Source organism: Triplophysa dalaica, chromosome 12 (genome assembly GCF_015846415.1).
Source record: "Triplophysa dalaica isolate WHDGS20190420 chromosome 12, ASM1584641v1, whole genome shotgun sequence".
In the NCBI taxonomy this organism is placed as follows: Eukaryota; Metazoa; Chordata; class Actinopteri; order Cypriniformes; family Nemacheilidae; genus Triplophysa; species Triplophysa dalaica.
In genome coordinates, this window is record NC_079553.1 from 17,704,257 (window position 1) to 17,917,198 (window position 212,942).

At 37.9% G+C, this 212,942-nt stretch overlaps 16 protein-coding genes and 1 pseudogene across 30 annotated transcripts; 4 read left to right on the forward strand and 13 right to left on the reverse strand.

Annotated features, from left to right (window-relative positions):
* Nucleotides 1-16,238: 16,238 nt before the first annotated feature.
* On the reverse strand, nt 16,239-64,875 carry cpne4a (copine IVa). Of its 2 annotated transcripts, XM_056763135.1 has the most exons (17): nt 64,751-64,857; nt 60,128-60,255; nt 57,381-57,567; nt 47,403-47,582; nt 45,379-45,450; nt 44,854-44,928; nt 36,481-36,564; nt 36,088-36,177; nt 32,495-32,593; nt 30,505-30,591; nt 30,191-30,250; nt 26,442-26,575; nt 24,908-24,962; nt 24,439-24,490; nt 19,351-19,484; nt 19,039-19,275; nt 16,239-16,906 (listed from the first exon to the last, which is right to left on the reverse strand). In XM_056763135.1, exons 1-17 carry the CDS (start codon nt 64,760-64,762, stop codon nt 16,775-16,777), a joined length of 1,818 nt encoding a protein of 605 aa, XP_056619113.1. In that variant the 5' UTR covers nt 64,763-64,857; the 3' UTR covers nt 16,239-16,774. The 2 variants fall into 2 exon arrangements, with proteins under 2 accessions (XP_056619113.1, XP_056619114.1); XM_056763136.1 differs by lacking the exon at nt 60,128-60,255 and having other exon boundaries at nt 64,751-64,875.
* A 1,400-nt stretch (nt 64,876-66,275) lies between these two features.
* On the reverse strand, nt 66,276-76,758 carry cmtm6 (CKLF-like MARVEL transmembrane domain containing 6). The gene is made up of 5 exons (XM_056763273.1): nt 76,630-76,758; nt 76,224-76,365; nt 70,530-70,706; nt 67,714-67,812; nt 66,276-67,600 (listed from the first exon to the last, which is right to left on the reverse strand). The coding sequence occupies exons 2-5, from the start codon at nt 76,347-76,349 to the stop codon at nt 67,448-67,450; spliced, it is 555 nt and encodes a 184-aa protein (XP_056619251.1). The 5' UTR covers nt 76,350-76,365; nt 76,630-76,758; the 3' UTR covers nt 66,276-67,447.
* A 1,652-nt stretch (nt 76,759-78,410) lies between these two features.
* Nucleotides 78,411-81,081, reverse strand: cmtm7 (CKLF-like MARVEL transmembrane domain containing 7). Of its 2 annotated transcripts, none has more exons than XM_056763532.1 (5): nt 80,817-81,081; nt 79,660-79,836; nt 79,426-79,524; nt 79,131-79,212; nt 78,411-78,902 (listed from the first exon to the last, which is right to left on the reverse strand). In XM_056763532.1, exons 1-5 carry the CDS (start codon nt 80,931-80,933, stop codon nt 78,895-78,897), a joined length of 483 nt encoding a protein of 160 aa, XP_056619510.1. In that variant the 5' UTR covers nt 80,934-81,081; the 3' UTR covers nt 78,411-78,894. The 2 variants fall into 2 exon arrangements, with proteins under 2 accessions (XP_056619510.1, XP_056619509.1); XM_056763531.1 differs by having other exon boundaries at nt 78,411-78,978.
* Nucleotides 81,082-81,240: 159 nt separating this feature from the next.
* Nucleotides 81,241-83,511, reverse strand: siglec15l (sialic acid binding Ig-like lectin 15, like). Of its 6 annotated transcripts, none has more exons than XR_008908611.1 (6): nt 83,399-83,511; nt 82,915-83,295; nt 82,484-82,830; nt 82,274-82,369; nt 81,813-81,848; nt 81,241-81,728 (listed from the first exon to the last, which is right to left on the reverse strand). XR_008908611.1 is itself a non-coding variant. In XM_056763525.1 (6 exons), the coding sequence occupies exons 1-6, from the start codon at nt 83,445-83,447 to the stop codon at nt 81,670-81,672; spliced, it is 984 nt and encodes a 327-aa protein (XP_056619503.1). In that variant the 5' UTR covers nt 83,448-83,511; the 3' UTR covers nt 81,241-81,669. The 6 variants fall into 6 exon arrangements, 5 of the variants coding, with proteins under 5 accessions (XP_056619503.1, XP_056619504.1, XP_056619502.1 ...); XM_056763525.1 differs by having other exon boundaries at nt 81,241-81,848; nt 82,477-82,705; nt 82,781-82,830; XM_056763526.1 differs by having other exon boundaries at nt 82,477-82,830.
* si:dkey-11p23.7 (V-set and Ig domain-containing protein) lies at nt 82,466-85,969 on the forward strand. Its single transcript, XM_056763530.1, has 7 exons — nt 82,466-82,602; nt 82,980-83,090; nt 83,173-83,333; nt 83,415-83,497; nt 84,534-84,663; nt 84,767-85,165; nt 85,309-85,969. The coding sequence occupies exons 5-7, from the start codon at nt 84,612-84,614 to the stop codon at nt 85,731-85,733; spliced, it is 876 nt and encodes a 291-aa protein (XP_056619508.1). The 5' UTR covers nt 82,466-82,602; nt 82,980-83,090; nt 83,173-83,333; nt 83,415-83,497; nt 84,534-84,611; the 3' UTR covers nt 85,734-85,969.
* An 813-nt stretch (nt 85,970-86,782) lies between these two features.
* LOC130433296 (uncharacterized) lies at nt 86,783-90,390 on the reverse strand. The gene is made up of 4 exons (XM_056763095.1): nt 90,379-90,390; nt 89,012-89,121; nt 87,412-88,668; nt 86,783-87,327 (listed from the first exon to the last, which is right to left on the reverse strand). The coding sequence occupies exons 2-4, from the start codon at nt 89,049-89,051 to the stop codon at nt 86,912-86,914; spliced, it is 1,713 nt and encodes a 570-aa protein (XP_056619073.1). The 5' UTR covers nt 89,052-89,121; nt 90,379-90,390; the 3' UTR covers nt 86,783-86,911.
* A 1,212-nt stretch (nt 90,391-91,602) lies between these two features.
* Nucleotides 91,603-95,807, reverse strand: rpp25l (ribonuclease P/MRP 25 subunit-like). The gene is made up of 2 exons (XM_056761688.1): nt 95,592-95,807; nt 91,603-92,542 (listed from the first exon to the last, which is right to left on the reverse strand). The coding sequence occupies exon 2, from the start codon at nt 92,524-92,526 to the stop codon at nt 91,873-91,875; it is 654 nt and encodes a 217-aa protein (XP_056617666.1). The 5' UTR covers nt 92,527-92,542; nt 95,592-95,807; the 3' UTR covers nt 91,603-91,872.
* Nucleotides 95,808-96,379: 572 nt separating this feature from the next.
* On the reverse strand, nt 96,380-98,502 carry LOC130432732 (uncharacterized). The gene is made up of 3 exons (XM_056762225.1): nt 98,445-98,502; nt 97,128-98,342; nt 96,380-97,022 (listed from the first exon to the last, which is right to left on the reverse strand). Exons 1-3 carry the CDS (start codon nt 98,482-98,484, stop codon nt 96,559-96,561), a joined length of 1,719 nt encoding a protein of 572 aa, XP_056618203.1. The 5' UTR covers nt 98,485-98,502; the 3' UTR covers nt 96,380-96,558.
* A 4,496-nt stretch (nt 98,503-102,998) lies between these two features.
* LOC130433315 (uncharacterized) lies at nt 102,999-105,891 on the reverse strand. Its single transcript, XM_056763129.1, has 4 exons — nt 105,845-105,891; nt 104,981-105,052; nt 103,653-104,879; nt 102,999-103,545 (listed from the first exon to the last, which is right to left on the reverse strand). The coding sequence occupies exons 2-4, from the start codon at nt 105,018-105,020 to the stop codon at nt 103,088-103,090; spliced, it is 1,725 nt and encodes a 574-aa protein (XP_056619107.1). The 5' UTR covers nt 105,021-105,052; nt 105,845-105,891; the 3' UTR covers nt 102,999-103,087.
* A 1,273-nt stretch (nt 105,892-107,164) lies between these two features.
* LOC130432296 (uncharacterized) lies at nt 107,165-117,346 on the reverse strand. 4 transcript variants are annotated; one of them, XM_056761600.1, is made up of 5 exons: nt 113,196-113,770; nt 112,955-113,116; nt 110,259-110,352; nt 108,937-110,163; nt 107,165-108,835 (listed from the first exon to the last, which is right to left on the reverse strand). In XM_056761600.1, exons 3-5 carry the CDS (start codon nt 110,320-110,322, stop codon nt 108,411-108,413), a joined length of 1,716 nt encoding a protein of 571 aa, XP_056617578.1. In that variant the 5' UTR covers nt 110,323-110,352; nt 112,955-113,116; nt 113,196-113,770; the 3' UTR covers nt 107,165-108,410. The 4 variants fall into 4 exon arrangements, with proteins under 4 accessions (XP_056617578.1, XP_056617579.1, XP_056617577.1 ...); XM_056761601.1 differs by lacking the exons at nt 112,955-113,116; nt 113,196-113,770 and adding an exon at nt 117,167-117,346; XM_056761599.1 differs by lacking the exon at nt 112,955-113,116.
* A 1,642-nt stretch (nt 117,347-118,988) lies between these two features.
* LOC130433271 (uncharacterized) lies at nt 118,989-121,611 on the reverse strand. Its single transcript, XM_056763060.1, has 3 exons — nt 121,543-121,611; nt 120,225-121,442; nt 118,989-120,086 (listed from the first exon to the last, which is right to left on the reverse strand). The coding sequence occupies exons 1-3, from the start codon at nt 121,604-121,606 to the stop codon at nt 119,620-119,622; spliced, it is 1,749 nt and encodes a 582-aa protein (XP_056619038.1). The 5' UTR covers nt 121,607-121,611; the 3' UTR covers nt 118,989-119,619.
* A 7,800-nt stretch (nt 121,612-129,411) lies between these two features.
* LOC130433216 (uncharacterized) lies at nt 129,412-134,862 on the reverse strand. Its single transcript, XM_056762967.1, has 4 exons — nt 134,846-134,862; nt 133,899-134,004; nt 131,269-132,420; nt 129,412-130,650 (listed from the first exon to the last, which is right to left on the reverse strand). The coding sequence occupies exons 2-4, from the start codon at nt 133,936-133,938 to the stop codon at nt 130,226-130,228; spliced, it is 1,617 nt and encodes a 538-aa protein (XP_056618945.1). The 5' UTR covers nt 133,939-134,004; nt 134,846-134,862; the 3' UTR covers nt 129,412-130,225.
* A 785-nt stretch (nt 134,863-135,647) lies between these two features.
* On the forward strand, nt 135,648-139,980 carry LOC130433537 (protein asteroid homolog 1-like). Its single transcript, XM_056763451.1, has 5 exons — nt 135,648-135,750; nt 136,391-137,654; nt 137,748-137,961; nt 138,335-138,482; nt 138,644-139,980. The coding sequence occupies exons 2-5, from the start codon at nt 136,401-136,403 to the stop codon at nt 139,077-139,079; spliced, it is 2,052 nt and encodes a 683-aa protein (XP_056619429.1). The 5' UTR covers nt 135,648-135,750; nt 136,391-136,400; the 3' UTR covers nt 139,080-139,980.
* A 266-nt stretch (nt 139,981-140,246) lies between these two features.
* LOC130432591 (protein asteroid homolog 1-like) lies at nt 140,247-143,906 on the forward strand. The gene is made up of 5 exons (XM_056762029.1): nt 140,247-140,381; nt 140,611-141,913; nt 142,002-142,206; nt 142,694-142,856; nt 143,013-143,906. The coding sequence occupies exons 2-5, from the start codon at nt 140,621-140,623 to the stop codon at nt 143,419-143,421; spliced, it is 2,070 nt and encodes a 689-aa protein (XP_056618007.1). The 5' UTR covers nt 140,247-140,381; nt 140,611-140,620; the 3' UTR covers nt 143,422-143,906.
* Nucleotides 143,907-144,115: 209 nt separating this feature from the next.
* On the reverse strand, nt 144,116-166,860 carry atp2c1 (ATPase secretory pathway Ca2+ transporting 1). Of its 4 annotated transcripts, none has more exons than XM_056762026.1 (27): nt 166,816-166,860; nt 160,269-160,373; nt 159,135-159,251; nt 156,695-156,784; nt 156,560-156,595; nt 156,366-156,427; nt 155,274-155,382; nt 154,929-155,084; nt 154,589-154,657; nt 154,413-154,488; nt 154,197-154,263; nt 153,987-154,111; nt 152,918-153,015; nt 152,162-152,257; nt 151,998-152,087; nt 151,010-151,114; nt 150,231-150,387; nt 149,664-149,834; nt 148,688-148,785; nt 148,379-148,429; nt 148,130-148,296; nt 147,961-148,029; nt 147,234-147,350; nt 147,004-147,151; nt 146,288-146,383; nt 145,807-145,948; nt 144,116-145,715 (listed from the first exon to the last, which is right to left on the reverse strand). In XM_056762026.1, exons 1-27 carry the CDS (start codon nt 166,837-166,839, stop codon nt 145,594-145,596), a joined length of 2,763 nt encoding a protein of 920 aa, XP_056618004.1. In that variant the 5' UTR covers nt 166,840-166,860; the 3' UTR covers nt 144,116-145,593. The 4 variants fall into 4 exon arrangements, with proteins under 4 accessions (XP_056618004.1, XP_056618006.1, XP_056618005.1 ...); XM_056762028.1 differs by lacking the exon at nt 166,816-166,860 and adding an exon at nt 166,641-166,783; XM_056762027.1 differs by lacking the exon at nt 166,816-166,860 and adding an exon at nt 163,009-163,079.
* Nucleotides 166,861-166,954: 94 nt separating this feature from the next.
* Nucleotides 166,955-174,798, forward strand: ubxn11 (UBX domain protein 11). Of its 2 annotated transcripts, XM_056762656.1 has the most exons (15): nt 166,955-167,614; nt 167,969-168,003; nt 168,240-168,350; nt 168,428-168,528; nt 169,023-169,077; nt 169,278-169,360; nt 169,576-169,672; nt 170,031-170,248; nt 170,344-170,421; nt 170,508-170,658; nt 171,359-171,462; nt 171,562-171,635; nt 171,728-171,859; nt 172,068-172,226; nt 174,687-174,798. In XM_056762656.1, the coding sequence occupies exons 1-15, from the start codon at nt 167,547-167,549 to the stop codon at nt 174,691-174,693; spliced, it is 1,473 nt and encodes a 490-aa protein (XP_056618634.1). In that variant the 5' UTR covers nt 166,955-167,546; the 3' UTR covers nt 174,694-174,798. The 2 variants fall into 2 exon arrangements, with proteins under 2 accessions (XP_056618634.1, XP_056618633.1); XM_056762655.1 differs by having other exon boundaries at nt 172,068-174,737.
* A 28,823-nt stretch (nt 174,799-203,621) lies between these two features.
* Nucleotides 203,622-212,942, reverse strand: part of LOC130432734 (protein-glutamine gamma-glutamyltransferase K-like) — an 11,163-nt pseudogene continuing 1,842 nt past the window's right edge.

Genomic DNA, 212,942 nt, shown 5'->3' on the forward strand with positions numbered 1-212,942 from the left:
GTATAGAACAGAAGAGTTGTCATGTCTTTGGTGTTTTTTTTTATATTCTTTCACTCCTTGCGCTGTATTCCTCATTAAGTTTCAACAAAGGTATGTTTTCAGCTAATGGGCACACCTGCTGTTGGCTTCTTAAACTCTCTGAAAGTATTTTTTTATATTCAGTCATGAAATGGGATGGATTGACAGCTGGCCATACAGCTTGGCTTCTTTTGTTTATATAAATTGTTTTTGCATTTATTTTTATGAGTAGACTTAGTTCCAGGGTGGCCTGTTGATGTCTGCTTAAAAAATAGCAAACCTTCCCTTACATTTTCAGGACACCGAAGGTTTATTGTGGCAGTCCTTCATATGAGCAGGATTTGTTTGTGAGGTTGTTGCGATTGAATCATCATGAATGAAACATATTCAGATCATTTGTTGAAGACATTAGCAAGAAACCAAATGTCTTTGACCACTCCTGTATATTTTACGTTGTACTGAGGGTTATATTATTGTAGAATTAAATGTCCAGTTTTGTAATATTTTGGAGGATCTATTTCCGGAAATGCAAGATGATATACACAAATGTGTGTTCAGAGGTGTTTAAAGACCTAACATAATGAAGCGTTATGTTTTTATTACCTTAGAATGAGCTATTTCTATCTATACACCCGGTTCCCCTTACATGGAATTGAGCATGTTGTATATACAGCAGCCCTAAGCGGACAAACTGCTTTGCAGAGTGTGTTTCGGAAATACGTTATCTCCTTTAGCAAAGAAGCGAAAACGTGACCACATCTTAGTGCAGTGTTAGCCACCGTAGTGCTTTGAAATGGAGGGGTGAAGCGAGCCCTCAAATGCAATTCGCAACGTCACTGATAGATGCCGCTAAATTTCATACACTGGACCATTAAACCCTTCTGAACGTTATGTATTGTTAGCCAGGCAGTCTTACTAGGTGGCACTTGGTCACGTGTACAACAGTAACCAGTTAAAATGCCTGGCAATGCAAAACTTGCCTCAAATTCTTTATAATCAGTACTAAACCGAATCCCTATACGAGCATGTCCAAAATCTCTGATCAAACAGATGTTCTGTGCTTCTAGTGAGATGAGCAGGACTTGATCCTGATCTTTGACGGGGCAGATCCATCGCGTGACTCAGCTGCCGGTTCCGTGTCTCATGAGGTTTGGGCGATGAGTGGGCGAGAGTGCCCATATCACAGCTGCACCTCTTATCGCTCGTTCCTATCAACCCTGACCATGTGCAATGAGGCAAAATGCCATGGAGGAGATGATAATGCCAAGAACGCTGAAGATAAGTAATGCTTTTTCTTACATGGAGAGAGAGTCTACAGACCACATTATGATTCCATTAATCTTTACCCAATCTCCTGTCAGAGGGGCCCGGGGTGTAAATACACCACGTGTGATTCTCTTTACACTACCATACTAGGAAAAATTGCTTTATTAATTTCTTGGTTCTGTTGAATACACAAGAATGTAAGAAAGTTTGGGGCACTAATGACTACCATTGCAATTTTTCCTATGGTAGTCAATGGTGGCCAAGAACTGTTTGACTACAACCATTCTTCCAAATATATTTCTCTCTGTTCATCAGAACAAAGAAATTCCTACAGATTTGGTACAACTTGAGGATGAGTAAATGACAGAATTCTTTGTTTTAGGTGAACTGTCCCTTTAATTAACATTACACTTCCATAAGGGTGTTTGTAGTGCTCTTATTTAACCTATTCAATTTGTACTTAATATACTAAAAACATAGTTTCAAAATAGCATAGTTGAGCACACTAAAGTCTCTCTCAAAAATTACCAAAAGCTATTTTTTGTATGTTAAATCAGTACAAAATTAGTGTGTGAATATAGGGCACTTGAAATGCATTTACATAAGTTAATTTTAGTGCACTTTTCAATTGGGAATTCATTTTTTTGAGTATGTTCTTATTTTTTTATGAAACCGTCATATTCAATAAGCTGGGAACACTATGGTCTCCCTATCATTCGAATCTTGTATCAGGAGGTGATGGATCTAGTGAACAAACCTGCCTGTTCTCTCAGCTTGAAGATGAAATCTCTGCTCCAGTTTTCATGCCTACAGGAAAGACAGAAACTTAACTGTCATGACAAACTACATTGGAACAGCTGGAGAGATTGCCAGGCTGTTTTAGTGCCATTACTGGCTGCTATTACATATTCTGTCTTTTCCTCAGGTGTTATGTCAATCTTATGGTTTGGTGCGATGAGACAAAAGGGTCATCAGAGCAAAAACTATCACTGTGTGTTTCCTCCAGCTCTCAGCTTCTCTGCACCTCTGTCTCTCCTCTGTGTCCTGTTCATCTCTAACCGGAATTTATTCATAATGGAAAAGGTCTGGACCCTTTACTTTCATACACAGGTAAAACTGAGCTGACAAGCCTAATGGCCGAATAAAGCTCTGACTTATCAAATCATTATTTGAGCTGGGAGGCTGCAGGACCCGCGAATAAAGGTTAACCGGTCAGAAGAGCATTTAAGTGATTCGTATTAAATCTAGTGATTAAAGCCATCACATTTCACTAGATGGTGGACGGTGCTTTTATCAGTTATCAAGGAGGAAAGTGGGATGCTCCCTAAAGTAATAAAAGAAGAGTCTTTTTATGAGTTTGTTCATTATCTTTGATATAGCTCACAGCCATTTATTAAGGTTATACACAAGGTAGACCTGTTGCTTATTGCATATCCTCTGAAACTTGAACTCGGGAGACCTGAAGTGATAAAGGTGATAGGCTTTCTTGAAGAAGAAATGGAGTATGATTGAATAAAGCGATCTTGCGAACTTCCAGCAGGGATCAAATGAACAACTTTTTGCAAAAAGGTTAAAAATTATTATGGTTGTTTCTTAAAACAGGAGGAAAAATTAATATTCTCTCATAATTTATTCGCCCTAATGTCATTTTACAACCATAAGCCTTTCTTCTGTCTGATCTATATTTTGGAACTTATTTTAATTGAACCTCTCTGTAAAGCATCTTTGAGTGCTTTGGAAGCCGTGAAGAACTCGTTTGTCATTTATCACTGCGGTGCACTTACAGTACAAAGACGGTCTGACCCGAGACTAACACTGCTGTGAGTGCCTCTCTTAGCGAGAGAAGATCAGAGTTATAGCAAGGGCATCTAAGTGATACCTGACATTTCAAACTGTTTATCTTCTGTCCTCTGATAATCTCTATCCATGGCTTTACATTTCACTGCAACCAGGAATGCGTATCGGTGTCAATTTACACTATCCAGCTGTGCAAACCTCAGCACAATGTATTATTTACACGTATTAAGTATTTCTAAATGTTTAGTGCGCTGTATATTTTTATGAAAGAAATCCAAATCACGCATGAAATATTTCAACTGCACAGTGACTGTAATCGGTCCAACGATGTAGAATCGGAGTGATGTCAGTGCTGTTCCAAACGTTGCTGCTTGCTGCCTACATAGACAGCTGTCTTCCAAAGCTCTGCATACAACGAGTGGCAACCTTCTGGTCTCTTTCGTGAAACCGACATGGAAGTGACTTAAACTGGAATTCACTGACTGGCCGCTAGAGACTGGCTCCAAAACAGAGCAGAATCTCATTGAGGCCCATGTTAAAATGCCCAACTTTATAGCAGAGAAAAACATGTTTTTGATATTTTGGTCTATATAGCTAATTTTGTCCTTCATGACAACTGTGAGTTCCAACTAAATATTTGTATAATTCTGTATAATTAGGGGTGTGGCCACTTGAGTGACAAGTGGTTTCACCAACCAGGCACCTCAGCTCCACCAATGTCCCCCCTTTTTGGTCTTTTTGTTTGTTATATGTGAGTGACGTGATGCCAAGATGGCGACGACTGGCTCCGCTCACTTTAAGCTTCAAAATTACACTTCACAAACCGTGAGATTGTGTCGGATGAACTCATGATGCTATACTCAAGCATGCATAAACATTGGTTAAATATTAAATTATCTTTTAAAAATAAACGTCATCATGAAGGATTATCCTGCCTCTTCCTCTTAATGAATGTTTATTCCATGTTTATTCACTTGTCACAGTACATTCTGGATTGTAACATTGGATGTTGCTTTAGATGTGTCTTTAAATGAGCTGTCTGAAACTGCAGCATAATGAATACCATTCAAAGCACAGCTTTAAGCTCATCCCTCTCTAGTCAGCTCACTAAGCTTTGGAACAGAGCCATCATATATCACTTTATTGATCTAAAACTTGTAACCTTGATGTGCTTTACTTACTTTCTAAGTCAATGCTGAAAGTTTTTCGTTTATGGAGAAATAAATTGTGCTCATTAAAACACAGTGCCGGAAACGTCACTCCTAAGTTTTTAATAAGCAAAAGACCTTTAGTTCATTATCCCCGGTTATCTTTTAGCTCGGCTGTTGCATTTTTCTCTAATCCCTCAATATTTCACGTTAACCAGCTCAATGTGAGCCCGGCTCATAAGATTCAATTATTAGACCTTGTTCCCAATTTAATTCAAGCTAATCCTCGGAGGTAGAAATTTGCCTTTCTGTTACATGAGAAATGGGATCATGGGTGAGATACTGACATTTATCAAATTAAACTACTGAAATTTTTCCCTTTAGTGATCATGGTACAGAAAAAATCTGACTGGTTACAGCAATTCTATTCATTTAGATTTATCAACTGAAACTGTCTCTCTGGACAGAACCAGAGTTGACTGGTTATTTCTGACCTTTGCAATCTCATATTAAAAGCTGACAAATGTTAACGTTTCAAGCACTAATAACTTGCCAAATTTTCTAACTTAATATAAGATTCACATGATTTTAAAATCGTCACGCCTGTTTTAATCATGGCCTCACACCTACAGCGAAATTGCATTCATGTGTATAACACTACAAACATTCACCACACAGGTTTGACAGATAGATGCTGAATTCTACTAAGGAAGATAAATACGATATGTTTGCCATGGTACTGATTCTTTAAGTCAAACAGTTTCTTATAGTCTTTTTTGCTTACAAAGTTGTAGCGCAGTACTCAATCACAATGATCGGACAAGTAAAGCAGTTGAGTTTCTGTCCGGAGAATTCCCCCACGGCATTTGTTTACAGAAGGAAAACATTTCGCTTGACTCGGAGTAATGGCAGTCTTAGTATAAAAGATTTATCTCCATTATAAAGAATAGAGCTTTAGTCTGGACGTTCAAAGTGCAAATTTATATTGTTATAGTCTGTTGTACTCTTTTTCAAAGGATAATTTCTATTCACTGACTTTTTAAAACCGCTTCGTAATGAAACACTGGCATTTATGTCTCCTATGGTTATGTATGTCAGGTACCACAGCAATGTTAGAGGTGAAGTATCTAATTGGTGCTGGATTCGTATAGACTCTAGTAAAATCAAGGATGCAAAACTTACATTTCACTTCCATCAGAGTCACGTCCTTCAATTTCATAAAAAAAGCTAAATTAACGTCCTGAGATGGACAGAATGAGTCTGCTCATTAAGAGTCTGAACATGCAGCTTATCCCTGACCCAAGCATGTCAGGATATCCTGAGCAGACCTGCTTTCGCTCATCTGAGTTCTGTTTCCTCTAAAATCAGACCTGATGAGCGCTAGCGGGTTAATGATGTCCTTTTATCTCCATAAATTGTGCTTCGAGATAAATGTGGATCTCAGTACGTGGCTGACAGACCATTACTTATATTTAATGACCATTACTTATATTTAATGGAGTGTCTCTTGTGCAAATGGGGACTGACTCGGGTACGAGAGAAAGTTGCCATGGTCTTCAAAATAACAATAGCAACATCAGAGAGGTTCATGCAATAAGAATGTAAAACTGAGCACTTCTCAGGACACCTGGATGCATTTGAGTTTGCTAGTATATTAAATGTCCGGTGTGTAATTGGAGGATCTATTGACTGAAATGCAATATAATATACATAGCTATGTCTTCAGAGGTGTATAAAGACGTGCACCGTGGTTCCACTTGCATGGAATTCGACATGTTGTTTCTACAGTAGCCCTAAATGGACAAACTGCTCTGTTCTCTTTCGGCAAAGAAGCGAAAACGTGACGACATCTTAGTCGGAAGGGAGGGGTGAGCTGTAGAGTGAGCCACTGGTTGCATTTCGCAACTTCACCACTTGATGCCGCTGAATTTCATACACCGGACCTTTAAATGAGGGACCTACATTAAGGTCTCTATACAATACACAAGAATATCACAAAGACGTGGGATGGGCTGTAACAATTGTCTCTCAATGGCTTCCATTTTCTGAAATATTTCCATGGGTTTTGAGAACTTGGAAAGCAAGGACAAATGTCTATCACATTTTATCTCCTTCAGACACCTTGTCTTAATCCTTCCTCGTCCACACAACCTGACAGAGCTTTAACAATGGAGCGTGGCAGCTGCTAATAAAAAGCGTAGACTCCGACCGGTTCTCGTTTGGAGAGCTTGCAGCGATGAACAGCACCCAACCCAAGAATTTACATTCATACATTCAACACTGCTTGGCTATGTAACAACTCAGATGAAGTATTTCAAGTATCAGATGTTAAAAGTGGAACGGTGCTCTTGTGGAGGTAAGTGGTCATGAATTTTAATTTAGTCACGCATGGGTAATGTATAGAATCGATATCTCTGAAAGCGTATGGATTTGGTGATTACAGTTCTTCACAGTTTGTTCTCTAGGTGGAGTTCTAATTTGAGGCGCTGAGACATTAGCACGACCCGGAGAGGTTAGAGGACCCCGGCAGTTCTTGAGGTTTATGAGAAGTGTTGAGATTCCATAATGTCCAATCACATGACCTCTGGTCAAGGACCTGGGAGAGATCAAGATCAATGCCTTCAATATTTATCCTGGCAGCCCAATTAACATAAGTATCCTAGCGGGAGGTGTCAAAATCGGAGAATCAGCTGTTTAGAGAGTCGCAAATACAACCTGATGTTGATCCCTACATGGCAACAAGTGTAGATTATTTTATTATTATTATTGTTCTTTTGAGTTGCTCAATCAACGTATTTAATATTATCTTAAACCTCCTTGCAAATGTCTTCCTAATAAACATAAGGATTTTAAACAAGGAGAAATGGCAGCATTTAGTCGTTTATTAAAAACAAGGAGACAAGCAGCATCTGGTAAATAACACACAGATGTCAATAAAGTTATAGTTTACCCTAAAAATAAGATATTTTTTTCTACAGAATCTTCTTTTTAGGGTCACTTTATCGACATCTGTGTGTCATTAACCAGATGCTGCTTGTCTCCTTATTTCTAATAAACGTCATAAACATCATAAACGTCATTTTAATAAAAGTCATACGGGTTTGAAATGACAAAAGGGTAAAATATGACAGATTTTTCATTTTTGGATGAACTACCACTTTAAAGAAGGTTTATTTCTACGTTGTACTTTCACTCGGACATTCCATCCAAAAATCAAAACTACATACACAAAACCAACTAAAACAGACAAAACAACTACAAAACATAAAGATGGAAATTCTTTGTTGAAAAATGTTGATGCTATTGATTTACTGTAAAATGAGGGGAATGATGAAGGAGACAGACTTTTCATTTCAGACGAAAGATATATATCTCTGAGGAGCTATTTGCCAAGAGGACATCCTCCTTGGACAGTCTATTATTTTTCTGAGATTGGATAGCCATAAGAAGCATTTAGGTAAACTCGATCAGATTTTGCTGGATCAATGTAACGCCCACCCTGGCTTATTGACTATAGCCGGTTTAATAACTAAACTAATTGTGTTTTTAGATCACCCTTTCTGATTACACTATATGCCATGTCTATACCATACGGTCCCCCTTGAGAAAAGTGTGTATTTGGATTAGGATGTTCATCAGAACTATTAGCTTACATGTAAATGTAACGTGATCTGCTTTTGATATCATGACCGGATGAAGAGCATCTCTCTCACTCTCTGCTTTTTCACTGGGTAATGTTTATTTGAGCATGATTCCCCTCTCTAATAACAGCGAAAGAGAAATTCCTCCACTAATCCAAACACACTCTGTCGACTGGATTTGCATTCAAGGATGTTCATTATAGTGGAGTACACTGTATAAATATAGGTTCTGGGAGAGCCATGTATGCTCTGTTTATCTTGTAAATAGCTGCATGAATAATTAAGTGAGAGTTCACCTAAAATAATTCAGTCATTATTAGTTTTGTCAGGGAGAGGCACTGCTTATGTTTCCATGGTAACAGATTGGCAGCTCTCGTCATGGTTGCTTCTGGTAAATATGAATTTTGTTCATCAGCTGTAAATCTCATTGTAAAATGGTTTTATTTACGTAAATATACCGTCAATGATTAGTATAAATAATTCTTCACTGATTGAAGTGTTGAGTTCATGACTGTAATATATGTGTTTTAGGTTTGAGAGTGGCTCTTTTTTGGGCTAGTTTGATGGCTTTTGGGAATCTGGCAAACCTGGTTGTATGGATTAAGAATGAGTTCTTTCTTAATAATGACCTCTCAGGGGACTGCTGAGGAAAATTAGCCTCAGGCTAAATCAGCTACAATTCATTAAATGCATTTACATGAATAAATAAGAATAGCAAATTCAGATTTATTCTTGGCTTTAAATATTGTACGTGGTTCATTTCCAAATAAAAAAAAAAAAGAAATTACAGAATAGCAAAATGATATGAACTTTCATTTTTGGGGGAGATAATTCTTTAAAACATTGATTTATTACACTTCAGCATACAAAGTTCATCATGCTGTCCTAGGCCTCATGTTCTATAGTAAATTTCTGACAATAATTCTTATTTGCATGTTGTCATTTCAAATTGAAGCTGTCTTGATCCATAACCAAGCCTGAATTATGAGCTATTATTAGCTATAGTTTGGTTCTGGTTTCTTTTGTGTCATATCGTATCGTTAAATATGTGTAACAGCAGATCAAAGGAAGGTATGATGTGGATTCACGGAGAATCAGAAAAAGTTACATTTCTCAGTGTTTGCACATGAGATGTTGCCATGGGAACTGGTCAAAGACCGTGAGTTCACCCATCCAGAACGAGTCTTGCCTGTGGAGGGGTAAAGAATCTGTCATCTACAAACCGCAATAAGTGAGCAGACACATTATGACCGCATTAATCCATCATCAGGTAGAAAAATATCTGCTTTTGGAAACATTCATGATTGTTTGTCAAAATGTGTGTGGTCTTCCAGGGCTCCAGACTAACTTTTTTCACCAGGAGCACAGTGGCCCCCAACAGAAAATTTTAGGGGCACAACCAGAAAATTTAGGGGCACATACCGTAAATCAACATGCTAACCAAATCTACTAATTTCCACTGTATTACTAATAAATACTTTAATAATAGATGCAGAAATTACAATGTTCTGTTTCAAATTCAGTGTCACATTTTATTCTGCACTTTTGAAGATGCAACAACAAGGTAAACTGACAGCACCATCGCTGTCATGACAGTACATATAGTAAACAAAATACCATACATTCAGAATAAAAAAAGTGCGTAGTAACAAAGTGCTTAGTAACCTTTCGGTCATTTCACAGTTACAATGTGACTTTTTTTCGCCACACCAACCTCTGACTCTGCATCATCATCCGATGGTGACACTGTAGACTCTGGCACTGGTACACTAGCCGCAGGTCGGATGAACGAATCAATAGTTCGCTTGCTCATAGCTCAGACACACGCACATATGTGACCCTGGACGACAAAACCAGTCTTATGGGTAAATTTTTCAAAATTGAGATTTATACACCACATGAAAGCTGACTAAATACACTTTCTATTGGTATATAGTTTGTTATGATAGGACACTATTTGGCCGAGATATAACCATTTAACATTCTGGAATCTGAGAGTGGAAAAAATCAAAATATTGAGAAAATCGCCTATAAAGTTTTCCAGAAGTAGTCCTTAGCAACGCATATTACTAATGATGGGAAATAAATGAAACTTACACCATTGATTTACCACAGCTTAAACTGTATACACACACAATTTCATAAAAATAATTCTCCAGGAACATATAAAATTTTACACTTGAGCTGGCCACGAGTCATCATTAACAGAGGCAGATCTACATGCTAAGATGATGTTTTGTTTACATTTTGTCAGAGCAAAATTGGCATAACTTTGACATAAACAACTCATGAAAACCACTACTTTGTAAAGAAGGTATTTAAGAACGTATGTGACTGACTGACCTGAACTTTGAAAAATGTTCCCACTTAAGCGGGTTGAATTCTGAGTCCGCAGTGAACACTTTGTATTCCTTCATGGCATGGAGTCGAAGCGATCTAAACATTGATTGAATTCGTCGTCTTCCGGGGCATCCCCTTATGTCAAGCCGGTCTCTGGACATTCTGTATTATCTTCCCAATGATTTGCGAAACAATCATTTACTAGGTTCGTTAAATTATTGCTGTCATTAGCGTTTAGATTGAGCAAACGCGCTTCCATCAGAATCCATGTTTTGAAGCGCGATCATGACGGATTGTGTACGCTGCGCACGTGAGACGCTATAGCAGGCCGTTGCTAAGAGGAAACAGGTTTGTTTTAACACTCTCTATTGGCTTACCCTTGTAATGACATAGAAGAGAGTAGATTAACTTGAAAGCGGAATCTCTTAACTTTACATATATAGCAAACTTGAATGGGTAGTTTTCATAGAGCGGACAGCAGCGAGTTAAGTTTGTAGGCATGTTTCTGACCATTTTTTGTTCGCGATATTAAGGGATCGACTCACAAAAATAAAGTTTTGACATATTTAGGGTAGGAAATTTACAAAATATCTTCATGGAACATGATCTTTACTTAATATACTAACGATTTTTGACATAAAATAAAAATTGATCATTTTGACCCTAACAATGTATTTTCGTCTTTTGTCAGAAATATACCCGTGCGACTTACGACTGGTCTTGTTGTCCAGGGTCACATATCAGGTTGTGATGATATTTGTCTCCGTTTCCTTCCCACAGATGTTTACGCGCGCTCGATTATCTCTAGGCCCCTCCCCCTCCACGCATTTTAGCCACTTACAGTGGCCATTTCCTATTCTTCTCACACGCATTGGCCGCCTCACAGACAGGCATCACTCAATGAAACGCGAGTGTGTGCTCGCGTCTCATGAGTATGTTTGCGAGTGTGTGTGTGTGCGTGTGCGAGTGCGAGTGTGTGTGTGTGTTTGCGTGCGTGTGCGCTCGCGTCTCATTGATTATTTCATTGCTCATTTCATTGATCATTGACGTGCCCCTTCCACGTTTAATGTATAAAAAAATACGGAGGGTGGGGGAGGCAAATTTACTGGTAGCAAATGTGCGACTGGATGTAAAATTCAGTCGCACACTCTCAAATTTTGGTCGCAAAATGCGACCATTTGGTCGCAGTCTGGAGCCCTGTCTTCATATCATTGTTGTGGGTGGTTGTCAGGGCACTGCTATGCAGTTGCTAAGGCATTCATTTCATTAATTTAATGTGTTGCTAGGTTGTTCTCATGATTGCTAGGGTGTTGCTGTCCTAGAGCAAAGCAGCCCGTCCCAATGCTTCTATCATATTTTCTCTGGTCCTTTCTAAACCAGCAATCTACCAGATGCAATTCTAAATTAGAGTTGGATTTCAGGGTCATTCCTTCACAGAGCAGGCTGTTCAAAGCAGCAATCAGTAATGTTTCACTTGAGAGTCGGGGACACAGGTGTGACACCCACACGGGTGTGGAAGAAGTCAGAGTACTCTTACCCACTCACATCCTTTCTAACACATTAATCAAGGCCAGCTTCAAGATCCAAACCGAGCTGACACCAGCGCCAATCACCTTCATCCAATTGACACTCACCCCCGGTACAAAAAGTCAGAGGCGCTGGTGTGAAATGTCCTCCTGCTGAGCAGGTTTACAGGCTGTGGGTAAATGTCATGACGAAATGTCAGCAGAGCGTCAGAGGTTTGATACCTCTCAAAATACCCAAAATTTGTGTGAAAGTCTCCTTAAAGTGCATCTGGTTAGCCTGGCAGGTACGGAGTAATTACATTTCTACATTTAATTGATACAAAACACTAATGTCTCCAAGGGCCTGCCTTGCATTCCCACAATGCAATTAGTTTAATTCCACATAACTCAGTATGTTAATGGCTTCCTTAGTTGCTTCTTTCGTTGGCCTGTAGACGACAGAGACATGATTTCTTATCTTAAACACATTCTAAAATGACATTAAGGGATTACGTGTATAATAGATTTTTATAATCTGCTTTTAAACTTTTCAGTCAGACTGGTTGAAACTGAACACAGTTTTTGCGACTGCGTTGTACAGGTTTTTCATCGTTTCCGAGACTCATGATTGACATGTGTGATTGGCTATCCATTGTCTAAGCCAGGACATAAAAGACATAAAAGAGAGCATGAGGTTACCATGGCAATTTAGACAGAAGCAATAGACAGCAATCAGAAACCCAGTTTGGCATTTATTGCTGTTAATAAAAGTTACAATACAGTTGTGTCTGAAAGCATGAACATCAAAAATACATTATTACAGGGAGATAGTCTATATTTCTTTTTGTTTGATAAATGTAAAAGAGGCTATGACAGCCAAAATGCTTTTAAGGGGTCATATTGCGCGAATATGTGTTTTTACTTTGGTGTGTAATTAGTTGCCCATGCATGTAATAGACACGTAAAATTGCAAAAATTAAAGTGTCGGAACAAAATATGCATTCTATCTAAAAGCGAATGCACGTCAATTCGTAACATGATTTGACTAAGACCGCCCAAATCGTAACGCAAGTGGGGGTACTTGTAAATCTCATTGTGTCATCACCGCCGCAGCCATGTCGCGGAAAGGCTGTGTTGCGTTGCAAAAAGAAAGCCTCTTTGTTTGTCCTGCCAAAAGATGAGACAACTAAAAACGAAGTTTTTTTTCATTTTATTTACATCACTGTACCAGAAAAGTTCAATGCAAAATTTCAAGTTAGTGCTGCGCATTTAACTGACGATTGCCTCACGAATGTGGGAGGGAGATTTAAACCGGCTATGTGCCAAAGCTTTGGATAGCGGCCATTCCAACCATTAAAACTCTGCTGGCGCTTCAGATTCGCAGCCTGTTAGTAGGCCTATATTTTCATTGTAAAAGACTTTGTTACGGAAAAACGCGACTTGAAAAAAGACAACATAAATCCAAATAATCAGTAAAATGTTCCAACTAGAGACAACAAATGTCGTGTTTATAATGTCTTTTTATTTAGGATTTATTGTCTTTGTTGAGTCGCGACGAGACGTGGTATAACACTGGTTGATCAAGAAGGGCCAAGCGCTCGCGTTATTTATTGTTTCCATTCCCCGCTGTAATGCGAGATTGTTTCTCACACAAACTCTGTATTGATGTATATGGTTATATGTTTATAGTATTTATAACGTCGTATATAAAAGTTAATACAGTTAGCTATAGTTTAAAGTATTTAACATCATGTATTTTTTAATAAACCTTACCAATCCTTTACATCCTGCTCAAGTCGCGCTGGTAAAGTTGATGTATCGGCTTGATCATCTTCATATTCCGTATCAGATTCGGGCTCGAATTGATTTAAGGAAGTACCGATGACATTTTATCAATGACATTAATTAAGCTTTCCTGTAGCTCAGTGGTAAGAGCATTGCGTTAACAACAAAAGGTTGTGGGTTCGATCTCAGGGTATTGCAAATACCTATGTGAAATGTATAGGATAAAAGCGTCTGCCAAATGCCTAAATGTAATGTAAATGTTTTCACCTGTCAGTAAAATTGAAGAGGACCCTGATGTTCCGTATATGGTAATAGCCGTTACATTTCCCTCACACTATGGCAGTATTCGCCCAATCACTATGCACTGGTTAACTGGCCAATCATAGCACACGTCGCTTTTCAGAGCGATGTGCTTTGTAGAGGCGGGGCAAAGAGGAGATACAAACATGCACGCTTTGTGGAAAATACAGCGTTTTTAACCTTAAATCGTGTTTACACATTGCATTAGATCCAAAGTAAACGATTATATTTGTTTTAGCCGTTTCATTTGACCCCTTTAAAAGGGTAGTTCACCCAAAAATAAATATTATTGTACAATCTGTGAAATGTCTTGTTGTGTTCTGTCCATACAATGCAAATCAATGGGAACCAGTGTTGTTTGTTTAGCAACATTCTTCATCTTCTTTTGTGTTTTGCAGTTTGTAAGTAATACTGTATATGTTTTCACTCCTGTATATAAATTGCACTACTGCTATAACCGCTATAACTTATCATTGTATATACCCATCTGTAAATCTCATTTTTATAGTAATAGCCAGCTGTATATTATGTTCATTGTAGATGACCATCAGTAAACTAGTTCCAGTTTTTCTTGCAATTCTGCAACTGCCGTATATCCTGCACTTGATGCTATTGCACTTTTGTTTAGACAAAACTACATTTCGTTGACTTTTAATTGTACATGTGTTATGACAAACAAGTTGAATCCAATCTAATCTAATGTCGTAAGCGTAAGTAAATGATGCCATTTACTATCCATCTTAAAAATGTACGACCTCGCTAAACTCCATTAGCAGTTACTACTTTTTTTAGCAAAACTAATCCGCTCCATTCATGGATCTGTTCCTCTGGACCCTCATTAGACTCATACCTGTCTTTAGACTATTTCTAAACCATTGTCAAAACAATAAGAAAGTCTTGGATGTTTCAAAGAATTGGCAAATTGGGGCGAGACAAGCTTGAAGCCGTATAATTACAGTGTAGCTGCCAAAGAGGTCATCGCTTTGAACGGATGCACACAGAATGAATTGACTGGTGATTTTAAGAAGACAAATAATGAGCGGAAAACATGTAAATATCAGTTACATGTCAAATTAGTGTTTGATTTTCTGCCATGCGTTTTATTAGGTGCAAGCGTCAGGTTATTGATGAGATTTGACAATCTATCTACAGGAAAAACTCCAATCTATCACAACAGATGCTCACGGAATCAGTTCCGACTGGAGGTTTTTATGAATAAATTTATATTCTTAATGGAGTTGTCTGAAGAGAAAGTAATGCAAGGTATTGGACCAGGACTGCTTTCTTTTTATATTCATATTTTGCATATAAATTTTGCATTTCAGCCACAAGCCACGTCTCCACGACAATGCCACAATCTGAGCCAATCAGGGACAAAAGCTCTTCAGTGGCATTGGCATAATGATTGAGGCACCTGTGGTTGTGTTCAAGTGGCCGATCAATGATGGACCCAATAAACCCAAATGACCCATGCAGGATTTTGGGGAGTCATGGCATGCTCTGGTTGATTGAGAACAAATATGATAATGAAATAGAGAGAGTGATAAAGCCTTCAGAGACCAATATGTTGATGTGGTTTTAGCCAGTTTTCCCCATGTTTTTGACAGGTTATTCATACAGGTCTGTAAACTGAAAATGTATGTGTGATAGATTACTTCAATCTATTGCATTTTTGAGTGTGGTAATGTACATACAGATATACATACTACTAGATATACATGTAGCTGTACTTTGGGGGAGTTGAGGGTTTTAAAACCATTCATAGTAGTAAGGAAAAACTTGGAAGTCCAATTCGGATCCTCAGAGATCCAAATACTATACTAACCTCCCACATTTGCCACACAGAGTTTTGTCTGATTTCACTGCTTGATGTTGAAGGATTTTGATATCAAACAATATCGGTCCTCCAGGGAAAGTCTGTAAAATCCCTCAGGAGGCTTTCAGGAACATAGCAGCCCTTCAGAGATTTATGGAAAGTCTGTTGTTGCGTCGTGACATTTTGAGGACCTGCGCGTTGTACTGTAGATGCTTGTTTCACATTTCCTGAATGTTGTCCACCAGTTCTTGCCAAGTGCTTTATTGAATTAGAAAGTGCATGTGTCACAAATAAAATACAGGCCAACCTTTAAAAATACTCTTGTTTTTTCCCAAATAAGCCACTGTTATGCAGCATTTATATGACATAAATGACACGTTGAACTAATAAAATTATAAAATTTCTGCATATTTGTGACAAAAATGTATGACTGAAAACTTGAAAAATAGATAATTTTCTGCTGTTATTTTTATTTGCCTCAATATTAACTCTCAAAAACCTCACCAAAATGCTTAATTCAAAACACAAACTTTATTTTCAAACAATCCCATACATCACTTAAAACTACAAAAAAAATCTTCAAGTTCTAAAGTCTTGCATGTGGACAGTGTTAGAAGTGGAGCTTCACAATAAATAATACACCGGCTCCAGAGGAACCAATAGAAAAACAAGGCTGGTTTATTTATTAACATGCAAAATACAATCATGCACCTGGTCCTGCATTTGCAAAACAGAACATAAAATAAATATATATATAGAGAGAAATAAAGCATTTCATGTCCACATATTTATATATATATATATATATATATATAACTAATTCAAGTTGCTATTCTCTATGATCCAAAATGCTTTACAATGTAAGAACATTACGAAATTTTGCAAAATCTCAATAAACCTTTATATAAAAGAAACCAACAGATAATCCACATACATTACTAGTCCCAGTCATCATGCTCAAATCACACATCTTGATGCTTTCTTGTCATACATAACTGTAAATCTGTACATGTGCACATGTACATAATAGGAAAGGTAGCATTGCAACACCTATGCAAGTCTCACAGGCTACGCATGCAAACGCAACAAGTAGAACACATTCGTTTGTTAAAATTCACAGAAACGTGCTATTTTCGGGAACGAGCGGCGGTCAACGCTTTAGTGACCAAACGTCCTGGAAGACTCGTACTCGCTGGGGCACTTGGGCTTGATTCCTTTACTGTTGTAATAATCCACCACCTGGTTCGGGACCTCGGCTAAAACACTTTTTGCCAGGGCGGCAGGAGAAGCCTGTGACAAAAAGCCAAACAGAAACAGAAGTGAATGAAATTTTTCCAGAATTATTCATTTTGCCATCTGGCCTTGTGCTAAGGATCTGTAAAGACGATGTACTTGGTGAAACATGCAGACACTGTGATCAAAAAATTCTTTCATCATTTACTCACCCTCATGTCATTCCAAAAATGTATGACTTTTTTCCAAAGCACAAAAGATGACATTTTGAAGAATGTTAGTCACCAAACAAACACTTGATCCCATTGACTTACATTGTATGGACACGACGCATTTCTCAAAATATCTTCTTTTGTGTTTCACAGAAGAAAATCATGTTTCGAACCACATGAGGGTGAATAAATAATGACAGAATTTTATTTTGGGGTGAACTATACCTTTAAGCAGACTTTAAGCATCATCGCAAGACAGCAGAAATGAGGCAAACACCTCCAATTACTTACCAAATAGATAGAGAAGAAAATATGCTAAGATAAGCAGTGGAGGTGGCTGACGCTTGGTGTTGTTTGTCAGGGGTCATCAATACTGTTTTTGTCTGGAAAGCCTCCTCTGAGGATTCTTATACCCTGCACTTTCACATAAACTGACAAGCCGCTGCCCAATGTATACATTCATCATAGACTCAAGTCAAGTTTTCCCTGAAGCTACTATTAAAGTTAGTACAATGCTTTGGGTGTGCATATTTTTTCAATAACATATTTTCCTGGCTAATTCCTAAAACTTCAACCTCCTCATGTAAACATTTTGATTGTATATGAAAACGGACAAAGCCGCATGCTTTACCGCAGTCTGCTTGACCCTGTAGAGAGTTAACTCGTCTCTCTGCGTTCTGTGGTTGGTTTCTCACCAGAGACCGGCAGTAGATGTGATAATTAATGGAGCAGTCAAGCTAAAGGTTATTAGATTGCTCCGAGCCTGGCCGAGAAATGTTAAAGGGACAGTGAGAAAGAGGCAGCGAGTAATTAAGCAGAAGAGTTTCTCCTCTGAGGTTCTTCAGACATTTTAAAGATGCAAATTGGAGATCTCTGTATAATGATGCACTGATTAAAGGCCGAGATCTGCATTTGACAAAGTTCAGCTGTATGTATAATAATTTTAGCTTCCAATTTTAAAATAGACTGAGTTCAGATTTCAAATTTGAAAAGCTTCCTCAAGCCATCAAACAGTAGCTACTTACAACCAAAGAAATGATGAGTATACCAATGCCTTGTTTGTGCTAAGGGCCACCCTCAAAATTGTATTACCCTGTACTCCACTGATAATTCAAAAAGAACTGAAATAAAAAGGACAAATAAGCTTAATAATAAACTGAATTGTTTATTTTAAATTGCTTTATTAATATAAATGTAATTTTTATACAGTATATTTATTAGTTTAAGTTAACTTGTATCAAGGCTGGTAGATGATGAAGGTATAATGGAAAATTAAGACAATAAAGAAAGAATATTAGTGTTGATGAACAACAGTGTTGAACTATACACTGCAAAATATATATATTTTCCGGCAGCTGGGGTTTTATGTTTTTATTGTAAATTTGCAGTCTATTTCTAGAATTTGACATTCTTTAATATATACTGTATAAAATATGTTATGTATATATATATATATATATATATATGTAATTCTGTGAAAATCAGTAAAACAGTAAACTAGTTACAAATTATTTTTTTACAGTGCATAGTCATTTTATATCAAGCGTAGCGCTAGTTCTGGCAGGTCACTTGAGTTCAGCTTGCATCAGCTGATCACATCAGGTGCAGCTTATCAACGTAACCAATAGTCATACAACACATACTAGACTGCATCCTATTTAAGTTCCTTCTTTGCTCCTTATAAGCTGCTTAATCGTTTGCAATTAAAACCCACCTCCATCCCCATCTCCTCCTTATCTTCCCATATCTTCTGATCTTTTAATTTAATCCTGTTATGCATCAGGAACTGTTCTGGTTCCCCAGGTGAGGGGACATGCATTGCTTGCGCTCATGCTATGTCCATGCAAGGCTGCATGGACGGGCAGAGAGTTTTCCCAGAACACTTTCATTCTGGCAAACTAAATATATATTAACATTAAATAATTGACGACAGTGGTCCCGATGGAAATTCTAGATGTGTTTAACAATTAAACTCACATGTTTGAAGTTACGGAACGGTACAAACTGCACAATGTCCCGCAATACCGGTTCCCCCTTGGGTGAACGGAGGATCCCGTCATCCCCGTCCAGCATCTCCATATCGGTGAAATCTGCACTTCCAACACCCACTATGATGACGGACATGGGCAGGTGAGACGCATGGACGATGGCCTCTCTCGTATCCGCCATATCTGTTATCACTCCATCCGTCAAGATGAGTACGATAAAATATTGCTGCATCAAGAAAAGAAACAGGAATTCAAAACAAGAGAAACTCGATGTGGAGAGACAGAAGGACACATTGCTCACCATGGCCTCTTTGGTGTGCATTTCTTCTGAAGCGAAGTTGGCCACTTTCTGGATTATGGGAGCTATATTTGTGGGACCGTATAATTGAATCTTGGGAAGACAATTCTGGTAGGCCTCAACCACACCCTGGATTCCTGTAAAATGAACAAGATTGCATTAGATTTAATGTATAGACAGTTACTGTGTTACTGCAATTTTAATTTCCAGTTCACATCCGCAAATACCAGAGTCCCTATATATTATTTCTGATAACAATCAAAAATATAACAAATTACATTAGCTAGCAAGTTAAAAGTATGTCTAGCCAGTAATATTTTGGGTAACCAGTAGAAGAACCGCTACTTGGCTAAACTTAGATGTGACTCATTCAACAAATTGTTTATTTAATAAAATGTATCGATAATACAATTCAACAAACTGTTGTTTAATTAAATTACTACACAATAAAATGTTAATATATATTAAATATTATATATTATAATTATGTTATCAGCCACTAAGCAGATCGACACTGCATGTGTCATTGTGTCATGTGGAGACTGCATTCATTCATTTATTTATTTAGAAATTAGATGTTATTTATTAGAATGAACTTACTCGTTGTATAAATACCATGCACTGTGCTGTGTTTTAACTTTTCTGTTTTTCCTGTTTGCCCCTGTAAAGCTGCTTTGAAACAATACACATTGTGAAAAGCGCTATATAAATAAATAAACTTGATCGACACTAAACGATTAACAAACACAACCAAAAGTTAACTTCGGGTGTCTGGTGAAGCTTCTACAGCCAGATTTCACCAAATTTCAAAACAAAACCCCTTAATTCAATTGTAATGCTCACTTAAGGTGTTTTTTCTTTTTGCAAAAAAGGGTCAATGCGAACAATGGAATGGGAGATGGAAACGTATTTGCCGAATAAATATCTCCAAATGTCAACTTTGCACTATGTCAAGGCGTAACCTGACTAACCAGAGTTCTTACTTTACAGCATCTAAAATTATGTTACGGGGATTCTTAAATGCCAGAGCAAAGTCGTCAAAGTACTTCTGTAATCGCCTCTCAGAACTGTCACGACTGCATCCCCAAACAGCAGGCATCTGCTTGCTAGAGGCGCTACTAATTTTTATATATGAAAATTATTATATTCTTTGGCTTCTCTTACTTTTCTTACTGATATTTAGTGCTAGTTTATTACAATGTTATGATTTTGTTCTCTGTGAGATGTTGGATTGAAACGGTGCTTATTCACAAATGTTTTATGCAATATTACATTTTTGCTGATAAGATTAATTAGCAATTTTGGATGGAAACCCGGTTTATAAATCCAAGTGTCTCCTCCAACACATTTAACAAATTCATCATGTTTAAGCTGCAGTCATAACTTTCATCTCAATTTTGCAGTTTGAAAAAGAAAACTTCAGGTTACTGTATGTACATACTGTAAGTCAGTCCCATCAAACATCTAATAGCTCCTTATTATAAGATTACCGTAGCAAATTCTGTTAGATTTTACAAAAAAGTTACAAATTGCAGCTTTCACGCTGTGTTAAACAGTATATAAAATAAAAAGCCACAGTGGCTTTCCTTTTTGCTACAATTCTTATTTCTATTCATGTACCCAGGTCCCCAGAAGAATTGATGTTCTCTTTCACACATAGAAACGCTGCTTAAATATGCTTTTATTCTGCTTTTCGAGAGAAGGCTAAAGCTCAGCCATTTGTCTCAGCAGTAATGCTGTTGACTGACATCGTGGGCATGATCTCCTCAGGTCAGCCTGTATTTCTCACCATGTCTCCAACTGTTTCTTTAATTAACACCTGTGAGCTTGAACACGCATGACCGGCGGCTTAAAGGTGGATGCGTGCTGTGCAGTGCAGCGCTGGAATTAAGACGAGAAGACTTTCATACTGGAGGTCAATGGAGGTAATCGTTTCACTGGCTTTACCACAAAGGGGAATCAAAGAGACGCTCCAGATGATTTTGATCCTTGAGAGACTCTGACACACATGCTAAGCCGTTTCTTTAAAGGAGACGCCATGCTAAACGACAGCAAAAAGCTTGAAGTCAACAACTCCTGATGTCCTTTCATCAAAGCACCTTCCGCATTTTCATGCACTGTTGTCACACTCGCCGATTCACACGGCTGCTGTAAAACAGTCTCCCTCAAGCTCTGTGATGTTAGCCCAATAAATAAAACTCCATCGCTCTCCATAAATAGATGATATAACAAAGGATTTCCATCTATGGATTTCTACCAAGCATTGTGATCCAGCAGCTTTTGATCGGTGAACCACTAATCTACTAACAACCCATGACGATAATAATATATACATTTTAAATTATGTGATTTTAGATTTCATCCATAGAGTTAAAAAATGTCATGTGGTGTGACCATAATTTATCCTAAAAATAATTTTCTTGACATGCTTAACATTTTTTTACAAATCCTTAGTATTTAGAGTGTTTAAAGACAAAGTCTTTAGATTTCTTTGTTCTTTGTGTCTTTGTAGTCATCTCATGTTTTTCTATAATTTTACTTTCTTAAATTAAAGGGGGGATGCAACGTTGCATTCGGTTTCATGCATTCGGATGTATCTACAATGTTAAACATGCTGGCTTCTCATGATTAACATGGTCAACTTGTCAAAAACTTGAGTTGGATGTATGAAGTAGTATTTCTGTGCTTGGCATGAAACAGGCATTCCAACTTGTTTCGGGAAGTTTTTTTTAGGTCTGGATCCCTATTTCTGAACAGGGATTCTATTCCTTTTATTGGGAAATTGTCCCGGTTACCAAATCCACCAGCAGATGCTGCCAAGCAAAACAGCCAAACCTTGACCCTTTAATTTTAGCGAGATGTATCCAACCCACTTTTCAAAGTTCTGGCTTTAAAAAGTTTGCTGCCAGAGGAGTGACTTTGGACGAGTGAGGAGACTGCAAATTGGCCTCTTTGGTGGAAAGTAGACATGCTCTCTACACGGCGCGCCAAAGCATGTCTACAAGAGGATGTCAATCGTTAGAAAGTAAAAGTGGTTTATAAATGTAACCCACACTGTTCATATTCAGCAAGCATTTTGTGTTTCAAGCGCATGGTCGGCTTTTTCACATAACCACATCATTGTCATACCGGATTTTTCAGGCAGTATCGAGGCGGTGTTAGGGGAGATGGGCTGGCGTGCGTCCTGGTGAGGCTGCAAGCCATGAGCTATTCTTAGAAGAGCCGGCTGATCAAAAGCAAAGTGGTCTGTGCCCATTCAGGGCGCCACCCTGGTGTGTCTGCACTTACAAAGGTGGTACAGAAATAGCGAGGGAAATCAAGTGACACCACTGCATCGAAGAGCTGATCAATTTATCCTATTCACGGCTGAAGAGAGAGATGATCATGGGACAGCTGAGCGCAAAACACACACTGGTACCAAAGGCCAATAGTCACAAACTAAATACAAATCCTGCATTTTCAGTAATGTGTTGCAGCTTCTCGGTTGACTTTCAAGGCAACATCATCCCAAAGTGACATGTGTTGCAAGACATTGAAATGCATAGGGGGTTCGGCAGAGGCTTTCTGTCGACAACAGAATTATCATTTATATTACTTTACTTTTCTATCTAATTCTGCATCGAAGGCACTCATGTTCTCACATTTTCACTCTTTACTTTGATAGAAGGCGTCTTTTAGAAGAGGCAAGTTTCAAACTTTAAACAGACTGAGGTGATGTAAGCCAACCCCTAGAGAACGGTTTAAAAATCCATCTTCTACTTGCATGTCTGCTTGCACACTTTCACTGGAGGGATGGATAAATAAAAGAGAAGAGTGTTACAAAATTGCAATAAAATATGTAAAGCCATTTCTTATGTACAAATGGCGCTGTAGATTTTGTAAAAATAAAATCCCTTAAAACGCTTTCAGTATTTTAAATTCTGACATTTGTGAAATGGGAAATTAAAATCTAATAATTAATATTTCATCACGGATTTTAATATTTTCTATAGAAGTTCACTGTTGTTTAATGTTGTTTACAGTATGTCTGTTGTGGTGTTTTTAAATGCTTTAAGACAAACTATATGAAAATGATCATTCAAAATAGGGCTGTGCAACGTTTAATCACATCCAGAAAAAAAGTTTGTATTTGCATATTAGATGTCTGTGCACTGTGCGTCCTTATTTTGTATTTAGAAACACATACATGCAGAAATACATGTACATGTAGGATAGAAACGTGGTTTAAGATTGCCCCGTCACAAACCTGTAACCAAACGTCAGCACATTTAAATAAAAATCACATCTACACTCTAAAAATAGAATTCAGTGACTTAGTAAATACGACAAAAGTAAAGAAAATCTTTTAAAATCGTTTTAGTGATTTTTTCAGTGGGACACTTGATTAAAAATCAAGTTCATAAAACTTTATTTTATGAATTTTATTAACATTTACATTTAAATATACCCTTAAAATGTATAGTACATTTTATTCAAAATATTTGAGCTGCTCAGATTTACTAATCTTTTTAACTTACATTTACTCAAAAAACAATGTATTTCATTGACAGTGTCACTGTAAATGAAATACAGTAAAAAGTTCTTGCAGAAGAAGAAACACACGTCAACATTTCAAACAAATTAAAGTTCTGGGTACAAACTTTTGGCTTAATGCAACCAGACAGGTATGATACAATATTTCCCTATACCCTTAAACATCTGTTTTTGTGCTGACAGTCTCCAAACCTGTTTCTCTGGGCCCAGAGGGACTAATTATAGAGGAAGAGGAGGGTGTGACAGTAACGTCACATCAGCTTCCCCCATTCAAGAATTCCCCATTGACTGTGTACTTTATAGTAGCATTAAACTTTAATGTGTCCACCCTCTCAATACTGTACCTCTGTAATTCAACTATTTGATCTCATTAGTATGAGGTAACAATACCGAAGGGCTCTTTGACTTTGCCATTGTCATGTTGAGGCTTTGAGTAAATCCAGACCCATTGGTCAAAGATCACATGGGGACCTTAATGCATCTGCAGATCGGGAGGATTTGTGAAGATATTTGGTCTGGAATGGCTAATATTGGAATTAAAGCTTCATCATACAGTACCTGCACATTCTGGGTTGTCCTCATTGAAGTTGACAGCAAAGTCATGTGAAACCTGAAGAGCAACAAAACAGTTAGAACTTCACACACACCATTCACACAATCCTCATCGTGCCATCAACTATATACAGCTGTGGAAAAGAAAAATAAAGAGACCATTTAAAAAATATTTTCCTCTTTTTTTATTTACCATTAATATGTATGTTTAGTTAAAACATTTTTTTTTTATTCTGTAAACTACCACCAATGTTTCTACCAAATTTCTAATAAAAGTATTGTTTCTTTTTGCATTTATTTGCAAGTTTATATTCACTTTAATATATAATTTCAATACAAGAGTAATATTTGTATGTATTTAGGAAAAAATCAATCAACATGTGTCTTGCTAATTACATTAAAATTAGTAATGATCTCTAAATTTTCAATGGCTTTATGTTTTACAGAAGATAATGCAAAAGTCTGGTTCTGTCACCTTAAAATCCGGAGGTATCCGAGCACCAAAGCCGAACGCGGGGAACATTTTATCGCTGCATGGGAAGAAAAGCAGACAAGAGATTAGACCCGGCAGGAATTGTGGATCTGGGGAATAACTCACCAAATGTCCCATCATGCCCTTCTGTCTCAATGGCCTCAGATCGCTGCTCATTTGTTATGGACGGGGATTTGCATAATTGTTATTGTTAGTGGCTGCCAAATCAGTGTGTGCTGTGATTTGGGCTTTCCTCCAGACTAAACGCCCTGATGGATGTGGATTTATTCATCTCGGACTGGACTGAAGCCGGAGCTCTCCATGGTGCTGAAAATGAGCTTTCCAATGATCTTCCAGAGTATATTACACTTACAGTAGCCGAAATGGTGAGATTTAGGATGTTATCCCAAAACTGGGCCAAGGATCGGAACCGAATAGTAAATAAAGTATTTATAGTCTTAGTTCATCCAAAAATGAAATTTCTTTGATCATTTACTCACTCTTCTGTCATTTCCAATCTGTATGACTTTCATTTACATTTACATTTACATTTAGTCATTTGGCAGACGCTTTTATCCAAAGCGACTTACAGTGCACTTATTACAGGGACAATCTTCCTGGAGCAACATGGAGTAAAGTGTCTTGCTCAAGGACACACTGGTGGTGGCTGCTGGGATCGAACCAGCAACCTTTGATTTACCAGTTCAGTGGTTTAACCCACTAGACCACCATCTACACTTTCATTCTTCCGCAGAACACAAAAGAAGATATTTTGAAGAATGTTGTTAACCGGCACCCATCCACTTGTTTTTTTTCTCCATACAATTGAAGTGAATGGGTGCCACGGTTGTTCCGATACCAATGTTCTTAAAAAAAATCTTCTTTTGTGTTTTGCAGAGAACTGCAAGTTGTACAGGTGTGAAATGACAAGAGGGTGAGTAAAGGATGACAGAATTGTCATTTTTGGATGAACTATCACTTCAAAGCTACAGAGCAAAAAACAAGTAGTGTATTGTGAACTTAAACTGTGAAATGTTGCCATAAATGATTCCTGAATATAGTTGACAATATGACAAAGAGAACATTGTAGATCTTTCATATAACAAAATAGTGTTTAAAAAATGCACACAGACCTCAACACATCAACCACAAACTATAATAATGGTGACAGAATGTCAAGAAAAAAACATCACCACACAACATATAACCAATAGTGATAACAACAACAACAGCAGCATAAATAAAGGCTAAGTAACAATATTATAGTTTTTGCATAATTTATTTCTAATGCAGTGCATGCTGGGAGATTGCAAGCCCTTAAAAGGTTCGTTTAGACAACTGTAGAACAACATTCGTAAGACTACTGTTTCTCTAATAAGCATTTTTATGTGGTTTTCATACACTACACTCTTCAAAAAAGAACTTCATTGGCGTCCTATCATGGGTGAACGCACGTAAACAACTGCTGTGTGGAAAAAACAAGTCAAGAACCTCGAGCGCTAAAGCTGGGATTTGATTGGCTGTTCAGCTTGCTTACCTGTCATAGTCTTGGCAAATCTCCCCCACTGCGACTAAAGCTTTCAGATATTCGTTCGGCTGGTAGGGGTGGATGTAGTGTAACGAACAACTGTTCTTCGGATCCCCATTAGATGCTGTGAAATCAATAGCTACCTGAAAAGACAAGCAGCAATCAAAGAGCTTCGACGCTAATTACTGAAAACGTATGTGAGCAGCATGTGGGGATTCAGCACAGAGAACCGTGTCCTAACAAAAACTGTACCAAAGAAAGTAAACAGAATTTAGCTGTAAAAATGCATTAGTGTTGGCAGGCATGGGAAGGGAAAAAAATGGTATGTCATTTAATTAAAACACATAAGCATATTCACTGGAGTATGAATTAAATATAATGATGCATTCACTAAACTATGCTCCAGTTTAAATCACTGCTAGAATTTACACTTGGCTGCAATATGTATGGGCACTAGCATCACGTTGGCAGAACGAATGTTCATTTTCAGTCACGTTTCCAAATGTTTTTGGCATCAAACTGGTATACTATCTGGAGAAATATAGAGATGTATCATGAGAACTGGATATTACTGTATGTATACAAGTTCATAAAATGGGTGGCAATCTACATTATAAAGTATTATAATTAGAGATGCACGGATACAATTTTTTCTCAAGATTATATTAATACTGCCTAACTTTCTGAATGTTATTAATTGATATAATGATTATTAATATTGAACATCAAACTGGTGATGTTTGTTAACATTTTCTAGAAACAGAACACAAATTCATCGCATTTTCCTGTCCTCTTTTGACTGACAGAATATATTGGCCCTGATTATCGGCTGCTTGTAACAAAATCCTTTTATCGACCGATACCGATTTTTGGTCAATTTATCGCTGCATCTCTAATTATAATGATTCTCAGAATAACAAAGTGTGTTCGCAAGGTGTTCAAACATACACAGATGGAATTTGAGCTCTGAGTACAGTATATACAAAACACAATAAGAAAAATAATTAAAAATAAATTCAAGTAATAATAAAGAGTTTGAGTAATTCGGGAAACTAAAAAAAAGAGTTTTCACGAAAATATATAAACAATGAAATCCTACAGTGCACATCATGTGAAAGTAATGCAGTGCTGCAGGTGAGACAATTATTATTATTATGGCAAAACATAACATTTGAAATGACACTTTATTTTTCTTGTTCTCATTAGTGCAGACATGGTAATGACAAATAAGTGCTCTGACTAACAATAATAATAATAATTCATTAAACAAAACCAGCAGCGTGCTAATGTCAGGGAAACCAAATGCGGCTGACAGGTTTGATTTATTGGTATAAAAACAAGGGATATGCAAAACATATTAACAAAATTCACTATTCTGTGGATTGGCTGCATAACTAGTTGACAAAATCAACTAAACACCAAGCCCAGATGACTTTTGTATCCACTTTCTGTCTGTATGGAGTACTATGGACATTTACATTTAGACATTTGGCAGACGCTTTTATCCAAAGCGACTTACATTGCTTTATCCTATACATTTTACATAGGTATTTGCAATCCCCTGGGATCGAACCCACAACCTTGCGTTGTTACAGGGCTCCAGACTAACTTTTTTCACCAGGAGCACAGTGGCCCCCAACAGAAAATTTTAGGGGCACAACCAGAAAATTTAGGGGCACATACCGTAAATCAACATGCTAACCAAATCTACTAATTTCCACTGTATTACTAATAAATACTTTAATAATATATGCAGAAATTACAATGTTCTGTTTCAAATTCAGTGTCACATTTTATTCTGCACTTTTGAAGATGCAACAACAAGGTAAACTGACAGCACCATCGCTGTCATGACAGTACATATAGTAAACAAAATACCATACATTCAGAATAAAAAAAGTGCTTAGTAACAAAGTGCTTAGTAACCTTTCGGTCATTTCACAGTTACAATGTGACTTTTTTTCGCCACACCAACCTCTGACTCTGCATCATCATCCGATGGTGACACTGTAGACTCTGGCACTGGTACACTAGCCGCAGGTCGGATGAACGAATCAATAGTTCGCTTGCTCATAGCTCAGACACACGCACATATGTGACCCTGGACGACAAAACCAGTCTTATGGGTAAATTTTTCAAAATTGAGATTTATACACCACATGAAAGCTGACTAAATACACTTTCTATTGGTATATAGTTTGTTATGATTGGACACTATTTGGCCGAGATATAACCATTTAAAATTCTGGAATCTGAGAGTGGAAAAAATCAAAATATTGAGAAAATCGCCTATAAAGTTTTCCAGAAGTAGTCCTTAGCAACGCATATTACTAATGATGGGAAATAAATGAAACTTACACCATTGATTTACCACAGCTTAAACTGTATACACACACAATTTCATAAAAATAATTATCCAGGAACATATACAATTTTACACTTGAGCTGGCCACGAGTCATCATTAACAGAGGCAGATCTACATGCTAAGATGATGTTTTGTTTACATTTTGTCAGAGCAAAATTGGCATAACTTTGACATAAACAACTCATGAAAACCACTACTTTGTAAAGAAGGTATTTAAGAACGTTTGTGACTGACTGACCTGAACTTTGAAAAATTTTCCCACTCAAGCGGGTTGAATTCTGAGTCCGCAGTGAACACTTTGTATTCCTTCATGGCATGGAGTCGAAGCGATCTAAACATTGATTGAATTCGTCGTCTTCCGGGGCATCCTCTTATGTCAAGCCGGTGCCAGATTAAGCACCCCCTTCAAACACACGCTGTCTGATTGGCTAATTCTAACCACTCCCCTCCCCATACCTAATCCTAACCCCTCCCCTAACACCTAATCCTCACCCTAACCATTGTGGGGATGAGGGGGTGCATAATCTGGCAGGGGTGCATTTTTCAGCATAACACCGGTCTCTGGACATTCTGTATTATCTTCCCAATGATTTGCGAAACAATCATTTACTAGGTTCGTTAAATTATTGCTGTCATTAGCGTTTAGATTGAGCAAACGCGCTTCCATCAGAATCCATGTTTTGAAGCGCGATCATGACGGATTGTGTACGCTGCGCACGTGAGACGCTATAGCAGGCCGTTGCTAAGAGGAAACAGGTTTGTTTTAACACTCTCTATTGGCTTACCCTTGTAATGACATAGAAGAGAGTAGATTAACTTGAAAGCGGAATCTCTTAACTTTACATAGATAGCAAACTTGAATGGGTAGTTTTCATAGAGCGGACAGCAGCGAGTTAAGTTTGTAGGCATGTTTCTGACCATTTTTTGTTCGCGATATTAAGGGATCGACTCACAAAAATAAAGTTTTGACATATTTAGGGTAGGAAATTTACAAAATATCTTCATGGAACATGATCTTTACTTAATATACTAACGATTTTTGACATAAAATAAAAATTGATCATTTTGACCCTAACAATGTATTTTCGTCTTTTGTCAGAAATATACCCGTGCGACTTACGACTGGTCTTGTTGTCCAGGGTCACATATCAGGTTGTGATGATATTTGTCTCCGTTTCCTTCCCACAGATGTTTACGCGCGCTCGATTATCTCTAGGCCCCTCCCCCTCCACGCATTTTAGCCACTTACAGTGGCCATTTCCTATTCTTCTCACACGCATTGGCCGCCTCACAGACATGCATCACTCAATGAAACGCGAGTGTGTGCTCGTGTTAACTCAATGCTTTTACCACTGAACTACAGGAAAGCTAAATGAATTATTATGGACTCACTGTAAACTGTATTTGGCAACCGCCCATGATATAGTCCAGAAAGGAATGCATCTTGATTATCTGTGGATGTAAAAGGGCACATTATCAGAAAACCATTGGAGCATAAACTCATGCTGTTATCTTTTCCCATCACCTTTAATTCATGTCAACTGCAGTCAAATTCACTGGCCATTTTCAGTGCTAGAATCTCACATTTTAGTGGAATGAAAAGAAATCGAGCCGTGCATTTTCATCCGCTGTCACCATTAACACCTCCGCTGACAATGTGACACTGAAATATAGGACAACGTACAGAACCATAATGCAAATGTTACCTTGCACTGATTCAAAATGACAATCCCAGAATTCTTGTAGTTCTTCTTCTTGACTTTATATTTTGGATTTAAGCATTCCCACTGGACCTGTCATTGTTAAAGGAAACATAACCATTAGCTTTCCGTCACTGGGAAATAGAGACACTCCAAACAATGCAATAGCTTCATTAGAATGTCGGGGATGATGCGTGATGGCTTCCCATTGGAGAACAGAAGGCCAAGACAAGTGCTCGAGCAGACAATAGATTCACAAACAACAATTTCAGTCATAATAATGAGAAATGATGTTGAGCCTGGAAGGGATATTCTAAAACAATTAGCAGAGTCTGGTACTGTTGCCTGCGGAGCTGAGATACCGGCTCGGAGCATTTGGGAGTTCACAAGCAGTAGATGTCATCCAACTGTGGCTTTTTAGCAGAAATACAATTCAAAGACAGCTAAAAGACAATGGTTTATTGTTTTCAAAACCAAAAGAGATGTTAGAGCTAATAAAATGGTAAATTACTTCTGCTATTTTTTCTAGGAAGTACATTACAGTCATTTTAATGGAGTGGAAGCATGTTGAAAATTCTTTAAGTAAGGATGCAATTAAAGCAACTATCATTCAAAAGAACTGCGGTTGTGCAGGAAATCATTTAACCCTTTACACAGAACAACATGCTTATCATTGACAAAAAGAAAAAAAGATTCTATTAGTCTATTTTTATCCCTATAAAATTGCAGTTATTTAGTTTGTATACGCTTCATTAAAGAAATAGTTCACACACATTCACACACATGCGCACAATAAAGTTCCAATTAGCCTATAGGGTACTATGTGTATGAACACAGGATACAGGGATAGTATACAGGATTACATTGACAAGTTATAAACTATGATCACAACTGACAATATCAACACCTGTGCAGATGTTTAATCATACAGGATTTACAGCACACGATTGCAAAAATGCTTTCCTGGACCAGCAGCAACAATATTAAGACATTTCCCAGCGTACTGTAACAGTAACTCACTGGCATGCAAGTAGCACACACTACTACACCTCTATCAATTCAGTTCTATCAGATTCTTCTAATATTCACACACAAACACGCCGGATTCACAAAACTGTTCTTAATAGAAAATATAAGAACTTTCTTAAGATAAATTACAGAAAGTCCTTAAGAATATTCTTAAGCGCAATTTTTCTAAGAATAAACAGGCAGTGATTGTCAATGAATATACTACAAGAGTAATTTGTCCATTTGCTAAACTTTATTTGTGTAACAAGCACCTTGCGACTCCTGTTCTAATTTAACGTGTAATGTTTTACAGTAAACACGATTAACGAGTAGGCTTTTATATGCAAGTATACTTCCTTAGCCTATATATTACGACATCATCGTATTTGTGTGTTTGTAAACATTTTGCAATGTAGGCTATGGAAAAGCACTGTGGATTATCTTATAATAAAGGATGAATATTGGTAAAGTAAGGCAGTTGCTGATCAACATAGGAATAGTTTACCCCAAAAAATGTATTATTTTATCATTCATTCATTCAAAACGTATATGACTTTCTTTTGTTGAACCAAATATACGTTATTCATGTTATATGAGAAATGTCTCTGGTTTTGTGTATATACAATGCAAGTCAGTGGGGTGCAATGTTGCTTATATACATTTTCCAAAATCGAATAATGAAAAATCTAAAAGTTGTGCGTTGACATATGGGCGGGCATTTCTCCCAGTTAGAAGAAATATGAAATGAACTAAACTGACATGGCCCACATCAAAATCACCTTAAATAACCCTTATCTTTCACACTGAGTTCCCATTTATCTTGAACTTATCCTGCACTGAATATCTTAAGGAGCTCTTTTAAAGAAAGCCAATTAGATGAAAAACCCTTCCTGGCTCACGGATCAGTTGCTTTGTGACAGTGTGAACCAGATATGAAAGTGTGTTGATGAATTCATCCATTTTTCATGACCCGTAATAAAAACTGTACCTGTTTGCCGTCCATCGCTGATCGCATTTCTTTGAACGTGGCTTGGAATTCTCCAATGAAATCGTGCTTTCCATTCGAATCCCAGTCCCACACTGTACACTGGAGAAAGGCATATGAAAAATGAACAAAGGCGACCATCAAAACTGACCCATTTTCTGTCTTAATTAAATATCCTAGTGCTGTTTTGAATTATTTGAACGTTTGTAATCTTTAATCAAATATATTCAATATAATATTTATAATATTCGTCCCAGATGGCTTATTTCTACGAATACGATTTTAGTTACATTTTATCGTTATGTTTCAGAATGAACGGTTAGTTTAGGGGTGAGGTTAAGACTGGGACTTCATTACAATTTTCTCTAATAATTTGACCATTTTGTACGATTCACACAGTTTTTTAAATGTATACAAAAATAAAATGTGGCATTTGGGTTATGTTGGACTCAATTTAAACATTAACTTCACTTGTATTGGGTGTAAAAACACCCAATTTTACCATCAAAAAAATGTTGTGCTTCTTTTATTTTAATGTCAACTTCAACTAAATTAACCCTATCCATCCAACACATGTTTGCTTCCTCAATAACTTCTAGTTAAAATACAATCTTTCTAAGCATTCCTCTGGAACAAAAATAAATTACATTTGCACAGCATCTAGTCGGAGCCACAGTGTGATTGCTTTCATGAGGTCCACAGAGAGCTCTGAACGCCAGAAATGACTGGAACCCAAACATACAGAATAGAGAACTGGAGCAGTGTGTGCCCCGTTAATCCATGCATTAAACATAAAGTGACATTACAAATTAATTAAAATTTGAGGATTTTTGCAATATTCAGGACAATCGCTTAGAAAATATTGGTGAAAAGGATGTCAAAGTACAGTGTGAGTCCAATTTCTTACTTAGACTATCATACTTTTGTATGCAAGAAAAGAGTAGTTGGACAAGCATAAATAGTCAAATAATTGAATAAGAAAATAATATTATTGCTTAACTAATCAAGTTAGTGTTGTACATGAGGTTTTGATTGTATAAAATATGCATTTCATTGTATTTTCCTCAATTGCTGACATCAAGAAGAATATAATATACAAACCGCGAAAATTAAACAGGTCATGTAATACATTTTTATAATACAATCAAAATAACGTGTGCTTAATTTTTAAATTGAATTTCTCAATAGATGCAGTTACACCTAGCGGTAAGGTTGCGAACTGCAACCAACGGTTACATTTACATTTTACATTTAGGCATTTGGCAGACGCTTTTATACAAAGCGGCTTACATTGCTTTACCCTATACATTTTACATAGGTATTTGCAATCCCCTGGGATCAATCCCACAACCTTGCGCTCTTACCACTGAGCTACAGGAAAGCTTCGCTCGGTTCGCTCTACCCTCTCTTTCGAAGCACTATGGTAGCTGACACAGGACTATGATGTTGTCACGTTTTTGCGTCTTTAATGAAGGCGATAATGAATTGACAAAACGCGCTCTGTAGAGGAGTTTGTCCATTTCGGGTTACTGTAGAAACAACATGGCGAATGCTCTGTAATGGGAACCCCGGAGTATGTACATTTAAATTTAACATTTATGCATTTGGCAGATGCTTTTATGCAAAGTGACTAACATTGCATTGTGTTATACTGTATACATTTGTTTCGGACTATGTGCAATTCCCTGGGATTTAACCCATGACTTTGGCATTGCTAGTGCCATGCTCTTACCAATGTAGATTGAAATAGCTCATTCTAAGGTAATAAAAACATAATGTTTCATTATGTAAGGTCTTTATACACCTCTGAAGACAGTTATGAATATTACATAGCATTTCTGTCAATAGATCCTGCGAAAACTGATACATTTGAACTTTGAGGCACTCAACAAAAAAGACAAAGACTTGGCAACCATTAGGCATTAAATATCCATTTCTCTTCGTCCAAGATCTTAAAATGAGAACATGTTTACCGTCCTCTATGACAGCAGCAGTCTAATAACAGCAGGACTGGGGAGCTCCTGTGCTCCAGCTGTGATTCGGGTTATGTCCGCCAATGTGATTCTGCAGATGGCACGGAGAATGACTGGTACTAAATGAGGCTGAGCAGTTTGCTGTAATAGGGTCTGAGCACTGTTCGATATTGAGCGGGCAGAAGAGAGACCACTCGCAGGCATATGGTGATTTACTATGAGCAGGCATACAGACCCTTAAGGGATGTTTGTAACAGAGCCTGAGAATCTTTACGTTAAACGGACACAGTTCATAGTGAGCACGGGGTCATTGAAAATCACTATTGACAATGCAGCCTTAACTCCTTCAACCATTAATCCTGTAAACTTACTGCTTATTCAAAAAAATTAAACAAAAGCATAAGAACATTTGAATAATGTTGAATTAAACATTAATGTTTCTGAAACTTCACTTCATTATTACATCATGAAAATTAGCAGAAACAATTACAGTTAGAGCTTTTATTTTTTCTGGGCTGTTAACGCAGGGAAAAGCATATTTATTATAATTATCACAACAATTAGACTGGACATACAACCATATATCTACTGAAGAAGTTGGCAAATTTTAGTATTAAAAGAGTGCACAAAACCACACGTTCACCTTGTTGTTTCCGGCCTAATTACTTTTCCAGTTAAATCAATCAGTCTTTCATACATGATAGAAGCAAAAGACGGGCAGAGACAATAACGACAGAGGTAAACAAATGGGAACACCCTACTAGCTTCTTTCCGAATTCTCACATTCACACATCCCGAGGTAATGTTATCATGACATGTGACTGATGATCACTGTGAGAACTTTAAACCCATCTCAGCAGGTCTGTGCAATTAATCACTGAAACCTACAAAGGGTTAGAAATACTTAAATGAACTAAAAGCTTACAAATTTAAAAGCAGTCTGACCAACATAGTGAGTCCCAACTCTCCCACCAACACACATACAAACACTCACACTCACACACAATCCTGTAATTGTATTTATCCAGTCTGAAAACAGCAAATATGGACAAATTGTTACTACTTTTTATCAAAAAGCATTAATTAAATATTGGCAAACCAAAACAAACACAGCACAACAATTACGGCTAATGTTACCCACACATATTTTGATACATCTCTGTCATCTCACAGTAATAGGATGTACAATATGTTTTAGTACATGCATTGTTTAATAATAAACATCACTATGAACACACCTCAAAATTATTTTCAGCGACTCGCATTAAATAAAAGATTGAGGAGCTTTTTCTACATTTGGAAAAGTTATACTTTTATGGATCTCATAATTACATTATAAATGCGTTTCCAAAGTGCTAAAGTGCCGTTCTTAGTCAAAATCTGGTAGAATAATTGACGACTAAAGGGCAGGCAATACTCTTAATAAAAAGACAACGAAATTTAATCAAATCTAAACAATGACTTTCTTGTAAGCTGCATAGATTACTTTACCCAGAACATAAATTGTAAATGTCAATGTAGGTGTAAAATAAATAAAAACATTTTTGGTGAAAACAAATATAATTTACAATAAATGTATCTATTGATACCTCGTACAGCAGATGTTGTCAAATCAAACTGTACCTTCAGTATTCTCTCGTGGTCTCCACTACAGAGCGAGTTAATGGACGTTTTGAAGGTTTTCCACACAGGATTGAGGTTGTTCATGATGGTCTGGGTGCAGACAGAGTGAAAGTGTCACTTGATAAGCAATAAATATTCAAATAAATATTCAAGAAAATATCAATTGAAAGTCTACAATATTATGCTAAATAAGTATGTTGTTTAAAAACCTTTACAGAATGCATCAAACTGTATTTTCACACACACAGAGGTACACAGAATGGTGAAAAAATAAATATGAGGATAAATCTGATTAAGAAATATGTCTGTGCATTTCAAATTGACTAAGAGGGTCTTGAAAACATTTCTGTAAGACACAGCCAGTGGAGGGATTTGAGTACCGTTTTGTCTCACCTCTGTTCTGTGCACCAGCTGCTGGGTGTTGTCATCATTTACCCTGTAGATCTCCAAGAATGGATCAGACTTGCTGAAGAAGTCCTGAGGGAACAACAGAAACACAGAGGTCGGCTGATGGTATCACACACAAAAGCGTTTAAGAAAGGTATCATTTGTCTTTCATAATATCGATGATGCATGAAGTGAGATACTAACATTTAACTTTTTATAATCTCTGTTAACTCCCGGTAAAGTTGCATAATAATGAGTTTAACAAAATAAAGAATCTTCTGAAATTTGGAATTGGTAATCTAAATACAATAAGCAATGGTTGAGTGTATCACCAACACTCAACCGAATCAGTCCATAGAAGCGCAAACCATTTTTGACCCTCTGTAGTTGTAGACCAAAATACAAACTAGCTTATTTATGTGCAAAAGATAAAACTATTAAAGTTACAGATGAGATTGTTTGCATTTCTACCAGTTGTATAGTTATGGATTTGTCTTGGAAAACAATGCTTACAAAAACCCTTCACCTTTGAGAAGAGTGTCAGGTGTGCCGATTGCTGAATGATCTAAAGGCACTGAATACCTGGGAGTCATTTTCATTCGGATAAAAAAAACTGACCTTTGCGATTTTGAGAGCTTACTGAATGAGAACACTCAGTCCAACACTCTTAAACATAAAAGAAGCACATGCACAAAAGAATCAAAACAGACCGCTCACTGCTTAGTGTTCAAAGATGTCGTCTACTGCAGACTGAACTGTACTAATGTGCCTTTGTTACGCTCTCTTAAACGCTTCTGGTCACTTAGCAAAAGTTAAGGGATGACGAATGAAACAGAAACTTGTCAAAAGCTTTCAGGAAATCTTGACAGTGCGTGGCTCTGATCTTCTGTTCCACCGCGCTTCATGAAAGTTTTAATTACCCTGATGTGAGGATATGAATCACGCTAAAGGATTGTGACTCAGTAGAAAAAAATGAAAAATGATTTAACCGGTTTTCCCCTTCTCTCTCTTGACGTCCTGTCAGGCAGCACGCAACACCCTCAGCATGAAACCGACATGCTCCTGTGGATCATTTGTTATGCTTGTATTAAATCCCTCTTATTAATATCAGTCCCATGTAATTACCTTAGTGACAAGAGTTGATTCTCTCTCTCTCTCTCTCTCTTCTATTGTCTAACCACATGTCAGAAAAAATTAAAAGACCATTTCAAAATTATTTTCAGTTGTTCTGAATTTATTATTTATAGGTATGTGTTTAAGTAAATTGATCGTTTTTGTTTCATTCTGTGAACTAACAATATTTCTCCCAAATTTAAAAAAATAGATATTGTTTCTATTTGCATTTATTTGCAGTAAGTGAAAACTGGAGAAAGAGGTCAAAATAACATGCAGAAAAGATGCTCTGTCCATTTTCAGACCTCACATAATGTAAAGAAAACAAATTCATAATCACTTTCAAGCAATACATCAGTAATATCTGTACATTAATTTAGGAAAAGATAAAAAAATATGTAATAACCTCAATTTTATCACAGTGTTCATGTGTCTTGGCATGCTGTCAGTCTTTCACATTGCTGTTAGATGACTTTCTGTCACTCCTGAGATTTGTTTCTGTTGAAATTCAACAGATACTGGAATGACCACATGCTGATTAAATAAAAAAAGGGAATGGTCTTTCTATTTTTTCCGCGTCTGTAAGTGTACTCATTTGTAATTATCAGCGATCATTTAAGAAAACGATAACTGAAGATTCAAAAAATCAATTTGGCAATTAAATCTGCTTTTAACCTGTTAACCTGTTTAACCTGTCGGAACCCTTTTTGAGCCTACACATGAAAACACATGTTGAAACTAAAATGGCGTTAACTCATGAATTCTTTGGAATACAGACATACGGTTGGTCTCGTTTGAAATAAAGAAAAGTAGCTGATTAGTGCAAAAAAATCGAACATACACAAAAAAATTAAAGGTATGTCGTAAGGATTATTGTAAAAAATTAAAGTTTATGATTTTCTTTGATTTAAAAAAAATACGGGATAAAAAATCTAACCACACTTTTTATAAAAAAGAATCAATTACTCTAACTACATAAATTATTTAAAAAAACACCAAAGAAATGTGTATTCTAATGTCTTAGCCCTTTCCAATGATATATAGTTTGTCATGATTCAATTAGAAATTACATGCACAATATTGATGCAAACTTAGGTGTCTCGTATACGGAACGGAGATAGTTGACAGGCTACATGTGTATAAAGACGTTGTTCAATTGCATAGTGTAAGGATATGGCGGGTACATAAGTCTGCATAAGTTAATGAAGATAAGGGGGTGCCAAACCAGTGGTGGTCTTGTAGGCCAGAAACAGAGCCTTGAATTTGATGCGAGCGACTATAGGGAGCCAATGTAACTTAATGAAGTCATGTCATGAGGAACAACACCTTCCTTGATCTTTTGAGATAAAAACACACTGCAAGTTTCAGAACTCAAAATGTCCTTCCCAGAAGAAAATAACAGGCTGCAACCTACCATTCATTATATTTTCACATTCACAGTGCTTCAGAAACTTGCTTTATTCTCTCATAGTGCTAACGCAATTAAAGTAGAATCCGTGCTATTATTCTCATTCAAAAAACTAATGTTAAGTGTTAAATGTTGTGGTGTCTGTAAATCTTAACGCTCTTCCAAGCTTTGTATGACACCTGTCACTGCATTTACTTCCACAGGATTCCCATATAAGAAACAAGGGGCTGAAGATCATTTTAACAAGATGCCAAGATCCCTAACAAGATATCTCACAGTGTAACACAGGCTTTAAATTAGGCTGTTCTTGAAGGAGTTGGAAGTGATAAACTACACAGTATTTGACATGATAACAAGACCTCCTAAAGATAACATGCAAATTTGGCACAGCGGCCAAAAATGTAATTCTTAAGTCAGAAAACAGTCATTAAAACATAAATATATTGACATAAAGGGCTGCAATCCAAGAAAATTTACTTTTAAATGTTTATCTACAAGAAATTGAGTCACCAGCGTGTGTGCAGGAACACCCTGTAATTATACAAATCCAGCTCTTCTTCTTTTTGTAATCTCCTTTAAACCACAATAGTGACACAAAACAGGCTGTTGGCGATCCCCTAGCAATCTGATGTCACATTGATTTACGGCTGCCCATGACCACTCACAGACTCCACCTTATGAACGCTAAGGTCCACTTTCAGCCAGAGACACCCGCCTGTCAGCCATTTTCAGGCAAGCGCAGTTGTAGCCACTAGCCAGTTACAAAATGTCTCAGAAACAACAAATGTGTGCTGTTGCTGGATGTAAAATGGAAAATAAAAGGAGGCCGGGAGGAGACCTTTCCGACGAGCCCGGGTTCTAGCAGTTGCGACCTCGCGGGCCCGAATCATTATTGATCGAAAGTCCCGGGCGGGACAATGATGACAGTGTTCGGGAAGAATTTACCTTTTTCGGATCGACAAACCAACATTTCCAGTCCGGAAAGACGTAGAGAAACGAGCCAGGACTCGTTGGAAAGGTTTCTGCCTGGGCATTCGAACGACACTGACCGCGAGTCGATGTGACCCCCAAGGTTGAAAAATCTAAGCTCCGGGACCCGGTGGCCCGTCAGTATAGGATGGGTTTCAGCAAGAAAAAAGTGGATCAATACCAGCTGTTCGCAATCAAGTTTCATCTCCGGAAGAAGTTAGTATTACACATCGCCTTTCTTAAATAAAGTGTTTAGCATGTTAGCTGCTGTTGTTTACATATTCACGGCTAAGCCTGAGACATGCTCCAAAGGCAAGTGTTATGTTGTAACGTTAGTGGTAAAACGCATTGTGCCCATCGGTTCAGAAGACTTGTAACAAAATAATTTCTGTAAAGCTTATTCATTGCAGCGAAATTCATTGTTATAGCAGTGTCTTTCGAGGTGAGTTCAGTGTTTTCAGTGTGACAATACTAAGAGCGGATGGAAACAGAGTGCGCATTTGTAAGACATTGAGGTTTCGCAGAAATTGCTACTCACAATGTAATAACACGTGGTTGCTGATATTTACACAGTACCTGTCTGTCATCAAGTACTCTGAATGCATGTTTATGCCTATATCCGTGTTTATGTCTGTTAGTGATCTACATGCCCATGGTTAATCATCAATGGCCAACATTTCATACAGCAAAAGGTCAGCATATGTTTTTCTATCTACAGTTGAAAGAAAAAGTATGTGAACCCTTTGGGCTTACTTGGATTTCTTCATAAATTGGTCATAAAATGTTTTCTGATCTTCATCTAAGTCACAACAATAGAGAAACACAGTCTGCCTAAACTAATACCGCACAAACATTATACGTTTTCATGTTTTTATTGAACACAACATGTAAACATTCATAGTGCAGGGTGGAAAATGTATGTGAACCTTTGGGTTTAATAACTGGTTGACCCTCCTTTGGCAGCAATAACCTCAACCAAACGTTTCCTATAGTTGCAGATCAGACCTGCACAACGGTCAGGAGAAATTTTGGACCATTCCTCTTTACAAAAGCATTTCAGTTCAGCAATATTCTTGGGATGTCTGGTGTGAATCGCTCTCTTGAGGTCATGCCACAGCATCTCAATCAGGTTGAGGTCAGGACTCTGACTGGGCCACTCCAGAAGGCGTATTTTCTTCTGTTGAAGCCATTCTGTTGTTGATTTACTTCTATGCTTTGGGTCGTTGTCCTGTTGCATCGTCCATCCTCTGTTAAGCTTCAGTTGGCGGACAGATGGTCTTAAGTTTTCCTGCAAAATGTCTTGATAAACTTTGGAATTCATTTATCCATCGATGACAGTAATCCGTCCAGGGCCTGAGGCAGCAAAGCAGCCCCATTTTGATGTTGGTGTGCTGTGCCTTTTGTTCTCCACACATAGCGTTGTGTGTTCTTTCCAAACAACTCAATTTTGGTTTCATCTGTCCACAGAATGTTTTGCCAGTAGTCCTGTGGAACATCCAGGTGCTCTTTTGCAAACTTCAAACGTGCTGCAATGTTTTTTTTGGACAGCAGTGGCTTCCTCCGTGGTGTCCTCCCATGAAGTCCATTCTTGTTTATGTTTTCCTTATTGTAGATTTGTCAACAAAAATTTTAGCATGTGCCAGAGATTTCTGTAAGTGTTTAGCTGACACTCTAGGATTCTTCTTCACCACATTGAGCATTCTGCGCTGTGCTCTTGCAGTCATCTTTACAGGACGACCACGCCTAGGGAGTGTAGCAACAGTGCTGAACTTTCTCCATTTGTAGACAATCTGTCTTACCGTGGATTCATGGACATCAAGGCTTTTAGATATACTTTTGTAGCCCTTTCCAGCTTTATGTAAGTCAACAATTCTTGATCGTAGGTCTTCTGAGAGCTCTTTTGTGCGAGGCATGGTTCACATCAGACAACGCTTCTTCAGAACAGCAAACTCAAAACTGGTGTGTGTTTTTTATTGGACGGGCCAGCTTTAATCAACACATCCAATCTCATCACATTGATTGGACCCCAGGTTGGCTGACTCCTGGCTCCAATTAGCTCTTGGAGAAGTCATTAGCCTAGGGTTTCACATACTTTTTCCACCCTGCACTATGAATGTTTACATGTTGTGTTCAATAAAAACATGAAAACGTAATGTTTGTGCAGTATTAGTTTAAGCAGACTGTGTTTCTCTACTGTTGTGACTTAGATGAAGATCAGAACACATTTTATGACCAATTTATGAAGAAATCCAAGTAAGCCCAAAGGGTTCACATACTTTTTCTTTCAACTGTATGTTTTTATCTTTTCCATTTAATTCATATTTATGAACAAGGCATTAAGGTGATTTTTATTGCATTAAGTGTATGGTTTTGGTTGGGCAAGGCTTAACAGACGTAATTGCGCTTTCCGCCATATTGCTTGTCTTGATGTCATCCAAAGCACATGTGTAAGCACTAGGGATGAGCGAGTACAGCATTATCTGTATCTGTATCTGTCAACCATATGAATTATCTGTATCTGTACTCGGACTGGGCGGGGCCTAGCCAGGAAGTGGGCGGGATTTAACCCGGAAGTGGGTTGGGTTGTCTTGAGATGGGCGGGGCTTTAACCGGTATGTTATTTTAAGCATGCAATTGATATGGGCTGATCAGAAATTGTTATATTTATTGCTGATTATAAAACTAATTACATGACAGCATCAGCATTGAGCTTCAGATCAATGGTTTTGATCACAATAACAAACGAACAATATACAGAACAAGTTTTGCAACAATGAATACAACATGCGGTTGCAATTATGAAGTAAAATGTAATGAACAAGAGTTTTCATCTCAACATAACTTTATTTTTTTAACTTTTAATTAAAAACTGGTTAGAGCCAGCTGACGGTTTAAAAAGAAAAAAAAACTCTGAAAGGCGGGTCACATTCTACCATGCACCACTTCACGAGTTCACCTTAGCAAATAATTAAAGGGGGGGCAGCGTGGATACGCTGAGAATTTAGTATGCGTATTTGGCATGCTGTCCGGGGAGAGGGCTCCGGGGTCGGCATTCTCTCCCGACCCCGGAGCGCTCCCCCTTGTTCGGGGCGAGGGCTCTGGTCTCTGTTTGCCCGTGCCCCGAGCGCTTTCCCCCCCCTTTTGGGTAGAAAATCGTTTTTTATGGTGAGGAGTCGGGGTGGAGGTGGGATGCTGCAAAATCTATGAATGGAGGAGGTAAGGCGGTTTCACGATTTATAGAGCTCGTTCTGGTTTGGAAGGATAAGTGATGTGATTGCTAATGCCGGGCAGCTGCGTGATTTCTGATGCCGTGCAGCTGCTTAATTATTTGCACGTGCTCCTCCCGAACTTTGTTAATAAAACATCATGTCTGAACAAACCCCAAATTTATCAAAACTCTACTGGTTAATAAGTAAGCACTACAAGCCGAAATAAAAAACAAACCTGAAGCTGAAGCGACCTAAACGTTAACGGAAAAGATGCGCGAACCTGAGTGATTGAGGGAGAGACAGAGAGAGAGAGCTGCGGACACAGTCAGCAACACAATACATCTGTATGTGTGTAGGGGAGGGGCGCTGTGATTAGCCTATCACAGAACGCAGACACAGTCAGCTACCCAATGAGGATTTTTATTCAATCTGAGCACAGATATTGACTCGTATTACTCATATAATACTCGTACTCGGCAAAAGTGCTTTATCCGTACCGGATACTCGTTTCAGCCGAGTAACCTGCTCAACTCTAGTAAGCACTCTATCTCATATTTTGCATACGGGGAGGGGAGCAGAAGCTCAACAGCCTCATGCCTAATAACACGTGGTTGCTGATCTTTACACAATACCTGTCTGTCATATACAAGTACTCTGAATGCATGTTTATGCCTATATCTGTGTTTATGTCTGTTAGTGATATGCATGTGTAACCGGAATGCTCCGCACCGCTCTAAGCGGGCCTCGAACCGGGTCGGTCAGGTATGGGAGTCGGGTGCTCTAGCGAGGAGGCAAAAGACCACAGTCTCTAACGTCTGTCGCTAGAGCGTCCTTGAGGCCGGGGAGTGAGGTTTACTTACTGCACAGCACTTCACCAGCTTGCCTCCGTTACATTCACCCCCCTAAACCTCACTCCCAATCCAGGTCATGGCACCAATGTAACCAGAACGCTCCGCACCGCTCTAAGCGGGCCTCTAACCGGGTCGGTCCGGCATGGGAGTTGGGCGCTCTAGCGAGGAGGCTAAAGACAACAGGCTCTAGCGTCTGTCGCTAGAGCGTCCTTGAGGCCGGGGAGTGAGGTTTATTTACTGCACAGCACTTCAATAGCTTGCCTCCGTTACACATGCCCATGGTTAATCATCAATGGCCAACAGTTCATACAGCAAGAGATCAGCATATGTTTTTCTATCTATGTTTTTTATCTTTTCCATTTAATTCTTATTTATGAACAAGGCATTAAGGTGATTTTTTTTGCATTAAGTGTATGGTTTTGGTTGGGCAAGGCGTAACAGATGTAATTGCGCTTTCCGCCATATTGCTTGTCTTGATGTCATCCAAAGCACATGTGTAAGCACTCTGCCTCATATTTTGCATACGGGGGGGGACAGAAGCTCATTGCATTTAAGGAGACAAACAAATACGGCGCATTTTCCATTGCAGCAACAAACGGCAATGTTCAACATATTGTAATGAAAGAAATGTGGTGTATTTACTGAGACATTCTGGGGATACCACTGACTCTTTTTACATTCCAGAAAACCCCTGGATTAGCGGCCATTTAAATCAAATTTATGGAGAGAAATGATAAAAAATTGCAAACAACTCATCGCACGCAAATCTGATGATTGTTGCCATGAGAGTGCATTTTATACCATAAAGACATCGCACAGATGCTCATACCTTATCATCCAGCTTCCTGGCGCTGAATGAGAGTTCCACATAATCGTTATTTCCCGTCAGCTCTTCGGCGGTGATCTGGAGAGATTGAGAGTGATGAATTGTTTTCAACAAGAGATAAAACTGAATCAGAGCCTGTCATGAAGTCTGACATTTGTTTTAGAGATCTTATTCCCTCACCCGCTGTGCAGTACACGCTCAACTGTTGCTGCTGTGCTCTGTCAATGTGCATTAACAAACTCCTCAGGCTTTTCTGAGCAAGCTTTTTGTTTTATAACCTACCTCCACCACTGGATCTGACCGTATTGGTGGGTTCTTGGGTATATTGACAGGTCAGTATGTGTTTGCCCAGGTTCAATAGTGGCATTGATCATTTCAAGTACGTCCTTCATAAATGTTTTTTAAAGGTTAGACTATGACATGTTTGAAAAAGAAAAGGATGGTGTTGTGCTCTTCTGTATGCTTGTATAAGGAGTCCATGAAAGAATGCAGATAAACAGATAAATCTGGCATTTGGAAACAGCTCACCATGATAGAAGACTTCCCGACTGTGTTGCCTTGTTTAAGGAGAGCTTTGGTGAATTTTCTCTGTGAGATGATCTATTTAGGGAGAATAAAGGATATTTTAAGTATGCATATTATTTTTTACTATTATAAACAAAATTAAGATAACGTGCATGAAGTCTTAAAGGGACAGTTCATCCAAAAATCATGCGTTCTGTCATGATTTACTCACCCTCGAGGTTTTCCAATCTGAATAGATTTCTTTGTTCCGATGAATACAGAGAAAGATATTTTGAAGAATGCTTGTAACCAAACAGTTCTTCACCACCACAGACTACCATAGCGGGAAAAATTGACAATGGTAGTCAAAACTGCCCCAGAACTGTTTGCTTTCCTACATTCTTCAAAATATCTTCTTTTCTGTTCAACAGAACAAAGAAACATATAAAGCAATTTTCCTTCTACGGTACTCAATCGAGGCCAAGAACTGTTCGGTTACAGGCATTCTTCCAAATATATTTCTCTGTGTTCATCAAAACAAAGAAACGTATACAGATTTGGAACAACACGAGGATGAGTAAATTCTATTTTGACTGAACTGTTCCTTTAAGTTTAATGATCCAAGAATATGATATCCAGGAGTTGGGGCTTTTTTTCTCCCTTTCTCTCTTTGCCTTTGTTTCCTTTTGTGACCACAGTAAAACCAACATAACATTAAAAAGTTTGTAAAGATTATTATTGTGATTTATACAGCAAAGATCTGTAGTCTGACAACCAGACATGATAATCAAATAAAAACGCTTTAAAGCTCTTAAAAAAGCTGTGAAAGATCTTTCTATTGTCTGTGTTATTTTCCTACCTCACACATTAAAAACAGAGTGTGAAAATAACACTGGAACCCTTATGGGACTTTTTGATCAGACTGTATGTCTTTCCCTCACAGCATTGTTTTTCATTCATGATAAATTAAATACGACATCTACCCTGAAAAATAAAGTGCACACTGCAGTACATAATAACACCCTGGTGAGAATTTGGCACGCAAGCCGGTACATAATTATACCACGAGCTCTTATTCATTTCAGATACACAGTAAGTAGTCTACTTCATTTTGAGTTGTTAAACAATTTTAAATAGAGAGGAATGCTTTCGCTTTTATTTCCAATTACATTTACATCAAGTGTCACCACCTCTATCTCCCTGATTTTTAAAGAAATAGTTCATCTATAAAATAAAAATTCTGTTATTTTATTCATCCTCAAGTAGTTCAAAACGTGTATATGACTCTGTCTTTTGTAGAACACAAAAGAAGATACTTTCAGAAATGTGTCCATACAGTCTAAGTCAAAGGGGGCCAATGTTGTTTAGTTACCTGCATTTTTCCCCCAAAAATGATGTTTTTGCAGATGAAAGAAAGTCATACAGGTTTGAAATGACATGAGGGTGAGTATATGATCACAGAATTTTCATTTTTAAGTGAACCATCCTTTCAACGCAGCTCATTTCAACAATTATCATCTCCAATTACCCCCACAACCAAAATAAACTAAACTAAACCAAACAACCCAGCTCTTCTGAGAATAGAGAGATAGTGACTTTGATGCACAAAATAAACACATGAATATTGAACAACATGAAAACGAGAATCCCTTATATATTATAAGCTTCTAGCAAATTCCTCACTGAGGGGATTGCAATCTTAACCATCTGCCGTGAGATCATGAGCCTCAAAACTGTGGCGAAGAGCAGAGTGGTCCATCTGGGCCAAGCGTCCCCGCACTAAGCCAACAACACGTCTCACGTTTCAAACTCAATCGGCCGTACAATGTCAGGAAATGCTGTTAACGGTTGTTGGTGAGATGATTTAATTAGGAGCTTTCACAGATTTGGCCACGGTGCCGTCGCTCATCCCTGACTGTGTGCAATCAACCTTCACATGAGGATCCTGTAGCAAAATCAGGCTCCAAGTAAACAAGAAGGAGCTGTAATGAGCGCTTAAAACCGGCTTGAATTTCTGCGTATGTGGCAGAACGGAGGCGGTTGCTCACTTGGCCGAGCGTGCACTCCATCGCACCCAAGCAGTCCACCTCTCTTATGCCATTATTGCTGCTGCTGATGTCATAGAGCTCGTAACGTAATCGCTGGACCTCCTCGAAGTAGAAGTCCAGGGTGAAGACCTTGGAAAACGTAGGGTTTATGCAGCTCCGTATTACCTCTGTCCTGTCAACCTGTAAACACATAAGAACAGATTTTTTAAAACTGTTTACATACCTATATACCGGCATCTGGCAAAATTTTGCAGGCTAACCAATACCCCACAATGCAATGCCCTCAACTTGACTTTTCATTTCCAGTGTGCAGCTTGGTTTGGTACCAATATTTACATGGCAATGAAACAGTAATTGCTAACTACATCTACTTTTTCTTAGGGAAATACCAGACAAGAAAAGACACAGTAATCTTAGGTTTTAAAATCAAAATTCAGTATGCAATATATTTAAAAAAGCATAGCAATCGAGTTCTACAATAATTTTACAATAATTTCATTTAGCCGGTAGATTTTTGCAACATTTTCGCAACAACTGTAAACTGTCATCTAAATCTACATTTAATGTGAATAACTTGTTAAAATGAAATAAGTAAAGGGCGTTCGAAAACAAGGCTGCCTTGCAAAAGATAGCAAATTGTTTTAAAACAAAGTAGAGCCAGGAATTATGAATTACCTACTCAGGGGCGCTGCCATGAATTTTGGGCCCCTGACAAAAAATCCAATTGGGCCCCCTCTGTGCAGCTGTCGTCAACACATCTCTAGGACCTAACTGTCCCATCAAAAGCTTTACATAACTCTAAATAAAGGCTTGCAACTGTCTTGCTTCTTGTAGTTCAATACTAGTTCTAGCACAATATTTACTGCTGGTGATTTGTACATGCATGCAAGTCTATTGTGCAGTTCACTATTTGATGCAAGATTAAAAGCAACCATAAATTTTTAAAGGCTATCTTTTACAGTCTAAATGTATTTTTATTGTAAAATTTTGCAAAATGGAAAATGATCTTAACAAAATGATTATTATTTTTTATTATAAAAATTAAAATTATTAAAACGAACAAACTTAAAATTAACATCATCCTCTCAAAACAATGAAAACGGCAGATTTTTATATTTAGCTGCACATATGCCAACAAGAAAATAAAGTGGACATGTAAAACGGAATTTCCACACCAGGGTTATTATAGTGCTAAACGTTTCCCTGCACTGATTAAATGGTGATTAAATGTAGGCTAACACTAGACTTTTGCTCTCTAGCTTATTTCACTATGGAGACTAAGCCAATAGGTTAATACCATTTACAGACTGTAGGCCAGTGGTTCTCAACTCTGGCCCACGAGATCCATTTTCCTGCAGAGTTTATCCCAAACTCTGATACAAAACACCAGAGCAAGCAAATCAGCATATTTAGAATAGATGTGTTCAATTTAATGCGTCGCTGCGCAAATCTATCATCGTATGACATTTAAATTCCGCAAAAGAGATTCAATTGCAGATTGCGCTTTAATGCGATATGCCAAACAATCTGCGCAGCCCAACATTAAGTTGAACGCGTCTGTTCCTGAAGTCACTGATTACCTTCTTCAGGTGTTTTATCAGAGTTGGTGCTGAACTCGGCAGGAAAGTGGATCTAGTGGGCCAGAGCTGAGAGTGCTAAGGCAGGACCAAAACATTTCATTCACATACAGGGGTCGGTCAATATGGATGGGAATATCAATGGGAATTTTTAACATTTACTGCCAAAACCAAAGAGATTATTAATTGTACTATTATATAAATATATATAATGAATGATGATGGTTTGATAATTTTATCAAACCCTGTCAGTCATGGGCCCTTGGAATTGTCCTAACTTGCCCCTCCTTCTAATACCCCTTAATAATAATTTCTTCTTGCATGTTTATTGGATGTCTAGAATGGCACTTCCTCTGTGAGTTTTACTCCCAGTTTACTCAAGAGACATTGTGCACTTAAGTAATCTCTATAAAACATAATGTAAGACAAATAAAAGGCCACGTTTTATACTTTACGCTCTTGTGAAAGAAACCAGTAAATGGAACAAATCTCTGAACAAAAGAATAAATCCATGACATAATGCTGCCAATCCCTGTTACACTAGATACTGTATGTCTGTCTTTCATCTCACAAATGCAAAGAAAAGCCCAGACATGCTTTGGTCTCAGTTGTTTAACTTTCCTCAGGCGTCTCAGAGATTCGTTCTCCATTTTATAACAAGCTGACTCCAGAACCTTTTGCATAACATTTCAGGAACATTCCCAGACTGTCCTTTGTGAAAGCTCCCTAAAAATATTTAGCTCTGTAAGGAAATCTTTAGGAACGCATTAGATTACAGCCTGATTTACGGCATAATTAAACAGAATTTACAGCGTGACTTATTTTAAAAATAATGTAGCTCTACTACAGCACATATTTGAAGGTTAAAGGGAACAATATATAAAGTTTGGCGAATAAAGAAGTCAGGAAATTCAAAAAAATTAACCCATAAACAAGCTACTCTAGATATAAATTAAGTACGGGGATCTTTTTTTATTATTATAGCAAACATGAAATAAAAGGAAATTATGTGTTAAATTAAATTCATGTTTCCCCTTATTTCAAAGAGTTTTGACTTTAGGATTTATTTTTATTTGATTGATTTTAGGATTGCTGGTCACTATGAGTTATTTTGTGTAAAATGAGAAAAATCAATGTTGATCTTTCGAGACTATAATAGTGGTTTGATTTGAATGTTTACATGGCAGTTCCCTCATAAATATTTTTGTATATTTACACTACCGTTTAAATGGAACAGTATAATACAAATAATATTAATAGTAAATAATATTAAACTCATTGAAATAATTAATAACAGAAACGTAACAATGGGAATTATCCTGACACTAAGAAATTCCAAAAAAAAACTTATTTTAATATTTTTGCATCTTTAATGTAGTCACACTTTGTCTACAATTTGCTGAAATCTTCAACTAGGTTGAGATGCAAGTCTCACCTTGAGATGCTTTTTAAACACTATCAATTTAGTTCAATTCTAGGACCATACACTGCAAAAAGGAAGCAGTTTTGTTTGTTTTATCGTAAAAATATCAACAAAAAAAAGTTATATTTGATTTGTATCAAGTTTTAACACAAGTAAATGTATACATAAATTAAGGAACCTAGTGTATTACATTGTACTATATGACATATCACTTGTTGCTCCCTAACTCTTTGTAAGTCGCTTTGGATAAAAGCGTCTGCTAAATGACTAAATGTAAGTGTATTAACATCTGGAGAGGGACGACAGCATTCTGCTTCATTAAGGTCTATTAATATTGGCCCGAATATTCCAGGTGTTGGATTTGTTTTACATTTATGCATTCGGGACACGCTTTTATCCAAAGCAACTTACATTGCATTGTATTAAACATTTGTTTCTGACTATGTGCAATCCTCAGGGATCGCACCCATGACCTTGGCATTGCTAGTGCAATGCTCTAACCACTGAGCCAAAGGAAAGCTAGTAGCTACTACTTCATGTCGTAAGCCACAGGAAAGCTCGTTTTACAGGGGCTTCCCTCAGGCCATCTGCTGCTGTTTTATTGAGAATGCTGCTGGTACCACCTCTTCGACATTCATCTGGAGGGATTACACATCAAAGATGGACCTCAAAGCAGCTGTTTAATTCTCCAGGTGAATATGCAGATAAATCTGTTATCACACCGAACACAAAGCAGTTTTAATGAATCTCAATACACATCCCCGCTCTGTCTACTATTTGCCTGCACACAGAATTTTCAGACACTGCTGTCAGGAAACATCTGCTCTGTTGCATATCGTGCAACTTGTTAGCCGCTGAGAACGTTTCCTGAGACTCTTCAACCAGCAACTAATTACTAATTTAAAGGGACAGTTCACAAAAAATGAAACTTCTGTCATAATTTACTCACCCTCATGTCGTTTCAAATCTGTATGACAGGTATTTTCAGAACACAAATTAAGATTTTTAAAAAAACTGTTGGTAACCAAACTTGCATTGGTTTTGTGTCCTTAAAATAGAAGCAAATAGGTACGGCCATTTGTTCGGTTATCAACATTCTTCAAAATATCTTCTTTTGTGATCTGTAGCAGTAAGTCACACAGGTTTGAAATGACAAGAGGGCGGGCAATTGATCCATCCCTCGAAGAGATTCTTTACTGTCCCTTTAAAAATATGGCCTCCTAAATATAACCTTGTCAGAAATTACATATCATCGAGTAGACAAATAAGTAATGTCTAATCTACTGCAAGAGAATCTAAAAAAAGTATTAAATAATCAGCCGTGGTCTCTTTGTATGCTTGATACCAGATGGAAATTTGGCAAGCGTAAGCATATTTCGTAAGGTTACATCACACTCTCTCTCTCTCTCGCTCTCTCACACAAACACACTCAACATGTGCAACATCCCCCCCTCACCAATCTAATTACCCCTGGAAGCCACATTTACCTTCCTCTCATCCTATCTCACAGTGATGCCCTCGCAGACAGAGATGCCTCTGATTGTGCATCCACATTCATTCTGCATGTTTAATGGGCTACTCCTCATTAGCCCATCAGTGGGAGAGAATGGAAGTTTTCTCTAGGGATGATCAACATGGACTCATCTCAATGCACACATGAACACAGCCCGAGGTGAAAGGCTGCTGGGTACAGCAACAGAGCTGGTCTTAACCCCCTCTCTTCACACCAAACATTTTGTTGCTTTAAATTAGAACAACCTGTATCAAGAAATGTTTCCTTCGGAAGTGCAATTTAAATGAGGAAAATACAAAGATTGAGACCTCTATGTTTTTTTCCACCTGTGCAGGAACAGGTTGAGGCAATAAGCAACTTGGCGGCAAAGAAGTTAATTTTTCAGGTCGGATGATGAAAGGACCGAGTAGGAAGAGGCAGAAAGTGACCAACTCTAACAATCCCAAAGGATATATTTCATGGCCTCTGTTCAGGAAAGCAGATCTTACCTACTCCATAAAATATGTTTTTGTGGGTACCTTAGAAATTGGTTCTTAATAATATTTATTAGAACTGAACCCGATTCAATTACAATTCAAGACCCAAAAGATTTTATGCAAGAAGGAACGGCGATATAAAGGGTAAGAATTTAACAAATAGATGTTTTGCTTCGCAAGACTGATATTAATCGCCATTGACCCGAGTGATCCGCGTCTAGACGCACAACTCTGCCAGCCGGTCATGTTTATGCTCACGCTTAATGAATATTGATATAATTTTATTTTAAATGTCACAGAAGTTTAAAAGAAGGGCATCATGATAAGACAGCTCCACTTTAGAGAATGCCAATGTAAAAAAAAGGAAGCGTAAAGAAAAGAGCTGTGTACTGGGGCAAAAAACATAACATATAGTTCACCCAAAAATGAAAATTCTGTCATCATTCACTCACCCTTTGGTGATTTCAAGCTAATGAAGAACACAGAAGCAGTAACGGCTCGTGGCTATAAAGATTCTGAAGCATAAGGTAGGATAAATAAAATGGTCTGCTTGAAGTCTAAGTTTAGCAGTCACTGAAAACATACAGAACAATTTTGTCTTTGCTAGAATGCTAGTGTCTTTGCGTAATTCAGCCTGAAGGGGGGCAGGCTCGAAAATCACATGCTGAATGAAATCTGAAACATTTTGTATTGTGTTTGATAAAAAAACATGTTTAAAAAAATTCTGGGAAAAAAAGTTCTCTGAACAATAAACTGCAAATGACTGAACAGACAAAGATATTTTGAAAAATGTTGGTAACCGAATAACAGTCGTACCCTTTGACTTCCATACAATAGAAGTGAATGGGTATCGCCATGGTTCGGTCACCAACATTCTTCAATATATCACTCTTTTCAATTGTGATGTAAGGCTGACCAGTATTACATCCTCAAACACAGTACCCAGTAGCTCAGTAGTCAATATTCTATTATCTCAGAGCATGAAAGCAGACTTAATCCATCTCAGTGAAATCTAGATAGCACACTGAAGGGAGTGAGGTGGAGACTATCCTTATTCAAAAGAGGAATGCTCCATGTGATTGTCATTCTGCATGATAAAAACAGATTCACTTGCCACAGTCTTTTCAGATGTGCGAGTGGATGCTGATAGTGACAGTGAGACTCTCACCTTCACCTGTGTCTTTTGTCTTATTATTGCTGAGAGATGACAGGCAGGGCACTGGGATCTGACACGTTGACAGGCCATTACAGACATTTTCAGTGTAACTTTAGACTCTTTCATTTTTCTTGCTCTGAGAGCATTGAAATGGAGAGGTATCTTATATCAAAGCTTAAATGATGAGGTGTTCAGCTGTTTTCATAAAGCTTTTATTTGAAGGATCGTTGAGTTGTTGTTTCTAGAAAATATAGCGACAGTCAAGTATAGTTGATAACATGCAGGGTTCGCACATATCAATTAAAAATTGTGATTTCAGCTACCTGTATGTGTTTCTGTGTGCGTATATAACAGAGCAGAACTGACAATGAGAAATTAAAAACACAGACTGTATATTTTAAAATGGACTATAAAAGTTGAGACAACAACTTTTCTTACCCATTCCAACTCCTTGTCTGACATGTAATCTAACTATGCCAAAAAAATCTGTTTCTTCTACCAAGCTGAGTAATCGAGAAAGATGTTTTCTGGCGGTTGTAAACATAACAAAATAAAAAACAGCCTGACATACGGTACCACGGTTTTAAATCATAGATTCATATGAGAAGTCCTATCAGTAGCCTGTGCTGAAAGCTTAATTATTTTACAAAGAGTGGGTCGCAGCATGGGGGTCTGAAAACGACACGCTTTATCCCTCCTGGCTTAGCCACAATGTAAACACAATATACAATTACTGTGCAGTCTGTCTGAACATTGAAAAGGAGGACAATGTTAATGAAATAGAAGCTGATCATTCAGTAAAGAAGACACCCGTCTGATTTTGTTTTGGGGGGGTTTACAGTCCACTTATCTGCCAGGAACAAAATATCTGTAACAAATCCCTTTCAGGGTATTTTCCAGCCCGACAATATAGAAGCAGACCTAGAGTGTGAGGGTATTAGAGACTTTTCACCCAGAGAATAAGGGCCCATCGTAACTTAATGTCAACAGTCAGCCTGCTGGAGTGATACCTTTGTTATTCAGTGGGTCCTGTAAACACTCGACCCATTGGAGATCATCTCACTCTGTTTGATGGTGCTCGAGTTGCGAAAGGCTGCAGCGTGTTAATAGTGAGCGGACTCAGTAGCAGGTCTTTACTCTCACTGACTCATAGCAGTTTAAAAGATTGTTTCCTCACACCGGTGATGTGTCATTTACTTACACTTGTTTAAGAACTCACAGCTTAACAAACATGTATTAATCTTGATCAAGGGTTAAAGACAAACACCGCTGATTCTGGGATTTCAAAATAGACGGATGTAATTTGCCTATTATTTTTAATAACCCCACTGCTTTCAGAGTCACAAGAAGCATTCTTTGAAATTGCATCCCTGCTGATAAAAACGGCATAGTTTGTCATTATAGAATTTTGTGCTTTGCTTCCTGGTAACCCGCATGAGGTGCCATTATGGTAGCTAGACCAAACCAGCAAGTACCAAGATATTTATTATGGTCCAGCCTGGTCTTTTTGGCATTGCATCTATTTCTAATTTATGCTAATTTAAGAAGCAGCAGTTTTCCGTGTGTGGTTGTGAGTCCCAACCCATTGAACTCATCTTGAATGAGGGATATTCTTGGCATCGTGATACAGGCAGAATTTATTTAACAATGTCATATTTCATCTTAAGATTTGATAATAGATCCCAGTGTTCAGTCAGAAGGTTAGAGACGATCTTTCAAGAAGTCAGACTATCGCAATGGGATATTTCACTCAAGTAAGATTAAGTGAAAACTCAAGGCTATGAAATTTAAGTCACCTGGGAACACGATACAATAATATGTACTTTATAACGGACATTTCTAGATGAATGTGACGGCCCGGTAACAGGGCTAGATGTAGAGGAAACAGGTTACCAGATGTAAAGAAAAATGCAATTATGCTTTTTTGTCAGCACTGCAATAAATCAAATAGCTCTTGTTTATTGCTGCGGAAATGCAAACCTGCTTCAGGATATTAAGACAGAGGATATGGGAACACAAAATGTCACTGTTTTTCTCTATCTTAATAGTACACTTTAAATGGTAATTGGGGGTTCGTGTGCAGCTATTTAATATTATTTACGACTTACACATTGTGCACAAATACAGTTGTTATTCAATTTGAAACCTCTAATATGAATGTCTCTTGAATAATTTGTTAATATAAAATATAAAATGTAAACAGGGTGCAGACTAAAAAATAATAGCCCAGCGTTCAATCGCATATTTCACACATAGGTCCCTATTATTAACATAACATTACATAACATAACAAATACAAAAATGTGTCAATTACATAATAACATTAAAGAACAGTTATAATTGATAATTGATTTATTTTTAGCTCAAGTAGCTATATTCATTATTCTGGCATAATCTGATTGTATTCCTGTTTCAAGTAATATTACATTATTTAAATAATATTATTTAATAATAATCCCAGCAATTTCAAACCAAAGATTTCTGTCTTTCCACATTAAATAGATCTGTACATTTGTCTAAATCGAAATAACTTAACAGTACATGCTCTTCAAATTTACATAGTGGGATTTCCATGAGGAATAAAGAGACCCTCTGAGAACAAACCTGAAAAAAGCTTTTACAATGTGGTTTTCCTAGAAACACACACACAGACACATCTCAAAGAGCACGCTTGCCATGCGTGAACATGTGAATAGCTAATGAGGACAGAAGAAAGAAAGACTGGTGAGAAAAGCTCCCTGCTGGTGAACTGGCAAACCCTTCATAACCTGACAGGGAGCTCACTTCTCAGTGAACATATGCCGCCTGCTTCTGTCACTCACACACATTCGCATCCCAATTTATATATACTGTATATATATATATATAAATATATATATATATATATATATATATATATATGCACCCAAGAGATTGAGGTGATGCCTGTCCCAAGGCGCCCTCACCATATTTCCTCAGAAACTGAAACCCTCCCACAACATCTGATCTAACAGCTTACTACCTTCTGTGAACACTTCAGTTTAGGTAAGTTGTCAGAGATCAGACACAAATGGAAGCGCAACAGGAAAGAAAACAGTGCATTGTCTTCATTTCATGACACATTATGAGGCAAAACAATGGATTTGCTTTACGCCTGAGGCGGGAAAGGGCATAGGTTTGGTTTTAACACGGAAATATTAAAAGCAGCAGAAGTAAACAGATGCCTGTGTTCGCCCACACAGTAAAACTGTGTGTTAGCTGATCACTTGTTATTGTATTAAATGAGTATGTATTTGTGTAAATATTAGGCTATTTCACCACAGAAAGTTTAAGTACTGTATTTGTACTATCTGAGGTTTTACTATATTAAGTCGAATTAATACATTTTTACTTCACATAACCCTTAGAAGTTATTGTTTCTATATCAACATGATAGAAAAATAAAATTTCTCTTAATCAAATGTCCAGAGGTATTATCTCATAGACGAACAGTGCATACATTAATGCAAAAGATTTTCCCTCTTTTGATTCTGTAAACGGAAAAAAACACCATAGACACTTCTTACATTACATTCAGTCACTATTGTCATCACCAGAAGTATCTGTGGGAATCTCTTTGGTATCAACTTCACCTAATGTCTTAACCGAAATCTTTATGAGATACTATGGTGTGAAAATGAATAAAGAAAATAGAAATTTCAAAACCTGCAATAAAACGAAACGTGTGAAAAATGTCCGGAATAATATTTTAGAAACCTTATTTCCACACTCTCATTACATTTAATCACATATCTTGGCATTCATGCTCCTGCTCGGAATCGCACACTTTAATACCCATAAAAATCTAAAGTCACCTCCAGCCACTGGCCATGGGACTGCATTTTGATGACCACGCAGGGATCAGGCTTTGAGAGGGCATCCCTGTCAGATATCCCTTTGCAGGCTATGCGCAACTCCACTTTGGTCAGGCAGGGACTGTTGAACAAGCCTAGTGAATTGGCTGCAGACTCATAGATGTCACTCATCTTTAAGATTCTTGTGCTGAAAAGAAAAAAGTAAAGGTGATTAGACATTTAGAACATTTCTCTTTAAAAATGTTGCCAGATTAGACACACATCTCACTGACATTCTGGTTTCTAGACATGGGTCAGGTCTCTCTGAATCTTTTTTTTTGCTACTTTTTTTCATCTGCCAGGTGAAAATCATAAATTCAATCCCTTAACAGTCCACTTGCATTCACAAAGCCTCAAAATTTAAGGTATCATTAGTGTGCGACATGTAATGTATGTAAGTACGTAAGGTCCAGTGAATGAAATTTAGCTGCATCTAGCGGTAAGGTTGCGAATTGCAACCAAAGGCTGAATCCACCCCTCCCTTTCAAAGCACTACGGTGGCTGACACAGGAGTAGGATGTTGTCCCATTTTCGCTTCTTTGTCGAAAGAGACAACGTATTTACAAGATGCACTCTGTGGGCAGTTTACCAGTGTAGAGATACAGTAAAAACAACATGGTGAATTCCGATAGAAATAGCTCATTCTACGGTAATAAATCATAAATCTTCATTATGTAAGGTCTTTATACACCTCCTAAGACCTATCTAAGTATATTATATTGGATTTGTGTTAATAGATCCTCCAAAAAATTTACACAATTTGACCTTTAATACGTAAGGGATTCATCCAAACAGCAACATAAAGACTTGTCTTAGCTACACAAATGGAGGAAAACAAATTGCCTGGTACATTTACACTCTGTTACTGTTAGAGGTAATTTATCTTGATTAAATAAGACAAAAAATTGTGGTCGTGACTTACGCAGACCTATAATACCACCAACAGCTGATTTAGAGATGACAGGTATGACCTATGAGAGCTTCATTGTGAGTGAGAACAACTCATTCAAAGGATAATTCTCAGCCAATGAAAAGTCATCCATCACGCCCACAGTTCGGCTCTGACAGATGACAGCCTCATACATTATAGGTCAGCTGCGATAATACAGAGGTGAGTTTATCTCTCCCTCTCTTTCTCTCTCCATCTCTCTCTCTCTCCCTCTCTTTCTCTCTCTCTCTCCCTCTCTCTCTCTCTCTCTCTCTCTCTGAGAAGTGCAAACTTCTCAACAGCGACTGCACACATACGTCACTAATCTTCTGCTTGCTGTTTTTTATGAGTGTTAACTGCCAGTTTCACTTCTATTTCTGTGTGTGCTACTGATGCTCGCTAAGGTTCTTCTTATAGACATGCAATGTTTATGAGGGAAACGCAGTTCGACCGACACATCAATGTGAAATCTGAGCAAATTACACCCATTCATAACACTTAAACTGATGAAACCTCTGACGCAGGTTCGGAAGGCAAACTGTAAACATTGTAAATCAATACAATCTGAAGCTAAAAAACATAAAAGTCACATGTCTGTGATTTTGCCTCGGGTGCGTAAATCATGCAAGAAAGCCTAAAAAATCTTAAAACATATTTCTTCTGTAAATATCCAACAAGACGTGACCTCCGCAGAAGGCTGCGACCTTAATGTCCCCTCCATCAGGCCCCTGGGGACCTGCTGATTTCTTCATTTCTGACTTTGCACTGGAAAGCACTGAGCCATCCATTCCAACTCCATTAAAGTCTAATGGTGGCAGTTATTGGCATTCTTGGTTCCCTATGGCATTATTTAAAGAGGAGATGAAATCAAAATTGACTCAGTTTGCTTCCTTTATAAATGTTCCTGTCTTCTTGCGCACAACTCGTCGGCACATATTATTCTAAAACTGTTTGTTTTCATTGACTTTTCAAAGTGGATTAACTTTGTCGGATGTGACCCAATCATTTTCTTTCCTTTTATTTGAAATAAAAATAACCAAAATGAAGTAACACATTCAATATCTAACCTTACTTTTCTGATGATGTCATTAAAGGGATCACCCCCCCAAAAAAAATATTGTATGTCTTTCTGCAGATAACAAAATAATATTTTTTAAAGAATTCTGGTAACCAAACAACATTGACTTCTATTGTATCTAATCTATTGCAAAATCGTCTTAGTGTTCCACAGAAGAAAGAAAGTCCTACAGTTTGGAATAACATGAGGAATAAATGATGAAACAAATTTTCATTTTTTGGTGAACTATCACTTTAAGGCCACAAGTACAATCGCGAGAGAAAATAAATTGAAACCAAATAATATACACAGTTTTCCACACAAACACACACATGAAAAAATGTACACCTTCTATGCATTCTAAGTAACCCCATTTTTCAGATTAGTCATAAATCACCCTTGAAGATAGTCTTTGGGGTTTACAGACATAAACAAATATTTGACCAACAAAGTACCGAAAGAGCTTGTCAGCTTTGACAACAGAGAGTTTAATTACTAAAAAATGCAGTTTTTTTTCATTCCCTATAAGTTGGCAGATTTGGAGATACAAGCTTTCTGTCCGACAGCAAGAATATGTAACAATAAACTATGCAGTACATTTACTGTATTATCAGGAGAGAAGCTGACACTCAGTGTCTCTAATTGGTGCCGGAACATACATGGAATACTAGTAGCAAAAACAAACTGTATGCAGTGTTGTGTCAATCGTGAGAGAAAACTCACACAGATTGAGTGCAGCTCTGTATCTGATGGGGGCACAGATAAGCAGCGCTCCTGTGACAAACTCCACCTGTGAACGTCGTCTCCTCCACTGCTGATGAGGGAATTAGAGGAACTCCTCGAGACAACAGCTGTAATCACAGAGAGGGTGCTGTCCATCAATCTGTCGTTCTTTCTCTTGGATTAACTCTCTGCTTTCTAACTAGTAGATGTGTCACTGTACAACATCCTGCTTGTTAAAGCAATGATGGACAGAATGTTCTCTCATGCATCATAGATTTCCTGGAGGACGGAAGTGGTACAGAAAAAACAGGCAGGAGTTTTTTTAACACACTGTTTCGGGGAATCCCTCATTTCTGCCACAGATTCCCACTACTCTCACAGTTATACATTAACGTGGCCAATTTAAGCACCAGCATTTCTACCAGCTCAATGTTAAGGTATTGGGTTATGTAAGTAAGATTGTGATTAAATGGATTTAATGGTTTTAAACAAGAATTAATATTAGTCAGTTTAAGGCTAAAATACACTACAACAGTCTTGCTTAGATTTTGCCCAGATTTTCAGTTTGTGCCAGTCTGCAGATTTGATCAGTAAGTGTGTTTCAATCTGAAACTTTCAAAAAGTCTGCAAGTGTATTGTGTCTAGTTTTTTAAATCTGTTCAGATTTTAAAAGTCTTGGAGTGTATTCCAGCCATTAGTGAATAGAATCTTATAGGAACTATTAACACCGCAAAATACAAAGCTGTCTAATTGCTATGTAAATCCTCATTTTGTCACATCATTTTTTTCATGTGGAACACAAACCTGATTATTTTAGCGACAGCTAGTTTTGAGCGAAAATGTGCTCTTGCAGAGCAATTTGTTTGTTTAGGGCTACTGTAGCAACAACATCACCAATTCCATGTAAGGGGACCCACAGTGTATGTAGATAGAAATAACTCATTCCAATATAATAAAATCACAACGCTTCATAATATAAGGTCTTTATACACCTCTGAAGACATAGTTATGTATATTATATTTTATTTCTGTCAACAGATCCTGCAAAAAATTACACACTTGACCATTGAAAAACTTTTGTGTTCCACTGACAAAATAACAGAATACAGGTTTATACCATGATGAGGCTATGTAAATACTGACAGCTTGTTCATACTTCTGTGAATTATTCCATTAAGTCATTTAGCAGACCGAAATATCCAGACTGAGGTTTAAAATAAATGCTTTAGCTATCGCATGTGAAACTGCCAAGGTAAACAGATGGCATGCGTACACTTCAAAACGGTTAACTGGTAGCTTTTGCTACTATCTCTCCTGACAAGTCTTTTACAAGCAATTACCTGGAAGCAACACAGTCTGCAGGCTTGTTATACTGCAAAATATCAAGACTGGAGTTGATAAACAAAGAAAAGGAAACATGTATCAAGGCTCACTTGGCAATATTTATGCAGGACATGATGTTATTAATAACGGTGAATCCAAATAATGTGTTGCTTGCTCCGCCATGTAACAACAAACTGTCTCCATCATAAGTGCACAGCACAGTGCACCTATGCTGTGCATTATGCACGGTATAGTGCACAGCACTACGGTATAGTATAAACAAGAGGCGGCGTTTGCCCGATGAACCCTTCCCTTGCATCCTCATGTCCAACAGAGCATCTCTACAGGGGGCTGTCTGTGTGGAGATAACCCATCTCTCCAGATCGCCAATAGTTTCTAACTGTAGAGCTACAGCATAGTGTATTTCAGCCATTATAAAACAACACTCAACACATCTGCCTTTTAATTTAAGTTCTTACATACAGAGATGAAATGTTGAGACCTTCTTTCCAATCCAAAACTGTCTTGAATTTCTGCTTTAGGGCTTGCTTCTAACCGCCTTAAAGAGACAGTACACCCCCCCAAAAAAATTCTCCTGCATATCCAATATTAGGTTTTACACAGAAAATTAGTCCCACAAACCTTTATACAATTAAGAAAGTGATTGATTGGAATTGTAATTTTGAGTAAATTAATCTGAACCTGAATCCACTATTCCTAATTTACATAAAACCAACAAAGTAACCATTTTAACCATCCATAAACTACAAATTCAATACCAACATACTGCACTCTATTTCACGTGAGGTATTCTTCAGCACAAAATGTACAGATTATTATGGTGATGACCCACATTTACTCCATTGGGTCAAAATATGATCATAAGAAATGCATGTGTAGTAGGTACCTGAGCAACACATTTATTAAAAGCTCAATTTGTCTACTTTTCGGAGCAATTCAATTTATTTGCTAGAATAATTGGTTGAAGAGTTACGGTTAAATGAACACCGCATGGTAAAATGCATCGGCGACGATTTATACGGTTTTAAAGGGTTAACGGGATAGTTCAGATAGAAGAAGAAAATTCTGTCATCATTTTTTCACCTTCTTATAATTTCAAACATGTATGACTATCTTTCTTCTTCTGTTGAACACAAAAGAAGATATTTTGAAGAATGTTGGTAACCGAACAACAGGGGTACCACTCGCTTCAATTTTATTGAGACAAAACCAATGCAACTCAATGGGTACAGCTGTTGTTCGGTTTCCAACATTAGTACCTCTTTACTGAAGGGACTGAGCTGTGTCCACTATAACTCATAAGCTTACACACAGGAAACCAAACTTCACTTCAGATCCATAAGATTATGTTGGAATTATTTCCCCAAAGCCAGATTTGTGTCATGTGTAATATGTTTAATGCAATGCATTCCGTCTGAACCCATCATAATGGGCTCTCTGCAAAATTTGCAGTGTTGATGAATGTGCGTCTATGTGTGAGGTAAGGGCCACTCTGTTTGTCCCCAGCAGGATCAGACACTGGGTACTTAATCATCTATGCTGTGCAGAGGCCACATGCCTGGTGACTTTGCTTTTTTGTATTGGAATTTATATAATTTTGCCAAAAAGCAATGAAAAGAATATGGAAAATGCAACATTGGCAACAACTTGATTTTCTTCGATTTAAAACTGAATGGATAATCTCGATTTACCAGAATATTTCCTCCAAAGAAAACGTTGCTTGGGGGTGGCTCTGCCATGGCTCACATCACACTTTGCTTATAAAATGAATTACAAAAAAATTCAAGTAATCTCATGTATTCATTTTGTTTTACATGTTTCTTAAGTATAGTTAATTACTTACAGTATAGTTTTCAAAGATTTTGATGAGAATAGCCGGAGGAATATCACATGTAAAAAAAAATATCTCAGTATAAAAATGTAAAAAGGTCTCCTATTGGTCTCGAGTTAATCGCATTCCTGCCTCACTCAGCGCCACAATGACAGCTGTTCACAGAAACACCCCATTTGGGATTTGAACCTTTGAGTATCAAGCATTTCAGAGCCACACATTTGACCTGAAACGTGTAATTGTCTGACACGATTGTCTTCTGAACTTATCGACGCATAATGTTCCATTTCGCATGATCATTTTCTCTCTCAAGATCAGCAGGAAATTCCCCCTCTTTAAACCATTGAGCATAATTTGACAAACACCAATGATGACTCTCAGAAAATGAATGATACAGTTGGTTTGAATCCCAGCAGAGTGTTGCATCCTGCTGTCTCATTTAGCCTTTTTTCCAGTCATTTACAACAAAACAATTATTCACTTGAATGTGATCAGCTCATCAGCCTGCTGGATCACACAAGGATGGGACACGGCCGCCAGCAGCTATTGAAAATGATAGCTCATTATTCTTTAGGAAGTTAGCTAATTAGATGGGACGTAATACATTCTCTAAATGGAGAAGAATTAAATACTTGTGACACACAAGGCCCATGTGAAACGGTAAGTAAAGACATAATGGAAATGTAAGAGTATTGGGACGGTTTCCTGAAAAGGCCTAGTTTAGAAAATAGATTAGGGACTTAACATATATTTTGAGTGAATTAAAGATTTTTAAGAAAAACAGAAACCTATAGATAAAAAGTGTATTGATATCCAAATAAAAATTTAACCACCACTTCTGTCTAAGAGTAACCACTTTTATTTATAAGGACTCTTGCACTGGGTGTTAGAAGTTCAACCTTAAACAGACAAATTCAGGTAGAGCAAACAAATAGGGTAAAGGTCTCTTTCGCTAAACTTGCTTTAATTGTTAATCCCCATCTGGACACTGAAAGAATTGCACCTTTATAAAGGTTGATAGACGACGGTTGGTCGCACATTATGTAGCCTAAATCTTCTAAAAAAACTGACTGATTTAAAGAAAGGTATAGCATACGGTACTTTAAAATGATATTAAATACCTGTTCGAAAATGCATAGATATTGATGTAAAAGTGTAAAAGTAAAGTGTGCAGTATACAGTATAACAATAAATAACGTTTAATAAATACATATCTTGTAAAGTTATTTATGCGCTAACACTTTCTCAATCAGAATTATGAAATAACAAATAAATTAATACACAACAATCCTTTAACACGCAACAAAATACAAAACAACCTTAATCTTTGTTCATTTCCACTTTTTATTTCATAAAGTGATTTTTGTCCAAATAAAAGTAACGGAGCATCTTTGTGATGCACCTGTGCTCGTGCAGGGCGCTGCAATTAGAGGAATCTTTGTACTCACCTTAACAAACATGAAAATTAATCCAAGGCAAATTGATGCTTCCTCTGCTTGCGATCATAAACGGAGCATTAAGCAGATATGTGCTGTACACGAGGAGTCGAGCTCCATCCTCATGCCGATGTGCAGATGAATGAGAGTAAAGTGCAGCGAGTGTCTCTGAGATCGCATCTCGCGCGCTCCTGTCCCTCCCCTTCACGCGCTGTACAAAATACGAGGATTACACGGACTTCAAGCGGAGTTGCTATTAGATACAGGTAAATGCCACAGGTAAATTTGCTTTTATTTTTGAAGTGCTTCTTTGCCAAACACAAACACAAAACCTGTTGTGACTTAACATACATACAAATTAAAAAGTGACCCTGCCTGTGAAAACCAAAAGCAAATATTTATATTTTCTACATCAAATCATCCTGCATAATGTAAAGTAGAACTACATTCTGTTGAAAAAAAACCTTGATATATTATGGATTAAGTAAGTAAGGTCATATGAAATCAAAGGTTGATGTTTTCGATCTCATAATTGAGATCAGACTACAGCCTGTTTTTTCAGGCAGGGTCAAAACTATGCACATATGTTATAGGTATTATTAAAAAAAGTGATACACTTCACAGACAATGTCACTTTTTCACACCTTTTGTTTGTGATCAAGTCGCAGGTTAAAATAAAAAATTCTTAAAAATATATTCTTAAAAAATAATATTCTTCATAAATGTAGTGCTAGAATTAATATTACAGGCAACACATACAATGAAAATAAAGGTTTTAAACATTTATCAGACAGTTACGAGGTGTATCACTGAATGAGAAAACTTTAGAATGATTTAGAATTATGTAACGGACTGGGCTACTGTACAATGCAGTTTGTAGCTTTGCAGGCAGCGACATCTAGCTTCAGTTTGTAAAAATGCGTCTTTTCTGTTTTGCCAAACAGTTTTGAATAAAAATGTAAATACATAAAAGTAATTATATTTAGCATATAAATTGTGATATGAGCTACATAAATAGTCCTACATCATGTGCATGCATACAAAGCGTGCAGCATAAAAACAGGTGACATGTTAAAAATAGCTGGTTTTGTTTTAATTACACACATATGTGCTTAACCCTTTTGAATTTAAAACATATATTACCTTAAAACATCAAATTCTAACAGGTGTCCGGCAGGGCAACGATTGGATGAAAGAACACCAAAGGGCGTTTTCACTCGCGGATGATGTTCAAAGAAAATAATGACTATTCCGGATATTTAATGTTCTCTATTGTGCTATGGTGAGTGAAACTCCAAAATAATTATTTTGTAAACAATATTTTTTGAAAACTACAACTGATAAGACTTTGTGTTTTCTTTGAAGGTGGAACTGAGCCAACTTTGGATGTCTAAGAATCTCACACTTTTAAAGACAAAAAAAGCTGTGTGCGACTCCATAGTCAACGACACAGTGTTGTTTACATGGCAAACAAAACTTCAACGGTCTGAAGCCCGATCATATTGCAGAACAAACAATACATGAAACAAGAGTCTGATACTTGGAACTCTGAAAACGGTTTATTGCTTATCTGATACGAAGAGTCGTTCACAAAAACAGTGCTGGTAATGTGTTCCATGTGACCCTTAAACAATTCTGGCATACACATACCCACTCTAAACATTTGGAGAAATGAAAAACCATCACATGATCAAACCTTTCATCTAACATGTCATTGATTTGGTTTAGTCAGGTTGATTAAAAAAGTAGGTCAGCATTTAATCTAGAACTTACTGTACATATGCACAATTCAACCGCAACGCTCTGCTCTTCATCATAAGACGATTACAACATAAGGCAAATTAGTGTCATCCAAACCTTGCAGTCCGTTCATTTCTGTGGGCATTTTTTAAACACACGTGGCCCTACGCACATACACACATAAACATCTGTTTGGAAAGGGTTTTATTCCATTCCAAAGTACAAGTCAGAATAAAAATCATCTTCTCTGATCCCATGATGTCAGATAAGGGGAAATATACAACTATTTTAGTTCCAAACAATACAAAAAAAAAAATCATTTAAAAAAACTGACTGTACACCCCTGACATCCCTTGCACAGCGAACGTTATAATAAAAGGGCTTTAATAACTACGTCCCATTTTATTCCTTTACAACACCTTGCCAACCTCTTAACAGTTAGACATATTTCTTGATATGTATACAGTGCAGTATTAACCTGTCCCACAAAAAAAAAATCAATATATACAAACTGCTGTTTTTTTTTTTCAGCAATTTATCCACAGATTATTCCTATTTTTGTGAAAAGGTAGTGATCAAATCCTGATTTTTCTTAGAAAATATATATTACATATGGGGAATGAATACATAATAAATAAATCACGAATGAGCACTTCTGTAAGAAATATAATGAATCTTTTTTAAGTCATAAGCAAGATGTTGGGCAGAATAATTTCATTTCTGTTCCACTACAAATGTACAAACATGAAACATTGTCATTGTGCCATTAAGAAACGATACGAGATGTCCACTACTTCAAATGCAATGACATCTATTGCGGAGTAAAAAAAGCACAAGATAACATAGTGATATGAATGGAAATATTGAAAAAATTTATAGCCTATGGATAAATCTGTATTTTAGAAAAAAGACTCAAATATAACAGCAGTCTGCAGATCAAATGTTGGTAAAAAATACTCCCAGGACTTTTTAGTCAGTCCCATTAAGTTTCTCACGCTCTGGCAATGCCCCAGCAGTGGTTTCAGTAGGTTGACTGGTCCTCTTTTTGCATGGAATACCTTTCTCTTTAATAAACAAACCAAAGTCAATAAAGAACATTACTGTGGCCATGAAGCCGAATATCTGCAATACAGAAGAGACGGTTGATTATTAACAATGGACAGTTGATTAAAGGAAAATTACAGTTAAAATCTCTATTTTATCCAAATATGTTAAAACATAATGGAGTGCCATACCACTGCAGTTTTTTCCATGGATGTCCCGCCATTGTCTGCTGCGAACACAATACTGGCAAGGAAGAATAGGACCGCCATACCTATCGTGTATGAAAAATCCTAAAGGAAATGTACAAGAATGTTAGTTTAACATTATGCATGTACAGATGTGCTAAAATGTGTCATTACCCTTACAGCTCATTGACATAATGCTTCATTCCTCCTGAAGAGTGATGAAATTAAAAGCTATTGTATCATTTATACGTGCATGCCTTTGGTATGTCATAGAATAAAGCAAATAAGCTGTGGAAAGAGATGAATTATTGCTATTCTTCAGATATTCTAAAATGGCCTGGACACATTTGTTGGTACCCCTTAGAAAAGATAATACATAATTGGATTACAGTGATATTTCAAACTAATTAGTTTCTTCAATTAGTATCACACATGTATCCAATCTTGTAATCAGTTATTCGTCCAATTTAAACGGAGAATAGTAGTCACTGTGCTGTTTGGCATCATTGTGTGCACAACACTGAACATGGACCAGAGAAAGCAAAAGATACGAGTTGTCTGAGGAGCTCAGAAAGAAAATAATAGACTTGTATTGCTTGTATTGCTTGTATTGGTGGGCAGAGCAAGACTACACACTAAACACTAAAACAGTCGAAGCAAATGTGCCATACTGTGTCAAAGCTTCGAAACTGTCCAACACCCGTTTCTATGGTGAAACCTAGTGGTCATATTAAAAATGGCTCCGAAACAGGCTTGATTACTAGTTGACAACACAAATTTTGTATCAGTCTATTTAGAGAATATTTGGTTAGTGTTTTTTTCGGTTGGCAAGTTGTAGCCCCGGGTTCAAATCCTGGGTAAAACTTACTAAAGTCATTAAAATAAACATTTAAAAGATGTATTTTAAGACAATCTGAAGCACATTATTGTAAAATTTAAGTGTGGAAATGCTCCCAAACCACATATGTAAGCTCTTACATGGGCATCCATTATTATTTAACATATAAATATATCTATCTACCCAGTGCTCGAATTGAACCACCTCATAAGACTTTTTTTGGTGGGGGTTAGTCTCGCAACATACAATTGATACAAAATACACAATATACTTGATTATAATATGCATAACTATATACTATTATATTTAAAACAGGCTTACATAGAAGAACAGGCTTCTTTCACTGTCTTGCGCTTGGCGGTCTTTAGACGTGGGGCGGGGCATTTCAAATTTAAAGAGACATGACAACTAGCCCATAAACAAACTGAATATAAATTATTGTAAATAATTACTTCACAAAATTTACAACATCCATTGCATGAATTTAATCACGTTTGTCATTATAATTTTTACTCAAATATAAATATCTGAGGGACCCCCCAAAGTAAATTTTTTACTTCTTAATGGGGGGCACTAGTGCCTTATGGGGGATCCCAGCTCCCCCCAGCCCCCATCAATTCGAGCACTGTATCTACCTATCTATGAGATCCTATCTCTAACGTATTCTGTTCTATCTGTCACTATCTAACGAAGCCTATATGAATGTGCCACTATATATCCTAACTATTCCTTACTGTTAAGCCTATCTAATAATATCTTAATAATCATTTTTAATCTTACCTATATGTAACTAACCAAATGAAACTATAAATGTCACAATATCGCAAATAATGTCAAAATTTCACTTGCTTTAACGGCACTTTTATACTGACACAGTGTTTCAAAACATCTGCGCTTAGTGATCTCCAAGCAGCTCGATGTTCCTGTGACAACAGTTGCAAATATTATTAAGAAGTTAATTTCCATGGAATTGTAGCCAACCTCCCTGGGCGCGTCCGCAAGAGAAAAAGACTCCAGATTGAACAGAAGGATAGTGCGAATGGTAGAAAAAGAACCAAGAATAACTGCCAAAGGGATACAAGCTGAACTCCAAGATGAAGGTACGTCAGTCTCTGATCGCACAATCCGTCGCTTTATGAGCAAAAGTGGGCTCCATGGAAGAAGACACAGGAGAACTGTTATGGTTTGGGGATGCTTTGCTGCATCTGGCACAGGGTGCCTTAAATTTGTGCAGGCCACAATGAAATCTCAAGACTATCAAAGCATTCTGGAGCGAAACATACTGCCCAGTGTCATAAAGCTCGGTCTCAGTCGCAGGTCATGGGTTCTACAACAGCATAAGGACCCAAAACACGGTGCTAAAATCACCCGAGAATAGATCAAAACAAAACATTGGCCTATTCTGAAGTGGCCTTCTATGAATCCAAATCTAAATCCTTTCGAACATCTATGAAAATAGAAGGCACCCATCAAATCTGAGACAGGTGGAGTTTGCTCAGGAAGAGTGGGCCAAACTACCTGTTAACAGATGCAGAAGTGTCATTGAGAGCTACAGAAAACGTTTGCTTGCAGGTTGTGCAACAAAATATTAGGTTAGGGGTCACATCATTTTCGTCCATTTCATTTGTTCTGTTATTTAGAATATTATGTTGAATAAAAAAAACAAAAATACAGTCTGATTTCTATAAAATATGGAAAAAACAATGGTAGATTTCAATTACTTTTGTCAGTTTCAAGTTTTTTCTGAGAAAATTGTGCATTCTTCGTTTTTGTGGAAGAGTACCAACAAATTAGAGCACGCTAGTATGTTTATAATAATTTCACAATAACTTCAACAATAAAGTTATACGTTTACATTTGGCACATGTTTTCTCCCGAAATCACAATGCATTCAAGTTTGTGTGATCCTTGGGAATCAAACCCCTATGCTTTACGCTTATATTTCAATGCTCTATCAGTTGACCTAAAGCAGACATTTTCTTACCAGAGTGGGCCAACTGTTAATTCCGACTCTCTGGTGCAGCGGTGTGGCCAGCAGGATGAGAAGCAACAGTGTGAAGAGGAAGGCTGTGCAGCTGACAAATTCAAAGAAGTAGAGTGGCCCGCACGCTGAGCAGTTAGACACGATCTCCTCGACCACAAACGCCACACAAGAAAAGAGCTGAGGGGACACAATTTAAATCCCAAATCATTACATGACCACAAACGTCACACAAGAAAAAAGATGAGGGGACACAATTTTAAATCCCAAATCATGACATGACCAGCGGGTGGCAGTGTCAGTAGATTCAGTTTTTGATACCTGTATGCAAGAGAAACTAAAAGTGATAGTTCACCCAAAAATGAAAATGGAAATTTCAAACAAAGGCAATACCCATTTACTTTAGTCAATGCGTATCGCCATTGTTTGGTTACCAACATATTTCAAAATATCTTCTTTTGTGTTATGCAAAAGAAAGTAATAGAGGTTTAAAGTGACATGATATGGTGAGTAAATGATGACAGATTTTTTTTATTCATTTACTTAAATGAAAAATTGACCCAAAAACAAAAATTCTGTCTTTCCCTCACCCTCAAGTTGTTTCAAATATGTAAACATTTCTTTGTTCTGATAAACACAGAGTAAGATATTTGGAAATTTATTGTAACCAAACAGTTCTTTACCACCCATTGACTACCAAAGTAGAAAGAAATTCAGTAAATTTCTTTGTTCTGTTGAACAAGATATTTTGAAGAATGTAGGAAATCAAATGGTTCTGGGCCACTTTTGACTACAATTGTAATTTTTCCCACAATGGTATTCAATGGTGGCCAAGAACGGTTTGGTTTCAAAAATTCTTCCAAATAGCTTTCTCTGTGTTCATCAGACCAAAAACAATGTATAAAGATTTGGAACAACTCAAAGCAAGCAAGTAAATGAAGAAAAAAAAACAATTTTTGAACTGAATTCATTGTGGCATAAAGGTGCAACAAAAAAAATCTTACAAAACTGTGAGTTAACTAAGTTTTCCAAACCATGATTTGAAACCAAAAGAAAATGGGTGTGACCTAGGGAATTTCCAACACCATAAGCTTTCCAAATGAAATGAAACATACACCCAATGATTATGTTTATTTCTTTTACTTTGTTACACTAATAATACAAGCATGAATAAATTAAAAGATCTTAATAATCATATCATCACACTGTTGTGTTACTTTTTACAGTTTTCTGTGTTCAGGTTGTTATTTGTCCAAAGGTCAAATAATTAGTTGGATAATTATATCAATACTATATAATTCTATTTCAGAAGACGGTAATATTTCCCTTTAGTGAACTGAAACTAGCATAAATAGATACTGTACAAATACTTTCTTTTCTTGGGAATCTGCTATGAGATCACTTTCTGACTCAAGTGAAGTCTTTCTGTCCTTTTTTATGTATTGCTCTGATGCATAAACAAAGTATTTATTAGTTGTCGATGTCCATATCTACAATTAAGCACCAGTCTTGCTGTCAAATTAATTTCTTATAAAACACACACACAATAAAAAAGGCACTATTACAAACCGAAAAATACAGCCTTAAAAGTAAGCATGCTGCATTGTAGTAGTCTGCAGGCGCACAAACATTTTTTAGATTTGTTTTAACGAAATCTCTGGGGTACTCATGTGACAAGAAAAATTAATTGTAGGAAGTAATAAGGCTGTTTCACATCAAGTCATTGTTATTACAGCTTAAGCAGCAAAACCTTATCACTACCCTTCAGAACCTATTCGAAATCCTGTGTAAAAAGGCAGGAAAGACCAAAGCAGCTCTTCATTGGTTACTGACACCAAATAACAGTCAAGAGGTTTGTTTTAGACATGTATTTGAGAAGACAGACCTCAAATGTTTGTATGGAGGACATTTTGGACTACGTGGCATGAGGTGGCTGCCGGCATTTTACTTCACTGTTTTTGTTTGTTTATTTATATTAAAGTGGTTTGTTTAATGTTTGCCGGTTCCGGCCTCCTTCCGTCCTTTATATTGAACCTTGTTACATTGGTGCCGAAACCCGGGAGGAAGGAGAGACATGCTGTAGGAGAGTCCTTGCCGCCGAGTGGTCTCGCGGTGCCGGAGAGTTGGCTCTGGAGAAGAGGAGGACCCATTTTGGGCCGCCAAAGCTTCGGTGGGACGGCGACCTTTGCTGCCACGCCCCTAGGTCGAGGCGGGGGTGGCTATCGTCCAAGTGTGAGCGGGGGAGTTGCCACCGTCCACCAGAGGCCGGAGCCTGTGCCCATCCGCCCTCGGGGGAGGAGCAGGGGGTGGAAGCGCGAGGACAGCCACGGCCTCCCAGTGGCCGGAGGCTGCTACCGTCCGCCCAAGGGAGGGGAGCAGGGGACGGGGAACTCGCTGCTGCCCGCTAAAGGAGGAGCCACCGCTGGTCGCCAGGGGGCCGATGGTGGAGCCGTCCACCGTGCGGCGAGGGCCACCGCAAGGCACCGCGAAGGAGAGAACCCCGGCTGGTTGAGGATCGAGTGGCAGCATGTCTGTGAACCGTACTATAATTTTTCTTTCTCTCTCTCTTTCCGGTCGTTCCGAGGGCTCCCGTCTCCGTTGTCTCGTCGCTACATAGCCCCAGGGGAAAGGTACTCCGAGACTGGGAGACCCCGAGGGAGGGAGCAAGCACAGTCTCGGGGGTACCCCCAGTCTGTGAGGGGCGATGGGGGTATGTAGTGGAGTAGGCGGGGCGAGACCGTGAGTCGAGGCATCTTGAGCATAAGAGAACGAGCCACCGGACCGTCGAAGAGAGAGGACCAGGCCCGGACATGTGTTTAGTTTGTATTTATGTTCTTATGGACGGCAGTCGACCGTGAGGTGGCAGCCGGCATTTTACTTCCTTGTTTTTGTTTGTTTATTTTTATTAAAGTGGTTTGTTTAATGTTCGCCGGTTCCGGCCTCCTTCCTTCCTTCCTTTTTATTGAACCTTGTTACAGGTATCAATGGCAATAAACTGGTAAACAGAAGCTTCAACATCACAAACGGGAAAACAGCCATTTCAAAGCACAGGCTTCCTAAAGTACACAACACAATGCATTTTACCTTTATATATATATTTAACATATTATATACATATTATTTACTTTATATTTATATTATAAATTTCTGAAAAAGTGTTGAATGGTATTTGAGTGCAAAAAGCAAAGCAAGCTGCAGAGATAAACATATTTTCTCACAACTTTTTAACCTTTACTGAAAATGACTTGGGGTACAACAAGTTTGGAAACAGGTAAGGACATGAAACTCATTGCATTGTACCCGTATCAGGATTGCAATTAATCCAGATGACGTTGCAAATGGGAAGTACCATGGTGTCACAGCGTAAAACAAAATGGAAAATTAAAGACAGGGAATTTCTAGCATGTCATGTTTCAATGCCATTCAGAAAGACCAGCTCTATGGCTGTAGAAATAATTATAATTATTAGTATTAATGTACATCTAGTGTTGTACATACTGTACTCTATGTAATCAAATGTCGAATCTGCCTAGCTGTTCTTTTAGTGAAACATGATTGTATTAAAATAATCACTCGATGTGCATCACAAAGTTAACACTTTGTAAATGACTAAAAACTCTACTGGCACTTTCCCAGACTACACTTGAGAAATACTTGATGAAATCTAACTTCCTTGAGCTATGAGACAAAGTGACCTATAGGGGTTTTACTGATAAATAGTATTTGTATGCTGACCTCCGTGTGGTAATTATTGGATTAATTCTATGAAAACAAATGTTTGTTCCTTATAAAAATGCAAGAATTAGTCAGTATATCTCGTAAGAAACCGATGTTCAGCATTTTGACAATTTTTGCCACAGAGGCATACTTAGGAAGTAACAAATGCCTCAGTAATTGCATTAAGAGTCAAGACAGGCGGTAATTTTTGACACTTGACATTACTTTGAATGTCACAAGAATCTACTGGTGCGATTAAAAAGGACACAATCTCCTTCATTAACCTTACTATAGATTCTATGAATACTTGAAGTAAAGTAACTTTTGTTAATACCGCAGAATGGGGTTAACATTTTGGGCAATAGTCAAATCTAGAGTTTAACAACACTAATAATACTAGAGATCAGTCTTACTGGTATCACTAGCTGATGGCCATATTCATATTTAAATCAAGAGACTTAAAGCTGCTTTATGTACCATATAAACTGTAGTAAAACACAGAAAGATGTCAACACAAGATTATTGTAATACATAAACAGGAAAATCTCCCAGAATCAACTTTAACAAAACAAGAATGACCTTTTATAACTGTTTTCACTAAGGACAGCACTTGTGCCAGGAAATATGCAGCATGTTACTATCAGCAAATTACCATTTGTCACACATGGAAGATACAGAAGAACTGAAGGGAATTTCAGAATTAAACTTGTTTTGGACACAATCCAACAAAGTGCCACTTGAGCAACATTCAAACAATGTTAAAAGAGACAAACTTGTTTAGAAAAACGACAAACCAAATACAGTTAAAAGCACTATATGTTTATTACTGTCCAGAATCTGATTATTAAAATTCTGTAATTTTCTAGAAGATTTAATGTATCTTACTTATTTTTTTCTGTTTCTATATTTTTACTTTAGACTATTTTTACTTCATGCTATACTGCAGGGCCGGCACAGCCTCTGTTGGTGCCCTATAGGCAAAATTTTTGATTGTGCCCCTACTTTACAAAATAAATAAATAAAATATCTGAAAATTAACCTATTTTAAAGCAAAATTCACACTTATTTTAAAGGAATCAAAAACAGCACTAAGTGTGAGTGTTATCAGTGAAATGGTTCTTAAGAAGCAAGCTGCTCCGAGTGGGATTTAAACTTAAAACAGACAATGAGTCCAGAATGGGAAGCAGTCACTTTAAACACAAGGCCACAGTCTGGCATAAGTAATGGGGGCATTTCTTAAAGTTACGGATTGAAGTTTAGCTGCACAGACCACACTACCTGGTCTCCGTTTCACATGCATAATTAATGCGTCAAGATTATCAATCATAGTTAATCATAATCGGGTCATGATGCAAGAAGATGTTTACATGTCACGTTTGGCACTCTCGTCTGGTGCCTCTTGGGTCATTTTGCCCCCTAGGCAACTGCCTATGTCGCCTATGCCACAGACCGGCCCTGCTATACTTTGTATGACTGTGTAAATAACAAGACAACTGGAAAACACAGACACCCACGTGTTAACTTGTTAATTACAAAGTATGTGCGAGACAGAATACAGCAACATTCCATATTAGAACTTCTCAAAGCATTCTGGTGAGACATCCAAATTAAAAATCAAAGTAAAAGAGTTTATGGATACCTCTTTTACAAAAACTTTCCTCACCACGCTGCATAATAATCTGCATACTGGGCAGAAACACTGGGTGTGTTCGACTTCATGCAGCGCTGCGCACACCGATACGTCCATGATACCAAAATACCGCGAGAGTTAAACTGCTTTTGCCCTGTACTGACAACTTGCTCTCGCGGTTCTTTGATATGCGCAGCGCCACCTGGCCTGACCTCCGGCACATCTATTGTTTACTATTGCAGTTTCCGCTTAACGTGCGTCTTTAAAAAGTCATTAAACCAGACCAACAATTTAGTAAAATGACAGTAACCTCTTAATTTAAAAAGCTCTCTAGTTTGAGACAAACTTACCACTTCAACCACTTTAATCGCGCATCTTTTTTTGTCCAGATATTCCGTCGGAACGATGAACCACTTTCTGTTTTTGGGCGCTTGCACCGTAGTCGTGTTGTACACCAGGTCGTTGGCGGTCGCCATGGTTTTCTATACGAATCTGAAAGCAATCAAATAAACGTAAATGTTCAGAAGGGTAGCGCGATAATGAGTGCATATTAAAACATGTCGAACTAAACAAGCGTGTACGTTAACTGTTACGCAAAAGAAACTTAAAGTCAGCGCGGCACCTCCTAGCCACGTTGAGGGAAACGAAAGTAAAGATTAATTTAAGCAACAGCATTGAGATAAAGAGACTGCAGACCAAAATGTAACAGATTGTTAGAGATAGTAATAATGTAATACGTGTTAAAAGATAATATACCTGCTCGTTAAATCGGATGGCGGTATTGTGTGCGTTCAGCTATCCCACGTTCTTTGTGTGGCGAAGTTTTGCTTCACTTCCGTACTCACAGGTTGTCGTTTTGGGGGAAGGACTTGACTGGTTGTTGCCAGTTAGGCTAATATGAAGTCGACAGACGCATTTATTCACAGCGATTTACTATTCGCTAAAGCTAAAAATCGATATACACTACACTCCATATTTGTTATTCTTGGACAACTTATTACAAGAATGGATATATGCATCTTAGTTGTGGTCTAGACAAGTTGTGTTGTTCTGATCTTCTTTAATACGCTTAACAAATACTTGGGAAGTAATATGAATTATATCAGCTAGAATGTGGCTAGAATTCAGAGACATTTCCCAGCCCGGTTGTGACATGATGTTTAACAGGAACAATGAATATGCAGACATTCTGTCATTCACTAGTCAAATACGTTAGTACTGTGAAAAAAGGAAGTATTAGATAATTCCTGGAATTACTGTTTTGAGTCAGTAAATGCCAGTAAAAACTATTCCTGCTTTATACACATAATCCAAAAAAAATAATTTATACACTGTCCCCTACAACCTTACTCATCACTACTTTTAATTATTTAATGACAATTACTCATCACTCTAATTGATATAATTCCAAACCTGTTTTACTTGAATTGTGCAGATGATCTTTGTTTTTTACACTGAAGTATTGAAGGTAAATGTTGAATAAATGCTGTCAATCACAGATTCTGGTATAGGTTACACGATTCGAATTACAACAATAAATTAGGTCGATTATGTTTTCTTCTGTAGACGAAAAGTCAATGTATCAATTCCCTCTATGTATCAATTTGGAAAAACGTGTTCCTCTTAAAGAAAAGTGTTTTGCCTTAAGTTTTGCCTCTGCCTGTATTTGGATTGCTGGGATGTTAATGAAGCATCTCGATTGGAGTAAAAATGACCCTGTTAATATTCAACAAAAGATCTTATACGGTGCATTTCATTTATGAAGCCATAGTATACTTAAATTATATTTTCATAAAACCTTTGTATTGTAAATGTCACTGGGCGGTAGCATTGGGTCTATTAGAATTTCTCTCTTGTGCGTAATCTGAATCTTTGTTGCCCTCTTGTGGCCAGTTTCAACATTTTGTGAGGCCGCAAAGCTTTCTGGGTTGTGTTTACTTATGAAATTCTTCCCCAACTCATACAGTAATAACTGACGTGTAATCTACTCATCTAATCGATCATGTTCTTTTGGTTCTCTGTTGAACAAGACACGTATGTGAATATCTATTATCTAACCTCACCCAAATCACCAAAGTGTTATTATTGAAAGTTAAGCAGGGCTAAACAGACTCTGAAGGCGGAGTTATGATGCCCATGAGTCATATTTCCAGCAGTGAATACCCTCTTTCTTTTTCCATGGGTGTCTTATTTGGCATCATTCCTAACTAGGAATTAATTTCTCCCTATAGCCCTTTTCCTTTCTAGTTTAAATACGGTTATGAAATAAGGAAAAAACTAGCATATGCCACAATTTCACTGCCTAAGCTAAAACTATATATTGAATATACATTCCTCCCTTTCCCCATCTTTGTTTTTCAAGGCGTTTCCTTTTGAAGGGGCTAAAGTGCTTTACTGTAACACCACCCACTTCCCGTCACTCTCAAAGTGTACACATTATATCCCTTTTACGTAAAATGGTATCATCCCCAATACATCCCATCATGCTACCTTAAAGTAACTTTAAGCATGCTTCTTTTAAATTGGAGAAATAGAATGCGACACATCATTTAGAGCCAAGACTTTTAAAGCAAAGAGTGTGTACAAAACAAGTTACTTGCACTCGGAAAGCCAGATCTTCAAACTTTACAGTAATGCTGTTATGTATTACAATACCATACATAAATACTGTGAAAAGCAAAAACACTTCATCTCTTAAAATTATAATACAGTGAGACACCATCAATCCGCAAATTCTTTAAACTCTTAAACTTCAGTCGTATAATACTTTGATTGCAAGCACTATATCGATTCTAGAAGACATGATATAGTATCAAATAAATAATGTAAACAATCTTGTGGATAAATGGCCTCTTTTGGCTTTAGGCATTAAGGATAAAGAACCACATTCCACTCTTTAGGAGTCTTACAGCTGCTAAATTCAGACCTTTGATCCCAGCCGCAGAATGCACATCTTGTGTCCAGGATACAGCATCTTCAACGGGTGTCAAAATGCCCCCTTTCAGATCTTTAAAGCACCCATCAACAATCTAAAACAAATCGAGAATCTTCCTTGATACTTTCAGGTTATAAGACAGTTTCATTCTTCATGTTAAACTGCTGCACCTTCAAGAGAGCATTAACATATTAAATTCTGTAAACGTTTCCTGCTCGTTGCTTATTCAAATATCTAATTTCATTAAAGTAGGGGTAAATTCTTTCTTCTATACAGTTTCTATGTCACAAATTGTATCGTTGTACACCAGGGTCAGACTCACCAGTTGGTTGAGAGCCACATGTAACCTTATAAGAGGTCCATATGCTGATGGCAATAAGAAATGTAGCCATAAAGCCAAACACCTGTAAAGTTATATATATATAAACCAACGCATTAGTATAATCTACGATTAAATATTATTGAAATCCAAAAATATTGTGCGATGCACCAAAGCACCTTGTGCACAAGAAACTCATCCAGAGCATGTTGTAACATTACAGAGACACCCTTCCTGTTTTCTCATCTACTACACAGGAAGGCTTTTGCACTGTAGCAAACACAAAGAATCAACTCACAGATCCAGCGACTAAACCTGGGATCCCATAACTTTTCACGACAGCAACGATAGAAGCGATGAAGACCAAGATACCTCCTACGGCATAATGTAAAAACTCCTGTAAGAGAACGAGAAAGTGTCTGAGAATAAAATCATTCACAGACTTCCTAAGACCACAAAACATGCTGCTAAGTGTGTGAAATGAAATATGTTGGTCATTGTGAAAATGGAAAAATGGTACGTGTGGACTTACTGTCAAAGTCCAGTTAATGCATGGAATTTTGCTCTGAAGTCTCATCAGATACATCAGGAAGAAAAAGAGGAAGACAATAAGGAACCATACAGTGACTACCTCGAAGTACCGTAACGCGGAGAAATCGGTCCACCGTGACTCACAGTGCACACACAGGAAAGCAATCAAGAGGGTCACCTGATCAAAACAAAAATACATAAGAAAAGGAACCAAAGATTCATAGTTCATAGTGTTCGTGTAGCTCAATTGGTCACATTCTGTAATGCACTGTAAACTACTTTTGATAGAAACGTATGCCAAATGCATGAACGTGAATGTCCTCTATAACCTTTGTGTTCTCTTCCGAAAATACAGATGTGATAAGGCTCACAGAAAAAAAAATGATCACAGAAATGAAAGATGTGGCAATAGGTCCAAACTAAAGTATACTACTATATATAACATACTACGTCATAAGTATAACATACCAAGTAAGTATGTTAAATCCTTAAAACATCATAAAACCGTGAATATAAATTATTCATGGTTTTCACTGGGGCAACACATGTTTTATTGTAAATGTCTATCATCACTTCTACATTTTTAGCATTCAGCTGTTACAGAGCATCAGTGGTCCACCCCACCCCCACTTTTAACACACACTCACACCCTAAAATGACAACTGCTGTGAATAAAGAAACCTTTTATGGAACAGTCACTGTATAAAATGGTAATACCTGTACCATAGTACTTGGGTATCCACAGTACTGTAAAAATTATTTTACCATGAAATTGGTAAAATTTCATGGTAAAATTTTTTTTTGGCCATCCAAAAAATATGGCCATAAAATTGACATGTGCAATATGTCATTTTTGTGCAAATAATATGCATTTTTATTTTATTTAACTTGATGAAACAGAGTTAACTTCACCAACATCCATAATAAACCAAACGTATACTTCGGAGAGCACGTTCTGTTCTTACGTAAGCACGTTAGATGTACTAATAACGGAAAGTGGTAAGTTCCGTTAATCGATTTATATGAATGCTATGCTATCAGTTCGGTAAAACAATCTGACTGCATCACCTCCGTAAGCGGTTATCCTAAGATGGTGTACATCAATCTGATTTTACAACATTAAATAAACGACGTTACAGAAATATAACTTTTTCTTACCACTTGGCCTATTTTCAGCAATCCTTGAAGCGAACGCGCATAACCGATGTTGCAAAATCCTCCATCCGATGTCGATGTTGTTGTCGTCGTCATTGTAGTAACTACAGTGTGAGACATTCTGATATGCTAATAAATGTAACGTACGTGTACGTATAAAAGACAATATTTTAAAGCATCTAACTGGGATCACTGGTTTAGACTGTGAACTACAACTGGGTGTGACCAATGGCCATTGCAAAAGTTTGGTATGATACAGATTTCCGCGGATCCTTATATTTGTCCACAAGGGGGCATATGGAGGCTCAAATAACTGACTCCTGTTCAACCAAGTAGTAAATATTTCTACATCGATACTTCAGGCCTCTTAGATACTTTCATTACACGTATTTTCATCCTAATATTCAAAGAATAAAACACGACGGAGAAAACTTTACTCAATCATTTTAATTAAAACATCTTGCGTACAATAATAAACGACTGTGATTGGTCTATTCTGACCAATGATGAGAAAAATAACAGAGATCACGTGAAAATGTGCACATGCAGGCGCATAGTTAGTTGAAAATAAAGTGAATTGTAAAAACTTGAAAATAATTCATTAAGAAACGTTGTGTCCAGTCAATTTTATGGCCGTTAAGCATCTTTTAAGATTTTTAAAGGCATTGTAAGTGGATGAACAAGTTCTGCCATAAGCAAATGAGCTGTTAAAGACGGAAACTCAATTTACACTATAACATGTAGGCTAATGAATCTATGTAGACATTATTATCAGTTATAAGTAAGGCAGATTGTATTAGTAATTTATAGAGAGAGAATGATGTTAGTTAAAGATACCACGTCTTTCAACATCAATTCATATCCTTTCGATGTAGGTCGACTCCTTACTGCGACCATAAACTGGGTCATTCAAACCTGTAAAAATATACACATGCAAAAGGTTATAACAAATTGGCCATTCCAAAATACTGCGATTATATGACACAAGCTCTAACTCACCTCTGACCGGTGTTTCTAGTGCTAAATGTCTTGCACCTTTAAAAAACAGAAAGAATAATGTTACTATTAAATCAATGTATAGAAAAAAACACCAAAATTACAAACTGAATTTTACCTCCCTAAAATAAACTGCAACATAAGATCCAGAGGCTCACAGTAATACTGTTACAATGTTTAAATGTGAGTGATAGCCTATACTTTTTTCGCACTATTTTAGGCATAAAGAAGAAAAGCTTATACAAAAATATTAACAAAATGTTTATTTTTTTAAATTATGAAACTTAAATCTTTAAATCAATTACTTTGTTATAAGACTTAATAATTGTTAAATTATATTTTTTTAAATAAAATTTATATTTGTTCTCAAAGGCCTATTCAATTAATTACATCCTCTCTATTAAATGACATAGATACCGAGATGTACACAATAACAACACAATTCATTATAGGCCTATTCTTACCATAGCTGACATTGGCATAGATTACAGTGTCATTAGGCTGATCCACATAGATTTTCCCCATCTGCAAAGTAAGTTGACTCTGGGCATCTCTTGCCTCTATAAAATAAAAAATAAAAATATCTATAAAAACATAATGCAAACAAATGTATTTTAATACTTTAAGTATGTTTTGTTTCTATCCAAATGTAAAGCCTGACAACTACTTTTTACCACAACACCAACAATAACAAGCATCCCAAGAAACAGCAAACATCCCAGAGCACTAATCCACACCAGAAGACCAGAATCATTTAGAGGCTTCGTTGGAAATGTTCTCTCAGCCTGGCCAAGTGAGTTAACAGCCTGGCAGGTGAACACATCCTGCCCAGAGAATGGGATTGAGCTGATGACTGTGTAGTCTCTATTCTCAGTTTTGGATATTGGAACATTTTCCTGCGATTTAGATAAAGACATCCATTTCACTGATGGTATTGGATTCCCTCGGGCAATGCATTTCAGCATCCCAACCTGAACTTGAGCCTGTGAGTCCAGAGTTAGATTGAGGATCTCTGCTGGAGCTGCATTGGAAAATTACAAATCATGAATTAAGTGAAACAACATGTGGCCTTATAGATTGTGTAACACTCAGCTTCTTCTCTCACCTGTGATATTAAGCAGTGTGCTGGTCCTGCTCTGGTAACTTTCATAGTCCAATTCCACCCTGCAGATATACCGACTGATATCAGTAAACACTGAGTCATTAATACCCAATGAAAGGTCTCCTCTTCTGGGGTTCCCGTGGAGCCAAAATCGCTTCGGTGATCTTGGATCGGAGCAGGTAAGATCCTGCCTATCTGTCTGGTTGAGCAGACTGCAGTGAAATATAGGCTTTGCAACATGTTTCTGTATCCACTTAACAGTGATCTTGCTGGCGTAAGTATTTTGTTGTGGGTGTTTGAAGACACATGGGAGAATCACATTTTGACCCATAGAGCCTCGGACCTCGGGTTGAAGAACTACATCCCAGTCTACGCTTGTTAAACCTGCAGATGAAAACAGATCATTGTTATTTGAAGTTCAGGTTTTTATTTTCTAAGTTACGTTTTACCTTTATTGTCTCATCCTTGCTTAAAAGTGAATAATTACATTTGAGAGTACACAGGAAGGAAAGCAAGCCGAGTAGAAATTCTTGCATCTTCAGATAAAATGTTACAGGACCAGACAGACAGGAACTCTATAATGAAAGTAAGTTGACTTTGACTCAAATGGAGGGTAACAAATGACAAAAACTGGGAAATGGCTCCATGCTTATGTGTTTTCCGAAACTGAGTTTAGTGAACTGGTGAGTGGAGGCTGTTACTAATGTTCTTTGTTAGCTTTTTCAAGCTGGTTTTTGTACATGAGGATCATTCTGTTACCAGTTGTAAAGTGTAAATAAAAACGAGAAGGTCCATTAAATACCTCTGAGAAAACTACAGAAAAGCAGCTGGGCATCACCAACGAAATTATCATTCTTACACCTCCAAAATATTTTTGAATTTTAATGTATTTTAGAAACACATTAAAAACAAAACAACATGAAAAGCATGTCATTTTAAAATTAATTTAACAGTACTTTTCTGGCACATGCATACATACAGACAATTGCATAATTATTTTCTCTAACCATTAGGCCACAACTAATATGATTTCTTTTTGTATTTTTATGCTATTTTCTATTCTATTTGCAGAAAATGAAAAGTGGAGTAACGGGTCTAAATAACAAAAAACTTGCTCTGCATTTTTTCAGACCTCAAATACTGTAAAGAAAACACGTTCATATTCATTTTTAAGCAATACAACATTAAAATTTGTACATGTATTTAAGGAAAAGTTCAAATACAATTGTGTGATCATGTTGTCATTCTGTCAGTCTTTCACATTGCTGATGGATGACTCTGTCAACCCTCCGTGAGGTTTGATGTTGTTGAAATACAACAAACACTGGACTGGAATGATCTCAATACATTCAGAAATGCTGATTAAATGAAAATTTTACCATAAAAATGCATGATTTCAAAAAAGAATGAAGACAGATAAGAGAGTCTGACTCTTCATCATAACCCAAATTATCCTGTGGTGCCAGAAAAATACAGTAAAATATTGTTTTGCAAAGCAAAATTATAATTTTCGTGTTATTTCACACCCAACTAGTTTTTACCGTGTTTCTAAAAGAAATGAATACTGTACAGTACAGGAATTGCTATGAATAATGAGTGGTGAATCGCCCTGTGATATTGAGTCATTATAGGGAACATGTGGCTAGGAGATTTTTTATATCCTGAACCATAAATGCAGACAGTTTTCAGAATTAGCAGACATGCAGCGCTTCGGTGGACCTCGTTACCTAATACTACTTATTTTCACTGCAGGTGAGCAAATTCAAATCAGAAAACATTGAAATCTGATCATACCATGAAATGGATTGTATTTCTTTCTACCTTTCAAACCTTTATAAACTCTGTTTCCTTATAGCCACAGCCAAAGACGATGACGGGTGGTCCATGAAGGTCCCAACAGAGGTCAGGGCGATTGAAGGGTACCCGATAGTGCTCCCTTGCTCTTTTACTCACCCGCACCACACCCATCCCTTCTCCATGCATGTGGTGTGGACCCTTGGCCACGGACGGGCAGCCACTGTGCTGTTCCAATGTACAAGCCTCAACAACAGCCAGAAGTGCCAGTCAAAGCCCGACCAGGACCAGCACTACCGCCTGGAGGGCAACCATAGAGAACATGACCTCTCTCTCAGGATCAACAGCGTGAACTTGAAGGACAGTGGCCGATATTATTGTCGCGTGGAGTTACCAGGAACCCATGGGCACCCTCATGAAAGATTTGAGAACACACTGGGTACCCGTCTCCATGTGGAGGGTAAGAAAACAAATGATTACTTTGTTGCCTTATTAATTCAAAGCAAATCATATTCAAGTATTTTACATCTGTGTGAGCCCTTCCAACGTCTTAAAAAGTTTGTTGTTTTTGTTAGTACAATACAAATATTTGTTTACTATCAGCCGCACCTCGTATCCTGAGCTTGTGGACCGAAGGTACCGAAGCATCTGGCATCAAAGTCCTTTGTCAAGTTCAGGGCTCCCCTCTTCCTGATGTTCAGTGGATAGCTCCAGACGGATTCCTCAAAGACGACACAACATTCCCTCTTTCTCACGAGGCTGACGGACGATACCGCACATCAAGTGAACTTCTGGATGTCAAACCTGGGGGACAGTACACCTGCGCAGCTTCAAACTCTTTGGGAAAGGTTCAAGCAACGGTTTACATTTTGCCTTCTATGACAGAGAGGTCAACCACAAACAACTCATCTCTTATAATGTTGCTGCTCGCCCTGGCTTTGGGTACGAAGCTAATTCTAGCCCTGGGTGTAGGAGTGTGGGTGATCAAGAAGAGTTTTAGGCATAGAAATAATGGCGTTTCTGACTGAAAAACAAGCTTGACAGTACACATAAGGTAATTTCAAGGTATTTTCTCATGTCTCTTCTGAAAAAACATGTCATAAAAACTTCCTCTTTTGAGGTGAAGAGTGTTGTCTGTGACTTATCTTTTGTTGTTTGGCATGGACTCAACAAGATATAAAGAATTATTAATATTATTAGCCCAAATGTATCAATTGTATCACTTTTTTCCAATGCAATTACAATTAGTTTTCACTTCTCAAGTCATGATTTCCACCCTCATTTATGTGACTTACGAATTTCATTAGGATGAGAAAATAATGACAGAATTGAATTTATTGGTGAACTAGAGCTTTAAATCATTTTGATGACTTAACAATAAAAAATGTCTTTACTATATGTTAAATAATAATGTTGCATGATAAAAAGCAGTAAATCCGAACAGCTTGATTGTTTTAAATTGGGATCTACAAAAAACAAAACAAGGGATATTTGCAAAGTAATTTTCGAAGTTATGCCATAGTTAAATGTTTCAACAAATGTTTCTCCTTTGATATTATGTGCGTAGATTCAACTTTTAAAATAAGACAGAAAACCTCAAATAAATAAAATAGGCTTAGTTTGATTTAGTATGACTTTATTGTTTCATCTTTACATGTTTTTATAAATTAAACAAGAAATCTCTGTTCTAAACGTGATATTAAATAAAACCACACCCTTAAAGTTGTAAAATACCAAACTTTTAGTGACAGAATTAAAAAAAATTGTCTACAGACAACTTCATAGTTACTTTAACAGTCCTTATAATCATTGTTTAAATATATTTGACCTCAAAATACATCTCAACCTCCACAATAATCATACTGGTCAAAGCCTAAAAATGCTTTTAAATGTAATCTGTTATGGTGACAATATTATATATAAGACTAGTTATATTATTCTATATTGATCACTAGACATATCAGTTGTTGATAAACCCATTAAAACGAAAGACAATGTGTGACTTAAATAATTCATTAATAATAATAAAAACTAAGAAACTAAATAGTATTAGCGTTAACAATATTACTTTTGCATTCTGAGTATTTTCATTTTTGAATTATTCACAATTACAATATCTAAATATATGTAAATAAAGCCGCGGCTTGTTTTTTAACTGCCAAATAGTAGATTTTGCATTTCCTGTTGGTTTTTTCCACAACGTTTTTTATACCAGTGTAAGATATTTAGGGTTATTATAGCAGATGGGTTTCTTTTTAGAACAACAGCGGGCACTCTTCCACTTAAAGGTTTTCGCAGGGTCCAACAACACGGAAGCGCACAAACCTTTCTCAGGTGCATCAGGCTGTCCCTGTTCCCAGTAAGTGAAGTTCACTTGGGGAGAAAAGCTATCTTCGCTCCTCCAGTACCATTCTCTGGTAAACAGGTCTCGGCGCAGACTGATCCAGCCTTCGACAGGTGTTGGGACTGTTATGTTTAAAACCATCTTGTTCACCAACCGTTCAGAGAAGGGCCTGGCAAAGTAATCCGAATGACCTATGCAGTACTCACGGGACTGAAACCAATTTAATTCCTCATCTCCAATCACAAATGTCCCGGGAGTCACCGCACAGCCTTTAGGATCTAAACACAGAGAAACGGAAATTTGCTGTTAAGATGCTCATAGAAATGTCCATATTAATGCAAAGTGTATATAACACATTTCACCTGGTTTGTCGCTTACAACTACAGCTGGCCTTCCATAAATATTGCCATACTCCAAATTTTCAATCACGTAAACAGCAATCATCGAGTCAGTATGCCAAATAGTGGCTGAGGTATTCGCAGCCTTGCCCTTCACGATCATCCAGGAGAATCGTGTGCCGTTCAAAACAGTCCACTTTGTAAAGGGCAAACCACTGGAGTTAATCTGCACAGAATCAGTGCTGGATGTCTCTGCAAGCACTAAGGCCTCACTCATTAAGGAATTAAAATGTACCAAGTAGCAGGCAGCAAACAAGCTTTCTGGAATGAGGTCTAAAATGAGTCCAGGGCTTATTAAGCGGAGGGAAACAGTTTTATTGATGGTATTCAATTGAGATGTTTTATTGAAACCTGGGAGTAAGGGCAAAATGTTGGTAGAATTAATCACATTGACTCCAACACCAGCATTCTGAAAAGTACTATTAAAAATTGATATGTTGAGTTGATTTGTTGTCAAAAACAGCTGTTTGATTGAGGTTAAAGGGTATGCTGCATGAAAGGGTATGTAGAACATGGTTGACAGGTTGACAGATTTTGTGGGGCGAAGCTGGTTCAGCACCATGTTGCATGAGCAACCTTTGGAGTCAAAGCATGGATGGGTGAATATCACAACAATTTTCTCTGTTGCATTTATTTCGGTAACCTCACCGTATGTTGGCAACTGGAAAAGGTGGTACTTATCTAATGTTTGGTTAAATTCACTTCTCCCACCTTGCTTGTTGATTTGTTTGACGGTGACTTCATTGGATTGGTTCGCGGCGTTGATAATGAGCAGCCTGAACGAATTATATCTCGCATCTGGGTTCAACACTAAGTCGAACGATGCAACTAGCTCGCTGTAATTCAGAGTGGGGACATGATACACCGTTCCAAGGTTTCCAATGGGCTGGACAACATGAGACAGAAACCTCTCAGGCCACCCGCTCACAGAAAGCACTGTGACATTTTTGTTGCTCCTGATTATAATAGAATTATTGGATGTGTTAAACCGGTATACTTCAACTTCCTTTGTAAGGCTCCAGGTCCAAGTGAACCCAGCATTGTGAAGAACTCTTCTGGTGCTGATGCCTTTATCCCTTTCACCTACGTAAGTGATCGTGACCTCAGTGTTATCATGGAGGCATGTGATTTTGAGATAGTTGAGGACCTTCTGATGAAAATAGGCGATGTTCTCTGGGAATGCCGTGATGAAAGTGCTCCCTTGATCCTCCAATGAAAGCCCTGTTCATGTCCAACAACTGATTAATGATGTGTTTATGATCTTTATCCTAAGGAATAGTTCACCCAGAAACAATTTCTAATATGATTTCTAATACAAAGACATTGTGGACTACTTTTTTAAACTTTTTGAATCCTGTTCGTTGCCTGTAAGGCTGGATTTAATGCGATTAGATTTTTGACTTATTCTTCAAAGCTTCTTTCTCCGTGTTACAGAGGAAATGCATTTTAGATGGTGAGTAAATAATGACAGAATTTAAATTTTTGGGTGAACTACTCTGATGTTCTTAAAGCCAATATCAATCAATAATGCAAACTATAAGAAATTTGACTATACGTTACTTGCCTTGGCTAAACATGAAAATGGTCAACAGAACAGCCAACATGACTGCCTGCTCTGTCCACACAGCTCCTTGTTCTGGGTCAAACTGGTTTGCACTGGTAATGAGCTCTACCCTAAAATAAAACATTGCTATATGAATCAGACTTTCACTCTCAGTAGGATCTTATTACAGAACATTTAGTCAAAACACTACTTAAAATACCTCCTTATCATACAGAGCCGCAGAAAAGATAAAGAGACCATTCCAAAATTAAATCTAATCGTTATTCTTATATGTATTGCGGTCATTCCATTCCAGTGTCTGTTGAATTTCAACAAAATCAAACAAAAGGAGTGACAAAGTCATTCAAAAGTAAGACTGACAGCATGATAATACACATGAAAACTGTGTTAAAATCGAGGTTATCACATGATTTATTTTCCTAAAATTGAATATGAAGTTTTTTCTTTTCAGTATTTGAGTCTGAAATAATACAAAGCATCTTTTCTTTTTTTTACCGGTTTAACAATTTTCACTTTCTGCAAAACAATATTTTTAAAATTTGGGAGAAATATTGTTAGAAGTACACAGAATAGAACAAAAACAATCATTTTACTTAAACACATAGCCTTCCTTTAAATAGTGATTTCCGAAACACTGAAAATGGTCTTTGAAATAGTCTCTTAATTTTTTTCTGTGGCTGGTTAGGTTACGTTCACATACTGAAATGTTTATTTTGCTCTGTGTTACAGAAAAATAGCTTCAGAAATGTAACTACAGGAATGTTTTGCGAGTTAAGAATATTCTAACTTTACTTTAGAAATGTAGATGAAAATAAAAATGTTTCAACATGTTGTTTTTAATACACACTAAGAAGTGGACTGAATGATGAAGAGCCCAGAACTTTCTATATGCAGGGTTTAATTTTTTTTGGATGAGACTTGTGTATAAAATGCCAAAAGTACATTTTAAAAAAATTCTATGTATAATGTACTTTTGGCATTTTATACACAAGTCTTATGCAAAAAAGGTTTTAACCCAGCATAGAGAAAGTTCTGGGCTCTTCATCATTCATTCCACTTCTTAGTATGTATTAAAAAAACATGTTGAAACATTTTTATTTTCATCTACATTTCTGAAGTAAAATGTTTTGTTATATCAAGAAGTTAAAGAGAACTTGTTAAATGCTTACTTAGAAGTTGAAAAATGTTTTGAATAGTAGTGTATGAAGCATATGAATGATACAGCTATTGAACAATAGGAATGGTTTGCTCAGTATAGATTATGTTAAAAAATAGCACTGAATTATTAAATACACATTTAATAGAAAATAAAGGTTTTATGTTAACACATAAAATTACATGCTATAAACCAAAATATATCCACATACCTAATTCTTGAGCAAAACTCTTCCTCTGCCTGGACTGAAATAGCTGTGGTTTTTAGGAACATTCAGAAAGGGAATATTTGACATTCAAAAATCTATGTCTTGTCCCTTGGAGAATTTCCATAAGATGCAGAAGAGATCCGTGTCTCAAAAAACAACATGTCTCATATTGCTCCGGTGTATAATTTCCAGGAAACAAACAAACTGTTGAAATGTATACTTTGAGCACACTTTAAGACGTTTTGAATAAAAGTTTGTAAATGTTTAACCTTTAAGTAACTTAACATAAGATTTTTGCCAAATATAAATTATTAAAATGAATAATATATGATCCATCATCTGCATCAAGAGGCTTCACCGTTTCCTTTTAAAAACAGTTGATGATATGCACAAGCCAGAATTTATATGGCTAACAAATTAACTGATAATCAGCTCAGAAATGCTTGTACAAGATTTTTGATGTACCATTGCAAAAACCCTTTGTCCACAGTCCCCCCGTGTTCCAATACAGTCGTTTATTTTTGCACAGACGTTTATTTTTGCACAGACATATTTGACATTCAAAATGACCCACTTTCCTCTTTCTTTGCATAGATAAAAGGCGACAAAAGGGCTTGGCATCAAATTAAGGAAAATACCTACTTTTATGGCACTGATATTAAAATGCATTCACAGTACTTAAAGATCCAGTCAGTGTGTAATTTATTGGAAGCTCTTTTGACAGAAATACAATATTATTTATATGTCTCCAGAGGTGTATTAAGACCTTACATAATGAAGCGTTAAGTTGTTCTTACCTTAGAATGAGCTATTTATATCTACAAACAGTTCACCGTGGGTCCCTTACATGGAATTCGCCATGTTGTTTTAACAGTAGCCCTAAACAGACAAACTGCTCTAGAGAGCGCATTTTGTCAATACATTATCTCCTTCGGGAAAGAAGCAAAAACATGAACATAAATGACATCAAAGTGCTGTGTCAGCCTCCGTAGTGCATCAAAAGTTGACAATTTGAAACTTCCTTTAGTCATCTTAATAAAATCAACAAAAAATATATAATCATGCATGGTTAGTTTAAAATTTTAAATCAGAATGTTTACTTGAATGGGTATAAGGTAACACTGGGTGCCAGATGAGGCGACAGATCCTTGTAATACTTTGTGCTGTAAACACACATATAAACCCATATGTAAAGTATGAATCAATTCTAATGACTGATGACATGTGTGACAGTAAGGTCTTTATCACTTTTATTTTTGATAGATGTTTAAAAAAAAAAATCAAGACCAATATCAAAGGAGTAACAAAGCATAATTCTTTTCTAACAAATAGTCATTATAGATTAATATTTTAACAAAAAGATATGCTAGTGCTAATATTATTGATAACATCTCATCAATAATAATTTTTCAATAACACATTGAACAACCTTACATTCCAGAGAAAAGATATGAGTCAGTGTGCCGAGCTAAGGTAATGTTTCACAATCTGCAACTTTTATTTATGCCCACCCCTTGCATGACCTACAGACTTCCGAGTTTCTCCAGGTCCACGCGGGTGCTTGCGCATACCCTTTCCTCTGCCAGTCCCTGTTCCTCCCCTCTTCTTCTTTTGGGAATGCCTCTGAGCAGCTGCTTCCTCTTTTAGAGCCTGTGTCCACAAGGCATCAAAGGAACCTGGTGCTTGATAACCTGGTTGGTTACTGTCAAGCGAGTCTCTGGAGAGCAGTACCCATATACAAGGCACATTCCTACTGACCGTGAGACTGTCTAGCCCTGCATCCGGCACCAGAGGTTCCCACACCTCCTGAACATTTCGATAGACCAGAGTGGTATTTTGATGTAGGCCATGCACTCTGCGTTTCAAGATCTCCACACACGTGATGGCTTTAGCCACGCTAGGGCCTGTACCTGTAAACACAATTTGCCGGCAAGGCTTCTCCGTCGACCCAGCTGTCACCTGTGAACCTTCCTGGATGCCTGGCTTTTCTGCTGAGGCTTTATTCTCCTCCATTCGGCTAAAAGCGAACCTCATCAGGTTGCGGATTTTGCTTCCATCCTTCACCCGAACTTCAGAAGTGTCGCTGGGCAGGTTAGCGAACGGACACGGGCACGGCTGCTCTACAGTACGCTCTTTTCTGTAGTTTTCCATGGCATTTAATCTTTACCTGTATGATGTGAAAGGGCAAAAATGCAGTATTTATACTTTAAAATGATTCTCAAACTGACCGCTGACCAGAATGCATCAAAAAAGGGAACATGAAAAGCATAGATCATTTGTCATGCTGTAACTCACATACAGTGCTGTGAAAAAGTGTTTGGCCCCTTCCTGATTTTCTGCATATTTGTCATGCTTAAATGATCCAGATCATCAAACAATTTTTATGTACACAAAGAAAACCTGAGTAAATACAAATGATTTAAATGATGGTTTCATTTATTCATGAAATTTTTTTTAAATTAAAACATTTCTGACCCTATGTGAAATTGTTATTCCCCCCTTGGAAAATCATGAATTAACTGTGATTAATTGAATAACTGAGTGAGATTTCGCAAGCCTCACTCAAGCCTAAATACTGCCAGAGCTGTTGAATCAAGAAATCTGGCAGTTATCTCCTTCGGTAAGTCTGACAAACTGATGTAGTCTAAAAGATCTCAAACAGCAACACATCATGCCGCAATCTAAAAAATACAAGAAAAGATGAGAAACAAAGTAATTGAAATGTAGCAGTCTAGAAAGGGTTACAAAGCCATTTCTAAGGCTTTGTCACTCCAGCGAACCACAGTGAGAGCCACAAATGCAGAAAGCATGGAACAGTGGTAAACTGTTGAAGGGGCGTAACTGCACAATATTTGATGGTGATGCAAGATCAGTTTTGGCGCACCCTATATTACCTTAGTTGTTTTACTTGTAGTCGATATGTCTCGTGTACAGCTGCTTTGTAACAATGAAAATTGTAAAAAGCGCTATATAAATAAAGCTGAGTTGAGAATACAGACTCTGCACACATAAAAAATCTGTGGACAAGTTTAAGATTCACTGTGGAGTCAATCTAGTTATATTTTAAATCATGTTAATACATAATTGACATAAGTACATAAAGTTAGTGCACAGAAATGCACCAAAAAATGAATATGCAACTGATTATTATTTAATCGGACGGTTGTTTTTTTTCGGATAAAGGGCTAAACTATTTTTTTATGGATCTTTTGCTGATAATAACTACATACAACCCCCAAAAAGGTTATTTATTGTATTCTTTGAAAAGTGAGTTTCACTTATATAATTTTGTAATGTAATACCTTTAATAAAAAAGCTGAATCCAGTTTTAAACAATAAAATGTTTTTAAATATCCCACATATAGATAACAACCGAGTTGAAGCCCATTAGAGATGTAATGACAAATAAATAAAAGGTTTTTGGACTTTTCCCCTTACTTTAAAACATGTTTAGTTTGTGGCTCATATTTCATGAAACAACAACATCGTTAAAGTGAAGAAAAAGACAAACTCACTTGAAACTCAGATGTTTTTATTAACAAACATTATTTTGCGTTCTCTTGTCTCGGTCATCCTGCTGTCATTCATCGCGCTGTTTCACTGTACTCACGGAATCTCACGGTGCTATGTGCTGCGCTCTGTTTGCAGAAGAAGCATCTGCTCGCGTTGTATGAAGAACACAGGCCTGATGTTCAAACTGCACCGCTCGCGACGCATAGGGAAGGCGCATTTTGACGTTTAATGAAGAGCCTGACAACTAGCTAAAATGCGTGATAGTGGGAGACTTAACAACTTTAACAACCTTTCGCGCCTCAGGACGTGTCCTTGCTTGATCCATTTGTTGATGTGACTGTCACAGAGCGAGTGATTGACATAATATCTTGATTAAATAAAATATTTTGTTGAACTTGTTCAAAATGCTTGTTTATTTATAATTTTATAACATTTAAAAAAAACGTTGAATAATATTTTGGCCAAATGGCACCCCCCCTCGTGCGGCGCCCCCATGCACCGCATATACTGCATACCCCATTTTTGCGTCACTGCCCAGGAGTGGCTGACCAACCAAAATTACACCAAGAACAAAATGACGACTCGTCCAGGAGGTCATAAAAGATCCCAGAACAACATCTAAAGAACTGCAGGCATCTCTTGCTTTAGTTAAGGTCACGGTTCATGATTCGTCAATAAGAAATAAACAAATATTCTGTGGACTGATGAGCTAAGGTTGAACTTTTTAGAAGGTGTGTGTCCTGCTACATCTGGGGTAAAACTAACACACCATTTCATAAAAAGAACATCATATCAACAGTCAAACATTGTGGAGGTAGAGTCATAGTCTGCGGCTGGACGACTGGCCATAATTGATGGAACCATGAATACTGCGCTCTACTAGAAATTTTGAAAATCCTTAAAGGTCAGTTTGTGACCTCAAGCTTGAACGCACTTGGGTTATGCAGCAGGACAATGATCCAAAACACACCAGCTAGTCTACCGCTGAATGTCTAAAAATACAAAATAAAGGTTTTGTAGTGCCCTACTAAAAATCTGGACTTAAATCAAATTGAAATGATGTGGGCTCGAAGACCCTCCAATGTGTCGGAATTAAAACAATTCTGCAAAGAAGAATTGGCCAAAATTCCTCCACAGTGATGTGAAAGAGTCATTGCGAGCTATCGCAAATGCTTCATTGCAGTTGTTGCCGCCTAGGTTGGCAAAACTAGTTATTACGTTTAGGGGTCAATAACTTTTTCACATAGGGTCATAAATGTTTGGATTGTTTTTTCCCTAAATAAATTAAACCATCATTTAAGAACTGCATTTTATATTTATTCTGGTTTTCTTTGTGTTATCTTATTTTGTTATGATATGAATCATTTAAGCATGACAAATATGGAAAAAAACCAGGAAGGGGCAAATACTTTTTCACAGCACTGCATGTGTATCAGGTGCTGTTTATATTCTATATTGAAAATCGGTGTAGTGAAGTTAAATATTATCTCAATAAACGTCAGAAAGCAAATGCCAAAATTAAACATCAGTCGAATGAGAACACTACACATCACGAATTTGCGAAAAAAAAGTTAATTTGACTGGTTTAATGAATTAAGTTGAACTATCTTAAAATGCAGATATGCTCTTTGCAACGATATGTTGTAACTGCTTTCCAATTGCACCAGATTATGTAGAAGCATGTGAGCTCTGCACAAACTTACCTTGCTAAGTTAGCAAGTTGGCTAGCACGACCATGTGGGTGCTGGTTTCTGTTAAATTGCCCAGAGCACGTGAGACTCCATACAGACGAGTCGCGGCCGCACAAGATGAAACGTTTTTAAAATTACCCAGTTAACTATAATTTAAATAACAGTCAAGGCGATTTCTTGCTTGAGGATACTCCTTGCTTACTCACTTGTCACATCGTATGACGTCAGTTAAACTTCCACTGGTAAATGTGTAAACTCTGTCGCAAAGCCCCGCAGGTATTCATGGGAAGTGTAGTTTTACAAGATTTACGAATTATTGGCATAATATAAAATATATTATTAACATTATTATTTGTTTGTTAATGTTTGAAACAAAGGGACACTGTGAGGCAACAAAACATGATAATTATATAATTTGTATTTGCATAGCACTTTTCACCATATGTATTGTTTAAAGCAAATTTACAGAATCATACCTTAATTAAAGTCCCCAATAAGGAAAAGAACTTTAAGTACTGATGACAGTCAACCACTTTCACCAATAGAAAACTCATGTTTAAGCCTAGGTAGCCTACTTAATCACCATACATCCTTGATTATAAACACATATTTCATATTCAATCAAAAGATAATTGAGATTATCATTTCACGCTAATGAGACTTTTTTATGCTAATTCAAACACTATGTAAATACATGAAACGTATGAAAATGGATTACAAATGTACTTCCCCCAAAAAACACTATGATAATAATTTTCCAAGATTAAAAATGGACTACATTCCGTTTTTAGTATCTCCCATCATGGACTACTGTGTTTTTACCGCCTAAAACAACATTACACCGAGATATATTTGTGGTGCTTTTAAAATACATGCGACCCTAAGGAATATTTACTGGATCAACCGGATATAAAACATTAAGGTATATTGGGGATATGTTGGAAATGAGCGTCATAGTTGGGCTATATGTATATCTGGGCTATATGAGTCCCTGGCTAAAATTTTCTGTTACACCTGGAGTTAAAACATTAAGGACTATTGGGCGTTTGTAACAGACCGGGCGCTTTTTCTCACAGCATTTCGCACTTTTCCATTTGAACGCATCTACACGATCCAGTGACAACGAAGCACAAAGGCCCTTCCATTGGTCTAGTGGCTGCCCATCAGCCCAATGAAAGAAATCTGATGATGGTAATGATGTTGTTGATGGTGTATGCCTTTGCCAGTACCAGTCTGTAGTCATCAGACTACGACGTAGTCCAATCCAAGCCTCCTCATCCTTTGTTGTATTAACCGCATTGGCCAAATCCATCTGAATGTCTTCAGTTGTAGGACAGGCAAGTTGTTTGTGAAAACTCGTGCAGTGAGCCAGGGACTCAGCCCAACTAAGACGATCATTTCCGACTTCAAACTGTCCAGGAATCACCACACAGCCAAACTCATCTGAATGCATGAATATTTTTTTTACTATCACAATGATGTGCTTGACAATTTATCAATTTAAGACTGCATTAAAAGTGATAACTTGAAATTTAATAAAAAAATTACCTGGTTGATCACTTATAGGTATAGCTGGTCCTCCATAAACTGCCGTGCCAGAGTTTTCCAGTATATAAACGGCAATCTTTGAGCTTGAATGCCAGATGAAGGTTTGTGACTCTGTTAAAGATATTATAGTTGAAGAGTATTTTGTGCCGGTAATCTCAGTCCACTGAGCAGATGTAATATGATCCCTTTGCGTGTGTACATTATTTTTGCTGCTAGTTTCAGCTATCACTAAGGCATACCTGATGTCTGAATAGAACTGTAGCACGTAGCAGGCAGCAAACATGTTTTCTGGGATCAATTCAATAAAAAGACCTGGACTGATCAGTCTAAGGGACACGCCTACTGACGCATTTACATACTGGGATTTCGTCTGATCTGAAAGTGACAGGAACCCTGATGGACTAGGCTTTAACTGAACATTATTGTGAGATAGAGAAGCTGACTTGACATTTGATGTCATAAGTAAGCGGCTCTGGGTTATACCCGGAATGTACGGCACGACAAAGTTCTGACCCTGAAATCGTACAGGAAGAATCTGATTCACTATCATGTTGCATTTACAGACTGTATTTTCTAGACAAGGATGAGTCAGAATCACTGCTACTTTATGGCTAGACTTAACCATCAGGATTGAGTCATTGGCCTGTATCTGGATGAGCTGGTATGACGGGATCTTGAACTTTTCTTCTTGAACGCAGGCTGATACGTTCCAGACTAACGTGATAGTGTTTTCTGTGTCCTCTGCATTGATGATGATCAATTTGAACGAACTGTATCTTTTGAACGGGAAGGGTGCCGGGGATCCGCCGAAAGTTTGGATAAGGCCTGAATGGTTTAGCGGAGGGATCAAATAGTTTGTGCCAAGATTTGTGATGGGTTGAATAACAGTAGTCTGGATATTTTTCTCCTGAATGGGACCTGTATCTGAATGACTCAAAGAATGTACTACAACGTTTTTGGTACTGGTAATTCGGATTGAATTAGTGGAGTAGTTAAGTTCATGTACTTCAGCTGTTTTTGGAAATGACATAGTTGTGGTTGAACCTCTCTGCAGGTTTGATTTTGTTATTGTTGTGTAGTTGTAGAAGATAGTGAACGAAGTGTCTTGATGGAGGGCTGTGACTCTTAAACTTCTACTAGTGAATGGATAAAAGTAACCCACATTTTCTGGAAATGCTGTGATGAAGCTGTCTCCATAGCTCACTATTGCAAGACCTAGTAAAAAAGAGTGTGAAAATGTTCATTGGTCCCGGCAACACACAGCCATCAATCTAACAATGCTCCAAAAAACGACAAAGGATAGTAACATATACTGACCTTGGCTTAACGTTGATGCAAACAGAAGAATCACAAACATGACTGTGTCTGACCTTGAGTTTAAGATAGATGCTGTGCATTAGTGAAGACAAGACAAAAACAAACCACAAGGTGAATTCACTTTTCACATACTGTTTGCAATAGCAACATGAAGGGCAGTTCATACATAAAACACACATTTATGGCCAATCAAAAGTTATTGCAGTGTAAAATGTACATTAAATCAAGAAACAACATGTGACTATAAGCAATGTGTCACGTCTTATGCTTTGATATGTGTATACTTTTCCAATACATTTTTCTGTTCAATTCAATTCTTAGTGCTTTACATTTGTGTGTATTTACTGTTTTTGTTTGTTTTCAAGATCCCTGGTCATCCTAAAATAAAGACTAAATCAATAAATAAAATATTTTTCATTATTTTAACAATGTCACAATAGTTAACGCATTACTATTACTGATGTTAACAAATAAAACCGTGTTGTAAAGTGTTACCACAGTATTTTGATGTAAGGGAAATAAAGATATCAGCAATGTGCTTCTGAAACCTCGGAAGTCCAAATTCTCAGATTTTCAAGAAATGGAAAAACACTATGCTTTTCAAATTAATAAAAACTGTGTTGTCAAAGCAAACAATTACTTTTATTTGACCAATAATTTAACCATCAATTCTTTAGTTATACAAAATGCAAATCGATCATTTTAAGTCAGTTTTATACTGTTTAATTTCACAACTTTAAAATGATAATAAACTGATTTGATATAATTAAAAAATTGCACAATATTTTTTTTTTAATTACATTCAGGTGACTTATACAGCTAATTTGATTTGACCTATAAGGCTGGTTTTGAACTATAGTTAAAATAAGTGGAATGTTCTAAAATTTTTCTGTATGTGCCCAAGAATGGGAGTAATAATTAATATTATTATAACATGTCATCATATTTGAGACACATACTGCAAACTGTTCCTTAACAAAACATGTTCTCTTGGGTTGTGTACGAGACCCGGTGCCAATATGGTATGTAACAGGACCGAATCAAAACGCAGATTTCGGTGCCTCATTTCGGTGCCATTTAAATGCTGTCTGAGCCGTTGACATTTGCCCTCACGTGAACATAACTCGGAAAGCTCTGATAATACAAATCAAATTCATCTTATACGATGGTTAAACGGACCTGTCAATTTGGCTTATTTATAATGAATATATATAAAATAGAGTTCGTTTCAATCCCAAATTAGAATGCATTAAGTTAACAACCAAACTAACCTAAAATTGTCAGGCAGGATGACCCTTCATAGGCCAGGACAACTCCGTCTTTGTCAGCTTTTGTAAAATATCCTGATAACTTTGGAATTGTATTAAGTAATTCCTCCCCACTCTCACATTTTTGGGGAAAATCCGACATTTGAGCTGATTTTAGCAGCTCAACAACTTTCCAGCATGATCATTCCCACGGTGAAGATAATGAAATGTAAATTTGACTTATAATCATTTGAAATCTGATCAGTCTGATCTTACCAATCTAATGTCTTTCATTTTTGAATGACTTGCTTATAAACCTATGTGACGATTGCCGAGTTACGGATGCCGGATCCACGAATCCACCAATCACCTCCACACTTATCGCTGTTTGGGATGCTCCTGGAGCCAGCCAGCACATTTTCATACGATCTACTGCACCGCTGGCTTCGCGTCGCAACTCAGAGACGAATATAATTATTTTAATAAATACGTAATTAAAAAAAATCTTTGTTTGTGTAAAGGCCCCCTTGCAGCGACGGGCCCATGCTTAAGCCCCGGTAAACCCGTGCGTTAATGGGGCCCTGCGCGCACCCCGCGGATCGGAACGCGCATGATCCGTGGATTGATAGTGAAAGACAGTAAATCCACCTGTGGACCTCCTTCTTAACACAGTGTCGCATTTGACAGGAAAGACAAGCAAGACACATCAGTGAAAGTGCTAAACCTTATTACACCTGTCAGACTGATCTGTAGACGTCATACTGTAAAGCTTTTTACTCTGACAACATGTTTAGGCATATAATTATACTTATTCATTATGCATACTGTCTGTTTTTAAAATAATGCTCATATCATGTAAGGCTCTCTGTAAATGTACTTTATCTGTTGATATCAACACATTTTCTGCCCATATTTACAACTTTGGTGCATATTTGTAGCTGGACAGTAAACAAGTTAAACAGTAAACACAGTGTGAGTGTCCATGCTCATTTCAAATTTACCTAAAACTTTAATTGTGAATATGTTGTGTTTTTTAATTGAATATATAGTTCTTTAATGTCATCCTCCAGTGTTTTGTGGCTCTTTATTAAAAGTATCGATTTAGGCACCGTTTGAAAAGTATTGATTTACAATACCCAACCCAGTTACAACCCTCCCTGTCTCCCCTGCTTCAGTATACACATGGTTTCAAGAAAAAACTGTGCAAATGCTTGTTTTGTCTTGGCCACATTTTCTATTCCTTAATAAATCTCTCAAAATCTTAACATTTTATTTATCAGCCTTTCTTATTTCTTACATCTCAGGTACTGACTGACACATTTAATTTAAAGAATAATTTCAGAAATGAATTACTTGAATTAATAATAAATTAAATCATCAATCAAAACATGACAGTTCTCTGCAAAATGATAAAGCAATTTAACCTCAGATAAAGAAAATATAGGTACCTTATATCTGGAGCACTTCTTGTGTCTGCAATCACACAATGGTGTGCGGGATTATTTTAAATTAGACACATTTGACTTTCAAAATCCTTATTTTGAATCAGATTTCCTTAAGATTCAGAATAGACAAGGTTCTTGCGTCATATACAGTGGCGTTGCCCAAACTGTATTGGCCCCCTGCAAGAGTGGAGGCGGGGCCCTTTCATTAGATAATCAAATTAGTGGAATTTATGCACATTTTCCTTGAAAATCACGTAACAGAGCTCTGCAAAAAAAACCCAAGTCATGGCTGAGACGAGAGGCCTGTGTGGAGTTTGCATATTAATTGTAGGTTTCCTCGACACTCAGGTTTCCCACACAGTCCAAAGACATGCAGGGTGGGTGAATGTGTGTGTAATAAGTGTAAAAGTGTGTATGGATTGGCCATCTAACAAGGGTGAAGGCCTATCCCACCTGTGGCCTAAAATACTGGAATAGTCTTCAGCAATCCTGCAGAGGACAAGAAAATGCTTTTTTGTTGCTAAACATGTTTTTATTGGTCTAAAGTTGGACAAGCTCATAAATCTGATGAACGTTGTCTCAAATGCTCACCTGTTTTTCTAATGACTGTGTTGAATTGGGAAATTTTTCATATTGCTAGACTTTCACAACATGATTATCATGCGCCGAGTAATTTACCAAAATTATATATTGTGACTTATGTTGCACATTGTTTATAAATAAATAGCCTATATAATGCTATTGTTCAAATTCAACTTTCATTTTGTTAATTTTGTTTTCTCACTTTCAGAAAATAAATCACACTTAAAACACAAGTGTGAGGAGGCAGAGAGAAAGGTTGTTAAACTGTTTATTATCAATATTATCATATGTGTATTATTAAAACAATACCAATAATCACAGTTATTAAATATCCCGGTTACTTGTGGGGTGGTTTCCCGGACAGGGATTATCCTAAAACAGGACAAGGCCTTAGTTAAATATGGATATTTAGGTTGTTTTAAAAGCATACTTTAAAAAATCATTACTGTGTGCATCTTGCGACAAAACAATCGCACTGACATATTTTAAGATATGTCAGTATAAGTTGTTTTCGATCAAGACACCTCTAACATTTATTTTAGTTTGGAACTAGGCTTAAATACTGTCCGGGAAACCGCATGCGTTGTGCAACACAACATGATAAGATTACATATTTTTTATTTGGGCAGCCTCTTTTCCAACATGTATTGTTTCACATAGTATACATTCATCCTTAATGCTATGTGAATGAGAAAATAAGCAAACCTCCTATGAGCACATATTTTAAATCAATCAAATAATTGAGAGTTTTGTAAGAAGTATGTGATTTTAGAAATCTGTAGATGGTTTTGATTAGAGAGAAAATGCTAAAAGTTCTTTAATAAAGTCAAACACAGACTTATTCATGTTAACGTTACCGCATCCTATGAGGGAAGACAGACAGACAAGGCTTAAGACTAGTCACCGACTAAAAGGAGTGTTAGAGCTTTCTAAACTGAAAATAACTTGCCTTGACATATCTTAAATATGTGTGTGCCATCTATGGTCTCAAGATGAACACCATATATCTGATTTCCAAGGCATTTTTTATAAAAGTGACTTAAGTATTCCAATTTGACTAAGCTTGGAGCTGTCTGCAAAATTTGGTCTAGAGCTACTAATTTTTTAGATATTAAGCAATTTAAAAACAAAAGATTAAAGTACAGTTAAAAATTCTGCTCACTATTATTAAGTAAAACTTATGTTTTAAATCTATGGATTAAACATGTATTTCTCTCAGTAACATTATGATTATTAAAGATAATTTTACAATAATGGATTAATGGACTACATTCATCTTTAAGTACCTTTCACCAGAAATAAAACAGTGACTGTAACTACTAAAGCCACAGTGTAAAAATGCATATATCATTTGGCGCTACATGGGAACCTAATAAAAATTTTCTGTTTTACCTAGATTTAAAGCAGTAAGGACTACTGGGGGTTTGTAACAGACCGGGCGCTTTTTCTCACAGCACTTCGCAGTTTTCCATTTGAATGCATCTTCACGATCCAGTGATAACGAAGCACAAAGGCCCTTCGATTTGTCCAGTGGTTGCCCATCAGCCCAGTGAACGTAAGCCACAGATGGTGATGGTAATGGGGTTGTTGATGGTTTTTGCCTCTGCCAGTACCACTCTGTTGTCATCAAACTACGACGTAGGCCGATCCAAGCTTCCTCATCCTCTGTTGTGTTAACCATATTGGCCAACTCCGACTGAAAGTCTTCATTTTTAAGACAGGCAAGATGGCCTTGAAGACTCGTGCAGTGAGCCAGAGACTCAGTCCAGTTAAGACGCACATTTTGTACTTCAAACTGTCCAGGAATCACCACACAGCCGAACTCATCTGAATGCATGAATAAATAAATAAAAAATTTAACGTTCACAATGATGTGCTTTACAACAATTTATAAATTTAAGTCTGGATCAGAAGTAATTGACAATTTGTTTTACCTGGTTGATCGTTTATAGGTATAGCTGGTCCTCCATAAACTGCCGTATCAGTGTCCTCCAGAATATAAACGGCAATCTTTGAGGATGGATGCCAGATGAAGGTTTGCGACTCTGTTAAAGATATTATACCTGAAGAGTATTTTGTGCCATTAATCTCAGTCCACTTAGTGTTTGTAACACGAATGTTTTGTTTGTGTACATCTTTCCTGCTTCCAGTTTCTGCTATCACTAAAGCTTTCTTAGTGGCGCTGATGTCTGAATAGAACTGCAGCAGGTAACAGGCAGCAAACATGTTTTCTGGGATCACTTCAATGATAAGACCTGGACTGATCAGTGTGAGGGACACGTTTCCCGACGAATTAACATACTGAGATTCGGTCTGACTTGAAAGTGACAGGAAGCCGGATGGACTAGGCTGTAACTGCACATTATTGTGAGATAGAGAAGTTGACATGTCATTTGATGTCATAAGTAAGCGGCTCTCGGTTATTCCCTGCATGAACGGCACAACAAAGTTCTGACCCTGAAATTGTGTAGGAAGAATCTGATTCACTATCATATTGCATTTACAGGCTTCAATTTCTAGACACGGATGAGTCAGAATCACTGCTACTTTATGGCTAGATTTAACCTTGAAGATTGAAGCATTGGCCTGCAACTCGAAGAGCTGGTATGATGAGATTGTAAAGTTTTCTTGCTTCACACTGCCCGAAATGTTCTTAAATATCGTGATGTTGTTTTCTGTGTTCTCCGCATTGATGATGATCAGCTTGAACGAGCTGTATCTTTTGGACAAGATGGGTCCTGGGGATCCGCTGAACGTTTGGATAAGGTCTGACTGGTTTAGCGGACGGATCAAGTAGTCTGTGCCAAGATTTGTTATGGGTTGAACAACACGGGTCTGGACACTCCTCCCCAAATTGGTGCCTTTATCTGTCTGACTAAAAGATTGTACTACAACATTTTTGTCACTCGTAATTCGGATCGAGTTAGTCGAGTAGTCTAGTTCATGTATTTCAGCAGTTTTTGGAAACGTCACTTTTGCAGTTTCCCCACTACTCAGGTCTTGTATTTTTCTTTTTGTGTTGTTGAAGTAGACGGTGAAGGAAGTTCCGTCATGTAATGCGGTGACTCTAAGAGTTCTTCCAGAATCAAATGGGTAAAAGTAACCTAAGTTTTCTGGAAATGCTGTGATGAAACTGTCCCCATGGCTCACAATTGTATGTCCTTGGAAAAAAAGTGTACAAATGTTTATGGGTCATGGGATCACACAAGTGTCATCTAAAGAAAGCAACGCATAATTTAAAATAAAAATACAAAAGACTTACCTTGGGTAAACGTTGATGCAATCAGAAGAATAAAGAACATGACTGTATCTTATCTTGAGTTCAAATAAGATGCTGTGCATTAGTAAAGAAAAGACAAAGAAATAAGGTGAACTTAAAACATGACTTTTCTCATTCTCTACCTTTTTATTCTGTAAAACCCGTTTTCATAAACTGTATTAACAGCATTAACAGGCATTTTGTTGTCAAACATCACATTTTATAAGAGCTGATCAAAATGCTAGCCTACTTGTAAAATTATAGACTGTATTTTAAAAAATTGTAATCTTTAGAAGTGTGCTCGCTGAAATTTCTAGATAGCTAAATGACTTTCCTAATTCTGATTGAAGATTGACTTCTTAGCTCTCAATGCTAAAAATTAATGCAAGATCACACAATCTAAACATTTTCTCATAAGGAAAGTTATTTCAACTAAATGTAGAAAAGAACTAGATAAAAATCTAAACAAAAACAAGCTAAAAGAAATTGTACCAAGAAAAGTACATTTTAACTAATAAAATTCTACCACATGAAAATCACTTTTAGGTGAGAAAGTACAATTTGATATTCACATGTAAACCGGATAAATATGTGAATATTTTATACAATTTATTACATGGTGTATCATTTTTGACACCCAGTACAAAAATGTATAGTGACTGTTTGGTTTTACTGTCATTTTATTTTAATTTATAAATCTCTTGAAATCTTAGCATTGTATTTTAAAGTTAACACGAGCACTGACACAACTGATTCGATAAAAAAGCACGATATGTGTGAATTATTGTTATGTTCTATAGAAGCAGACACAATACCAGACACTACAGTTCATAATATTATTAACTCACCTAAAGCAAAATTTCATACCTGATATCATGGAGTTCTTCTCTTGAGAATCACCTCTGTGCTGGAAATCCCAGTTCAGTTCTGACAAATTTGACTTTCAAAAAAGACTTTAAAAAAGGCTCTAAGATTTGCATCCTGGTTACAGAATATACTTTGGTTCATGCTTCAGTTAGCAGGTTTTTTTTATTTTAAAGTGTAAATTTTCAAAATATTTCACTTATATGTAATATTTCCTACAAATGATCATTCTGCAGTTTTACCACATTTGCTCTATGCATTTAAAAACATTTAAACTTAAAAAAAACAAATGCAAAATTAGGAAGGGAGGAAAAGTGACAAAAATACATTTCTGGTTGCATTATTTGACAGTGAGTCTTGAAGTGAAAACAGGTTGTGCAAGTGTCATTATATAGCCTACGGTTATGCAGTGCAGAGATTGCATTCCCACGCACTCACTCACGATTTAGAACTCTTTCAATCGGATGAAGCCGCCGGCCTATAACGCATCAAGTGAAATGAATCCTTCTTTTACACCACGTACAGAAAATAAAAACCCTCTCTAAACCGATTTAATAATATACGTGTAAAACAGACTGTCAGAAGAGTTTTAAACTGGTGATTATTCATAGCTTCAGATTGTATTTTTTAATATGAAAAATTACCGAGGTCCGGACCTCGGTGACCTCATAGGGCTACGGCCACGACTTTATCTTCATCAAAGCGACCTCCCTTTGCTTTTCGGCTGCTTCACTAATCGTCAATTTCACAACAATTTCACAGAACATATTAGCAACAACAATTAAAACGTTAAACCTATAGGCCACTTCTTTTTTCCATACTCAGTTTAACAAATTGATTTTAAACTGCAGAATGTTGACACAAAACATTATTTTCAGTAGGCTATGGTTTAATACATATAATGTTTATATGATTAAAATATATATGGTTAATATACCTTGTTTTAATTTCAGCATGCGCAGGCAAGGTCATCGCAATCCAGAAAAAAACGTCATATTTGAAGACTCGCCCGTAAACATGAGAGAAATATGGAAACTTTGACATTGGTTCACAAAAAGTAGGCTATACGATTTACTATTTTGAAGAGATAGGCTATTTAAATTATGAAAATATTTAAATAAGTTTAAACAAATATCTAATGTTTTTAGAGTGAAGCTTAGGCTCCGCAAAAAAATAGAGAACAGCGCTATCAACGGAGCCACGTGTGCGCCACACTGAAATAATATTTGAAATAAAAAAGATGGCCATTAAGAAATATTACCTCGAAATGAACATTCAGACAAAAAATCTAATTCATTAAACATAAAAAAGAAGAAAACTTCATCGGCAAAGGCAAGCAGTTTATTTGGCAAACATAAGAACCATTATAACCTGATTTGTTAACACATATTCATAATTGCCATTAGTCTTACCATTTAAGAACAAGTCTAAAGTGTCACAATATGTAGAAATTGAGAAAATATACAACTTAGGCTAACAGTAAACAAAACTGCACAATAAACGCAAGCCTTGTGATTTGTTTAATTCGGAGATGGAAAGCAATAAAGCTCGTTACCGCCACCAACAGTTTGCCTCAAAATATTGCACTGACAAAAGAGGCTGTGGATGTTGGAAGTTTGATACATACACATCATGCCACACAGTCTACAATTTACAGGTTATTTTACAACTAACTTTCTATCGACATTACACAGAATATTATACTATTATACTTTTTATTTTAGGCCTATTGAAGTTTATTATGGACTATATTTTAAACACGTTACAGACTCAAATGAATTTATATAGTTGTTTATATTCTGTTAAAATGTATTAAATTTATAACTAGAATAGACTATGGAAAGACATAAAAGTAAATGTTTCTAGAATGCTATTTGCATGTAGGGAATACAATGATTAATGAAAGCCCCTTAATGTTCAAACAAAACTATGCTCCTGGGTGCTGGCAATCTGAATATGGTTGGGTTAGAGAAAAAGCTGATAAGCATGGGAAGAGTTCATCTGCAAAACAGATAACTGCGTTTTTAAGAATCATATTTCATTGTGCATTCCAAGTAATGTCAATCAAACTGAAGTTGGGTTGTTTTGATTAAGTAATAGTGACTCAAAAGATATAGCTAATTAACACAATAAAACACGATAAAAAAACATGGCTTTTGAAGATTTTTTTAAACTGCATTATCTATTTTTGCAAATAAACTCTTCGTATGATGTGCTTTGAAAAACATAGGTAGGCCTTTAGCTTCTAACAAATTTTTCAGAAAAGCTCAATAATAGCTATATTTGAGTGTAACTTAGAAATCCTAGAAGACCTGTTGCTTTATGTTTTCATACTAAATTCCAACACTATCCCAAGCTAACAGAAAACCTGCATATTTAAACAGGAATTAGAAATGTATTTCTTTCAATAACATTTTGCATTAAGAATACAGGAATTTGATAATGAGGATTATAAAGGTACTACAGTAATGTTTTAGCAACTATAGTTGACGTAGTAAAGACAGCGATGTTAAAATGCACAAATATATATTTATGGTGCTATATTTGAACCTGAAATATGTTTACTAATTCATATAAGATATATTGGGGGTTTGTAGCAGACAGGGCGCTTTTTCTCGCAGCATTTTGCAGTTTTCCATTTGAACTCATCGTCCTGATCTAATGACAATGAAGCACAAAGGCCCTTAAAACTGACAAGTGGCTGCCCATCAGCCCAGTGAACGTATTCCACAGATGATGAGGGCGATAATGTTGTTGATAGTGTTTGCCTCTGCCAGTACCAGTCTGTAGTCATTAGACTACGTCGCAGGCCAATCCAAGCCTCTTCACCCTCGGTTGTGTTAAACGTATTGACCAAATCCATCTGAATGTCTTCACGTGTAGGACAGGCGAGGTGTTTTTGAAGACTCGTACAGTGAGCCAGGGATTCAGTCCAACTAAGAGGCTCGTTTCTGATTTCAAACTGTCCAGGAATCACCACACAGCCGAACTCATCTGAATAAAAACATAAAAAATGTTAATCATCATGAATGTGCTTTACAACTGTATTAATGTATGTCTTATTCGGAATCAGAAGTGAATTCTTACAAATTTACCCGGTTGTGTATTTATAGGTGTAGCTGGTCCTCCATAAACTGCGGTGTCAATGTTTTCCAGAATATAAACGGCAATCTTAGAGGATGGATGCCAGATGAAGGTTTGTGACTCTGTTAAAGATATTATACCTGAAGAGTATTTTGTGCCGGTAATCTCAGTCCACTGAGTGTTTGTAACAGGAATGTTTTGTTTGTGTACATTATTTTTGCTGCCAGTTTCTGCTATCACTAAAGCTTTCTTGATGTCTGAATAGAACTGCAGCAGGTAACAAGCAGCAAACATGTTTTCTGGGATCACATCAATGATAAGACCTGGACTGATCAGTATGAGGGACACGTTTCCCGACGCATTTACGTACTGAGATTCCGTCTGATCTGAAAGAGACAGCAACCCTGATGGACTAGGCTGTAACTGAACATTATTGTGAGATAGAGAAGTTGACTTGACATTTGATGTCATAAGTAAGCGGCTCTGGGTTATACCTGGAATGTACGGCACAACAAAGCTCTGACCCTGAAATCGTACAGGAAGAATCTGACTCACTATCATGTTGCATTTACATGAGGTTGTAATTTCTAGACATGGATGAGTCAGAATCACTGCTACTTTATGGCTAGACTCAACCTTTATCAGTGAAGCATCGGCCTGCATCTGGATGAGCTGGTATGATGAGATCTTGATCTTTTCTTCTTGCACACTGCCTGAAATTTTCTTAAAAATGGTGATAGTGTTTTCTGCGTCCTCTGCATTGATGATGATCAGCTTGAACGAGCTGTATCTTTGGGACCGGAAGGTTGCCAGGGTTCCGCTGAACGTTTGGACAAGGTCTGAATGGTTAAGCGAAGGGATCAAATAGCTCCTGCCAAGATTTGTGATGGGTTGAACAACATGGCTCTGGACACTTTTCTCTGGAGTGGTAGCTGTACCTATATCTGTCTGACTAAAAGAATGAACTGCAATGTCTTTTTCACTGGTAATTCTGATTGTATTCCTGGAGCAGTTTAGTTGATGTACTTCAGCAGTTTTGGGAAACGACACAAACACAGTTTCACCCTGCTGTAGGGATGTTACTGTTTTTTGTGTGCCGTTGTAGAAGACAGTGAAGAAAGTGTCGCTGTGGAGGGTGGTGACTCTTATACCTCTAGAAGAACTGTATGGGTAGAAGTAACCAACGTTCTCTGGAAATGCTGTGATGAATTCTTTTCCATAGCTCACTATCGTGTGACCTTGATAAAGAATAGAGTGTAAAAATGATAGTTTATCCAAATATAGCAATGGTCCATTTAAACAAAACCAAATGATAGTAAAGTGTTTTTCTGACCTTGGGTAAACGATGATGCAATCAGAAGAATCACAAACATGACCGTATCTGACCTTGAGTTCATGCTGGTTGCTGTGTATTCCTGAAGGAAAGACTAAGAAACAAATGGCAAACTGAAAAAAGTTGTCTGTTCTAACTTTTTTGTTTCCTAAAACAAGGTCTCATATTTTGTGTGTAAAAATCAAGGTCCTTTATAGCGGAAGAGTCATCAAACATCACATTTCGGTAAAAGCTGATCAAAGTTTTCAAACCGATTTCAAATCTCCCTTACCTGTCGAAAATACTAGAAATGTAGTGTCCACTCAGATGTGCTCTTTCTTACAAAATAATGACATGCATAAAAAAAAATTCAATCAGGCTTTATACGGCATCAAAGCACTGAAACTGCGCTTGTTAAAATTACAAACGACCTGCTTATAGCATCAGATAAAGGTAACGTCTCAGTCCTTCTTGACCTTAGTGCTGCGTTCGATACTGTAGACCTTAACATACATTTAGATCGCTTACAAAATTATAACGGTATTCAGGGACAAGCACTACAATGGTTCAGATCTTACTTAGAAGACAGATATCAATTTGTCCAACTAAATTGGGAATCATCAAATGTAACGCAATTAAATTATAGATTACCTCAGGGATCGGTTTTAGGACCCTTGCTATTCTCCATATACATGCTGCCCCTTGACAACATTATTAGAAAAATGGTATAAGCTTCCACTGTTACGCAGATGATACTCAGCTATATATCTCATCAAGACCAGATGATTTCTTCCAGCTATCCAAATTGGCATAGTGCATTGAAGATATAAAACATTGGATGACTATTAATTTCCTTCTATTCAATTTTAATAAACAGAACATTTATTTTATTACCTGCAAATTGAAGGCTGCACTGTTACTCCAACAAAGTTAAAGTTACAGTTAAAGACTTAGGCGTAACATTAGACAGCAACCAGTCATTTGGAAACCACATCTCAAATGTCACAAAAACAGCCTTCTTCCACCTTAGAAATGTTGCCAAGTTATAAAATATTCTATGTGTTGCTGATAAAGTGAATCTTATTCGTGCATTTTTGACCTCAAGACTGCACTATTTTAATGGTTGTTCTGCATCATCTGTAATCAGTGGTGTAGTCTACGTGATACGCAGGTATACGCCGTATACCCACTAGAAAAGATCAAGAATTTCCGTATACCCACTTAAAAAAGCGCAAGGTTACGTAACAACATCGTTTGTGTCAGAAAAGTACGATCCACTGACTTTTGGTGCAACCAGGAGATATGAAATCAAAGAGGTCATTAAAGGCAGCATTTACACTATCAGTGTTATCGTAAGCCTGCCCCCGAAGCTACTGGCGCTTCGTGCAGCTGCAGCAGGTGTTACAGACAATGAGCCCGACGAGGCTCATGCGATGCTTTTCGCGGGGTCCCCACTCCTCGCGTTAGTGTTCCGGGGTCGCAATGTGCACACTGTTCGCCCGTGTATTATACTTTCTGCCTTTAACTCATCCCACTTTTAAAACCACTGTGTAGTCTTTAATAAAACGAGCATATTTGTTATCATTAACATAACTGCAAGTCATATTGTGACTGCTGGCATATTAAATTGTATCTAACTAGCCAACTTCACAAACGTTAGTTTGTGTGTTGAATCAATAAATGAGGGAGAAAGGTAGAGATAACTTATTCTACAATGTTTATAATTGTTTTAGATGATAAGAGATGAGAACTCCTTACAAGCCTTGTGAAAGTCAAGCTAGAGACACTGGCAGCAATCTATAGGTGCAACAGGTGCTTGATAAAACTGCACAAATGTTCATTGTTAATTATTATAGTTCACTATCAATGTCAATAATAGATGCAACTTACATAAGTGTGTGAAAAATCTAGTTATTAGGGACGAGTATCAGAGTTTGATTTTAACCATTTTTTCAATATGATTTACTGTAAGTCTCTGACTTGGCCTTAGTTAAACTAAATCAAAATCTAAAGTTTATACTTTCACAAGATATTCTTTACATTATGTAGTTGCCCTGCTTAAAAAAACAATAGAACCCTGCCCAAAACACAAGAGATGCAGATGGGAATCAATAGAAAAGGCATAAAATAAAAAATTATAAAGAAATGTGTTTCATAATGGTATTTAAATGAAAACCACTAGAATGTATGTAATACTATTTTTAGCAGGATGGGTTTATGTAGAAATACTTAATAGCTTTTCCCGTGGATCACTAATGTGCATTGAAAATTGCCAGCTGATAAAACCTGTACTTTAGTGACTGTATACATAAATAAAACTCTTAACTGACTGATTTAAAACCAGCAAGTCCCACAGCTGTCATTGGCTATTGAAATCTTGCTTGCAATAAATCTTTCTTGATTACATATAGAGGCATTGCATTCATGAGTGTGGTGGTGCTCATGGGTTGTCGACCTGGGACGGATGAGTAGGCTGGGGGGAATCATAGTATACTCACTACAAAAAACTAGACTACACCACTGTCTGTAATCAAACTTCAGCTAGGTCAGAACATAGCTGAGAACCAAAGCCTGATATACCATAGGGCTTGACTGGGCTCCAGCCCAGGAGCCCCGCCCTTCTCGTTCATTTGATTTGTTTAGTTATTTGCCAGTCATTTTATTTTTCATTTAAACTTTGTTCATTGGTCTAGCACGATTCAAAAGCACTGCCTTACATCTGCCTGATGTCGTTTAATTGGCTAAACTTTCCGTCAGTCATGTTGGCGTTTCCTGATGTGTTATTTGTGGATTATATCCGTCACGTTTATCGCAGTTGAAACCTGTCTCTGCATTAGGACGTTGTTATAGTTGCTGACAAAAGCTATTGCAGTGCAGCGCTAAAAAGAAAACATAAAAACTGAGAGACAAGAACGCGAAAGAGCAGCATTTAGTCAAATGGAAATAATGATTATTTACCTATGGCACCACACCATATGGTCTTTAGGCAGCGAATCCAGAGCATACCTGTCACCACTCCAGTTTTCACACCCATCTCCCGCCACCCTCTCGTTTAGTTATTTTTCCTGTATTTCAGTTATTTCTCCTTTGAAACTCACGGACCTACGGTAACCGGAACCAGTTCACAAGGTGGCTTGAGCCACTGCCCATTTGCCCTCACAGGCTGGCACCCTTTGGTAGGTAAAATAGAATGGTAGCCGATTCCGAAGTGTACGTAAGTAGTGAGGATTCACATCCCCGCGAAAAACTTTCTCTTATCACACCACTAAAGATCCGAAAACTGATTCCACTCCGCATTTTCCATTTAACGCTGGCTCACAGTCCGACGGATCGTTTCATCGATAAGTGGATGCAGAAGATTCTACCAAGTTAGCTTTTTTGTTGTTACACTTTCTTTGCTTTTACTGAAAACGAGTTATGAAAAGTGTTGTGTTTTAGCTGTGACCATAAGCGGTTCTTGTAAATAAAATGCAAATACTGTTAAATCCATCCTTGTAGATAAATACATTCTGCTAACTAATCGACAAAGTTAAAACAACCGAACTACGGGACGCGCGAAGTGACAAACTGCTCGTGCTGTTTCAAACCGCGTTTATATGCAAGTTATTTCATGTCTGACATTGAGTTCTCCGGCAAAAAATAAATGCTAAATTAAGATGATACCTTGCAGCTATACCATTCATGGATTTATAGCCCTATGAGCTGCATTTAACAATGTCTTAGATTTACATTTAAAAATTTGACATGAAAATGATGTTGTGTTAGGTATTACATTTACATTTATGCATTTGACAGACGGTAGAAAGTATAGGTAAAAATTTATTAAAACGATGTATCCTATTATTATAGTAGCCCTGCACAACCTCAGTTAAATAGACCTTACAAAACTATGGACCCATCTCATTATTCTGAAACTATTTAAGCCATAATAAGACGTTTCTTCTCATTATTATGAATATTATTTTAAAGTGCATTTCAAACTCATAAATGCGTCATTATGCTTTACTGATGGAATTGTCTGCATTTGTTGACCTTCATTTTCAGTATTTACTTATATTTTTTCAAACATTGAATATGCACCGTGAACTATGAAAAATTGCATTTGGCATAAGCTAACAATATACAAGATTATTGAATGCTGACAACTGTATATCTCATTGTTGGTTTCATGTTAATACTGGGGTTCCCAAATTTTAGATCCAAGATGTATAACCTATCAAGATCCTCCAGAAACACAGGGACAACACATACATTTGTGTATGTATGTTTGAAACTTCCCACATGGAAGAAACGCACCACGTATGGCTTCCACTGTCATAACAAGCATTATAAACGTATAAACCAATGAACAAGTGTCATTGTTAGTCAAAACATTTACTAATGTTTACAAACACATGATTTTAAATAGTGCGGGGGCCCGAAAACAACTCAAGCCCAGGGGCCCCCATCCTCCTAAGTCCGGTCCTGCTGAGAACATAGAGTTCTAACCAGGTTCCTGCTGAGAACATAGAGTTCTAACCAGGTTCAGAAAATACTATCACATAACTACAATGTTATCATTCCTTCACTGGATACCCATTAAGTATCGTATTGACTTTAAAGTTATTTTAATTACTTATAAAGCCTTAAAGATTTAACCCCTACAGACTCAACAGAGCTTCTATCACATTACAACCCATCACGCTCTCTAAGATCTCAAACTTCCAGACTTTTGATAACACCTAGAATAACTTAATCCACGAAAGGGAGCAGAGCTTTCTCATACGTAGCACGTAAACTCTGGAATAGCCTTGCCCATACTATTCGAGGGTCAGACACACTCTCCAAATTTAAATATAGATTAAAGACACATCTTTTCAGCCAAGCTTTCACTTAATGCATAATATCCTAAATAAACCACCGGGAGACTTCATTTATTAGATATTATTTAACACAATGTTCTTACTTGTTCTATAAACACTATTCACTGTGCTGTGTTTTACCTTTTTCTCTGTTTTTCTTATTTTCTCCAGTAAAGCTGCTTCGGAATAATGCACATTGCGACATAGGCTATATAAATAAAATTGAATTGAAAGTTATTACAATGTAAATTTTATAAATATGTTTTTCATAAAAGACAATGTCATGTATTTATGTTATGTTCAAGCACAAATTTTAAGCCCCATACTGCTCTTCATTTAAATTGCTTCATTCCCGGATTTCCTAAATGAAGAGTAATAAAACAACAACAATAATTATCGCATCCAATACAATTTTGTGTTTACATAATATATGTCTGTCTACTGTGCATATTCATTTTTCTTTTATACACACAAAAACATACACATCACATATATTTAGGACATATTTATATATATATATATATATATATATATATATATATATATATTTACTAATAATTGAAATGAAGTACAAACGTTTATTTTATATAATTCTTAAATACAGTATATGCATGTGTATGTTTTTATGAATACAAAATGAATATGAACAGTACACAGACATATATTATATAAACACAAACTTTTATTCTGGATGCAATTAATAGCGATTCATCGTTTGACAGTCTTAATAATAAGTCATTGCTTTTTTCACAATGATTTAGAAGTGAAATTTCACAGCTAGATCAGCGTTTTGATTTTGACCGAAGCTTGACTCTTACCTCACAATGCTAAGAACATGTGCAAGATCTAAACATCCTCGCCCATAAAAGAAAAATGTGTTCAGATGTAAAGCACTTTATTAAGCTTTCTCTATTGAAATGTTTATACTTTTTGCTATTGCCCGATTTTCCCTTCAATTCTATTAGGGTTCACCACAGACTTTTGTTAGTGTAAGCTGGCATGTCATGCCACTGTCATAAAGTAACAGATCTAAAATACAACAAAAGGACTAGCCATTCAAAAATCTGAAATAAGTAAAAGAAATCAGTTTCTTTTCAGTTTATCGGTGTTATCAGTTAAACTGAAAAATGTACAGGGGTGTAATCACATTACTACTGTATTTCCCCTCTTGTATTTACACCAGGTTTATGAGACAATAATTCATTTTAACGTGAGAAAGTACAATTTGACTTACAAACGTGATAAATATGTCTAACTTCACACTGTACAATCACCCTGGACCTCTCACATCCAAGCCAATATCTATAACAATGCTGCCGTCTGGTCGGCGCTACAAAGCTCTGAGCGCCAAAACAACCAAACACAAAAACAACTTCTTCCCTCAGTCCATCTACCTATTGAACAGTTAGTAAACCGTGCAATAAAACACTATCCATTTTTTATACAACTTTTTCTGTAAATTAAATTTCACTATGATGTATATAGCACATACCTTGTACTACAATAGTCTTGTCTTGTAATTATACATATTTACACACACACATAGCTTTACTCTCTTTATCTTATGTTTATTGTATTTATTTTCTTATTTTTTATACCCAAATGCCCTTATTTTTATTCTATTGTGTAATGGTCTCTGTGTTCTGTCGTTATTGCTGTTTCTGTGTACTGGATGCTCCTGTCACCAAATTCACTAAATTCCATGTATGTGCAAAGTCACTTGGCAATAAAGCTCTTTCTGATTCTGAATCTGAACTTATATATACTTATATATATAACATACTTATATATAACTTGCCAAATCGTAGTTGAGACACACAGTGCACAAATGTCTTAAAACAAAACACACTACCCATCTACTGCTTCTAAAAACAATATGCTTTCACTGACAATTATCTGCACACAGTGCTTGTTTGTCTTATCATCATTTTCTTCTTCTGCTCTTAAAACCTTTACGTTTCATTTTAAAGGCATTCTTATTTCTTACATGGCAAGTGACACAATAAGTTTAGTTTTGTTCCATAAATCTAAGCTGTTCATCACGACATTTCTCTTTGCAGTAAATTTAGCTCAAGCAAAATATCATACCTGGTATCTGGAGCTCTTCTTCTCTGTAGAATCAACAGTGTGCTGAAAATCTTATTTCAATTCTACACATTTGACTGTCAAAAAGATTTGAATAAGTTCCTGGCTACACGAGATAGTTAGTACATATACTTGCTTCATTTGGCTGAATGACTGAGATGATATTGAGGACTTTCCTGCCACTAATTCGTACCAATTGTCACCGCCCACATTTTTTGTTTACCTTTCCAACTATTTTCCAACTGTTGCATCTAGGTTAATAACTCACAGTTATCAAAGTAGCTTTAATATAGTAATTAGGGTTGTTTCATGTAAAGTAATTAAAATAATTGACAATCATTTATATTATTTCAATGTTGTTTGTCAAAAGTCATATGTTACAATAATAAATGTATAATTGTATTTTATAATTGTGTGCAGCATTAAAATACACCACCACATGTCAAATGTTTGGAAAAATACAATCATTCTGTACTTTTTTATTTTCTGTATTTCTACGATTTATTTTATAAACTTATAAACTCCTAAAAATGAATCAATATGTTTAGATAGTCTAAATAAAATGTATGTATAAAACTATATATTTACCCTTCATCATTTATTTATTTTCATGAGAAACTGTAATTTACTAACCTGTTTAACCAGTTTTTATAGTGTACACTTAACTCTTGACCGTATTTGGAAGGTCGACACCAAACAACTTCAATACTTTATTAAATTTTGCCTAAAGTTCATAAACGCTGATACTTTCATTTCAACATTTTAGAAAAACATCATGACTGCAGTCCCGCCCATTAACGTTAGAGTGGAGTTAAAGAGAATGTCATTGTTGTCGCATGGAAGGTCATTGTTACAGGGCTAACTTGCATTTTTAGACTGTGAACAATTTCACTATTTAATGTGTATGTTTAACAGCTATTAGTTGGAGATTTAGGCTCAGTTTCACAGAAAAGGCTTAAGGTGACCTGTCCTGACTGAAAACAACTTTCCTAGAAATATCTTAAAATATATCTGTGCTTTTGTCTCAAGATGTAGACCAGTAATCTATTCTTCTAAAGCATTTTTATAAAAACAACATAAATATCTTAATTCAATTAAGGCATAATCCTGGCTTAAACTAAACCGTTTCTGTGAAACTGGGCCTTAATGTTAGGAATACTAAAATGAATATAGAGATAGAATATAGAATATAGAATATACCTCCTCTGTATTATCTATGCTTATAAAAATAAATGAATGGCAGCATTTAAAGTCAAAGAGAGTTCTTCTGACACACTTTTATCTCACTGTCACACTGTGCGACCATTGTGGTCGTAACCTCAAAATTATCTTAAGCATTTCATGTTGACTGAGTCAACGATTCATCACATTGAATTTATAACAACAACAACAGGGAGGGCAGAACAAAACACCAGAGAATCTGGAGAAGGCCGCTGGGAGCAAATACATCTACCTTGGTTTAAAGCGGTTTTTGTGTGATTTTGATTTTCATATGTATAAATATACAGTATATCAAAGCAATCTGAGGGTAATTTGTATAGGCTACCTGTTTAAGAGGTGGATTATTCGTGTGAATTCCTACAAACTCATTTGTACATTTTATTATGATTTGACTTTGGCCCTGTAACGTTGGGTTTAGAGGTGGTGTTACACTCTTAAAAATAAAGGTGCTTCAAGGCAATGCCATAGAAGAAACATTTTTGGTTCTACAAAGAATCATCTCTTTCTAACTTTTTTGTGTCCATGAACACAAATCAATAGATTCTACATTTCGTGTGTATGCCACGAACTATAGTTATCCTTGAAATCTTAAGGCAACACAACATGACAAGATTACATAATTTTTATTTGCATAGTTCCTTTTTACAATATGTTTTGTTTTAAAGCAGTTTTACAGAATCAAGCCTGAAAATAAATAATAAAATGTATTATTTAAACTTCCAATATTAATAAAAACATCTTTATGACTAGTGACTATATGAGCAAACTTTATGTGTTTTATGATGAGAACATATTTTACACTCATTCAAAAGGTAGCTGAGATTTCTGTAAGAATATGCCAGGAATCTATTGATGGTATGGGTTTTAGAGAAAAAACTTGATTATAGTCATAAATAAGGCAAGTAAATGTTACTGCATCCTACATGGAGATATTAGAGCTATTAGGTTCTTCAAGAAATACAATTGCTTCATGCAGATTCAGCCCAGATCAGGCCTTAGAAAAAGCAAACTGCTTTTGAAATATGAAGAAATCAAAACTAATTTAACTTTAACAACACTAATAAGACCTGTTATGTTTCTTATTTCTATGAGCATGCATTACAAATGTATTCTTAATAACATTATGATTACTGTAATAAGGATTTTTATCATTGAAATGAACTGCATTCTCCCACCAGGAACCACAGTGATTGTTGCCAGTAAAGACAAAAATATACTGAGATAATTTTGTGGCGCTAGAAAAATTCAAAAGAAGCTGAGGAAGTTGTATCTGAGGGTAAAGGATAAAAGCTTATTGAGGGTTTGTAGCAGACAGGACGCTTTTTCTCACAGCATTTTGCACTTTTCCATTTGAACTCATCTTTCTCATTTAGTGACAGTGAAGCACAAAGGCCTCTAAAATTCTCTTCCGGATGCCCATCAGCCCAGTGAACGTAATCCACAGATGATGATGGTAATGATGGTGTTGATGGTGTTTGCCTCTGCCAGTACCAGTCTGTTGTAATTAGACTACGTCGTAATCCAATCCAAGCCTCCTCCTCTGTGCTGTTAACCTTTCCAGACAGCTTTTTCTGAATGTCTTCACTTGTAGGACAGGCGAGGTGTTGTTCAAGACTCGTGCAGTGAGCCAGGGACTCAGCCCAACTAAGACGATCATTTCCAACTTCATAATGTCCAGGAATCACCACACAGTCAAACTCATCTGAATGAATAAAAACATTAACATGTTAACCATCACAATGATATGCTTCACAACAATTTAAGTTTGCATTAAAGCTTACATATTTATATTAAAAAGGTTTTTTTTACCTTTACCCTAAAATTTTACAAATTTTATTACCTGGTTCTGTATTTATAGGTATAGCTGGTCCTCCATAAACTGTCGTGCCAGAGATTTCCAGTAAATAAACAGCAATCTTTGAGGTTGGATGCCAGATGACTATTGTAAACTCACTGAAACTTATTTCAGCTGAAGAGTATTTTGTGCCGGTAATCTCAGTCCACTGAGTGTCTGTAACGGGACTGTTTTGTGTGTGTACATTATTTTTACTGGCAGTTTCAGCTATCACTAAGGCTTTCTTGATGTCTGAATAGAACTGCAGCAGGTAACAGGCAGCAAACATGTTTTCTGGCATCACTTCAAAGATAAGACCTGGCCTGATCAGTGTGAGGGACACGTTTCCTGATGCCTTTACGTATTGAGATTTCGTCTGATCTGAAAGTGACAGGAACCCTGATGGACTAGGCTGTAACTGAATATTATTGTGAGATAGAGAAGTTGACATGTCATTTGATGTCATAAGTAAGCGGCTCAGGGTTATACCCGGAATGTACGGCACAACAAAGTTCTGACCCTGAAATTGTGTAGGAAGAATCTGATTCACTATCATGTTGCATTTACATGTAATTTCTAGACATGGATGAGTCAGAATCACTGCTACTTTATGGCTAGATTCAACCATTTTCAATGAATCATTGACCTGCAACTGGATGAGCTGGTATGGCAGGATTTTTAGGTCTTCTTGAAAACGCTCCGACATACCCTTGACTAACTTGACAGTGTTTTCTGTGTCCTCTGCATTGATGATGATCAGCTTGAATGAACTGTATCTTTGGGACCAGAATGGTGCCGGAGATCCGCTGAAAGTTTGGATAAGGTCTGACTGGTTCAGCGAAGGGATCAAATAGCTCGTTCCAAGATTTGTGATGGGTTGAACAACATGGCTCTGGACACTTTTCTCTGGAGTGGTAGCTGTACCTATATCTGTCTGACTAAAAGAATGAACTACGATGTCTTTTACACTGGTAATTCGGATTGAATTACTGGAGTAGTTTAGTCGATGTACTTCAGCAGTTTTTGGAAACGACAGCTTTACAGTTTGGCCACTGCGCAGAACTGATGATGGTGTTTGTGTGCCGTTGAAGTGGACAGTGAAGGTAGTGTCGTTATGGAGGGCAGTGATTCTTAGAATTCTGGTGGAAATGTTTGGGTAGAAGTAACCCACATTCTCTGGAAATGCTGTGATGAAATCCGTTCCATAGCTCACCATTGTGAGACCTTAACAACAAATAGAGTGTAAAAAAGGATTATGGGATCACACGCACACGGCACACTGGAATATTACTTAAACAAGGAATGGTTAAAAAAAAATTCTGACCTTGTCTAAATGTCGATGCAATTAGAAGAATCATTAACATGACTGGATCGGACCTAGAAATCATGCTGAATGCTGTGTATTTAAGAAAAATAACAAAATTTGAAGTTGAAGTTGTTCTACCTTCTCTTGAGTGGCAAAAACAGAACTGTTATTTTTTCTCTCACAACACTGTAAAATAGCGTTTGTCTTACATCTTTAGGTTTAATCAAATTGCCTGTACAAGTCATTTCTCAAAAGGGCAGTACATCGCTTTCCTACTCATTCTACTTCCCAACTCAGTCCGGTCAACCACATCTCTCACAACATTAAAAAAATATTAAAACCCATCTCTTCTGTGAATACTTGACAGACAGATGAGAAAAAAACTAACCCTCTCTCTCTCTTTGTGGAAACTAGTTACTTGGTGCCTATTGTATTATTGCTACTGTATGACATATCAGTCTATTGCTCTCCGAACTTTTTTACTAAATGTAAATGTAAATTTCAAGTTAGTGTTTTAAATTTGGCTAGTTGAAGTGATGAGTTAATGTAGCATGTACGTTGTCATGATAAGATAATTCACATCTAGATCAACGTTTAGTTTTTCAATGAAGCTTGACTCCTTACCGCTAGATGCTAAGAATTTGTGCAAGATTGGACATCTAAACATTCTCACATATATAAGTAAATGTGACAGTTCAGACAGACAGTACTTTATCGTTCTCTTTTGAGATGTGTATACTTTTTCCTAACTTACGTATTTTTTTCCCTTCAATCCTAACAGTGTGTGCCACAGACTTTTGTTAACTGGCATGTTTATGACCCCTGAGGCCAGTCGTTCCAAAGTAATCTGATTGAATTTCGACTGTCGGATTGGATCAAATAAAAAAAATGGGTTGTTCAAAAGAAAAATGAATTATGAATTAAGATTACATCACAAAATACAACCTAGGTTATGATCTAGATCAAATCGTAAGTATGTGTTGTTCAAAACTTTTCGGTAACTATGTATATTTGAGCAAAAAAGGATTGCATTGATCCCAGCAGAAGTGTGGATTTTGAAACATAACAATTTCATTAAACTTAAAAACTGTAATATACACACAGGCATATTTTTGTTTTGCTTTTATACTTGCAACCATGAAAAAAACTTGTAAACTACATTGGCACTTTTGAACCTGTCAAAAGTTATTCTTTGCTGGTGAACACAAAGTCTCCCAGGTGAACACAACTCAAAACTTGAACTTTTGTTTCCGTTTCATATGTCCCTTTAGTATTACTAATCCCAATTTGGTCATATGAAAAAGTGTGTATTTGGATCAGGGTTATCCAATCTAGTTTTGCTTTGAAAAAGAATTATAAATGTAGAACGGATGACCTGGTCCTAGATAGCAAAAGATAGGATTTCCAAATCCTGATCACTATAGTCAAATGAAACTTTTTGAACTGGTCCCAGGTTATCATAAAATGACTATATCAATAAATAAACATTTGACAACCATCACTACAGGTCTTGTACAGTAAGTGCATTTTACAAAAGCAAGATGCTTATCAAAACGTTACATAAGTTCGATATTAAAACATTAATTCAGATGAAGCAAAATATCATACCTGGTACCTGGAGCTCTTCTCTCTTAGATCAACTGTGTGCTGGAAATTTTATTTCAATTCAGATTCGTACAGATTTGACTTTCAAAAAAATCTCTTTAGATTTGAATAGGATCCTGGACAAGCAAGTACATACTCGCTTCATTTGGCTGAATGGTTGAAGATTCTGAGAACTTTCCTTCCACTCATTTGTAATAATTCCTACCAATGATCATATCCTACATTTACCAAATATCATATTCACTTCCAAATAACAAAGCATAACATAGTTTGTCACAGTTATTTGTAGTAAATACCTTAGGGCACAAAATGACTTTTGAAGAACTAACGCCCAATTCACATGGGTTTCAGTGCTTCTCATTTACTTTGAATGGGTGACGTTATGAGCTGCAAACTGAATTGTGGGTCCGTCACGTCACTGGTGTTTCTCGCGGCAGAAATGGACAATTTTCGACATTTCAAACACCAACACAGGCGTCAGGCAAGCAGATCGTGATATGAAAATACCCTGTGTAGCCTCTAGCCAATTGCATCAATAAAAGACAGAAGAACAGAGGAGCATAAACATTTCCTTTTGCAGTACAGTATATTAACTGCAACAGCAATTGCTAGCACTATCAAACCGGCATCCATTTCGTATCACAACAAGCTGTCAAAACAAAAGCCGCCCTTTTGTGTTTTGTTGCGGTCCATTATGATCGGTTGTTGTCACTGTGTAAATCCATCCATCCATCCATCCATTTTCTACCGCTTATCCGAACTACCTCAGGTCACGGGGAGCCTGCGCCTATCTCAGGAGTCATCGGGCATCAAGGCAGGATACACCCTGGATGGAGTGCCAACCCATCGCAGGGCACACACACTCACTCATTCACTCACGCACTCACACCCTACGGACAATTTTTCCAGAGATGCCAATCAACCTACCATGCATGTCTTTGGACCAGGGGAGGAAACCGGAGTACCCGGAGGAAACCCCCGAGGCACGGGGAGAACATGCAAACTCCACACACACAAGTCGGAAGCGGGAATCGAACCCCCAACCCTGGAGGTGTGAGGCGAATGTGCTAACCACTAAGCCACCGTGCCCTCCTACTGTGTAAATCCAGTAGCTTTAATATAATATCTGTGATTGTGACTCAAGTAAATTGCCAGTTGTTTTCTCTCCAATGTTTTCGTTTTGTCTTACTGGTGTAATTCATACAATGGAAATTACAAATACTGTACAGCAACTGTAATGTGTGTCAAAGCGCAGACATATCTGTTTGGACAAATATTCTTTATTTGTATCTAATTATTGTAACTATTTTTCACATTTTACAGATTAGTTAACTAGGTAGGTTGACAAAAATTATATTTATACTTTCTAACATGCTCCAAAACGTTGACTTAGTTTTATTTTAGTTTCATTTTAACATGCGTGCCATGCAGTGTTGGGTAAATTACTCTCAAACTAATTTCTGATTACATATTTAATAGTGTAATTAGATTACTTTTACAAATAAAATACCAAAAGGTATTAAATTACTTATAACTAATTACTTTCTATAGCCTACATAAACCTTGATTAGAATTGATTCAAGGATAGACACGAAAAGGCTTATTTAATTCATTCAAATAAAATAACTACATAAATTAATATTTTTAACTGACCAAAGTATAGAAATGTAAAAAGGATATATTAAAGCATTTTAAAGTTGGACTAATAATTTTGATGTGGTTTCCGGCATTGTATATATTCAATAACATAAGAAGTAACTGTGATTAAATTACAGAAAAATAAAAGTGATCCCTTACTTTACTTTTTCAAATGAAAAGTAATTAAATTACAGTTACTAATTACTAAGTAACTAGTTACACCCAACACTGGTGCCATGTCTACGTGCAATGTCACTGTGTTTAACTACAACGTCATATCAAAACCCACCGCCATAAATGTGAAAAAAGAACTAAATAGATGAAACGTCATTGTCGTTGCAAAAAGGTTGTTGTTACAAGCCTTTTTCCATTAAATATACATTTGTAGACTGTGTTCAACAGATATTTAAATGTTAGAAATATTTAAGTGTCTGAGAACAGAGATTTAACTCTATATGCTCTATATTATGTATGCGCTACATTGAATATTACAGTTGATAAACAAGCCGTTCAAAATCAGAAAAACACAACATCAAGAAAATGAAAAGCAAATGACAAAAAAGGTCATTATCTACAAATCTAAGAAACAATGGCATCTAGAGTTACAGAGCCCAAATCCTTAAAGTAGGTACTCTCTTTGTAGCACACAGGAATTATTTTCATACAACACGCCACACTCTTCCAGAAGAAATTCTTATTACTATCAAGGTGCCCAGAAGCACACATGGCTCTCCATGGTTCACCTGGATGTTCACCGGCCCACTCTGTGTAGCTCACGTTTTGAATGTTCTCATGTCCTGCCTGCCAGTACCAGTCTAATGTGAGCAAACTGCGTCTCAGTCCGATCCAGACATCATCGGTATAATTGTTTCTAAACAGCCAGTTAACCATCTGCGTTTGGGCATCCTCACTGTTGGGTGTTAGGAGCTGGCATGTTTCATTCAAGCAGTATTGATGAGACTCGGGCCAGGTCATGGGATGAGTACCGAGATTAAACTTTGCAGGTTTATCCAGACATCCATGTAGGTCTGTGTGAACACAAACATACTTTGTCACACACAATATATCTACTCTCCACAATGCATAATTAGATGACATCACATGAGGCTGTTTACCTGGCTTGTTGCTTAGAGGTATAGCCGTGCCTCCATAAAGAATTCCCCCGTTCATCCTCTCAAACATGTAGACTCCAATCTTCGAAGTCGGATGCCAAATGACATGTGTACCACTAAGGGATATTGAAATTGAGGAATACCCTGAATTGTGTCCGACTGTCCAGTTAGGGGATTCAAGCGGGTCATGGTCCATATGCACACCACCCTCGTGGCCATTTTCCGCTATCACAATAATTTCACCTTCTGTCGAATTGAAGAGCACCAAGTAGCAAGCTGCAAACATGGTAATAGGGATTATTTCTATGACAGAGCCTGGACTAACACTCCAGAGGGGTGTAGGGCTATCTGCATTAATGAATGTTGATTTCCCATCAAAGTACGGAAATGGGATTAACTGTGACTCTGCATCATTTGTAGAATGTCGATTCTGTCCTTCAACATACACCATCGATGAGGATGGCAAATATTGCCAAGTTTCATTTGTGATGTTCAACGGTGGTATAACAAATCTGTCACCCCACAAATCTGATTTTAGGACCTGGCTCACCACCATGTTGCATCCACACCCTGGTGTTTCCATACAGGGGTGGGTGAGCAGAACAGCCACCTTTCCTGCAGAGCTAACAGAAACTGAACTGCTGGTATAAACCTGGTAAACTTCGTAAGGATACAGGCTCACGGAATGATTCAAGGAAGAGCCAGAAATACTGCTCACAGAGACATTGTTCATAACGTTTTCAGCATTGATAATGATCAGTCTGAAGGTGTTGTATGTTCTGTTAACGGAAATCGGAACTGATCGGAACGGATCCGGTCTGTCAAGCAAGCCCCAGACCATGCTATAACTCAACGCGGGGATTGAATAAAAATTGCCGAGATTTTCTATGGGCTGAACAACATTAGTCTGTATGCTGTCTGCTTGCTGTGTGATCCAAAGCACCACGATACCCTTGCTGCTGTCAACTCTCACACTGTGAAGGAAGCGTTTGAATTTGTTCTTAAAATAAATGGGAAAATGCACATTTTGAATCTGTCCAGAATCCAGTGTTGTGTTATAAACTATGCTGTAGTTGACGATCACGTTGACCTCGGTGTCATTGTAGAAAGCGATGATTTTCAGCGTGGTCATGGAATCGTTGGTGTGGTAGTAGGCGATGTTCTCTGGGAACGTTGTGATGAAATGTTTTCCGTGGCTCACCACTGACAGCCCTACAAAATCATCACCTCATGGTTGATATATAATAGATTTAATTCTCATCTCCTAATGCATGCTGAGCTAATCGCAGCAATGTAACACGAAACCGTTGTTGGAGATGAATTTAATAACTACATTTACATTTATGCATTTGGCAGATGCTTTTATCCAAAGTGACTTTGTATTATACTATACATTTAAAGATAAGTATGTGCAATCCCCTGGGTTTAAACCCACAACATGGCGTAGTTAACGCAATGCTCTTACCACTAAGCTACAGGAAAGCAGCCTAACTAACCAAGTCACTTTCTGAATCGCCGTAGACAAAATCAAGTTAAGATACAAATGTAAGATAACTTACCCTGGGAAACCAGTGACATGAATAGCACAACAGACAGCATCACTAGCATGCTGTTGGTTTGCAGAGCTTACTTGAGCCGGAATGAAAGTGAGTTTTCTATTAGCCGAGCTGTAAAAATAAGACAGAAATACGTATCTATTGATCAATTTGGAATCAATAACTTAACAGAAAAGTACTTGAGGAATACTAACAATATGTTTGCATTTCAAATACTTACTCCATATTTATTTACAATCAATAACGTGATTTCAAATGTCATTTTCTTAACTATAAGGGGATCAAGAATTTTAGTCAAACTCCACACAGGCAGTAGAATAACCATAAACAGGAACTGACAGCATATCCCATGTTTAGACAATTTGCATGTTTTTAGAGGTTTTAAAATCTCAAATATCAAAAGCACACTACATTCTGTGAAACTGTGCGGGGGACCCTTTTATACGACCAGAACCTTTGCAAACGACCTTTGTGGAAGATAAGTGTCAGACATCAGAAAACTATGACGACGGTTCGGACTGCTGAGAAGATCATTGGTGCTCCCCTTCCCACCATCCAAGAACTGTATACATCCAGAGTGGGGAAAAGGGCTCAGAAAATCACCCTGGACCTCTCACATCCAGACCAACATATCTTCACAATGCTGCCGTCTGGTCGGCGCTACAGAGCACAGAGCATCAAAACAACCAGACACAAAACGGCTTCTTCCATCAGGCCATCTACCTCTTGAACAGTTAGTGTGTTTTACCCACCGTGCAATTAATAACTTAATAATAACTTAAGAAAAATTAAGTGCAAAATTAATGAAATCCTCCAGATAATACACTTTCTATTTTTATACAACCTTTTCTGTAAATTATATTTCATTTAGCTTTATATAGCATATACCTTGTACTACAATAGTCTTGTCTTATTTTTTACTTGTACCAATTTACATACACACGTAGCTTTGCTTTCCATATCTTTGTCTTACGCTTATTGTTTTGTATTTATTATCTTTTATACGAAAAGGCCCCTATTTAAATCTTCTATGTACTGTATTCTATTGTGTTATGGTCTCCGTGTACACTGTTGCTGCTGTTTCTGTGTACTGGATGCTCCTGTCACCAAAACAAATTTCTTTGGAGCAAACATACTTGGCAATAAAGCTCTTTCTGATTCTGATACTAATTCTGATAACAGTCAAGCTGAATCAGTCAATATACTCAATTGATAGTTCATGTAAAAATGAAAATTCTGTCATCATTTACTCACTCTCTTGTTATTTTAAGCCTGCATGACATACTTTCTTCCACAGAACACAAAAAAAGATATTTTGAAGAATCTTGGTAGCCGAACGACGGGGGTACCCATTGTTTTTGTATCCATGTAAAGTCAATGGGTACTGTCAATATTTGGTTACCAGCATTCTTCAGTAAGTCATACGGGTTTGAAATGCAAAGAGAGGGAGTAAATGATCACAGAACTTTCCTTTAATTTTTGTGGTGAACTTGTCATGCCTTAAAACATGCTTCAAAATGGTTACAGTAAAAAATCTAAAACACGTCATGTTAGTTTAGGGAAAAACAGGATTAAAGAACTTTAAAATGGTTTTTAAAGACACATAAAATAAATTAATTGAATAAAAAAACTTCATGCTGTAAGATATGGATATAAATTACCTGTTTATCTGTTATGTTCAACATTTATTAAAGAGATAAGCATAACCATCTGCTTAATCACAAACTTTGCTTCGATTCTGTTAAACATATCGATTTTTTTAAACTGTATTAATAAGTCATTTCTTTTTACTTAAAAATGTTCTAAAGGCAAAGAAAAATTGCCTTATGTTCAATAATACAAAATAATTATAGAAACGCTATTTTATTTTTCCTACATATCTACTTACATTTGCAAACATCATACTAAACATTACCTCATTCATTTCCTTTTCATTAGTTAGTTGATTAGTACTTTATTGTCCATTCTTTGCTAAAAATCGGCATTTGGCCTCTGCATACATTTAAAAATACAACTAACAATACACAACATCCACAATACACACATTTACTGGAACCCATGAATTTGACTTGGAGCTTTTGTCCAAGATTCCGAATCAACTCATATTAAGCATTTAGATACAAACCCCCATATTTTCATTATACCTTATTTCATAAACCCCTTATTAAAAAAAATCTAGAAAGTGCATGATTTTTGGTGCCACCAAGACTTACCCGATGCCACGAGACCACAGCTCTAATCCTCTCTGAACAAAATGACTTATTTCTGCGTGTTTCCTATTTACATGCCCAATATGTATTCAAAGCACAGTTTGTGCCCCCACAAAACTTTGCATAATGAGGTGATTACATGAGAGTCATACCTATTCCCCGTGCTACAGTCTACGGTTTCACAAGCCTTCTCGTTGACATTATTCACATCAGAACATTTATTATCCACTTTAATTCAATTATTTAATTACAATTGTATATCCTATCAAATAAATACATGTTTAAGAATAATAGGAGGTAAAGTGCTATCAATTGAAATAAATCTGTAGATAAACATTTTATGAGATTTACACTGTTAATAAGATGCAGGATACAGACAATTTATGTGGTTATAGCAATTGTTTGGCAAAATCAAAATGTCCCTGAAGATACTTTTGACTGCATGTCATAAACAACTCCACAGATACCATTTCACATCTATTTATAAGTGCAAACTTTAGCTATTTTTGTAAGTTCAAATAGGTTTACATCAGATAATTATATGTATGTTATATATTTAAAATATATAGACAGCTAAATGTTAAACTAGAAAACCCTCAACTGGACTATCCAAAGGAAAGTAAACAGACTTTTTGAGGCAGATGGCCTTCAACTGAGAACAGCAGCTCACACTTTTCCAAGTCATATCTGAGAATACAGAAGCACACATGCCCTGCACAGGATCACTTGGTTCTCCGGCGCCCCACTGCGTGTCCATCAGGTCTTCACTTTCGTTCCCTTTTTGCCAGTACCAGTCTAATGTAAGAAGACTGCGACGCAGGCCGATCCAGTGCTCAGTATCTGCTGCATTTCTCAGAAACTCAGTCAGTGCAGAGTGAGCTGTCACAGTGGATGGACTGATCAACTCATCGCTTGTGGACGTACAGTACTGGTGGGATTGAGCCCAACTCATGGGTGTGGGTGCGACTGTAAGCTCATCAAGATTTATTGAACAGCCATCAGGGTCTAGATGCACACAGAACACAATACTCATGTCAGTATATATGCTGTAAGTGTATTTGTACATAAATGTGAAGTTGGACAGCAAACAAAATTAGTTAAAATGAGATAAAACATCTGCCATTGGTCTAAAAACAGGTAGGCCGTCCCAAACTTACACCATTGGGTGAGATAGTTTTCTGACTGCAATTCTGGTAACACTTTACAAAAGCATTGTAATGGTTAATACCAGCTATGCACCGATACTAAATTTCAATCCCGAAAGCCGATTATTCAGAGTGATATCTGCCGATACCAATTTTGAAGGTTAAATAAATTTTAATGAACTGTATGAATGTTATTCATTCATATTATAACCATTAATATTGAACATTAAATGAACAATAATATTGATATTTCTCAACATTTTCTATATAAAGTTCCGAGCACAAATTCATTGCATTTTCAAGTCCTCTTTTGATTAACAGGGTATATCTGCCCTGTTCATCGGCAGTTTTTAAGCTATCGGTGTGAAAAATTGTTTTCGGTTTTTTATTTTGATTGTTGATCAATACATCGGTGCATCTGCAGTTATAGCCACCACTACCCTTTTGAAAAGCAAGCATCAATCGATATATAGTTTACCTGGTTTTTCACCTAACACTACAGCCGGGCCTCCATGGTGAATTCCGCTGGTCATGTTGTGAAACATATAGACTGCAATTTTTGAGGATGGATGCCAAATGACATGCCTGCCTTGAAGAGGAACTGATGCAATTGAGTACTTGGTATTAGCAATAGGGGTCCAGCTTATGGATGACAGAGAGCTTCTATCTATATACAGCTCTGAGCTACTGAGTGTTTCAGCTATTACTGACACATTGCCATTCGCCACGCTAAAGTGCACTAGGTAGCAGGCGGCGAACATTGTTTCCGGAATTACTTCTAAGATGAGGCCCGGGCTGATAAGCCGGAGCGAAGCACGATAAATCGTGCTGATGCTTTGGGCTCCTGACTTGATACGCTCCAGAGTCCCAGCATCTAGCGTACTTTCGGTCAGAATGGTGTCTAAGGTCACATGCAGCCATGTCGGAATGTTAAGGAGGGGCAGAATAAAACTTTGACCCCAATGGGCATCAGGACGAAGTTGGTTCAACATCATTTTGCATTTGCATGACGTCACTTCTAAACATGGGTGGGACACTATCACTGCCACATTATTTAAAGACTCTACTGAGACTTCTGAACCATTGAGCGCTAGCTGGAGAAGAGTGTAGGGTTGGAGTTTAAATTGCTCGATTTGTGATTTCCCAACGATTCTGATTTCATTCGTGAGGCTCAGAGGATTGATTATTAGGAGCCTGAAAAAACTGTATTTTGTGCTGATACTTCTTGTTGCTTGAGAGAATTTGGAAAGCATTTCACCATAGTTTAGTTGGGGGATAGAATAAAATGTGCCAAGATTTTGAGAAGGATAAACGACATTGGTCTGCACACTTTCTCCTTGCATACTTATTGACAGCACCACAACGTTTTTGTTGCTGATCACATTAACGGTTTTCTGGGATACGGCTAATTTATGTTCTTCAACATCTGAAGGCAAAAGATAGACCCCGGTCTCTCCCTGTTGCAGTATAATTGTGAGTTTGAGTAAACGTTTGAAGTAGATATTGACTTCAGTGTCGTTGTACAGAGCTGTGATGTTGAGAGAATTATCTGGAATGACTGGATAGAAGTAGGCAACGTTCTCCGGGAATGCCGTGATGAAGTCAGTGCCAGAGTCCGCCAATGACTGACCTGTCAAATCAAGATGTATTAATATTGTTAAGACACAGAATTATATGAAGCGGCGCCCAAAAGTCTGTCTTTTGAATCTGTATAGACCCTGTCATTGGAAACGTACTCACCTAACCCACAGTTAACTTCCGGTTTGTGTTTGGCTTGTCTCTAATAATATGACAATTTGTATTTTATTCATATTGATAGTAATTTGTATTATTGTTTTACTGTATAAATAAACTCTTTTTTGAATTTTTTTGTGTGTTCATTTTATTAAATAAACAATTTGTTGAATGGGTCCTGTCAGGGCCGGCCCTAACATTTTGGGTGCCCTAAACTGATTACAAAATGAGGCCCCCCATCAACTAATGTACACAACAAACTAACCTTACACAGAATATATCACATTTATCTAATTATATCTGACAATGTCAAATTAACAACACAATAATATCACTTAACAGCTTTCCTATAGCTCTATGGTTAGAGCATGGTTTTTGCGACTCCAGGATCATGGGTTCGATCTCACAGATTGCACACTTACCCTTTTCTTGATCCTTTCGTTTCTCATCCTTTTTCCCTTTTCTTCCTCTTCTCTGCACCAGACTGATAGTGCCGCCTTTTCATTTTTAATCTTTGCACAGTTTAAAGCTAACGCACATGATGATTGACACTGACACAACAAGCAAGTAAATTTTCACGCACGGCAGGGGCCCCCTAGTGGCCACGGAGGCCCCATGCAACTGCCTATATCGCTTATTAGGTAGGGCCGGCACTGATTACTAAAATATCGTGAACAGATAAGGACACCTCCACTTCTCTGACTTTCGCAAGAGTAACGAGCTGCAGCTGCGGGCGCACACAGCACAGCCAATCCAGACGCATCACAGCCAATCTCGACATAGCATGTTATAGCCTACCGCCTTCAAAAAAACGCAGGGTGCATAGACATCTAGCGGTTGAACTTGGTATCGGAGTCTTAATTCAAAATATTGGAGAGACAAGTTTAGCCAAGTAACGGATCTTCTCGGTATCTTTTCATTGTTATCGGAAATTTGTGATTGTGCATCGGAAGTTAACTGCAGCACACGAACGTATCACAAACGTGCACAGTAACGTTTGTTTATGTTATCATTTTGAAAACGTCTATAAAAAGAATGTTTTAATCCTTAATAGTTAACCCAAAATGAAAACTCTGTTATCATTTACTCACACTCACTCACATTTGTAAACATGTATGACTTTCTTTCTTCTGTAGAACACAAAAGAAGATATTTTGAAGAATGTTGGTAACCGAACAGCGCTAGCACCCTTTCACTTCTCATGTATAGACACAAAATCAATTTTAATGGGTTCGTGTTAACAACACACAAAATATATTTTGTGTTCTGTTGAAGAAAGAAAGTCATACAGGTTCGAAATGACAAGAGTATGATTAAATGATGACAGATTTTTGGGTGAACTATCACTTTAAGAAAGGAAAAGACGCTGCTTACCTTGGCTTGATATTGCCAAAATGAGCAAAAGAGTCAGCATGGCTCAAAGCTTTTATGACAACAATATATATCCAGTGACGCTGATGATAGTCCACCAGCCGGACATCTGTCAAAGAAAATAAAGAGAAAGTGTTAAATCGTTCAGTCTTTATGACTAAATCAATAAAATTGGATTATTTGGAATATTTCGAGGTGCACCGTTAATTCTAAATGTTTTTAATTCTCTTTTTTTTTACTTTGACTAGACATCGCACCTTTTACTCCTGTGAATATTTCCAAAGATACGTTTACTTCTGATAAAACATTTTGACTACAACAAAAAAAAGATGTTCACACAATGTTCACAATGGAATTGCCATTACATTTTAGATTATAGTTGTATACTAAAATAAAGATACAAACATCGATTTTAATTTTAAGGATAGAATTTACAAAATGTAAACATTTCACACAAATGACTACAGCAAACAGAATCATATTTTGATGAAAAAATCCTGTGTCAGTAAATGTGAGATTCATAACATTTACACTTTGACACAGTGCTCATCTACACTTACATTTATATTCAATATTACGTATACATGTCATACTGTACAAAGGCTATTAAATATATTTACTATAATGGACAAACCAATTGTCCAGTATTGCTAGGAGAGGACACTCCCTACGACCCCCAAAAGGGATGAAAATATTATTTTTATTTAGAAATGTGTTATATTTGAACAAATTTAAACAAAAAGGAAGGTTCTGTTGTCCTGTAATACATTTTATAGCTGTACAGCACAAAGATTTCCAAATTATACTTAAAAGGCAAATATGTGGAATAAATTGAGTATATTCATGTAAATAAATCACACATTAAATAACACATTAAACCTGACGTGTTGTCATTCTTTAAGTTGCATACTCATCTATTATATATATACACGGATCAAAGACATTCTTACCTGCAGGTGACCGCAGCCCTCTATTTCAATGAACCAAATCGGCACTGTGACCTGTTTATAATACCTAAGCATATTTGTCATTCAAAAATGGCCCAGCGGCCTTCACGAAAACAATAGAGACGGCATGTTTCCTTTTCCACCATTGCACACAGATTGATAAAGAAGCGCAGACCACTACATAACTAATATATTGCTATTTATTGTCTTAAATTATTTCATATTTACTTCAATTAACTCTTAAACTTTGTATTGTGTTTATACTGTATGAGCACCAGGCAACCATCATGTGACAGTCTATTAACATATGCATACATTCACTAAAGTTATGAAAGCCCTGCAAGAAGCTGATTTAATCTTCTATTTGCAAATGTAACAATTGCAACACTAATATAGATGTTAGATAATGACATTGACGCTATCATTCTGTAAGTTTACAGTTTGGGGGTAAAACTATAAACTGCCCATAGAAAATAATTTACTCCTTTTTGGTTTCATGACACTGTCATACCTTATTACCTACAAATATTGGATTGGGAAAACATACCCTGAATACATTTTATGTACTGGATGTCATCACAATATCTTCATAAGTCTATAAGAACAAATATTTAAGGTGCCCATTATAAGGCAATAGAATACATACAGTATACCTATGTGTATATATTCAAAAATACACATGTCTTTTAATATAAATCGAAAACGTGTCATGGTGCAACTTTTCACGTCACTATGCAATGACATCGTGTCGTCTTTATTACGTTTCGATTCTGATAAAGGCCAGGTCACATGACTGTAAGTTTCGCTTTCCAATTGTTTTTATATAAGAACTACGCAGCTGATAATGCAAATATATGGACCTCATGCACGTCTCGATCTTTTTTTACACCTTTGCTTCGGAAAACTCGGTAAGTTGTTTTCAATATTCAAATCAAGTCCAAAATATTAAACTTTTTTTAAAGAAATTAAAAGTTAAAAAGTTGGAATGTTATGTTCATGTCGTGTTTTGATATTATAAAATGATTAGATCTTTGGTTTTTTTATTTGCCTTTCACGTTTGCTTTGTTGCAAAGCAGTTTTACAGAAAACATTTGAACACAAAACATGACAGAGAAATAATACGGAAAAAATATAAAAATTTTATATAAACAGAGATCAAATAATGCAATTGTAAAGACCATTCAAAATAACTTTCAATGCCTTGTGCGTGTTTAAAGTTAAAATAGGCATACTAATAATACATGTTTACATAATATTGGCCTGGTTTTACTTACAAGGCTTAAGGCTATTCCCAGACTTAAATGAGTGTTCGAACCGTCTCAACTGAAAATAACTTGCCCTATCATATCTTAAAATATGTCTGTGGCATTGTTTTGTCTAAAAATGCAAACAAGAGTAATGTTCCTTTTTAAAGCATTTTTATTAAAGTGTCGTAAATATCCTAATTCAAATAAAGCATAGTCCTGGTTAAGCTAAGCCTTGTCTGGGAAACCGTGCCATTAAGTATTAAATGAAAAACGTATAATTCACATGAATTATGTCCTACAGTAAACTCAGGATGGGAGTCCATGGCTTGAAGAGCTACATTGAGAGTAACAAAGACTTTTTAAAGGATTTTTCTTTCAGAGACAGTAAACTCATAATCGACGGATGTAATTTGTACCACGATCTATACTCCTACTTTCAACTGGATCATAAACACGGTGGAGAATACGATACCTTTAAAGATTCAATCAAAACATTTTTCACGAACCTAAAAGACTGTGATATTAAACCATACGTTGTACTCGATGGAGGAGCAGACCACACTGACAAAAAATTAGAGACCCTCAAGGAACGAAATCAGGAGCAAATACGAAGTGCCCACAACCTGTCTGAGGGACGGAGGGGGAGATGCCCACCTCTTCTTAATAAAAATGTGTTCAGACAGACGCTTCGGGAACTCAAGGTGCCATTCGTGCAATGCCTGGAAGAAGCTGATTGGGAGATCGCTGCTTTGGCGAAACAATGGAATTGTCCGGTTCTATCCAACGATAGCGACTTCTATATATTCGACCTCCCAGCGGGAGTTTTCCCCACTGTATGTTTCTGTTGGAATAACACAAAAGTGAACAGTCAAAAAAAAAGATACATCCCAACGAGACATTTTACAGTGGAAAGATTTTGTGCATCTTTCAACAATATGAACAAGGTTCTCCTCCCGGTTTTTGCATGCCTTTTAGGAAATGATTACACAAACCTGCAAAATATTGACAGGTGGGAAAGGCATTCAAATGGTGCTGGAAAGTTTGAACGTTTTGATGGATTGCTTTCCTGGTTATCCAAGTCCCAAAGCCAAAATCAGGCAATACATAGAGTTCTTGAGCTTATTAGAAACAGAAAGAAAAAAGAAAAAGTCTGTGAAGCATTGTTAGAGGGCGTCAAAGAATATGAGATCACAGGTGGTTGTCTTGCCCAATTCTTTGACTCAAAAACGCCAACACCCTGTACAGGCCCACTGAGAGCTCTACCAACGTGGACTGTACGGCAACTATTTGAGGGGAATATGGTCTCCATGCTTGTCGATGTGTTTGTATTGAAAAGGGTAATGCTCAAACCTCAGGTTGAAGATTTCACGTGCACCAGTAGCAGCGAAACATCTCGTCCCATAAGACAGGTGATATACGGTTTAATACTGTTGGGTAAGCAACAAACCGCAGAGAAGTGTTATGTCGAAGAGTTTGACAGAAAAAGATTCAGTCTTGAGAGTTCTGAAGTTGAAGCTATAGGGACAAGCGTTAAAGAAGGACTTCAACTGGAAACATTATGGACGGTAATGAGTGTGTTGTGACAAGCTTGATATTCTTCATATTAACACTTTGGATTTGTCAGTTCAACACTTACTTGTTTACACGTTTGTCTCTAGGAACCAATTAAGTTGCGACTTCAGGTTTTCTTGGAGGCTTTTGGCGTGCCGTCAGTCACTTTCAGAGGTATCCCGCTTGACTTGCAGCTGCAGGTGTTCGTGACACGCTTCTGGCTAGTGAATGCACAGCCTCGGCCGAACCTGCTGCACCTTTGGGGTCTCCTACTTGGGATGGTTCATGGAAGGCTCTGTAACAAGCCCAACACCCAAACAGGTACTCGTGTCATTATACATCAATATCACGGCCAAAGAAAATTCTACCTTTGTGACTTTCATTCTTCTGTGGAAAAGAAGATATTTAAAAAAATGTCTCAGTGGTTTAGAATCTATACAATTAAAGTCAATGGGGCCATATTGTTTGGTTACCAACATTCTTTAAAATACCTTCTTTTGTGTTCTGCAGGAGAATGTTATAAAGGTTTAGAATGACAGAAAAGTGTATAAATTATGAAAGTGAACTATTTCTTTAAGTGCTAACTGGATGTGAAAAACCTCAGTTGTCTTTTACTTAGTCAGCCACATTTTTATTATTTCTAAATTACATGTGATTGTATCACTTATGATTAAGTATTTGTTATATTTTTTAGACACACAGTGGAGGTTTAAATGTCAGGGAAGGATCCATTTTGACCGTGAGGCGGCTCATCTTTACAGCCAATGGCAGTCCTGTCTCAATTGGGGTCTCTTTCTGAATTGTTTATTGTGTCTTCCACTTCCGGAACCCGAGTGTGCAGAGTACAGCATCATTTGATTTCTTAAAACCTCATTTGCATTGTGTACAGAAAAGACAGAATACTGTCCTCAAGTATACACTTTTAGAAAAAAACACTTAAACATAGTCTTTTTATAATACTATATTAAAAACTGTAGTGTAATAGAACATTTCTGGTTTTTAGGTTGTACCGTGGAACTCTGGTGCACAAGGTCTTTCAAGAACTTAAGAGAGGCATCAGACCCGAATCTATGCTGGTGAGGGGCTCCAACGCCGAGCACCTATTCAGACAATTGAAAGAAGCCGTTCTAAGTTTGGTGGATGAAGATGATATGAAGAGAATCAGTGACAGTGTCATACACAGATCTGTTGCCAAAACACATAGAGATCAAAGATCCCAAAATTGGTCCGCAGATGAACTGAGCAGCTACTTTGAAGATATGATGGATGAACATACTGAAGACTGCTATAACAAAGAAGTCAATGGAGAAGAAAGGAAGGCTAAAGGTTATGAAGCAGACAAGACTGAATGTTCCTACCCCATCCGTACCAGACACAAAGCCAAAGAACGCAACTCTAAGTATCCCTGTAAGAAATTTGAGAGGGGATGCTTTGAATAGATATCTTGACTTTCCGAAAAGTATTTACATAATTCTTGTGCTCAGGGTTGTAAGAACGATTTAAGGTGGGGTTATAGGGGCGATCTAAACAAATGCATTTACAGTAAATTCTTTTAAAGCAGCAACAAGCTGTTTTTTGACCTTAAATTAATCTCTCTAAAATTATTTTAGTGGTAGGACAACTCTTAACTGGACAAGTTTTACTGCCGCAGCTACCTAAGCAGCCCACTATGGAATGAAGCTTTTACGATTCTATTCATCATGAGTTAACTGGTCAAAAAAAAAGGTTACCTTGAATTGTGATTTTCAGTCATGTGACCGGCTTTATATTTCAGAGCTTAGCTTCGAGACTGATAGTGGATTCAACCATAATTGGGATTTTGTTTCTTCTTTATGTGAGCTAACAAGATAAAACTGGGCACAGGCTTGAAAGTCTTTGAGATTCTGATAAAATGAACAAGATTATTTAGGGTTTAAATCCCTAGTGTACATATGTGATGTGTTAATGTCTAAATTCATGCAATTGTTCTAATTAAGATGAAACATGAGAATTTGTTTGACAATGTTTTTTTCTTATCATCTATCGGTTGAGTGTGATTCATTTATAAAACTGAGAGCATGATGAAATTGTTGATAAAGTGATAGTTCACCAAAAATGAAAATTCTGTCTTCATTATTCACCCTCTTCTCATTTTAAACCTGGATGACTAACCTCCCTTTGCAAAACACAAAATGAGATAGTTTGAAGACTGTTGGTAACCAAGCTACTTTTAAATCCAGATTAAAAACACACTTGTTTCTTTCTGTCAATCATTTTATGTAAAGCACTTTGAATTGGCCTTCTGTATGAAATGTGGTATATAAATAAACTTGCCTTGCCTTGCCTTGCAAACAACTCTCACCACCTCTGACTGAGTCTTTCTCATTTCTTTATGACCTCAGACATCACGCACACAGAAGATCTGTGGGTACATAGTAATCTAAGGTCATTATGCATTATCCAAATAATGTAAAATTATCTGTCTGTTATCTGGAGGAAAAGTTTCGATTGACAAAAATTCAGACCAACTGATGCTACCACAATCCTATGGTAATAGTCAAATGAAAGCAGGTTATATATAGATGTTATTGTTCATGAGAGCCATTGTTTCGTTTCTGTAGAAAGCCTTCAGGCGACATTCCGGTGATCGTCATATATTTCACTTCCTGTCATATATAAACCTGCGTCAGCGCACAGTCTCATATATCAAATCTAGGTTTAAGGGTGCCTCATCCTTTTTAACAAATTCAATCGAAATTCTGGTAAGTTTTAACATTTTGTCAATTACATTTGACTTTTATTATTTAGATTTTGCTTGTATTAAAATTGGCATTGTGTAAAATGATATGATCAATGTTATTTGTTTGCCCAGCACTTTCACAAATGGCCTACAGTATAAGCCGTAATGTAATTTAACAAAAAAACTTTGCGTGTGTTTTAAGTTATAGTTAATTGTGAGTTGCTTAGATTTACAATATTTTTAACCCACAGTATATTCAGCATGGGTGTCAGACGCCTGAAAAGCTACATTGAGAACAAGACTGGCATTTTAAGGGACTTGCATTTTAGAGACAGTCGACTCATAATTGATGGATGTAACGTATATAAAACCCTTTACATTAAAAATGACCTGGATCAAGAGCATGGTGGAGATTATGATGCCTTTGAAGATCTGATCACAATTTTTTTTACCAACCTTAAAGACTGTGATATTCGCCCATATGTTGTACTCGATGGTGGGGGACACCACACTGACAAAAAGTTTGAAACCACTTTAAAACGAGATCAGGACAAAGGAAAAACAGCCAATGAATTGTCCTCGGGAAATAAGGGAGAATGCTTTCCACTTCTTATTAAAAACGTGTTCATGCAGACCCTTGATAAACTAAAGGTGCCATTGGTTCAATGCATTGATGATGCTGATATGGAGATCGCCGCTTTGGCGAAACAGTGGAAGTGTCCGGTTTTGTCCAATGATAGCGACTTCTACATATTTGACCTCAAGGAGGGAATTCTCCCTTTCGAACATTTTTTGTGGAAAGCAGTACTCAACAAAAAAGGCAACGAAAAATACATCTTAACCAAACATTACAAGGTGGAAAGATTATGTGCATCTTTCAACAATATGAACAAGGCTCTCCTCCCGGTCTTTGCATGCCTTTTAGGAAATGATTACACAAACCTGCAAAATATTGACAGGTGGGAAAGGCATTCAAATGGTGCTGGAAAGTTTGCACGTATTGAAGGATTGCTTTCCTGGTTATCCAAGTCCCAAAGCCAAAATCAGGCAATATATAGAGTTCTTGAGCTTATAAGAGACAGAAAGAAAAAGGATAAAGTCTGTGAAGAATTGTTAGAGGGCGTCAAAGAATATGAGATCACAGGTGGTTCTCTTGTCCAATTCTTTGACTCAAAAACACCAACAGCCTGTACAGGCCCACTGCAAGCTCTGCCCGAGTGGACTGTGAAGCAACTTAATGAGGGAAAGATGGGCTCCTTCCTCATTAACATAATGGTACTGAATAGGATTAAAATGCTCCCTCAAGTTGAAGATTTCAATCGCCCCAGTAGCAACGATACATCTCGTACCATTCGACAGGTGCTTTACGGTTTAATACTGTTGGGAGAACAACAAACGGCAGACAAACACGTTTTAGCTGCTCAAGCATCTACTGAAACAGACAAGTGTTATGTCACGGAGTTCGACAGAGAAGGATTACATCTTGCCAGCTCTAAAGTTGAAGCTGTACGGACAAAAGTGAAAGAAGGACTTCAGCTGAAAACATTATGCGAGGTGAAAGTTGTGTTGACTCAAGTTTGATGTCAAAACATCTGTATTTTGATGTATTAATTCGAGCCTTTATTTCATCTTATGTCTATAGGAATCACATCATATACGACTTCAGGTGTTCCAGGATGTTTTGGGTGTGCCAACTGTCACTTTAGAAAACATCCCACCGAACCTGATTCTTGTGGTGTTCGTGACACACTTCTGGCTAGTGAATGCACAGCCTCAGCCGAAACGTCGGCACCTTTGGAGTCTCCTACTGGGGATGGTTCACGGAAGATTCAGCTGCAACACACAAAGTTGTACTCATGTCATTATACGTCAATATCCTGTTTCCACATGTCAACAATTTAGAAAAAAAAATGATATCCAACATGAAAACCCAAACAGTCCTGCAAAAACTATGTTTCTGCCTCTAAAATGATCCAAAAGTAAGGGTTTGGGACACCCAAAATATATATCCAAGTTAAATAATCGATGTTAAGCATCTTCCAAAAATGTCTCAAGAGAGCTTATCCAAAGTTAGTTGTCTTTGTGTTTCAAATTGGGTGTCATTTTGAGTCACCGTTCTACCAATGAAAGTGTTACATGATGTCATAAAATGCCTCCTTTGGCTGTACGGTTACATAAAAAACACAAAAGGTTATTAATAGAGGAAACAATGTAAGAAATGCTCCTTTAAGAAAACAAATGGTTATTCTATGGCATCGCCTCAAGGAACCTTTTGCAGCAACCGTTTCTTTTCACTTAGTATCATTGATGTATAAATGTTTGTGCTACTTTCAGGGGTTTGGAATTCAGACATTGAGTCGAAGCTCAAAAGTCAAGAGAGAATCCCTTTGAACCCTGAGGCGGCTCATCTGTACAGCCAATGGCAGTCATGTTTGTGGTGGGCTCTCTGTCTCAATCGTTTACTGTGTCTTCCACTTCCTGAACCCGAGTGTGCACGGTACAGCATCATTTGATTTCTCAAGCCATTTCATGCATTGTGCATAATTTCTTTTTAGTTAAAAGAACAGTATGTCCATAACCAAAAGTCAACTCAGTTTCAAGTGCTACCTCTAAACATTTTAGCGTAATAGAGTCTTTTGTCTATGGTGTTTAGGTTGTACTCTGGAACTCTGGTGCACCGGGTCGTTCAAGAATTTAAGAGTGGCATCAGACCAGAGTCTATGCTGGTGAGGGACTCCAAAGCCGAGCACCTATTCCTACTGTTGAATGATGCCATTCTGAGTTTGGTGGATGAAGACGTTATGAAGACGTACAGTGATCAAAGATACAAAAATTGGTCCACATATGAACTGAGCAGCAGCTTCGAAGATCCGAAGTATGAATATCCTGAAGACTGTAATGGCGAAGAAGTCAATAGAGAAGAAATAGAGGCCAAAGGTCACGACGCAAACAAGAATGAATGTTTCCCCTACCCCATCCGTACCAGACACAAAGCCAAAGAACGCAACTCTAAGTATCCCTGTAAGAAATTTGAGAGGGGATGCTTTGAATATATATCTTGACTTTCCGAAAAGTATTTACATAATACTTGTGCTCAGGGTTTTAAGAACGATTTAAAGTGAGATTATAGCAGAAGTGGGATCAAATAATTGCTTTGCAAGTCAGAAGTAAGTCTTTGCATGCAAGTCTCGGTTGCATGCAAGTCAAGTCCTGAGTCAAGACAATCAAGTCCAAGTCGAGTCCAATTCCTCATCAAGTTTAAAGTTCAAGTCTTTAACAAGTCATATGTCCATAACCAAAAGTCACGAGTTATTCTTAGTCATCATTCGTATCATGATAGTAGATTAAAACATTTGTTTTGTTATCAGAATGAAATTTACAACAGTTTGTAATGTAAATATTGTTTGCATTAAGAGTACATTGTTGCTCCTTCAGGTCAGCTACTAAAATGAATCTGGGCCGAGGCTTAAATTATATTCCCTCTGAAGCTGATAAACGAAGCAGATTATTTAACGCTTTTACACCAATAAAACTAAAATAACATGAATCCCCTGAAGAGTATATGTATTCCAGGATTAAAGCAATTTTTTCCAATTTTTATCTTTTTTTCCATTTTATCTGTTTACCTTTTGAAAATCTAGAGCCTGTGTGAAATTAATTGTCAAATTCATATGCACCTTTTGTAACAGAATATTTTTATTTTATTTTGTGTTGAAGCATATATTTAGGCTATATATTAAATACATCAGACCAACATCAAATAAACCTGTAAAATTTTTATTGTACAATTGTGTTCTGAAATGACCACAACAGATTACTGGTTTCAGCTGTGCAAACCACAATAAAATAAATACAATCATAAAAATAGAAAACAAAAAATTAAGATTTTCACCTGTCACCCTTCATTTTCTTTTCATTATACTGCTTAATGTCAGTGCGTTACTGTGTTTGCTTTTAGAGCAAAAGCAATGCTGTAAACATGGGTGAGGAACAGTTACATTAGTTCAATCCACAATGACTGCCACCATTTCAAACCACTATCTGCAATACAGAGAAGTATTATACTCAGATACTGCAAAAACTCTTTACCTGCATCACAGTAACAAGCCACCAGTCTTGGGAGAATGCCCATAACAATGTTGGCCGGCTGCACTGAGAATTTTTGGGGGGATGGTTCATAAGTAAAACAACTCTGTATTCCAACATTTTACCAAACAGGCTTGTAAAGTTGAATAAAACAAATCACAATGTATTAAAGCTCACCAAACTGGTGAGAAAATAAATAACAGTACAGGAAAAGCCAAAGAAAAGGCAAGAACCTACTGTAGACGTCTCTGATACCAGTGTATTAACATAAGTAGTGAGTAAATACAGAGGAACTGATGAATATGTATTTCTACAAGCCAATTGTGTTGAACTTAAAACGTCTAATATAAGGGCATAGAGATAATAGTGCATGTACCTTAGAGGCTATCATAAAACGGCACCCATTGTTTGTTTTGTCCCATCACCAAGTCATCTTTTAGGATCAGAGAGAATTTTCTATAGATGTAAAATATGGCATTATAAAGTGAATACGGCAACTGTTTGCTAAGTAGAATACGTGACCGTTGAGCATATCAAATGTGTTGTAATCCACACATGACCCCAACATGATTTTAAGTGGTTGTTTCACCAGTAAAACGTTGATTCATGGTTAAGGAGAACACAGGCTTACCGAGTTCTTAAATGCAATAAAAATAAAGCAGAATTGGGATTCTGGAATGCAAAAAGGCATTATCCATATTGATCCACAAACCTCTAACCAGAAATGCTCAAAGTAAAGATATTTAAAAGACAAAATCATTTTAATAATTATAATAACATTTAAAAAATAAATCATAATACATCCCTTCAATCATGAAGTCAGGAAAGCCACTGTATGGACAGATACAGTATCTCATAAATAAAGTTCTTTCAAGATGCCATGGAAATCAGTACAGTCGTAGAGCAGCGCACCAAAGCATCTCCATGAACTGAGTGGAGGGTCCAAGACAACATCTCAGGCAGGGCTTCCAAATTCCTCCAAAATCTGCTCCATCTCGTCAAGACCTTATAAAAGGAACCGGGACATACAGGTCGGACCAGACCGCTCCCAGAGTTGTTTTGTATGGTATGAAACTGCCCTGGACGAAATGCCAAAGCCACATCCCTCCAGCTGAGCCCGACATCTCATGTAAAAGACACAATGTGTGTCATACTTCGTGGAAATCGTCAGCGTCTGTCGTTCTCTCCCCACCTCTGATTCTTTCCAATTTCTTTATAACCTCGGACACTACGCACACAGAAGATGTGAGGCCGACCAGGAACAGCAGATCTACAGGTAGATGGCATTCTTAGGTCATTATGCATTATCCAAAAAAGTGTGAAAATATCTGTGACGATTTACAAAACAGTTTATTGCCTACCTAAAATGCTTAGGCTCTCAGTTTGAAAGACTTTCTGTAGAGGAGGGAAGTAGATGACCATAAGTTGGCCCATGATGGAGCCCAGGACAGCGTAGCAGAACATTTTGTTACTGCATAAGCCCATCTCGTACACCATCCGTGTCTGCAGAACAAAACCAAAAGTGGCCTCTGATAAATTACTGATATCGCAGTGAGTCAAATACAGCAAAATGCACTTTTCAACTTTATACACAGAAAGAATGATTCCTTCAGCAGGGAGCAGTATTTGAAATCCCTCCCATCCCAAGTTTTTCAGGTCACCCTGATTCAGGGATATTGCAGCCTGTGGTCCGAAAAGACCGGCCATAAACGTATTTACAAACAATCTGGACAAATTCACACTTGGTGTCACAGTGGTGTAAAGGGTCATTGGTTGTTTTTTGTGACAGTGACATACCACCTGTGTCCAAACAGAATTATGTGTGTGATCAAGCGTCTTCACCTGTGATCGGGAACTGAGAGCGTTGAACATGTCAAAAAACACGAAACAGGTAAACGTCATGGTGGTGTCCCGTGGAGTGATCTCATTGTCCCGCAGCTTAAAACAAAAACATATTTCCAATTAAATCATGACAATTGAACATCCACGAGGCAAACACACGGAAACACACTGATAATTCAAATTTAGATTAAAGTGCACAGGGTTCCTTAAATTACAGGCCCCTGAAGGGAAGCTGAGTTGGTAAAAAATCTGGGACATTCTTTTGCGCCTCCTTGTCGAGATTCTGGCATTGCTCTCATAGAAGCAACTATCAGAATTCATATTGGTTCTAATTGTATTTTACCCAGAGAAAGTAACGCTCCAGTAACGTTTCAGCAAGTTCTTATAATGATTCTTACCAGTCAGCGGTTACAACATTGGTCAAATTAATATCTTCTTCCCTTGTATGGTTTCATATATTCTTACAGCAAAATAATTGCCATTGCAAAAGCGAATACAACTTGTGTACCTCTGTGAATTTTCATATAAAAATACACATATACACATATATATACACACAGATCTGCATGATGCCACCAAAACAAGGTACAGGCTAAACAAAATCCAACCATTTCTCCTCTTCTCATTTACCTAAAGACCTGTTTTGAATTTAAATAGAACACACACGAAAAACAAATTAGAACACAAATGTTCACAAATGGGCAGGAAGAGCTCACCTCTCTCCAGAACACAAACAGAGTCCCGCACACAATGACGAAAGACGACACCAGGACCTTCACTATCAGGCTGCGAGTGAGGATGCTGTCCCGCACGTTCCGCGGGGGTTTCCTGATCACGTCCCCATCAACGGGCTCTACGCCCAAACTAAAATGACCGTATTTCAATGTTATTCTCACAATTTGATATTGTGGTGCGGCGATAAACTTTTTTGTAAGCAGTGCATCACCTTTGAGCCGGCGGCCCGTCCATGATGATGTTGATCCAGAGGATTTGCATGGCATTTAAAGGGTTGGGGAAGTTCATAAGCGTTGCCAGGGAGATGAGGGTGAGGGCTGCGATGCTCCTGAGGAAAGCATTCAGTGATCAACTCAATGTTATTTATGACATGGCCTTCAAAGTGAAAATAAACTCTGAGTAAAAGTCTTGTGGCTGTGGCAGATATAACATGTTTTTGGAGTGGACCAAAACATAAACAATAGCCCTAAACATTTCAACCATATTTGTCTTATGAATCAAATTTAAACATTGTTTAGTTTACATCGCAGTCATGATTTGATGGAAGTTAATGTAGAGGCAGGCCGTATTAGCTCTCATTTTAGAGACACCCGGTGAAAGACGAGTCATCAAAATTTGCGTTCCGTTTTTCCAGTACAGTGTATTTAAATGCCCACATCTGCAAAAGTTCTGCTGACAGTCAAAAACAATATAAATGACCTCAAAGCGAACAGACATAAATGAACAAAAATCCAGTTTTTAAACCCTTCCAATTTTAAAGATCACACTCTGCATGCAAGCCGTCAAAGTGAGGTCACTATGCACGTCCCCAGAAAATGAACAATATCTACACTAAACATTCCACAAAACAGTGACTAAACACCCCACAACTCATCTAGCCGCATGCACACCAAAAAATAATGTAAAAATTTCGGACTAAACGAAGCTTGCCAACTTACGTGCTCAGCTGAAAACGTACAAAGTTCTTAATATTGTTGTAAATCCCTTTTCCCTCTTCAATGGCAGACCTGCAGGCAGAGACAACAGCTTGAATACGTACTCATCGGAAGTCAAACCAAAAGTTTGATTAGACTCGATAAAGTCAAACACAAGCAACCCTGTGCTCACAAAATAGTTTGGAAGTCGTCGTCCACAAGGATCATGTCAGCAGCTTCTTTGCAGACATCAGTACCGGTTTGACCCATAGCTACGCCGATATCTGCTGCCTTTAGAGCGACCGCATCATTAACGCCATCTCCCGTCATGGCAACGACTGCACCAATGTTCTGCAAGGACTGAAGCCGGAATAAACTCTTAAAGCACTGAAAAACTCTGGGTTGACCACAACATAGATTTCAAATAATCTGGTGCATTTACCTTAACTATCTTTAATTTGTGTCTCGGGCTGGCTCTGTAGAATACCACAATCTGTAAAAAAAATGTAGGGATTAAACCCCCAAGAATAATTTTACACCTCAACTCACTTCCTGTAACAGCACGACACTGGCTCACAGATCTAATGCATAAAAATATATTCATCTCATGAGTATGAAATTGAGCCAATGAAATCAATCAAGTGAGGTATTGTAAGGCTTGTATTCTTGAAATGCGTCCACTACCCAACTTTGGACCTAATGGACTGTAGTGCTGGGTGGTAGCTGAAAGCATATGAAAGTGTGTCTGTACCCTAGATACTATCTGAGACAGCTCCTGGAGGTCCATCTTGTCCACTTCATCTCCAGACAAGGATTGGGAACCATTGTTGCACATACCCAGTCGACTGGCTGTGGTGGAAAGAGAGAATGAGGTACATTTAGACTGGTTGTCTAGTTATCATTGCTTGACATGGGCCGGTACCTAGCAATACACAGTAATGGCAATTTCGCACTTTGGTTTGTACAGAAAACCTTTGGTACTCTCAAATGAATTTTTGCACTCATGTCTTAGCTGAACAGCACACTCTGTTCTCAAGAGAAAGACTGTTTTCCCACAAACCAAAAGTTTGACAATCTGCATTAACCCTCTGGTACATTCTTGGCCTTATTCTGGTCATTTGGATTTGTGGGTGGCATTTGTCGTGTTTAAGTAACATCTGATGTGTTATATCAAACGTGTGCTTTTACATTTAGAGGTGAGTGATATAATATAATCAATTTAAAGGGATAATCCACCCAAACATGAAAATTCTATCATGAAGTGGTTCCAAATAAACCTGCTAAAAAGTTATTCTTAAGAATTTAGAAAATTTAGGACACCTTTGACTACCCTAGAAAACTCAGTTGCCAACATTCTTCCAAATCTTTCTTTATGTTCAAAAGAACAAAGAAATTCATACAGGTTTGAAACAACACGAGGTTGAGAAATTCATGACAGAATTTTCGTTTTTGGGCAGAGTATCCCTATAATTACATAAAAAATTCAAGATACAGTAAATATATCCTTAAAAATGAATTGCCACAAATTAACCAAAGACTTTTGGTTAATCTAAATTGTCTATCTAATAAGTTATACTAAATTCAAAGACATTAAACTTGCTTCAATATGAGGCTAAACCACACCCATATCTTGTATACTAACTAACAAAGCAGCTATTATTTCTGGAAATTCTTTATAAAGAAAGAGCACCAAATAAGAGAAGGAACAACAAGACTGAATGTCATACCAATTGACACAGCAGTTTCTTTGGAGTCCCCTGTGATCATCTTCACAGCCACACCAGCGCTGGTGAGCGTCGCCACAGCCTCCTTCACTCCCACCCTGGGCGGGTCAATCATGCCCACAAGCCCCAGGAAGGTGAGAGCGCCCATTTCAGATCCCGACGCGAACGCAAGCACTACCACAAGAAAGGACGAGAGAATCAGTTGCTGTCAAAATAGTTAAAGTGTCTTTCATGAAGCATCTTTAATTCAGGAAAGCTAACAGAGGGATGTCAATATCAGATCATTCCTATTCCACGTCCTCAGAGAAGATTTAATCTCATCAAAACAAGCAAAATCAAATTCAGAGCCCTGAGCTGGAAAAGCAATGACAGGTTGCAACTGAGGATAATAACATTCTCATTTTATTCAAAGTGTAAGAGTGATTTGAACATGGCATGCCAGTTACTTGACGGCATCAAGCTTTAGTTTAAGAAGCTTAATGGGCTGTAAAAGTGAGGAGACCACAGTAAAAGAGCATTTCATAACAAGAAATGTATCAATCAATCAATCAAAATAGCAATTTCCTGTACCTCTAAGGCCAGCGCTGCCCATGTAGCTCTTCTGCTGCTGATAGAGTTCTCTCTGCTGATTGGTCAGAGGCAGTGTAACACTTTTACTGTTGTAGGAAGTGCAGAAACGAATGATCTGCTCGTAGGCGCCCTTCACGTAGAACACAGCCGGCTTGTTCTTTAAATCAGATTTATTAGAAAGATAACATTAGTCTCATTCACACTAGGGTTGGACGCTGGCTACAATGAAACGTCACGTTAAATGATAACATCGCTCTGCAGCTATAAAAGTGAGACGCGTCTGGCAGGAGCTGTGCAGAGACATATCTTTATACAGCACGAGCTTCACAGATATAAAGACAGGCTTGATTTTATTATTTTTGTTATGTTATATTCATTAAAATAGTTATAATTTTATCTTTATTCAGCGCGAGCTACACAGTTATAAAGTCAGACTAGTCTGATCTTTTCAGTGCAAGGTTTTATGTCTCTAATCCTTGTTCAAATTTGTTTAACAAGGCGCAGCGCAGCACAGAGCATCGAGAGACACGTGACGAAAGTGAAACATTTGTTGGAATCATGATGCAAGCTCAACATCTTCATGTCTATCAGCCTTCGGCGATGAACGATGGCATCGTCTATCGGGCCAACCTTTCACACCTTTTAATATAAATAAAGAGTCAACCTTGTGCGTCTGCCGTGATGAAGCAATGCAAATTGATTGAACTTTATATCTTCAAATGCTTTGTGCTTTTCACTCCCTTTCCTACCTAAAGATTTTTGTTTGGCATGCGTTTCACCTGCTGAGTACGGTGGACAGCCCGCACAGCCATCCATTTCTGCTCCGAGGAGAAGGGAATTTCTTCCAACCGCACAAACTCCTTTTGCAGGCCCTCCAAACCCATCTGTAGAATACAGAAAACAAATGAATGTGTGTATAACAAAACTTAACTACAGTTTTCTGCTTTTCCAAGCTCTTACATGGTGAAACATAACTGCGGATATCAAATTATTATTACTTGTGTCAACACCGATTATCAAGTATCTGGTATTTATATGACAAATTATAACTTTCATTACGCCTTTTCCTATACTTTATAATCCCTTTAGCATTGTTTGTAATGTATTTCAAGCAGTATTAAACTTCAGATAATTTGTTCCAGACATACTGTTTGCATGGTGAGCGATAAAAAACATAGAACAAACATTTAATAGTCTTTGATTTAAAGGGAAACTCTAGCCATATATACAATCTAAAACATATACAGTACATACATAAAGTCAATTTAACAATATCCGTAGCAGCTGCACATCATGGGGGTAAGTTTTTCAAATGCAATCACCCCTAATATCAGAAAATGTCAAATGTTGCTGTTTTACAGTCTTGGAAGCTGCATAAAATTTTTCTCAGTTAAATCCTCACGCAAATGTTCCTGCGGTGACAAGAACATTATTAGCGCACCAGACGTTAACTCAACCGGGACCCTCGAGGGGGATGCTGTTGCCACAGTAACCTGCTCTATGGGGTGTGAAAGCATGTCTGCTCATCTTAATTAGTATGGACGAGAAAAGCAGATTCAGACACTCTCTGTTGGCCAAAATGAGGTGACAGAGAGCCAGACAGACATGTATAGATGATTCCCTGTTTCCACAGGTCGGCGGGGCCAACCGTTGCATCACATTAGCATTTGGTTGTGATACTATGTTTGCATGCAGCATAAAAAAAAAAAATTGGCAAGAAAAGCTGTGTGTTTTTGTCTGAAGAGATCAGTCATTAGAAAACAGTACCTTCATGGCCAAGGCGATGAGGGCACCTTCAGTGGGACGTCCCATCAGGGTGTTGTTCCTGATCATTGCATCGTTGCACACGCAGCCAGCCTGTGAAAATAAAAAATGCAATGTGTCACAGCAGTTCTAGAACGTGACTACAACGTTCTTTGTTCAACCCTAACCTCAACAATCTTGCTGATGGAGGTGTTGGAGAAACCGTGCACCATCTCTCCGTCCACCATGACCTCACCGGCACTGTTGTACCCCACACCGGTGACCTGTGAAAAGCCAAATCAGGTCATGAAACAGCGTTTGATTTGATTCTTGACAATTTAATTGGATCACAAGGAATTATTTCTGTATAACTGGTGGTTGAAGTGAAGATGTTGTTTGAGAGACGCTTTGAAAAACCAAACTGCCACTGCAAATTCTTTTTTTCTTTAGCACAAAATGCATTATGAAAGTAAATGGGTCATTTTTGATTCCATGTCGACTTTACGCACACAAATATTCACATGAAAAGACACAACCACTGGCTGATTTTAGCGTTCTTCTTGAAGAGTTTTGTAAGGAGAAGCCTACGGGAACGTAAAATAAATCCTTATGTCACAGACCTGGGAGAAGTGACCCCGTAGCTAAGTTAAAAAAAGTATGAGACTGAATCTATTCTTCAGCCTGATTCTATTCAACTTTATTAGAGCGGTCTGAGGACACAGCAATAAATTCAGACCTCTGAGACATTGTTCCTCTTTCTCAGAGAAAAGACTCTTCTTTCCAGATATGATATTAAAACTCAGCTTTAAACCTTTTGGTGAGAGCTTCAGGATAATTGGGTCTTAACACACTCATGTTTTTATAAAGAGAAGGAATAATGGTAGAAATTGGGCTGAAATTAGAACCTGTAAGAGGTTTCCTGGGTGTCACCATGGGGATCTTACCTCAACGTGCAGTCCATCAGAAGTGAACAGGTGAGTGACCGTCATCTCATTTTTGGTAAGCGTGCCAGTCTTATCTGAGCAGATGACATTGCAGCAGCCTGGAGAGAAGAGGGAGGGATATCTTGATTATCCATTTCCGTTTTCAATTTAGTCAAATCAGTGCCATTTCTAGAAAGCAATATGCAAATGAGCAGAGATCCACCAATGCGGGAGCTCAGCTCTGTAAATGGATCAGGTGCATCAGCACAAACGAAAGGGAGGAATTTAAATATAATCTCACGTACATTACCCTGTAAAACCCAAACAATATTTTCTCTCCTACATGTAAGTTTTGAAAGACTGATTATAAAACTTTGTGAGATTTTTTAAAAAATTACTTAATTTTAAGGTGCTTTGTTTGTCATTTTGTAGCTTGACATTCTCTCTTTAATTTACTGTATACATGAATAAGTTATGTTTATATTTTATTTAAATATTATTCTGAGTTTGGATTTGACATGGGTATAACACAACATCAGTATAGGTTTTACTTCAGTGAAGTAAATGCAATTATTTTCGAGTTAACTTTTTCTTTAATTCGACGTACCAACTGTGTTACATTTACCAAGTGTTTAGTAAAGAGCCATTAACTTGATCATGCGGTGGTTAATGTGTCTAACCAAAGCGATAAAAACTGCTTCTCCTCCTTTAAAATGTTACTCAAGCCCACAGGAACATTAGAGTGATTAAATGGATTTACTCTGTATGGTATAAGTGCTCAGTTCAGTGGGACTGTGGTCAGTCATTCGACTGCAGGCTGACTGATTCTCACATGATCAATGCTTATGTAATGCCACTAATGGCAAAAATCACCTAAGTTCCACTGTTTGGTTCTCCCATTAGCAGAAAAACAGGAGCAAGGTCTCTGTGCAGCACAGCTATAAGATGTTCTTCAGATTGCATATTAGTTGTGGTATGTACGTGTATTCAACTGAATGATTTGTTTGCAAAAACCACTTTTGTTTTACAACTGACCAAAAAAGGAGGTTTACTTCATAAGACGAGATTCAAGAATGAAATAGGCCCATACTCAGCGTTTCCACTATAGGCAGCTTCTTCACGATTGCTCTTTTCTTTACCATCCTCATCACGCCCAGTGCTAACGTCACCGTCACCACGATAGGTAGGCCTTCTGGGATAGCTGCCACAGCCAAACTGAGAAAAAGAGAAATAATGCTGCATTTAAAAAGACAGAAACTTAGGTTGAATCGCGTGTTTGCTTCATGTTTTGAGGACATACCTGACGCCTATGGTGAACATGTCTAGAATGTTCTTCCCCTGCAACCATCCAACCATCATGATCACCCCTACAAATAAATTGTGTAAGTGACAACATGGATAAGAAGACTGACAGGAAAGTCATAAGGCTTTGCATATTTAAAAAGATGGCATGCATCAATAACTCATGAAAGTGTCATTACTGTTAATTGGACAATTTTAACAAGATGTCTGTTACCGATAATCCCGAAGGAATAGAGGGAGAGCTGTTTTCCCAGCAAATCCATGCTTTTCTGTAAGGGAGTTTTAGGAGCCTGTTGAAAAAAGCAACAAACATTTAGATATGCAGCATTTAGATATGAGATCAAACACGTGGACTTTAAACATTTAGCTTTTTCATTTATGCTTGATTACCTCCTCCGCTTGCATCATCTTGAAAACCTCTCCGAACTCTGAATTTTCTCCAGTACCAATGACAATTCCCTGCAATTCAAAAGCAAGATTATTATATCAGTCAAATTTTATTTTGTATAATGAAAAATCATAGCCTTTCACAGAATCACAAATATTATTGATATTTTATCTACTGCCACTAATGTTAACATCATAAAATTCATTGTGAATAACTACCAAAAGGTTTGATAAACTTCTTACAAAAATCTTTACATTTATTAAAAAATATAAACCAAAAAGGGTTATACAATTTTGTATATTTTGAGTGTTTGTAATGACAGAGCAGCAGATCCAGCAGTACCTTGGCCTTCCCACAGCGCACCAAAGTACCCATGAAGGCAACGTTACTGCGGGACGTGATGTCGCCATTGGTGGCACCCGGTTGAGGGGCTGAGGTCTTGTTGGATGGGGTGGTCTCTCCTGTCAGACTGGACTCATCAACCGACAGATCCGTAGCCTGCAGAGCAGACGGGTCAGCTTCAATTAAAGGTCATTACAATGATGCTGCTGTTTCAGGACATGGCACAAGGACTCACTAGCCACTTGACAATAATTATACTTCTAGTATAGTGTTAAGCTTTTATTAGCCGTTATTCTATTCTACAGAGAAGAAAATATGTCACTATGTATCTATTTCTGTTCACACCTCGAACAGGCGCAGGTCAGACGGGACTCTCTCTCCCACAGACAGACAGACGGTATCTCCAGGGACAAGTTCTCGTGCCAGAAGGTGCTCCAGATGCCCTTCTCGAACACTATAGGAGAGGGTGACAGAGGGATAAATAAGGCATGGTGCTGAGTGTTTGAAATTAGGCCAAAGGAGTCGTGTGAACAGACAGACCTTGAGATTCATGACCTGCAGAGTGGTCAGAGGTCAAATACTTTTGAGAAACAGCCACCGATAGTCTTTGCTACATGCCATTTGAGAGCCACACACACCAACTTAATACAAACAGTTTCTTAGCAAAATTGAGAGACATTATGGATTACAAATAACCTAGTGAACAATATTTCAACTGCTACATGGACTATTTGGCATCAGTGTGTGAAATACTCCAATTGGTTTAAAACAGTAAATTATGAGAGCTCGTGCACCACACAATTTATACAAACTATTGTTAAGCACAACGAGAGGTTTTACAAAATAGTGACAACAGCAATATGATAAAAAACATCAAACAGGCTAGCTATGCACGGAAACAAACCCCTATGCCTTCCAACACCGTGTCCTAACCAGGCATAAATGTCAAGCGATAAAAGCTCTCTCTTCCATATAATCTGGGTCAGTCATTTTCTATTTTCATTGTGCAAGGTAGCTCTGCACACATAGAGCCTACTTCACGTAGCTGTATTTTAAACATCAACTTTGTACTGACTCTACATGTTGCAGTTTGCGAAAAACTCTTAACTGGTTGGAACGGCATACAAGATGTTAAACAGGAGTGACAGAGAAAAGCAGGGGAATACGCAGTGCTATGAGCTGAAGGTTTTCCTGGGGTCTGGGGACATGGCTCAAGGTTGTGGCTCAGCCCAGTTTTGAAGTGCAAATATGAGACTTTGCCTTGTGTGATGTGGAAATTATCCCTCTCATTCTCACTCTTTCAATGTCACATGAAAGCCTGTCTTTTATGCGTTTGATGGGGTAAAGCACCGAAACATTCACCTGAGATGACCTCACACCCACATGCAACAGGCCTCTGACATCATTTGTTATTAATAGAGTGGGAATATAACTAACCAGTGGCATTCTGGAGGCACAAGTTTCCCAAGTTCCTCCAGGGATTTTTCTGATCGGTACTCCTGAAACACAGCAGAACAAAGATGACAGTAAATCACCACCACACTTACGTACATACAAACATACATCTCCAAGACTTCGAGCTACAAAGTGATGTCATCAGTGAAGTCATCACCGTTATCTGTCAATTTTACCTGTATAAAGGCAACTGTAACGACGATAATAATGGCCTGCGAAAAAAAAGAACAATTCAAGAGTGTAAATGGTCTGATCCACTGCTCAAAACAAAGTCTACAAGTCGTCAACGGAGATGTGCAGGGCAAACTTACCACGGTGATACTGACGGCATCGTCAAACTGCCGCATTAACACGCTGATAACAGCGGACGCCAACAGCAACAGTATGAGTGGGTCCTTAAACTAGAGAATAAGAGAAAGAAAGAAAAACTTGGAAAGATGGACTACAATGTTGTTTCAAGTTCATCCTGTCCCACATCTCAAGATGAAGGTGTGGGTTTCTCTGCCTCTTGGGCTGAAGCAGAGTAATGTTAGCTATACACGATAGCAACAGTTATCGATTTTTGTTTCAGTCTGATTTCAGACGTCACAGACATGCATGTATTGTGCTGGCTCTAGAAATGTCAGAGAGACAAAGGCCAACTCGATTTGCAGTATCGCCTACAGTGTTTTGAAATTCTGGCCTGCCTTAAGAAATCTCTGTGTTGTAAGGCTAATTTGTTGTAAACTAATGTTTGTAGTTAAACCCTCTAATATTTTGAACCTCTTTTTTGGGCTGTTCAGCTGAATACTTCCTCTATGAAGAAAATAATCTGTTAACATGATTAATTAATATTAACCTAAAATAAAAAATATAATGTACATAACAAATACATATTTTAATATATTACAGAAATACTGAGAAATCAAAGTTCATTAAGACTAAAATATTTTTGCTATACTAGCCAGCCTCAACAAAAAGGTGTGTATCACACAGAAAAACACCACACCCATGGGCTGGTGGCATATTCTTGAAAATCTTGTTTCTCCAGCTCTGAACATCAATTTCATTTCTTATAAAAACAAATTAGCACTGATGCAATGCTCACAGTGAAATTAGCAGAGTCTGTTATTTGCCTGATTTAAAGGTCTCAAAGTCACCTGGTAACCAGTAGCTTCAGAAATGAATAATGACACGCGTGTAAAGCGCTAAAAGGCGAGAATAAAAAGACAGCAGGGTCGATTACTTTCTTTGATTGGCCACACACTGAGAATGATGCTTTAATCTACAGCATGATTTGACACCCGCAGATCGCACCAGCTGCATAACCGGCAATTAACATCACCGCAAAAGATGAGATCACTGTTTCTTTTCAGCGAGCGATACAGCAGCCTTGTTGAAAGCAAACCGGGGCTGCAAAATAACAGGCAGGTTGCACTTGAAAAAGAACAACAAGCAGGGTTTGATTTACTGTCTGCTGAAAGTGCTTTGACGTTCTCTCATGTCTACTAGAAGACATCCAGAATTATGCCGAGCCTTTGTGCTCCAGGCTGGTGGCAGAGTGATAAAAATGTCGCCGAGAATTTGAATAAATCCAAAAGAAAAAGAAATAAAGAAGATTATACTACAGCAGGGTCGCTAGTCGTGCCTGACAAAAAAAGCCTCTTCCAATGCGTTTTGGTTCTATGAAGGGTGTAGCTGTAAAGGAGGGGGTGACTGAATGTGAGAAACAAGGCACAAAAAACAAGAAAGAGTGAAACATAGAGGTAGGGACATCCCCAAGCACAGAGCGAATGTGAAGTGACAGATTAAAGGCCTGACTGTTTGTTGCTATTAACACGGCGCTCCAAGAAGCACTGATACCAATGACCTTGTTCACACTGGAAGTGAAAGGATTCAGGTGTTTTTATTCACCCAGAAAACAATCCCACCACCCCGACGTAACAAACCCTTCCTGCTCTTAACAGCCTCTGTGAGGTAAAGGTGAATCAAAAACGAAGCCTTCCGTTGAATCTTTACCAGAATACTTCAATATTAAGTATTAAAACAGAAATGACACTGCATGCACATGCCCCACATTAACCAATTCATGACATTAAAAGAACAGTTCACCCAAAATGAACAAAAGGATATTTATCCAACCAGTATTGACATTACACACATGTTGCATAGCCGCAGCCGAACTGGTATAAAAAAAATCTGTTTTTTCACCTTTGGCTTACTTACTAAAGGCCTAAAGACAAAAGCACTCCCACAATGTTTTATATTCAAAATACTCAACAAGGACTCTCAAGACATTCACAAACCTATTGCAAGATTTTAAAAAGCTGTTTTAAACAGTGGGTATTGTGAAAAGTACTATGCAAATAAAAATGACTGGACTAATGGGAGAAAAGGCCAACACAAACAGTAACTTATTATAGAGAATCACACAAGTGACATTAACAGCCGGCTTACGAGTCATGACTGTACATGGTTGTTTTTCTAGTTTCGACCTTGTTTTGACTTACAGCTAGAGGATTTCTAAACATGCTATGCAGTTTTTACAGCAACACGGATGTAACATATACCATGCTGTGGGGAACTCACAAAGGTCAATGCGACAATTTGTTAAACCTCTAAAGAGGACCTGAGTGAACACAGTTTTGACTGCTGAGAGAGAGATGGTGAAATTTAGCTACATATGTAAATATAATAAATATGATGGTTTGATATGCTAGATGTGTAAAAAAATAAATGTTGCTTTTGTCATTTTGCTATTCAATAAAATACCTGTAAGATATATTTTTTCCAGAGAGGTTCATCTTCACTAATGTCAAACTCATTCCATCCGTGGTAGGCTCGTCGTCGTTCAACCTCCTTCTGGCTGAGACCAAACTGTAGGTCAGCCTACCAGAAAGGGAGAGAATTAAGTCAGAGAAATGCAGCAGTCCCAAAATAACACTTATCAGATGCGTAACCATGACAACTGACATTAACCGCTAACAAGTAAGAATGCTGGATCCATGGAAACAACTAATAAAGCCAATGTCCTGGCACTTGGGCTTTGGAAAGTGTGCTGTTAGTCACCAACATGTCTAGTAAAAATAAAGCCTAAAAATTCTAATACTCTTTCAAAAAGATTATTTTTGTCATATCCTATATATTAGGCCTAAACATCATACATTCCATTACACAAATTTATTATTTATTTTTGTCTAAACACAGCTCATACCTTAGAAACGTTCTCACAGAAAAAAAATATGGTTTTGACCCCTTGACTCTTTAAAACCTCGGTATACCTTGGAACCGGTATTCGGCCCATGCCGAATATGATTTACACACTAGGACATGATCCTTGATCAACATCCTGTTCTTGTAACAACAATCTTAAACAGCACTGTTGTAAACCTTGTCCTGGCACTAAAACAGGTGGTTAATATACACATCCTGTTTCGCTGATAAAACTGTCCATCTCCCACAAGTTCCAGTCCCTGTGACTGTGTATCCATCTTAAAAACTGCCCAAGAGACCCAGTGGCAGACTGAGGGAATGCGGCTTGAAAGTGACAGCAATGCTATCAAAGTGACTGCTTTAATTTGAACATGAATCAACAGCCCTTGAAATGTGTGGCAACCAATCAAAACCAGGTATTCAATGGTTGTGGCGTAATTATTATATTTAATTTGACCCTAATTAAACAACAAGATCTCCATAAATAGTCTGAAATGTAGTCTACTACTTCATAATAATAAGTTATACTCTATTAAAAAGAACATTTTAAGTGACGGTTATGCATTTAATTGATGAGTAGCTTGTAACTTCTCAAACAGTTTGTAAGCACACAGGGGTTTTTCAATAAGGATTGGTGGAGACAGAAAGAGTGTGGCCAATCCCCACCCAAATAATCACAGACAAGCTGCGTACCTGTAGTACACATGCAACCTCATTAATGGGTAGTTCACTGGCTCTTTTTGAAGTCAGTACCGGAACCATGGTCTCATCTTCACAGCGGGGTTGAACTTCTGCAAGCTAAAAAAAAAGAAGAAACAACAAAAGAGAAATTGTTTAACAAAAAATTAGCATCCTCAAACTTAACACACATGACCTCGTGGAGACATTTTTCATATAGTTTAGCTCTTTGGAGAAATCAATGGATTATCACAGATAATGCTATCATAAATAATCTCCTCTCAAAAGAGAATGAGAGAACACAGCATAAAGGGATTATAGGTCCAAAGGAAACTTTGACCCCTGCGATGCTGCACGTGCAATCAATTTGCAGAGCGCCTGCACATTTTGACCAGACTAACAATTCAGAGGAGCAAAACACAAACGTCAGAGCCGAACAGTCGCCTGACAGGAGTGAACTCATAGGATGGCTTGATGTGGGGCATTAAACAGTCGACATTAAAGCAATGGCTCTAAAAGTCTACATGGTCATGAACATCACATTCAGTAATTCTCACAGGTTGGGTAGGCCAACAACACAGACCAGGGTAAAACAACATTCTCAGCTTCCACAGCCAACGATTTAAATTGTAATTTTAAAGCTTTTTGAAATGTACATGTCAATCATTATTGGTTCGATTACACCAGGATAAATATTCGAAGACCTTCCCTCAAAGAGGCACACCTTAAACAAACTAGGCTACAATGGAAACAAACACACACAAACACCACAGATGGCTGTTTAGGCATCTTTTGGAACATGCAAATCTAAACAAAATCAAGCTATCTTGTGACTAGATTTCAGGACATGACTAAATAAACAGAGCAGACAGTCAATATGTTCGGAGTGTATTCAAAACACAGGCCCAGATGCTCTCAGAATGAATTTTAAGAGTTACCCTTAGGTGGATGTCATTGGTGAATATCATTCAGAGTGATGTCCTATAAGAGGAAGAGAGAAAGAGACAGGCAGAAATAGAGAAAAAGCCAAAGTCAGAGACAGAACGCTTCAAACAAAGAAAATATGGACTACCTCTCGTACTATGTTGTCAAATTTCGGATCCAGCACAAACTGTTAGAAAGCTCGTTCAGGGTCATCATGTCATCACTCGGCAGAGCAAGCGTAAAAATGAAGTACCTTACTAAAGCACCAGCAAGTCTCAGCCTGAGAAGATTGTCGTAATTAAAAGTGGCAAGAGATTAAACCAGGATCAGCCAATCTGTCTTTCTTGTCTATAGGTCCTAACATAAATGAATGAGTGCTGTCTGTGGCCTGGGTAACAGCAAACTTTAAATGCTCTGATACTGAGACCATTCATATAAACTTCATTCTCTACTTATAACCTGGAAAATATAATATCACAAACCAAGGTTTTTGGACTTGTTGTTTAGTAGATGTAGGCCACTTAGTCAAAAAACAAACTGACAAATCAACCCATTAAAAAAGCACTTTCATTTTCAGAGATCATAAAACTAAACCCATCAAATCTGTACTTTAACCTTATTTTAGTAAAACAACAACAACAACAGCCTATTATTTGATTTAGAGTTATTTCCTAAAATAAAACAATTGTTAGTAGTGAAAAAATAAACGAGTTGCCAACAAGCCAAATAAGCTATTTATCTTTACACTCAAAATGTGACACAGATCTACAATACGTAAATAAATTAAGCTTTAATTGTTTCTGTTTCTCCTGGGTCACTCTAACTGGGTCTCAATTACAAACTGGGCCTGAAATGACAGAACTGGGCCAACAGCAGGTTCAAGGCCATACAGACACAAACGGTCCTCTCTAAGGGCTGTCCATTGGGTGTCATCTGCATCCTTCTGTGAAATATAAGGTCACGTTCAATCTAAGAGAGCTTGCACAACGTTAAAACTGGACTCTCTTCCATCATTCTCTCAATTCAACAATGATAGCAATATTAAATGTGTGCTATAGATACACTGCTTTGAGATACAATGGGTAAAAAATAAATACACAGTTAGCTTGGAAAAGATTCCTAAACCAAGCCATGCTCTCAACACGCCTCACTTTCCATTAGGTCATTCGATGAACTATTACGTAAAATAAACAAACCAGAACACAAATATGCACCAAAAGATTGTCTCTGACTGGTCACACCTGAGGTTCTTTGAATTTGTCTTTGTTTATGCAAATCCTTCAACTTTTGACTGTCAAAAGTGGAAAAGAAGGGAGGGAGGACATTAGTCCCAAGCCTTGTGTTGAAAGTCACTCCAAACTGTACATTTAAACGAAAACAAAAACCATTTTGTGATAGGGATGTTTATATGACCGTGAGAGTGAGAGAAAAGGGGACAAAGATGTGCGTAGAATTCTATTTTGTTAAACTTATTTATCCAGTTCCCTCATTATGTACAAATGAATATATTATTTTGTGAAAGATATCAAATGAACTAACATTATGGACACACTACATGACTGTCATGACGTGGCACACTATCAGTGATTTAAGGATTTACTTATGTCACTTAAAATGCTAATGTGTGGCATTTTATAAGCTTTAAACATCTTTGAAATTCAGAATATGTATGTAGCTATGTAAATGCATAACAATCATTAAAAAACATTATTATAAAAAAAACATACTTTTAGGACAATCTGACTTTTCAAATGAAAGAACATCTTTTTTCATTTTAAGTTATGAGAAAAAAAATCAATAAAGAAAAAATATTTTGTTGTAATTTACTTACCTCCATGTTGTTCTAAACCTGTACACGTTTCTTCATAGGAACACAAAAAGGAAAGGTGAACAGAATGTTACTGACTGAAAGTCTCAGTCACCAATCACTTTTGTTCTATGAAAAACAAGTCATACAGGTTTGGAATGGCATGAATGGCGAGTAAATAACAATGATATTGAAATATCTAATCTTGTCAGAGCGGTAGCTCAGTGGTTAGTGCTCCTGACAAATATATATATAAGATGCTGACTCACGGGACCTGGTTTCAAGTCCGACCCAGGACATGTCACGATACCCCATCTCTTACCCTCATGCCACCACTTTCCGATACTGTACATATACATAAAAAAACAAAATAGTTTCTTTTTGAAAGTTGCTTGATCTAAATCATCTTTAAAAAAACTCTATATCATGTCTCTAGAACGTTTTTTCATGTAGGCCAACAAGACATTTTATCAGATAAATAAAATTACAAACCTTTGTCCAACAGCAAGCCCTACAATATGAGGGATAGTATCATAAAATATAAGAATTATAAACATAGTTGTTATTTCCCTGAAAAACCAAGCAATGTTGAGATGTTGCTCGAGGGTTTGTGTTGGATTATGTTTCATTTTGACCCAGAATTGATCATATGTTATATGCTACTTGTATGCTATTTGTATATTTCAGCACGCATTGTGCAAATTAACCAAATCCGAATGCCTGAAATATTTGTAAAATATGATGTAAGTTTTGAATTAAACAAAGAATCAAAATGTTGAAGACCAGATATCAATATCATATCAAATTGCAAATCCTGATTTTATTCCCACCAATGGAACAAAGAAGAGATCACTATTTAGATTGGAATAATTCCACACTCTGAGACCACGCAGTTCAGCACCAAACACAAAGAGATATTGTCATTTCTCAAAGCAGTGTTGTTTAAACTGGAACAGAGCTACCCACAGAGAGCCACCAAAATCAAGGTAAACATGGGACTAAATATCCAGGCATTGGGTGCACAGCTGTGGGAAACTGAACGATCAATTCCACTTGAAAACTCCAACAACATTAAAGGTTACAATTGCAATGCAATTTAGAAACCCCTTAAAATTATTATTCTGACTATGAAACAAAAGTCACATTTTCCTAATATTCAGCATTTTCAAACAACTTGAATGAAATTCCCATCACTAAACACAGTGGCTAACCACTTCAGACAAAACAACACATCATTGTTTCAGTGACCACACACAGCTCTCAAACAATCTAATCTTCAAACAGTTGACTAAAGCTAATGGAAGCTTTACATGGAGTTAAATGCACTGTTATAGATGGAGAAGGGGGTTCTGGGACGGAAAACGGTTTGTAATCTTCCTCTTGGCTGCCTTGACAGGCCTGCGGGTGGAGGCTCTCTGAAACTTTTAGATAGCAGAGAGATGTCAGTCCACAACCGGACTAGACAGGTCAGTCAAAAACAGAGAATGAAGCAGCAGGATAGAAGAAAATCCACTAGAATAAAACAGCCTGCATCACACATCAACACTTTAACATGCACATGGAAAAGCAAATACAGCATTCTCATCGACAGGCATATCAGCCTGACACCTACTAAACTCTACCTAACCTCTTTGCTCACACAACCACCACTGTCAATTCTGGAAGAAAAAGAATTTGTATTTGACTATTATTACAAGGCTTTATAGAATGCTCGATTGAAATCAATCAATCTCAGTGACACACAATCATATATTCATGCGTGCTACAGACGTTGAAAGGGGTAGTTCATCCAAAAATGAAAATATGTCATAATTTCCTCATGTTTAGGTTGTTCCAAACCTGTATAAACGTCTTTGTTCAGCTAAACACAAAGGAAGATATTAGGAAGAATGTCAGTAACCAAACAGATCTCATGCCCCATTGCCTGCCATACAGTATTTATTTTCCCTTCTATGACAGTAATGAGGGATGAGATCTGTTTGGTAAGTGACTTTCTTCCCAATATCTTCTATCATGTTCAACAGAACAAAGAAATGTATACAGGTTTGAAACAATCTGAGGGCGAGTAAGGGATGATAGAATGTAAATTTTTGGCTGGACCACCCTTTTAAGAGACTTTAACTAATTTGATAATTTCTGTAGAATTCTGTGAACTAGTGACAACATTAAAATATTATAAATATAAATATTATTTTTATTTGAAGAAAATTGAAATGGAACATACATGTTAAGGTAAAAAAAGATACAATGCTTGCAGATCTTGAATACTGCAAAAAAAGGGTACTAAAGGTACAAAAAAGATACTAATTTATACAAATTCAACATTCAAACTAATCTGTTGAAATTCATCAGAGACTGGACTGAAATATGACACAATACAAGCAGAAATGCTTATTAAAGGCAAAATTGGAGTGCTCTCTTAATTTTTTCCATACAAACACGTACATAAAAAGCTGTACATTTTATAGTTGTCCCAGAAGACTGATTGCCTAAATACAACAGGTGTGATAGTTTTCCATAATAAAAGAAATCTAAACAAGTCTTTCTTAAATTTACTTCTTTATCTCACTAGTGAGATAATGAATAATCATAATCAAAATATAAACCACTTCCTTGTCAGTGTTTATTTCTCCTCATCTTCACTCCTGGCTGGTTACTTTAACTACAGATGTGCAAATGAGCTAATGATGTATAACAATATACCAAAACATAGAAATGCAGTCTAACATGTTGTCCATCACATAAATGCAGACTATCAATTTATGCATGCCTGCCAAATTATCTTGCACATCACGACAAGGAGATAATCTCTCACTTGACGTCCTGTCATTGTATGATTAAGTCTGTTTCCAGACACCATGAAATACTTTTTGGACATGAACATTCCCTTATGCTCAAAAACCTGTCAAGGAAGTAGTTTGGATGATGTCACAGTCAGAGTAGCCTAAACCAAACAATCAACCCGGTTACATCAGGGTTGGTCTTCATTGGCGCACACATACTTGACACAAACGTCTAGTCAAGTACACCACACAGTGGTGGTGAACTTTAAACAATACATTGCATTAGTCTGTGAACATCACTACGTTCCTATGTGGTGTGATTTTATATGGTTCCTCGTGTGGTCTATTTCTAACACCTTAACTGAGCTGTTTGTTTAGTTTTATAACAGAGACAGCTGTAGATTAGACTACTCAATTTAAGATGTGTCCATGGCTGTGTAGATAAAACAGGATGCACACGTAAAACGTAAGGATGTGAACTAGTGACAATTAGTGTTTTTGTATGATCAAAACAAACACAATTTTAGGTTCACTCCACATTCTCTTTTTTTGAGTTTCAACCATCCACAGCTATTAACAAATTCACAAAAATAAAATCTCTCTAAAGAACTAATACACACACAGTTACGAACACAACGATACTACATCTCTACCCAACTCAACGATACTACAACATGGTCGTCTTCGCTTACACGAGGGTGTAACGTTAAGTATTTTGTTGTGGACACTGACAGAAAAGCACATGACGGCTGACCTTAAACCTTCTCCCGTCGCTCACAGAGCTTTCCGTCAAAACACTTCATTTGAATGAAGGTAGTGCGCCAAGCGCGAGCAGCCACAACACTCTCTCAGCTAATGTTTAAATCACCTCACCGGGTTTTATAAAGATGTTTTTGCTGGGTTTCATGGCATAGTATCACACAACACACATTGTGGACCAATGTCTAAACAAACGGGGCATTTCTGAGGTTAGCAGTGGGTGTTCTGGAGCGCTATGAAGCCGGCGACGAGCCTCGGAAAACGGAAAATTTGATTTCTTGAAACTTACCAGTGGGTCCTTTTTCTTTTGCATCTTCCGTGAGCTTTCGTCGAATCTGTGTGACGGCAGCTGATGGCGTCATCACGCAGGCGACGTAAAGGGGCGGGGCGACGAAAAGAGATTCGGGAGCTATCGTGGTGGATGCAAAGGAACCTGCTTTAAAAAAAATTTTTTTATATAATTTTATTAGCCTGTTTAATTAGCTGAGAGTTGAAATTTCCCATCGTTTCACCATTTTGAGCTTCTTTTCAACCAGAATTTTTAATCTTAAATTTAATTTATTATACATTTTCAAGGCCGTCAATTCTTCAGTCATGATCAAGGACATTGATGATGAATAAATCACTGCTGATAAGTCATAGTTAAATATATTTCAAACAATAAAATAGTAAAATGTCCTATTTGAAGACTCTCCCATATGTATTGTCTACTATGGACTATTGTCTCAGCGAAAGATATGGTAATCAACGGCGTCATCTGGTGGATGGACTTTGAATATGTGGCGTTTTGTCACGTTACCAATGACAACTAATCAAACATACATTCTGAACACTGCAAACAAACTTAGTTAAACACTGAAATTGAATTGACTTTAGATCCGTTTTGGCATTTTAATAAAAAGGACGTGGCACACAGATTTAGGAAATTGTTCATTCAAAAACATTGTACTCAGGAATTAGCAAGCATTGTGTTCTTTTTTTGTTTTGCATCTTGATCTTCATCGGCATCACATTGGAAACATGAGCAACCCACTTGCTACTTTAAGAAAGGGCAAACGAGCTCCTCTACCTGACATACAAAGCGATGGGTAAGACAAATTGCTTTCAAGAAATTCACTATAATAAATATAGTAAACAACAATCGACTTCACAAGGCACCTAAATGGAATTATCTCATTTTAATCTACTTTCTGTTTGCTCATGATGCATATTCAGGAGATCTTATCAGTTTTCATCATTTTTAAAATGAGATTAACAAACAGAGCATATGCACAAAAAGAAGTTGTAAGATGCTTTGGATAAAATCACAGGCCTTGTAGCCAAATTTATTACCGTTTTATTTTGTTGCTGTCTAGTGACTCAAAAAAGTGATAGAAAAAAAAACTATAAAGTGACACACTTGGAAATCATATGCCATATCTGTTTTTCTCCTGCTTTTATAGTGAGAGAAAGCCTTACAAAGAAAGGTCAGACACCGGTAAGATTTCATTCACATTTTTGGTATCTTAACAAGCACAAAAAAACAAGATAAATGTCAGAGCTGCTTTATAATGCCATGACACGACTTTTCAGATATATAAATGACAGGATTTCTTAAAAATATGTGTCACTGCACACTCATAGAACATTAAAATAAAATAAAAAGAATGCAATGATATCGGTAATACATAAACACCACCAAATTACATGAATCACTTAAACGGAATCTTTCAGACTGTGGAACTACATTTTTCAAAGATATTTTCTCACAAAACCAACCGGCGCCCCTCAGCATGAACACTGCTTCAAGATCAAAGGTCATGCAGAAGATGAAAGCCACAGAAGGTATTTCAAATGACTATTGAATTTGAGCTATTCTGCAGTCGAACTGAACCTACTTTCATCGACACTCTTTGTGATAGCTTCTGCCCCGAGTGATTTTGAACTGATGTCCAGTATGATGCAGAAGATCAGCCTGCTGGAGAAAAAAGTAAAAACTCAGGCTATGGATATAGAGTGCAAGGTAAGACACGTCCTCTGGTTAATTCCTCAGTGTTACTGTCACCTTAATTTCAGTTAATAACATTATGACAATAAATGTTACATATTAAAGAAACAGTTCACCCGAAAAAAATATATTCTTATTTAGCCTTCATTTACTCAACCTCAAGTTATTGCAAATCTGTTTAAATCTCTTTGTTCTGTTGGACACAAAAAAATAATATTTTGAAGAATGTAGGAAAGCAAACAGTTTTGGGGCACTTTTGACTACCGTTGTCAAGTGTTTTGGTAGTAAATGGTGGCCAAGAATTGTTTTGTTACAAGCATTCTTCCAAATATCCTTCTCTATGTTCATCAGAACAAAGAAATGTATATTTGGAAAAACTCAAGGGTGAGTAAATGATGATAGAATTCTTATTTTTGGGTGAACAGTCCCTTTAAGGACAATCATTATGTCAATTGTAGCGATGGGAACTGCTGATAATATTAACAGCTGTCTTGGTTTATGATTAAAAGGCACAAAGAATATCAGTTCTGGAAGACAAACTGAGTCTTTTGCAAGAGACAAGAGGTAATGACTACATGTTAACAAACACATTGAAAGAAGAAACCAGGCCACTTTGTCTGTAGGCTATAATAACGTTAAAAAACCAGCTACAATGAAAAATACTAAGAGAACATTAGATAAAAAATGTTAGTCCTAATAAACAAAAGCATTATTTACATCAAAATCTCATTCATATTTAATGCAATAGGTGTTTTTGGCTTTAGAGAAATCTGTAAATGATGATACCCAAGATGAAGAATTGAGTAAATTATGCCTCAGACTTCAAAAGCAAGTTTTGGAAATGGAGGTAAGGTGCTTTACAATGTTTGTTGAGATGACATACTGTAACTACCAACCTCTAACCCACATACAATTCTATGTGAATGCAAAAGAGCAAGACAGAGATCATTCCTGTATAATTATTACACAAAGGTTTTAGGGTGACTGCAGAATCTCAGCCACCTTTTACCTGACTCAGAGAAAGCTCTTTACAATACAGCATGGTATTTTCATCCCACACAGAAGTTTCTGAATGATTATGGAATGATATGGGTCGGAAATTGCGAAGAACCTGACGTTTTGTGGCTTCCGGAGACTGAACTAGCCAACAAATCAACAGGTCTTTGCTTTACAACTTCATACTGATAAAACCTAAGTTTTAGGTTATCCTAAAGATAATCCTAAAATTAAATATTCAAGTCTTTGAAAGCTGTGCAATAGTTTTAAACTAGTAATGATCAACACATACATGGCAGCACAAAATCATTTATTCAACCTCAAGTCATTCAAAACTGATATATGACTCTTTCATCCGTGGAACACAAAACAAGATGAGAAATCTCATAGTTAATTGGGGGGGTCAGTGTTGTTTAAACATTCTTCAAAATATCTTCTTTTGTGTTATGCAGAAAACAGAAGCTCTATACAGGTTTGGAATGACATGAGGGTGAATAAATTATGAATCTCTCGTTTCACAGGAGCTTCAGTTCCAAGAAGGTTTGAAATGAACTATGACCTAGTCATGCAGAACATCCAAGAGCTAAACATCTTAGCAGGGGAAGGCGAGTCCCATGTGACCCCCATGCCAGGTGGGGCAAAACTTACCCAGCAGTCCTCTACACCCCTGTGGCTCTACAAAAACGGAATTATCATGTTCAGCGGACCCTTCCGCTCCTACCAGGATCCAACAACACAGGTTATCTCACTTGCTTAGACTTTACAAACACAGACACAATAGTCTGTCTTAATGTCGTCAGAAAATCGATTGTAAGATTTCCTGTATTGTTTCAGGAATGCATACAAGACTTGATGGATGGATTTTTCCCGTCTGAGCTTCAGGAAAGGTTTCCTTGTGGTGTGCCCTTCCAGGTGTGTGCACATCTCTAAGATTCTGTGAGTTTCAGTCTCTCATCATTAGAGCTCTATAAATGCTATTTGTGCACATTAACAAACAGATTCATGACAGACGGGAGGAGGAATTCATAGTCAGGCGACCTTGGACAGAGTTTCCTGGAAAAGGACAAACTATAGATGGAGCATGCGGGCAGTCAGAAGACGGTTCTGAGCAGGCAATGTTTAGGTCACCAAAACCTAGTCAAATACCAGGTTTGAATGTTTCACTGTTGTCTTTTTTGCCTAAAATTGACAAAACTGTTATTTGTTTACTTTTGTCACCTCACAACCATGCACCTTCTCTCCAAAACCCCATTCGATTGGCTTTAAAGATCTGATTGTCTTAAAAAGTGTAGAGTTTTTCGATTATCTGCCTCTTTTATTGCTGTTTCTAAAGCTAAGGGCTATCAGGCATGTGTGAGTACCCAGCACACTTGTGTACACTTATGTGTGGTATTCCAAAAAAAAGGTCAAACCTTAAAGCCATAGTTCACCCCAAAATAAACAATATTTGATTACTCACCCTCATGTCATTTCAAACCTGAATGACGTTGTGTTCTGCAGAACACAAAAGAAGATGTTGAGGAATGTTGGTAACCAAACAACACTGACTGCCATTGACTGCCATTGACTTCCATTGTATGGACACAAAGACACCTTCTTCTGTGTTCAACATAACAAAGAGACATATACAGTTTTGATTGACATAAGGGTAAATAAATGAAGACAGATACAAAGATTTTACATGTGCCTAATATAGCAACACTAGCTTAACCAATGCTGTTGAATGCCGGAAATTGGCTATAATTCTATTCTATATTGTGCAAGATGCTAAGCAAGTTTAGGAGATCTATATAAAAGCAATGTTGGGTGACACTAACATTATGCTTTACTTCACATCTGTGGCCTTTAGGTACAAAGCTGTCCATGGAACAGTTTCTCAGAAAGCTCCCAGAGTGTGTGGTGAAGTCAGGCAAAGTGATAAGCATTCGTGACTCGATAAAAGCTCATCTACAGGTGAGAGTGGATTGTGAATGTAAACATTACGCCTGTACCTGCTGGTTTGGTTTAAGATCTTTCAGTCTCATGTTTTAACTTCATCTTCACTTTGTAAAGGGCATGCCTGATGGTGCAACGAGTCAATTGACAACCATTGTGGAAACACCTGTCTTACAGGCCCTGAGAGAAAGGTTCATATAACATCATACCTGTCAAGTTATGATAAATGCAACAAAAGGTTAGATCTTGATTAAGTAATTTACTTGTTTCTCATGGGACGCAGTGAGACAGATTGTTCATTAGAAGACATCACCACATTACGAATAAAGTCAGAAGCTGGTGTGGAGACATTCATCGTGAAAATGCACTTTAGTGAGACGATTGGAGATCTGCGTCTTTACCTGGACATGAAAAGGTAACTACTGTTAAGCATAAACAATTACGAAAAGGTAACATCTTGTATCTACAAAACAGTAGAACCAACTTGGATAAACTTGCCCTCCAGCTATAAAAGTTTCTGAACTATTCTTTGCATAAGATGCACTGATTTTCCATCAGAAATGTATCATTTTAAGTTGAGGTTTTATTTTAATAAGTCTTCTGCTTGTCATCTTTTATCACAGACAACCAGGTGGTCCCCCATATGACATCATCAGCACATTTCCGAAGCGTTGCTACAACGATGACACTCAGACGCTCCTGTCATGTGGTCTAATTCCAAATGCAGTTCTCATTCTACGTCCACAAGCGTCATCTTACAGACAGCAAAGGAACACAGAGAACGACACTTAAATAGTTTTTCATTCAAACACTTAATCATTCATATCATAACAATCATTACCTGCCGTTAAATTAAAACAGATGCTACTGCATATGACATCATGAGTGCATTTCCATGGCGATGACAATCCAAATGTGGCAGTTTCCCATTTAGCAAGGATTGTAGCACTTGTATCATTCAATAAGAAATGGGATTATTGAAATACTGAGAAATTGCTAAAGCAGTCTCACAATAATTATTTCTGAACTTGATTAAATATATAAAATAATGATCAAGATCGGGGGGGGCACGGTGGCTTAGTGGTTAGCACGTTTGCCTCACACCTCCAGGTTTGGGGGTTCGATTCCCTCTTCCGACTTGTGTGTGTGGAGTTTGCGAGTTCTCCCCGTGCCTCGGGGGTTTCCTCCGGGTACTCCAGTTTCCTCCCCTGGTCCAAAGACATGCATGGTAGGTTGATTGGCATCTCTGGAAAAATTGTTCGTAGGGTGTTAGTGCGTGAGTGAATGAGTGAGTGTGTGTGCCCTGTGATGGGTTGGCACTCCATCCAGGGTGTATCCTGCCTTGATGCCCGATGACTCCTGAGATAGGCGCAGGCTCCCTTACATCTAAAAATTACATTTAGATTTACATTGCTTTACCCTACACATTTTACATAGGTATTTGCAATCCCCTGGGATCGAACCCACAACCTTGCATTGTTAACGCAATCTTCTTACCACTGAGCTACAGGAAAGCTTATATTCTATAACATAAATTATATTCGATTCATTATTCTTACAGTGGAAAAAAACATGAACAAAACAGACAGCAAATATTATGAAGTTAAATAAATCACATCACAACTCACATGCTTTTGAGCTCATAAATGAAAAGGCGCCGGTTTAAATGAAACGTGGTACATAGGAGTAACCGCTGCAACTGGAAGTTAGGTTTTACTTTGTTAACGTTCTGAGCTACATAGAAGGGCCTATCAAAAAGCACAGCAAAATTCTCTCAAACCAGACATCCACAACTATCTGTTTACACAATATTGATGGAAGTCAAGATCCACCTATTCATTCAAAACCAGGATTTAAATTTTACGCTCACAACCCCTTGCATTATGCTAGTATAAGGTCACACTGTTTATTTATTGGTCTGCATATAACGGTGTACATCTTATAACAGATTAAATAAGAGGAAATATTCAGCTCTAATATGCTTAAAAACACTGGTTGTTTTACACATCATTTATTACACCCAAAACTTCTGGTATTTTATTATATATAATTTAATATTCTTCAGCCTCAGGGTCTGTGTTAGGTATGGCACGTTTAGTTACTTTGAGATGATCGATGACCTGCCACTACTTGTGAAGTCTGCCTTCAAATACCTTGCAGTCTTTGCCCCTTAGGAGCGCATGCACGCGACAGAAAGTAAGAGTGCAAGTCTGTCCCATTTCTCAAAAAAAGAACGCCTAAACCCACACTTTGGAGTGTTACTCAGGGCAAAGTGTAGACTTTTTGCACGGATCTGACGAAATGTTGCGGAAAGCTTTCCAGTGTAGATTATATAGTACTTTTTGAGATTTTATCTTTATTTAGGCCTATTCTATGTTTGGCTAACATGTGTTTTAATTAGGTTTTAGTTTTTGAGGTACAGCTGCTTTAAAACATTACAAATAAAGCATTATAAAAAATCTGACTTGACTATATAATTAGATATTACATATCATTTTATAGTATAACGTAAAGTGTTGCACATTTTTTTGGTTGAAACCCCTGAGTGTTGAATTTTGTAAAACTGATTTTTATCAGATATTTAGAAACACCACATTAATAACATGTTTGTACTTGCTAAGTGTGTCCCATCGGGTTACGAATACTACATACTCACTTGGATCTTCAAACCCACTAGAATACATGGGCTGAAAACAGGAAATACATCATGAAAGTAGTCAAGTCAAGTGCAAAGTGGGGGTATTTGGACGCAGCCAAAGGCCGTTTCTCATATGCATTCTTCAGGGGGTTTTGTGTTCTCGTGTTCTTGCTCTACTTCATCGATAACTGTCAAAGTCCATTCCAATACTCAAGAACACAAGAACAGAAAACGCACAAAAGAACCTGGATGTATTCTCGATATCAAAGATGCATCAAAGGTTTATGGAACCCCCTTGAAGTCCCAGAATTTACTGTGGCATATCTATCTAAATTTGTTCTTCCGAGGGTGCCTACTACATGACAGCGAAGGGCACATTCTAATTTATTCGAATCGGACAGAACTCTCGGCCACTCACCCTAAAGACACTTCTGTAATGTCAGATTATACTCCATCAACTCTTGGTTGCGCACTGAACTGAACAACAAAAACAATCACATAAATCCTTTTTTTTGTGGTCACACAGGAAGACTATTATTGTATCACGGTCAACATATCAACCTTCATATCAACTCTCTTCTTTCTCTGCCACCTCTTCTCGCAGAGCCTGACTACTGCACTGCTCCTGAGAGATCTGCGCCTTCAAAAATGACTTATTATTACATGTATTACATGGCAAGCTTGTTCTTTCAAAATAAAAACGTTTTATGTATGAAGGACTTGCGTTGTTATTTTGCCCTTATTATTCCAAACTTCTTTTTCATAGTGCAAAAATGACTGACTGAGACTTCAGTTCATTTTGTTTACCTTTCCTTTTTGTGTTCAAGTTCTAGTTCTGTTATTTTGCTGTTAATCATTGTTTCCAAGAAAATTCAAATAAATGTAAACAACTTTTAATGTGCAAATTCTGTGTTTGTTACATTTTTTTGTACAGTTTGAACAGACTATCAACACAAGGCTTGGAACGAATGTCCTCCCTCCCTTCTTTTCCACTGTTGACTGTCAAAAGCAGAAGAATTTACATAAACAAAGACAAATTCAAAGAAGCTCAGTTGTGACCTATTTGTGTTCTGGTTTGTTTAGGAACATTACATAATAGTTCATCGAATGACTGCATGGAAAGTTAAGGGCATGGAGGGATCTTATTTTCAAGTAAATTGTGTTTTTGTCGTTGTACTTAGTATTTCTTATATAACCTTTACGCAGAAGGTGCACATTAAAAAACACAGGTATAATATCTCATATCCCATAATGACCAACACAATCTACTAAGAGCAGCACAAATTAGCGCAAAGTTTAAATGAGTAGTTCACTATAAAATGAAAATGTCATGAAAATTCACTCACCCACATGTCATACAAGCTGTTTGTCTGTTTATTTCTTCTGTCGAAAACAAATTGAGGCTTTTGAGGAAAGGATTCCATGGTTTTTGATCCATATAATACCCTAAACGGGGTGCCGTTGGTAAAGGTCCGAATTTCAGTTTAATCACAAAAGATCCAACAAATGTGGTTGGAATATTTCGGGTTGTTACTTATGTTTTGGGCCCCTCCCAAAAAACATGTTCATACAGTATGTGCTACAGCAACAGGACTTTTTAATTCAGTTCACAGCCAGCTAATAAACAGTATGATCACTGAATTAATTATTTGGAAGCTTCGCTGCGCTCACCCTCATCTTCCTGGGAACGCTTATGAACTTTCCCAACCCTTTAAATGCCATGCAAATCCTCTGGATCAACATCATCATGGAAGGGCTGGTCCAAAGAGTATCACTGCACCACAATATCAGCTTGTGAGAATAACATTAAAGAATGGTCATTTTAGTTTTGCCCTTGATGGGGATGTGATCATGCAACCCCGCGGAACGTGCAGGACAGCAGCCTCACTCACATTCTGTGTTCTGGAGAGAGTTGAGCTATTCCTGCCCAATGCATTTCTGTTTTGTTTTCCTGTGTTTTCCATTTAAATTCAAAACAGGTCTTAATGTAAATGAGAAGAGGAGAAAAGATTTTGTTTACCCTCCAACTCTGTATTTTATGAACCATGAATATTTGTGTCGGTTTCTTTTCATCTACATCTGTCATCTTATCCTGTAAAACGTTATGCCCAGGCAACAGCTATGTGAGGATTTATTCCACTGCGTTACCTAATATATTAAAGGTGTCCTATTCTTGAAAGTCGTTATTATGTTGATGATTTGCTAAACAAGAAGTGTTGATGTTTTGATTTTTCAAATGTGGAAATTCCAAAAAATGGGGATCTCTGTATCATCATTCTTACAAGCATTAAGAGTAAACAGAATCACCACTAATCTCTAACTGGTCAGAATCATTGTAAACAAGTGCTAAAATAGTATTGGAACATTGTTTTTCTGGGTAAAACTATCTTTCGGATGAGTCCCACAGCACTTATAATTAAGAGTAGGGTGTCCTGGCCAAATTCCCTCTGTTGGCAAATATTTATCATGGCCTCTCCTCTCCACCTATAGCTGATGTTTATCAGCGCACTAGCAACGTTGTAGCAATTCTAAAATATGGAGCGGCTGGGATGAGAATCAGCACCTCCAAATCTGAGGCCATGGTTCTCAGCCGGAAAAGGGTGGCTTGCTCACTTCAGGTAGGTGGAGAGTTCCTGCCTCAAGTGGAGGAGTTCAAGTATCTGGGGGTCTTGTTCACGAGTGAGGGAAGGATGGAGCGGGAGATTGACAGACGGATCGGTGCAGCTTCTGCAGTAATGCAGTCGCTGTACCGGTCTGTCGTGGTGAAGAAGGAGCTGAGCCGCAAAGCGAAGCTCTCGATTTACCGGTCAATCTACGTTCCTACTCTCACCTATTGTCATGAGCTGTGGGTCATGACCGAAAGGACAAGATCCCGGATACAGGCGGCCGAAATGAGCTTTCTCCGCAGGGTGGCCGGGCGATCCCTTAGAGATAGGGTGAGAAGCTCGGTCACTCGGGAGGAGCTCAGAGTAGATCCGCTGCTCCTCCACATCGAGAGGGGCCAGCTGAGGTGGCTCGGGCATCTTTTCCGGATGCCCCCTGGACGCCTTCCCGGTAAGGTGTTCCGGGCATGTCCCACCGGGAGAAGACCCCGGGGAAGACCTAGGACACGCTGGAGGGACTATGTCTCCCGGCTGGCCTGGGAACGCCTCGGTGTCCCCCCGGAAGAGCTGGAGGAAGTGGCTAGGGAGAGGGAAGTCTGGGCATCCCTGCTTAGACTGCTCCCCGCGACCCGGCCCCGGATAAGCGGTAGAAAATGGATGGATGGATGGATGGAGTAGATTATGAAAGTCTGATATTTGCCTGGAGCGTCAAACTGACTGAATAAAAATGCATGGCCGCTTTAAGTAACTGACTATGTAAACCTCCTAACAAGTCTTTTTTTTCGTTACTGTAACAAATCTCAATAAAATGGAAGAAGGAGGCGGGAACCGGCAAACATTTAAACATTTAATAAAGTAATATAACAGCCGGCGGCCCCTCACGGACGACCGCCGGCGAACAAAACATAATATAAATACAAACATAATATAAATACAAACATAACATAAGTTCGGGCCCGGTCCTCTCTCCTAGACGGTCCGGTCGCTCGTTCCTTTTATATTCTCCCATCTCCTACGTGATTCGAGGCCGGTGTGCGCACAGCTGGCGCTAATTCACAATTACTCACCGGACTCGAACCACGGTCTCGCCCCGCCTACTCTACTACAGTTACCATTTGACATTATCATCAAATTATTGTCTATGCACTATTTAAAGTTTAAAAAAACTGCATATAGAAAGATTAATGGCCTCCAACATTTGAATTTGTTATGGAGCCTTTATAAGGTTGATGGACTTTGACATGATGGATGATTGCATCTCATAAAACAGACTCATGTGTCTATGAAGAACTATTTATGTTTAAGACATTATTTTTTAAAAGAAGTAATTATAAACTAAATGTAGTTATACTGTCTTTATGCTGAGTTCAACAGAAAACAGAAAACTGCAGTCTCACGCATTAAGTGTTCAAGAAGCCTGCTGGGACTTTTTTGAATGACAAATTTCTTCAGGTATTAAAAACAGGTTGCAGTGCTGATTTGGTTCAGTGAAAACGAGGGCTGCGGTCACCTGTCAGGTAAGAATGTCTTTATTATACATTTACTGTATGTTGAAAATAGAATACGCCGCTGATACAGAATGAATGTCTTGTCGTAATGTGTGCTTTGATGATTTATTTAATATTCCCATGACTGAACTGAATTATAAAAAAATGCTATTTATAATACATTACATATTTATTTTAAATATATCATTTGAAAAAGGACACCTAAGCTGTCGTAATGAGAGTGAAGAGAGTGTTGTTCATTCCCTTGCGGCACATTTTTTGTAATTTCTGAGACTCGAACCTGCAACTTTTAGGTTACAGGTCCGACTCGCTAACCAAAAGGCCACACAATAATATAGTATAATAATAATAATTTGAATATGTTAAAACCTTTGAAAGCATTTTTGATCTTTCTTTGGTCTCATTCACTCTACGCAAAAAAAATGTTTTGCTTTACAACAAAAAAAACACATCGGTACCTTTTTTTCTAAAATCTATTCATTTTCTACCTTACATTTCTCTTTTGTCACAGAGACAGCAGGGGCCTCATTTAAAAATGTGACCCTGGACAACATAACCAGTTTTATGGGTGAATTTTTCAAAATTGGGATTTCCACATCATCTGAAAGTTTTAATATTCTCTGTTGGCTTACCGCTATTATGATGTTGTGGAGAGTATATGAACCCGAAAGCTGAAATTCTAAGCTTTACACACATAACAAACGATCGATGTTTGTCAAGCCATATTTGCTGAGGTGGTATTCTGTGGTAGTTTTTATGTGTGCAAATAACTGTAACCTTACAACCGGCCATATTGAGCCATTATTCTGTTGAACATTCAAAAAAATATTGCCATTTAGCCAAAGCTGTGACCTTTATATAAACTGTTTGATACAAGTAAGGTTTTGAAAAGATTATTTGATGTAACATCAATATGATTCTTAAAATACTTTTGTCTACTCCGTTATTACAGTTTTATAGCTATGAAGATTGGGGCTTATTATCACTTAGGATGGACATCACAAGGGCTGTTTGAAGTCTGTTTAGAATTCCAACTATATATCAAAACTCTATTTATGGAGTTCAAACTCTAACTTTGAAGTTTTTACTGTATCAGCTTTTATAACAATTTAATGGTTGAAGACTAAACCCATTTGATGCGGGGATGACTGTAAAAAGTACATGAAAACTTATTTTAACAACAAAAGTAGATTTTGTTTTGCTTTGACTTTCTTATTCTTTGTTTTTTTTCTCAACGAATTCACAGCATTAACATGAAGTCAAGATCAGATCCAGTCATGTTAATGATTCTTCTGATTGCATCAACGTTTTGCCAAGGTCAGAAATAAACCTTACTCAACCTTGTTGTTTTTTTGATGAAGCATTGCTATGATAAATTTGGTTTGTGTGTGTATGCGTGTGTGTGTGCGTGTGTGAAGGTCTCACAACGGAGAGCTATGGTAAGGATTTCATAACGGCATTTCCAGAGAACACGGGTTACTTCTACCCGTACACCTCTAGTAGAAGTCTTAGAATCACCGCCCTCCATAACAACACTACCTTCACTGTCCACTTCAACAACACACAAACACCATCATCAGTTCTGCAGAGTGGCCAAACTTTAAATGTGTCAATTCCAAAAACTGCTGAAGTTCATCGACTAGGGTTCTCCAGTAACTCTATCCGAATTACCAGTGAAAAAGACATCGTAGTGCATTCTTTCAGTCAGACAAATATAGGTACAGCTACCAATCCAGAGAAAAGTGTCCAGACCCATGTTGTTCAACCCATCACTAATCTTGGTACAAGCTATTTGATCCCTTCGCTGAACCAGTCAGACCTTATCCAAACGTTCAGCGGATCCCAGGCACCCTTCTGGTCCCAAAGATACAGCTCATTCAAGCTGATCATCATCAATGCAGAGGACACAGAAAACACTGTCACCATAGTCAAGAGCATTTCAGGCAGTGTGCAAGAAGAAAAACACATGATCCCATCATACCAGCTCATCCAGATGCAGGTCGATGCTTCACTGATAAAGGTTGAGTCTAGCCGTAAAGTAGCAGTGATTCTGACTCATCCATGTTCAGAAATGACAACCTCATGTAAATGCAACATGATAGTGAGTCAGATTCTTCCTGTACGATTTCAGGGTCAGAACTTTGTTGTGCCGTACATTCTGGGTATAACCCAGAGCCGCTTACTTATGACATCAAATGTCAAGTCAGCTTCTCTATCTCACAATAATGTTCAGTTACAGCCTAGTCCATCAGGGTTGCTGTCACTTTCAGATCAGACGAAATCTCAATACGTAGACGCATCAGGAAACGTGTCCCTCACACTGATCAGTCCAGGTCTTATCATTGAAGTGATCCCAGAAAACATGTTTGCTGCCTGTTACCTGCTGCAGTTCTATTCAGACATCAAGAAAGCCTTAGTGATAGCTGAAACTGCCAGTAAAAATAATGTACACACACAAAACAGTCCCGTTACAGACACTCAGTGGACTGAGATTACCGGCACAAAATACTCTTCAGCTGAAATAAGTTTACAGAGTCACAACAGTCATCTGGCATCCATCCTCAAAGATTGCTGTTTATTTACTGGAGACTCTGGCACGGCAGTTTATGGAGGACCAGCTATACCTATAAATATACAACCGGGTAATAAAAGGCCTTGTTTTTAAATGTAAGCTTTAACTAGTAATGCAGATTTAAATGAATAAATTGTTGTGATGGTTAATTTATTTATGTTTTTATGCGTTCAGATGAGTCCGGCTGTGTGGTGATTCCTGGACAGTATGAAGTTGGAAATGAGCCTCTTAGTTGGGCTGAGTCCCTGGCTCACTGCACGAGTCTTCAAAAACAACTTGCCTGTCCTACAATGGAAGACATTCAGATGGAGTTAGCCAGTATGGTTAACACAACAGAGGAGGGTTGGATTGGACTACGACGTAGTCTGATGACCACAGAATGGTACTGGCAGAGGCAAACACCATCATCAACATCATTACCATCATCATCTGTGGATTACGTTCACTGGGCGGATGGGCATCCACAGGAGATTTTGAAAGGGCTTTGTGCTTCATTGTCACTGAATCAGGATGATGAATTTAAATGGAAAAGTGCAAAATGCTGTGAGAAAAAGCGTCCTGTCTGCTACAAACCCCAAACATATCTTAATCCTTTATCCGTATGTGACCCCATGTGTCAAAACATTGTTTTGTGATGTGCTGTTTCCATAAAAAAAATAACCCTTCATAATGTAAAGAACATTGTGTGGTAAATAATGCATAATATAAATATAAGATTAAAATCTAACTTTGATGCTCGTTATTTCATAATCAGATTTTTAAATCTTAGTCTGTGTCACATGTATAACTTTTCCTTTTTCTGTATTTTCTCTAGCTTCGCAATAATATTTTTGTATTGTAGTACCTGATGGGAGACAATTATATGAATGCAATTTGCCTTTGTGCAGTAATCGTAATATTATTAGAATAACAGATTTTGTTTATTAGTAGTGTAGGTGTCTTTTACACTGGGGTTTTGATTCTGTAAACCTGCTTTAAAAGAATACATATTGTAAACATCATTATGCAAATAAATATTATATAATCTTGTCATGTTGTGTTGCCCAACAATATCCTATCGCACAATCCTAATGAATATGTAAAAGTTATTTTTCTGGATGTCATACTCCTTAAGTTACCATTTTCATCTGCTCAAGCAAAACAAAAACAAGGTACTGGGAGACTTACATGAAAGGGATAGCGCACAACCATGTTTCAGTATTCCATTTGTTTCAGCAAATTGCTGTGATCCATTTGCTTATTTTTATCTTTCAGCTGTCTTTAAAAAGACTTGCTTGAGTTCCTTTTGTGTCACGTGCATACAGTACACTCTACTGAGAAATAGCGTGATTCATTACACAAAAATGTCTAAATGTGGATAAACAGATAAATAATAATGAAGATAAGGTACTGAAAAACAAAACTTTATTTCTACAAAATATGTCAACATGACATTAGACAATATTAACATTTAGTGCTTGCTATAAACATACTGGCTTTAGTTTTTCATCAAGAGATGTTACAATAATTTTAAAAAAGTGTATTGCATTGATACATTAATGCTCACACTGTGTAGTGATATTCCAGGACCAAAGATGACAATTCGCCTCACAACACTCCTCCACAATATATCTGGTCCCATTTTGTTAATAGAATTCTAATACTTGAACTGCAGTTGAACATTGTAAGAGAATAATGGTTAGCATTTACATCCGTATTTTGTGCTGCAATACAAATATTTGCTTGACATATTGACTTTGTCTGGATTCATTTAAATATGTTATATTCAATTAGTTATTTTTACAGACAGCAAATATTACGAAGTTCAACAAAGCACATCACATCTCACATGCTTTTTAAGCCAATCTGCCCTTGAGCACATATATGAAAAGGCACTGGTTCATATGATGTGTGGCACGTGGAAGTAACCGCTCCAACAGGAAGTTATGTTTTACTTTGTTAATGCTCTGAGCTACATAGATGAGCCAGTCAAAAAGCACAGCGAAACGTACTGTTTAACCAATAAGACCTCAACATTCTCTCAGACGAAATATCCACAACTATCTGTTTACACAATCTTGATGAATGACAAGCTCCATCTATTGACTTCAATTCCCTTGCATTATGCTAGTTTAAAGTCACACTGTGTACATCAAACATATTTAAACTCTTTGTAGATTCAATATGAGCGAATGTTCGGCTCTAATCTGCATTAAAACACCAATTGGACACCATTGGACTCTGGGTGGAACCCTGAGTAAAGGCTCACTGAAGCTCCAAGGAGTTGGCAGAATGCTCGCCAGAAGCGAGAGCAGAACTGAGGCCCTCGGTCAGAAACAATGTCCAGTGGGACGCCAAACACTCAGAAGACAGGGGTGCCAACCAACTCCGCAGTCTCTCTGGCAGTGGGCCAATATATGTAAATGTACAATTAATTATTTTGATATTAATTCATTATGTGATGAGCCAGGTACACACTTGTGGATGAACATTCATTTAAGCTTCAACTATAGACAATTTATGATATAGAAAGCCCAAACCCATCTTACGTTCATTGCTTTAACTTAAAAAAAGTGGGAGTGTGCCCCCTGCTGACTCTAAAATCGTATCACATCTAAACACTCAAGATCATTAAACCGTCAAAGTCAGATTATATGGCAAGGCATTTTGTCATTTAACCCTTGACGTTTACTAGTATCTATTTTTAGGCTACTAGTACTTATTTTGTAGTTACTAGTAACTATTCCATCAGATACTAGTACTTATTCATTAGATACTAGTACCTAAAGATTTCATACTAGTGTTTATTTATTAGATACTTGATACATAACATCACTGTCATCTATGAATGTACTGTAAATGCTCTTAAGAACGCTGAAGGAACTCTGCTTGGAGCGCGCCAGTCATACTCTTCAGAAAAGTGAGGGAAACACACAATCATTTAATTGATCATTTAATCGTACTTAATTACATTAACTTTTATGCACTTTTATCCAAAGCAACTTACATTACATTAACATATACATTTATACTTAGGTGTTTGCAATCCTCTACGATCAAACCCACAATTTAGTGTTGTTAACGCAATGCTCTTACCACTGAGCTACAGGAGGATTACTACTAGTGTCCATTAAATAGGTACAAGTATACATTGAACACAAATCCAGTATTTAATAAAAAATCCTAGCAATTAATGAATGCATACTAGTAGTGTTAAAAAAACGTCATTATTGTAATACGTAATAGTCAGAAATTAGTAACTGATATCAAAACAGAATAACTACAGTACCTATTCATTTGAAGATATCTTCCGCCTTTAAAGGAACAAGTAAGAATGTGTTTGGTGATATCTTGATTCAAACACATTATTGCATAAACATATGTACCCCTCAGTCATCAGATCAGAGTTGACATACTAATGCAACTAATCCTTGGGTGTCAAAGCTGCACTTCCGCCATGCTTGTTGTGAGCCATCAAAGTTTACAGAAAATGTTAAAAAACGCTGATGCTGGCCGACAACTTGTTTTGTAAAAGGCTGGCGGGTAAAAAGTTAATGTTGGCTGAGTTTTGTGTCACTGCCTAAAAGCAGTTACACTTAACATTAAGTTGAGCAATTTCATGCAACTACAGGAACAATGTGTAAATGCACCAGGGGTTCCAAACCTTCTTCCATAAGCACATCCGGCCTAATTGTTTGTCAACACAAAATGTGACAGCAAGTGTCACATTGAGTTTAGAAGTAGTGTTGTGGCGAATCGGCATTCCATCGCAGAAAGAAATCTCAGAGACAAGGGTTCCAGGTACCAAGAGTTTAAATTTTATTTGCTCGGGCAAGCAAAGTGGGATATTCAGAATTCATCTGAAGTGATCCAACGAATACATATCTGACTCCATCTTTTATACATTGTCTTGAAGTTGTTATCACAGTTTAAACCAATCATGTGTGCATGACATCGTCTTCTTCCAATCAGGTTTCATATGACATCACTTTTTCATTAGCCTGTCCCTCATAGCTCCGGCCTACCATATTAGGATTTAATCGGAGCGAGCCTCTCAAAAACAAGTGCCCCTTTATCTTGACACTTTTCCGGGGGTTTCGGAGGATACATGATTTATACTTATTTTTATTAAAAATGAGCTCATGGTTTAGCGATAATAAAGTTTTAATTAAACTTCTCTACAAAAGAGCTAATACTTATACATGAGGCCCAATATTATTTCATAAGAATACATGAAACCTATAACTAACTAAATGTATCATTTTATATAAGAAAACTTAATACTATAATAGAAAAACCACCATAGTAGTCGCGTGTCCATGTGTGTGTACATATTAATGAACAGACTTTCTTTCAGGTTTCAAAGGAATATTTTCCATGCTGTTCCGTTTTGAAGATTAACTTAATCACAAGGTTAACTTCAGTGAATAACTGGTATTCTGGAACATGGCGAGTCTAAATGTTCTATTAAGAGATTGGATTGTGTGTGATTGTGTGCATATTAGTTTGTGTTTCTCTCTCTATCTGTGTGTATATATATATATATATATATATATATACATATAGTGTATATTTGGGTAGTTAACAAGGTGAAGTAATCGTGAGTAATTTCTATTTGACAGAATCATGTTTAATGCTGTTTTAATGATGAAATTCAGTATGAGGGGTTTGCCTTAGATTTTTTTTTTTTTTTTTAATATTCATATTCTCTTGCCTCTTTGAACTTTGAACAGGAGTAGCTCAATTGCAACAGATTCAGACCTTAATGCAGCAATGGCGGAACACCTGAAGCACGCTGGGGGTGGTGGATATGAAAATGAGCCATAAACAACCTTCACCGACTCAAAGACATTTTGTTAACCATAATCCAGTATTTTGTTGTTTACTTGTTTTATGGCTGTTTTAACAGTGATAGAAGACTGTTAGGAAATAATTTGGTAGTGCCATAGCTCTGACTTCCATGCATCAATGGTGGTGTCAGGATTCTGCCTCCTTGGTCATGGTTTTCTAGTCTAGTGGCAGAATCATGGCAGATCCCTCATGTTTAGTGTAGAGAGAGACATGACATTGTTTGTTTTGACCTGCCATGCTCTCTATCTGTTCTTGGCATTAGCCCCGCCCCCTCGTTCAGCGTCCCTGAGTGTTCCATTACCCACACCTGTCCCTTGTTAATTGTCCTTTGTTCGTCTCCCTATTTAATGCCCTTGTTTCTGCTGTCATGTGCCATTCATTTTGTATTGTTGCAGAGTCGTGTGCTGCATCGCTTGTTTAAGCCTGACTTTAGAGATGGGCAGATAAAGCCTTGTGAAGCTATGGAGGCTTTTTTTTGTTGTACCAAAAATGATTCAACGCTTCAAAGCCTCAAAGACAGACCCTACCAGTGACATCTAGTGGTCAGCTGCAATTATAGCAGCCACTTTCTAATGATTCACATCTGCTTGATTCCAGTTTTAGCAAAAAAGCAATACTCCGCAATACCAGCTGTATAATCATTGTCCACACATGAAAGAGTTACAACATTTTGAAATGTCACTTTACTAGTAAAATGTGTAAATATGTTGTAATATGCAATTCAGTGGAAACCTCTTATGGGGTAATGATTATAAGGACATCCCTGGATTTAGATTTTCTGATTTACATTAAGAAAATATGATTGTAATTTAACCTATAATATGAAAAGATTAAAATTTAACACTGTAGAAGTACTTTGTGGGAATAAGTCAGAAGGACTTCATTGTGTCACAGTTTACAAATGAAGTGAGCACTTTTTTACAACTTTTTATTCAAAAACAAAAGCTTTTTAATTGTGCTTGGCTTTACGATTTCGCCAGCCTTTGAAAATATCCTACTGGTGTGGAGAGGTACTGTAGAGCCACTCTAAAAAGGTACGGGTAAGCTTCCTTGTGGAGGAGCCCATGTTTTAATGGGTCATCCATCCTGTGAAGCAGCTTGTCCTTAAAATATCTGGATAAGCAAAGAAAAAAAAAAGAGATCTTTATCATTTCAGCAATAGATGAAAAAAAAACAGAGTAAAAGTACTTTACCTCTGGACCTCTGCAATTGCACTGGCGGTACAATTTAATAAACATTGTGCATCAACATGTCCAGGTGGTCCCAGAGGCTGTTGCTTTGGATATGAGATGGACCCTCTGCAGGTGGCAGTGGCTGGGCTGGTGCAGGTATTACACTGTCACGTTCTCTTGTGAGTCTTTCCACTGCTGCCTGACAATTTGTCATGCTACATGAGCCTACCTCTTTGAATCATGGATCCTATAATGTTGCTAGAGTCAAAGATGTTACTTTCTCCAGGCCAGCAAATGTCTCTTGAAGCTAGGTGTGGATATTGTTGAGGAAGTTACTGGCAATTGGATCTGTAATTGAAGCGCACTGTCTTGATGCAAGATGCTTCGGCATCTTCACAATAGGGATGAATTTTCATCTAGAGACTCTCTTTTGTGTACACATCTCCTCAATGGCTTGGTGGAACGGAGAGAGAACTGAAAGACACAGATTTATTGTGTCATAATCCAAAGCAGATAATGGGAAGAGGGAGGTATTAAGACTGGTGAGGGCTGCACCCAGTGGCTCCCTCAGCTCATACAATCTCTGAAGCAGCGTGAACATGCTGTTCCAGCGGGTTTCAACCTCTTGTAGAAGTTTATGCTCTGGTCTTCCCATCTGTCGCTGTATTTCGGACATCATTATTTCGGACACTTATTTTTCGCTGTGGTGCTTGATTTGAAATGGGCAACAATTCTGTGTGCCCTGCTGCGAATGTCATCAAGGTCTGATGTTCGTGACATTGACTTTTTCACCACCAGATTCAACATATGAGCAAAAGAGTTTATGTGGCGCACATCGAGGAGTTTGGCACATGCTACCATATTTGGTGCTGCGTCTGTGACCAGACAACTCACTTTGACTCGGATTCTCCCCCCGCCATCAGAGTGTCTTTGGCATGTTATGTTTGCTTGCAGTATGGGACTGGGGGAATATTTTTACACCAAGCAGAAAAGTTGACAGCTGGACCGGTAGGAGGTTACTGCCAAGTAGGCGTCCATATTTATTGAGGTCCACATATCTGCTGTTAAGTTGACTGTAGATGCCTTTGAACTTATGTCACAGCCTGGTTTTTGGTTACCCTGTATTTTTCTTCCAACATTTTGTTCAAGGCCTTCCTACCTGGTATTGTGTACATGGGATCCAGGAGGTGGACAAAGGCCTTAATGCCTTCATTTTCCACAACAGACAGTGGCTGTGCATCCATTATGAAAAGGTTCAGCAAGGCCTCATCCAGCTGTTGCTTCCTTGACACTGATGAAAAAAAATCGGTTACATTGCATATTTTATTTAATTGTACTTTAATACAACTACTACAATATGTACATGTGTGCAAATATTAAGAGCAGTTTGTTTTAACTGATTACAATACCAGAAGGTTAAGGAGGGTGGGTTAGTAACTGCACCCCCATGCTTAGCAGGAAGGTGCCGCATCATTGATGATGTTTTATTTCCAATATATATATATATATACACATATACATTTATATATTGAAACCCAAAATTAAAACCGTAAAAGGTAATATAAAAGTAGCTGGGAAAATATAACAGGCTACGATCTTGAGGATTTAGTAGTCTGCTCACATTACTAGAATTTTATATCATAACATTAATTTATTTTATTTAACAATTTAATCCTAGCATGTGTCTCGGGGAGATATTTAGCAATATCATATATTTTGTCATATTAACAAATACCTACCTTTGTGGGTGACTAAAGGTGGAAGTGTTCCCATGCACGGGATCGTTTTATTCCCCTCGAATTCGCCATCTCGCAACTCTATGAAGCAGGGAGGGAACACCAAGCGTTTCAAATCTCCACATAATGAATGAAGGAGCGGCAAAGATTCGAATCAGTAACCTCGCTGAAGCTTCACACGTCATCGGTCACGTGCTCACGAAGATTTGATTTAAGCCTCGACACAGTTTTGAGGCAGTCTGCTTTAATAGAGTAAAACAGGCTTTGAAGCCTCCGTGTCAAACGTTCCATCTACCTGACGCTGTGTCGGTTTGTATATTATTTAGTCCTGTCTTTATTACCCCTTTGTGGGCTTATGTTTTCTTTGTTAATAAATTGTGTTTAAAACCCCTTCACCTACAGCCTGCACTTGGGTTCTTCTCCTCCACATTTCCTGACAGGTGGAACCCATGAATCAAACTAATGGATGAGCTGGTGGTCGGGGACCAAAAAATTTAGAGTAAACATTTTGATTTTTTTTACTAAGTAGCTACATGTGTTTACTATAAAACTGTACTTTTGTTATTTTCATGTTTGATAAATAGCTGCTAAACATCAATGTTAAACTTCATTGCATTGAGATTCTATTATTTGTATGTCTAACAAATGGAAGACAACTAAAAAAGGGTTGTTCACTGTAAAATATGCAGTGCTAAATCCAAAAATAATGTGTTCTTGTTTGTGATGTACACGTGATTAAAACGTTGTATAGAGGTTCAGGTCAGACCGGACCGATTTTGGACTTTTTAGAACGTTTAGAATGTCAATTTAAGACACGTAAACCTTAAGACATCTTGTATTATATGATGTTACAAAGCGAGTTTGATTACGTCAAGGGACGAGAAGAACATACGTTGAAAGCAAGGCCAGATGACGTCAAAGATGTCCGTTCAAAATTAATTTTTTAACTACTTTTTATGCGGGACGGGACGTATTGGACTGACGTCTTTTCAAAGGTCATTAAACGTCCAAATGTTTGTTGGGATGTGATCATGCCCGGATTGGCTAATCGGGAGCACCGGGAGAATTCCCGATGGGCCGATCTGTTTTTTTGGCCGTGAGGGCCGGTGTTGTCATGGCATGGTTGAAATGTGGATGCTGCTGTTCCTAGGCTGCCTGCACTCACGGCGGCCCTAATCTTTATATTTATTATTTTACCGCAGCCCCACTCTTTTTTATTTAATGTTTTTTCGCAGCCCCACTCAGAGTGCAGCCTGAGGGTTAATGATGACGTGATTATCTTTTGACTCCCTGGCCCCGCCCCCGACAGCGACACTGCAAGTTGCTCAAAATAGAAAATAGAAAATACTTTTTTTATTATTTAACAAATGTTCTCATATTTGTGAAAAATATTTGAAGTTGTAAAGCAGCCGTATCATTGAAAAAGAAATTATAGTGTCATTAGACAGTGCAATACATTTTATTTTTAATCTTTTTTAATTTATTTTGTTTTATGTTTTTGTTAGATTTTTTTCCTCATTTCAATGTTTGGATATTTATGAACACTAATTCTTAAAGAAAATAGATTCTGATACTGTCCTGCTATTTACTGTTCTAATAAATCTTCACTGTGAAGCAAAACTTAGGCTACTGTATTTTCACTGAATTGGAAATTATGATATTTTTGAAAAATACAATGAATTAAAAGGCTGTAGAGAACAGTGCGCTATTGCAGACTTATATTCTGAGGTTTTAATTATCATTATTTAAATCTAGTCAGTCGTGAACTAAAGTGGGCCGGTCTAAGGCATGAAACTCCAGGGCTGAAAATGAGTCCCAATCCGGCCCTGGATGTGATATATATCCGATTCAGTTTTTTTACTATAACACAAAAAAGTTAAAATACATATACGTCTTTAGAATTTACTCATATGATTTGTTACTTTTTTATTTAAGTTGCTGCTAAAATGAACCAACCCCCTTATTTTAATACAACAGACCCAAGATAAAGACAATTTATTTCAAATTTCAGAATTTAAAAGTAATGTCAGTTTCATAAACATAAACAGATAAGAATAAAGTTTAAGTATTTTATCTTTTGTAAGGGATCGCTCCCAGCCAAGATGCTTTTAAACAATAATCTGTTTAATTTAGTCTACAAGCAGGGAAAACCCAAAGGAACAAAAGATCTTCAATGGAGTAAACGCATAGGAGTTAAATTTTAGATAGTGTCGGGGTGACGAGTCTGATGACGGGCAGGTGCCTGGATAATCGAGGAGGGGCAGGTGAAAGGGAGTGTGGAGATATTAGGTCCGTGGGGAAAACATTCGGGGGACCGACAGGATTGTTACATGGAAAAATGGAAAAATGTGGATTGAAGAAAAGTAAATATGGTTTTATACTGTATATGCTGTAAATTATAGTTTGTGGATAGAAAATCGGAATTGGCAAAAATCGAAACTGGCAGGTTTCACATAAAATAAAATATCCCAGCAAAAAATGTTTGTTCTTAGAACGTTCCCTTTACGTTAGTTTTTGGTTCCCAGAACATTACTTTTTGGTTTCCAGAACGTTGCTGTCTAAGGTTCGTTTTTGTTTTTACCATTAAAAATAACCAAGAAATAGCCATCAGGCAATGTTATTTTCTGGTTGTAAAATAATAACCAAAAAAACTCATCAGGTAACGTTATTTTCTGGTTGCAAAAAAAAAACCAATGTTTGCTGGGTGGAAACCAGAATCGGCAAATTAAATTGCAATCGGTGCATCTCAAACAAGCTATTACATGGCCCAGTACCACCCAAATCCTACTTTTACTTTATGATAAACATATCAACATGGTCAGTTGAGACTGTAACACAAACAAAGGCAGTTCGTATAAATGGTTTCAAATATGAAAACAAATGAAGAGTTTGAGACCAAACTGAAATAACTCTTGTATTTTATTTCAAAACCAAAGTTTTTTTATTAAGTTCTCATGTTTTTATTTTTTTTAATTGTTGTTATTATAGCATAAATCAAACAAACCGACTGCAGTTTGATTGATATTAATTGGAACGCACAATAAAAAAGTATGATTTTGTATTTTTTTTATACAGAGTTGTCCTATTTTGAAACCAAGCTCTTCAAATACTAAAAGTATAAGTAATATAACATTTGTTTTTGAGCTGATAACAACGCAGATGCGCTGAAACAATTCTTCCACATGAAAGAACAAGACAGGGTGAATAGCCATAAAGTGGGACATTTTTTGCATTTCAGATTTTGTGAAATATTGAGATGTGTAGCTAAAACATTACATACACAACCAAAACTATTTTACGATAACCAGGATGTGTCCTAATCATATAAAAAAGAAAATTCAGATAACAGATTCATGAAATAAATTAGTGGAAATCGTCTGAGAATGTGGGACAGTTGTTTTCCTAATGTGGGACTGAAAAGTCTATGATAAAAGGCCAATCTCTCCTTGATATAATAGTAAAATGCTCTTTTTTATGGATGGTTGAAACATCGAAAATTTAACATCATCAGACAAATAATACAATATGATGCATTTATTATAAAGACAATACGCAACTCTTATGATAGGCCTATGTTGTTATGATAGAAATAAGTTGCACAGAAAATGCACATTCATAATCTTTTCTTTACTGATCTCTTATTTTTCACTTTCCTTAACAAACACATAGGCTAACAACATGCATAGCATGCATAGGGTTGTTAACAACATTCTTCAAAATATCTACTTTTGCGTTCTGCAGAAGAAGGAAAGTTATACAGGTTTGAAATGACAAGATGGTGAGTAAATAATGACAGAATTTTCATTTTGAACTGCGATGGCCACTTCAAAATGTTCCAGCCTTTAATCTGCAACCATGCTCTAGTGGACTTGGAGGTATGCTTGGGATCATTGTCCTGTTGAAAGGTCCAACGTTTTCCAAGCCTCAGGTTTGTGACGGACTGCATCACATTGTCATCCAATATCTGAGAGAGAATTCATGGTACCTTGCACACGCTGAAGCTTCCCAGTACCTGCAGAAGCAAAACAGCCCCAAAGCATGATTGACCCCCCTCCATGCTTCACAGTAGGCAAGGTGTTCTTTTCTTCCTCCTCCAAACATAGCGTTGATCCATGGGCCCAAACAATTCTAATTTTGTTTCATCAGTCCACAGGACACTATCCCAAAACTTCTGTGGTTTGTCCACATGACTTTTGGCATACTGCAGTCGACTCTTCTTATTCTTTGGGGACAGCAAGGGGGTGCGCCTGGGAGTTCTGGCATGGAGGCCTTCATTACGCAGGGTGCGCCGTATTGTCTGAGCAGAAACTTCAGTACCCACATCTGACAAATCTTTTCTCAGTTCCTCAGCAGTCACACGGGGACTTTTCTCCACTCTACGCTTCAGGTAGCGCACAGCAGTCGAAGTCAGCACCTTCTTTCTGCCACGACCAGGTAGCGTTTCAACAGTGCCCTTTGCCTTGAATTTGCGAATGATGCTTCCTATGGTGTCTCTTGGTATGTTTAACATCTTTGCAATCTTCTTATAGCCATTGCCCTTCCTGTGAAGAGTAATCACCTGTTCTCTTGTCTTCCTGGACCATTCTCTTGACCTCACAATGTTTGTAACCACACCAGTAAATGTCTAGAAGGAGCTGAGTATCACAGTCACTTTAAAGCTGCCTAATTGGTGCTTATTAGGCTTTATTACTGCTCCCTGTTATCCACAGGTGTTTTCAATACCTGATTGAAAACACTTCATTGAACCTCTGTTCTTCAGAGTGGTAGGCTTTAAGGGGTTGAATAATTATGTCAATGAAGAATTCACAAAAGAAACATTTACTACTGTATTATAAAACTAATTGATGTCATTTTAGTTGCATATGGTTCTTTAAGAAGTCCTTGTAGGATTTCATTCTGAATACAATTACAAATGTACACCAAATTTCCCTAAAACCATTTACAGCATTGGGGGTTGAATAATTTTGAACACAACTGTATTTTCAGTTTTTGCCCCAAGTGTTCTAGTGGGCATGTAGCATAGTATTTCGAACCCGTTGGGACACACTTAGCAAGTGCAAACACGTAACAATTGTGTTTCTAATTATGTGATAAAAAGCAGTTTTACAAAAAGCATTCCTCTGGCGTGTTCACCAATTAAATGTGCTACACTTTACGTTTTATTACGAAATTATTTGTGATATCTAATTATAGTCAAGGCAGATTTATTTTTTAGCGCTTTATTTGTTTTGTTTCAAAGCAGCTGTGCCCCAAAAAGCAAAAACAAAAGCAAGGCACATGTTGGCCAAACATAGAATAAATAAAGATATAATCTTAAAAAGTTGATGTATAAATTACACTGGAAAGCTTTCCGCAACACATCGCAAGACCCTGCAAGAAACAGACGCGATTTCTTTAAGACTGCAAGGGAAGCTCAGCTTCCCCTATAATTGTCGAAAAATTAATGGTCAAATATATGTACTATTATGTTAAAATTTTATTGACTAAAAATGCGTTAAACACGTTCATCTCGAACGAAAACAATTTCGTTCAGAATCAGCTACTTAGGTCGGCTGACTCGATTTCCTTCTCATTCATTCCAGTAGCGTACAGTGCATTACTCTGTTGAAGCCCAGCGTCCATTGGCTTCAATGGGGCTGCTTTAAACCGTTTTTTTCAGTGCTTAGAAACAAGACAGTCATTGGATAATGCTGCGATTATGTCCCGCCCACGGAAGCTCAGCGTCTCTGGGAAAAATGGAGGAGTGGGCTGGCCCGGACTCCGAGCGTCTGTGATGATTGGAGGGTCTGTCATCTCTTTTTAATCCACTTTTATGTCCTAAAACGCTCGTTTTTTGGGGTCGACAGCTTATAAAAACGTATTTCTTGTTTTGTTTTTGGCTTATTTGCTATACACATTGTCACATATCAGCTTTTAGACTTTTTATTTTATTTTTATAAATCATAAATGACAAGGAGGCGGCAGCTTCTCGCAATGCAAAGAGACGGTTGGTGTGGCCGTGGGCGTGGTCTTCAGATTATGACGCGTATCACTCTGTGTCTCCAATTCCACCTCAGTCCCATCGCGGATTTTGCATGTGTAGTCGAAAGACAAACTGTTGCAACCTTCATCGTATATTTCACACAATTTCACACCACATTCATTGTTTCAGTTTAACATAATTCCCTCACTTCCTCCCGTTGAGTTAAATATATATATATTAGATCGTTTGTTCATTAATTCATATAGTCTGAACTAGCCAGCTAGCAAACTCCACACGATGGCAGACAGTGCTAATATTGTCGACCTGATTTTGGCAAAGCCATTAGAAAGTCTTCCTTACGAGGAGAAACTTAGAATTAAACAGCTGGGCATATCAACACCTAAGATTGATTTAGTGCAAAAGATAGGGAAAAGTAACAGGTCTTTTCAGCTCTCCTGGTATGACAAAGTTAGCTGGCTGACTGGAAGTGCTGTGAAAAAGAAAATGTACTGCTGGCCATGTCTCTTGACATGGGTTACAGAGCATTTTCTTGAAAAGGAACGTAGGGCAGAATTTACATATAAATAAATGGACAATTTTTATGATTTAGGCCGAAAATGAGCTTCCCCTCTTTAAAAGATCAGCAGCCGCCACTGGCAAGAAACGGGCAAAAGATCTCATGATACAGAACCTGATGCATGATGGGAGAGCACTGAATACCGGACGGAAGCGGTATTCAAGATAGTGTGGGATTCAAGATAGTGAGTGTTTAGTGTGCGTTAAGGGCACTGCACTTTGTCGTTTTTTTTTTTATTGGAAAGACTTGCGCTCTTGCTTCCTGTAGCGTGCACGCACTCTCATGTGGTCAAGACCGCATGTGGGGGTATTTGGACGAAGCCTTAATTTTAGTTTTCCAATTTAGAATAGTTTTGAGTCCAAACAAACTTTGTTCAAGGCTGCGTTTCCCAAAAGCATCTTAATTGTCACCAATGGAGCTACGATCAACTTAAGGCTACGATGCTTTTGGGAAACGCAACCCAGTTCAGTAATCGCATGTGAAGGCGATCTTGTTTCGTGTGTGTGTTTCGTGTGTCTCGGATTCTCTGGGACGCAGCGCCAATCAGCATATTATCCATCCTAATAGTATTCGAAAGTACAATTAGTATGTCCCAAATCATAGTATGTTGAAAATAGTACTTTGAAAGTGAAGGGTTTTATATATTTTATCTGGGTTCTATATGTTTTATATCAATTACATTTTCTGTGTGTGTTTTTATATGATTATTACTGCTTACCTTATATAACATTACATTATTTTACTGTGTTGAGGAGGGCCTCAGAGTTAAGAGAGAATATTAGAGGGCAAAGAGGTATTTTCAACAGGATGTGGGGGTTGAGTATGTGTGGGCAGCATTCCATGCAGGGGAGAAGATAAGAGATGTGTGCTGCACATCCAAACACACATACCCTAATAGTGCGGGGTCCTACGTTTATGTGGAGGCAGGTGGGGGAAGTATTTTGTGTTGCAGATAGTAAAAGAAGAAGGACGTAGTCTATGAAAATATGAGATGAAGCATCACTCCATTGGACACAAAGAAAGTAGCAGAGGTCAAGGCGCTCAGGGGTTGGCCACTGTCCGAAGCAAGCTTGAAGACACACCCACACATACACATATAAAATTGTTGTAAACCACTGAGGCGGGGCTGACTCTCTGTGTAGACTCTGAGGAGGCCCAGCGCGCTGTATTTCAGATTAATAAACTTCAACTTTTGTTCAACCGAAGTCCTTGAGTCCAATTTTTGGACACGCAGGACAGCTTATGTCCTTCAGATGGTGACCCCGACGTGATTGGCTAAAGGAGGACATTTCGGACAATCTTTAAAGGCTAAAAGGTGGAAAAACCGAGAAGGAACATCTTGTGTTCAACACAACGTCCGGACGAAAATGAAAGGTGAGCAGAGACCTGTTTTATCGAACATCTGCTGATTGACTACTCTAAATTGTTTGTGTTGAATTGCAAATATTCCTGATCATTTATTGATTTTTTGACAAATTTTTGTACAAGAGTGAAGTTTATTGGATTGAACATTTATAAATTTATTTTGGGTTCGAGTCCCTTGGTTTTATTAATAACCATAAATTTAATTTGGGTTCGAGGCCCTTGGTTGTATTAATAACCATAAATTTATTTTGGGTTCGAGTCCCTTGGTTTTATTAATAACCATAAATTTATTTTGGGTTCGAGTCCCTTGGTTTTATTAATAACCATAAATTTAATTTGGGTTCGAGGCCCTTGGTTTTATTAATAACCATAAATTTATTTTGGGTTCGAGGCCCTTGGTTTTATTAATAACCATAAATTTATTTTGGGTTCGAGTCCCTTGGTTTTATTAATAACCATAAATTTATTTTGGGTTCGAGTCCCTTGGTTTTATTAATAACCATAAAGTACCAATTTGGGTTGGAGTCCCTTGGTTTTATTAATAGCCATAAAGTACCAAATTGGGTTCGAGTCCCTTGGTTCTGGAAACCATAAATTTATAAAATTGTAAATTAATATTTTCTGTGATTTCTTTGGTACATTTTCTTCTATGTTTTAAATTGTGTATATATGTGCAAATTAAAATCCTGTTAGGAAACAGGTCACGTGGGGGGTATGAATGCATTGTAATATATTTTTTATGTTGTTGTATATTGTATTGTGACACAGAGAAGAAAAAAAAAAAAAAAAAAAAAAAAACCCAGGAGTGAGAGAGAGAGAGAAAAAACCTCAGCCTGTGAGACTCTGCGTGTGTGTGTGTGTGTGTGTGTGTGTGTATGTGTATAAAACAGAGAAAGAATGGCAGAATATGAAAGGGAATGTGAAAACTATGGAGGTATGTTGATTTTAGACCAGTGGCAAAGTGTAGTGGATATGTTAATAGCTCAGGTGGAGCCTAAGTGTCATAAAAAAGAAAAGAAAATATGGGAGAATAAATAGAGTCAGATGTGTATTGAGAACGGGTGGGACACACCTTAAAAATTTTTGTGTTCCTAGCACCAAAAGCCAGTGATATGGAAAAAAGAGCGCATGTGAGACTGAAAAGACATGTTGAAGAAGGAAAAACAAGACATTTTAGTCAAGAAAAGAAATTGCAAGATGAATTAAGAATATGGACACGCATTGCGTTTAAGGCCACTGCTCTGAGTCCGGTTAAAAGAGAGGGGGGAGAAAATGTGCAGACAAAGAAGTCAGGGAGTCAGGGAACAAACAGTATATTACCCACCCCCAAAACTATATCAAGACTTGCAACTATTGACAAAACCACAACCGTATGACGCAAAATTGCAGCAAGTTTTGGTAAAATTAAACCAAGGAAACGTAGTAAAAAATTGCCTGACACAACGTTTGATATAAATGAAATAAGACAGCAATTACACCAACTAACAAGATTAGTCAGTGGAACAGCACAGCAGTTAGCCCCCGAGGGAGAAGAACAGGGAGAACACATTCCACAAGGGGAGGGTGAAGAGGAGTGTGGGGAGCTAATAAATCACCCCCTGTTTCATTGCATAGCCGACAGAGTTTAGATAGTGCATCACATTGAAAGCACAATTGGCACATGCAGCTCATTTGAATTGTGCTAACTACTATCTAAGTTTCTTCCTAGATGTATCTGAAACAGGAAGCAGTGCACATGGGCACCTCACGAACATCCCACTGTGTCCAACTTCAAGGAAAAGGCGACACGTGGTACCATTTGTCTTCTTGTGCTGCTTGTTATTCCCCAAACAGGTCTCTGGAATAGACGGCTGTGGACCTGAGATCTCAGGTCCAAGAGAGGGAGGGTGTTGAAGGTGAAGTACAAGGGAGCGCAGAAAAAGGAACATTGGTCATATAGAAGAAAGGTGACATTTGAACCTCTAGCGCATTGTGTAAGTGAAGATTGTGCATATGGGGCAGGCATTGCAGTAATATTTAAGAATAAATATGATGAAAAGTGAAGCATCACATGCATTTCTAACTTGCATGGGTCAAACCCATTTAAAGACTCATAGAATACTTCTATTTGTATTTCATTGGTCCACTACCCAGTGCCAAAAAGGGGGGGTATACTTTTTATACTTTTTCATTAACACTATAGATACAAGTGATAGTGAACCATCTGTTAAATATCACACAGAAATTACTTAGTCCTTACAGGCCTCAAAGATCTCAAATGGACAGGTGTGGGTAGTGCCATAAAAAATGAATAGCTAAACAGACAGCACTACAACATATGGACTGATATTTAACCCACAGATTTGACTGAATTGAGAGAAAAAAAAATGTATCTCTGTCTGTTATCCTAAAGTCTTTCTTTTCAGATTGATCACTATGACTCCTTATAGAGTCCAGATACCAGAGAGGTGTCTTAGAACCTGAAATGGAGGAGATGGGTGAGATAATACTTCAAGGGGTCATTCACACTTCACAGTTACATCACAGAAGTAGTTACACGGCCTCCCGGTGTAGCACCGGATCCAAATTGTGCAACACAGATTGTTGTAGATACCCATCTCCCAGACATGAACATATAGCATTGTGGACAAACTTTCGCCACTACAAACTCATAAAATGATTATCTGGCATAATCTTAAAAGTTATCCAGACTCAAAACACCACACATCGCCTAGGATGATTAGTCTAGATTTAAAATATGATACATAAGAAGGATCTATAGCCTGTCATGCATACACACAACTGTATAGCATCTCACACATAGGACAAACTCATGATGCTGATTTAATTATAAGATAAAACCTGTTGTTACAATTATGTTGATTTATTTGAAACCTTGCAATGTATATAGTAAATTTGCATGGTTATAGTTTTATGTATGGTAAATGGTTTGATTTCTGATGAAGAGAGGTGAAATTGAAAATTTGTGCAATTTTCAATTGAAATCATTGGCATTGTTCCAAACCAGATAGCACACTGGTTTTTAACATATGTCTAATGATATGTTTAAAGAGTGGTTAGATCTGAAGTGCTGGCGCTTCTGCAATCGGCCTCGCAATTCTCAATCAGATTTTTACCATTGAACATGAGATGGCGTACTGTACACATCAACATTCACAGATTGTTTTGACAACAGCTATATTAGAGATTCAGAATATGTCCTAATACTTCTTTGTAACGATAGATCTGCAGGGTTAACTCGTATTTGAGTATTCTGAATTACTATTATGGTTATTAAAATGAGTTATATAACTATACCATATTATGCATAACGTTGTATCTGGATTTTATAAATACATGAAAATACATTTATAAGCATACTGTAGATTTGTATTTTGGTTGCAATATATTTAAAAGATATAATTATAAACTATTATTTTATGATGTATACCACTGGAGAATATGCCAGTTAAATTGACTTTTGCCACTCTTCCTATAAAATACTCAGAGTATCTAAATTCCACTATAGTAGTGAAGAATCAGGTAATCAAATGGGATCACTTTATGTGGCTTTGGATGAAATTGAGACCTTATTCACCACTCGCACCAGGTACCATGAAATATATATATATAGTTTTTTTTTTGTTGTAACCCTTTATAATCTTCTCCCAATGTTATTAAGGTCATCAGTGTTCAGTTGTTGTATGCTTATGCAGATGCCATTCAGGTGTCTCATACACAATGATGTGTTATTAGTGAGATGAATTCCTTAACCTAGGGAGCTGCGCTGCAAACCATACCTTCTACTTAGATGTTCCTAAGGATAAATGGGTCAGATAAATATCATGGGGAGGATACTACTACACACAGATGTTTCTCTTCGGTGGGAAGACACCTTCTGCAAATAGAGCACATGGGCTCTGACTGAATGGACTTGGTACAACAAATTATATTGCAGACTATCTGACTTAGGTGGAAACCAACCTGGGCAAAAGAACAGCAAAGATCCACCTGCTCTGCACAGTACCAGCTCTACAGAGACTTCTAAGGTAATAATTGATATACAAAGACCAAAAAATGCCTAACTGTGTCCCCTTAGGGACTGCTCTGAGATTGCCCCAAGGGGTCAGGGGAGGAACTGTAAGGCAGCTGGAAAAGTGCAAAGAATTAAGGTTGTTTGTAAAGCTGGGACTAAACAATCAAACACCATTTTGTTGCTAGATTCTGAGGAATGATATCCTGCCCTCCCCTAAGGTTTTGTTGATTCCCAAGAATTGAACCCCATCTTCTTATCACACCTCTCCCCTTCATCTCTTCAGGCCCTGATCACTAGAAAAAAAAATGCTTACGCTTTATTCTGTGTATATCATTTATTGTCATAGTATGAAGTTTGATGATTAATGTTTGGTATTGTTTTAAAGGTCATGGTGCGATGGGTGAAAGGGTCTAGTTCTTTCAAATCTAACATGGAGTATATTAAAACTGTTTAAACTTTAATCCATAACCTGCACTCCTCTAAAGAGGATTGGCTTTATCTGGGAATCCTGTTCACAGATAAATTGGCATCCCATTTGATGATCTCGTCAGCCACGAGTTAAACTAAATTTCACAGTGACCATTGTATTCACAATGAACATTGAGTACAGTATATCATTCTTGGGTATAAAAGGTGCATTGGCAAAAGACTCACGGAAGCTTCTTTAACCAGAACTTCCCACACTGCAACTGTGAGTCTTGATTTTACCAGGTATGATAAACTTTGAATTATTATTTCATTTTAACCATATAATTGTGTCTATGGCTGTGTTTGTGGGCATACTGGTAACTTGTGGATGCTGTTGTGTGCCGTGTATTAGATCATTATGTAACCGCCTAATTGTTACTGCAATTGAAAAACGAGAGCCCCCACCATATGTTATGCCATTGTTGACCACAGACCACTATCATGATGACAGTGAGGAAGAGGACAGCCATGTGTATAAATGTGACATTTAATACGTCTTGTATAATCTTACTTCATTATTTTCATAGGTGTGACTTTTACTGTGTTTCATACATTTCACTTCATTTATTTGATAGACGTGTACTGCTATATGCTTATCCGTTGAAACTATGACACTATAATTATTGTGATGTACCCCGTATAATATAGAGGGTAACCATGTGGGATATGTGTGTGTGACCTCTTTCAGAGGTCAAGAGAGGGATTGAAGGGTTTTATATATTTTATCTGGGTTCTATATGTTTTATATCAATTACATTTTCTGTGTGTGTTTTTATATGATTATTACTGCTTACCTTATATAACATTACATTATTTTACTGTGTTGAGGAGGGCCTCAGAGTTAAGAGAGAATATTAGAGGGCAAAGAGGTATTTTCAACAGGATGTGGGGGTTGAGTATGTGTGGGCAGCATTCCATGCAGGGGAGAAGATAAGAGATGTGTGCTGCACATCCAAACACACATACCCTAATAGTGCGGGGTCCTACGTTTATGTGGAGGCAGGTGGGGGAAGTATTTTGTGTTGCAGATAGTAAAAGAAGAAGGACGTAGTCTATGAAAATATGAGATGAAGCATCACTCCATTGGACACAAAGAAAGTAGCAGAGGTCAAGGCGCTCAGGGGTTGGCCACTGTCCGAAGCAAGCTTGAAGACACACCCACACATACACATATAAAATTGTTGTAAACCACTGAGGCGGGGCTGACTCTCTGTGTAGACTCTGAGGAGGCCCAGCGCGCTGTATTTCAGATTAATAAACTTCAACTTTTGTTCAACCGAAGTCCTTGAGTCCAATTTTTGGACACGCAGGACAGCTTATGTCCTTCAAAAGATTCCCCGATGATCCACTACTTCCATTAGAAATTTGAAGTGCAGAATGATGCACACTCTAACGGCTGATATTACCCACAACTCACTGTGATTAAGAGGGGTTTACTGACATTCCACTGCATTAATAAATTATATAACTGATGCATCACTAAATGAACGAATATAAGTATACAGTACACATTACATAATAAATAACGAATAATTAACCATAATGGAAAGAAGAACGGTATTTTAATTTGTGCGACAGTTATTGGGCACAATGTTGTTTAGGCAACATCGCCCGCTTCTGCTTCCTGTTAGTATGTCCCAGTGTGTGCCATGCCATGCACTCAAAAGTACCTACTATTCCAACACAAAAACAGTACCTACTGTTAGGGCATAGTATAAGGAATGAATTGGAATGCAGGGTGCCTCATTTGGTCAGATGAGGTGTCTACGTAAAGGTCAGAGGCTGAACTTCCGTTTAATATGTATGTTATGTGGATAGTCAAAGGTCTAGATAAATTTACTGAATTTTTACTATCCAAGCTTTTATGTCACGTTGCTTTTATTTTGGACACACGTGAGTGTTGTCAGCGGATATTTAACAACCACGAAAAGAGGTAGGATTGGACTGTAGAAAACAACCTAATAAAATACATTGTGTAGCATTTGTGGCTATATGTTACAGTATGATGCAGTCATTAGATAAGATATTCAAGGATGTGTTGTTGATTCATAATTCATTAGACTTGCATTTGATCTGTGGTAAGATAAGAATGAATCCAAGATCCATATTCTACAGAGTAAGAGCTTTTATTTGATATATAACTTGAACATGTTGAACATATTCGTGTGTTACGAAAAATATTTATATTCATATGTGATTATAAAGGGGCTACACGCAGTGGTGTCAGACTCAATTCCTGGTGGGCCACAGCTCTGCACAGTTTAGCTCCAACCAATTCCAACCCACACCTGTTTAGAGGTTTCGAGTAATCCTAAAGACCTTGATTAGATGAATCAGCTGTGTTTGATTAGGGTTGGAGCTAAACTGTGCAGAGCTGCGGCCCTCAGCTTGGGGACAAGGAATTTCAGCAAAAATGCCAAATCTGTACCATAAATGCCAAAATGGTGCACTTTTCCAGAAACTAGACACTCTAAGCATTCAAATGGTACCACAATACATGTTGACATTAACTAAATGTCTTGATGACGTCATTTTGGACCCGGTACCGGGTCCGCAGAGTTTAAGAGGTTTTAACACTCAGCTATTTACCAACGACATCATCCCCTACAGGTTAAGAGGCAAAAAAGCACACATTTCTTTCCATTATACCTAATGTTCCACTTCCTCCAAGGTACAAGTTATGTACTGTATGTGAGGGTAAATCTGAAGAAGCCTTTTTAACTCAAAGTTATCAGAATGTTCGCAGTCTGAAACTGAACTGGGTTGCCAGAACCTGCTTAGTCTCATTGACCCGTCCAGTAAGAGTGAACATCAGAATTGCCTGATCTACCAGCTGATCTTTATATTCATAATACAGTAGGTTCCAGTCCACAGTCGTAACTGTAAAATAGAAAAAGATAAAGTTCTGTTTAACCTCTATTTATTGGTGAAATACAATAAAAGTCTTTATCAGGTCATAAAAGTAAACCTGGGCTGCAATTCTCCAAATTCAGAAATTATCCATAACAATATGTCTTTGGAAACCATCTTTCATAGATTCAAAACTAAAGTCCTTAATAAGTAGGATATTATTTTCGGGTGTAGTTCTGTAATATTGAGATTTGTAATATTCCTATGGAGTTTTTAAATGGTGCTTTTTTTATTTTTTAGACATTCATATTTTTAAACATATCAGACAAAACATATTCCATTGAAGAAAGGCAGACTTTTGGGAACACTGTTTTGTGAAATTCTGACAGGTATAAAGTCTCTCACCTTCACCGGGTTGGAGGTAGACAGGTGCCTGGGTCTTCTGCACTGTAGCTTTAAGTACCCCAGTGTAATACACTACATCCACCTGACCGAAGAAAGTGATGCTGCGCTGTTCTGAACTTGCGTTCTGTATAGTGGTAGACAGTTTAGCATCACCACCGAGCTGAGGTTCTTCATCCATTGTGATCTTAACATAGATGTCCTCGGTTCCAAAGGGAAAGTAGATTCCCGCTTTCGTGCCATATTGACAAGCTGTCTCCACAGCAATACGCTCCTCCTCTGAACCTACAGTTAAATTTTCTTATTAAAAAGTGGAAAAGTGAATTCAAACCGCAAACTGTATATGAAATCATATGTTCTCCTCTGCAGATTAAAGAAGTCCCCCTTAGTCAGGGGTTCTTTACAATTTTCACTCCAATGCCACCCACTTTATTAAAAAAACTCAGTTCCCTTTCTGTCGGTCTCTCGACGTTGTGTCGAGAATGACAGATGGGGTTCGCCCTTGACAACCAATCAACTCTGACTACTATAGAAAAGGCCAATGAAATTTGGCGAATTAAATTTGCATGCCGGGCTCCGCCCCCGGATATCCGGTATAAAATGAAAGCCGGCGTGCAGCATTCATTTACCTCTTGTTCTGAAGAGCCTGAGAGCCTCTCACGACTGCAGCAGAATACGATACGTGTTTGTGTCATAAGGGACACAACGTCTCGTTCCCTCCATCAGGGAACTGAGGTTACATACGTAACCAAGACGTTCCCTTTCTGTCAGTCTCGTTATGTCGAGAACGACAGATGGGGTTGCCTATGGAAAACGCAACAACACTGTATCGCGTCACAATCTCAGCGAAGCGACGGTAACAAGCCTGGGCGTGTCAGCTCGAAGCTTCGTGAAACTGTAACCTTCCAGTGTGGTGGTCGGGGTGCCCAGAGCTTTCTTGGAGAAAGATGGCTACAGCCCTGACCGGTAACCTTTCACAGACGGGGCCTTAGCTCTCTACTGGCAAGAGGCCGTCCGGCTAGGGTTTACACTGGGTGAGCGCAACTCTTAATCAGAGAAGCGCTGCAGAGGCCACCTCCTACCCGTGGGGAGGAATATGGTGGATATAAGTATGGTCTTGTCCTTGGAGGAGAACGCATGTAACGTGCGGACTGGGGTAGTTAACCGCGAGGTGGATGTCCACCTGGGGAAGCTCATGGGTTACCATGTGTGGGAACCATATACCATCATGAGGGTATAGCAGACGGAACAGCCCACGGCGGGGGTGTTACTGCGTCTGATAGCACCAGGCCAGTTAGAATTATCTGTGATAGGTCATATGGTGTCGCGGCCTAAGGGGGAAGGCTGCTCTGCCCAGCCAACCCCCAGGGGGTGCTTGCTTAGTGATGGATGGAATGCCTGTTCTTAACCAGTGTCTGGGTAAGAAGGAAGGTTGGTGAGGTACCAGTTTCTTAACCATGTGTTTGGGTAAGAAGAAAGGTAGATAGCACACTGACCCAACCTCTTGGAGGGTGGGAAGGTGCTTTCGCAGGCATACGCCCCCCGGATGCCAGTCCTACATGTCGCCACGCAGGACGTGGGCTGATACCGGGTTTACGCGAAGGTTGTTAACCCTTGTGAAGGTGTTTGAGCGTAGCCCAACCCGCAGCTCTACAGATGTCTGCTAGAGAGGCGCTTCTGGCCAGTGCCCAGGAGGCTATACCCCGTGTGGAGTGAGCCTTCATTGGGCATGGGAGATTCTGAGATTGGAATGCCATCGTAACGGCATCCATGACCCAGTGCGCAAGCCTCTGCTTGGAGACAGCCTTCCCCTTCTGCTGTCCTCCAATACAGACAAGGAGCTGGTCAGAGCTACTGAAGCTCTGCGTGCGGTCCAGGACACAACACGGATGGGGTTGGGTCTTCCTCCCCGATGGGGAGCGCCTGCAAGTTCACCACTTGATCCCGAAGGGAGTAGTGGGAACTTTGGGCACTTATCCGGGCCTGGGTCTCAGGATAACGTGAGAGTTACCAGGGCCGAATTTAAGGCGAACCAGGGACACAGAGAATGCTCGGAGATCCCCTACCCTCTTGAGCGCCAAGAGGGGGGCCGTCTTACTCAGGTGTGGAAGATCGGAACCTCCGAAGGGCTCTTGGACCCATGTTAGGGTCCAAGAGGGTATGGAGCGGAGATGAGGCGGATTCCTCCCTCTGAGGGCTCCTTAGGAACCTGGTGACCAGGTCGTGTTGCCCTAGAAACTTTCCATCAACTGAGTCGTGATGAGTGGCGATAACAACTACATACACTTTCAGTCTCCAGTCTCGTAAGAAGGACAACACAATCCTGATCGAGCACCTCAGTGGGTCTTTCTCACTGAGAGAGACACCAGGACGAGAAGAGGGACCGTCTAGAGGCGTGTAACCGCCAAGTAGATGGGGCCCTAGCCTGGGTGATGGTCTCTGCCGTAGAGGGAGAGTAGCCATCTCAGGATCTTCTCGTCCCATCTAGAGACCAGACATGGGTGTTCCAGAGGTCTGATCTGGGATGCCAGAACGTGTCCTTCCCCTGAGAGAGCAGGTCCTCTCTCAGGGGAATGGTTCAGGGGGAGTCGCTGTCCAGAGCATCAACTCTGAAGCCAAGTGTGGTCAAACCAGTGCGGTGTAACCAATAACACTTGGTGCTCCTCTTCCCTGACCTTGCACAGTGTCTGTGCAAGGAGGCTCCTGGGGGGGAAGGTGTGCTTCTGCCTGTCAGCTGAGCGCCAGGGCATCCGTGCCGAGGGTGGCCTTGGTCAGGGAGTACCAAAGCAGACAATGGGTGGTGTCGCGGGAGGCAAAGAGGTCTATCTGTGCCTGTCCGAACAGCACCCAAATGAGCTGGACCGGGGGTGGAGTCGCCACTCTCCGTAAGGCGTATACTGACGAGAGAGCGCGTCAGCTGTCTGGTTCAGTTTACCTGGGATGTGTGTGGCCCGCAGGGAGCGGATCACCTGCTAACTCCAAGGGAGGAGGCGTCGGGCAAGTTGTGTTAGCTGCAGTGAGCGTATGCCACCCTGGCGATGTCAGCGAGACAGTGTGGGCAGCTCTCGAACTCCCAGGGACTGTGACAGGGTGACCAAGGGGACGGTCTGCTTCATCATTCCCACGGGGGTGGTTCGTCGATTGGCGGAGCTAACCATCTGTCGCGGGGGGTCCCCGGAGGGAAGGTTGGCTCCGCCTTTTTACCTGCCTGGCGGGACAACGGCACGCACTGTCGGTTTGAGAGTGGTGACGGCTGTCGTATGTATACGACCTCATACCTCGCCAGGGTGTGAGGTCGGTTCGCCGAGCACAGTCCAGTGGAGTGTGCGATCGGCTGCAAGTACACCCGGGGAGAACGGAAAAAAACTGCGAATAAGTGGGCGCCAGGCCCTGAAAAGGGCCCGGCTTTGGTGACGAGGCAGGAGTCGTCCCGCACCGACCGATCAGAGCCGTGGCTGTGAAGGTTCGGGCCCGATGTTGTTCTCCCTGGGGTCGTCCCGTCAGTGTCCCTTCTTGCGAGAAGGTTGCTGACGGGGTGGAGGTTTCCCCCTCGACCTCTGCTACCGGGGTGCCGCCTGTGGGGGCAGAGGAACCGGAGCCGATGTCGAAGGGGTCCTGGGTTGCAGGGAAGCAGACGTCACGCGGGATCTCGGAGGCCGAGTCATGGCGTGAAAAAATTTGGCTAATTGCCACTATCTGCTTCACGGTCAAAAAACTGCTGAGCGCAGTCATCGACGATGTTACCAACAAGCCACCCTGCGAGATGGGTGCATCAAGAAAGACTTCCTTGGTGTCACTCTTCTGCACAAGGTATAGCCGGGGGTGTCTCTCCTGGACCACCACCGTGGACATCGTCCGACCCATGGCCCGTGCCGCCGCCTTGGTCGCCCGTAGAGCGCTGTCAGCGGCGGCACGGAGATCCTGCAATATACCCGGGTCGGCCTTACCCTCGTGGAGCTCTCTCAATGCCTTGGCCTGGCGGACCTGCAGGATGGCCATGGCGTAGAGAGATGAGGCAGCCTGGCCCGCGGCATCGCAAGCCTTCGACACCAGTGATGCCGCAGTCTTACGCGCTTTGGGCGGTAGGCGTGGCCGATTCCCCCCAGGTGGTAGCCGTCCGCGGCACAGGTGCACCGCGGGCGGAATTTCCAACTGGGGGATCTCGACGTAGTCCTTGGCTGCCCCACCATCGAGGGAAGTAAGGGAGCCGGAGCTGGTTTCACTGGAACGGTCCTTGAGTGGAGCGTTCCAAGTTTTACACAGCTCCTCATGCACCACCGGGAAAAACATGGCACCCGGGGTGGGCACGGTTTGCACCGCGCTCCGACCGCAGGAACCACGCATCCCCGGGTTAGCATGGATGACATCACTTCTGCTTCCTCCTGAACTCGATCGCTGTGGGTGGAGCTCGGATTCGTCAGAGTCGGATGCCAGTCTCCCTCCGATGCTGCGAGCGGCATCTCATCTACGTCACACATCGTTTCCGAGTGTGTGCGTGAGAATCCGGACGGTATGCCACCGCCGGTTGGGAAACGTTCAGAAGAGCGAATCGGGGTGCGAACGGCCCGTGAGCACTTGGCTGGCGGGTTTACGTTCGCAGAGTTCCCCATATCACTAATGCTGTTAACGTGGGTGGTCATCGGGGCCATAGCCACAGATGTCACACCCCAGGTAGCAGACAAAATTGTGGCTGGCTCCCGTAGGAAGACAGCCACCCGTGACCGCAACTTCTGAATGACAATCTGCCCGCAGTGCGGGCAGATGTGTCAACGAACGCTGCTTCAGCGTGCTGGACGCCCAGACGCCTATTGCAGCGATCGTGTCCATCCCCCTCCTCGATGAGGGTGCCGCACCCAAGAGAACAGCGGGACATGCCGCGCTGGAGAATGCTCAGTCAGTCCTGAAAAGGACATTTTTAGAATAAATCTCTTACACCCTCGGAACCGCCAAGACGCCCAGGGGAAGGTCGCTGCAGGTAGGGACGATCCGCTGCAACACTTCGTAGATCAGGCAATGTAGAAGAAGAAGAATTCATTGAATTTGTTCTATTCGTAGTCACGAGCGAAGGTTCTGAAGAACAAAAGGTAAATGAATGCTGCACGCCGGCTTTCTTTTATACCGGATATCCGGGGGCGGAACCCGGCATGCAAATTTCATTCGCCAAATTTCATTGGCCTTTTCTATAGTAGTCAGAGTTGATTGGTTCTCAAGGGCGAACCCCATCTGTCGTTCTCGACACAACGTCTAGAGACCAACAGAAAGGGAACTGAACATTCCTACACAATAAAATATGTCAAAGGTTGACATTAACTGGAGCATGTTCATTCAATATAAAAACCGACAACTTGTAAGAAATATCTTTATTTTTTATATCTTTTCATTTTGTCTCTAAATTAAAATTTATTTGTTTAATTATTACACTAGCGCTGCGAATGTATACAACAACAAAAACATCAAGATTCACTTGTAATGCAAAAATACAGTTTTATTACATGTAACAATTATTTGTATTTATTCTTTGCCATTTTTGATTTTACAACCTTTGCAATACACGCTAATCAATTTGAACACTCTTGTTTTTTCTGCGTAGGAACAAATTCAACTCCACTCAAAAAAAAAATCATTGTTACTGTATTTAGGTTTTGTTAGTTTGTGTTTGTTGTTTTTTGTTTTTACCTTCTGGATGTTTGTAGAGGTGTGTGATGTCTTCACGGTAATCGGAGCCGACAGCTTTAGTGCTGATGCAGTGACCTATTGCGTGCTTCTCAACGTTGACCTGAATCAAGGTCCCATCAGCTTTCCTCTGCCAGAATACTTTATCGCTGTTCACCTAGTGTACACCGAAAACAAAACGTTTCATACCAACAAGACACCTTGTTCGTGAGAAGATGATGAGGAGAACTTGAGAAGAAGAATTTTCAGTTTATTTGTGCTAAAAATCTCACAAATCAACCTTAAAAAAAACTGCAAAATCAGTCTAGTGGACAGATGAGGCAAATATAACAACACAGGGGGAAGCAATTTGACCAAGAAACCTTTTTAACTAGTTTTTGATTTAATAAACATGTCTAATCAAAACAGAAAGTTACCTCTGCAAACACAAACCCTGTGTCATGCTCAAGGTTAACCTGTCCATTCCGGACAGCTGTGATTGAGGCAGGGCCACAGCGATAGACTTTCTGACTTCTCTCCTGAGGAGTGGCATCCACGGCTTGCCACCCCCCCATACTCGCAGGTAGGTCATGACGGGTCATCCAACAGTCATTCCACACATGGAAGTTCCTGCAGAGTACAGGGATAGGGGTAAGTAACATCTGTAGATTGAATGTCCTTTTTGGTCTTACACCTGCTGATGTCGTCTTAACAAGTGATAGTTTCTATATTTCAAAACCCAATGTCACAAATACAAAACATTTAACAAATGAGCTTACCAGACAGAATCTTGATTGGGGTCCTCAATAAGATGTAAGTGGTCGTCTAAATAATAATCTATGGTCAGGGAACCATCGGTGTCATGAGCCGAACTGAAGTTTGTTACGCAGCGAGTGGGAATTCCTATGCATCTGAGCACTAATGAAAAAAAAAATTGACATATATCTTATCACCTATGGTGGGTTGTTTTAACCCATTGTTGGGTCGAATATAACCTTTCTGTTCTGGTTCAAACCATTGTTCGGGTGAGACATTAAACCGAGGTCCTGACTCCCTGTGGTCATTAAAAATCCGATGGCACTTCTGGAAAAGAGTAGGGATGTAACCCCGGTGTCCCGGCCAGATTCCCTCCAATGGCCCTTGTCAATCATGGCCTTCTAATATTCCCCACTCCACCGATAGCTGATGTGTTGTGAGCGCACTGACGCCGTTGTACTGTGGCTATTGCATCATCCAAAGCTACGGGACTGCTGATGAGAGAGGACCGGGCCCGGACATATGTTTAAGTTTGTATTTGTGTTCTTGTGGCCACCTCACGGTCTACTGTTGGTCTTTTACTTCCGTGTTATTGTTTGTTTATTTTTATTAAAGTTTGTTTAAATTAAATAAATAAAAAATTGGATCCGGTTCCCCGACACACTGTCGCTCGGACCTCTGCCTAGCCGAGAAGCCCTTCCTCGCGGTGCTTTGCAATGCGGTGGTGCTGGACGTCCGGTGGACGGCCTGAGCCACATCCACTTCCTGGCGGTTGGCGATGGCCTTCTTGGCTGTGCCTTCTCTCCGTCCCAGCTGAAACCTCGCTCCAGAACCACCGCCTCGGGCAGCCGCTCACGGACTTCCCTCGTCCGCGCTGCTCGAACTCCTAAGCAGCGAAGGCTCTTCGACAGCATGTCTATCCTTCCTCCCGGGTTTCGGCACCCATGTAATACAGTTCAAAGTTGGGAAGGAAGGAGGCGGGAACCAGCAAAAATGTATCAAAATTTAATCAAAATAAACAAACATTTACACGGAAGTAAAAGGCCGGCAGCCACCTCACGGTCGACTGTCGGCTCCAAGAACATAAACACAAACTTAAACATGTCTGGGCCCTGTCCTCTCTTGTAAGCAGTCCGGTCGCTCGTCCTCTTATGGTCCCGATTTCCTCCATAAAATATGTGGGACCGTTGGGCACACAGCTGATCACTCAAGCCATCGGCCCCGCCTCACGGCTCTCGTCCCACCTTCCTCACCCCAGCCTCATTCATTCATTCCATTTAGCTCAATGTTTGGGTTTGCCCCTTTTTGACCCAATGCATAAAACATTTGTACTGAATTATTAATGAATGAGACCCCATGTTTCTCATGTATACTCTAACCTGTGGTGGTGACCCCAGAGAAGACCCAGCACTGTCCATATTTGACAGGTCTTCCTCCATTTTCATGATATTGTCTAAGGATATCACTGCTACCGGACCAGGCCATAGGGGAAGTCCCATCCTCATATTTTCCTGACCAATTTCCTTGCAGGACTCCATTGTCATCGGATGAGTTTATCTGATGTAAAACATTAAACAAGGTTGAACGTCATTCTTCTCATCTATACACAGCCTCATTTGCCCCTTTAGATATGGAGTGAGTTTGTAAAACCTTGTGCTGTTATGTGTATTAATACCTGTGGCTCTGTATAAGCATTCAATAGAAATACACTTTATTGGACTATTTTACTTGTGGCATTAATATATGGGTCAGAATAAAGTACAAGGTAAAGGAAATAATACGTCCTCTTGCAATGATATATCATTATCAGAGGTGACCTTTCATTATATTTTTGCATCAATTTAGTGCTTCGCCAAGCTTGCAACAGACTGTTTTAGATGAAGTCAATATTTTAATTAAAATATCGAAACACAAGAATCTTAAAACTAACCAAACGAACCAAATTACTCAACGTTATCATATAACCCTTTGAAAACGAGAACTTTAGACTTACTTGTGCAGACAGGAGTCTGACCACACTGACAGGATCTGATGCTGGAACATCACTTCTCTCCAACAAAAACAAACACCGACAGGATATCCTTATCAAACTAACAGATAAAGAGAAACCATGTCAGAATACACAAAAGGCATAAGTTGTGGTGACAGGAGCTCTAAGTACTAAACATATAAGAACATTTTAATACGTTGACTTAAAAGGATAAAAAGGTAAACGTAGTAATATACAGAGGAGTAATGGAAGGTATTACAGTTGTGCTTACAAAGTATGAATATAAACACAATCCATTACATTTCCTCCCGATAGTCTATTTAACTTTTGTTTCATGAAATTAGTATAATTTTTTAAACAAACATTAAATATATGTTTCTCGTCTATAAAATTGTGATTTGC

Excerpts from the sequence above, each read along its gene's own strand:
- LOC130433296 (XM_056763095.1), bottom strand. The coding sequence starts at position 89,051 with ATGTTGGCTGTTCTGTTGACCATTTTCATGTTTAGCCAAG. Across the intron at positions 88,669-89,011 it reads CATTTTCATGTTTAGCCAAG|GGCTTTCATTGGAGGATCAA; the intron begins GCAAGTAACGTA and ends GGACATGAACAG. Across the intron at positions 87,328-87,411 it reads AGTTGTAAGCGACAAACCAG|ATCCTAAAGGCTGTGCGGTG; the intron begins GTGAAATGTGTT and ends CTCTGTGTTTAG.
- LOC130433315 (XM_056763129.1), bottom strand. The coding sequence starts at position 105,020 with ATGTTCTTTATTCTTCTGATTGCATCAACGTTTACCCAAG. Across the intron at positions 104,880-104,980 it reads TGCATCAACGTTTACCCAAG|GACATACAATTGTGAGCCAT; the intron begins GTAAGTCTTTTG and ends TTTTTTTCCAAG. Across the intron at positions 103,546-103,652 it reads ACCTATAAACGATCAACCAG|ATGAGTTCGGCTGTGTGGTG; the intron begins GTAAAACAAATT and ends TCATGCATTCAG.
- atp2c1 (XM_056762025.1), bottom strand. The coding sequence starts at position 161,221 with ATGATATTCACCAATGACATCCACCTAAGG. Across the intron at positions 155,085-155,273 it reads CTGACCTGCGCCTGTTCGAG|GCTACGGATCTGTCGGTTGA; the intron begins GTGTGAACAGAA and ends TCTGCTCTGCAG. Across the intron at positions 152,258-152,917 it reads CTGATGGACTGCACGTTGAG|GTCACCGGTGTGGGGTACAA; the intron begins GTAAGATCCCCA and ends GGCTTTTCACAG.
- LOC130433271 (XM_056763060.1), bottom strand. The coding sequence starts at position 121,606 with ATGATTTCTAGGTCCGATCCAGTCATGTTAATGATTCTTCTAATTGCA. Across the intron at positions 121,443-121,542 it reads TGCATCGACATTTAGACAAG|GTCTCACAATGGTGAGCTAT; the intron begins GTCAGAATTTTT and ends TTTGTTGTTAAG. Across the intron at positions 120,087-120,224 it reads ACCTATAAATACAGAACCAG|ATGAGTTTGACTGTGTGGTG; the intron begins GTAATAAAATTT and ends TTATTCATTCAG.
- siglec15l (XM_056763524.1), bottom strand. The coding sequence starts at position 83,447 with ATGCAAGAATTTCTACTCGGCTTGCTTTCCTTCCTGTGTACTCTCAAA. Across the intron at positions 83,296-83,398 it reads CTTCCTGTGTACTCTCAAAT|GTTTAACAAGCGTAGACTGG; the intron begins GTAATTATTCAC and ends TTTCATCTGCAG. Across the intron at positions 82,831-82,914 it reads CACACTGCTTAATATCACAG|CTCCAGCAGAGATCCTCAAT; the intron begins GTGAGAGAAGAA and ends TTTCCAATGCAG.
- rpp25l (XM_056761688.1), bottom strand. The coding sequence starts at position 92,526 with ATGGAAAACTACAGAAAAGAGCGTACTGTAGAGCAGCCGTGCCCGTGT.
- LOC130432591 (XM_056762029.1), top strand. The coding sequence starts at position 140,621 with ATGGGTGTCAGACGCCTGAAAAGCTACATTGAGAACAAGACTGGCATT. Across the intron at positions 142,207-142,693 it reads ATTCAGCTGCAACACACAAA|GGGTTTGGAATTCAGACATT; the intron begins GTTGTACTCATG and ends TGCTACTTTCAG. Across the intron at positions 142,857-143,012 it reads CCTGAACCCGAGTGTGCACG|GTTGTACTCTGGAACTCTGG; the intron begins GTACAGCATCAT and ends TATGGTGTTTAG.
- LOC130433537 (XM_056763451.1), top strand. The coding sequence starts at position 136,401 with ATGGGAGTCCATGGCTTGAAGAGCTACATTGAGAGTAACAAAGACTTT. Across the intron at positions 137,655-137,747 it reads AACTGGAAACATTATGGACG|GAACCAATTAAGTTGCGACT; the intron begins GTAATGAGTGTG and ends GTTTGTCTCTAG. Across the intron at positions 137,962-138,334 it reads CAAGCCCAACACCCAAACAG|ACACACAGTGGAGGTTTAAA; the intron begins GTACTCGTGTCA and ends TATATTTTTTAG.
- cmtm7 (XM_056763531.1), bottom strand. The coding sequence starts at position 80,933 with ATGTCTCACACTGTAGTTACTACAATGACGACGACAACAACATCGACA. Across the intron at positions 79,837-80,816 it reads TGCTGAAAATAGGCCAAGTG|GTGACCCTCTTGATTGCTTT; the intron begins GTAAGAAAAAGT and ends TGTTTTGATCAG. Across the intron at positions 79,525-79,659 it reads GCATTAACTGGACTTTGACA|GAGTTTTTACATTATGCCGT; the intron begins GTAAGTCCACAC and ends GTTCTCTTACAG.
- LOC130432732 (XM_056762225.1), bottom strand. The coding sequence starts at position 98,484 with ATGTTTGTGATTCTTCTGTTTGCATCAACGTTAAGCCAAG. Across the intron at positions 98,343-98,444 it reads TGCATCAACGTTAAGCCAAG|GTCTTGCAATAGTGAGCTAT; the intron begins GTCAGTATATGT and ends CTTTTTTACTAG. Across the intron at positions 97,023-97,127 it reads ACCTATAAGTGATCAACCAG|ATGAGTTTGGCTGTGTGGTG; the intron begins GTAATTTTTTTA and ends TCATGCATTCAG.
- LOC130433216 (XM_056762967.1), bottom strand. The coding sequence starts at position 133,938 with ATGCTGACTCTTTTGCTCATTTTGGCAATATCAAGCCAAG. Across the intron at positions 132,421-133,898 it reads TTTGGCAATATCAAGCCAAG|GTCAGTCATTGGCGGACTCT; the intron begins GTAAGCAGCGTC and ends TTGATTTGACAG. Across the intron at positions 130,651-131,268 it reads AGTGTTAGGTGAAAAACCAG|ACCCTGATGGCTGTTCAATA; the intron begins GTAAACTATATA and ends GTGTGCATCTAG.
- cmtm6 (XM_056763273.1), bottom strand. The coding sequence starts at position 76,349 with ATGGCGACCGCCAACGACCTGGTGTACAACACGACTACGGTGCAAGCG. Across the intron at positions 70,707-76,223 it reads CGATTAAAGTGGTTGAAGTG|CTCTTTTCTTGTGTGGCGTT; the intron begins GTAAGTTTGTCT and ends GTGTCCCCTCAG. Across the intron at positions 67,601-67,713 it reads CCATGGAAAAAACTGCAGTG|ATATTCGGCTTCATGGCCAC; the intron begins GTATGGCACTCC and ends TCTGTATTGCAG.
- cpne4a (XM_056763135.1), bottom strand. Across the intron at positions 36,565-44,853 it reads CCAGGAAGCTGGATGATAAG|GACTTCTTCAGCAAGTCTGA; the intron begins GTATGAGCATCT and ends TTGTTCCCTCAG. Across the intron at positions 19,276-19,350 it reads TGCACACCAAAGAGGCCATG|CAATATTTTATCGTACTCAT; the intron begins GTGAGCAATGTG and ends TTCTTGATGCAG.
- LOC130432296 (XM_056761601.1), bottom strand. The coding sequence starts at position 110,322 with ATGAACTCAAGGTCAGATACGGTCATGTTTGTGATTCTTCTGATTGCA. Across the intron at positions 110,164-110,258 it reads TGCATCATCGTTTACCCAAG|GTCACACGATAGTGAGCTAT; the intron begins GTCAGAAAAACA and ends TTCTTTATCAAG. Across the intron at positions 108,836-108,936 it reads ACCTATAAATACACAACCGG|ATGAGTTCGGCTGTGTGGTG; the intron begins GTAAATTTGTAA and ends GTTTTTATTCAG.
- ubxn11 (XM_056762655.1), top strand. The coding sequence starts at position 167,547 with ATGAGCAACCCACTTGCTACTTTAAGAAAGGGCAAACGAGCTCCTCTA. Across the intron at positions 168,351-168,427 it reads GAAGATGAAAGCCACAGAAG|CTTCTGCCCCGAGTGATTTT; the intron begins GTATTTCAAATG and ends TCTTTGTGATAG. Across the intron at positions 171,636-171,727 it reads TTACAGGCCCTGAGAGAAAG|TGAGACAGATTGTTCATTAG; the intron begins GTTCATATAACA and ends CATGGGACGCAG.
- si:dkey-11p23.7 (XM_056763530.1), top strand. The coding sequence starts at position 84,612 with ATGCAGCGCTTCGGTGGACCTCGTTACCTAATACTACTTATTTTCACT. Across the intron at positions 84,664-84,766 it reads ACTACTTATTTTCACTGCAG|CCACAGCCAAAGACGATGAC; the intron begins GTGAGCAAATTC and ends GTTTCCTTATAG. Across the intron at positions 85,166-85,308 it reads TACCCGTCTCCATGTGGAGG|CCGCACCTCGTATCCTGAGC; the intron begins GTAAGAAAACAA and ends GTTTACTATCAG.